Source organism: Sceloporus occidentalis, unplaced genomic scaffold (genome assembly GCF_023333645.1).
Source record: "Sceloporus occidentalis isolate IW3139 unplaced genomic scaffold, rSceOcc1.0.p SCAF_3, whole genome shotgun sequence".
NCBI lineage: Eukaryota > Metazoa > Chordata > Lepidosauria > Squamata > Phrynosomatidae > Sceloporus > Sceloporus occidentalis.
The window spans coordinates 19130201-19343141 of record NW_028316983.1 but is presented as its reverse complement, the minus strand read 5'-3'; the positions used below and the strand labels follow the sequence as shown (position 1 = coordinate 19343141).

At 42.1% G+C, this 212941-nt stretch overlaps 1 protein-coding gene across 4 annotated transcripts; it reads right to left on the bottom strand.

Moving 5' to 3' along the window:
- Positions 1–32349: 32349 nt before the first annotated feature.
- On the bottom strand, positions 32350–154217 carry LOC149315623 (bone morphogenetic protein 7-like). Of its 4 annotated transcripts, none has more exons than XM_089513773.1 (7): positions 153842–154217; positions 63466–63658; positions 49880–50028; positions 43071–43283; positions 39943–40019; positions 39047–39157; positions 32350–38717 (listed from the first exon to the last, which is right to left on the bottom strand). In XM_089513773.1, the coding sequence occupies exons 1-7, from the start codon at positions 154146–154148 to the stop codon at positions 38568–38570; spliced, it is 1200 nt and encodes a 399-aa protein (XP_089369899.1). In that variant the 5' UTR covers positions 154149–154217; the 3' UTR covers positions 32350–38567. The 4 variants fall into 4 exon arrangements, with proteins under 4 accessions (XP_089369899.1, XP_089369895.1, XP_089369897.1 ...); XM_089513769.1 differs by having other exon boundaries at positions 39928–40019; positions 153842–154214; XM_089513771.1 differs by having other exon boundaries at positions 39928–40019; positions 43086–43283; positions 153842–154214.
- Between the last annotated feature and the right edge of the window lie 58724 nt (positions 154218–212941).

The following is a 212941-nucleotide window of genomic DNA, read 5'->3' as shown; positions in this document are numbered from 1 at the left end:
TTCTTCCCCAAAGCAAATCTTGGAAATCTTATTTCTTATTTTAGGCTATAATACAGAATTTTCCAAACCATGGAAAGGGTGCTATAGCCGCCAGCACCATGGCTTTTCAGCTCTCCTTTAGCACTGCATCATCTAATCTAAAATGTAAAATTACAGCCAGAAGTGGGATTTTTCTTAGGTTCTTTATAAAAGATCGGGTGGGTAGGCCCACCAGAAGAGATCCATCGTAAGTGCCTTCTTGAAGGCCTCTAAAGTGGTGATAAGACGGATCTCTTCCGGCAAGTTGTTCCATAACTTGGGGGCTATGGCTGTATACGCTCTATGGGAAACTGATGTTAACCTGGTCTTTGAATATTCTAATAGATTCTTCCCAGATGTTCTGAGAGTGTGGGGCGGATTATGTAGGGAGAGGTGTTCCCTCAAGTAACTCGGGCCCAAGCCATATAGGGCTTTAAAGGTAATGACCAACATTTTGTATTGTGCCCGGAAGCTAATTGGCAGCCAATGAAGAGTGTAGAGGGGAGCATGCACGGGGTAGGAGCACGTGGACACCAAATGGGAAGTGTGCATGGAGGTGGGACTGTGGAGATGGCATGGGGATGGGAGTGCATGTGGGGGAGCATGGGGAGGGCTCATAGAGGAGTGTGTGTGAAGACAGTTTGGGGAGGAGCACAGGGGAGAGGACCCAATCAAGGGTCACACCCCATCTGAGGTGTCACCTGGTGTGGCCACACCACCACACTCCCTCAGCGACACCACTGAACTGAGGCACCAATGCAGAGCAAACTAAACACCACCTTTACAGCAATATTAATATATGTAGAATTGCTGCTAGTCTCAGTTTATCCAACTACTGGGGGGGGGGGGATTCTTACACCTATGATCAAATTTTGCCACCACACCACTTACTGTATATATAATTTCAGGTTTAAAATACTGATTAAAATTTAATCAAACTCAGAATGACATAACTGGAGCCCAAGCATTCAAATATTTTAACTATAAAGTTATTTTGACATGAAATATCTTTGGATCTTGTCACTGCAAGTCAAATCAACTACTGACCGAACTGACAGGTTTACTGAAAAGATCATAGCACTGTCCTCTGCATTCAAAGTTCCACTGTATGTAAATGCTAAGAATTATTCGTGTTCTTGCTTTAATTTGAGATCTGGTGTGATTTAATAAATGATTGATTATCATTTTGGCATCTCTCCCCTCACCACCAGGAGATTCTTAGAAATGGATTATGGTCTGTTACACACTTATAACTTTTGCATTTATAATGAATGTTCAGATTTTTAAAGAAGTTATGAGACATATTGGCGGGATACAGACGGGCAGGGGAAGACGTCTTGGAGGTGTATTCTGCTGAATACGGAGCCTCCAGACCGCCCGCCCTGGGGGCGTGGCTCAGGTGATGGGGCTTCCACATGGGGGGCAGTGAAGACGCCTCACCTGGGGCCGTTTCTGACCCGCAGTTTCCAAACCGCCGCCTCGGAGGACGCTGCAAAGAGAGAGGCAGCTTCTGCACAGGCGGCCAAAAACGGGGCTTTTTTTTTTTCTTTTGCCGGCTGGCGGATGCGCAGCTGCAGCGCTCAACAGCGGCAGCAGAAAGCCTATGTGCACATTTAAAGCGCCCAAGCCCCTTTAAAACTTTTTCCCTTGCCCTGCCCAAGAACAATGGTGATCTCCTGCCAGCTGGTGATCAGCTGGTGTTGGCATCCTTGTCTGCTTGCACATTGGTAGTGTCACCAGCATCATGGATGCCTCCTCTCCTTTGGTCCCCGCGCTCTTGCTGAATCTGCAATGCACAGCCACAGCTGTCGCCGCTGCCACCGCTGTCCCCCTGCCATCCCCCATCACCTCCCTTGTACATATGTAAATATTTAAAGTTTTAGGGGGGTTTTATTGTTAGGTGAAAATGGCACAGGAATGTGTGTAGGGGTTCACTTTAAATTCCAAACTTTCCCCATTTCTAGCAGCGCATGCGTACATGTTGCTCTAGGGTTAGGGTTAGGGTTAGGAAAAAGAAGCGGGGAAAAGCAGCACCTTTTTAATGCCGCTTCTTCCCGCTTGGGGCGTGCGGGCGGCGTGTTCATGGTGGCATTCAGGTAAGGGCCGTCTGAAGGCTCTACCTTCATGATGTCATGAACACACCCCTTTTTGCCCGTCTGTATCCCGCCAAAATTTAACAATTTGATTTCTAGAAAATGTTTAGAATTAAATTTTATTCCAGTTTATTTCATCTTTTTGAAGCACCTTTTACGGCTTCTCTATTTGCATGTCTGGGGGTACCCAAATTCCTCCTCAGCCTCACTATGTCCTGTTTACATGAAGATGGGCCAAGACCCTGAATTGGGTCAACATTGTCTTCACAACACCCACACCAGATTTGAGGCTTTCTCCCCTCAATGTGCATACAAATAACTTACCTTTTGCTGCAGGTTTTCTGCTCTCTTCACAGTGATAACAGCAGCTGCCTCCCCTTACGATCCCTGTAAGCTGCCTGGCACCGCTGCTGTGGGTGCAAATCACAAGGCACCCAGTGTTGATAACATGGCTGAGCACCTTGCCTGACCTCAGCAGTGGCACCAGGCAACAAGCAGGGACTCTGTGGGCAATCAACTGCCTGTCATTTGCTGTGACAGCCAAAAAACCCACAGCAAAAGAGAGCAGGTGGAGGGGGGGGAATTCAGTGCCAGAATACTTTGTGGGCACTTCAGAATATCCTGGCAAGTGAAGATAGGGCCTCTGTAAACAGTTCAAGCTAAATTTTAGTCCCAGCCAGTGTGGTGCAGACTGTGATCTGAGTGCTGGAACACTAAGACCATAGTTCAAATCCTGACTCAGCTATATAAACCCACTGGGTAACTTTGGGTAACTCACACTCTCTCAGCCTCAAAGAATGGCAATGGCAAACCTTCTCTGAAGAAACTTGTCAAGAAAACTCCATGAGATAGCTGCTGTAAGTTGGAAATGACCCCTGGTCATTGGAGCAAGCTTTTTTTCTACTGCTCTAGAGACTAGAACATGGAACAGTGAATGCAAGATACAGGAAAAGAGATTCCACCTCAATGTTAGGAGGAACTTCCTGACAGCAAGAGCAGTTCAATGGTGGAACACACTCCCTTGGAGTGTGGTGGAGTCTCCTTCCTTGGAGACTTTAAACAGAGGCTGGATGGCCATTTCTAGGGGGTGCTTTGATTATGAGTTCCTGCATGGCAGGGGGCTAGACTGGATGGCCCTTGTGGTCTCTTCCACTTCTATCTTGTTTAATCCTGTTTTAAGGGGGGGGGATTTGGGACATAATTTTGTAAATGTGGATTTTAATATGTTGTGAGCTGCTTTAATTGTCTTGTAACAGAAAAGCGGTATATAAATAAAAGTTTTATTATGTATTATTTATTATCATTCTAACAAGAGTACTCACTGTAGTTTCTGTGACTTACTTAGCAGTATGGGTCAAATAGATTCTCTCCCAGCATAATCTTCCTCACGAAGGCTTGGGGCTTACCCCACATGACGTTTCTCCTGCATAAACCTAAATTAATGAAAGATGTACAAGTGGATGGATGGTAGCTCTCCTTCCTGTAGTTCTCATTCATTCCAATGAGGTTTACACAAGAGAACCTCGTGGTTGATTGTACTCACTTAGTCATCATGCTCGCCAGCCCACAACTAAAAATAATGATGATAATTACTGTAGTACTATTATTATTACAGCTTCAGCATCTGGATAATATTGGAGCCAGCAACAAACCTGGGGGGGGGGGGACCATTCAGCAACAAGATACAGACACATTGGGATATCTAGTGAACAACTCATTAAGCAACCCAGCTCCACGATACCACTAGCATTATACTCTTCCTTCAGATCATCACCAAGTACTGAACTCCTAAATGTGGGACCCAGATGGAAAAAATAACAAGGACCACATCAAAGTTCCCCTAAGGGTATGAGCTGAAGATTTAGAAGCACACGAGGAAGTGCATGGTACAGAAATAGGTGAAAGTTAATGTTGCTGTCTTTTTGCGGGAACACTCAAAGGGAAGGGCTCTAGGGTTAGCTGTTATAGGCAGCTATCCAAGGATATTTAATTCCCTTTATACTTCCCCTCATCCCAAGTGGAGCTGAAGCAAACTTTTGCACATAGTCACAATGGTACACTCTCCAACTTTCACATTCAGAGCCTGAATGTAAAAAAAAAAAAATTAATTCATGTTTTGAATGTGAGCTTGAAACTCAAATTGCTAAATGTGAAGCTCTTTAGGCTAACTGCTTAGATTTTAGAAGGCATCAAAGTATCAACTTAAAATACTGCCTGAATGAAACATTGAACACTGAACATCAGGAAACCCAGCACTGAGAGTGGGGCAGATAGGCACAGTCCATCACCCCTATAGATCTGTCACCTGAGGTGAGTGTCTCAATCTGCCTCATGGGAAGGCTAATACCAGGAGTGATGCATTTTGGTGCGGGGGGGGGGGGCGCTGCACCAGGTGTCACTCTAAGGGGGGTGACACCAGTACTCCCCAGATATCTCCCTTTTGGCAGAAATGGACTGTAGAGTTAGCTTGTGTCCTTTTAAAATGCTAAAGAGATGGTGCGAGTGGGAAGAAAAAGGAGAAGCTCCATGGGTTGGGCTTTTTGTTTGTTTTTTAAATTAATTTTTAATTTTTTAAAAAATTACAAACATCACATCTTACCAAATTTTTAACCACATGAAACAATGTACATGTAAATACATTTAGGCTATGCATATGATATTGTAACTTAAAGGTATACAGTTGGCCCTCCGTTTTCGCAGAGGATCCATTCTGGAAAACGGAAGCTCACGCATATTCAAGCCTCATAGGGAAATAGTGCCATTGAAAATAGTGGAGGTCACCCCTCCACAGATATTCGAGGGCACGGATCCCAGATTGGCGAGTTAGGAAGGGCAGCTATAATTTTAAAGTTTGCGAGGTGTTTATGTCACAATTCTTACCATTGCATTCAATGATATATGGGAACTACGATTTATGAGTAACATTAGTACAACAAAGGATTTTGTATGGTGTGGTATGTGAGGAGGTCAAGGGGTGTGTGTGTGACACCATGAGTTACCACACTGGGTGATGCCAACCCTAGTGACACCACCACCTTGTGTGGGAAACTGATGCACCCATACAAACCCTTCCTCTAATGTTCTTAACATCAGAAGTTCTATGTGTCCATCTACTTTCAGAAGCCCAACTGAGAGAATGGCAAAATATGATCTTTTTTGTCATGGCACCCACAAGCTGATGCGATAGTGGTTGTAGCACGTGTCTTCTCATCTCAACAAAAGCTTGCTCCCTTTTCACCTCTGAGTAGTTTGCTGACTATAGAGCCTATAGTCTATAGAAGACTCTGGTCTTCAGGCTTCTTCCAACCAAAAGTCAACTGATTGAATTTCTGCTGATGGATGGAATCCTCCATCATGATCTATGTTATGTAATTTTTCTACTTGGACTCCTAGATCTCTTTCACACATAGTTTCATTCATCCAGGTGTCACCCATCCTATATCTTTTAGCTTACTTGCAAATTAGCTTACTTGCAAATTAGCTTACTTGCTGTTCACCGCTATGATCTCTGGAATAGCGGTATATAAATAAAATAAATTATTATTAATTATTATTATCTGCACATTTCATTTTTCCGCCCTAAGTGCAGTACCTTACATTTCTCCGTGTTGAAATTCATTTTGTTAGCTTTGACCCAGCTTTCAATATCAGTCTTAAACTTATCTTCTCCAGACTAAACATACCCAGCTCCTAAGTCTCTCCTTTTAGGACATGGTTTCCATACCTTTCACAATTTATTTCTAGTTTCATCAAATTTGTTGACTCCTTGATTAATCCAAACTGTTGTGGGCAGGGCTGGCATAGCAGACTCCATCTTGCAAAGAAACAGACTCCTCCCCTTATGTTCTCTCCCACATGCACAACAAACTTACTCAGGCAAGTGTGGTACAACTGTACCTTTAATAAGAAAATAGCTTTGTATCAAGTAGATGATAACTCAAAACATAAAGTCCAGTCTTCAAGTCAGACATTCCCACTTCCCATTATGACATGGCTTGTTTCTCAAAGCTTCTCATGTGGACTCCACCACTCATCCTCCAAATCCTCAAGGTCTCTGGTTGTCCATTCCCCAGAGCCCGCAAAAGCCCAGGCTCTCTCCTCTTGAGGGTTCTGTAGCCTCTCCTCCTCTTGGGGTCTCTGCTATGGCCGTAGGGCCCTTCTTGGAAGAGGCACAGGGACTCTGTCCCTCTCTGGCCTCCTTAAACCCTGTTCTTTCCCTTCCCCGGCCGCTGCTGCCCGAACAGCTCTTCCGCATCCCTTCTCGCACGCCTCAGCCCTTCTGCTTTTATAGTCCTTCCAGCTCCTCCTCCTTCCTCCACTGGCTCCACCTCTGGGTTAACTTCCTCCTTCCCCTCAACCTCCACCACCTGGCTGCCCTTAGCCCCTTCAGCTCTCTCCACCTGGGTGAGTACCTTACTACAACTGTATTTTACTACCTACCTGGCACATGCATGAACAATGGCAGGTCTCCCAATAGTGATTTTCAAACTGCCATTTTGAAGCCCTCCTCCTTCTCTAGCAACTGTTATTAAGGTTAGTGTAACTTCTTGTGCAAAGGGTTCTTGTAGCACCTTTGAGATTAGTGTTACAAGATCCCTTTGCATACTCATTTTCCAGACTAACATGGTTATGTCTTTGAATTCTAGCACAACTTCTCATGTTCAATACAGAATACCACAACCAAGCTACTGGCCTATTTGGTTACTTTAAAACCTCATTCAGTGTTCATCCACTGTATATAAACATTGCAAAATTTAAACACATATAGACAATGTTTCTTCACAATAATCTATTGTGAGGTGTGAGAGCATAGTTGTGGCCTCCCTTTAAAAGGGAGTAGGAGGAATGCAAGCCAGCAAACCCAGCCCCTCATGCTTGGATATTCAGTGTTCTCAGCAATGTAATAACTATGTTTTCTCTCTGTTTTCTAAATTTCTAAACAGCTATTTTGGCGCTGCAGATTAATTACTGCCCTAGTCAGTTCTGGATAGTGTGGCGTGGCACATAGGTGAAGGATGAATAATAAGGCCTGAGGCCAAAGTTAGTTCCCTAAGCAGTCTTCCTTAATTTAAGGAGACATAAGTTAACAATAATTCAGTTTTTTTAAGGGAAGAAACTCTAATTCTGGAATAGTTTACATGGTTACAATAAGCACAAATAAAAATTCTGAGACAAATTACAAACTGTGTCCCAGGTATTTCCCTTAAACTTGTGGTTATGTGCCTTTAAGTGATTTTTGACTTATGGCAACCCTAAAACGAACTTATCATGGGGCTTTCATGGCAAGATTTGGCAAGCCCTCAGGACGCTGACCTTCCTCCTCTTCCATCCCCACTCCATTGGGACTCAGGAAGCAGCAGCAACACCAGCAGCAAGGCAGTGAATTGGGCATGGCCGGGAGCCTTTTCCCCTTAAAAGGGCACTGCTCTATTCTTCCCCCCACCTTTGTGAACACCAGGCTGCCCATGGCTCCTCATATCTCTCCCAACCTGATCCCCGTCCGTCCCCTCCCTATCTCCCAGCTTCCCTTCTTCTGCTCACTTTGGAACTGTTGCTCCGCTGCTTCAAAAGCAGCAGTACTCTATTATCTTTATCTTTCCCGCTCTCTCAATCTTCTTGCTCTGACTGAAACTTGGCTCCCAGCCCATGATACTGTTACCTCTGCCACCCTTTCTTATGGTGGTCTTTCTTTTACTCATTCAAGCTGTCCTGAGGGCAGAGGAGAAGGGGTCGGCATCTTATTGTCCAACACCTGCCAGTTTCAACTCCTCCCCCCTCCCCCAGCTACTGTTTTTCTTCCTTCGAATCTGACTCTATCCGACTCTTCTTTCCTTTACAACTCCATGTTGCTGTCATTTATCGCCCCCCTGGTTCTGCCAACCAATTTCTTTCTCATTTTGAGTCTTGGCTCATATTTTTTTCTTTCAGATTCTGTTCCCTCTCTGATTCTCAGTGACTTCAATATTCATACTGATGATCCTACAAATTCTTCAACTTCTTGCTTCAATTCCCTCTTAGCTTCCTTCAATCTTCTGCTTCACTCCAACTCTCCAACTCACTCTCTTGGTCACTGTCTTGACCTTGTTCTTGTTGCTAAGTGTGTCATCTCTGACTACTTGGCATCTGACTTTCCTCTTTCTGATCATCATTTAATCTCTTTTATTCTCACTTATATCCCACCCCCTCGCCATACTGCCGTCCACCAATTCTGTAACCTCCAATCTATTAACTCTAATCTTCTCACTCAGTCCTTGAATTCATCTCTTGCTTCTCTTAATCTTGGGGACTCTGCAGATTCAGCTATGTCTTTCCTTAATTCCACTCTTTCCTCAACTCTTAACAGCTTTGCCCCTGTATCTACACGCGTGTCCTCCTCTTCTTCTATGACTAGGCCTCAGCCCTGGATCACTCCCATTGTTAGGTTCCTCCGGTCCTGCTCTTGAGCGGCCAAACATATCTGGAGAAACTCCAGGGAGTGGGCCGACTTTATCCATTATAACTTCATTCTCTCTTCCTTCACGCACCTTAGCTATGGCAAAACACAATTATTATAAACTATTGATTTGTTCCAACGAGAGGCACCCGTAGTGTTTGTTGTCTTGTTTCAACACACTACTAAAACCTTCTGCTCCCCCTGTTTCTTCATTATTTTCTCCTTCCGATTTTGCCAATTATTTCATTACAAAGATCACTACTATTCGGTCGGAGTTGACTCTTTCTGATTTGGTTCCCACCATTAATCTCCTGGCTCCTCCTACTTACAAATTCTCTGTGTTTTCTCCTGTTTCTCTGGCTGAACTCTCTATGCTGCTGAACTCTTCCAAACCCACAACCTGTTCTCTTGACCCAATTCCTTCTCGTCTTCTAATCTCCATAGCTCCTTCTTTTTTGCCCTCCCTCCTCTACATCTTTAACCTCTCTCTCTCTACAGGTTCCTTTCCCTTGGTCTTTACACACGCTCTTGTTTCCCCTATTCTGAAAAAAACTTCTCTCGACCCTTCTTCCTTGTCTAGCTATCATCCGATTTCTCTTCTTCCTTTTCCTTCTTAGGTTCTGGAACGAGTCATCTACTCTCACTGTCTTGAGTTTCTCAAAACCAACTCCATTTTTTACCCTTTCCAGTCTGGTTTCCGCCCACGGCACTCCACAGAGATGGCCCTCACCAAGATCTCGAATGATTTCTTGCGGGCCAAGGCAAATGGCCTTTACTCTATCCTTGTCCTCCTTGATCTGTCTGCGGCCTTCGATACCGTGGACCACTGTCTTTTAGTTGACTTGCTTTCTGACCTTGGCTTCTCGGGCTCCATTCTCGATTGGTTTAAATCTTACCTGTCAGATCTTTTGCAGTAGTCTCGGGTGGCCAGAGTTCGTCCTCTGTTCCCCTATCTGTTGGAGTTCCTCAGAGTTCTGTTTTGGGTCCCCTCTTGTTCTCTCTATACACACTGTCTCTTGGTAAACTTATCAGTTCTTTTGGTTTCTCTTATCATCTGTATGCTGATGATACTCAACTGTATCTTTCCACCCCTGACCTTTCGCCAGGGCTTGAGCAGCAAGTTTCATCTTGTCTGACAGCCGTTTCCCACTGGATGTGCCATCAGCACTTAAAGCTCAACATGTCCAGAACAGAGCTTCTTGTCTTCCCTCCTAAGCCCACCCTTCAATCTTCCTTTTCTGTCTCTGTCAACAACATCTCTATTCAGTCGGTTCAGGAAGTCCGCAGTCGTGGTTTCATTTTTGACTCCTCTCTGGCATTTATCCCTCAGATCCAGGCCACAGCCAAGGTCTGTAGATTTTTTCTCTATAATATTTTCAAAATCCGTCCATATCTCTCTGCTTCTATTGCAAAGACTTTGGTTCATGCCCTAGTGGTTTCGCGATTAGATTACTGTAACCTTTTCTTGGCAGGGCTTCCTCTCTCTCACCTCCACCCATTGATTTCTGTTCAGCACTCAGCTGCTCATATTATCTCACTCGCTCGCCAGTATGACCATGTCTCCCCCCTATTGTCATCCCTTCACTGGCTCCCCTTTCCCTTCCACATTCAGTACAAGCTTCTCCTGCTCACTTTTAAAGCCCTGCATGGGCTGGCCCCTCCCTATCTCTCTGAACTTCTTTCTCCCTACATCCCCACTCATTCCCTCCATTCTGGTAGCCAAGATCTCCTGTCCCAGCCCAGGATTTCCACGGCCCCGTCCCGGATTCATCCCTTCTTGCTTGCTGCCCCCCACTCCTGGAACCTCCTCCCCTTACAAGCACGACTCAACACGTCTCTAACCAGCTTTAGAGCCGAGTTAAAGACCATATTGTTTAGGGAAGCATTCCCAGGGAGTCTGTGATTGTGACCTAGTTGTTTTGATGCTTTACTCAATGTTGGATATTTCCTGTTTTAACTTGTTTTCTTATGATGTTTTTAATTTGTTGTTTTAACTTCTAGATTGTATGCCATTGGCAGGCTTTTTATATATTCTAGATTTTACTTGGTTTAGTACAGCGCCATGTACATTTACGGTGCTTTATAAATAAAGCTAATAATAATAATAATAATGATAATGATAATAATAATAATAATAATAAATTGTTCAGAAGGGGTTTGCCTTTGCCTTCCTCTGAAGCTGAGTGTGACTTGCCCAAGGTCATTCTGGCCTCAAACAGATGAGCCAAAAGAAGTGGTTTCACACCACTTTGGGGGCATTGCATTTAGATGACACCCCCCCCCCAAGAAACTATGCCCTGGCTTCGCTAAGGGGGGAGAAGCTGGACTAAAAAGAAAAAGAAGCGGAAAGAAACCGCTCTAGCCTGGAAAGTGTCACCTTCTACCATGCATATAAACACCCCATCATGAGACTGGTGCCAAAAAGTGCTCCATCCTAACCCTAACCCTAACCCTAAAGCTGCATATAAATATACCAGTGTAGGTGTGCATTTAAAAAGGATGGAGCTGCTGTACCCAAGTGGCTGGGTGGCAATGCAAAAAAGTGGAAGTGTGACACCTCCAATGGCTATAAGTACAACATACACAAACCAGACAGTCCAAGACAGGGCATGGGGTGAAGGGGGCATGTAGAGGGGTCATGATTGTGCATTGTCAGTGTCCCAGTGGAGGTTCACAGGTGCGACTGGGTGTACATTCAAAGGGAGTGGCCATTTAATGGGATGGCGTCTATGCAGCAAGCAGTCGCTGGTGGTGTGTTTGTGTGACAGTGCACATGGATGGTGGGGGGGAACAGTAGCCCACCTTGACGCCGCGCCTGAGGACATGGTGTGCGCATGTGGACCGCTTTGGCAGAGGATGATGCAGTCAGCAGTGTCTTGGCCTGCTCTCAAAGGAAGCAGGTTTGAACCAGGTTTTCCTGGCCATCTGCTTGACCCTCTGTGGGTTTCTGTGGCCAAACAGGAATTGCCACAGTCCTAGCCCAATGCTCAAAACACTACACCATGCACTCAATCTAGTTAATACTTATTCATAAAGTACTTTCCAGTTTTTCTGATTTAGCTTCTCCACTCTGAGTCCAGTGTAGACCTCCATGCTGGCTTCACTTTGCAATAGGGTTGTCACTGGAAACTGGAGAAAGCTCATGTATCTTTAATTATTGGGAAGATGAGGAAATTTCAGTAGGTGTTGCTTGTCATGCAACCAGGTAGAAAGTGACACCTGCTGAAATTCCCTCTTCTAGACAAATATTAATGATATAGGAGTTTTCTCCAGTTTTTACTCGGGCAACCCTACTCCACCTTCAGTTCTGGTTTTCTCTCTTTTTTCCCTCTTTCCACCCAATCATCTGTCACCATGTGTCTCTCTGTTCCACTTTCTTGCTTTCTCTGTCCAACTCTATTTTCCAGCTTTACCTGTATGCATTATTTTCAATCTCTTAACCATTCTCCTAATCATTCTTCAGCCAATAAGGAGGGAAATTCCTGGGTAATTTTCTATTTGGCCTTCACTGTTATATTCCTGTACTCAACCTTTGACGCTCCTATGAATTCATCTCCCATATATGTCAGTTTCCTGTGATGAATGTTTAACCCTCCTGCACCTATTGAACCTCCTGGTCTAAATGATCCTTACTCAGCCCAAGGTATTGTGGCTTAAGTAGCCATGGATACCACCTACATCATCACAGCAACATTTTATAACCCCTCAAACCAAATACAAAATGGAAGTCAATCCCATGTCTTGTTATTGTGTGATTATGGGACAATTATCAATAAAAACTTACAGGACCATTCCACTTCACTGATGAGAGAAGGATGGGGTGAGAGCGAAGCCATGGGACGTTGTCTGATAATCTTCCCACAAGCATGTAATAAGGATGGGAGAGTCCTTTTTCACCGTCTGATAATCTTCATAGATCTGTCTCTGGATTCTCCACTCCAAACATGCATCTGAAGAAATAGGATCAAGTCTATAAAAGCTTGTGCTACCAATTTCTTTCTTCCAGTTAGTCTCAAAAGTGCTACAAGATCCCTTTGAATAGTGATTTTCCAGTCTATATCTTTGAATTCTGCAATTTGTAGTTAATGGAGTAGGACTAGGAAGAGGTTGGACATTGAGCCCTGGAGCATACATTGAAGTGTTACAAGCACACCCCTATTCCCATCTGTAAAACCTTGGAAGGCATACAAAACATTACAGGCAAAAGGGTCTTCTCAGTGATTCACTGAATAACTGCCCACCATGGCAGTCTTTCCAAATGTAGATTGATGAGGGGCATGTCCAACTGTAGAGAGTTTATGTCATATAAATATTACTTGAATTAGATCCAAACTTAAAAACTAGAGCATTCCTCCTCTCCAAACTTAGGCATCAGCAAACACAAAAACTAGGTTACACTAAAACTGCAGCAAAAGACTAGTTCTAGTAGGTAGCTGTGCTTGCATCTGTCATGATCCAAAGTGGTAATGTTTAAAATCAAACCCCACACCATGGAACTAAACAGATGCTAAGCAGTTCTCTTCAGCAGCTTTTCTGAGTGCTATAATAGATTGAAGATAAGATTCCTTGCCTGAGGCCACTATTCTAACACAGGGTAGAAAGGGTTTACAAGGAATAAAACATTGTGAGGACAGCTGTTGTCCTGACATTTTCATACAGGCAATAGCAAAGAATTCTGGATGATTATCTAAGAATCTTGACCCTACAAAGATGGGCTCTGACTTGCCATGAAATGACCTAGGTCAGGAGTTCTTTTAAACAGAGATACAGTGAAAGGTCTTTATACAATGTTTGTCCTGCCACCATAAAATGTACAGTTGGCACTCACTTAGACATCCTTTGAGTACTTGTTTGAAATGGGGGGAAACGTTGCCAGTCTACTTTGGGCAGGCCTAGTGTTGCCCAATATAATGATAACGGTTTCTCTCACAGCATCTTGAGAAACGCTGTTCTGTGTGAGCATAGGACATACTGGATTTGAGAGGAGGCCTGCAATGCCATGTTTTAGGTTTATGTGTAAAGAAAATAAATAGGGATTATAGATGAACAGCAGGTCGTGATATAGAATATCCTACCAGAAATGGACTGTTAGCTCTCCTTCCTCCATCCATGATTGCTGTTGCTCCTTTCTCCTTCACACTTATCCCTCTTCCCTCTCTCACTTGTCATGGCTGTAACTACTCAGAATACTTTGGTATTTAGACCAAGGTCTTGCAGGCAAGAATGCCAGAGACTCAACCTGGGTAACAGTGGGAAAGGAGGTCACTATGGCAGTCTCAACAGGGCCTCTGTCTGTGAAAGGACTCCCTCAGTCCAAAGCATCTGGGCCTAACTAGCTGTTTGGAGAGCTGTGCAGGGCTACCACAGCCCTTAAGTCTCACACTGAAGGACATATATACATCCTATGAGCAAGACATTTGGTGGCAAGTGATTCAAAGGGGCAGCCTACTTTAGTGGAAAGGCAGCAGGTTCCTTCTTATTCGCATGAGGTACAGGCAAGATGAGGCAGGGCATTTACTTAATCTCATGGAAGGACCAGCCTTGTAGCTGAGAGATACTGTATCTTTCACAGCATAAGGAAATTTTGATACAGAAAATGAGAAGAAAGGGAATGGCGCTTAACAATGATTGTTGAGGACAACCCTAGCTATATGCCTGAGTGGGGATAGGAGTCCAAACAACAGTCTTCCATGAAATGATCCCTCTAGATGTGTTGGACTACTACTCCCATCTGGAGGATTTGAAGTTGGCGAGGGCTACTACATGTGAAAGAGATCTAGGAGTCCAAGTAGACCACATGGTGAACATGAGTCAACAGTGTGATGCAACAGCTAAAAAGGCCAATGTGATTTTAGGCTGCATCAATAGAAGTATAGTGTCTAGATCAAGGGAAGTAATAGTTCCACTCTATTCTGCTCTGGTCAGGACCCACCTGGAATATTGTGTCAATTTCTGGGCACCACAATTTAAAAAGGGTATTGAGAAACTGGAGCGTGTCCAAAGGAGGGCGACTAAAATGGTGAAGGGTCTGGAAACCATGCCCTATGAGTAACAACTTAGGGAGCTGCGGCTGTTTAGCCTGGAGAAGAGAAGGTTAAGAGGTGATATGATAGCCCTGTTTAAACATTTGAAGAGATGTCATATTGAGGAGGGAGCTAGCTTGTTTTCTGCTGCTCCAGAGACTAAAACATGGAACAATGGATGCAAACTGCAGGAAAAGATATTCCACCTCAACATTAGGAGGAATTTCCTGACAGTAAGGGGGCTGTTCGACAGTGGAACAAACTCCCCTGGAGTGTAGTGGAGTCTCCTTCCTTAGAGGTCTTTAAACAGAGGCTGGATAGCCATCTGTTGGGGATGGTTTGATTGAGAGTTCCTGCATGGCAGGGGTTTGGACTGGATGGCCCTTGTGGTTTCTTACAACTTTATGATTCTATGATTCTATGGTCCATCTTCAACTATTAACTAGAAGCCTCAGCTGTCTTCAGGATGAGATCCCTTTGTGTGGGTCCACATGCACAATTTTCAGATAAGCCCGTCAGACCTCTTAGTTGTTAACAAAATGTATGGAACAGCTTGTTTCCCTTATCTTTTTAGTTTTTCATGACTAGATATCCTTTAATTCATTTACTTCAGGCCTGTCTTTAGATTTAGTCTTTCTGTTTATTTTGTCAGCATGCTCCTTTCTCATTACTGTCCAGGAACTAGTAATTTTTTTTTAATTCTAGTGCCTCACAACTTCTCTGTTGTGGGTACTATAAAGTTTACTGGAAGAACTTTGCTCTTGTCTTTTCATCTCATAGGAAGAAACCCACAGCAGCTGCAAATGTCATGTTTGTAAGAGAGATAAGGCACTGCTTGGAGGCCATCAGTTGTCAGAATATTGTGCAACCCATAAAAAAAGCTAAGCAGAGTAGAATCCAGGGTTGGATTAACAGGCGAGTGAACTCTATCCTGAATTATATCCTGAGGCTATGCATATGTACATCTTTTATTCATTAAGAAATAGTCCTCTGTTATAACACATAGGAAAAAAGATTCATAGAGAAGCAGCAATGTGGACAAGATATCACTTTGGAGAGGTGGGTCTAAGCATGGAGGTAGGAAATTTTTACCCAAACAGCAGGCATAGAGATGTTAGTTTTAAAAAATTCCCCTTGGCAACAGAAACTTTTCTACTAAACATCCTGGCTGCACATGGGTGTGTGTGTGTGTCTGGGACCGCAACTTTGGAATAGAGTTTTTATATTGTTTGAGAAGATGTCTTATCTAAAAAGATAAGACAAACAAGCTGTTCCACACATTTTTTTAACAACTGAGGGGGCTGAAGAGCTTATCTGAAAATTGTGCATGTGAACCCACACAAAGGGAGCTCATTCTACCAAAACCCCAACATCTCCCAACCATTAGGGGGTGGGCACAAGATAGACCTTGCAGGCAAGGAAGCTGGCTAGCAAAGCAGATCTTGGCTGTATCTCTGGTTGTCTCCTTTTTTGCATTTGGTGATCCTGCCCTCTGCTGCACCAGGCATAGTGAGCATTGGCTATCACTGTTTAGAAGAGAAATGATGAAATCGCCTCTTTGTGTTGTTTAAGATACCTCCAGATTTCATGCCAGTTCCACCTTCCTGCCTGCCATTATTTAAAGAAAATCAGGAGTTAAGCTGCATAGTTAAATATTATCTTAGAAGGCTAAGTTTCATGCTATATGGCAAACTAGCACTCCTACAGCTAAGGGCATGACTGTATTCTGATTCCTCTCTTCCAGGCCTCAGGGTGAGAGGATGAATTTCAGAGCAAGAACACTACTTTGAAAAAACTGTTTTTTTAAAAAAAACTTAAATTTTACGTTGCTGCCCCTACTGCTATTGAAGATCCACTTAGCCAACCTCACCCTCTTCCAATGTCTCCTAGATGTTTATCACATGGAGGTTTTTGCAGCTCAGATCCAGGCTGACTCCTGGTTCAGCTATGCGAATTCACGTCGTAACGTGAATGTTTTATCACACCTGGTTGCCCTTCTGAATCGAGGTGGAATCGAATCCAAGGCAAGTCACGTGATGTGGATTCACGCAAAGTGGAGTGAGTGCACATTGTATTACCACACCAGTGCATACCATGTGGATTCAACTATTCGAATTGGGGCCCTTGCGTATACTCAGTGGGGGTCTGAACGCATCCTGAACCTTTGCACTTCCGGGGCTAAGAAAGGAGCCTGGTTCCACTTTCACATGAATGCTAGCCTCACGTGAGTGACTGCTTCACGTTTCTTCCTACCTTCTATTTTCCCATCCCTGGCAGCCAAATTCAAACGGGTCCTCCGTGTCAGAGCCCCCATCCATTTCAGCCACATCTACATCTATTCTCCTGTCATTCTCCTCATCTATTTCATCTACATCCTCCTGTCATTCTCCTCATCTATTTCAGCCACAGTTATCTATATCTATTCTCCTTTCATTCTCTTCATCTATTTCATCTATATCTACATTCTCCTGTCATTCTCCTCATCCATTTCAGCCACATCTATATCTATCCTCCGTGTCAGAGCCCCCATCCATTTATTATTATTATTAAGGAATTATTATTATTATTATTCACTGCAAAATAATCAGTGTAGAAACTCCAGGTTTACTTGGAAGTAAATCCTTTGGATCTGAATGCTAGCCTCATGTGAAAGATTGCTTCTTGTTCTATGGGCTTTAGAGTCCGTCTTGGCACCCAAACTAGCACTCTTTTTCTGAGAGATCAGGTCCGTCTTTGCAGCCACACAAACAGCCTTTCTATAGGAGATCGGGTCCATCTTGGTACCCAAACTAGCACTCTTTTTCTAGGAGATTGGGTCCGTCTTGGCACCCAAACTAGCACTCTTTTTCCGGGAGATCGGGTCTGTCTTTGCAGCCACACAAACAGCCTTTCTACAGGAGATCAGGTCCATCTTGGCACCCAAAATAGCACTCTTTTTCTGGGAGATCAGCTCTGTCTTGGCACCCAAACTAGCACTCTTTCTCTGGGATATATGCTCCATTTTCCAGCAATCTGGTCCTAAAACCCCACCACAGGCATCCCGCTTTCGCCTAACTTGGAGATCCTGAGACTTATATACAAGAACTGGAAAAATCAAGTATCCCACCCCTGCACATTGATAGTTTCCTGGATGAAAATTGGTAGTCCCTTTGTCAAAGAGGAACCATATGTTCAGGTCTCGAGGTTGCCAACCAGAACATATGCTTCCCTGTCCCAACCCAAACATAACACTCCCATTTAAACGAAACATTGGGTATTTTGGATACCTCTCGTTCAATTCAGTTTGATTAAAGTCTTCTGGCATATAACTTTGATTATAAGTTCTATACAAATAAAATTTATTCATAGGTTCTGGATCCTGAAGGGCTAAGTCCGATTTGCCCCTTGGAGGTCTTTCCATCTCTTGCTTCCTGTGATTTAATCCTAGAAAAGAAAATATACAACCAAACACGCTTGTTATTTTTCAACGCAATATACTTTTATCTGGTTTCGGTGGACCCATTTCGGTTTTCCATCTTTTTCAATTAAATAATTGGTAGGCCATATATGATCCATTATGATATATGGCCCCTTCCACCTGGGTCTCAGAGCATGCTCTTTTGGTCCCAAATGGAGGTATAACACTTGAGTTCCAAATGGTATCATTTCTTATATTATCACACATACCTCATTATTACATTTAACCAATTTATGTAACCAGCTTATGTAACCTTTTATAGCAATAACTTTGTGACAATCAATTTTGAATTAATTGATTATCAAGAGGGGGTGTATGTAAGACGAATGCATGAGTTCTGACTTAAACCCAGAGCTGAAGAACCGAAGAACCAAGGAATTGTGCTTTAAACATAGCTAAAGGAACAAACAAGATGGTTCCGCGCAAAGCACTGATGTGACGAAGGTATTTGGCAACCGAGGCGAGGAAAGTCTGAAAACTTGGAAGCTGAAGCGGGGTGCCGTCCAGGTGTGACGAACCATGACCGGGAAGAACCTTATCTCCTGAGTCGCCATGATGAGGAACTGACAGGACAATGGAGAACTTTGAACAGAACGAGTTGCTTTGAACACGGACTGATCTGAACAACCTGTCTGTCCTCCCAAAAGAGGAAGTTGAGTAATGGGCTGCAATATTGCAAGACTTCAGCAGCCAAGAGCCAGAGAGAAGAAAAAGTATAAAGACCCTGGACTTTCATCTCCATTTTGTTGGCATCTACCGCGGCAACGGTGTCATCCCCAGCCTTCGAGAACAACTGATCAATGTTCGGCGGAAGGAAAGTGTGTGTGAGTATTGTATGAATGTGTGAGTGAAAGAGCTCTTGATAATCAATGGTTGTGTTACTTGTGTGATTCAATAAATGTTACATGCATGGTGTTTAAAACCAAATTTGGTGTCTCAATGTCTTTCTCAGCCTTGCTGTGAATAGGTCCACAGAGGGAGAGGTTTTCATTACACGCTCTCAGGATAAACAGGTTGCCCTTACAATCTTGGGCATAACACTGTGACACAAGCAGCCTTCCCCAGCAGCATCTGAAAATACCGCTTTCCCCCTCCTCGCCAGCATGTCTCCTGTTCATGTTAAAACATGAATACATTCATTCCCCAGTAGCTCTCTGCCCTTTCCCCAGTGGCATTGGAAACAACCGCATTTCCCCTCAGCAGCAATGGAAGTGGGTGGGGGGGAGTACCAGAAGCAAATGGGGCAAAATTGCAGCATGGCATGAGAAATGTGGGACCTTGGAGGTTTGGGGAGGTGTACCAGGCGGAAGCACAGTTGCATTCCACACCAGATCAATTTGGAGTGAAATCGAAGCGAGCTTGAATGCGAATTCTGTGAATTCACTTTTTTCCAAATTCATCAAAATGAGAAGTCACTTTGGAATCAGTGCAGAAGTGCCACGGTAGGAGAGCCCATAGAAAGGAATCGCGTCAGATAACACATTCATGTTATGACATGAATTTGCATCATTGGATCCACAGTCATGTTGGATCTGAGCCGCAAAAAGCTCCAAAAACCTCCGTTTGATAAACACCTTAGACCGTGGACAACACCAAGGATCAGCAAGAGGGAAAGCACATTGAAATTTTCATAGAAAAATGTAGACTAGCAATGAATGAATGTAATTAAATAGGAGAAAGGTATTGTTAAATTAAAGTGGACCAACTCAGTTCCAAAGGGGAAAGAAAAAGGAAAGAATGAGAGCTAAAAACACTCTCTCTCTGGCTATACTTCGTGAACGAAGATTCAGGAAGGACTCATCCCGCACTTTCTACAAGCGCACTGATGACTAAAAAGGCCAATCCGAGATAAACAAGTCCGGTTGTAGAAAGCACAGCAGAAAGTCTCCTTGGGTGATGTTACCGGGATGTGGTTCTTTCTGCGTTGTTGTTTCCCTTCGAGATTCGTTTGACGTGAGCTTTCAAAAAAGGCTGCAGCATTGTGGATAGTGCGTCTCCATGCCTCCCAATGTGAGGCCAGGGCGGACCATTGTTGGTGATCAATTTGGCCGAGCCTGAGATGTTGTTTGTATCTCTTGTTTGGAGCGTCCCTCTTACGCTGACCTTTTTTGGGAGGTGATGGTCCTTCATCCTAGAAACGTGTCCAGCGCAGCTGCGTCCTCAATAGCATGGCCTTAATGCTGGTGATCCCTGCTTGCTCAAGGACAGCAACATTCGTCACATAGTCAGTCCAGTGTATATTTAGAATTGTGCATAAACAGCGCTGATGAAAGCGTTCAAGGAGTCGTAGGTGTTGGCGATAGGTGATCCATGTTTCAGACCCATAAAGGAGAATAGACAGTACAAAGGCTCTATATACACTGATTTTTGAGCTTTGCCTCAAGTGTTTGTTACTCCAGACTCTTTTGTGAAGCCTTCCAAATGCACTATATGCCTTTGCTAATCTGTGTTCAATCTCTTTATCAATCTTGGTGTCTGAGGAGATGATGCTTCCCAGGCAGGTGAACTGCTGGATGGACTTAAGCACAGGTTTGCCTACAGTGATGTGAGGATGGTAGTGTTCTTCCTGTGGTGCAGGCTGGTAAATTCATGCTTCTTAGCCATGCTCCATAACAAGCAAAGCAGCACTCCGTAGGTGGGTGTGTGGGTATGTGGGATGGCAGAGAGAGAGAGATCAGTAAAGAAAAAGAAAAAGTTGATTATTGTAAATAGGTAATAAGAAAAGCATGGGGCTTTTTGTCGGTTTCAATAAAAATTAATAACAAAAAAGCAGAAGGAAAAGTTTCCTGTGGGAAAACTTTGAGCTATCTCAATATTTGCTTCTTCAGGAGTATCAAAAAGCCTTATACAGTACATGTGTCTTCCTTCTTTTGCTTAGGCACTTGATTCCTAAATGAAAGAATGTGACCAGTAATCTGCAAATAAGGTTTCTAGGTGTCTTATTTTCAATTGTATTGGGCAGGGGGCTTGAGATTTGTTGCCTTTGAAGTCTAGCCCCATATTGATGCCATATGCAACCCACCCCAATCCTGTATTCCTTGATTTGCTGAGTGGGCACCAGATGGAGGTATCTTAAAGCACACAAAGAATGCATTTCATACTTTCAGGTCCCTGAGCAAATGGTATGCAGCACAATGGCCTTACATGTCAAATGATGAGGGTCCACCTGCTGGGATCTTGGCTCTTCATCCTCTTCCCTGGCCAGCATTGCAGGGCAGCCTCAAATCATGCCTCCCATGCTACACTCTTAGTGGTCTATAGATCCAAGAATAGGAACCACAGGCACCACCTGCACTCAGAACTGATGAATGCTGGTCTGAGGCTATTTTGCTGCACACTAGAGTCTGTTGCAACCATGCTTTGCATGATCTCTGAATGTATTCAAAAAGAAGCTGGACAGCTCAGGATGATTTAGCTGGAGATCTTGAACTTAGCAGGGGTTTGGACTTTTTTTGATGGCCCTTCCAATTCGATGATTCTATTTCTAGGTCTGAAGTTTGGGCCATGAAATCTCAGGTCCTGGAATACTCCTGATCTAGCAATCATATGCATAGCAACATCTGCCTTTAGAAGAAACTAAGGCAGGTTACAGACCGCCATTTTGGACATCCTCAGGACGTCCCAGTTTGAAAAAGGGGCGTCGCTTCTGGATGTTCCTACTCCTATTACGGACAGAGTCCATAACAAATGGCAATGGCCGTTCCACACGCTGTGCGTCCGCACGTCGCATGGCGGAAGTGACGCCACGAGTGCGCGACTAGCGCCTCACGACGTCTCTTCCGGGCCACAAGAAGGAGCGCGATTTTTGCGCTCCTTCTTGGCAGTGTCTGGGAACCGCGCCGTTTGGCTGCTGCAGTTCCCGGATGCTGCAACCGACGGCGGCAGCAGACCGCCGCTTCTCAGCAGTCTGTAACGCACCTAAGTAAATTATTGTCTCAGTAAAGTTGAAATAAAGATAATAAGCTCCTGACTCCAAATCCAATGAAGACCAGTAACATTTTATCTGATCCTCATACTACCCTAAGTGTCCATACACAATGACAGATACCTGGTGCTTTCCATTTCCAGAACTGGTTCATCATTTAAACATTTTGACATAATTACAGTTGATTGGAGTGTCACGCTATTAGAGCCTATAATACAGTGGATGTTCTTTTGTAGCCAGCAATTTTGGAAATGACAGTAATTTATACCATCTATCTTAGTGACTATTGTGGCTTGCCAAAGGAGGGTCGCTCATTCAATCCTTCAGCAAGGACTATATATAGCTCTGTGGAGATCTTGAAATTATCCTCCCATCACTATATTCTGATGCCAACAGGTTTGTAAAGATATATATTCTCGTAAATATATTCAAATAAATGGATTAATAAGGATGGAAGAAGAGTTTCAGTGGAAAATTGCCAGTAGATAATATGACATTTGTTCCATGCACTGAAACAGGCCAAAACAGACTAGATGCTGGGAGACTGGAGCTCCAATCTCTATTTTTAAAGCAGCTGCAAGTTCCATAACAAGCAAAGCAGTGGGTGGATATGAGGGACAGGAGAGAGAGAGAGAGAGAGAGAGATCAGTCACAGATCTCCCATTACCACCATTTTATGTCTGGCCTCTAAAAGAAGAATGTGATACTATCCCAGATCTCCAAAAGCTCATCAGTTTAGCCCCAATGAGAATAATGTTAAAAACAGAATTGTTAAATGCTTAAAGAAGAAAGCCAGCTCAGGGTTCACAAATCTTGTCATAGGAGCTGCTTCCACTAAAATAAAATGAAACACTGTCCAGAATCACAGCATAAGTCTGTGAATAAATGGGATGGTTGAAGGCTAAACTTCTTCCCATGACCTACTAGCTTTCTCCTTGAAGAGCTGAAGGAGTCTAAAGTGGTAGAGAATTACTCTAGGTTGACACCTGTACTGCATACCCGCCAACATTTCACATATGAAAACTAGGGCATGTGGCCAAGTAACATAAGAGAGGTCAAGATGGCAAAAGATGTTAATGAGGAAGAATAGTCAAGCTAAGAAAGTTTGCAACACTTTGCCTAAGCCTGCTGAAGAGAATCTGCCCCTCCACTCCTTTCTTCATTGCTAAATGAGTGTAAATTACTCTTGTTAATTTAATGTAAACTACTCTTGCACTTTCCAGGTGACCAGACATCCTCCTTTTCAAGAACATGTTCAACCTTCTATCCAGGAGGAATTTCAAAATGTCCTCCATTTTGAGCATGACTAAGAAGCATAAATTTACATATATATTAGTGTTTTTAGCTCTCATTTGGTATTGTCCTTCATTTTTCTTGAATATCCTACATTTTTACAGTGCCTTATCCTCTTTTGTGATTATGGCATCTGGTCACCCTGTGCACTTTGAACTCAGTTTGCAGCAATTGAAGTAAACTGAGGACAAAGAGGGAATGTGGAATAAAAGAGAAACTGATATATTTTAAAAGAAGCTGAAATCTGGGACAAAAGAGAATTAATCAGGACTATCCCTGCCAAATCAGCACAGCTGGAGGATATAGTATGTGGGTTTAATAGAGTATTGTTTGTATGACTCAGAAAGCCAGGTACTAATCTCGGCTTGGAAAAAAATAGCTCATTGAGTCACTTTAGAGCAGTCACTGTTGTTGTGTTGAGAGGCCTGAAGTCTCTAAAGAAATAACACAGACTCATCAGAGACTTAAAGGATGCAGAGAAGTAGCTGTTTTAGTCTCTTGCAGCTTAAACAGGAAAGAGGGGAAGAAAAAAAGGAAATATGGTAATACCTTGATCACTGTGTTTTCTTTTTTACATGAACTTTCATGGACATAAACCCATTTCTTCAGATGCAGTACTGAGTGGTAATAAGACATCAGGTATAAAGCATATTTATACATTTGTGGGAGGGCAGGCTTCAGTACTACTGTAACATGGTCTACATGGTGCTGCCCTTGGAAACTGTTTGGAAACTACCCTGGCCTGGCCACAGCAGATTCAAAATGGGGGAGGGGGGTATAGAGTATTGTGTTTTTCTACTTTCCCATGAAGTCAGAAGAGCCTCATACAAGCAGCTGGTTCATGCCCCTGAGCTGTGTCCACATTTGTTCATATTTTCATTGAATTTCCAATTTATGTCATAATTCTACAGTACAAAATTATGTACAAGAGCTGCATGGGATTATCTCTGTGCTGAACCATACTTCTGTGCAGGTATCTTTGGAGATCCTTCTGACTGTGATGCTGGCCATGTTTTATAATAACCAGCTAGATGGACTAGTGGTGATAACAGGAAATTCCATTCATTTCAACAGATTCTTTGCTTTCTGGCTGCTCACTTCCCAGGAGGCTACTGTTGGTGGCTTAGTGGTTTCTAGCCAAAGAAAAGCTAGAGGTTTCATTCTTCAACTTCTCAGCTAAGTGGTCAAACCACAATATTTTCAGAAAGCAGCACAGTTTATGAATGTGCTACAACTATCCCATTGTTTGGGACTTACCAAAAAATCTGAAAAATTATGCTGGTAGAAGGCATTAGTGAAAGGGTGGAGACATCCGAATGAAAAGGTTATCACTGGAGTGGAGTTGAAGGCTTTCATGGCCAGCATCCATAGTTTTTTGTCGGATTTTTGGGCTATGTGGCCATGTTCTAGGAGAGTTTTTTCCTGACGTTTTGCCAGCATCTGAAGATGCCAGCCACAGATGCTGGTTAACTCTTCTAGAACATGGCCACATAGCCAAAAAACCCCACAAAAAATAAGTTATCACTGGAGCATGATTTTATGTTGGATATGACTCATAAATACTGCATTTCTATGTGTAACTTAAACCCATCTTCTTTGATTTTCCACATGACATTGTGTCATGACTAGATCCTGATTCATACATGTGGGTGCAGTTTCTTTTGGTAAGCCTTGTTAGTAGAATTTAAAAGGCATACAAAAGATTTTAAAAATATATAAAACATACAGGCCTTTATACATTAAAAGTCTGTTTAAACAAAAAAGTCATTGTCTACCAGACCTGGGGGCAGAGGCTAAAGCTGAGAACGTGTGACTGGCCCAAAGTCACCCAATAGGTTTCAATGGCTAACTGTGGACTTCAACCCTGGTCTCCCAGAGTCCCAGGCAATGTTCAAACACTACACCATGTTGGCTGTATCTTTCAACATGCTAAATCTATTTTGGAGAGAGGATTGAGCAGCTTGGATAGCTTCTTCAATGTGCAAAAAACATCTTACACATTTTTGTCCACTTAGGGTGACCTTGGGCAAGTCTTATGCTCTCAGCCTCAGAGAACCTCCTCCGAACAATTTTTGTCAATAAAACCCCAAGACAGGTTAGCCTTAGGGCTGACATAAGTCAGAAACTACTTGAATATACACAAGAACAACAAGATGTGATCTATAAAAGTCTTCATGACATGTATGATAAAATTACCAATAAAAGTAACACAAAGAGATAATTCAAAAATATAGCTATGTTAGTTTGTAGAATCACTATGTAGAGAGATCTTGTAGCACCTTTGATACTAAGGGGTGGTACAGACAGCCCTGAAGGGGCCGCCTCCAGCTGCCCCTTTTACAGCCAGATTGGGGGTGCAGCAACCGCATGCCACAGCCCCAATCTGGCCTTTGCAGGGCGCTAAAAGGAGCTGCAAAAAGCAGCTCCTTTTTGTGCCCTGCAAAGGGTGCAATAGCCACAGTGCGTGGCTTTACGGCACTCCTTCAGCACTGCATTATGTGCATGCAGCACCAAAGGAGCGCTGTGATGCCGTGCACCATGTGGAGTGGCACACAGTGTCACGCTGCCCTGGAAGTGGAGCCGGGGCATGCGTTATGTGGATGCCATGCCCTGACTCCACTCTCAAGCCGGCCTTTAAAGCCAGTCTGCACAGCCCCTTACTAAAGAAAGAAGTTGGCAGCATGAGCTTTTGCAGACTTAAGTCTACTTCCTCAGATGAATATAGATATAAGACAATTATAACAGGCAGACTATAGAGAACAACTTATGTGGAAGTTAACTGAATTAGTGCAAGTGACTTTGAGAAAAAGTATGTTGAACGTAGTTGAATTTTGTTTATTTTTAAATGGATGTTGCAAAATTCGCTAAAAACATACAAAAAAATTCAGACAGAAATCTGGGATGATTTCACCACCCCTCTGTCCTGGAAGCCACCAGCCACTAATTTCTGTTGTGCATTGTGACTTTACGACCAAGAATACTCATTCTTTCACTCCTGCTCTTTGGGTTTATGCCAATGGTTTTTGACATATCCAAGATATACAGGGGCAAGATGGTCATTGTCACATGGCAGCCCTTGGCCTGCATTTCCAAACTTGCTTTTTAAAAAAAACTTTTCAAAATAGTATTACAGTACTCTGGTTTTGTGTTGTGAACAAGTAATGGTCACCATCTGCAAGGTTTCTTTGTTTCCCTGCTAAGCAGAAAATATGTCAATAATAATTCATTTTAAAAAGATATTTGGAAGTAAATAGTGCTACAGTTACATGATCCACTGAAACTCATAACAGACAAATTGAATCCATCCCACACTACATGCAGCATAAATCTACAAAAATAAATGTTTGAGAGCTCAAACGCATGGGCTGTGCTCCAAGGGAATCCAATCTCTCCTCTACCACCCGTTTCTCCCCACCTCCCAAAATAAAGATATAAATCTCAGAAAATAAGTGTTTCCAATGGCAGCGCTGACAGAAAGTTAACTACAGCTTCTTAAACCCAGATGCCCTAGAAATATTTATAGTTACACATTCTGTGCATGGTATGTGCACATTTTACCTTTCCCTCTTTACACTTGACTTCTCAGTAGTAATGTGAAACTTAAATAATGGATGTATTTATTTTTAAGTTGAAGATGTTGTCATCTGCAATTTTATCTCCTGTTTCATTTCATTAACAAAACAAAACAAAATAACCCCCTAAGGAACGGAAAGTACCTTTCTGGGGGATAGATGGATAGAGAGCACATGTTGTCATTCCAGTGTAGGTTATGCGCAATTTATTTGTATTCTAGGAATCACATTTTCAAATAGGGTATCAGTATTTACTAATTCTAAGTGAGCCTACTGATGGAGCCATGGAAAGAAATAGGTATCTCAGGGCCTGGGCCTGAGCCTCCAGTTTTCATGGATCTTCTCCAGAGAGGAGTTGAGGGTGCAGATTCTCCAGTTTTGGGAGGCTCAGCTCTAGGCAAAAGGAAAGGACACTGTGCAGATCTCCAGCTCAGTTAGTACAGCAGCTGCTTACTACACTTTTAAGGCTTAACTGATTTGTTATTGCAACTTGCAAAGACTCTTGTGGTGAGGGTGGGAAAGGTATCTATGTATTTACTTGGTTGGCTTTCTTCTTCCCTCCTAGAAGTTTATCACAGGGGAGGCTAAGTGCCTAAATCCTGTGCAAAAATGGGATTTAAATCCAGGAAAAATCCCACAAAAGTGGGATCATTTTCACACTCATGAGGAGCATTGAGCATTAATGTGAAAATAAACCACACAGAAAGTGAATAAAATTAGCCATTTTTTTACTTTTGGGAGAATCCTGCAAGTAAAAAGCAGTTGATTTTGTCCACTTTCTGTGTGGTTTATTTTCACGTTAATGGTCAGTGCCCACGATGTTGTGTGAAAACAATCTTGCTTTTGTGGGATTTTTTCACTTTGTGTACGTGTTAATATGCGACGTCGTGTGAAAATGATCTCGCTTTTGCGGGATTTCCCTGTTTTAAATCCCGTTTCTGCACAGGAAAAACCCCATGCAATAAACTCTCTAGTCATTATGGTGCCAGGGCTCACCATCTTTTCTGCATCTACCATCTTGCTTCTAAGTAAATTGAAGGATTAATCCCTTCATTTCACCTTGATCTGGGGACAGCCCCTTTACCTAAGATTACCTAAACGGACAGAGAGTTGCCAAAAAAGGACAAAAAAATGGATCATAGGGCAACTCAGGCTTGACCTCTCCCTGGAAGCCAAGATGACTCAAATGAGAATGTCATGCTTTGGACATACCATGAGAAGACATGATATGTCTTCACTGGAAAATACAATAATGCTCATTAAAAAGACAATAATTCTCAGTAAGGTGGAAGGCAGTAGGAAAACAGGAATATTGTATTGCATATGCATAGTCTCAGTCAAGGAACCCATAGTCCTGAGTTTACAAGACCTGAGCAGGCTGTTGATAACAGAGTGATCTGGAGGTCTCTCACAGGGTCACCATAAGCTGAAGTTGACAGAAGTTAACAACAAAATTTCAAGAATTTAAAACTAAACAGAAATAGGAAGAAAGCATAATGGAGTAATAACAAAATATTTTGCATATAAAGCCAAATAGATTATCATTCCACTCCAAAGTAACATTAAGTTCTCCAGAATTAACTAACACTCACTAACTAGGAGTCGGGAGCGCTTTACAGAGTGCCCAAAAAGGGCGCTCTGCGGGCGCCCGTGTTTGCTGCGCGAGGGAGCCACAGCGGACAAACCGCATGGCTCCCCCGCGCAGCAAAAAGAACCCGCAAAAAGTGGGTTCTTCTTGCAGCACAGTTGTGACACCGCAAGGCGCCAATGGTGCACTTGCGGCATCACAACTGCACTGTGACATGTGGATGCTAAGCGTCCATCACGTCAAAATGGTGGTGCCCATGTGTATAGCGCACCATCATTTTGACGTCCCCAGTACATACTAGGGGTGAGGCCTGATTGGACACTGCGTCCTCAGCCAACCCCTAATACGTACTGGGGGCGGAGCAAAGGCCCGTCTGTAACGGGCCTATATCACTTCAGCATAGTGTATATATCCGCCACTGCAGTTACATTCTCCTTCCCTTGCACTGGACAGCACAGTGCTATGAATGCATGTTGGTAGTTTGGTCAGAGGCACCTGAGCTCCCTGGCTGAGCATTCTGAATACCCCTCTCTAAACTGCAGATCCAAGGATTCCAGAAGATGTTGTCATGGAAGTTAAAGTGGAATCATAGCGCTTTAATTCTGTAACATGAATGGGCCCCTTTCCCATTTTTCATCTGGAGTGGTAGGGTTTACCTCAGTATCTTCTGTATATTATATAATCATATTGCACTGGATCCAAATTTAGTCATGCTTTTAGACCCCTTGATATCAGCCTGTTTTAGGATAATTATGGATAATTTGTTCCATTGATTTCACTTGGACAACTGGATGTAGATGCAATATATTGTCAAATTCCTTAGAAGCTTTTGTAGGACAGAATGGTGTTTTAGATGTTTTAAAACAGTTTGAGTTTTCTAATGATTTCTCAGTGACTTGCCTTTGTTTGCTTTACTTTATAGAAATATAATGTTGATTCAAATGAAGTGCATTTTCATTTCAGTTAAATAAGATATGCAAAAGTTGGAGAGGAGAAGGGAATGATTCCAGTTGCAAGAGAAGGAGGCGGCAATATAGCTTAGCTTTGACCCTTGGTAACTCATTCCAGACCTGGCATCTTTCTACTTTTACATAGTTTATGTGAAGTCATCCAAGGAACTTGACACATCAGTAGCAGATTAAGTTGGGATAAGTCCACCAGTACTGAGTTGTTTCCCTCCATTAGCCAGGCCAAAGTTCATATCAGAGCCAGAGAGATTAGTTACTGGGTGAAGGATCTGACAGTAGACAAATCCAACCAGAATATCCCTCTAACCATCAGCACTATGGCAATGTGACTCTTACTCTCTTCCCTGCAGTGAGCTTATCTACAGTTCTTTGCAACTCAAAACACTATACTTTGTGAGCAAAAGGTCCTCCCTACTGTTTTCCCTCCCTCTAGGTCAGGACTCCGGTGTCTGCAACACTTTTATAGCAGGCAGAAGTTCTTTTTGAGAAGCTTTGTTTATCTTGGTCACTCTGTATAGGGCAGGGGAACTAATCTAGTCTATGCATCTAATCTGCCCCAGGCGGCTCTCTGTTTTACAGAGGTTTGCAGAATTATAACAGTATTACACCACTTTATCTGCTATGGTTATATTCTATGGAATCCTGGGATTTGGAGTTTGGTAAGATACTGAAGAAAGAACTCCAAGTAATTATAATACTAAATGAACAATTAATATTTAGTTTTAAAATTCTCTTCCAGAAAGTTGTAGTGCTCTCCAAAGTACAAATCCCAAGATTCCTAAGATTCCATAGGTTGCAGCCACAACAGTTAACATGGAATCATACTCCTATAATGAAAGAGACCTATTAGATCTTGATTCAAATCTGCACATGGCCCTGAAGCTCACTGGTTGACTTTGGGCCAATCACTATCTTAAGTCTACTTCATCAGATGCATCTCATGAAGTAGACTTAAGTCTACAAAAGCTTATGCAACCAACTTCTTTCTCTCAGTTAGTCTCAAAGGTGCAACAAGATCCCTGTGCTTTTTCTTTTACCTTATGCTTCCCATGTAATAGGAAGACAAACTTTAATCCTGCCAGTTTCTCCAAAAATATGTATCTACTTAAAATGGGAAAAGGTATCAACTTCTTGGTTGAGTTTTCTTTAGAGTTTCTTCCTCCCACCACCCCGCCTTTCCCTTTCTTGTGCCTCTGCAATTTTACTGGAATGACTAAATCTCTGAGCTATGTCAGCAGTAAACAGAATTAATTTACCTCCTACTTCTTTGAAACAGCTGCTGACAGCTGTGCTATAATCAACTGGGCATCTTTGCAGGGCTGCCAGCAATGAATTCACATTTTTCCCCATGGCTTTCCTCCCAACACCAAATCCCAACTTCAGATTTATGTAGTTGCCATGAATGTTGACAGCTATGAAACTGAATCTGACTAGGTTGGAATAAGGTGCATTAGAAGCCTAAAAAGGGGGAAGGAAGGAGAGAAAGAGGTGGATCATTGTACAGTCTCCCATCCATGAATTGTTCTAGAGCTTTGGCAGACACAGTGATTTAGTGGGTAAGAAGAGACGGAGACCTTTCTGGACATGGGATATGAAACACAGACTGAGGGGGTTGGATGCAGATTTAGGGGCATACAGTTGGGCTAACGGAAGTAGTCTTCTTTATCCCCTCTTTCTCACAGCAACCCTCCAAAATGTGCTATAGAGGATCAAGGGTAATGGCTGAATGAAATGCACTGAGGTTGGGAAATGATCCTTGGGAATGGGTGACAAAGCCCTTTAATCATCTGCTGAGGCCTTGTTACCTGAAGCACAGTGCTGTAGTTGTAAATTTTGAAGTGAAGGTAACCCGAAGCTACACCTCAAGGAAAGTGAAAAATACAGGCAGCTGACTGGATCCATTCTGATGAACCATTTCTGTCAGGGGCAGGTCTTTTATAAAACCAATGGATCTTACTTCCTTGCTTAGCATTGGACAGGTAATGATCACCCTACTGCAAACCCCTAAAACTCCACTATCCCCTTGCATATTTCCATTTCAGTTAGCTCTGAATGTAATGTCTGTGTTAGTTGCTACAGTGTCTCTGTGAGATATTTTTTCTAAATAAAAACTCTCTTAATTCATCCCCAACCTGGAGTTTTCCTCAGTTAGTACTGGTATAAACATTTGCAAATGGTCCTAAAGGTTGTCCAAGCCTCTTGCAAAAGCCCACTTCCCCATAATTTAAAGCAGCACTGTCATATGTGATAGGGATCCCCCCAGTCTCCCACCTTCCTTTGGGTAACATGTGTGGAGGTTAGTGCTGGAAAATATGAGGTTGAGGGAAGTAGTGGTGCCACTTTATTCTGCCTTGGTAAGACCTCACCTGGAATATTGTGTCCAGTTCTGGGTAACACAGACCAAAAGGAATACTGACAAGCTCAAACATCTCCAGAGTAGGGTAACCAAGATGATCAAATATCTGGAAACCAAGTCCTATGAGGAATGATAAAGGAGATTTGGGTATGATAAGCTTGGGGAAGAGAAGACAAAGCTAACTTTAAATATCTCGAGGGATGTCATTCAGAATATGGAGCCAGCAAGTTTTTTGCTGCTCTAGAGATTAGAACATGAACCAGTGGCTTCAAATTACAAAGAGAGTTTCCACATAAACATTAGGAAGAACTTCTTGACTATAAGAGCTGTTCAACGGTGGAACAGACTGCCATGGATGGCTAGCGTATTCTTCTTTGGAGTGCTTTAAACAGAGATTGGGTAGCTATCATTTGGGAGTGTTTTAGTTGTGTTTCTCCACAATGGGGTTGGGCCAGGTGATCCTTGTGGTATCTTTCCGCTCTAAGAGTCTATTAGGTGAGGGGGAAAAATGAGATTTAAATAAAACAAACACATATATATGCAAAATGAATGTGTGTTTTTTTTAAACCATGTAAAACCACAATTATTTATTTGGTTAATTTATACAAACATCCATCTAAAAACAACTGCTCTAAAGAAAAAAAGACCCAAAATGTATATTCCTTTATTTATTTTTTACCAACAGTTGTTAATAAATACTTTATTAAATAAGGAAACAACATGTGTTCAAAGGAGAGATGAATAGGTATTTTCTTTCCTGAATCTGACTGAGAAAAGAGGAAATATAGAGGCTGAAATAAATAAATTTGATCTGCTTTTGTGAAAACTATTTACACAAACATGTACAAACAGTGGCGCTTACACAGAGATTCGCAGAATGCCTGCCATTTATTTAATGTGGGACATGGGAGGATGGAGAATAGGAGAAACTACCCCATTAAACAATATCTCCCAATAAAAACTAAAAATTGTAGTGAATACAGTGAAATACCTTATGAAGTGTGGCCTATCATATACAGAACATCCACCAGTTATGGACTGGAACACAAGGCACTAAGGTTCACCCATATATTATATACAGACACCCTCTGAAGGTGTTTTTTTTTTAATGTATTGCATTAGCATTAAAAGAAGCATCCAAGTTCCCTGAACAAGGCTCAATGAACCCCTAGAAGTATATAATAATACATTGAACAAACCTGTAATTATGTACCAGATCATTGTTCATCTCTCAGAGGATGAAACACTGGCTGTTTTGAACTAAACTCCCAGAAGCCCTAGGAAACCTGGTTCAAAGAAAGGCACATTTTAGAAGCTCTGCCACATCTAAATCCTCACTCTACCAGCCAAGCAGGCACCATTTCAAAGCTGTTTGGGAAGACAGAAAACATCACAGGCAACCAGTTCCATGTCTTGGGCAATCCTATATTAACATGCCTTTCAGGGCCTTTCTGTTCTCCTGATCATCCAGTTGGGCGCAGTCCTGCTCCCAAGAGCAAGAAGGCCAGGGTTTCCAAAGAAAACTGGAGAGGGTTCTCAGACATTTAATGATTGTGTAGAAGAGGGAATTTCAGCTGGTGTTGCTGATTACCTGGTGCCCATTCCAACTATGATTTAAACTGATTTGATGATTGGTTTATATGTGCATCGTTCACACTGGAAATGATTTCAGACCCAACTGCATTTGGTTTAAACTGAGGTGAAACAAGGCAAATGCAGTACCCCCCCCCCCCCCACAATGTGAAAATAGAAAATCACTGATATTCAAGCCCTATTGGCTTGAATGGCAGGGTGTGCCTGTGAGCACCACATTTTGTCCCCTTCCATTTACTACCTGTGTACTACCCATAACAAATTTGATGTCCATGAAAATGGAGGGACAACTGAACAAAAAAAAAAGCTCTTTTCAAAAATGGATCTTTTGGTGGTTCTTTTGAAGAGAATCAATTTGCAAGTGTGTTTAACAAGTGTGAATGACGTTTGGATCTCAAGCACACCGTGCTGGAGGGGAGGGGCTAATGGCACACAGGTGGAATCCATCTCACCCAGGTTTTGGGGGAATCTGCCATTCCCCCCCCCCCCCCCAGCGCTGAGAGTGATGTCTTTTGACTACCGTTGTGTCTTTATTTTTCATTTTTAAACACTGCCAAGTGGTCCTTGTGAATCAATATGCTCATGGTCTAGTTGTTTAGCATTTCCCCCCTGTTCTCCCAGAATACTTTCAAGAGGTGAGACAACTTTTTTGCTGCTTGGGGAAGCGGGTTTAGCCTTGTCCTTTTCTTTTTAAAAATTAATGACAGAATCTATGATCACCTGCAGTCCTGTAGGATCTCTAGAGTAATGGGTCTCCACGAGGCTGAGTGACTGGAAACAGCAATAGCAGATACACAGGGCTACACATACAAGTCCTTGTGTCTCCAGAATGATGCTTGTTTGTGTCACCAATGATGGGTAGATATGCATCCTATGATTGTCATTTAAAAAAAAAACTTGGGATGGATCGATTGCAATAGATACTGAGCAAGCATTACGTAGTGGTGCAAATCCTAGTGGGAATGACAATCGTGTCAGAAGAGACATGAATTCATGAAATAATGAAATCATTCGCTTCCATAGTGGGAACTACGCATCAACCTGATTTGATTCAGCAACTCGGTGTCGATTCAACTCACAAACCGGTTTAAATGCAAATACATGAACAGGCCCCCGATTTCATGTCAAGAAACACCTGTTGGGATTCCCTCTTCTACACATCTACAGGAGCCAGGTTCCGTTTTCAATCTGGCAATCCTAAAAAAAGGCAAGCAAGCAAGAAAAAAAAAGCAACCAAATCCAACTCCCACTTACTTTACTGCTCTGTTCACCCACTGATCTCAGGTGGGAGGAGAAAGTGCCCTCTTTAACACATAGGATAGGGGCCAAACTTGGTAGGGAGACCCATCAGATAGTTTGTCCTTGGTAGATGCCTGAACCTTTCGCCTGGGCATGTTTTCTAGCCCTCTAGAAACAGCTTTATGAAAAATTAAGCCTTTCTTTCTCAAGGCATCATTATAGTCCATTTGACACCAACATGCTCCTCTGACCCCCTATTTGCATGTTTACAAATCCCAAGTGATAAAGGGTTAACTGGGCCCATGCTTTAGGTCTCAAAACATGCCTACCTGTTTAAAGTTATTTAATTTATAATGATTGTGTTTAGGGAGTTGTAAGTAATGCTGTCTTGAAAAGGATGGGCATATCACCATGAAGACCAAACATTTTCTGTGAAGCCTTCGACCTCACATTCCCTATGTTCTCTGTTCCTCTTGGGAGGAGATGAGACATGGAAAACTACAGGAAAAGCTTCCATACAGTGACTCTACTGAGACTATCATGAGCAAAAGCTACTCATCACTTTCTAGTCCTCAGAATCCCTGAGCCCTTTACTTTGTCCCAAAGACCACTGTGGAAGCATGCAAGAAATCAAAGTAATGCAACTCTGCAAATATTTTGTACATTTATAACTATATATTTTCAAGGCTGCATTTTTTGTAGATGTGACTTCTACTATTTCTAACTGCTAAATAAAATATTTGGCGCGTGTGTGGGTTTTTACAATGGTCTGCAGGGCAGGAAATGCAATTCAACTATATCACTGACAACTAGGATTTCAGCAGTGATAGGAACTAATTAAAGTCAATAGTTATTCATTACGCTTAAAAAATTCTAATGGAAATGGGTATGTTAAAATTAATTTTAAAAATTAAGTTAGAATTTCAGCCTCGTCATTAATTTGTCAGATAAGAGATCATGCTAAAGACACAACAAATATAACAATTCCCAACTTATTATTTTTCCAAAGCCCAGTTCTCTTGGTTTTTTGAAAACTGTTTCTTGCTCTTCTTTAGTGTCCTGGGTCTGGTGCATTATAATATTTTAGCCTTGCTTATTGGTCCAATGTGATAGATTAATTAATTCAAGGTTTAAGAAAAATTAAACCAGCAACCAGCATAAGAGTAGCTTAGAACAAGGATTGGTTTTCTTTGTGTCCAGGTGGACTGCCTATGTTTTACATCAGAGAGTGTATACATGCTCCTCATCTGTCCCAGGAAGCTGAATTCTGAAGCTCTTACCCTGAGACTTTTGCTGGGATGAGATTATAAGGGAGGGAGGAAAACCAAAGCAACAGAAAGGTTTTTGGTGGGGTGGATGAAAAATGTATTTTCTCAAAAAAATCATTCAGCTGTTTCTTTCTCTCCAACATATGGAGAAGGCAGAGGGAATTAGATTATAGAAAGCTCCCCCCCCCCGCCCTAGCCGCCTCATTCTACAATGGTTTTATAGTGCAAACATTTAACGTAAAGTTAAATTGTGATTTATTTCTCCCCTTCCTAACATAAAGCATTGAACTAGATTTTTCAGCTTATTAACAACTAAATTAATTAGCACTTTTCTACTAACTTTCCTATTTCTGGATTTCAACAGTCAGCACTCCATGTTTTTAAGCAAGACTTCACAGCCATAAAGGTTTTCAGATAAGAAACACAAAACCCACCTCCTCCCCATAACACTTACCAATCAGATCTCTAGTGCTATTCATTTGTTTTATTACAAAGGACCTCACCAGTATGTCCATGGAATATTAGAATTTAGTTATGATTGTTAATAGTCCTTGTTGGATATATCCTCTGTGAGATTAATCCTTTTGAAAAGGCATGTAGTGAGCATCAATCCCTCTTCTGGCAATATATCCCATAAGTGAAGTATGTGTTGTGTGAAGACATACATTCAATGTCCTCTCCAAAAGCAACAAATCAGCTTCACTGAAATACGTACCTTATTCCGGTATTAGGACTAAAAAAGAAACTTTTCTCTCCCCACTGCACAAAAAGGTTTATAAAATTATAACACTCCTTACCCATGTGCTATTTTTTCCTAGAAGGAAAAGTCTTCAATGGACTAATTTTTCCTTGTAAGAAATGTCTTCTTCTCTGTAGATCATTTTAGTTGACCTTTGTACATTTTCTTGCAATTCTACAAGCTTTATGATATGGGACAACCAGTATTAAAAATGTGGTTTCAACAAAGATTTAGATAATGGCATATTATTCTTGCTATTTCACTTTCACCCCCTTTCCTAATAGCACTGGGAAGACATCGGCCCATTTCCTTTCACCTTCATTTCTAAACAGTTCATTTTGTAGCTTTCCCTTTGAAACGTTTGTGCCCAAACCCAGTTTTGAACAAGAAATAAAAACAGTGCTTCAAATGTAGATACAGCAATACTCAGCATCACAACAGCTGTAATGCATCTCATATTCTGGAAACGGTTTTACTTGTTGAACCAAGTAATGATGTTGGCTTTAATACCAACTTATTGACTCATGTTCGTTTTGTTAACCGCTACAGCTACTAAGTCTTTGTTAGACTCACCAGTACCTGCCCAATTTCCCCAACTTCTGAGCATTTGGTTCTTTTGAATTTATTATTCCACTCTAATGTTCTGAAGGTACCATCTATCTTTGGTGTTGCAATCCCTCTTAGTCCAGTCCAGTCCAGTCAGAACATTTAATAGGCATCTCGTTCACATCTTCATACACAGTAGTAAGATATTTTACTCTTTGCCCATTATGATCCTATGTGGAATGCTGTTGCACATTGCTTTCCAATCTCAGAGAGATTAATTTATGGTTTAGCTTCTCATATGCTTTATGCAATGACAGTATTTCAGCCAAGAAGATTAATCTGAGGTGTGACCATTGCTAACTGCAAACTTTAGTTTGTGAAGTTGGAATGACCCAATCAATGAACAGAGGAAAATTTAGGGAAGCTGAGAATGGCAGTATTTTCTCATTCCAGTTAAAACTGCATGGTTACTGTTGTGCTTAATTGTTGGTGAACAGGGAACAAGTCTTCAAATGTTACTGTCCATTCAAAGGAAATTGTATCACTTCACCCTGCTCCAGCCAAAGCCCCCAGTGTTTAATGGTATAACTCTGCAAGCGTACATGAAGTTAAGTGAATTGCACTGAAGATAGCTCACCCATGAGTCTACTCTGCCCATGCAGTCTGAACTACTACCAGTGTGTTTTGGATGGGAATGGGTAAACAAAGTGTGCATGTTATGTGTCACTGTGATTTTGGATTTATAGTGCTATCTGTGCTTTCCAGTGGGGAACACATTGGATAGCTGAAGGCACCAGGCTCAATGACTGGGACCTACTTTGCATAAACAGCACAACCGCTTTGGAAGAAAAGCATCCCAAACATGGAGCACCATGGGAAAGATGAAAATAATCATAACAACAACAACAACAAAAGGTCAGTATTCACATATCCCTAGTAATTTTAACAGAATCTCTGTTTCTCGCAGGCAGCATCATTCACACATTTTAATTCAAACAATTCATTTCTCTAAGAGTAACTTTGATAAGCCTATGCACATGTGTACACACTCAAACACTCATACACACACTTTTCTCACCACAGAGATGGCTATGTTTTTTGTTTTTTAGAAAAAGATTTGTTCCCCTTGACAAAGCACTTTCAGAGAGGTTTTGTTTGCCTTACAGAAATGCAGACCAATTTGCAAAACTGATCCTTGGTCCTTATTTTCATTGTGCATCAGTTTGTGGAATGATGTTCATTCAAAAGCAAAAGCCAAACTCACTCCAGAATGCCACTTCCATCTGGAATTCTTTCTTGACTCTATGGCCTTGTAAGAAATGTTCTTCGTAAGAACTGTGGCAGGGTTGTCTTGTTCTTTAGCAATCCATGTTCAAAACCAAAAAACTCCAACAACTCAACAACAGTACAACCTTGCCTATTTTGCAAACCATGTTGTCTTTCCACTGTGGGATGTTTAATGGCAGCCACAGGCTCGTACCACCATGTTTCGATATTTCTTCAAAATGACATTGGAGCTATCATCGAAGTAGAGGACTGAGATAGCGTGGAGCTGTGTTGGGGCACAGCAAGGCTTCGGCACAGTGTTGGGGTTTATAAAGTGAACCTGCAGAGCAAATACATTACAAGGCATCAGAAAGTTTACATGCATTTCCCACACTCAGAGGAACCTTTAATACCTAATACACATTTGCAAACTATTAGGGTATAGTGAATTGCTCTCCTTATACACCTTACGATGTCCCCCAGTTCAGTCCCTCAACCCCTGGCAGTTGCTCCCTTTTAAAGTACCCCCTCAATGAACAATTAGCAAATCTGATTTTGGGACTTATTAATACCTTCCAGGTTTCCTGGGAATCTGTTTGTTTGTTTGTTTAAAATTAACATGGAAGAGATTCTGCTAAAGAGATGAAAAAGATTTTAAAAGGAGCTTACCAGCGTTTGTACAATAGCATGATTTGTAGCATTCATGTATGAGTTTAATGGAAAGGCACATTCTCCTTCGCAGTAATATGCAGCATAGCCTTCTGGAGCAATTATCCAGTCCTAAGTTAGATCAGACAAAGCAAGAGAGAGGATTATATATAAAATATATAAGGGAACTCATTACTCTTAAATCTTTCCAAGCAGACCAGTATATAGAATACTGACTAAAGTATTTCAAAGTATTTGGGGAAACTGATCCATCCTAACTTCTGGACATACAATGTTAAAGCTGAATAGCAGGAAAGCAAGTCAAACACAGAAGTCAAGACCAAAGAGCAAATCAGGACCAAAGGACAAACCAAGAGTCAAAGCTGAGAATGAAGCCAAAAATATAGGATTGAAGTCAAGACAGGACTGGAGCAAATCAAGCCCTAAGGACAAACTTTAGGTCTTTCGTCCTATACTGTTATAGTGCCATGATTCCATTGTAAGTCTGACATTGTTGCATCCTATGAAACCCTGGGGTTTATAGGTTGCTGAGGCACTAGAGCTCTCCGGCTCAGAATTCTAGTGTCCCCTAGTCCAGGACAACTGGTCCTGTTTTGCTTCAGTCACACTGTTGGTTTCCATATGTAGGAATGCTACCACAGCCCCTTGGTGAATATGAACATCACAAAACTGCTCAATTCTATTTCCTGCAAATGTACATCCGCTTACAAAGATATAAGACTCTTACTAAATGCTGGCTAGTAGGAGTAGTAGTAGTAGATTGTTGTTGTTGTTGTTAAGGTTATTATTATTATTATTATTATTATTATGGAGGAGGAGGAGGAGGAGGAGGAGGAGGAGAAAGAGGCAGACATTATGATAACACAGAAGCTAATTCCTACCCAGAATAAGGTTACCTGCCAGCCGAGGTCCCTGAAACTGACATAGAGCTCATGTTTCTTGCAAGCTTGTCTCTGGTCGCTGCTGCTGTTCTCTGAATTTGGAGAGTAGGAGAAGGAGGATGGGGAGAAAAGCATCAAACCAGCATGTTAGTTCAAGCTGTTCAAATTTCCAGAAATGCTGAAGCCATGGAAAAAAACATTTTTTTCTGTTGTTGTTTTCTTAATACAGACATTTATGGAAAAACTGAAAACTGCAATATTAGCTCACACACCCTTTACAGAGTAAAAGTAATTTCCTTACCTTTGGAACAAAGAGTTCATAATATTTAACTCTGGCAAAACAATTATCATACACACTGCACAAATAATCCAGTTTGAGACCACTTTAACTGCCCTGGCTCAGGGAATCCTGGGAATTGTAGTTTATTGTAGCACCAGAGCTCTCTGACAGAGAAGGCTATATATCTCATAAAATTAAAATTCCCAGAATTCCCTAGCATCTAGCTACGGCAGTTAAAGCAGTCTTAAACTGGATTATTTCTGCAGTGTGTTTTGGACCAACGTAAACTTTTTTTTTAAAAAAAGTGCTTTTGCTACAAATAGAGCTACATGGTTCTTGACTATAAGGGACCCCAAAGCAAGGAGTTTTGGCCAGTTTGAGCAAAAAAGCAAAACAAAACATGCACAATAAAAACAGTCCTAATCATCAACACGAGTAAAACAGAGAAAACTATTTTGTCTTTGAAAGTTCTCCATAGCAAACATAATGCATTCATAGTTTTTTGTGGGTTTTTCGGGCTATGTGGCCATGTTCTAGAAGATTTTCTTCCTGACGTTTCGCCAGCATCTGTGGCTGGCGTCTTCATCTTTCTCTGCCCGAAAAACCCACAAAAAACTATGGATGCCGGCCATGAAAGCCTTCAACTTCACATAATGCATTCATTTTCATAAAATGAACTGAGAAATGGAAACCAAGACCAGGAGTCATACTGATCTGTACTGCACATAGTCTTACATAAAAATCCTCCTCTCACATCGTATTTAGAAAACATTTTCTTGCAGTAAATATGTCTTCAACATTTTATTCACCGTAATCATCTCCACTGGCTTTTTGTTTTTTCCAAACACAATTCAAAATGCTGGTTATGACCTTTAAAGCCCTGTATAGCTCAGCTCCATGTTATCTGAAGGGTCATATTCTCCCATATCAGCCAGCCCTTTTCTCTGTCCCACCACCCTCACAGGTACATCTGGTGAGAGCACAAGAGAGGACTTTCTCAGTAGCTATGCTAGGGTTTTTAGTGTGGTGAGCAACATAAAATTCTCCAGTGGACTTCTCTGAACTCTCTAGCAGAATGTTTAGAGAATTCTGTGTCCCTGTACTTCATGAAACTACAAATGGCATCAAAACTGGACATGTTCTGCCTGCAGAAGATAAGACTGAGGGGTAAAATGATTGTACTCTTTACTCAAGGGCTGTCACAGATAGGAGGGTACAGGTTTGCTCACTGCTGCCTCAAAGGGTAGGACTTGTGGAATAACACAAAAAAACTGGCCACTTCTTGAGATTTTTGTATTTTCTTTTGGGAATTTTTGACAAAGGGTCCTGGGGCACAGTTGTCCACCTCTGCTTCCTCAAAATTATTTTCACTAGTTATCTATGAGGGGGATTTTACATGTGTATAATTTATGCATATTAAGCATATGCACAGTTTCTCCCATTAGGTGCATATTTTTTTTCTGTAGCTATACTTTCTTTGAAAATGTTTCTGTTCCTCTTTCATATGAAGAAATGCAAGGAGCTACAAAAGGCACTGAAACCCTGACCAGTGAAATTCAGGGGCATCCTTCAATCTCATGAGCTTCTGAGATATCACCAAAAATGCCTTACCCACGTTCAAGCACATATTTGAAGCAACACATGGATATAAAATACAATCAGTAAAACAAATGAAATAAAAGTTTCTAGCCTTTAGGGCTGCAGAGATGAGTCTGAAGCTTCTTCATTCCTGTCCATGTGTAATCAAGAATACTGTGTCTCTTGATCTAGTATACTGCATTTATTAGCATGAACTGCTAGGCTTTTATTTATGAAATACTGGCATGAAAAATGCTTTAAATTGTGTACTAATGTTTACTATTGGCCTATTTTTAAAAATAGTCTTGTCCTGCCATCAGTAAGAAGGTCAGATGGTTTTCTTGAAGACCATTCCAGAATTTAGGCAAAGCTAGGCACATGTCCGGACATCATGCCTCAAATATTGGCAGGATGAAAAGTAAAAAAGGTGCTGTAGTGGTCAATTTTGGAGTTCAGGTGCTCATTATAATAGTTCCCCTAATAAGACCCTCAACAGAAGTCCTCACTTCCAATTGGATATATCAACAAACAAAGAGTTTTTTTTCTTTTCACTACAGACATATATTTTGTAACACTAATGGGATTTGATTACCTAATGCAACCCTAAGCTATCTTCTAATAGTTTGCATCAGAACAGGGATAATTCACAATAATATATTAATACTAGAAAAGATCCACTTCCTCCCCAGCTGCTTGCATCTGATGAAACAGACTTAGATCTTAAACACACCACAGAAATAATTCCGTTTGATGCCATTTTAATTGCCATGACTCAGTACTAGGGAATCTTGGGAAATGTAGTTTGCTGTGGCACCAGAGCTCTCTGACAGAGAAGGTTAAATGTCTCACAAAACTACAGTTCCCAGAATTCCCTAGCATTGAGCCAAGAAAGTTAAAGGGTGTTTTGGACCTTAGTCTGCAAAAGCTTGTGCTACCTCAGTCTCAATGGTGCTACAAGATCCCCTTGCATACTACCCCGGCTACTGTGATGCCTGCAGCTCATCTTAAGGAAATCAGGAAAGCCTGAGAGGGGTGGCAAATGATAACATTGTCCATGCTGATCAAAAATTGACTTTGTGAGGTTTGGCCACACTACAACCCTGACAAGCCCTCTCCCAAAGATCTCAGTATTCAAGCAGGCTCATTTTGGAAAGGCAGTCAAAAGGTACAGGTTGCTCTTATCTGTGACTATTGTGAATACAGTTTGAGGACAGGGATGAAACTAGAGACTACTTCATCACTGTTAACACAATTCTCCATCATTAATGTTATGGAAAACACACACCTACTGCTTGCATACCTCCAAGATTTGACACCCGAAAAGCTTCTTGGTTCTTTGGTGTCTTCGATCGGTTCTGGTTGCGCTGTTTGCCTCCTGCCGAACGAATACTTCGGAGATGCACTTCAGTAGCTTTGAAGAAAGCCACTGTGAAAGGCTGTTTGTTTTGTGGGCCATGCCTTCCAATTAGACCAGCTAATGTGGGGTTGATGCTTTGTCCTAAGGACAGAAGAGGGAGCAGAGGAAAACATGTTACATTTGGTTATGATAAGGATTTCCCCTCCCTCCCCCCCGCCAGCTTCTATTAATATAGGAATAGTAAAAGCCAGATAGACTTACAACCTCTGTGGCCAAAGTGCTAACACCCTTACCATGCCCTTCACCATTTCACAGATGAAAAATGGGAGACTCGTGGTCAAGCAACACCAGAGTTTGTGGTCAAGGTAGCAAAACTGATTAGTGAGGAAGAGAATACACATGATAGGAGAAGCTGCAGCAGTTTGCTTTTTCCTGAGCCTATCAAAAAGTATAAGAGTCTGCCCCCTCCACTCATCTCCCCTTTGCTGCTGAGTTAACTGAGCAGAAATAACTTTTGCACATTAAGCTCAGATTGCATGGTTGAAGTAAATGGAGGACTGAGGAGATAGTGGGAACAACAGAGGATTAATCAGGGCCATACCTGCCAATCAGGACAGTAAAATAGTATGCTTTCCATATGTCCAACTATCCCTTAAGATTTTTTTCCCTGAGATTAATGCAACTTCTCTCTCAAGGGATGGCTCTGCACAGCAAACTTCATTTTCATATCTCAGCATGCAAACTGGCTGAAGCAAATGCTTCCGCTAAACGTTACATCATGCCAGGTCAAGCTCAATATTAGAGTTCCCTGCTGTTCTTCTTTTTTTTTTTTTTAAAGAGGGGTTTCTGTGAGTTCACCAACCTATAAATTGATGTGATCCTATAAAAAGGGACCATAAAACCATAAAACCAAGCCCAGTGGAACACTAAATTCTCATTGAAAGGTTATTAGCTGAAAACAAAAATGCTTCGTCTTAAATAAAAGGCTGATGCAGCCCCAGATTGAATGCACTGGAGGGTAACCAATGCTGTCTTTCATACTGGATAGGCACACTGAATTTGGGAATACACAAATCTTCCCCAAACTAGGATCCTAGAATCCTCCACCACACTGGCAGAAGAGTTCCAGGACTTGTACTTTCCTACATTTTTCCCTGGTTCAGTGGCTTGATCTGAATGCTAGAGCATAACTAGACAGAGTAGAGAGCATGAACACTGGCCTATTGTTATCTAATCAGAATCCTGGTATTTATACCAGGGCCCCTTTCATTCTAACAGTTATAACACTATGGAGATTCTCACGCAGCCAAATAAACCGTCCTTTCCCTGATGGGATAAGGTTGCCTTACGGGTTGCTATCAAGTGTTATTGCACACCAAAATGCCACCAATGATGCCAGGCGACTGCAACCCCCAGGCAGCCTATCCCCTAGCTGCACTTAGCCCACCAATTCTGAAATATGGAAGCTTTCCAAAATCAACGGGCAAAGTGTGGCTGGGGGATGGGTTGTAGTCACCCGGCTGCATTGGCAGCGTTTGGTGTGTGATAACACCTGACAGCAACCTGTAAGGCAACCTTATCCTGTTGGGGAAAGGGTGGTTTATTTGGGCATGAGATAATCTCCCATGACTCTACTTTAGCTGCTATGGTCCCACCCTATGGACTCCTGGGACTTGAAGTTCAGGGGTGATATTAAGAATTCTCAGCCAGAGAGGTCTAGTGCCTCACCAAACTACAACCCCAGGATTCCATAGGATACAGACATGGCAATTAAAGTAGAATCATAGTGCTGCAATTGGGTAGTGTGACAGTTCCAGGCCTGCCAAATCCAAAGTGAAGTTAATGTATCAGTAGTTTTTTGGTGTTTTTTTAACAGGCTAGGCCTCCTTTCACACATCCCATAAATACAATATTGTCTTCTTTTACTTATCTTTATTTAACTTCTTTGTATTTCTTGCTGTCTGAATTTTATTTACTGCCAGTCATGGATGGCAGTATGGTGTACTAAAAATTTGCTTATATATACTTTGAGCATGAAAATGCTACCCAGCTAACTATGCATGAGGTAATTCATGAGAGGTCATTTCATGCTATCTGTTCTAGAGAAGAGTTTAGATCAGCAACTCATAGTTCAGAACATGATATATTCTGTTCCACAAAATTTCCCAACAACTGGCCAAAAGGTACTTAGACACAGGGAACTGAGTCTCAGACAGCAAGGTGTCACAGCATAGCCAACTCTTCCATCTGCTCTTCTTGGTAAAATGTATCTTTTTTCCCCTACCCATGTCCCTGCCACTATGGTCATTCCCAAATCCAAAGATTTCTTATTGCCTGTTGCGGATGACCATATAACCACAGAGTTTGAAAGAACCAGATGGGCCATTTAAGCGCTCACCCTTTCATGTAGGTATGCACAACTAAAGAATTGCGGAAAGATTGCCATCCAATCTGTGTTTAAGAACCTCTAAACAAAGAGAGTCAACCACCCCCCAAGGCAGTCTATCCTATGATCAAAGAGCTTTTACAGTTAAGACGTTATTCCTAATGTTTAGACAGAATCTCTTTTCTTGGAATGAAAATCCATTAGTTTGTGTTTTAGTCTTTTGGAGCAGCAGAAGAAAAAGCTTCTCTCATATTCCACATGATAAACCTTCAGGTACTGAAACAGGACTATAATATCACCAAGTTAAATGTACTCTACTCTCTAAGTCATTCCTCAAATAGCATGGTTTCCAACCATCTGGGTCACCCTCCTCTGAACACACTCAGGTTGATCTTAGTCTTCCCCATTCCAGTTCTTACACTGCTTTGCTTGTGAGTGATGTTTCCAGTATGAGAACCGATGTGGTGTAGTAGTTTGAGCACTGGACAATGACTCTAGGGATCAGGCTTCGAATCCCTGCTCAGCCATGGACACCCACTGAGTGATCTTGGGCATGTCACACCCTCTCAGCCTCAGAGTAAGGGAAAGGCAAGTCCTTCTGAATAAATATTACCAAGAAAACCCTGTGGGTCGCCATGAGCTGGAAATAACTTAAAGGCACAGAAAAACACAACAAAGATGTTTTTCACTTGGTGAACACCTGGAGAGCCAAAGGGTGAGAAACACAGCCCTAGAGAGAAGCATCTATCTATCTATCTATCTATCTATCTATCTATCTATCTGATTTATATCTAGCTTTTCTCTCAAAGCTGAGACTTGTCCACAACTAGATTAAAAACAGATACAAATAAAAGCACAAAGACTCCAATATTCAAATGTAGTTAAACAAATTATATTAAAACCTAATTGAATTTAACATAACATCAATAGGAAAGAACAGCATCCGCCAGTTAAAGTTCTCCTTAACAGCCAGTCAGTTGCTTAAAAGCACACCTGTGTTTATACATTTGATTCAGCATGTCTGATGCCAAATCTTTCTTTTTTCCTTCACCTTGGTTCCAAGCAAAGAACCATTTTAAAATAAAATTATCCAAATAAATCAATCTTATATGTGCCAAGTATTAATTGCATTGCTGTGCCTCATTCAGATTGGAAAAGGGCACCGTGATGTCAAATGCCCATCCTTGAACTATTTTTCCTTTGAACACTACAATTCAGTGCATAGGTTCTTGGGAATAAATCCCATTAAATTCAATGGGGCTTCCTGCCAAGTAAAGGTAAATTGGTTAATGTTGGAACAGAGCTTTCCCTTCCTGTGTAATGAGACAAACAGGATGTGAAGTTGCAGGCAAGAAAGCAAGTAAATCCTACAAAGTCAGCTGTTGATCCAATACAATATATTTCCTCATGGAGGAAAGCATCAGCAACCTAGAAGATGACAGAGCGCCTGAGGCAAATGAATTACTTTAGCCTCACTTGCATTGCTATACTTTATCCAAACTCTCTAAGGGTAAACAAAGAGCCTTTAAAATTCTCTGTTTGCTATCCTTGCAGGATCTAGTTGGCGTTAATACAAAGGAATATGGATGGTTGTTATATACAAACAAATATCTTTGGCTTAATTTCCAACAACATTCTAACCAAGTCTGGAGCTGGTCTCAGGCCAATGCCATGTGTACCACTGCTAACCATCCATGAGCTATTCCCCAATAGCATGGATGGGCACCTTTTATACTTTTGGTCTTGCTCCTGAAACTCTGCATGGACTGGCAAAAATACATATACAATACATAAATGCACACACAAAACACACACACACACACACACATGCATTTCAGGCATGGCCAGAAGTCTGTACTCAAATTTATAAAACAGTTATTTTTTAATGTTAAACAAAACATTGAATTAGGCCCCTGTGACCTATTTAAAAACTCAGTCACCACTCTTGGAAGCTTCCAGGAGGAGCAGTTCATCCCTGCACATTTTTCCCCAGGAGTATCAAGGATTACAAAAAAGTGGAGGGGGATACATTTTGCCCATTTCTGCCCCACTTTTGTAGGGAAAATAAAATCCTGGTTTGGGTTCCCGTATTTTCCGGTGTATAAGACGACCCCCAGCTTTTCCATTTAAAAGTTAGAGTTTGGCATATATTTGGCATATAAGACTACCCCTCTTCCAACACATGCTAAGACTAAGAGATGCCTCAGAGAGGGGTGTCTTTTTCCCCTCAGCACACTTGGGCTGCATCCACACTGGAGAAATTATCTGGTTTGGCACCACTTTAACTCTTTTCTGGCTCAAGGCTATGAAATTCTGGGAGTTGGAATTTGTTGTGGGCCCAGAGTGGACCCCACAACAAACTCCAACTCCCAGAATTCCATAGCCTTGAGCCAGGGCAGTTAAAGCGGAACCTAACTGGGTTATTTCTCCAGTGTGGATGCAGCCTTCCTTTCCTCCCTTTCTAGTGCAAAATCCTCATTTCGCGCCATTGAGGTGGGTCCTTGCAGCACCACAAAACTCACTCTGGGGTTTAAAAATAAAAGATCCACTCTTTCCCCTTCCTTTCCCCATCTCTTGGTTTTCCTTCTGTATGAGTGAGTGAGAGAAGGGCCAGAGGAGGATACTTTAAGGAAAAGAAAGAAAGAAAGCCAGGCCTCTTTTTTTTTACCCCCCTTTCAGGACCTGGCAGGGGAAAAAAGGAGACTCCCCTCCGGCCCCAGCAGCTCGGGCTCCGCTTTCCCCATTGCCTTGTATTGCTTTGCCTTGCTTGCAAAATGGTGCAGCTGCGAGCTTTGCATTGCTCCGCTGCTGCTATGAACCCAAGGAGCATAGGAGCATGAAATGGAGGATGGGATCCAGGGGGAGACAGAGGAGGAGGAGAACTGTGGCTGCATCCACACTGGAGAAATAAAGAGGTTTGGCAGCGCGTTAACTCTAGGTCTGGCTCTTTGCTATGGAATTCTGGGAGTTGGAGTTTGTTGTGGGGCCCAGAGCAGAGTTCCAGGGCCGTTTTTCAGCTCCTCCCACCATATGTGGTGACCAGTCTAGCTCGGAAGTTTCTGCACCTGGCATATAAGACCCCCCCAACATTTGAGAAGATTTTTCAGGGTTAGAAAGTCGTCTTATACACCAGAAAATACGGTACATTATGCTTCCATAGGGTGCATCTGCACTGTAGAAATCATGCAGTTTTGACACCAGTTTAAGTGCTGTAGCTCCATCCTATGGAATCCTAGGATTTGTAGTTCTACATCTTTCTTTAAAGGAGGAGCCCACAACTGAATACAGTACAGTCAGCCCTCCGTATCCACAAATTCTGCATCAATTGATTCAACAAACTAGTCTGAAAATATTTTTTTAAAAATCCCAAAAGCAAACCTTGATTTTACCATTTTAGATGAGGGATGTCATTTTACTACACCACCATATATAATTGGACACGAGCATCCATGGATTTTGGTACCCATGGGGTTGAGGGTCATGAAAACAAACCCCAGTAAATAAATAAGGTCCCACCTTACTGGGAATAATACCACTCTTGACCTGGAAACTATGCTTCTATTAGTGAAGGCTAAAATAGCACTTGCTTTCTTTGCTGTAGGATCACACTGCTGGTACATGTTCAACTTATAATCAATAAGAATCCCAAAGTCCTTTTCAAATGCAGTACTACTGAGCCATGCATCTCCTATCCTAAGCCTGTACGTTTGTTTTTGTAGCCTTTTGAATTTCATTTCATTTCTGCCCATTCTTCCAGTTTATCAAAGTCCTTCCAATGTGTTAGCCAACTCTCCCATTTTTGTATTATCTGCAAACTCATTAAGAACTCCCTTCACCCCATTATCATAGTCACTGATAAAAATGTGGAAGAATAATGGCCCTAGGACAGAATCCTGAGGAACTCCACTGGAGATGTCCATCCAGTCTGGAGCGCAGTCATTGATAAATGCACTGTTTTCCAATCAATTATGAATCCATCTGAAAGCGTTCCCATCTATCCCCCATTTAATCAATTTGCTACAGTTCTATAACAGAGATTAATTCAATAAAAGAAGCCCCAACCCTTAGTTTGCAAAACCTCAGTCTCTTATAGGTCCCCTCATTTACTATACAGTGAAGCCAACTTGATTGCATATAAGAACCACAATAAATTATAACAGTTGCTAGTTACTTTGAGACAGGCTTGGGATACTAATAGTAACCAATTAAGAAGTAACTTTTCAAGCTCTGGTGAATGGATAGAAGTGAACAGGGTATCAGAAAGTGAGAAGTGAAAACATCACCACCAGTCATAGGCTCAGCAGTGAAACTGAAATGGACTGAGTCATGTGAGTTGTTCTTTGAGACTCACCATCTATACTCTCCACTGATAACTGCAAGCCGAGATTGTGCTGTGGATTTACCACCCAGTGATTACTAGTTGCAGTAATATCGAACACCAGCCAACCTTCTTCTGCTGCCCAAATGGTCCGAGTGTCAAGTAAGAATAAATCTGAATCCCTAGAGAAAAAAGTGAAAAATTAGGGAGGGGAAAATTTTAAACCACTTTAAAAATTAGCAAAATATTCACCAAAAATTAATCTAATTTACTAGATGTAAACTTAAATGTTAAACATCAGTGGACTTGGGTCGCAGCTATGAGAGATTACATTATTAAAAGTAAAAAATAAAATGAACCTATTTTAGTTTTAAGCAAATAAATCAAACCACTTACAAAAAAAATGCACAACTGATATAGATCCAGTGTTCTTCAATTCCACATAGGATTTGTGTGTATCTGGCTTATTAGAGTTGTAGGCCACTTTCTGGCATGGCTTTTAATGCTAGCTTCCATCAGGATTTCTCTAGCTCTAGGCAAGAAGTATGCAGCCTTCATGATGCAATTGGACTGTAACTCCCATCATACCACACTATTGGCTATGGGTGATGGGAACAGCAGTCCAACAGCTAGAAGGCTGCGCATACCCCAGTCCTGTCCAGGCCCCAGGAAAGACAGTTAAAGGAGTCTGAACTGGCCTTCAGGAGACAGTGCACTAGTAATGGCTGGTTCTTCAATAGAATAAAATAAACATATTAAAAAGTGTGTCTTCTGCAAATCTTCCAAATTCATGTCCACATAAAAATCATACAACACCTTCAGATATACAGTCAGGGTTTATTTTTGTTTTGTTTTTAAAAAAATCTTGTCGGTCAGAACCCCAGTGAAGATACTTTTGTCTCATTTCCCAAACTCCTTCATAGGAGAATCGTAAAGTGAAGGTTGTTTGCTAGCACTGATGTAGAAGATTTTTCCCCCCACAAGTAACCTCTCAGCTAGAGCCTATATTTCAATCAGCCGCAAGCCACTGCAACAGAAATATATCTCAACCAATTACTATACAGCAGTCACAAAAGATAGAATCCAGAATACATAAGAACACCTATTTTAATACAAACATGTGAAATTGTTTATTCATATACAGAGGGACACAATAAAAATGTTAATATAACACAACCAAATGTTTCAACAGTGTCTTAAAGAGTGGTACAGACCTTTTTTTCCAGAAAAGATAAAGGCAACATAAATAATGAGGCTGCCTGTGGAACACATGGAAAAGCACCAATTAGAAAAACACATCAAAAAGATTTTTTTTTAAAAGCTCATAAAAATTTCCTAAAACAACACTCACGCTTCAGTATCTGCCTTGTAGATTCTATGAAGGCCAAATTTCCACTGTGGAAGTTAAACTGTGGTTTAAGTGGAAAATTGGCTTTCATAGGATCCAAAATATAGATATCAAAGGATGAAAGTGGTTTTAGAATATTTTCATTAGCTTTTTATCTCCTTGATGTCATTTTCTAAGTTGTCTTTGGCTGGTTTAATATTTTTATTGTATCAGTGTTTATAAGATTAAATTACTGAACATTTTTGTATCAAGATAGGGGTTTTTGAATGCCATTTCTTTTGTAACAGGTGAGAATTTTCCCCACTGCTTTGCATTTTTCAAAGAAAATTGAATTAAAAATGCATTGCTTTCTAATTACTAGCAATGCAATAGCTGCTTTTACATGCAATAAAAAACCTAGGCCATTCCACACTGTCCAGAAAACTCAGCTTATCACTGGAACTTCTGGGTCTGTGTGGAGAACAAACTGTCCACACAACCAGCAGCCATAGTGGGCTGATATTAGCAACACTGTCTGCACACTCCCCAAGAGACTCCCCTCCCTCTTTTCTGGAGCACTTAGAACCATAGAGCTAGAAAAGATCCCAAGAGCCATCCAGTCTAACCCCTGCCATGCAGGAATATACAATCAAAGAACCCACAACACTATTTAAAAACCTCCAAAGGCAGTGTGTTCCACTGTTGAACAGCTCCAACTGTCAGGATAGTCTTTCTAATGTTTAGGTGGAATCTTTTTTCCCGTAGTTTGCATCCATTGCCCTGTGTCCAGGTGGTGAAATACACGGACATAAAGGAGCAGCTTCAAGCCACATTGGAGGTGCACCACTTATAGGATGTACGCCTCCAGTGTGGAGTGAAGGCATCCTGAGGCTGCACTCTGGTCCTTTAGACCAGAGCAAAAAGGAGCCAGGATAATCCTGTTCCTAGTGTTGCGGGTTGAGGACCGCAGTGGCAGCCCATTTTCCGAGTGAGTCATGCAGTCGCTGTGGTCCCAGCCCATTTGCAGCCGGAGCTCCACCCTCAATATGATATCCCTTCAAATGTTCAAACATGTCTATAATGCCCTAGAGCACAGGGCCCCATGTTTCACCAGTTTTAGCCCCATGCATCAGTCAGTGTGGGAATAGAAGAAGAACATTGCTTTTCCATGCAGACATGGCACGATTGTGACTAAACTGCATGCTGAAACACTTTTCTCTTGCTTTGCTCCTTCATTGCCATGAACAGGTAAATAAATAAAAAGTTGAGTTTTGCCCTCTTGAGCAAAAAGGAATCCTGCCTAGTTGCACAACTAGTAAAACTATCTTCTCAGGTGCGTTTGGTGGAAAGAAGAGAAACGGCTTTTCAGTAGCTGCTCTCAAGCTCTGGAACTCCCCCCCTAGGGAAGCCAGGATGGCTCCATCCCTGCTGTCCTTCCAGCAGCAGGTAAAGATGTTTTAAGCCACCAGGCTTTCGCATGACATGGGTGCTGTTTTGTTTTTGTTTTAAAGAGTTTTAAACTTTAAAATTTAATAATGTAATTTTAAAAATTGTTTTAATTGTTTGTTTTTTAAACTTGTATTTTGCATGTTTTATAGTGTTTTAACTTGGACAGTTTTAGACTTGTTAGCCGCCTTGAGTCCTTGTACTGGGAGGAAGGTGGGATATATATATATATATATATATATACACACACACACACACACACACACACAAGGTTTCTTTTTGGCTTACAAATGCAGTCTTGTTTGAGGCTATATGCCACAGTTCCAAACTCAACAACACATTTGTTTAGCCAGCTATATTAGGGGGCAGCCTCCATGAAGCTTTTTATCATGCTTTGCAAACATGGCCAGTGAATGGACACCAGTCCAACTGGACAACTGAAACAGATACAAAACTAGTCACATTGAAAACTGATATGTAATTTTAAAAAATAATATCAAGACACTGGAGCTTATCGCACAGGCCCTTGGGAACGGGCCCAGCACAGAGGGATATCACTCATTTTACTGCATGGGGGAATGCTGCTGATGCCGCTGGAAGTCCCCGTTCCATTCCCCATCCATCCCAGAGGAGGCGATTTTCAAGAACTGTTCAGAACACTTCTTGAAAATCGCTTCCTCTGGGACAGATGGGGAATAGAATGGGGACTTACGGTGGTATCGGCGCCCTTCTCATGTGCATTAAAATGAATGATAGCCCCATTCCGTTCCCTTCCTGCCCCCTTCTGCTCCATGCCGGGCCCATTTCCAAGGGCCCATGTGATAAGCTCCACTGTCTTGAGAAAGCTTACACAGAAACACACACGCACAGAACACTTCAGGCATGCTGAAGTGTTTGTTTCATTTCCTCTTCTTAAACTCTAAATAAAAGTATCTTTGTTTTGGGGCTATCATGTTTTAAAATATTTGCAATCCTCCTAATAAAAAGAAGTAAATTTTCATGTGACATATTTAATTTATTTGATTCACACATACAGTGATATTTCCTTGTTCTTGTTGTTCTTCCACAGTTCCTGCAAAGGTACTCCAACTCCAAACTACAACTTGAACCATGAAAAAGCAGTTTTCCTAATAGTGGAACCTCAAATTTTACCATTTTACACAGATAAGTGTACAAGATAAGTAATTAGGGATGAATACAGGGAAACACAGATCATGTTGATTTGAGTATCTCAGTGTTCAAACAGGAAAAACTGGTTAATGATGCAATGTCTTTGTGTTAATCTGGCATTTTGGAATGCAAATAGGGTTGCCATCATGGAGGACCTCCAAACCGGGACAAATGTAGGACCAGGTTTGAAAATGTAGGACTTTTTTTTTTTAATTTCCTGGCTAGGAAATTAAAAAAAAAGTCCTACATTTTCAAACCCTGTCCTCCTCCTCCCGGCTTCGGAGGACGCCTAGGCTCTCTCCCAAGCCGGGAGGAGGAACAGGGGCCGCTTGGAATCGCGCCGCGGTTCCAGTGGCCTCTTCCTCCTCCCGGCTTCGGAGGACGCCTAGGCCGCCTCCCAGGCCGGGAAGGGGCGCGGGGAAGCTTGGCACCATGGCGATCGCCACGGTGCCAGGCTTCCTCCTCCTCCTCCCGGCCTGGGAGGGACCCTAGGCCGCCTCCCAGGCCAGGAAGGGGCGCGGGGAAGCTTGGCACCGTGGCGATCGCCACGGTGCCAGGCTTCCTCCTCCTCCTCCCGGCCTGGGAGGGACCCTAGGCCGCCTCCCAGGCCAGGAAGGGGCGCAGGGAAGCTTGGCACCGTGGCGATCGCCACGGTGCCAGGCTTCCTCCTCCTCCTCCCAGCCTGGGAGGGACCCTAGGCCGCCTCCCAGGCCAGGAAGGGGCGCGGGGAAGCTTGGCACCGTGGCGATCGCCTCGGTGCCAGGCTTCCTCCTCCTCCTCCCGGCCTGGGAGGAAGCCTAGGCCGGCTCCCAGGCCGAGAAGGGCGGGGGGAAGCCTGGCATCGCGGCGATCGCCGCGGTGCCAGGCTTCCTCCTCCTCCTCCCGCCCTGGGAGGGCTCCTAGGCCGGCTCCCAGGCCGAGAAGGGCGGGGGGAAGCCTGGCATCGCGGCGATCGCCGAGGTGCCAGGTTTCCTCCTCCTCCTCTTGGCCTGGGAGGGAGCCTAGGCCGGCTCCCAGGCCGGGAAAGAGGCGGAGGCTGCTCCTCATCGCGGCGATCGCCGCGGTGGGAAGCGGCCTCCTCCTCCTCCCTGGCCTCGTGGAGGCCTTGAGGACCCCACGGCCGGAGCTCCGACCGCGGAGCTGCCTCGAAGGCCTCGCTGGGGCCCGGGAGGGAGCGTCTCCGCGGCTGGAGCTCCAACCGCGGAGAGCCTTCCCAGGCCTCAGCAAGGCCTTGGAGCCGCCACGGGGCCTGAGGTGGCCGCGGTGGGCGGGGCCGTCCCGGTTTGGGCGCCAAACCGGGCCGGGACCGGGACAGCACCGCCCAAACCGGGATTGTCCCGCCCCCCGGCGGGATATGGCAACCCTAAATGCAAAGGGATTTTATAACACCAGTTCATGCACCTGAGGAAATAGCCCAAGTCTATGAAAGCCTATTTTACAACTTCTTTCACACAGTTAGTGCTGCAAAATCCCTTTGCATACTGATGTTGCCACACTCGTACAGACATTTGCTATCTCACCCTACAAGCCAAACAAATAGTTCTATGTAAATTATATTGCTTTTTATAGCAAATGTGTACCACACAAGTATAAACTTAGATAGTGTGATTGTTTGTGCAGGCTTGATAATTGAATATCCAAACATGCCCAGCTTCATTTACAGTCCTGTTTTGCTGACTTGCATGCAATGACTTGCCAAACATCTTGTGAACACTTTGCATAGATATTTGCATAGCTAATTATTTGAGGCTGGTTTCAGTGGAGGCAAAAATAAGACCATCTGTGTGGTCATGAGACAGTTTCTGGGTCCTTGACACATTCATGTAAATGTTTGTTGTTGTTGTTGTTGTTGTTGTTGTTGTTGTTAAATTCCATCAAGTCAACTTTGACATGGCAACCCTATGGATGAGAGACCTCCAAGACACCCTGTCATCAAGATCTCAGATCCTGGAAACTCTATGTAAATATTATTACTAGCAATTTTTATCATTTATAAAGTACCTGAGAGAAACCCATTGGACAAAATCTAATAGATGATAATGGAAGGGATGGGGAGACTACAAACTATTTTCAGTTTCTGTGTAAGGTTGTGAAAGCTGGCCAGTGAAGAAAGCTGACAAGAGGAAAATCAATTCATTTGAAAGGTGGTGCTGGAGAAGAGTTCTACAGATACAATAGACTTCTAAAAAGACAAATAAAGCGATCCTAGAGCAAATCAAGCCCAAGTTTTCATTAGAAGCAACCATGACTAAATTGAGGCTATTGTACTTTGGATACACCACTTCACAAGAAAATGGGACTCATTACAAAACATTATAATTCTTGGTAAAGTAGAAGGGAGCAGGAAAAAGAGGGACATCACACTGCAGTTGGATTGAATCAATCAAGGAAGTCACAGCCCTGAGTTTGCAAAACATTATCAGGGCAATTGATGACTTGGGCTCTTGGGGGTCTCTCATTCATAGGATCACCATAAGTCAAAGTTGATTTGATGGCAAATAACAACAACAAGAAGAACAGACTAAAAGCTCAAAGAAAAAGACAAACCAACTTAGATATTTGTAAGCTGAAATAAACAAGCCTCAAGACATTGCTTTTTGAAAAAAAGGAAACGAATCAAGTGAACAAGTATTGGACAGAGTTCCACAGAGAGAGGGAAAGGATTTTTAAAAAACACCAAGAAGCTTCAAGCTGAAAAAAATATAGGAGGTTAGAGAGCAATGAAAGACTAGGAGAGCACAAGGACAGTAGAGAAGGGAGAGAAATGAAAGATGACAGGAAGCCCAAGTTATAGAAAATTAGATTCATTTATATGTATATTAGACTTGTTCTGTAAACCACTGCCAGCAGGAGACAACCTGATGTCCTCCAAATGTTTTAGGCAACCCACATAGTTCCTCATGCTTGCTGGGGCTTATAGAAGTTGCAATAAAAATACCAGACAGCATCAGGTTACCAAGCCCTGGTGTGGTGGAAATTCCTTGTTGAAATAAAAAGCCATAGAAACATGGAGTTGCTTTGGTTAAAGAAAAATAGGTTTTAAAATAGAGGCTTGGAGTTTAGAAAAAATTAGAGCAAAGGAGTAAAAAGAGCATCATGACCTGTAAGAAGCTAGCACCAACAAAATTAGACATAATATACACAATTTAAGATAAGGATACATTGTTGATGTTCAGAAGCAAGGTTAGAAGGAAAGCTACTAAATTCCTAAAGGAGGGGGTAAGGAGTGATGATGTAGTTTTAATGTATGCATGTATTTCTGTTCTGATTGTAAGAATTCTGTATGTTTGAATTGTAATTAGCCAATCAGGTGTATTGAAGAAGCTTCTTTGTCTTCAATAATATAAAAAGAGCCATTTTGTCTTGTTCAGGATCTCAGCTTTTTAGAACTTGAATTCCACTGAGTTTAATGTTTTCCTTTTTCGACAATTGGAAATAAACTTATGGATTTTAAATTTACTAGGTCCTCTTGTCAATCATTGCTATGCCAGGCCTAGATCTTTTAAGTTTCCTGAAATTTCTGTTACACTGGAAAGGATAACACTTGCCTAGAGAGCTAAACAATCTGACTTGGTCTATTCCCTGGGTCACCGTCTAAAAGCTAGGGTACCACAGAGCCAAGACTGGATTATCAAAGGTATAACTGGAACAAATACTCCAAAGGCCCGTTCACAATCATGGCACTATGTTTTCACTTTAACTACCATGGCAACATCCCATGGATTCCTAGGCTTTGTAGTTTTGTTAACTCTCTGGCTGTGAGTTCTAAATATTCTTTCTTAAACTTCAAATCCCAGGATTCCACAGGATGGACCCAGGGCAGCTAAAGTGGAATCACAGGACTATAAACTGTGCGGTACGAAAGAGTCTTTTGACCCTTACAGGTTAGGAGCCCTATGCTGATGCTAGCATCCCACAGAGTGAGAAAAAGAGAGAGAAACACCTTGTCCTTTGATGCTGTAAGAAATGCCTTTAGTGCAGCAATAGCAAGTAGCAAGTAATATCTAGTACATTTCTATAATGCCTATCAAGCATTTAAGCACTCCTTAAGGGGTTTACAATGTGTAAGCCAATTGCCCCCAAGAAGCTGGGTACTCATTTTAGCGACCTCGGAAGGATGCAAGGCTGAGTCGACCCTGAGCCCCTGGCTGGAAATGAACTCCCAACCTTATGGTTTGTGAGTGAGTGGCTGCAATACTGGCATTTAAACCACTGTGCCACCAGGGCTATTCAAGCCTTGAAGGCCAAAACTCCTACACACACTCCAGTCCACTGTTGGTAGCATGTACCAACCACCCAGGCTCCATTTCCTAGCTGTGGAGTGTGCAAAAAGATGAGCAGTACATTGTGTTTCACTGCCTCTTAGACTACTTGATGGTTGAGCTCAGGAGAGGGGGAGGTGGAGCTGGAAAGGAGTTATAGTTGTCAGGGCTAAGGAGTAAGACCTTTTCAGTTTGAATAAGGTAGTGGTATTTTCAGATGTGTTTTTAGTGAGTAAATTCTTGGTAGTGTAATTTTTATATCGCGGTTGCTTCTATTTTGTATTTTTCTATTTAGGGCTTTAAGATTTGGATCCATGTTGCAATACAGCTCAAGCAGAAGAGCTCAGGTCAAAGAGTCCTGCATTCAAGTCCTACATTGGTACCTCATGGAACTTTTAGGACAGTGGATATGAGTGATTCAATATATAATTTCTTGTATTGTTTGAAGTATGCCTTTCTGAGCTTTAATGTTTGCAATATTCAAATAAAATGTGTTTCCAATATTCCATTATAGTTGGCCCCTTAGAATCCAGAAAGAGGTACACATGCACAAAGAGTACCGTCTTTTCAGAACTGCTCCAAGGTGCCGGCCATCTTAATCTGGCCTTGGTGAGAGCTCTGAGGGCTCCTCAACTGGTTTGCATCAAGGAGACCACACAGCTTGTCTGCCAGGGGCCTGCTGCTGAAACTCTTCTGTAGGGCTTTCAAATGGTAACCAAAATGGGACCGAGCAGCTCCCACAGGAAACAAGGATGAAAAAGTGTTGCTCTCAGGCTCAAATACTGGCATCTGATGTGGAATTTCCAGAGGTGAAAGGCTTCCTCCGCTGCTTGACTCAAACATCTTCGCTCACCCACAAACCACAATTCATGAAAGCTACTGCTTTTATTATTTTATTAACCTTACTTAGAAGAAGCCAATCTTAAAAAAAACAACACTGAAATGAACCCATGACACATCCCATTGCACACCATGAGTCAAGTTTGGGAAATTGTATAATGCCTTTGTTTTCCTGTAGTTTAGTTTCAGTCCTGTGTAAACAGTGGGCCTGAAGGGGAAAACCCTCCAGCAAGGAAGATTAAAGGGAGTTGTCCTTCCCACACAAATTTAGAACTTTCCTACTAGTGTCCAGTGATTTACTTTGCAGCAGTAATGGATTAACGATTCCTATTCTAGCCCCCACGGAATGGGATACACCACTAGAAGAAGAGAATCCCATGAATAGCAAATGCATTCCAAGATGGACTACTCACTCATTCCATTTCCTCTTTTCTCTCCCCCCCCCCCTCTTTTCAGCAAGATAAATTATCTTGGTTTATGATTAATCCTGTGCTATAAACGCAGAAGGCACAACACGAAATCAAATCAAAGGGTACACCAGTCAATAAATTATGCCACAGGAAAAGTCTCATTAAGTCATGTGGAAAAAGAAGACATTGCGTCTTGTTTTGCAACAAACAGCAAGCACAGTTGAGCAATGGGCAAGGTTGAAGTCAGGAACTGGAGTCCCCAATGTATACTTTGCACATTGCCAACCAGGTTTTAATGAGAAAGACCTCTTGAATGCATGGAGAGAAGCTTCAGGTGAATTCAGTGTCTCAGAGCAGCAAATGGAGAAACCAATATAAATCATTTAAACAATGCCAAATTAAAATTAATAAATTGTTCAAACATAATAAAAGCATAGTAAGCAATTCAAACACATTTTAAAAGTGTGAAAAGTGTTAAACAATTAAAACTATGTATATGGCTAAAAGTAAATTGAGATCCAAAGACTTTTATATAAAGCCATATCTTGATTGGTGCCAGTCAGGCCTTCAAAGGGAGGGCATTCTATGGTTAAGGCACCACAGCTTAAAAAGACATCCCTCAATCCTCCCCAATCATATTGCCCCCAATAGTGAGATGCAGAAAAGGGCCCCTATGGCAGTTTTCAAGTCTTGGGAACACCTTCACAGGATTGATGTGGAGGTTATCTACTGGTACTGGTTGTTAGTGTGTGCCTTCTGACTTATGGCAACCCTAGAGTGAATCTATCCTGGCTATCCAAAATACAGCCTGTGAGATTAGACCCTGAATATCACAAGAGAGAATCTAACCCCTTAACTGTTACACACTCTGCTTCTCCACAACACAGTAGCTCTATTGCAGTTGGGCTGAACCTCACACAGTCAAGAAATTTTCTGCACCTCTTCATGTTCTTGGCTTAATCCTGTCTGCCTGCTCCATCAACTGGGACTGGTGAAACCAATTCTGTCAGTTCTCCTTCATTCCTAGAAAAAGGCTGAGTTCAACCTAAACATACTTACCACTGGACAACCACCACATTAAGGTGTAATTTGCATAAATAAATCAGGCTCCTCATATCAAGTATCCCAAACACAGCTATTGTATCACATGATCTCAAAAATACAGCAAGTTTCAAGAGAATCACTTGAACCATTCAGACTTGAACCAGACATCCACACATTTATTAATAAGCCTAAAACAACTGTTTTGGCTCCTAGGATTGTACAACCTCTTTGTAGACTGGTCTAGGTGGAAGCAATTGGAACTGAAGCAACCTAAAGGGAGATGTAGCTATACAATGCATCTCCAACAAAAGCACAAAAGGAGCATCTTGGAAGAAGAGAAGTGGACTTTTGTTCAGTGATAGCTCCAGATTTTATTCTGGGACAAAAAATCTTACCAGTACTTTTGAATTACACACTTAGGGAAAGAGATGATGTAATGTCACTAAAATGTATCTAGCTAGCTTCTTCCTACAGTCTTGTAGCAGCAGAATTTTTGCTTGCCTGAAGCAGCTGCTGCAATCCTGCCCAACCAGAATGCCATTCTGTCTCTTGGTGAATTAGTATATTTGACCATTATCCCACTTTGTCTCCAGTTCTCCATTTCTGGGCAAGGCAATGACATGTGTCATTACTTTCTAGCTCCAGGAGTTTCTGGATGAGACAGATTATCTAGATCTATTTCAGTATGGCTTCAGGCCCACTTACAAGACAAAAATTGCTTTGGCCATATTGGTAGATAACCGATGGTGGAAACTGGACAGGGGGAGCGTTTGTCTTTCAGACATTATAAGTACCGTATATACTCAACAATAAGTCAACCTCATGTGTAAGTTGAGGGCAGGTTTGGGGGCTACAATTATGGATTTTGGTATGACCCACAGATAAGTCGAGCATAAAACTTAGAGCCATGTAACAAAGGATCTAAAGGATGGAGCAAAGGAAATCAATGCCAAAAAATTTACAAAATTCCAACAGGCATAACTGTGTTCACCCCAAAGGCTGGATGGTTGAGAGAGTAAAGGAGAGTCAGTGTTTCCAGGACAGATTGCATTCTTGCCTTTTACCAGGAGATGGTTCCTTTTTTAAAAAAAGAGTTAAAGTACAGAACGTATATTGGCCCATGGATACGTTGATTCAGTATTTTGGGGCCACTTTTTGACTAAAATTTTAGACATATACATAAGTATATACAGGACTATAAACTGTTGTATCATTGTGGCCATCTCATGGGGAAGGGACATGTGAGGTCACTGTTAAATTGGCCCCATACATGAGTCCAGAAGGTGGTGCTGAGTGACTTTTATTCAACTGTTTGGCCACTGGTTCTGTTTTGTTTCCTGTGCTTTTTAACAATGATATGAAACCACAGCTAGTGAAGTACAGTGAACTAGGCACTGGCTATGACTCTGGAGACCAGGGTTCAAACCCCCACTTGGCCATGGAAACCCACTGGAGGACATTGGGCAAGTCACACTCTCTCAGTCACAAAGGAAAGCAAAGGCAAACCCACTCTGAACAAATCTTGCCAGGAAAGACCCATGGTTGCCATATTCAGAAATGACTTAAAGGCACACAGCAACAATGAAACTTCAGGGAGAAGTTGTCTGGAGTTTGAGGGCTTTGTGACATCAGTATGCTGATGACACCCAACTTTATATCCCATTTCCACCTTACAATCCAAAGAAGCTATCCCATATCCAAAACAGTGCCTGTCAGTATGGACTAGATGAATATGTAGTAAGTCGAAACTTAATGCAGGCAAGACAGAAGTGCTGCTGGTCATTCACAAGGCAGATCAGTGATTAATGATTAATCAACCCTACTCCTGCTGAAGACAAAGTTTCACAGTTTGAGTGTGAACCTGTTCAGGTCCTGAACTAGTTTGTTCTGGGAGCAAGAGGTACATCAACAGTTAAGGTTTGTGTGCCAGTTGAACCTATTCCTAGAGATGTCTGCTCTTGCCATGATGATACATGCCTTACTTAACATCCTGTCTGAATTATAACATACTCTATATAGGGCTTCTTTTGAAGAGTGTCTGGAAACTCCATCTAGTTTAAAAGGCTGCAGCTGGATTGTTAACTGAGAGTAGTTACTTGAAGGCACACAACAACAACAACAACAACAACAACAACATACAGCACATGGCTCCCTTGTTAGAACATCTGCATTGGCTGCCAGTCTGTTTCCAGGTACAATTCAAAGCATAGGTTGTAACCAATAAATCCCTATATAGCCTAGATCTGGGCTTTCTGAAGGACAATGTCTTGCCATAAAGCCTGCCTCAACAATTCCTCACCTTTTCAGGGGAGGTGCTTCTCTCAGTCCCACCAATCATTCACACCTTTAGTGAAAATATTAAAGAGAACCTTCTCTGCAGCTAACCCCCAAACTCCAGAATTTTCTTCCTAGGGAGGTTATACTGGCTCCCTCCTTACAACCTACCTACTTACCTACTACCCCACCTTTTTCCCAGCACAAGACCTAAGCACTTTCATAAGCAGTTGAATGTTTTATTTCAACAGACATTAGGAAACGGATAGTTTTACCAAAAAAAAGAGCTCTTTAATGAGTTGTTCTGCTTTTGTTTCAGTTTTGTTTTCAGTTAATACAGTTGGCCCTTCTTATACACGGATTTTTTATACACGGATTCAAGTCTACACGGTTTGAAAATGTTCCAAAAAAGTATAAATTTACCTTGATTTTCCATTTTTATAAGGGACTCCATTTTGCTATGTCATTATAGTTAATGGGACTTGAGCATACACGGATTTTGTTATACACGGGGGATCTTGGAACCAAACCCCCAGCGTGTAACAAGGGTCCACTGTACTATGTTACCTGGGACCAGGCTTCTTCTTGCCCCTCATATTTTACTTACATAAAACAACAACAAAAAACAACAGATTATACCTATTTTGGTTTCTCAGTTTAGGGCAATGAGAGACTCAAATATTTGGATTCTTTAATTTCATTTTAAATTTAGGGTCCAAATCAATGCAAACCAAATTAACTGCCCAATCCAAACAGCTGAACTGGGCTACAAAATGAATGGGTGGGGGTTGCTGCTCTTAGTTTCTCATCATTGCTCAGACTAGTGTATTTGCATCAGTCACTCACCTTCCTGGGTGTTCTTGGAGGACCTGGTAGACGCTGATCTGGAAAGTTTCATTATCAAAGCGTTCTCTGATGTAGTCCTTGTAAATCCGAAACTCTGCAGCAGTAACCGCTTCACCCTCAGGGATTCTGGAGAGGTCGAACCGGAACTCCCGATGGTGGCTGCGTTGGTGGTAGAACTCTCTGTCATGCTCCACTGCCAAATTAAAAGCAACATGTTGGCACTCATACTTTTGAACTCATCATCTGCAAAGCACTGTATGGCAGAATTCTTGTTCCTCCATTAGAAGACATAGACCACAACAGGCAAAGACTTCAACAGAATCTTCAATAGAAGATTAGGAGCAAACTTCTACCAGTGGTCAAGACCTACTATGAAGAAATATGCTTAAGAAAATGGATGTTTGATGACCCTGGACCAGAACTGGTTGTACCACAAGGTGCTAAGCATTCTATTTCCCTAACATGACTGCTGTCTGCTCTGGACCATTTCTGTAAAAGCAGGTGCTGAAAATCTTTGGCCCTTCAAAAAATTAGATTTTTGCTCCCAGCAGCCCCAACTGGCATAGCAATAGTAAAGAACGATAGGAGATAAAGTCTGAAACATCTGGTAATGCTGGTATTGTCACACCTCTCCATCATTATTTCCATACTGCAGTTGGGAGGAAGGGGCTAAAACAGAGCAACAAACTTGCCTAAGCCTGTATCTGCATTGAAGAATTAATGCAGTTTGACAGTGCTTTAACTGTTGCGGCTCAATGCTATGGAATTTTGGGCTTTGTAGCTTTGTGAGACATTTAGCCTTCTCTGTCAGAGAGCTCTGGTGCCACTACAAACTATAAATCCCAGGATGCAGCCATGACAATTGAAGAGGTGTCAAATTGCATTAATTCAGTGTGGCAGCAGCTTCAGGCCAGCTAAGCAGTCTCTGTGAAATGTTAACTGATGACTTCTGGATCCATCTTAGATACTATCTGACATCAGCTCTCCGTCCAGATCTCAGCTATATTCATTGAGTAGGCTGTAGGACTTCATTTGTGGTTTTCATCCATTGTGTATCAATAGGAGGATGATCAAGCAGATCATGGATGACCAAATACTTAGTCACTTTACCGAACTGTAATGATATAGTCCCTGGAGGCCCACATTCATTCATTCCTCTGTTTTGGTGGGGAGGATTACATATTAGATCCTCAGTTGTTCCTGTTCACATAAACAGGGTTATTTTTTTTTTTTTTACCAACTCTTCCTTCCAACTGCAAGTCCTTTTTTCCCTATTCCACAGTATTTTCAAGGCACCTTAAGTGCAACAGCAGAATTTAAAGAAGGGGGAGATGGGAAAGTCTCACTCTGTAAACTCTATTCTGTATTTAATTAATTTAAAAACTTTTCTCCCCACCTTTTAACGCTACAGACTTTAAAACAGCAATCATCAGATTTTAATTTTATAATCAGTATTTAGCAAAAATAAAACACTAATCAGCCAAAACAAAACAAAAAATAACAGCAATTTAACTAAATAATAGATGAAAATGAGAAAGAGAGAGAAAGAGAGAGATCCCAATTCCTCCAACAAAAGTCTATGAAATAAAACAGATTTACGTTAGTGTTTAAAGAAATAAAAGGAAAGAGGGTGAAGCAATGTCTCCATATGGAACATTCAATAGGAAAGGTTTGTTGTTGTTGGGTACCTTCAAGTCATTTTCGACTTATGGCAACCCTATGTTGAAACTATTATGAGGTTTTCTTGGCAAGTTTATTCAGAGACGTGTTGCCACTGCCATCCTCTGAGGCTGAGACAGTGTGTCTTGCCCAAGGTCACTCACTGGATTTCCATGGCTGAGCTGGGAATCGAACCCTGGTCTCCAAAGTCTTAATCCAGCCACCTATGAAAAGACTCTGTCTCTGGGTTCATGCACTTATTTTCTGAAGGCAGTAGTATCTTAAAAGTACAGTCTCAAACAACAACCTAACCTAATTGTCAAGCTCATATGGGAAAAGTTAGTTCTGAAGATAATCTAATCTTTGACCACATGGAGCTTTATCAATCAAAATTAATTACACCCAAAACTTGCTGAGATACAGCAGAGATTTTTAAGCCTCAGTGTGATATGTTCGCTATGAAGAACATAGTTAACAGTTTGTCTATCCTACATAACCTGTCCTACAGATATGTAAAACATATTGCTATTATCGAGCCTAGACATTACCAAAGCACAGATAATTGTGGTAACTTTTCCTATAGAGGGAGGGAGCTGGTACACCAACCAGAGTTGATGACAAGTACCACAGATGCTTGTTGGCAAGAAATGCTGCACCTAACAGTGCTCTCCCGATGTGGAAGTAACCCTTCAGAGGGAATCCAGTCCCATCTAGAGTAGTAGAAACCACAACCTCCAAGGTCAAGGCATACCTCCTTTAATGTTGGCTAGAATGCATTTCACTATGTTAGTCTCGTCTAGTCCATTACTCATTCCAGACACGCAAGACTAAGAATCACTTGTGATTTCAACAGCCTTATCCTGCCCACTTTCTTTCCCACACAAAGCTTTGATGATCCATGAGTAAGGCACTCTTGCATGATAGGCTAGACAGCATTCTAACATAAGGAAATTAGTAGTAATTACCCAGCATGGTGTAGTCAGTGGTTTTGAGTGTTGGACTACAACTCTAGAGAACAGAGTTCAATTCCCTGCTCAAGCATAAAAATCCACTGGGTAATTAACACTGATTTCCTTACGTTAGAATGCTTGAGCAAGTCAGACTCTCTCAAGTCTCAGAGGATGGCAATGGCAAACCCCCTCTCAAGAAACTTGCCAAGAAAACCCTATGATAGGGTCGCCATAAGTAAAAAATGACATGGAGGCCATAGTAAGTAGCAATAGAAAGTACATTTCTATACCACTTATCAGTACACTTAAGCACTCCCTAAGTGGTTTATAATGCATAAGCTAAATGCCCCCAAAAGGCTGGCTACTCATTTTAGAGGCTTACAGAAGGATGCAAGTCAGAGTGAACCCTGGAGTCCTGCCTTGAACTCACAACCTTTTGGCTGAGAATGGCTGCCATACTAACATTTAACCACTGCACCACCAAGGCTCCCACCAAGCACACAACAACAACACAACCCAAGAAAAATCTATTGCTACTTTCTTTAAACAAAAGTCTTACATGAACTATGTGACTCATGAGTAACAGTGCATATAACCCCAGTGGTCTAGTCATGAATGAGCAGTGGCAAACTTAAAGGTCCCATTAAACATCCTAGTAATACCTTTGATTCATCTGAAACTGGCTGTATAACTACTTCCCATCTTCTGCATGCAATACTTCTGAGTTGTCCATTCCTGAGCTAAATAGATTCATTTCTGCATGACTGTATCTGCTAATTATGCCACATCATAAGTCCATATCAACACATCTCAGAATCCTTGAAACTGTTAATGTTTTCACTGAGGATTACTCTGTGCAGCTGGATTCTTCCATGTGGCATCTTTATACACAATAAAGATCAGCCTCTCCCTTTTGTAAGAATTGTTTTCCATTTTCTTTTTACAATGGAGATTAATTTAGTGGTTCTTGTCGCCTTTGATCCCTCTGGATTTGCAGACAACCAACCAGATTTTATTTATTAAAATAGTTCTACCCAGCCTTTCCATAGCAACAAGAAGGGACACCCTTTCCCAAGGCAACTAACGATTAAATCATAAAATTTAACAAAATACCAGACCTCAGAAGCCCCCGTTTATTACCCTTTGGACTACACTGCTTGGGGTGGGGGGGGGGTCTGGGAGTTGAAATCCAAAAAGCAACTTGTCTGAGAGGTTTGAATGACTAAAGAGCAAACTAAATTTTAACCCAGCAGATTCCTATGTCTAAATTCAGATCTAACCCAGTCACACTGAAAATGAGTATGGGGCCTATTAAGAACAATGCAAATTAGCAATTTTCCTCTCTTGTACATCAGCTTGGTCAGCCAATGGTCCATCAAACCCTGTTTTTCCAGATTACAATATTCTTTCAGTACTAGAACCCAGACAAGAGATATCAGAAGAAACACTGAGGAAATATTCAAAGAGTTAGTATTTTCTATCACAAAATGTCATAAAGGAATGTACTACTATCTTTTGAAACTATGTTCTAACAAAACCTTTTGTGGATCCCAGTCCACTTCATCAGATGCATGGAACATCAAGCATTTCATGAAGCAAACTGGAGTCCATGAAAGCTTATGCTTTCAGTTATTAATCCAGTTAGTCCCAGCTGTACTATGGGATTCCTTTATGGCTGTTTAGATTGGGGAGAGAGAATGGTCACAGGATGGGAGTCATACCCTATTCACCAGTGTCACTAGCTCATATATTCCTTCTGCTCTTAACAATCAGACACACAGAGGCATTTTGTCTTCCATTTTGGTTATCAAAAGAATTCATGTACTGCTTATCTGTTCACCAATACTCTCAAAGCAATGTACGTAAAAACAGATAAAAATATACTTTATAAAGCGATTAAAAGCAATTTTGGAAACCCATTAAAATCCTTTCAGAACAGATTTAATCACTTAAGAATAGATTGAAAACAGTCCCAAAAGCTAATATGTAAATGAGTTTTAAAGACCAATGGCCAGTGGAACAATACAGTGATGGCTGCCCATCACAATCTCAACAGAGATGAGATCAGCCTGATTTCCAATGGGACAGAGTTGCATAAGTGAGATACTGCTACAGAAAAAGTCCTGCCTCCTGCACTCAACAGTCTAACCACTTAGGAGATTACCGCACAAGGTGCTAGCGATGGAATTACAACCTATGGTTCCTCATCTTTTTGCACGACTTTGTCACTCATCCATTGGTGATCCGTTGCTGAACTGTTGTCATACCATTATTGCACAATTTCATATTAACAAGAGTCTGAGATACTTGCCAATGCGAAATTGCACAATAATAATGGTACAACAATGGCAATGGATGAGTGAAGACATCATGGAGAAAGGAGAGAAATCATAGGTTGTAATTCCACTTCAGTTCCATTACTAATCTCTTTAGAGTGCTGGGAAATGCACAAGGCATTTATTTACTCATGCATTTACCCATGATTTGGCTAGTTTGGGCTTTCTTAAAATAACAGAATGGTTGCCATGACATGTTGTTGGGTCTCTACCTAGTAACTAAATGAAGGCATAACTAGATATTACTTCTTGTGAAAGTCTCTACATCTAATTAATAGACTATTACTGATGTGTTATGCTTCACTTCACTTCGACTGAATAAAATTTGCCAATTGCATTCCGTTGGTGGATGGTGTCTCTCATATCAATGGGTCAGTGATTCCACTCTAGGTTTTGGCTGGAATAGAGTTTAGGAATAATGTTCAGCACCTTGGAGGACAATAAAGTTTAGCTTAAAACCTAGCATGGATTCACTGCCCCACTAACATGGGATTCTCCAGCTGCCACTGCTGTGCTCCTTTAATTCATCCTTCTGTCCTAGCAATCAACATGCCTGAACAGACTTTAAAAGGAAATTTGTTAGACAAATTGAGGAGGATATACCGTAGGTCTCAGTGGCATAAAGATGAGAGTGTGCCATTGTGCTCATGTCCTACTTCTGGATTCCTGGGAGGCATCTTATTGGTTCTTCTGGAAAACAGGCCTTGGGTCTGATTCAGCAGCGCTCTTATTAGGTTCATTAGTATATGGATGCAACCCTAACATATGGCATCAAAACAGCATCAAGCAAGCCTGCCATTTAACAGAATGACGCAACTCATTGAATGAACCTGATCCATGCAAATAGTGTTAAGAGGAAAGACACTATAGTTCCTGTAACACCCTGTCCCCTCTGTGTTCCTGCTCCATGTTCTTTAATGTGGCTTAGCATTTATTGCTCACATGAAAATGCAGGATCCAACCCTGGATTTAACACTCATTCTTACCCATGGGAAAGCTTCTTATCATACTTCTGCCAGCTTTCTCATCTACTAAAGCAGCAATACCACTTTACAAGCTGGGCTGGGAGAATTCATTATTAAACCCTTTGAAGATTAAATGGGCTGTGCACCATGCAAGCACATATTTATTCAAAGTGCAATGGCCTTACTGGTTTCCTCCCAACTGTATTTGGCAAAAACAAGAATGCCCCACAGGTAAATAGACACAGGAAGCTTTCCTTGTATAATAAGGTTAGACTAGTTATCTTTCCAGACCAGCATTGTTTACTGCAACAGTAGGCAAAGCATGGGGCACATGTGGCCCCTAATCCATTTTCATGGGTCCTGGCACCCCATAACCCAATGTCCTTGCCCCCAGCATGGAAAATTGCGGGGGAGAGGAGATGATTTTCCACTTCTGGAAGGATCCAGGAATGTTGCTTTTGTTCTATCAACAAAATATTTTTTTAAAAAACCTGAAAAGCAACAGTGATTGCCAGGATACGTCTGGTTTTTATTTATTTATTTTAAATCCACCTGGTGTAGCTCACAGAGGATCTTGAGGGAGAAACTGGCCCAAAAAAATTCTGAAGTGTCCCCAATGGCCATTTTGTTGTGACTGGCAACAGTTCTCCAGGCTTGAGCTAGAGGTTGTTCATATTACCTGCTTGTGGTTGTGTGCTTTCAAGTCATTTGTGACTTATGGCAAATCTAAGGCGAACCCCATTGCTGGGGTTTCTTGGCAGAATTTGTTGAGAATGGGTTTGCCCTTGTACTTAAAAAGCTCTTGTACTTTTTGATGGTTGTACAGAAGAGGAAATTTCAACAAGTGTTGGCTGTCACAGAAGCCACACCTCCTGAAACTCTCTCTTCCATGCAACCATTAAATGTACAGGAAGTTTCCCCAATTTTCACTCTGGCAATCCAACCCTTGTCATACTAGAGCTCACTAACAATGGGTTACAAATAATAACATTATCTAAAATTCACAGGTGGTAATCATGTGCCATGTAGGCTGAAAATGGCCCTTGGGAGGATTCCATATGGCCTTTGGACTCCCTAGATCACGATTCCCAAAGTTTGGTCCTTGAGGAGTTTTGAACTTCAACTCTCAGAAGCCAGGAAGAAATTCTGGGAGCTGAAGTCCAAAACATCTGAATGACCAACATTTGGGAACCACTGCCCTAGACCCATCTGACCTTTCCTAAATGTCTGGAGCATCTTTGATCACCCAAAATGGTAGACACATGGTGAAAGGCCAAAAAGGTCCCTGTGAAGTGTAGAGGATGCTCATCTCTGCTGTAATTTCTCCATTTTTGAGGCAAGAAGGTCTTGACATCAGCCATGTTTTTAAAAATAATGCAATGAGTAGTAACACCATTGTGTTTTAAGTTACGTTTATTGTGCATGTATGTATATATTTTATATCCTACTTTTCTCTCACTATGGGACCCAGAGCTTACCTTAGGGGTCTTACTGAAAGCCTTTTAAAAGCCATTTTTGTGTTTTCCAAAATATTTTTCCATTTCAAAAATCTGAAAGGAACCAAAATGGAATTCACTGACTGATTTCATTTGATTTATATCATACTTTTCTCCTGACTAGGACTCAGGTGGAGTAGCGGTATGTTGTAATGTGTTGGCAGTGCAGCCTTTACCACATAATGTGAAAAGCAAACAAGTCACTTTCTAAAATTACAAGTAGCAAGTAATTGTGATTGAACATTAACTCTCCAAGCTCGGTCCCAACCACAGCTTAGTTGCAGAACTACAGTAATTTATTCATGGGCCAGTTATAATGGTCACGGTGACACATGCCTTAGTAACATCCCATTTGGATTACTATAATGAGCTCTACATGGGGCTGCTTTTGAAGAGTGTCCAGAAACCTCAGTTGGTTCAAAGAGCTGCAGTCAGATTGTTCACTGGGATTGGCCACAGGGAGCACATAAGTCCCTTGATGCATCAGCCCCACTAGTCACCAGTCTCTTTCCCTAAAACAATTAAAAGTGCTGGTTAAAACCTATAAAGTCCTATATGGCTCAGATCCAGGTTATCTGAAGGACTATATTCTCCCATATGAGGCTACCCAAGTTTTCAGATCTTCTGGGAAAGCCCTTTTCTTTGTCCTACCATCCTCATAGATACATTTGGCTAAAATAAAAAGGCCTTCCTGGCTGCTCTCAGGCTCTGAGACTCTTTTTCTATTTAGAGAGGTTAGACTAGGGCCCCATTCACACTGCATTTTAACTTGGGCTCTGATTTCATTTAAATTAGGGATGTTCTCACTTGAGCCGGATTTTCTTGACCCAAATCAGGGGGTTGTTCCCACTTGCGACGGGGTTTTCTGACCCGAATTAGGTGGGGGCACAGTGTAAATTCCCCTTAAACCAGCTTTTTTTAAATGGATTTTCTTGCGTTTCAAAAGAACCACTTTTTTGGTGAGGTCTGCCAATGGGAACATGAAAATTGATCCCATCCAATTCCTTCCTTCCCTCTCTTCTCTCCCCTTGGCACCTCTATTCTTGCCCTTTCTTCCATGGCCCCTAGGACACTTCATTTCTATCCATCTGTAGGCATCAAAACATACTGTACATCTGACAAAGTAGACTCACGTCTACAAAAGCTTATGCTAACAACTTCTTTCAGTTCATCTCAAAGGTGCTACAAGATCCCTTTATACACACACTTGTAGGCAGTTGAACACCTTTTTGTTTCAGCAGGATTCTAAGGGCTGATAACCTTCTAGAATGGTCTATGCTGTTTGTTTGACGTTTTCTTTTTAATGGCTATACTTTTAACTGCACCTAACTCTATTATTTAAATATATTATATTTACTTATATTTTAAATCTTTGTATGATGTGTTTTACCTTTACAAGTTGCCTTGCGTCCCAGACTAATAACAAAACAGTCTAGAACACCAACGTTGCTGAAATCACAACCACAAATTGTTTCAGAAAGGTAGTTATATAAACTTCATTGTTATTACAGATTATATTACTGCCACATATGCAGTCAGCCCTCCATATTTGCAGCTTTGATATGTTCTCTCCAGGAATTTCTATATATTCCAGCTGCCTCTATGATCAACGTTCACCAAAGTCACACTGGAGGACCGAGAGTCCTAGAGAGAACAATTTTCAAGGCATTTGTAAGTGCTTCAGCACAATTCTATGATCAGCTTCTGGCAGGTGTTGACCACACTTGCACTGGAGGACCTAAAGAGTCCTAGGACTTTGTCACATGAGGAAAATTGGGGGGTTAAACAGTGCAAATCAGCCCAAGAAGCACTGGTTTACATGACTGGCAACCAAGTTTAATGAAAGACTGTATTTCCCTCATATCAGCCTACCCAAATTTTCAGTCCTTTGGGAGGAGCTCTTTTCTCTGTTCCACAATAAGAACAGGCACATTTTAGGAGCATGCAAAAGACAGCCATCTCTGTGGTTACTCCCAAAGTCTGGAACTCCCTCCCATGAGAAGCTATGGTGGTTCCCCCCTCTGTTATCTGACACATAAAGGCATTTTTATTTAGGCACATCTTTGGTATGTAACTTATCTTGTATAATGATGGAGGTTTTAATGGGGGTTGCTGGTTCTGCTTTAGTATTTCTACTATCTTTTCAACATATTTGATGTTGTAATTACGATTCTGCGTTTTATCTTGTATTTTAGTATTGTTAGCTATGTCTGGCACTATTTGAAGTGGAAACACAGAGTCTAAACAAACAAGCAAGCAGCTTTTTTTCAGATGACATTTCCAAACCACCTTGACTGGGGTAAGTGAAAAGTTACTAAAAATATTCTATTGACATGAATGAAGAAATAGCCTGTTCTTAGTTGTTCAAAGAAAAACAATCCAAGGCAAATATTTTAATTACTCTGCACACTCATTTTAAACATTTACCCTGCCCTATCTGCTTATGGCACCATTTTAGCATTCAAACATACATTTTAACATGCATCTTTTGAGTGCTGAGTTGTGATCTACTGGGATGATAAATGATATAAAGAGCTCAGGTGTATGAGGCCAGTTTTCCAGCAGCCCCCATCAGAGTTGTTTACTCTTAGAATTTAGCCCCTAAAACTAGCTGAAGCATGTGACAAGATTCTTTTTAATTCAAGCATATCTTAAATTATTAAAATGAGCAGTTATTGGGATGCTGAAGAAACACTTCTCCCTATAGATGCCCGCCCCAGGATTCAGGTATGCTGGGGAGAGGGTATTCTCACCGGTTAAATGCCAGTACTTCAGCCACTCACTCAAAAACCACAATGGTGTGAGTTCAATCCCAGCCAGGGGCTCAGGGTCAACTCAGCCTTGCATCATTCCGAGGTCACTAAAATGAGTACCCAGCTTGTTGGGGGCAATTAGCTTAGCTTACACAGTGTAAGCCACTTAGAGACTGCTTAGTGTGGTATGAAGCGGTATATAAATGAAGCTGCTATTGTTATATGCTATGGCACCCCAGTTATCAAAGGTCCTCCTCTTGGAGGCCTGCCTGGTGCCAATGGCAGAAGTGCAGAGAATGAATGGCCACCTGTTGAGGATGCTTTCACTGTGAGTTCCTACATAGTATGGGTTGCGCTGAATGGCCCTTGTGGTCTCTTCCAACTAGGATTCTAGGATTCTAATGCTGGTTTCATTTAGGTACTAAGTAAACACATGGCTGTTTATCAAAGCTTTTGAGACCTAACAGAGTTACTTTAAAATGGTTCTTGTCGTTGTTGCTAGTTGCGCTCAAGTCAACCTCAATGCATGGTCACCTTGTGTATGAGGCATCTCCAAGCCCCCCTATCCTCCACTGCTCTGCTTATGTCTTGTAAATTCTGGCCTGTGATCTCCCTGGTTGAGTCTATCCATCTGGCATGTGTATCTTTTCTTTCTTCTGGCTTCCACCTTTCTTAGCATTATTGTCTTTTCCAATGATTCATACCTTCTCATGATGTGGCCAAACTATGGCATCCTCAATTGGCTTCCAGGGAGATTTCAAGCTTGATCTGTTCAAGTACCCATTTGTTTGTCTTTCTGGCTGTCCACAGTATTCTCAGCACTCTTCTTCAGTACCAAATCTCAGTTGGTTTTCTTTTTATCTGCTTCCTTCACTGTCCATCTCTCACATCCATATATGGTGATGGGGAATACAATGGATTGAATGATTATAACTTTAGTGTTCTAACTTTTTAATCATGTTTAGTGTTCTAACTTTTTAATCATGTTGTTAACTTCTTACCATGCTTAATATGTTTTTTAGTTTATTTCAATTATTTTTTATCATTTTAAATTATGTTTATATTGATTTTATTTGCCCAACACTCTGAGATCTTGGGATATAGAGCTGAATTTGTGTATTTTGATACAACAACAGCAGTAGCATCATCACCACAGGAATCCTGTCTCAAAAGAAATTGCAATTATGTCAGCCAATCTTGGAGTGAAGCCTTGTCAACTTTCTGTTTTCCTAACAAGGCACTCCCATGAATCCTCTTACTTCCGATAAACACAATAAAAAGGCACGCTGAGGCATAGTTGGGGTCAGATCCTACTAATCCAGTAATAATGAGGATGTAAGTGGATATGGAAAGCTTGAATGAGAAGCACAGAGAGGAATAGACTACATGAAAAGCTTTGAATAAAGCAGATACTTTGGGAGTAATTCTCTAAATCTGCAATGATAGAAAAAGCAGTCAAAGGATTTTGGAGACAGAGCTTAACTTTCCAACATCTTTAGCTACAGGGCAAAATACTACATTTGGATATGCAACTGAATAAAAAAGTCTCCCAAGGTCTTTCCATTTCAGGCTTACTGGTTCCTCCTCCCCATTTTTCTCCTTGCTCCTTGGACGTATTTGCTGACCCAGAAGTAAGAAATCCTTTCAGAACTAATTTATGGGAAACACTGACCTGCAATCAGCATCTGTTTGGTGAGCACTGTACATCTTATAGTATAATTACATGTTTAAGAAAAAATATGCTACACAAACACCAACAGTCCAACCAGGGAACTTAAAACACAACATGAATGTTCAAAATTGCTCTGAATTTATACAGCACAGTTCTGGCATTTTGACAAATGGAGAAAAAAGCAACACAATGTGCACAACACAATGTGCACAATCACACATTCTGTTTGGTAATCCCAGTAAAGCTGTAATGAATAAGTATGTTGCCCACATCAAACGGGCACTTGAGAAATTATGTAGGTTTTATGAAGTCTTTAAGGTTTCACATGAACCAAATCAAGGAAGTCTTTCATAACAAGTAGTACAGTCTTGAGGGAACAGAAGTTAAATTAAGACAGCCTGTGACCCAGTTAAGAGGAATCTGGATTACTTTTCACTCAGGCTGACTTCATGAACACCTGGGAGGAGGGGTGGGGTATGCCTGGAGGCCATGTCCCCAGAATGCCACACTCCCTGAAAGCATTTAGAGCATTGTTTGTTGGACTACAACTCCCAGTATCCCCAATGAACTTGTCTATGTTGACTCTGGGATTCTGGACCTGTAAAAAAAAATCCTCCCAGATTCTGTCCACATGCTGTCTCATCAGCCAACACATTAATAAGTAATAATGTTACTATTGTGATGTTAAAGGGGGACTTCCCAAAAGTAAAAAGGTGTCATTTTTGTCCACTTTCCGTTCGCTTTATTTTCGCGTTAATGCTGTTTGGGAGAAACGTGTCTGAATATCATCCTGCATTTGTGGGTTTTTTCTACTTTTAAATCCTGTTTCTGAGCGGGATTCATCTAGAGTGATAAGGCTCATAGCCAGACACAGATGAAGGACATCTTTTATCCAGATCCCATGGGATCCTCTGGAGCAGATTATGCCATTGGTCTGCATCTGGCTATGTTCTCACAGCCAGCCATTCTTTAATCCCCTCTACTCTCCACTACCATCAAAATGTAGCCAGTCCGGGGTGTGGCACTTTTTTGGACATTGAACAGGGATGTAGAGAATACCAACTCCTGCAGCAACCAAAAGAATACATATGCATGAATAAAGTGGATTTATGTTTGGATGCAGTGGCTCAAGTGGTTAAGGCACTGACTCTGTTGATTGCAAGCTCGGCAGGTTGGCAGTTCAAGACCCAAGTGCTGCATGATGGGATGAGATCCTGTCACCAGTCTCAGTTTCTGCCAACATAGCAGTTTGAAAGCAGGGAAATGCAAGTAGATAAATAGGTTCCACTTCAGTGGGAAGGTAAATGTGCTGGCCACATGATTTCAGAGTAGTCTCTGACAATGCTGGCTTTTCGGCTTAGTAATGGAGATGAGCACCGCTCCCTATGGTCGGACACGACTTGACAACCTTGTCAGTGGGGAATACCTTTACCTTTATGTCACTAACAGGGTGGAGGACAATGTGCCATGCAAATGAAAAACACCAAGTCTAATAAATGAGAATACACACACACACCACATAAACATACACATATACACAATATCAAGATAGTGCTTTCATCCTGAGATTCCCCCCTCTGGTCCTAAGTACTGGAGGAGATGAGTCAGGCTCTGGGAGCTTTGTGCTGTGGGCTATGTGTACTTACTTAGCAGTGTACCCACTAAGTCCACTCAATGCTACCATAACAATTCTCCATGCCGCTGGGTTACATTGAAACATGACATGTTTATGCTTACATAAGGAATTTTATACTTCCATAAGGTTTTAGTATTAAATAAGAACTGATTTTATTACTTAAAATTATGGAACCTGCTTTGATGGAGTATAGTCTAGAAGTATTTTCAGCAAGAATATGACTTAAGTGCTTTATTTGTTCTCTTTCCCATGTCTATTTCAACCTCGAATCTGGAAGCTAAGAAGGCATTCTTATGACCAAATCTCTTTGTAAATAATCCAATAATTAATCACCTATTCAGAGCTGAAAAGCGGGCCTTACACCCTGTGTGTGTTTATTTGGCTTTAGCTTGTATCCGTTGATCCCACTTACACTTCCTGTGCTACCGATTAACAATTAACCTGCAAAGCTACACATACAACATTGACAAATCCCCCACTTGACCTTCTTGTTTGATTAGTTAAACCTCAAACAGCCACACTGATGGGTTTGTTTCCGGAAGCCTGTTCACAGAATCATTTTTTGTTTGTTTGTTTGAACATTTTTCCTCATACCACATTGGCCTGAAACAACAGTACCATATTGACAGGAAACAAATCCATTGGCTTCTCAAACAATTTCAGGGATCATAACAAATGACTGTTGTGATGGCTGCAAAAGTGCACTATCACTTGGTGCTTTTTCCATGAGATCACACATGCACACACATACCAGAGGCTAAACATAAGAAGAAGATCCAGCAGTAAAGAAACCCATGAGCAGGTCCGCATCCTCAAACATCATGTGCAGTGTGTGCCAATACTTATACTTTAATGGTGAATTGTAGTGACCCATCTAGCTCATTATTATCTACAGTGGTGGGTAATGGCCCTCCAGAGTTTCAAGCAGAAGAATTCTCCAGCTCAACCTGAAGATTCGGGACACTGAATCTGGGACTTTAAAACACACAAAGCACACACTTTACCTCTGAACTATGACCCTTCCCCAGGCTTTATTGAATAATATCTTGCTCATTATTATTTTTATTATTATTATTAAGCTTTATTTATATAGCGCTGTAAATTTACACAGCACTGTACATACAATCTTTTAATTAGACGGTTCCCTGCCCTCTGGCTTACAATCTAAGAAGACATGACACAAAAGGAGAAGGGAATGGTGGTGGGGAATGGGATCAGGTTTAGGAGTTCATCTCGCTCTCTGAGGCCTGGACCAAGGCAGATGGACTGGAGGGAGAGCTCTGTTTCTTAAGGATAAACCCGATGGCGTTGGCCTGCCATTTCACTCCCTCCAAACTGGGTGGCTTTGCCTTTCTGGTGGATGGAGGGGTGGGCTTTTCTTTCAGGGAAAGCCTGTTGGAGCTGGCTTACCCTTCTCCCTCTCTGGATGATGATGGAGGGGTGGGTATTCTTCCCTTGTAAGGGACAGCAAGTGAGAAATGATCCATGCTCACTTGAAACAGGGCATGAGTGACATCCTCAAAGCAATTACGTCAGAAGCACACGTACTAAAACTGAGTGCTTTATTTTCGGTGGGAGCCAAGTGGTTTATGGCTCACAGGAAGACTGGGGAGAACTAGCACAACTTTCCATTTGGCTATGAAGCTCACTGGATAATCTTGCCTGGTCACCAAGTCTCAGCTTTTGCTATGTATTACAGAATCCAATACTGCCTAATCGTACTACTGACCCCATTTAACTTCTAAAATCTGGATATGTTCAGGATAGTATGATGATCTATACACTGCTTCCCAGACACCTACTGGTAGCAGTTTTTCAGTCCAACTGAAATCAGTGGAATTCCATGTGACTAACACAGAACTAATTTAGACCAGGTCCAAAAAATGATAAATTTATAATAGCTTTCCTCTTTTTCTAGCATTGTATGGTGATTTGAGCATTTTTTAATGAAAAAGTGTCATACAACTTTAATCCTAACAACAACATATTTCAGTCTTTAGAGGGAAAAAAGGACAGAGAAACCATTCCTAATAATTGTTTTATCTGTTGCTATAGTTGTAGTTGTTTGAATATTCACATATTTTTTCATAGAAAATCCAAAGTCAATTCCCAGTATAAATAGAAAGATTTTATTCTCACCTAGAGGCTGTTTTGGAAAAAAAACGCAATAAACAAATTCCTTTTAATAGGACATATGATTTTCTTGCTCCAGTTAAAGGATATTCCTTTTTCTCTTCATTGGACAGAAACAGGAGAACAGAACACTGCCACTAGAACAGTTGAGATTTTTTTAAAAGCCCACTGTATCACACCCTCCCAGCCTCAGATGATGACAATGGCAAGCCCTCTCTGAAGAAATTTGCCAAGAAAACCCCACAAAAGCATCGCCTTAGGGTTGCCATAAGTCAGAAATGACATGAAAGCACATAACAACACCAATCTTTAAATAAGGTGTTTATCACACATTATGGATTCTATGGAAAAACGGGATTTAAAGTGGAAAAACCCACAAAAGTGGATTTATTATCAAATGATGTTGAGGTTAACCTAACATTAACCCAGACATAAAGTAGAAAAGACATGCAAAACTGCAATTGATTTTCAGATGACATCACTGTTAAGGTGCATTAACGCAACATTAACCTGGCTAAAAAGTAGACAAAACACAATTCTTTTTACTTCTGGAAAATTCCGAAAGTAAAAAGAATTGCATTTTGTTGACTCTCTAGCCAGTTTAATGTTGTGTTAACCCCAATTTGTCTGAAAAGAATTGCATTTTGTTGACTCTCTAGCCAGTTTAATGTTGTGTTAACCCCAATTTGTCTGAAAAGAATTGCATTTTGTTGACTCTCTAGCCAGTTTAATGTTGTGTTAACCCCAATGTGTCTGAAAATCAATCACAGTTTTGCATGTCTTCTTAGTTTCTTCCCAGGTTTTAAATCCCATTTTAAATCCCGTTTCTTCACAGGAGACCTCCTGTGTGATAAACTCCTAAGAAGAAATGACAATCCAGTTCTCCTGAGCAAGACACAGAAGTGATCAATCGTTTTCCAAATATTTATTGACCAAATAGACTACTCAGCTTTCTTCAAGCTCCCTCCCCTTCCTGCAGTTTTGAGAGGTCCATGTGGATTTAAAAACACCATCCCAGAAACCCCAACCAGTACTAAAAGAGGCTTTTGTGTTGTGACAGATCTTGGTTTTTTGCAATAGTTTGGACCTTTGTTTCCAGATCCTTATCACAAAGTACTTCAGACCTGATTAAAACTGAGATGGGATCAGATCTCAGTGTTCAAGAGGTCAAGATGTGTCTTCCAATTTTTGTGCAAGCCATCAATTGAACTAGACCTGCTTCCAAATCATTTAGTAGCTGTATGTTATGACCTAACCAGTCTAACTGCATCCCCTAGTAATTGGAGATTTTTCTCACTTCTCATGCCAACAGTACAGCTGCAATGAGTATTGTAAACAAACTTTTCCCCTCCTTACGCATGCACTTGACGTGTGGGAACTATGCAGCAGTATCATTCTCATGACTGCTGCTTCCCAAGACAGAACCCAAGTCACTCCAATAAGGGTAAAATTGGGAACATGGCCGATGGTGGGCATGATGAAGATTGCAGATTGGATGCCCATAATTAAAACATGTTCACTGCAAATCTAATCCAGAAGAGACAGTTAGTGCTGTGGAAGGCAGGATTTATCTTGTTTTTTTCTTTGTCTTCTTTTACATTAGGTTTGGTAGTCAATTTTTTTCTCTCACATGTAGTCACGTTAGTCTATTGCTTTAAAAACAGTACATTCTGTATCACCTTAAAATGCTAACACATTTATTGGAGCATAAAATTTTACAGATTATGGTTCCCTTCATCGAATGTACAACTTTACTGTATCAAGTAGCCAATAGGATTTGCGCACCGCCTCGGGAGGACCGCCCACGGACTGAGGAGCACCCCGAAGGGGCTCCTTTTAGGACTCTGCAGCCGCTGGCTTTGGCGCTTGGCGGCCAGTTTTAGGCGCGGGGGCTCTTTAAGGACTACCTGGGGGGAAGCCAGGGAGGAACTCCGCCAGGTGAGAGCAGCGGAGATAAAGCCGGGCGACCGGGCCCTCTCTGACACGCCCCCTCCTGCCCTCCACGCCGGACCACCGCTGCCGCCGTCGCCGCTGGGACTGCTCTTCTGCCGGGCGGTTCCTCCCGGGGTGTCGGAGGTGCGCATCTGCGCACCGCCTCGGGAGGACCGCCCACGGACTGAGGAGCACCGCAACTGCGCACCTGCGCAGTTGCGCAGCGCTAGTGTGGGAGGCTTTGACTGGCCCTGGGAGCAGAGGATGCCTGTAGTGGCCAACCTCTGCTCCTTTAGTAGCCATAGAGGGGTGGGGGGAGGATAGGGATGCGGGGGATGCCTGGGCCAGGGATAACACCTTGGGGGGCGGAGCTCCTATAGAGGTTGTGTGGGGCAGGGGGAGGTATGGCGGTGGGAGAAGGGACTTGCGTTCCAGGGGAAGGCGTGATAGATGCGTCATATCTATCTCACCTTCCTGTCCCCCTCCCAACCTGAAGGACCTGAGGGTCTCTCCAACCGTGCCACAAACCCTGTCGCTGCTCCTGTGCAATGCCAGGTCCCTTAACAACAAGTCCCACATCCTCCAAGATCTGTTGGAGGACTCGAAGTGTGACCTGGCTTGCATTACCGAGACCTGGCTGGGGCCTGAAGGAGACGCTGTGTGGGCTCAGGCCCTGCCTGCTGGGTACTCGGTGAAGGACCAGCGCAGGTTAGGTGGGCGGGGGGGGGGGGAGTGGCCTTGGTACATAGGAACACCGTGCCCCTCTCCAGGAACCACATCCGACAGACTTCCTATATTGAGTGTATTTACCTGACCCTAAAGGCTAGGGACAGTCTAGGGATTCTGTTAGTGTATTGGCCACCCCGTGCATTAGCGGACTCCCTTAACGAGCTGACACAGCTGGTCGCGGAGCTGATGCTGGAGACGCCCAGGCTTCTTGTCCTGGGCGACTTCAACATCTCCCTCACGGCCAGCCATGTTCCATCTGGTGCGGCTCGGGAATTCATGGAGACCATGGCGGCTATGGGCCTGTCCCAGCTGATACAGGGTCCTACGCATTGTGCGGGTAATACCCTCGATTTGGTCTTCTGTTCGGAGGCGGAGAATCCGTGGGCGGAAATAGATAATGTTTCCCCCCTGTCATGGACGGATCATTTCCTGGTAGAGGTGAAACTCAAGGCCTCTACCCAGATCCCCCCCGGGGGTGGTGGACCTGTTAGGATGGTCCACCCTCGAAGGCTGATGGAACCTGAGAGGTTCCAAGAAGCCTTAGAGGGGCTCACGGTTGGAAATGACGGCGACTCTGTTGATGCCCTCACCGGTATCTGGAATATCGGTCTTTCTAGGGCTATACACAGGATCGCTCCCAAGCGCCCTCTCAGGCCCGCTTCCAAGCGTAAGCCCTGGTATACGGAAGATCTCCGGGCGAGGAAGCGGGTTCTGCGACGGCTAGAGTACCGTTGGCGCAAACACCTTCGCTTACACGACAAGACTCTCCTAGACCAATTATTAAAGGACTATGGAGAGGCAATACGAGCAACAAAGAACTCGTTCTATGGTGCTCGTATTGCGTCCGCTGAGTCGCGTCCGGCAGAGTTGTTCAGGGTGGTCAGGGAGCTAACTCAGCTCCCTCCCACCCCGAACCAGATCCTTGAACCTTCTAAGGCCTGCTGCGACTTGTTCAACGACTTTTTTGCGGATAAAACTTCTCGTATAAGCGAAAGTCTGAACGCCGACGTTATAGCAGAACCTAGAGTAGAAGTGTCCAGAGCCTCCGTGGACTATGTTAAACTGGATCAGTTTGAGTTGGTGAGTACCGAGGATGTGGACAAGATCCTCGGAAGTGTTCGGAAAACGACCTGCTCTCTTGATCCCTGTCCCTCGTGGTTAGCAGCCCAGGGGGGACCGGCGGTAACATTATTGTTACGCCGGATAATTAATTCATCTTTGAGGGATGGGCAATTTCCATCGGATCTTAAATTGGCCATCGTAAAACCGATCCTAAAAAAGCCCTCCCTCGACCCCCTGGTACATAATAATTATCGGCCAGTTTCACTGCTACCATTTTTGGGAAAGGTGATCGAGAGGGCGGTTGCTATCCAGCTTCAGGCGGTCTTGGATGAAACGGATTATCTGGACCCATTTCAAACTGGCTTCCGGGCGGGCTACGGGGTTGAGACGGCCATGGTCGCCTTGGTCGATGATCTCCGTCTGGGCATTGACAGGGGAAGCGTGTCCCTGTTGGTGCTCTTGGACATCTCAGCGGCTTTCGATACCATAGACCATGGTATCCTTCTGGGACGCCTGGCAGAGGTGGGAATTGGGGGCACTGCGCTCCAGTGGTTCCGCTCCTACCTCTCCGGGAGGTCCCAGATGGTGCAGCTGGGAGACGTGTGCTCCAACGAGAGGCCCCTTAAAACTGGGGTCCCTCAAGGAGCCATTCTGTCTCCCATGCTATTTAACATTTACATGAAACCGCTGGGAGAGATCATCCGGAGACATGGGGCGCGGGGTTATCAGTACGCTGATGACACCCAAATAATCTTCTCTATGTCTCCGACTGATGCAGTGACTGGGGATGGCGTCTCTCCTCTCGTGGCCTGTCTGGAGTCAGTAATGGGCTGGATGAGGGAGAACCGACTCAAGCTGAATCCAGAGAAAACGGAGGTACTTGTGGTAGGTTCTTCTGGTCCGGGGATGGCGGTGGTTCCACCTGTCCTGAACGGGGTCACGCTCCCTGTGAAGGACTCCGTGCGCAGTCTGGGGGTGCTCCTTGATTCGTCGCTTCACCTGACTGCTCAGGTGAATGCGACGGTCAGGAGCACCTGTCATCAGCTTCGGCTGATTCGCCAGCTGCGCCCATACCTGGACCAGAGGGACCTAGAAACTGTTGTACACGCTCTGGTAACTTCAAGATTGGATTTCTGCAACGTACTCTACATGGGGCAACCCTTATACCAAACTCGGAAACTCCAGATGGTGCAGAACATGGCTGCTCGGCTGGTCACTGGCGTTTCCAGGACCAGCCATATAACACCGGTCTTAAAGGACCTCCATTGGCTGCCCATCCGTTTCCGAGCTCAATATAAGGCGTTGGTAATTACCTATAAAGCCCTAAATGGCTTGGGCCCAGGATACCTAAAGGACCGCCTCTCCCCGTATATTCCGCCTCGCACCCTCAGATCGACTGGGCAGCAGCTACTGAAGGTGCCTGGGGCTAGGTTAGCCTCCACTTCGCGGAGGACGTTTTCCACAGCTGCCCCAGCCCTTTGGAATGAGCTGCCCATAGAGCTCCGCTCGTCTACCACCCTGGCCCAATTCAGGAAGGACTTAAAAACCTTCCTGTTCCAACAGGCATTCCCCAAATAGTTATCCTGCGGGCCTCCCTCCTCTTTTCGTGGCCATGAGGTTGGGTCATGGGGTTTTCTTTTGATTTTTTTTCTGTCTGTTGGAGTTAAGTTGTTTATGATCTATTGGATGTTTTATTGTATTTTTAAGGTATTTTTATTGATATGTATTTTAATATTGTCTGTTTTACTGTTGTGAGCCGCCCTGATCGAAGGAAGGGCGGCATACAAATAAAATTTATTATTATTATTATTATTAAGAAAGACCACATACCAGATGGTTGGATTCAGAGAGGCCACAGGCATGATACCGCAGGACCCGAGCAAAGCAGTGAAGGATAGGGAGGCTTGGAGATGTCTCATCCACAGCGTCACCATGAATCAAAGGCAGTTAACAACAACTTAACCACTAATGGAGTATCCATGATCCATAATTCCTCTCCCACTGTACCTGAAGTTAGCTGGAGTCCATGAATGCTTATGCCAAATAAAACTTGCTAGTCTTAAATTACTGCAGTGTATTGAAGCAACTTCCTATTGTAACAAGGATGTTATTGGGAACATAACAGATGTTTTTTTCAGTGACATCCACATCCAAATTTTGAATTTACTCTTTCCGTTTTGTTTCACTCTCTCTTTGATGGTATTCTACTAGAGGAGGGCAAAACCTTTCCTGTTCAGCAGACTTCTGATTTTGCTATTAGCTGGTTTTAACTGGATGTATGTAGATAAGATTAGCACTGCCTTTGTTTTGAGGGACTTTTATTTCTTGACTGTGTTAATTTTACAGGTAATTCAGGCAATTGTCTTGTCTCTCTCTGACTGATTTCTGCAGTGTCTTACTTGGAAAAGGAACCTAGAAGTCTTGAGAGCCGGCACAGATTTTTGTGCCTTTTCTGGCTGGCCCAAAAAAAAACTTATTCCAGTATGGACTTTGGAATTTGTCTTAAGACAAATTTGTCTACATGGCTTCCCTTGTAGTTTCTTTAATTCTGTGTAGATTTTAAATGTTTTTGCTTGTATTTTCTTGAATTTTCTTTCCTTAGCTACCTTGAACAAGATTATACTGGAAACAAAGAACATGGTCATTCTTAATAATGAAAAAAAAATAATACACTGTTGCCTCTCTCAACCCAGCACTCCATGGCATGGACAGGACAGGGTTGACTTGAGGAATAATTTGGTCTTTCCAACAGGCAGTGTAATGGAGAGGAAACAAAGAGAGAAACACACCAAGCAGAATGTGTGTTTAAATCCTTCTAACTTATTTTCTCCCACCCACCCCAAAAGGCCATGTGGGATTTGTGAAGAGCTTTTAATCTCTCCATTGAGTAAAGGTTTAGCATTCCAAAGACTAAAGATAAGTGAAAAGAAAGTAGATTCCGAAAGACAATACAGGATATTTCCTACCTACAGAGAGAGACAGAGACAGAGACAGAGGGAGATCTATGTGCACTGCATAAATTACTCTATCACATAACTAGGGGTGTATCCACACTGCAGAAATAAAGAGGTTTGGCACCACTTTAACTCCTATTGTAAGGGAAATATGAGCAAAGCTTTTCCCTTCCGGGAAGGTTCTTGGAGTGCCCAGCAACAAAGGAGACTCAGAGTTCGAGATATGGTCAGAGTAAAACACAGGTTTATTTCACCGATCGGGGCTGGCAGCTCACCAAGAAGGTGAATCCAAAACTGCCGCGCCTTGCTTTGTATCTTTCACATTCTTATACATTTTCCTACTTCTCTATATCCTAGCATAAGCCAATTACAAAAGCAAGAACAGCCCACTACCTAATAAGGGTGCAAGGTTCAAAAGTCCATGAGTTAGGCTTGAAGTTACTAGCAAGGAGTTTCTTCAGCCATTGCCTTGCAAAGGAAGCTAATTAACGAAATAGGGTTGCGGTCAGGCTCGCTTACAGTAGGGTTGCCATAATTGTCCACTTTTACCAGGGACAAAATGTGGAACAAATTCAAGACCAAACTGTAGGACAACTGCAGGACAAAACTCAGCCCAAAATGTAGGACATTGAAGAAAAATGGTGGACCTTAAATGTCCTACATTTTGAGCTGAGTTTTGTCCTGCAGTTGCCCTACAGTTTGGTCTTGAATTTGTCCTACATTTTGTCCCTGGTAAAAGTGGACAATTATGGCAGCCCTAGCTTACAGGAATGAGCAAAGTGCAGCTTCAATTGCTTAAGCAGAGCTTGTCTGTGGCAAGCTTTGTCCCTGTTTCTTCATACAAATTGATAACATGAACATAGCTATTTCATATTTATAAACTTCAAACCTCTCACTATGACCCAATTCTATGGAATTCTAGGATTTGTAACTTTGTGAGATACTGAGCTCTGTTGCCACAATAAACTACAAATACCAGAGTTCCATAGCCATGGAAATCAAAGTGGTGTCAAAGTGTTTTAATTCTGCAGTGGGTCAGCAGCCTAAGAAATCAGAGGAAGTAGCTCCCTTCCACTCCCCATTCCTTGCAAGTATGGAAAGGTGAACTGGACCACACCTGCTTAGCTACATACCCAAAGTTGGTGCCTCTTTATATGGTCACACACCCAATATCTGTGGGTTCAGTGGGCAACCCCTGTATTTGTGTCCCTGTATATTTATGAAGAACTCCTATGTGACTGGAAACCCAGGTTCTAAGCAGAAGCCCACACCTCTAAGGAAGGCTTAGTGCTATCCGTCCTGCTGCTATCTTTCCATGCTGTTGCTTCCTGTTCACCAGTATCTCTCTAAAATGGCCCATGACAAACAAAATGAGAGGAGCAATGCCTGCCTTGAGCTCTCCTGGGAATTTTGCATACTGGGTCCATAAGAAGAGGGCAAATGAGCAAGCAGTCACAAAATGGAGTGGAACCACTCATGTAAGAACACCCTCCAAATTGTCCAGAACTGCAAATATACCTTCCCAAAGCTTTGGAATTTCACTTTTTTGGATTACAACTCTTTCCAGTCTTCTAGGGGATTCTGAGATTTGAGGTCCAAAAAAGTACAGTCAGCCAGTCGGTATCCACAGGTTCTTTATACACAGATTCAAACATCCACAGCTTGAAAATATTTTTTAAAATATAAATTCCAAAAAGCAAACCTTGATTTTACCATTTGACTCCAAATCTAGCAGTCCAAACCAACCCCTAAACTCTCCCAAAACAAACAATACTATAAAGTAAATTCTTCTTGCTAACAATGTATATTTCTGTCTCCATTGGCCACTTGACCTAAGTTTTGAGGATTGTCACATACATACACAAAAATTATATTGGGCAAGAATTTAGGTAAACAAAGTTATGCAAGTTCGCTTTCAATTATCCCAGTGATCTTAACTAAAAAGATTTATATGTTTATACTATGGAGCTGAATCAGCATTTTTAAAATAAATAAATAAATTCCATAAATATGGTTCCTGAAAGTACAGCACAGCAAAAGCTCCACAGTGTGTAACCAATGAGAAACTATTTATTTAATACTGTTAAAACAGCATTCGTAGGACACTGTCAAAATTTATGGCCATCAGCTCCATTGCCCAACTAGATAATTTTGGAATGTACTGAAAGGAAGACAATTTTTTGTTTTTTAAAAAAGCAAGATCTTTGTGCTAGGAGAAATAACACATAGTTTCTCTAGCCTCCAGTAAAATCAGAGGTCCACAACAGCAGTCCATGTGCCCACTTTGCAAACGTCAGCTTCCTCAGGTATTGTCACTGGCATTCTAAATTCACCAGCTTATGCAGAAGACACTGTTCTTTACAGTGTCTGGTTTGTGGCTGTGTGCCCAAGTTATTTCTGACTTACTTCAACCCTAATGAACCTATCATGGGGTTTTCTTGGCAAGATTTGTTCAGAGGGGGTTTGCCATTGCCTTCCCCTGAGAGTGAGAGAGCATGTGAGTTGCCCAAGATCACCCAGTGGGTTTCATAGAACTGGAACACTGATATCCAGAGTTGTATTCCAATATTCAAACCACTATGCCACACCGGCTCCACATCTGCACAATACAGAACCATGGGGTTCTCTAGCAGAGATCAGGCAACACTTCTATAAGGCTAAATCTGTCCCTGGACTACTTGATGTTCATTCATCTGACTGCAATTAATGGTAGTTTTGGCTACAAATTTATTTCCAGTCTACATTAAAGGCACTAGGGATGGTATTCAAGGTCTTAAGACCTTGATAACTGAAGGTGTATCTATTCTATGTACCTGTTCAGAGCCATAAAACCCACAGGATTACCTTACACTAACCTCTTTTTCTCTTTCTCTGTCTCTCTGCCTAACCTACTTCACAGGACTGTTGTGTAGATATGGTGGAGAAGAGGAGGAGACAGGTCCTTTTTCTTGGTGGAAAGGTGGGATTTAAATGTAACTAATAAGCAAATAAATTATGTCTGGCAAAAAAGCATTTCAATCAGCCATAAAACCCACTGGGTGACTTTGGGCACATCACATGCTCTCAGCCTCAGGGGAAAGCAATGAAAAACTTCCTCTGAACAAATCTTGCCAAGAAAACCCCATTAGGTTCACCATAAGTCAGAAATAACTTGAAGGCACACAATAACAACAATCTGTTTGTTGCTCATGGTAAAAGGCCAGGATAAAAGAATGTAAATAAGTAAACAAAATAAAGCACTTCTTGTGCAAGCAATGTACCCTGTCAACACCCCCCATGCGCCCTGAAAACCTGCCCCAGAGGGATGGAACGGCCTCCAAATAGCACAAAGCACAGAGGATGGCTGAAGGTTTGGAGAGCATGGACAATGCACATGAATATCCCATTTTACCTAAAGGGAGAATCTCCCTTAATGCAGTCACCATGCCATAAAACCCCTTCAGTTTTTATCATCACTAGTAGCCCAGCTTCAGCCTTGAATGACAGAAATCCTGGGTATAAATGTTTGAGATAAATCAAGCTTGATATTTTTTTAAAAAAAACACGACCTTGCCAAGAATATGCAAACTTGAGCTCTGTTTCTTAAGCCTTCTGACAGAAAGCACAAAGCCACTCGTGTATTTTACAGAGACAAAACCTTCAAGAAAGAGAAAAGGGAAATGATGAGGGACATGGGCTGGCCCCTCCTTACTTATCAGACCTTATTTCTCCTCACCTTCCAACTAGGGCCCTCCGTTCTGGTAATCAAGGTTTGCTGTCCCAGCCCAGGATTTCCTCAGCCCCATCTCGGATTCGCCCCTTTTCACTCGCTGCCCCTCACTCCTGGAACCTTCTTCCCCCACGAACAAGAGCCATCACTTCTTTAACCGGCTTCAAAACGGAGCTGAAGACCATCTTGTTCAGAGAAGCGTTCCCAGGCATTGCATAATTGTCACTTGCTATTTGATGCTCTTTTGTTGTCTGTTTTATTGAATCATTTCCTGTATTGCTATGTATTTTATATGTATTATCCTACTAAAAAGGCCCCTTCCTCACCACCACTCCCTTCTCCTTTTGTGTCGTGTCTTTCTAGATTGTAAGCCTGAGGGCAGGGAACCGTCCAATTAAAAAGATTGCATGTACAGCGCTGTGTAAATTTAACAGCGCTTTATAAATAAAGCTTAATAATAATAATAATAATAAGACAGGATTGCCACCCTCTGGCTGTGATCATGTGCCTAAAAGCAGCCTAACACATTGAAAAATACCCTTCGGAGCTTCTACCGTCACTTGTTTCCATGTCAGGAAAATGAATTATATACAGTACTAAATACCTACATGCTAGGCTGCCCAAGAAAGACAAAATATATGAACCACGGTCCATATTCCCCATGGTAATGTGTCTATGTTCTCCAAACAGCAAAAGTGACTAGTTTTTCAGAGACTTACTTCACAGGACTGTTGTGAAGATAAAGATGTCTGAAGGAAAACCGTGAATGTATCTCAAGGTCACTGGAGGAAAAGTAGACTCTAACTACAACAAAAAGAATGGATTGATTCATAGATGTATGGATCAATCAATCAAACAACTATTGCATTGTTTACAGTAGACATGTTGCTGCAACTTTCCCCTGAAAGTCTGTGTTTCTTCAGCCCTCAGAGGAGGGACTCTGTAGCAGAGACATCTAAGTACCTGGCCCTGTTACAAATACCAGGATTCATATGACATTTTCAACTGCTGTCAAACTCCAATTGTCTTAAGAAGCTCTGTATTTTTCCTCCTTAAATATATTACAACTTATGGTCAAAGAGAGGCAATCACATGAAATATACATTGAGGAGCAACCACCGGGCTGCTTTCAGCCCAGGTCCCAGCCACACTGCACCAGCACTTTTTAGAAGTCGGAAAGCTTTCTGGCTTCTAAAAAGTGCTGGTGGAGTGCAGCTGGGACCCAGTCTGATAGTGGCCAGTGGTTTGGTGGCAATTTAGTGTGTGATCATCCCCACTTCCATCCTGCATCCCAACTCCAGCCCAGGAGGCTGGAGCCAGATTAAAATGCTGAGTGATAAGATCCTCATTCAACTAAATGATTTCACTTACTTTAATCTCTGTTCCTTCAGACCAAGAACAATTATAAGAACAAGTAATCACCTGAATATATACAATAAATTAGGGATGCAAACTATAATAGTAGCTAACATAAATCCAAGACTACTTCCATACACCAAGTAAGATTTAAATCACATCTCCAGAGATATCACTGCATTCCCGAAGAGGCACTATTCCCCAAAGGGAGCTCCACAAGGGTGCAACAGTTTTAGCCTTTCTTAACCCAGCACTCTCTAGATGTGTTTTACTACAGCTCTTACCATTCCCATCCAACACAGCCAGCACATCTGGAGGGCATCAGGTTCAGTAAGCCTGGTTCAGTGCATTAACAAGTGAAAAAAGTAATGCCTTTCATAACACTTAGGGTTGTTATCTTCGCTCAGATAGATCAATGCATTTTTTAAGCCAGATATGGGAATCATCAGGCTCTCCAAATATTGTTAGATTGCAGCTCCCAGAATTCCCCTCCACTGGCTGGGGCTGCTGTGAGCTGCAATCCAACAACCTTTGGAGAGCCACATGATTCTCACCTCTTTTTTAAGCTTTCATCTCAGGAGCAGTGGTGCAAACCAAACCATTTAGCCTAGAGCAGAGCAGAGAGGCAGCTGTGTTCTTCCACCAAACACAGATTTTTTCATGTATATAAATAAATAAAATAAAATACAGTTCCAGTGCCAATGGGGCATATCACATCTGTTACCAGAATGGGGAGAATGGGCAATTCCTCCCCTCTCCTGCTGAAAAGAATGGCGGGAAGACATTTTCCATCTGCTCATGTATAAGCATTAGCTATTACTTTGTCAACAAATCCCCTTAATGCAAACCATTTCTTATCATACACAGATGCTGAAAAAAACAGAACACTGTAGTACAAGATTAAACACTATAATGTCAATATGTGTGTCATGAAGTCATGAACAATGGTACCATTGTGAAGACAACAAAGAAGTCAAAGCTGAAAGGAAAACAGATTCAATTATCTCTCTGAAACTGTGGCATATTCTGTTCAAATGGAATCAATCTCTAGAAAACTAGTCTGAAGTAGCCATTCCTATATTCCTCACCACTCAGCTCCAGTCAAAAAACTGTACTTGCAAGGCATGGATTCCCAATCCTACAACAGAAGAATTACCAAATGCAGGAAAAGGAAGTGATGGGATGGCATAAAGTGGGAAAACAACACATCTTGTTATCCCATATGCTGCTGAGCAAGTCTATCGATATTAAGAACTGTTTAATACCACAAGAAAGATAAAAAAGGCTATGAGGATATGTGGAACTGTATCCAAAACTTCAGTCCAGATGACATTTGCATAGCGAAAGCAAAACTGAGTACTAGGGCATATGATACAAAGCTAAAAGAGGAAATACAAATGCTACGAATGAAGAGTTCTCAGCCTGTCACCCTCCAGATGTTCTGGACTTCAGTTTCCAGAAATCTTGGCCAACATGGTGAGCGATCCTCCGAGTCAAAAAAATATCTGGAGGGCCAATGATTAAGAAGTACTGCTGTGGAGGACAAGCACACACAAGTCTGATATCAGGCTTTGGATGACTGTCAGCATTCAGCTGCACTTGACTCCCTGAGCACCCGCTGCTCCTTGGTCCTGCTACTGGCCATGTTTACCCACACATCGAGGTGCTGAGATGGGCTGGAAGCCAAGATGTGAGAGATTAAATATAGCAGCCAGAGGACACCAACTAGATTCAGATATGTACTGTGCAAGCACTAACATCAGTTAAGCTGGAGCCTGCTGTATTACCAGAGCTGGCTCAAAACATTATTTCTTGTTAGATTCATTGTAGGGTCACCATAAATCAGACATGACTACAACAGTTTTCTCCATAAATTGAGATTTGTTGTAGTCATGTCTGATTTATGGTGACCCTACAATGAATCTAACATGTGGTTTTCTTGGCAAGATTTGTTCAAAAGAGGTTTTCCATTGCTTTTCCTTTGGGATAAAAGAGTGTGACTTGTCCAGTGGCTTTCCATGGCTTTCCAGTGACTTTCCATGCCTGAGCAAAGACACTCTGGTTTCCTAGAGTTCAAATCCTGCACTCAGATCATTACACCAGACTAGCTGAGAATATGAAGCTATCAGTCTAAAAGGAAGGAAATTCAGTATGGATGGAAAATGGTGGAAACAGGTAAGATCCCTGGTTTACAGTAGGCTGAAATTTTATTATAAGTTAATGATACAGGCATCCCTATGAGCCAGGAAATAGGAGCAGAGGATGAACAGAGGAATGCCAATGCCACTTTTACACAGAAAGTATCTGCAACTGTAGATGATTAAATAATTTAATGGTTGTACTCAGGAACAATTAGGTTCTAATTGAAGGCTGTAAGCCAGGTTTACGTACTCTATTTTAAGATAGTTCCATCAGAAAAGAGATGATAAAACAGCCTCAGAACGGATGACAAAACCCTGAACTACTCTCACTATTACTGTAGTCATGAAGGAGAGCTTTCTTATATACTACTACTACTACTTCTGTAGCAGCCAAATCTGTCCTTACTAATAGATATGGGGTTCCCAGATCTCAGGCCCTGGACCCTCTTCCCTGAGCCTCAGGGCAAAGGGGGAATCTCACAGAAAGAGCACTGCCTTAAAGTGTGTTTTTCCCCCCTTATTTGTTGGTATTGGTTTTTATTTGAATGGCATAATCTGTAGACAATGCCTAATGTATCATGCTTCATGAAACCTATTGAGTCTGTCCTTTGTAACATCACTGTTTTAAAATCACCAAGGCCCAAGTCATATTGGGTCCTTGTTGTTGCTGTTGCGTGCCTTCAAGCCATTTCCAACTTGGGGCAACTCTAAGACAAACCTATCATGGTGTTTTCTTGGCAGGTTTCTTCAGAGAAGATTTTCCATTGCCATCCTCTCTGGCTGAGAGAGTGTGATTTGCCCAACGTCACTCAGTGGGTTTACATGGCCAAGTAGAGATTTGAACCCTGGTCTCCAGAGTCCTAGACCAAGGCTGAAACCACTACACCATGCTGGGCCCTTAAGTCTCAGGTTTTGGCTCTAGAATATCAGGGCCTGAGATGGTCCTAACCTGGACAGATAGGAAATTACAGGTATCAGTCCTTTAAAAGTAAAACTTGATTGGTTATTAAGAAAGGTATTAAGAAAATTAATAGATGATATTATAGTCCTGTTTAACTATCTGAAGGGATGTCATACGGAAAATGGAGAAAGTTTATTTTTCTGCAGCTCCAGAGAATATGACCCAGAGAAACAGATTCAAACAACAGGAAAAGAGATTCCACCTCAACATTAGGAAGAACATTGATGGTCAGAGCTGTTCAACAGTGGGGCATGCTGCCTGGGAGAGTGGTGGAGTCTCCTTCTTCAGAGGTTTTCAAACAGAGGCTGGATGGACATCTGTCAGGAGTGCTTCAATTGTGTATTCTTGCATGACAGGAGGTTGGCCTGGAAGGCCTTTGAAGTCTCTTCCAACTCTATATTATATGACTTTATGAAAGCTCCTTCTAATTCTAATAGAACTGAATTGTGTTGTTGTTGTGTGCCTTCAAGTCATTTGAAGCCTAAGGCAACCAACCCTATCATGGGGTTTTCTTGGCAAGATTTGTTCAGAGGAGGTTTGCCATTGTCTTCCCCTGAGACTGAGAGCAAGTCACTTGCTAAGATCACCCACTGGGTTACATGGCCAAGTGGGAAATTGAACCCCGGTCTTCAGAGTCATAGTCCAACACTCAAACTACTACACCATGCTGGCTCTCAGAATTGAATTACCTGGAGCAATTTTACTTAAAGAGATCAGGGGAAGAAATATGCCACTTCAGTAACAGATCAAAGACTGTTGACACTGGCCCATAGAGGAGATATTCCAGAATTATATTCATAAGAGCTCTGTAAATACAGTCCCAATGTATGGCTGGGTGTGGGTATGTCTGACTAAAGTGAGGAAAGGGGATATGCAGGATAATTTCCAATGGTTTTGTCTGTCAATAACGCTGTTTTTTCAGGGCAATGGGATCCCACCCACCCCCATGCTACTTCTCCCACAGCCATATTTAGCTATATCTGTGGGGTCTAGTTTTTATGGATGGTTTTAATGTGTGTGAGAGAGAGAGAGTGAGAGAGGAATTTCCAAACTTATTTGGTAGTGTTTGTGGTTATGTGGTGCCATTTAACGGTTTTGTGCCTCTCAGTGTTGTCATGTGAATTGCAGGAGTTTTGTTTGTTTTTCCGGGGTTGGGCTGCTTTCCTTTAGAAGAATTCCAATGTGTAAATTGCAAGGAGTGCCAAAGAACAGAGTTGAAGCCACCACAGAGTAATAGAATAATATGAATCAGGTGGGAAGAAGTAGCCTTTCTTGAGATTGCCAGGACAAATGAGGGCTAGGATTGCTATGCTTTTCTACTAACTGGGAAAAAGGGAGATTTTTGAGACAGTCAGCTTCTTCACACAAGGGTTCATTAAATTCTATGATTGATGCAATTTGCTGCATCCTATAGAATGCTGAAGTCTGTAGTTTGGTGAGGCACTAGAACTCTCAGGGTGCTTCTATACTGCAGAAATAATGCAGTTTGGCATTACTTTACATCTTGTACCTCCATCAGAAGGAATCCTGGGAGTTGTAGTTTTATACATTCTTTAGCCGTCTCTGGTAAACAGTGCTGGTTCCTCACAAAACTACCAAATCTCAGGATTCCATAGGATGGAGTCATGGTAATTAAAAGTGGTGTCAAACTGCATTATTTCTACAGTGTAGATGCACCCCACAACTAAGAATTCTGAATACTCCTCCCTAAACTGCAAATCCCAGGATTCCTAGAATCATAGTGCTATAAATGGACCTTTTGAGAAAAGGATATATAAATGTAAGAGACAAAAGAGCACTTTGAAAAAGGCTCTTGAAAAGCTAGTCATTTCACATTACCTTAGGGGTGGAAATTATATGGTATACCCTCCACAGGGGCAATGCAATTAATCCACTGTTGTTATATTTTGGACACATCATCAGGGACGTAGCCGGGGGGGGGGCTTAGGGTCCAGACCCCCCCTTCCATTAGATAAAATGAATGGTGCGTGCCTCTGCGCCGCCGCAACCAAGCCCCTTTATAATGGTGGCACTTAGTCTGGACACCCCCCCTTCCCAAAATCCTGGCTATGTTCCTGACATCATGAGAAAGCATGTCTTGCTAAAAAAGAAAGGACAATAATATCTTGCAATAGTGTAAGGTAGAAGGCAGTAGGAAGAGAGGACAACTGCATTAAAGGGGGATAGACTTAATCAAGAAAGCCATCACATTGAGTCTGCAAGATGTTAGCAGGGCTGCTGATGACAGGGTGATTTGGAGATTTGTTATTAATTGGGTCACCATAAGTTGAAGTTGACTTGATGGCAATTAACAACAGCAGCAATGATATGGCCTTTTAGATGTTGCCAAACTGCAATTCCCAGTACTTGTTACCCACTGGCTATGTTGGCTGCCACTCCTACAAGTTACAGTCCAATAACATCAGGATGGAACACTACTCCCTAAGGTCACTGGCTAGGTGAAGTGATTGTTTCAGGTAACCAGATGCTGGAGAGCAGAAACCATTAGTGGAGTTTTAAAGGACAGAACAGCATGTGGCATAGTTTTCCATGCAGTCCCTAAGTTAATCTACTTCCTTCAGATCTAGCGAATGATGCTGTACTGTGACCAGTGTTAAAGTAATAATATTCTATTTGCCAGCCTTAATATATTCCTAGTAAGTAGCTTTGGGGTTTACTGTTTGAAACTACAATTTCTGAATATGGATTGCTTCTAATTTAATATATGTATTAATCTCCATTGTTCTTTATAGAGTGTATGCCACTGGCAGGTCTTTATTTTATTGTATTGTATGTACAGCGCTATGCAACCCTACAGTGCTTTATAAATAAATCTTAATAATAATAATAATAATAATAATAATAATAATAATAATGGATTTCAATCATTCCTGACAACTCTTTGTAACAGCAGTACATTGGGTTCTGCTTAACTGAGAAAGACAAAAGTAGGGAGAAGTTAAAAGATGAAAATGTGCCTATGGAGAGACAATTTGGAGAAAGGCGAATATGGCATTCCTTACTTCTTTCCACTACTGTCACAAAAACTGACACACACACACACACACACACATTTAAAATAGATATACTGCATAACAGAGATGGCTAATGTGTTCGGATGTTGCTGGAATGTATATGACATCATTCGTCACCACTGGCTAGCGCTGAAGGGTGTTGCAGCCCAGCCACATTTGGAGGATCACCCATTTGCTTCTGGACCCCTAACACCTAAACTGGAAATGCATTAAGGCAACTTGAGATTCAGTCCCACTATGAAAAGCTCTTAATCCTGATTCAAGCTATATGCCCTTGGTTCCCACTGGCCTCATTTGATTGATTCTAGTTAGGGATGCCATAACCCAGTGGCCACCGGGAAAAACCCGCTTTTGGGGGCCCCTCCTGGTCCCGGAACAGTTTGGCCCTCAGCCATGCCTTGGTCCTGGTTTGGGGCCCGCTCCTGCGGCCATTGCCGCTGCTGCTAATGCGGCTGGCCACGGCGCCAACCCACCTCCTCCTGCTCTTCCTGGAGTGGTGGGGGACCATGGGCAGCGCCAACCCACCTCCTCCTCCAGCTCCGCCTTCCTCCTCCTCCTCAGCAGCAGTCGCGCCTCCGCCACCGCCGCCGCGCCTCCTGCGCCAAGGCCAGGGCTTTCCTGCCCGCGCGCGCAGGGGGCTCTAAAGCAGGAGCTCGTCCCCTGCTTTGGCCAGCTGGCCATTGGCCAGCTGGCCAAAGGGGACGGGCTCCTCGGTGCGCGCTGCCCAGGCCTCAGCAAGGGCCAGCGGCAGCGCACATGCCTGCCCCACTTCCCTCCGCGCGTGCGCACCTGCCCCACTTCCTTTTGTATGCGAGCGCGCGCCAGCGCCACCCTGATAAAAAGGAGGAGGGTGAGGGTAAGCAGAAGGAGGGGGAGGGTTCCTTGAAGGGCAGAATAGGGGCGGAGGAGGAGGAAAGCTGAGTCAGTGGCCATTAGGTCATTAGGACATTAGGTCTGCCTTGTTTTTTTGGTTTTTTAAATTATTTTTTAAAAATATAAAATACTTATTTTATTTTATTTTATTAATTTTTTATTATTTCGTGTTTTTATTTTATTAATTTTTATTATTGCTTTTTTTTCTCATTATTTTTATTATTAAATATATACACCCCCGTCTTGATTTTTATTTTTTTGTCTAGGAATAATGCTAAAATGTCCTCCATTTTGATCATGCCTTAGAAACATGCATTTAGATGAACATTTTTTAAAAATCATCAATTTTTTCGCGTGTCCTTCATTTTTATAAAATTATGTCCTACATTTGAAGTTTTTGTCCTACATTTGTCCTACATTGGTCCCGGTTTGGAGGTCCTGGCTTATGGCAACCCTAATTCTAGTGGGGGGAAATGTGGGGCAAACGGCAAAAGCCCGGGGTATTTTACTAGCCGTTTTTCAGAGGTTTTTTTTCGTAGAATCGATTCTGACGCAGTTCCAACAAGTGGGAACGCCAGATCAGAATCGAGTCTTTTAGAGGGGGAGGGACAAATGGCAGAGGGGTGTGTGTTTCATCCATCTCCAGAGATGCTGTGATGTCCTGCCAGGACTATTTGAATCTCCCCCTGCATTTTCTTTCGTGTTGGTTCAGGCCATAGAATATTTTAGTGTAGGAAAGTTCTTTGTATTAGTTGTGGGAGGAGCTGTAGGATTCCCCTGCATTATTTCCAGGTTTGGTTTGCCCTTTCCCAGCATGCTCTGTTGTAGCTGGAAGCTTTTAGTTTGGAGCAGTCTTTGCTGTCAGCAGGCAGAGCTGTCTTTTGGTGGCAAACAGGCCCAGACAGACAGAAAGGGCATTTCTTACACTTTAGCCATTTTAGTTACCAAGTTAGCCAGATAAGTTACCAGGATTGAGTTAGCCGAATTAGTTACCAGTACTTAGCCAATTTAGTTACCAAGTACGTTAGCCAAATAAGTTACCAGGATTGAGTTAGCCAAATTAGTTACCAGTACTTTAGCCAAATTAGTTACCAAGAACAAGTTAGCCAGTTTAGTTATCTACATCAAGTCAAAGAATCCAGGAGCTGAAAGACCCTGCACCAGCTCCATTGAGAGAGGAGATCAAGCCAAGATCAGACCCAGAAAGATGACACCCTGAAGATTACAAAAGGCTAAATTGTAAAGTATCTTTTATTTAGAGCTGGGGAGGAGAAAACTATTTTTGTTCTTTAAATTAAACTTCCCCCTTTTGAACTTTACATTCAGCTTCAGAGCCTTTTTGGGTAAAAGAGTTTGATCTCACCAGGGTACTGGCGCTGCACCCCCAAACCTGCCACCACCTTTAGTTGGGTGTGTCTTCATAGATGCCACACACACACACAGTGGCACCTTTTTGGGTACTTTTTTTAAAAAACACAAAAATAAAACTAATCACAAAATTGATAGATTGGCAAAGCAACTACAGTGTGCCCTCCCCTTATGTGGGGATCCGTTCCAGATCCCTCCGCGTAAAGGGAATTCCGCGCATGCTGGAGCCTCATTAGAAGTAATGGAGCTTGCACCTTCAGCATGCGCGCACCACAGGCACACACCCCATTATTTTTTCCGGGGCGCATATGGGGCTTTTCTAGCTCAGTTTTCAGCATATGCTAAAAGCCACGTATGCCATGCCTGTGTAAAACGTGGGCGCAATGTACTTCCAAAAACAAGTAGCTGATAAGTAATTCTACCGATTTTGCGATTAGTTTTCTTTTTTGTTTAAAAAAACTCTCCCTCCACCCAGCCTTACATTGCCCCCTTTCCCGGTGTCTGCGCTCCCTCCGCCTGACCTTGCCTCCATCCTCCTCCTCTCCATTCGGTGGTGCTTCAGGTGGGGGAGGGCTAGAGGGACGGACCAAGAGAGTCGGTGGCGGGCACTGTCTCTGCCCTCTGGGGCACCTCCTCCAACCCACTGTGCCACCAACTTCCAGCCCGGCGCCCACAGAGCAATGCACCCATTGGCATGCCACTGCCGCCGGAGTACATCCAGGGCCAAGAGATTTTCCCCTGGAAGAGCTAGCATCGCACATGTTCCTGAATGGCAAGAGGGGCCTGGCCCAGCAGAGGCAAAGGAAGGACTCCCCTTCCGAGTCCCCAGGACATACAGGGTTTGAATCTTCACTGAGCTACCCAACTCCCTTGGGCAAGTCACAGTCTCTCAGCCTTAGGGCAAACCTCTGACCCAACTGGGAAAGGGGTCAAGGCAAGCACAGAGACCGGGGAAGGGGCCATGGGCAGGCTGGGGGGGAGGGAGCATGGAGGCCAAGGGAGGGGCCAAAGCCAGGTCGGGAAGCAAGTGCCAACAAATTGAGACGATGGTCTGTGCCAAAAAACAGTGATTACAAAAGGTTCCCATTCATAGTGTGAATTAGGGACCTTTTGGAATCAATTGGCATAGCAGATTTTACAGTAAATGAGAATGAGTCCCTTGGATCATCAGGCATTTTAAAAGGAGGCATGCTGCCTGATCCTATCCATCTCTTCTTTGAACTGAGTCCCATAAAGTCCAATAGGGATAGGTTCCCTTCCAAGTAAGTATGAATACTAGATTAAACCCTTAAAACTAGCAACAGGAGGACCCTAATTAAAATAATTACGTCAGTGCAAAAGTAACAATTCCGATTATCAAAGCCTCATCAGTGTTATAAATGTCTCCCTTGTGTTTTGTCTTCCAAATGTACAACAACTGGATAATCACAGAACTAGGAGAGGGGCTCAAAAACAATTTAAATCTCACATTTCCCCAGTTTTTAAAGAATGCTTAATGTAAGAAACCCAACATGTTTTCTTATTTTTTCTTGAAATGCTTGTGGAGAAGTTTGCTTGTAAAGTGATAGCTTTCAAATTCGCATAAGCTTAATTTATCTTTTCAAGAGATTTCTCCTCCAGCTCTCCACTCTCAAAAAACCTGTCTTCTGTTCTTTATTATTATGTGAATATTAGTAAGTTAAAGTTACAAATGCAAGAAACATGCAGTCCTTTGCAAAAAGCAGTCTTGAAGGGCCAACTGGATTCCAGACTGGTAAAGCTGGTTTAAGGCATTTCAGAAGTAAATGAAATCAAATGAGAATTTATAATCCTTCCTGAGGTCTGGATTCCATCAAACTAAACTCATTAGGCATTAAGGTGCAGGTGCAGCTAAATAAAGGATTGTTCTGTTTCCCTTAATACCATAAGATCCACATCTTGAGTTCAGAATAAAAGTCCTTCAAAAGTACAAGCGTATAGAAAATGTACATCCATCAACTGGCAACACTTAAAGGAAAGAGATTAGGTGATGGAATCTTCTAATGGCTTATTACTATCAGTGGAATGCACTCTTTCCCAAACTGATGCTGACTAGATAAATTGTCTTGGAAAAACCAGGTTCCTTATCTTGCAAAAAGTTTCTTAATATAATTTTTGTAGCTTTTCCCTGTCAACTTCTGAAACTGTACACACCTGCGCAGCTTTATTTAAAGCAAAATCCAATTTAACTTCCTGTGATGCAGTCTTTGGTCAATCTGACACCCTTTTAGATATGTTGAACTTTGTTGTTGTTAACCGCAGTCCAGTTGACTTCAACCTATGTCTTATGGCCTCCCTGTGAATGAGAGACCTCTGAGGTATTTCATTTGTGTTGAACTACAACTCCCATTATTTCCAGCCAACACAATGGATGGATGGATGAAAATGATGGAAGCTGAAGTCCAAAACCAGGGCACAAGGGTTTCAGACAGTGGTTTAAAAAGTTACCTTTTTGTATTTGAATTCTCAGAAACTTGTAGTCAGCATGGATAGTGGCATTAGTTGTAATAGTATTTATTTTTAAAAGAAATAACATGTCACAATTAACAGTGTTATCTGTAAACAAGGGCATAAAGACAGTTTAACATCACAGTGCCCTTTCCTCAAGTGCAACAAGTAACTTTTAATGTTTTAAAATTCTGCTTTTTAACAGAATAATTTTGTGGGGCTGGCCATTTTTATGTTTTAAACCTTTAAAATATAACAGTCACAGCAACTACAGAAACAACAATGTCGTGTGCTGGTAATACACTAATTTTTAAAAATGAGTAGCTGAGAATTCTAAGTACTACAAGTACTAAGTACTAAGAATTCTAAGAATTCTTTTTGGGCCAGAAAAATACCGGATCAGGGCTGCAGCATGTAGTTGTCATGGCCCCAATCTGGTGATCAAAGGGTCATCTGTACTGGCCCTTGGTGACTCTTCTCTGGACACATTTCAGCTTGTCAATATCCTTCTTGAATGGTGGTAACCCAGAACTGAACTCAATGTTCCAGTGACATCTGTTCAGAGAAGAACAGAATAGTACTATGACTTTCCTTGATATGGATATTATATTCATCTCCATGAAGCCTGAAACTGTATTAGCTTTTTTTAGCACTGTAACTGACTGGGTGACCTTGAGCAAGTTATGCTCTTCCAGCCTCTAAACCCCCTTCTGAACAAATCATACCAAGAAAACCCCATGATAGTTTCATCTTAGGGTTGCCATAAGTTAAAAATGACTTGAAGGCATACCACCACCATCACAACAACAAATTACATGAGCTCACTCATATTCAGCTTAGGCTTTAATAAGACCCCAAGATCTTTCCCACAAACACGTTTGCCAAGCCAGGTATCACCCATCCTTGTCACTCTTCTCAAGCCAGGTATCATTAAATACAGGAGTTACACACCAGCCAAAAATGTACAACTAAATGCATAAGGAAATTTACACATGTGTAAAACACAAACAGGAGGCTACCTGCCCATATTGGATCTTTGAATAAGGTTCTAAGATCTTCATATACTACAGACATAACCACCATGTTAACTAGCACTTGGAATTTGAAATGAGATTTAGAATTTGAAGAAAAGCCTGGCTGGCATTAATTGCAGTTAGTACTAGCAATTTTGTGCCACTCCATAAGCAATCACAAAACAATCACCAGTTTAAAAATAAAAGTTAAAAAAATATATACCAAATACAGCTCCCAAGGAAACAATAATTAAAAAAAAAACAACTTCTAAGAATTCATCAGATCTAACCAGAAAAGAGGTAATAATTACTCTGCACAAGGGATAGAGAACTCCACAGGCTGGCTTTCCAGATTTTGGACTGTAACTGCCATTATTCCATAATACTGATTATATTGGCTAGTGCAGATGGCAATCTAACATCTGGGCAACTACACCCCTGCCATAAATGGCTCAGCAAAACAGAAAAGTCAAAACTCTCAAAGTCATCTCAACCAACATCAAAGAGACCCAAAGGCTGCTGAGGAGGTGGGCCTTAAGTAACCAATTATTATTATTATTATTTATTTATATAGCGCTGTAGATTTGCACAGCGCTGTACATAAAACAATAAATATATAAGAGAAAGCCTGCCTATGGCGTACAATCTAAGAGATAATAGGAAAATACATCTAAAATACATAGCAATACAGGAAATGGTTCAATAAAACAGGGAACAAAAGAACATCACATAGTAAATGATAATCACGCAATGCCTGGGAATGCTTCTCTGAACAGGATGGTCTTTAACTCTGTTTTGAAGCTGGTTAATGAATGAACCAATGCAACTGACTGGCTGAAGACTCTTAATTTAGATGCAAGGACAAGGAGTTCCACAGTGAGGCTGTCACAACTGAAAAAAATCTTGCTTCAGTCACTGCTATGCAGGCATTGTCCATTGGCAGGACCATGAGCATGGCCTACTTCAAAAATCTCCAAGAATGAGCTGGTACATATTGAAACAGGAGTTCCAATAAGTACTTGAGCCCCAAATCATTTAGGACCTTATGAATCACTGGCAGTGTTTGAGAAGGGTCTTACAAGTAAACAGGCAGACGGTCCAGAATTCATGGAACAGATGAAATCTCACTCTAACTTCGTGCACAAGTCAGTAACTGAGAGGCAATATTCTGCACAAGGAGCTCATTCACACAACATAATTGCAGCAGCCCATGGAATCCTAGGGTTTGCAGTTTAGGGAGGGGGCATTTAAAATTCTCAGCCAAATTCTTTAGAAATCTCAGGATCCCACAGGGACAGCCAAGGCAGTTAAAGTGGAATCATAGTGCAATAATTGTATAGTGCCGTGATGGCCAACCTATGGCACGTGTGCCAGAGAGAGCACACAAAGCCCTCCCTGAGGGCATGTGGCAGAGGCCAGGAGGAGTGAGGCAGAAGGAGAACCAGGCAGCTCTCCACCCTGAAAAGGGTCATGTGGGGGGGGGGGGAGGTGTTGTTTTTAGCTCAGGGTGACCAAACTTGGTCCTCATCCTTTTCAGGACCTGTCTTCCATTTCAACCTCCTGTCCAAAAGGGATTCCAAAAGGTCTTCCATCATGAACAGGGCTGAGAAGGGTGCATTTAAAATGTATATGAGTGGCTTTTTTCTGTTTTGTTTTTGTTTTGAGCTTTTATTTGTTCAGGTCCTCCATTTTTTCTTTGCATGCTTTTTCCTCCAGAAATCACACCCCCGTAAGTCCTGCCCATCCCCCAGACGCTCCTCCCCCAGCACTGTTATATGCATTATCCTACTTGAGAGTATGTATTTTCCCTGGAAAATGATTAACCATCCATTATGAAGCCAAACCCTCCCTCCAGTCCATCTGCCTTGGTCCAGGCCTTGGAGGTAGAGAAGAACTGCTGGACCTCTTACCCTTTTCCTCCCCCACTCCCTTCTCCTTCTGTGTCATGTCTTTTTAGATTGTAAGCCCGAGGGCAGGGAACCGTCTAATTAAAAAGATTGTATGTACAGCGCTGTGTAAATTTACAGCGCTTCATAAATAAAGGTTAATAATAATAATAATAATGGTTGACACCTGGTGAGGGAACGCCACTGAGTTTGGGCACTCAGTCTCTAAAATAGTCACCATCACTGGTATAGTGTGACAGGGTCCTAGCTGGTGGCTCTGAAGTGTTCAGGATTGCCTTTCCAGAAGGTAACAAAGAAAAAAGGGGAGGGAGGGATTCATGCTAGAGAAGAAAGAATGGAAAGGGACAGAGTGGGTATCCTCATCAATGGTTTCAACTTTGCAGTTCATCATGCACAGGGAAAGCTCTGTACTGGAGCAGCAATTTAAAAAAATACAGATCCCAGATTCACATGATATTCTTGTAATTGGGAGACCAAGATCAATTGCCTTTTTGCCAGCCGCACACCCTGTAAACAATGTGTAAATTTCGTGACTGCATAACAGTGACCATTGGGTAGGTATTGGCCTGTCACTTATAATCAAACTCTACAAGCAGCTGGAGAATTATTTTTCGGACTTAGACTATACCTGTCTGTGCCAGATTGGTTCCCTCAGAGACTGCCAGAGCTTGCAAATGTTACCTTTTTGGACTATAGGTCCCAGAATCTTCAAGCCAGCTGGCTGAGAGGCTAGCAACTGTGGTCCAGAGGTAACTCTTCCAAGTTCTGGGTTTAATTCAGTGTCCTGCACTGTTAAAAAAAGAAGAACAGGATCAAACAGTCTAAGGATTTCTCTTTCACGATATGAGAGTGCAGACTTTATTGATACTGACTGCCAAATACTTATTAAAGATGGTTTATTAAATAATCAGAAAGCAAGTAGGTCATCATGTTTAAAAAAAGGAACCAAATGCCTGCTTACAGCTAGGTAGCTCTTCTGTTGAGCTAGGATGATGTTTGCCAAACAGAGCTTAGCAAACTTACAGGTTTCCAAAGACCTTTGCTGAGGCATGTTCAAAAGACCCATGATGGAATCAGTAGCATAATTTATTGTATCCTATGACTGGCAACATTCCATGAGGCTCCTATGCTTAAGATCACATCAACTGTAGTAAGAGATTTCTCTAACCTTCTTCCCCTTTCTCCTTTTCAAACATAAAACCTTCCACCCTGGTGAACAGATCAGAATTCCATGAGCAAAATAGAACAAACCGGTTCAAATTCTTAGAAGGCATGGGTGGTGGGTGGCTGCACATCTTTGAATAATTGTGATGATCAACACTTTTAATTGAAATCTAAATGAGAAGCACAAACGGAATGTGCAGACATTATTATAATGTAACAACTGGACACATTTTGTGCGGCAAGAAAACAAAATGTGCCATAGGAAATACTTTTTAGTATGCAGGTTGTAATATGAGCTTTAATTGGAAACAACGTTATTTCCTAAAACAGGCAGATGAGAAAAATAAATTGAAAATTACAATGACTACTATTATCTTTCAGAATTCATACCCTTATATTAATAGTGTATTATTGGGGCCAACTACTTGACTGTTCTAACTATGACCAAGGTTGATACATGTGTAAGTGTAAGCTGGTTTTGATTCCTTTTGCATCCCAGCTGCAGGGTTCACTGGCACCTAGAATGTACAGCTTTTCATCATCAGAATTTATAGTTAGTCATCATTACAGTTTTCTCCCCAATTCTGTTTCAGCCTATAGTCAGTCCATCAGTTCTTGGGGCCATCCCACTGCATCTTCAGTCAATGTCTCAGTGACACTGCCTGTTACTTTCTCTGATGCATTTGTATGGTCATGCAAAATAACACGCAGCTTATATGAATAGAGGGGAAATATCTCCTTGGTACCAGTTCTTTGACTTTTTGTGAAGGAGAAGGCTGGGAAGGCTTAGAAGAAGCCCTACCAATCACAAGCCTGGGTAATATTTAACCATGAAGCGGAACTAGATATGACAAGGAAAGGGAAGAATGAGTATGGCTGAAATCTTCAAGATGGTGCTCATGGTTGTCACTATGTCCCTAAATATGCCTCCCTTGGCACTTCTAGAGAAACCTTCCCCCACACACATTTTTTTTATCTGTGCTAGAAAAGAAAGTACAGGTATCCAAGTGCCCCATCTTTTCCTCTTTTTCTTTCAGAATGTCCTGGAGCCTACATGGGGGCAGGGGTATTTATAGAAAAGGAAGGGAAGAAAAGAAAGAAAGCCAAGCAGCTCAAAACAGTCAAAGTGCATCAAAAAGAACAATAAGAAAACATGAACAAAAAGTGTACTACTGTCTGCTAGTCTTGGAGTAGTGAGATTTGAGTTGCTGTCTGTTGTACTGCTAGGCCAATGTTGACATGGCAGTGTGTGTGTTTGTGTTACTTGGGATCTGTAGTTTTGAGCAGGAGGAGCTACCTTAGCTTAGTGTTTTGGGGATGTCTGTGTCAAGTGGGTGAGTGTTTTGTAGGGGTATATTTCTGAGGAAGGTGCTTTTTTTCCTTCTTTTTTATTTATTTATTTTTGCCTGTGTGTGTGCACATGCACAGAAATTGCTAATATAGTAATTGCACATTTTTTAAAAAATAGTTTTAATATTTGTAGTGATATTATTACAAGAGGCATGAATTAGACTTGATTACTTCAAGAAGAGCAGATCTACCCATTCATACCTTCTAACATCCTCTCTCCTTCCATATATGAATGTGGAAATGGATTCAATTTGTGGCTTAAGGAATGCCAATTTGTTCCAGGCATAGGTTTCTCTGCCACTTCTGAAATTTTAGGTTGATAATTAAATCAACAGGGAGGTGAACCATGTATACCACTCTGAGCTCACTGGAGGTAACAAATAAGTAAGAAAAAATTCTGGTGTGCTCATACCTTCATAGGGATATGGAAAAGCTGGACGGGGTGAAGAAAGCAGTCAAAAGCACCAGGCAGCTAAAACAGTTCCACTATGAAGAAAGCTTACAGTAAGTCGGTAGTGCTTTGATTGTGTATTCCTGCATGGCAGGGGGCTGTTTTGGATGGCCCTTGTGGTCTCTTCCAACTCTATGATTCTGTGTGTTTTTTGTACTTGGGATAAAAAGTAACTTAAAGGGGAACATGATATCAATCTATAAAAGTATATGGGAATGATTTGGGGGGAAGGAGATTGCCTTCAAATAGACACCAACATGAGAACCCTATCGTAATTAATTTTTGGCAACATTCACTGCAAGAAAGTTTGCCATTGCTCTTCTCTAAGACTGAAAGAGTGTCACTTGTTCAAGGTCACCCAGTGGGATCCCATGGTCGAGCACACTCAAACCCCAGGATCCTAGTCCCACACTCAAACCAATACACCATGCTGGCTCTTTGAAAAGTTTATACACACACATTTTTTTCCTCATAATACTAAAGCCAGTGACACTGAATGTTAGAATATTCTGGAAAGATTTAAAAAATGGACACCCCTCTATAGCACATGGTTAAATTATGGAATTCAGCACTGCAAGCCTTGGTGAGACAGCACAAACTATTTGGCTTTAAAAGGGGTTGAGACAAATTTCTGGAGGCAAAGATTTTCAATAGTCAGTGGCTCTTGGCTATAGAATACCTCCAGTACTATAAGCGATGTGCCACTTAATACCAGTTGCTGGGGAATATGACTGAGGGGGTGATGTTGTTCACATACCATGCTTGTAAACTTCCTATGAGCATCTGTTGGTAACTGTAGGAAAACAGAATGCTGAACTACATAAACTTTTTGCTTTCTCATATTCTTATGGCCATGCAATAAAATTTTTGGTGGTCCCAAAACACGCAAACCAAAAGCCTGATCTGTAATAACCACAATGTTAAAGAATTATTGGCCTAACAGATTCTCATCTTGTACTGGGGTCACAAAATGAGACTAAATTCTAAAATATTTCAAGTTCCTGTCCCCTACAGCTTATTACATGTATATGAGTGTAATTAGGAGGCCCAGTGGTAATGTTGTTAAAATACATGTGGGTGAGTTTATAGTTTCCTCCAAAAGGAAACAACCAACCAGTACTAGCTTAAGTTTTCCATGTCTCAAATAAACATTTATTGCTCGATCTACTTAACAGATCATGGAACTAAAGTTACATTTTCACCCTTTAAAACAACCCAGCCACTCTTTGGTAACCATTTTTTCGCTCATAATCAAAAAGAGGAACATAAAGCAAATGTTTACAGGGCCACATTGGGGTCAGAAAAAGTGATGGGCAAGATATATATACAAACACACTCACAAAAAATCCCTCCAGGTATATAATTTTATAGTTTCATGCTGTCTTATAGTTTAACAAAACGAGAAAAGTGTACAAGAGTGAAATTCTCAGAGGACTTTATTTTATATGCTGCTTTTTAAAAGCAATAGCCACAGTTAATTTAAACGTATCCTTCCCCCAACACTAGTCCAATTTCGAATGAACAAACACGACTTCCCCAACAACCAAGTTCTACATCACTTGGAAAAGTGTTATTGTTAAGTTTGGTTTTTTTAATGTCCCTTCAAAAACAGAACACAATCTTTCTTTTATTCAGCCATTTATGGGCACAATGTAGAAAAACACAGTAAAGAAAACTCCATTCCATTGCTTTCAACAAGACATAGTTGCTATATCTAGATGGATGGATGAATATATAGCATAATGACAGTCAGACAGAGGCTGGACGTGAGTTAGGTACCTGCTTTCTACAATTAGGAGATAAATGAAATTCAGGAAAGCCAGGTGTGGATCAGAACTCACTCTCAAAATTTGTTTCCACTGCCAAGGACTTATAACAATCTGACACCGCTACACTAATTTGTAGAAGTGCGTTATTATCAGATCAAAAATTAGCATTAAATCCAAATACTCCCTGGTCTTTTTCATTAATGCAGTACTTTAAGGGCTTAAAAACCACAAGTTCCTGATACATCTAATTTACAAAATTGAGGTTTAAACTCTGATTATATTTCCTGGTTTATAAAGAAGGATCAAGCCATGGTTCACAATTCTTTCTGAACTTAATCAGAACTTAAAGCAGAGTTTTCTTGTTTACATATAACACCAAACTTCAGTTTAACAAATCGTGGAACCATTGCATTAATGTGCAAGACAAAAGAAGGAAAGGCAGAAGGGTACGTACACACACTGGAATCGTTATTTTATGAGTAACACATTATTTGTTATTAAGACCTTAATATCAGTTTCTACAATATTGAATGTACCTTACTTAGTAGCCAAAAAATACCTATCATTTGCCTTGTTTTTCTTAAAACATCTACAAGTAACAATGGTACCCTTCTTGTTGTTGTTAACTGCCCTGATGGCTATCCATCCTCTGCTTAAAAACCTCCAGAGAAGGAGACTCCACTCTGAGGGAGTGTATTAATTGGACATATTAATATATATGAATTAAAACAGAATTTTCTGCATCTACAGAATGCATTTTCTTCCCGCATAAAAACTACATCCTTTTTCAGACACTTGAGGTGTGAGATGGACTACTGAGTGTGCTTGAGCCCAAAAAGTTTTCTTAAAAATTATCAACTGTTGACCTTAAAAAAAGCTTCTTTATTACAGCTAGCTATCTAGGGCCTAAATTTAATTGTCAATCCTAAACAGGATAGACCTATCAGTGAGATTAACATTGAATGTTGATTTACTATTTAACAATTGATGCAGTACATCTACTCAATTGTTGAACAAATCCAGCTGCTAGTCCCAATGAGGATAGTTCAACTAAATCAACTTTTGAATGGTAAGTCAACACTTAAGCAAATCCATTGATTCAATTGGCTTACTCTAGTTCAGGCTAGCAATTGGATTTAAATCAAAATCTCTCAAAGTCTTTCAGAGCTAACCATCCCTCACTTCCATCTCATTTTGAGATGAAAAGTATTTTGTTTTTTACACTGAGCTCTATGTTGTTCTGTTTTTTTAATGCATCTTCCATATCTTAAAACCAAAATACATGATCATTGAAAATACAAGAACAGTACTACAACATAAAAATGAAATCATAAAACCTGAAATCCTCCTTGTTACATCAATCATACACCAGTTTAACTGCCAAGGCAACATCCTACAGAATCCCGGGGTTTATAGTTTGGTCACTTTCCTGGCCAAGAAGTCTAAATACACCTTCCCTAAAATACAAATCTCAGGACATCACAATGGCAGTTAAAATGGATTATACTGCCATCACTGTGTAGTGTGAAAGAGCCATAGATCACCAGACCTCCCCTATTGACCTGCATTGGGAAACAAAAAAATGACTAACTTCTTTTATGTTTCTCATATACCTACATAAAGGCAAAAATACAGTTTACTCAAACTTCAAGGAAACAAACAAGTGAGAGGTAGAAGTTTCAGTAACGCTGTTTACCAGCAAACATGACCATCGGATATTTGGCTGCATAAAAGCCTCCATGGGGACAAAAATAAAGTAAACTCTGAATAGCTAGAGGAGAAGTTACAACATTCTAATAATCATCTGTGTGTGTGTGTGTGTGTGTGTGTGTGTGTGTGTGTGTTTTTGAGGACTGACCTTGCATTAAAGCTTTTAAAGTAAAGGCATGTGAAGGGGGAAAGGAGTGGGCAGTTTTTTAAAAAAATTAAGTGTTGCCTGTAACAATAAAACCAAGAGGTTTTTCTATATGAAAAAGCCATCTTAATTTCCCAAGCCAAACAGACCTGATACTGCTAGTTGTACATTGCATTTGGGGGAGAGTGACTAATCCCCATCCCTTGGGCACTTTAATTGTAATGAATTTTTGAGATGCAATGGGGCAGTTATGCCAGGTAGGATGCAGTAAAAGGTGGTAACAGACTTGTTTTAGAGATATATTCACAAAAGATCTTTGTTTACCAAGTTACAAAATCACACTGTCTCCACTAAATAAAACTATGAAAATCTTCTTTTCGTCCCTCCCAAATTTTTCATAAATAAAATAAAATCCATACAATTCCTATCCTTAAACATTTGTGTCACTTTCTATACTTTGCTAAAAACACAAACATCTTCTCTTTCTATCCCATATCTGTATTCTATGGAATATGTCCAGACAAAAGGGCGAAAGAATACACCTCAGAAAAATCTACTATGTGAAGATTAAAAGAAAAAACATTATACAACAGAAATGTAATACTTTCTGGATGTATTTTCTTTTCCTTTTTCCTCCCCTCCCCTCTCCACCTCTTGCCCTCCTCACTAAATAGTAGGGAAATATTTGAAAGCAATTTACTAGAAGCCTTGAGTGACAAAGCTCATTACTTAAAGTGCCTTTCCTTGGCCAGGCGCTTTCTGCATTCTTTCATTGCTTTGCTCTCAGGAGACTTTTAAATCCATTGAACCAAAACAGTCCTCTGTTTTCTGGCCTACGAAGGGCATTGGCACAGATGGCAGACACTACACCTGTTCCAATAAAACAGGAGATTCAAAACCATTTGGTGTCATTAGCTGTGTGAAACCTAAGCCAGCCTGTACTTGCAATGCCTTCCCGAGAGAAGAAGAAAGAAAATGGGGTGAGGAAACCTATTGTTTATGTCATGTTGTGTTCCAAGCCAAAAGAATAAAAATGATCAGAATGTTTCCTTGGAATTTCTCAAATAGAGTCCACCGAAAACTGAAACTGAGCATGAACCCAAGACGTATTGCTGTCTTACTTCTCTTAAAAGGTGTATAAGTAGGGTTGCCATAAGTCAGGACCTCCAAACCGGGACAAATGTAGGACAACATTTTCAAATGTAGGGCACATTTTTTTAAATGGAAGACATGCGAAAAATTTGATGATTTTTTAAAAAAATGTTAATATAAATGCATGTTTCTTAGGCATGATCAAAATGGAGGACATTTTGGCATTATTCCTAGACAGGCAAACTTATATATTATTAATAATAAAATTAACCAAAAATAAAATAAAAAACAAGGGAAACTTATATATTTTTAGTAATAAAATTAACCAAAAATAAAATAAAAATAAATACACTGAAACCAGACTGACTCTTTTACACAACTCTGCCCTGAAAAAAGAAATAAATAAAGAAGGCCGACCGGAAATGGCCACTCTTCTCCTCCTGCTTTTCGTCTTATCAGTGATTCCCAAACTTGGGCCCTCCAGCTGTTTTGGACTACAGCTCCCAGAATCCCTGCCAGTTGGCTAAACTGGCTGAGGCTTCTGGGAGTTGAAGTCCTAGAACCTAAATGACTAGAGTTTGGGAAGCACTCTCTTGCTGCTTGGAGCCATATGGGGCCAGGAAAGAGCCCTTTCCCCTCGCTCAGAGTCCTCCTCGCCTCCGCCTCCTCCTCCGAGGCTCTGCCTCCTTAAGGGGACAAGCTCCCTTTTTAGGTTGGCGCACGATGCGTGGAAAGAAGCGCACGGAGGAGGAGGAGGGTAGCCGGCCGGCTGCATGAGCAGCCGCGGCCATGAAAAGGGAGCGCGCGGAGGAGGCGGCGAAGGAGGAGGAAGTAGAGGCGGGTGGTCAGCTGCTTCTGCTGCTGCTGCGGCTGCTTCTCGCTGCCCACCTCTGCCCGCTGCCTCAGTCCCTCAACGTCCCACATGGCCAGCCTGCCAGCCATACGAGGAGCTCCAGCCTCCGACAGAGCCCTGCGCGCGCCAGAGCAGAACTGTGAGTGTGGGCGCACGGGGCACAGGGCCCGGGCGGGTGCCAAAGGCCGCAGCAGTGGCAGTAGCGGCCAGAGGGCCCACATCAACAGCCGCACAAACAAAAACAGCCACGGCGGCAGCAAGTAAGATCGGCGGTGCTCTAACCCGGGGGGGGGGACCTGTCCCAGGAGAGAGGCAAAACCGGACCGTGACCGTGCGGCACGGTCCAAAACTGGGAAAGTCCCGCCCCCCACAGGGATATGGCAAGCCTATGTATAAGCAAATTTCTTTCTGAAGATCTCTTTATTCACATCATAGCTCATAATGGTAAAGCTTGGCAATTTATTTGTTGTTCTTGTTTCTGACTTATTGCAACCCTTAGACAAACCTATCACAAGATTTTCTGAGGCTGCCAATGTGTGACTTGCCCAAGGGGTTATAGGGCCAAGCAGGGAAATGAAACCTGACAGGGACGTAGCTGGGGGGGGGGGGTGTCCAGGGAGTCCAGGCCTTGGGCATGTTCAAGCTCCTTCCTCCTTCTGCTCCTCCCATCCGTCAAAAGCATGGAGGACTTGGATGGAGAGGGAAAGAGAGGGAAAGAAGTCACAGGGAGGGAAGAGGGAGTGGATTGGCCTAGCTCCCTGCGACTTCTCTCCCTCTCTTTCCTTTCCATCTGAGTCTTTCTGCTCCTCCTCCTCCTCTGCGCTTTTGTCAGAAAAAAGTATCCCTTCCTGTGGAAGGAGAGGAGGAGGAGGAAGAAGAAGCGAAGGAAGACAGGAAAGAAGAATGATAGAAAGGGAGAGAGGGAGAACGATAGAAAGGGAGGGAGGGAGGGAGGGAGGCTCTAAAAGGAAATATAAAAGAAAGAAAAGATGACTTCTGACTTTCCTTTCAGCACTTATATTCATATACAATTTAGTAAAATATACATAATAATAATAATAATAATAATAATAATAATAATCTCTTACCAACTACAGTTGAGTCTCCCTTATCCAAAATGCTGAGGACTAGATGTATTTTGGAGGTTTTCAGAGTTTGGTATATTTATATATGTATAATGGGGTATCTTGAAGATGGGACCCAAATCCAGCCATTAAATCCCTTTATGTTTCATATGCATGGTAATTTAATACACAATATTTTTAAAATGAGCTGTCAGCAAAATCCTGAGACCACACCAATAATTCAGTATTTTATCTAAACCTTCAGGATTCCCAAGTTCCCTTTAGTTGGGGTCAGACCAGAATAGCTGCACTTTGCTTTATCAACCTGAATTTATCTGCTCTGAACACCTTCAGAGGAAGGACTCAATTTGCATCTGCACTGAAGAAATAATCCACTCTGATGCCACTTTAACTGCTCTTGGCAACATGCTGTGTGTGGAATGCTGGGATTTATAGTTTGTTGCGGCACCTGACAGAGATTGCTAAACAGCTTCTCATAACTACAAATCCCAAGATTCCATAGCATGGAGCCATAATGGAAATTAAAGTGGTGTCAAAGTTAATTCTGCAGTGCAGATACAACCAACCACAAAAACCAAATTTTTGCACTGCCTTGGGTCCTTTTCTGAGGAAAAAAGGTGGCATAGAAATGAAATAAATGATGAGGAGGTCTAGGGATTGCAGTTCAGTTTCTTGTGACTGACAGAGATGGCTAAATAGTTCCCAAAACTACAAATCCCAGGATACTATAGCACGGAGCCAGGGCAGTTAAAGTGTTGTCAAACTGCATTATTTCTGCACTGCGGATGCAGCCTTGGACTTCTTTTATTGATGCTACTTGTAAGTTATTTTCAATTTATGGCGACCCTAAAGCAAACCTATCAAGGGGTTTTCTTAGCAAATTTTTCCAGAGGGGGTTTCTCTGGGGCTGAGAGAGTGTGACCTGCCCATGGTCACCCAGTGGGACTTCTATCCATGGTTTAAATCCACTCCCCACCCCTCTCTATTTTCATTCTGGAAGGGACCTTGCTTATGATGAACTCGAACTCCTAGTACAACAAAGCAAATATGATATAATAGGCATCACTGAAACCTGGTGGGATGAGTCTCATGATTGGAATGTGGAAATAGAGGGGTATAACCTTATTAAGAGAAATAGGCCAAACAAGAAAGGAGGAGGAATAGCACTATATGTCAGAGATATTTACACCAGTGAAGAGATCCTGGACATCAATCATGGAAGCCAGGTGGAGAGCATCTGGATAAGAATCAAAGGGGAGGGAAACAACAAGGGTGTTACAGTGGGAGTCTACTACAGACCCCCAAGGCAGACTGATGAATTGGATGATATCTTTCTAGAACAGATAACCACACAGTCAGAAAAGAGAGATGGAGTAGTGATGGGCGACTTCAACTATCCTGATATTTGCTGGAAGTCAAACTCAGCAAAATCCTCAAGGTCTAGCAAATTCCTCACTTGCCTGGAAGACAATTTCATGGTCCAAAAGGTGGAAGAGGCAACAAGGGGGTCAGCTATTTTAGATCTGATCCTAACCAACAAGGATGACTTGGTTAATGGGGTGCAAGTGGTGGGATCATTAGGTGGCAGGGGGTTGGACTGGATGGCCCTAGTGGTCTCTTCCAACTCTACGATTCTATGATTCTATGATTCTATGTTGAAGGGAAGGCCGCCAAGCCTCTGAACCTCAAAATTATTGTTTCAATGCTCAGTCTTAGAAGCAGTGGGTGCCTGAGCATGTACAGAGTTCCTTTCACTCCTTCTCTCCTCTCTCTTGGATCCTACTTTGGGAGAAAGGCAGGATAAAAATAAAATAAAATATTAGGAGCCCTTGTGGCACAGTGGTTAAATGCCTGTACTGCAGCCACTCACTCAAAACCATAAGGCTGTGAGTTCAAGACCAGCAAAAGGGCTCAAGCTCGACTCAGGCTTGCATCCTTCTGAGGTCGCTAAAATGAGTACCCAGACTGTTGGGGGCAAATTAGCTTACAGTTGTAAACCGCTTAGACACTGCTTAGGCAGTATGAAGCGGTATATAAATTAAGCTTGTTTGTTTAAAATAAAATAAATATTTGGACTACCAAAACCTGGATGGGAAAAGCAAACCGTGACTAGGAGGAAGTCCATTTCCAGTTTGGAAAAACAGATATCTATATCTATATCTGTATCTATGTATAAATGTTAAACAGTCTATGGTGTGCTAGCAACCACAGAGGCCTCCAGGAAATCCTTCTCCTCTTTTTATAACATAATAATAATAATGTTGGAATTGGGGAGGATGGATGGGAAGACCACAAAACAATGACCCAGGGCCACAAATGGCCCGTAGCTGCCCTATTTAATCCTCCTACTCCATAGTGGTTTGATCACTGGACTACTATGACTCTGGAGTCCAGGGTTCGATTCCCAACTGGACCATACAAAGCCACTGGGTGATCTTTTGCAAGCCACAAATGCCTCTGAGGAAGCAGATTGAAGTCTAGGAAAGCTCATGCTGCCAATTTCTTTCTTCTGGTGAGTCTCAAAAGTGCTACAAGATCTCTCTACGTATTATTATTATTGGATCTAAATGCATCTGAGGAAAACTGTAGGAAACTGACATCTAGGAAAACTCATGCTGCCAATGTGTTCCTTTTAGTTAGTCTCAAAGGGGCTACAAGATCTCTCTACATATTGTTGTTGTTGTTGTTGCATCTTAATGCATCTGAAGAAGTAGACTGTCTCCAGAAGCTTATGCTGTCAATTTCTTTCTTTCAGTTAGCCCCAAAGGTGCTACAAGATCTCTCTATATACTGGTTCTAGAGACCAACACTGCTATGTCTTTGAAGCTTCAGAGGCTGGCAAGGGTGGTGGAGCCCCTCTGAACCAATCTGCCAAGAAAACTCCAGAATAACTTCACCTTAGTTTTGCCATAAGTCAGAAAAGACTTGAAGGCACCCAGCAAGAACTACAAAACCCATTCTTCTATCCCCACCTTTCTCCAGTCATCTCCCCATATCCCTTTCCTCTCACCCCCTTGAAGGCTTTTTTGGAGATGCTCCCTTTTCCTTTTCCCCTTGCAAATGGCAGCCTGAGATGAACCTTCTTTCCTTCCTTCCTTCCTTCCTTCCTTCCTTCCTTCCTTCCTTCCCAGTCACTCTGAAGAGGGGATAAAGTATGTCCACATTTTCCCTCCCTCTCTTGCTCTTTCTCCTCAGTCTCTCTGTCTCTCTCCTATTCCTCCTCCTCAGTCAGATTCCCTCCCATCCCAAGAGTGACAGACGAGGTGCAGGCGAGACGTGGGTGCACTTTCTCTCTCCCCCTTTTTTGGCGCGCTCCCTCTCCCCCTTTTATCACACCAGGGGGCAAACAGGATTTAAATGAGAGTTAAACAAGCGTTAAACAGGAAATGTTGTGTGATAAACATCAGGCATTTCCTGTTTAACTCTTGTTTAACTCCTGCTTGCCCCCTAGTGTGATAAAGCACGCACAGGTTGCCCTCCAGAGAGCAGAGGAAAAGGTGGGAAACCCCCCAAAAGGGACTGTGCCCTGTTTGCTGCTCCTGCTTCAGTCAGAGCTCCCTGCGCGGGGTTTGGGGAAGGCGCAAGGGCAGCGGGAGCCCCTGAGAGGAAGAAGCCAGGGAGCAAGCCCTCTTTTCTCTTTTTCCTCCCCTTCCCTTCACTCCAAGGGCAAACTTCTCCGCCAACTCAAAAACTTCCCTGTCCCGGCTTGCTTTATTTTTCCTTCCCCGCAAAAGACGACTCTCCTGCCTCTCCTTTCCCCTGAATGAACCTGAGGAACCCTTAGCATGATGCTTAAGCGGAGCAGCCCCCTCCCCTTCTTACCTTCCTCTTTCCCCTTCCATCCTGAGGTAAACGCTCGACCTTCTTTCTGTGTCTGGGGGGAACAGGCTCTTAGTCTCTCAAAATGGTGGCACTTAGTCTGGACTCCACCCCTTCCCAAAATCCTGGCTACATCCCTGAACCTGACCTCCAGAGCCATAGTCCAATGCTCAAACCACTACAACCATATTCAAATGTAACCATTTACTAAGCAGTAAGCCCCATTGGCCACCAATTTATAATGGATTTATAAAAGATAAGTAGTTATATTCTTGGAGAACAAGGTTATCAATGTTTACTAGCAGGCTATAAGTCACCTCTATTATCAGAGGCACTGTGCCTGTGTGTATCATTCGCTAGAGTCCACAAGATGGAGGGTGCAGTCGTGTTCATGTTCTGCTGATGGGTTTCCCATGGGCAATTAAATGGCCACTGTTTGAACTGATGTTGGAATAAACAGGCCTCTGGTCTGATCCAACATGGCATAAAACATGGTGATTTTTATGAGGGATATATGCTACCCTTAGGATTTTATTTCATTTTATTTCTCTGCTGCCTTTCTCTCAGAGCAGGACCGAAGGCAGTTCTCTCGTGCCCACACCAAGCAAACCTGTGATGGTGATGAGACTGAGAGAAAGCCTTCCCCTGTAGATCTTAGAATGCTAGCAGGTTCATATGGAGAGATTCGGTCTTTCAGACAGTCTAAGTATGGGGTAAACAGACTGGCAGAAAAAGCCAGCTTCCAGCCAGCTTGGGAGGGGGCGTGCAGAAACCACATGCCCCCAAGTCACCCGGACGTTGCTCCGTCTCTAAGATGTGGGCCAGCGTCTGAGCATTCTGTTGATGCAGCGTTTACACACCATTCGCTGCCAGAGCAGCTTGAAGCCACCCATGGGCCATGATGGTATGGGAAAAGCCACCTTTTTGCCATCCCAAAAAGGAGCGGCTCTTTGTTGCTCCTTTTTCAGCTGGCAAAAAGGCAGACTGGGGCCATAGAGTGTGTTTGCTGTGGCCCCAATCCATTTTCAGAAGGGGCAGCTTCAAGCTTCCCCTTCAGGGCCATCTGTTTCAACCCCAGGATAGGTTTTTATAGGCCATGACAAGCACTTTGAATTGTGCCCAGGAACAAACTGATAGCCAGTGAAGCTGTTTTACTAAGTAAATTATATGTTTCCTATACCTGGCTCAATCAGCATTCTGACTGCAGCATTTTGGACCCACTGAAGTTTCTGAATAGTATCCAAAGGCAGCCCCATGTAGAATATGTTACAGTAGTTTGAATGGGATGGTATCAAGGTGTGTATCACCATAGCAGGGCCTGACATCTCAAGGAATGGGCACAGCTGGATCACGAGTTTTAGTTGTGCAGATGCACTCCTGAAACCTGGGCATCCAGACTCAAGTCACAAGCCTAAAATTTCAGGAGACATGTAACCCCATCCAGCATAAGCAGAGTACCTATTCCCTGGTCTGCCTTTCAACTGACCAGAAACACCTCTCTTTTCTCGATTTAGTTTACATTTGTTTGGCTTCATCTAGTCCATTACTGACAACAGTACCAAGACAGCTTCCTTGGAATCAGATGGGAAGGAGAAGTAAAGTTGGATGTCCATCAGTATACTGATGACACCACATCCCAAAACACTGGATGATCTCTCCCAAAAAGTTTAACATTCATGTAGATGTTAAACAACATGAGAGACAAAACAGAACCCTGAAGGACTCCACAGGCCAACAACCAAGACATCAAACAGGAGCTCCCCAGTACCACCTCCTGAGTTTGCCCCTCCAAGAAAGATTGAAATCACTGCATATCACTGCCCCCAAGTCCCATCCAAGAGTCAACACAGATGATACCATGGTTATCACTAGCTATCCCTCAGCTGTCGAATAGTTGCAACCATTCCATCATGCAACCTTTTCCTATTCAACAGCTGGTTGTGATAAAAATTGTAATTTTAAGAATTGATACTTAAGCTGCCTTCTCCTGCCCATCCCCTTTTGTTTGTGTTATGTCTTTTAGACTGTTGAGCCTGAAGGCAGGGAGTGTCTTATTACTGATATTTGTAAGCTGCTATAGGAGTTAAATAAGATAAGTTAAATAAGAATATAAACGCCAGTCAAGTAAATTCCAGTCACAAGGGAATAATAGCAAAAGAGGGCTATTGTCCTTGTGCTTGTGGGCTTCCCCCAGGCATCAATCAGCTTAGTCACTGTGAGTGTTATCACATGAGAAAAGGAATCCACAATGGAGTGAGAGAGCAGTGGCTTTCTCTGTGTCTTTATGCATGCTGTCATAGCACTTCCATTATCTTCCCAAGGGAGACGAGTGTAAAAGCACACCATTGTTAAACAGATTTTCCAGTGCAACAAAAAACACACTTTTACGATCGTCTCCCTCAGAAAGATAATGTGAAGTAATTCGACAGCATGTGGAGAAACACAGTAAAAGCTACTACTCTCCTGCTCTGTTTCAAACTTTATTTTCTCATGCAATAAGGCAGTATGGAAAAAAGGATGTTGGTCTATATAGTTCTTTGACCTGATCAATATAGTTCCTTGATCTGTTCTTATGACTTGCTTCCAAATAAACACACAGAGGATTTAAAGGCTTTCATGGCCGGCATCCATAGTTTTTTGTGGGTTTTTTTGGACTATGTGACCATGTTCTAGAAGAGTTTCTTCCTGATGTTTCGCCAGCATCTGAAGATGCCAGCCACAGATGCTGGCGAAACATCAGGAAGAAACTCTTCTAGAACATGGCCACATAGCCCGAAAAACCCACAAAAAACTACACAGAAGGTTGTTTAGGTTGACCAAAACTTACTCTGGAAGAGCATTATGTATTCAGTTGTCATGCTGCTGATCAACAATCTGAGTTAAAATCAATTGATAAAATTTAGACTTTTATAGCCACAGTGAAGACACTTAGTTCAGACTAAAGCAAATTTAGTCTGCACTAACTGCACCATCAGTTCCCAAGTACTAATATTTTCAATTTAGTACACATACTTACGATCTGAAGTACGGTGAATGGTTCAGGGACCGGCACTTTTTTTTAACATAAATAACTTGGACCAAATCTGAAAAATGGCAGCAAAGACTGTCAGTTAGCTAGAAAGCAAGGGCCTAAATACCCTAAAGACACTAGATCCTGTCCAATCTTGGAAGCTAAGGAGGATCATCCCTGCTTATTAGTTGTATAGGAGACTGCCAATGAAGAGCTCGTTGCTGTAAGATATATTTCAGAAGAAGGAAGAGGCAAAACCACTTCTGAATATTCCTTGCCTAAGAAAATCCTTAGAAATTCATGGGCTCACCATAGGTCAACAGGTGACTTGAAGGCACATACACACAAACAAGCTAGAAAATAAGTGCTATGAGGAACTGGGCATATTTAGTTTGCAAAAGACAGCAGCACCCTTAGGGAAAAGGGAACAAATGAAGTAAGAAGATACAATAATAGAGATAGGACACAATAGCTCTCTTCAAATACCTGTAGTACTGTCACACAAAAGAGCAAAATATCATTTTCTGTTCCCCTGAGGGCAAGACTAGATCTAAGCTTAAGAAAATGAATACCTACTTTGGTGAGGTTGCTGAGGATTCCCTGTTAAGAATCCTTGGGTGATATTCTTGATTCCCGTTCCCATAAGCAGCTAGGGATGTAATTTTTCATTAATTTTCTCCTCAAAGGAAGCAATTAATTATTTTAGCAACTTTCTTTTTGCTGCATGAAAGTCTTCAAAACTGCTCAGTTTTTAAAGCTTATTTACAATTCAGGGCTCGCTGCATACAAAATTCACTCATGGTTGTTTTGTGCAAAACTCAGCATTTTTCTGAACAAAAAATAACATTTCTAATAGAAGAGGCAGTTTCCTATGTAGAAAAATGCTATTTTTGAGCAAGATAGCCAGATGTGAATTTTGTACAGAATTAATTCCTGAACTGTGAAGATTCTCATGAGTCCAGATTCTTTCTCATCAAGATATCTCTACATTTGAGAAACATGCTTCTCAACCATTTTACTCATATTTTTTAATATTTAAAATATTTTCCATATTTCTGAGCAAGCTCTGAAGATGACAACAGTCCCATCTGTGACTTTAAAAATGTCTCATGACACTGTTTTTCTAAACTGTAACTTGCCATTTTTCAAGCAACTGTAGTTACTACTGCTCAGTGAGCGATCAGCCAAATATTCAATGAGTTCTTATTCCAGATGTCAATCTGCTTACATGAAAAAGCCTCACAATAAAAGTGTAAACCCCAACCCTCCAGATGTTGGGAGTGTAACTCCCATCAACACTAACCTGCATTGTCAGTAGTGAGGAATCACAAAAGGTCAAAGCTAACAATACTTCAGAGCAAGACAGTGGCAAACCTGCCTCTAAATAAATCTTGCCAAAAAAACGCCATGATAGGTTCAGCATAGGATTCCCATAAATCAGAAATGACCTGAAGGCACACAACAATGATAATTCCTGGAAAGTGAGATGTTGCCCTAAGAGAAATAGTCTTTCCAACTTGGCAGCAATCACATCTAGACTTACTTGCAGGGGAAAAGGAATGATCATTAAACCAGTTTAAACACATGTGGATATGCCCTCTAAGATGGAACTTACAAAACAATGATCGTTAGCATGGCCACAATGGAAAAAAGCAACAACAGCTATAATGTACTAATTACTCGTAGTAAAAAAGACAGAAGGAGGCAAGAAATGCCAAGTGGAAAAATTACTCAGGCAGCAATTGACCAAATCCCCTACATAATAATCATGGGTCTAAAAAGAGACTTACATATAACTGTGTGGGGTGGGACAATGAAAAGAAGCACTTCTATCTTACAACTGGGCACATGTATTAATTCAATCTAAAAGTTATTTGCTCAAAAATCAGGAGGGAGTTTAGACATCGGCATGTCCAAATGCATGCATCACATGCAAAAAGATCACACTGCAGTCAGCTAACATGAGGGAACAAATAGTCCTACCCAAATTGTCTGCCATGGTACTTCGGGGTAGCTTTAGAAAGAAGGTACTACACAACAGGTAAAATGAAATAACTAAATCCAGTTGGAAATGTATAGCTATAAACCATGAATTAGAATACCATTTGAAACAAGTGTCCCAGAATTTTTGATGAGCAATTTCCTTTCAAGGCTGAAGTCCTCAGCATATTTAATTCACAAGAAATCTAAGTGAAATCATTGAAATTTAGCTTCATGAAATCATGTAGAGAATCAGCCTTGCAAATTCCAGTACCTTTGTTTCAACTTATACAATCATACTTTTCTAAATGTCCTAATTGAATAATTTTGTTTCAAACTGGACACATGCTTTACTCATTTTTTCTTGAGAAAAAAAGCTGTATTAATTTTGTACAGCATCCGATCCACCCAGCAAAGTCTGCCCAACCTACCTGGCCAAGAGATCTCCCCCAAGTATCATTTAACACTGGCAACATTACACTGCAAAGCCATTTACATTAAATGATGGTTGGCAGCTCTTGCTCTTCCATGGGAACAAATTAACATTGGCATTCCAAACACAGGAAAGTAAGGAAATTAGAAACACAGTTCAGATTTGGCCGGCACTTTGAAATACTGTACCATGTGCTACTGATGTCAATTAATGAAAAGCAGAGATTTTTGCTGAGGGGGCCTGGTTTTGAAACACATTAACACACATTGAGCATGTTTGCACAGGAACTAGACTGTAAACATCTTGACTCCAAAACAATAAGGCAATTACACTGGAACTTGTAGTTTTAGTACACTCAGAGCCAAACCTACAATGTTCAGAAAACCCATACAGCTATAACATCAGAATTTTTTGCTTGGAGGAAAACCAGTGGCAGAACATTCCTTATATTAATAGCGCCTTTATTAGTATTATACCGTTTTTTGTGGGGGTTTTTGGGCTGTGTGCCATTGGCTTCACATTTATTAGTATTGTTTTAAACTGTGGAAAGATACAGAATGTTCCTCGTGTTTTGCATAACATGCTAGCTTTTTATGTGCAGTGAAGTTTTTCAAAGAAAGGAAGAGTTGGGGAAGGTTGTAGTTCAGTGCACAAAGTGCATGGTGTGTATGCAGCAAGTTTACTTCTGTCTCAGGAATCTTAAGCTTTAAAAGTTGGGGGAAGTGTGGCCTGTGGACTGTTTGCAATCCCTGGACCACATTTTGAGGCTCATAGATCCTCTTACCAGTCCCTAAAAGCCTCCCAACACTCCAATTTAATTATTTTTTAAAGTTCAGTCAGCCCCAAAATTATCCAAGAAAACACCCAAAGTCCACTAACAGCACAAAATTACACAAAACATATCCCCAATCCTGCCATAGGCTCTCCAAATATACAGGGCCTTCTTGGTTGCTGCCCCTAGACTCTGGAACTCCCTTTCCAGGAAAGACAGAATGACCCCTCCTTGCTGTGCTTCTGTTGGAAGGCAAAAAACTTTTTATTCCAACATGCTTTTAAAACAATAGCTCTATTGTTCTTGCTTTAAACTGTAAGCTCCCAATTTTAGGGGAAAGGCAGCATATAAATAAAAATAGTTACTACTACTACTCCCTTTCCTCTCCAAAATAGCAACTGGAAGTCACTTTTAGTCACCATTTTGGAGGGAAAATGAAAGGAGAACAAACTATTTTGCTACCCTTCATGCAGCTGCTCATCTGTGAGTTCCAAGAACATCACATGGAAAGATCAGCGTGAAATTTGAGTGGCAGTTGTTCTATATGAGGTCTTGGGAACCTGTGGTCCTCCACATGTTGATGAGCTACTATTCCCATTCTCCCCTAGTTTTAGTCAAGTTGGCTGTGTGGTTGATGGGAACATGATACCAGAAACAGAAAATGCAGGCCTATGACTAACATCTTCAATTTCTTTCTCCTGTTTGCTTGATGAAGAATCCAGTGTGATTTCGAAAGCTTACAATATCTAATTGTGTTTGGCCTAATAAAGATATCATTATGTGGATATTATTGGATTTGATATATAGCTAACACGGCTACCCCTAGATATTCATTAGATAGGTTAGGATGTAGCCACTATGCATATGTAGATTCAAGCTATTAGTAAAGTTTTGTTTTTAAGCTAAAAGCTATTTGTGTTGTCTTTGAATCAACCTCAGTCCTTGGGCAAGCATTGTTAGACAAGGACACGTTTCTGCTACTCTGCTGATTTAAAGCTAGACCCTAACAGGCCTGGCTTTGATATTTTTGTTTCCTTAACAAAGGCTGAAGCCTTAGGAAACTTGAATCCCCAACACAGTGTTGAAATGTGTATAGTGAGCCAGGAAGCCAATTTCCCTGTTCAATTCATTGCTGAGGGACTGGTAGTCTTCAATCTGATTCAGCAGAACTCTTATTAAATTATTACCCTCTGTGAATTTGTCAAATACTTTTTAAAGCCATATACAGAAGCTAGCAGTGTCAAAGGATTCTAGAAATCAATTTGATGTCTCCTTTGTCATACGATCTACACGAATCATACTTTGGTGAAATCTGCCTTGCCAACATGCTATCCATTTTATTTCAATCTGCAATCCAACAATGAGGGTTCAAGAATAACAGCAACAGAATCCAACTGCACTACTTCTCTTGATAAAATTCAAAGTGAGCCCAACACAGTTATAAATCAAACTCATTTCCCCCTCCTTTCTGCTGGTGAATGGTGCGCCACCTTTCATATATGCATTTGACTAACTTTTCGACAAGTTTAGAAAAGAAATATAAGCAACCATTGAAAAATATGCTCTGCTAGACTACCCCACTATTTGCATGCAACGTACCCCAAGGCTTAGGAATGTTATCTTTTGGGACACCATTTCCCATAATCTCCCAGATAATATGGTTTCTGGGGATTGCAGGGGCTGTAGTCACACAAAATAACATTTCTAGGCTCTGGGCAGGCAATCCACTATCAATTGCCACATGTGGCCCTCAGGACAAAAATGTTTTCAGTCCTCTCCTGTGTAAAGTGACTCTGAAGCAGTCCCTCTATTTGTTTCCTAAAATACTCAAATGGATGCAATTAAGACAATCCTAAATGAACATGATGGAAAGAAGTCAAATGTGTGACCAAAGTGTTTTTGAAGCAACAGAGAAAGATACTATTCTTGCCAAACCCCATGTACTTCTGGCTAAACTATTTCCACCTGACCGCTGTTAAGGAAAACTTCCTTATTCCCTCACTCAGCTGATTTTAATCCATCATCTCAGCCACTCTTGGGCATTCTGTGCATTAGAACTGCTGAGCTGTGTAAAAACTAAACATGTTATCATTTTAACCACAAATTAACAGTTTCTGTATAAATATTAGCATTTCCTCGCTGTGGTTCAAGGAGAGAAGCCATAACAGTTCTAACAGCATATTTTATTTCAACTAATTAAAAACAAAGGTTCTTGCAATTTAATATATTGATTCTAGCAGAGGGGCTTAAATCTGTTCTCTCTCTCTCTCTCTCTATCCCCCCCTTAATAATAAGTGTACACAGCTGCACCGCTCACCCACCGCCCCTCTTAAACCTAATCCCCACATTCCTCCCGACAATAACATGACAGGATCCACACATCTCTGTATTAGCCTTAACCCCAGTGACACTGCCAGAATGTATTAAACTAAAACATAACAGTGTCCCATTTAAAAAGAAATCTGTCAACGGCCCTGACTAGGCTTTAATAGTTATAAGCATTTTTTTAAAAGAAAGAAAGAAAGAAAGAAAGAATAATCTTTCTAGCCATTTTCACTCCTTACCTCCCCCAAATATGTCCCAAACTGGATGGATCTGTTAGAAATGAAAGCCAAGGTAGGTCTTGTATGTCTGTTTGAATAACAGCTGAACAAGCAACAACTGAGTAAAATATGAAGCAGCCAAATCAGGTCTCTTGGCAGTCCGGGAATACATCTCTACAAACATGTATAAAGGATCCACTTCACCACTGCAATTGTTAACAAGCCCTGGCAGCCCTGCCTGGTGCCCCCACTGCTTCTAAAGACAAATCATGTGCCCACCGAGAGAGAAAGAGAACTCTGAAAATGGTTCAAATCAAAATGATTACTGTTCATTGATTTAAATGGCAGCACACTAGAACTTAAGACAAAGCAAAGGAACCTGAAGCCCCCTCCAAATGTTGCTGGAACTCCAGAGCCCATGAGCCCTGCCTTTCTGGCCAATGGTAAAAAGTGAAAGAAGTAGTGTTTTCTTACTATCTGGAGGGCCAGATACTGGCCCTCCTGCTCTTAGGGCTTTTAGGATGAGCTTTTCATTTTTGGCACTATTTTACAAGCCTAACTTTGACACTTCTTAGACAGTGTAGATTTCTTCTCCTACAAATTTTTCTCCAGGTAATCTAGCAAAATCAAGCAACCTTTGTGGAATGTGGTCAAGGATTACCCATGGTTACATCAGCCTACCTAATTACAATGCAAAATCAAGTCCACTATGATTTGGGCATGCAAAATAATAAGCTGAACTCGTACACCCACATACCATGGAGTAAGCCCCAATGATCTCAGTGGGACTTACTTTATTCTGCTTTTAACAACATTGTATGATGTAGGCAGAAGGATTTCCTCACCTGTTTTTTCCCACAGGAACAGTATTTTCTACACACAAAACAATATTTATGTCTAGAAATATTATTCTCTATGCAGAAAATGCTGTTTCCTGCACAGAAAACCATATTTTGTGTGCAAAACACCCTACCTACAGATTGAGTCCCAAACTGCAAAGTTGGCAGGCCTTTCCAACTTAGTTACCCTCCCCAGATATAGAGATATTTGTCCCCTCACCTGTCTATTCTTCCCCGCCTATGTTTCTGCCTATTTTTGGTTGTTTAATGTTTTTAATTGTTTTTATACTATTACTGTTTAATTCTGTTTTAGTACTGGGAATGGGGGGGGGGGGTAGGTCTAGGGTTTGATTTTTTAACTCTATTGTAACCTGATGTATTTTATTGTTGTAACCTGCCTGGATTCTTCGTGATTGGGCAGGCTAGAAATAAATCTTTATTATTTTTATTATTATTGTTCTTGTCAGTTCAGGAGTCATTTTTTCAACTATTTTCCAAGTATTTTTGAATATTCTTTCAATTCCTCCTCTAAACTGTGCAATGTGGAAGTTTGCCATAAATAGTAGCACCAACAAAATTCAAAAGCCTACCTTTGGAAAGAAAAGAAACACTAGCTTTTCTTATGTTTCAGGGAAAAAAGGGGAAAAGACAAAGAACAAAACTTCAAAGGTGTACTATCAATCACTGAATAGCTGAATATATTCAAGGTCTGCATCTTCTGGCCCAGGCCTGTCCTTTGAACTGACCAAATGCAGTTACTCTGAAGTTGTACAGAAGGTTGTTATTCTTGGGATTTAAACCAATTGTTCTTGGAGTCTTGCTCTTCGAGAGAAAATCAGAAAAGTGAATTTGAAACATTTAATTTGATCCAATAAAGTCACAGGGTGCACCTTCACTGTAGAAATAATGCAGTTTGACACCACTTTAACTGCCATGGCTCCTTCCCACAGAATCCCGGGCTTTGTAGTTTTGTGAAGCACCAGAACTCTTTGGCAGCAAAGACCTTGTAAAACTACAAATCCCAGGATTCCAGAAGATGGAAGTACGGCACTTAAAGTGATGTCAGAACTACACTATTTCTATAGAGCACCCCAAGTTCCCTTTCCCATTTTCTCCAGTGCTTCTCAAAGAGATATCATAACAAGGCAACTAAGTTAAGGTAATGTCTCATCCACAGAGTCACCCTCCCTGAGTCAGGATTCATGAGAAGGTGTTAGTGTTAGCAACAACAGCAGCAACAACAATGCATGCAGGAGTTATTTTTTATTCTGAAATGGATTCCCTCCTCTCTCATATGCAAATTGCTCATTGTATCAGAACACTCTTGATCAATGCATCCAATTTTTCTACTCTCTCCTCTTTGTTCTTCTTTTCTCCTCTCTGCAGTATAAGCAACTGCTATTAGAACCATTTCAGTGACCATTCACACCTCTCTTAGAGCTATTAACACCTCATTAACATGTCACAAGCAGTCACTTTTCCTCTAAGACACTGAGTAGAGGGGCTACACAAACAGGCTTGGAAAGTATAGCTTCAAGCAAATCACACAAGAATTAACTGGCTTCATGATAAATCACCAGACACTTTGGTTCCAGTTACCTATCAGATACCTTAACAACAATCCATCTTGAAGGATCCAGGTAAACAGATGAATGTAAATGTTACTTTCTTCACTCCACACAAAGCTATGCGAGATAAAACTCTGGCCAAACTTTTATCTTTGGGTTCCCCACCCTCATTTCTAGCAAACATGGCCTGCATTTCTCATAATATTGTAGCTACTTCCTGTCCTTTGCCCAGACAGCCAACATGGTGTAGTGGTTTGAGTGTTGGACTATGACTCTAGAAACCAAGGTTCAAATCCCATCTTGACCATGGCAACCCACTGGATGACCTTGGTTGGGCAATTCAAAGATATGGCCGTGTTAGTCTGTAGAATCAGTAAGCAGAGAGGTCTTGTAGCACCTTTAAGACTAACTGGGATAAAGAAGTTGGCAGGATGATCTTTCATAGACTTAAGTCTACTTCACACCCTCTCAGCCTCAGAAGAAAGCAAGAGCCACCCCCACCCCCCGAACGAATTCTGCCATCAAAACCCTGTGACAGGTTCACCTTAAGGTCACACCATAAGTCATAAATGACTTGAAGGCAAACAACAACAACAGCAATTCTTTCTACAATAAAACGTCTGCTCATTAGATTGGGCACATTTCTTTCCAGCTGCTAATGCAGTAAGGATCAAGATATTTCCTTAAAGCAAAGAGCTTAGCTGTTTGACTGCAACCCTGCTCTGTGGAATATGCTGGCTTCATAGAAGCACCAAGTTGGAAGAGACGACAAGGACCAACAAGAGCATGCAGACCACAAAAATATCTTAGCAAACTGACTAGCCATTGTCAAGTATCAAACATAGCTTGCATAGTAAGATAGTTCAAGGGAGCAAGTAAAATAAAAGAGAAATGGTGGAAGACAGGAGGCCTGTTCAATACATTTCTGATATATACTTCAAAGGACAATTGGTTGGACTAGGAAACCACGAGATCATGGAGTCATGGAAACAAACTACTAAGTCATGGAAACACACCAGATGACCTTTCAGCAAATCACACTCTCACAGCCTCAAAGGAAAGCAACACCAAACCTCCTCTGAATAAATCTTGCAAAGAAAGCCCTATGAGCGGGTTACCCTAAGACTACCTGAATAAGGCACCAGATCTGAGCTTGGAAGTTAAGCAGGGTCAGCCCTGGTTAGTACTTGGATGGGATGAATATCAGGTGCTGGTGGCTGTACTTCCGAGGAAGGAACTTGCAAAACCACCTCTGAGTATTTCTTGCCTAGGAAAACACTATGAAATTCATGGGATCACCATAGGTTGGCAGGTGACTTGAAGGAGCACATGTGCACACGCACACATGAACACACACACAAACGGGGTTGACATAAGTCAGAGTCAACTTGAAGGCATACAGCAAAAAGAATAAATATACATACAAATATAAAAACATGCCATCACCCTGGTCAAAAGCCACCCATATCTGAATCTCAGAGCTGGCCTACATATTTAGAATATGTTCAGTTAAGTTGAAGAAATAAGCATAAAATGCATAGCAAAAAAGAGGTCCTACACCAATTTAATAGGAAAGGTATCAGCACTTGAATATATGCAAGGATGATTTGAGTGTTGGACTAGGACTCTGGGAAACCAAGGTTCAAATCCCCATTCTGCCATGGAAACCACCTGCATGACCCTGGGCAAGTTATATTTTCTCAGCCTCAGAGAAAGGCAATGGCAAACCTCTTTTGAATAAATGAGGTCACCATAAGTCAGAATCAATTTGGAGGTGCACGACAAGAACAAGAAATACACAAACAAATATAAAAACATGCCATCACTCTGGTACATAAACCACACATAGCTGTATCTTAGAGCTGGCCTACATATTCAGAATAAAATCATATAGCACTCTTCCTGAGACTGTCACACTTCAGAATGACAACTGGATGGATTGCCCTTCTACTCTTCCATAAGACGTGTGCAGATTATTGGCTGTGCATGCCCACTGTTCTGGTCCGGCTTTCTTCCAATTACTTATATAGAATTTGTATAATTTTGGTGCAAGCAGTGTTTATTCTTATCACAGTTTTCCACCCTTTTCAGTCAGCCACATGATTTTTTCCTCTTCTTCATAATAGATGTGTACCCACATCTGCATCATAATGTTTATTCAGGCCCAACTTAAGACAAAAAAAATATTGATTTCAGTTTTTAGACTACTCACATTGAGATTAAATAAAACTGAGTGTTGTTGACATGAGAGGTATAGTCCAAAATATCTGGAAGATGCTATGGAGAATTGCCAGGATGAATATTGGACAAGACTTCTGTAACTTTAATAGTTGTCAGATTCTGCAAAGGAAGCTGTAGTGTTAAGTTTCAGTAGGTGGAATGCCACCACATCTTCTCCTTAACCCTCACTTCCCAAACCCACCTATTAGCCTCTACCCCCCCCCCCAAACACAACCATTTAGAGCAGGTGGTGTGGTGGAGAAACTTTCAGCTATGTTCCTATAGCTGGACACTTGGCATCTGTCATTTCTGTGCATCCAGCCATAGGAACATAATAGCATATATTTCTCTGTCCCCCACTCTCCATGGGCCAGCAAAAGGCCATGGAAAGTGGGTTGGACAGGATAAGGGAGAAGATGTCACATAGTTCTACCTGCTAGAATTTTACACTACATCTTCCTTCTCCGGGATCAGTTCACTTAAAAAAGGTACAGGAGTCCTCTTCCATTTTTAACATGGCAACCCTAGTACCATTTTGTGGAAGAGAGACTTGCAGGGAGAGCAGGCAAACATTCAGCCTCTGTGGCGCATCCCTGCCAGAGGGCTGGTACATCTGAGACACTTATTGTGCAATTCAAAGGGCATGCATGCCATCACTGGTGATGATAATAATTGTAAAAGTTAACTCATAAAAAGACTTTTCTCATCATTTCTTCCTCAGTCAATATAGACAAGACAGTATGGAATATATTCTTCTTTGCTCTAAAGAGAATGCCAGAGCTTGAAAATATAATTTTTGGATTGCAATCTCCAGAACTCACTAGGAAAACTACACAGCAATACTGTACAATGCACCTACATTTGGAAGTTATTTTTTGGAACACAAGTCCTATAATTCCCCAGACAACAATTATGACAATTGTAGTCCAAAAAGTAGCTTTTCTATGTGCTAAAAAACATACATGAATTGCAAACTATTATTGTATGCACACTGCAAGTATTTACGTCTTTAAAAAAAACCTGGAGGTTTCAGAAACTGTTTTCTGCACAGGTCTTTGAGATTTGGAAATTTCCCTGAACTGAACCAGCCATTCCAGTCCAAATTATAGCAGAATGGGAAAGCATTGGTGCCACTTCATGAGCAGGACAGAGTTAGTTGGAAGTGCTAAATGCAGAAGAGGAGGCAGAAAGGCAGGGGGGGGGGGAGGCAGAAAGTCTCCTAGGTTGTGAATTTAACTACTACCCTCCATATAAAAAAGAAAACAAAGAAAGGAAAAAAGAAAAGTAAATCCCTGTGCACCCAAGAGAAGAAAATCAGGAGGGGAAAAGTCTAGGCTACAACCTCTCCCCATCCCGATCATGCTAAATTTCCACTGTCAAGATGTTTTTGACATAAACATATATAGCTCATTCTTTCCCCTCAGCAGTTTAGCTAATGACTGTGAAGGCAAGAAAAACTAGCAGAAGACAGGTGTCCCATTTTTAGCATAGAACACAGAGTTCATAACAAGCATTTCTTTATGATTTGCTTTGGATAGCCCCAAAAAGGAGCTCTGGAATTTTCTTTTTTATTATGTTATAATAAATGTGTAGCATATTGCAGATAACATGCAGTGTATCAGAAAATAGTTATATCATATCCTGTGCTACACTATTACAGTTCCTAGCACCTCTGCTAAAAGCTTGTTGGTTCCATTATAGAGATGCCATTATAGGGTTGGGGAACCTCTAGTCCCATTATAGGGCTGGGGACACTCAGGCCCTGTGGGTCAAATCTGGCCCCCTGGCCTTACAGATGATAGAATCACTGGGAGGTTCCCTCACTTTTAATTTGCTTTTTCTCCCATTCGTAAAAGTTGACACACCTCTTCCTGGGCTTAGATCCTGGTAATAAGAACTTTAAAGCTAATTGTGCTGGTTTGTTTGTTTGTTGGTGCTATCCTTCTTGCCTTTGCCCCTCCTCTCCAATTCTTCTTAATTTGGATTTGATCCTCAGGCTGAAATAAGATTTCCTTGTGCCTTACATACAAACATGAAAAGGTCCTGGAAGGAAATAAATCTTAGTGACTATGGCTCATCTCTGGAACTAAACTCATCAATTTTCTACGAGAAATAAAAGGCCAAGGAGCTTATTATACAAGGAAAGAAAGTGGAAGTTCAGCTGAAGAATAACACCTTTCTACATGCCTTACCACATGATGTCATAGTTGTTAAGTTCTCTTCCCACAGGAGATGGTCATAAAAACGAGTCTTTTTCTAGGTGGAAAAATCCATTCAAAAGGCTCACTTTTACAACTGTCTCCTGCAAGGAGAGAACTGAAGAAGTGCGACATCATGCAGTAAGACATGTAGAAAGGTGCTACTCAAACTCCCGCTTTCCTTCTTTGTGCAATAAGCTCCCAGTAAGTTCAATGGGAGACACTATGGTGTAGCAGTTGGAGCATAGGACTATGACTGGACATCGGGATTTGATTCACCTCTCAGTGATGGAAACCCATTGGATAATCTTCTTGGGCATACACTCTCAGCTCCAGAAAAGCCCTGATAGAGGTTTTCACCTTAGGTTCACTGTAAGTCAAAAATGAGTAAAGAATGAAAAGAGGAGAGAGAGGGAAGACAGAGAAAGTGTATGGAAGGAAAAAAACTGAGAAGAGATTTGATAGGAAGAAGAAAGGGTTTTGAAAGAAAAGGATACTTTAGGGACAATTTTGAAATTAGAAGATAATCAAACAATTTGTGACATTGAATTTTTTATATATGATCGGTAAATGTTTTAAGATAAGCAGACAAATGTTTTGTAGTATGTAACACTGTAAGTGTTCTTTCTTTCTTTCTAGAGCATGTTTTTGTTTAGGTTTTTGTGTATGTTTTACATTTTGTTTACTAATTTTTTAAAAAATTACAAAGGAAAAAAATGACTTAAAGGCTCAAAGCAACAACAACAAAAGTTCAGCAGGCTTACTCCCAGGTAAATGGGCATTAGGGTCGCCAGACTGAAAACTAAAGATGGCTCCTTTACCTTTAATGGTTGTGCAGAAGTGAGAATTTTCAACTGGTGCTGCTTCTCAGACAACCAGGTAACAAGCAACACTTGCTGAAATTCCCTCTTCTTTACAACCATTAAAGGGCCCTCTTCTGGTTTCAATTTGTTCACAAATGTAGTACATGTGAAGAAGCAGAATTCTTTGACATTCAGAAATCAAGAGAATCCAACTTTATTGTAGTCTTTATTCCTATTTAAAAGCAACGTCCAATGCTTACAAGTGTTACATTTTTTAGATTGCAAATTCCTCAGCCAGTATGATCCCTGGGAACTGCAATTCCCCCCCCCCCCAATAGTTTGGATCATACTCTGTATCTTTTCTCTTGGAACAACAGTAACACTGTAACTTCTTTCCAACATCAAAGAAGAGGCGGATACACCAGTGGGCTTGCAATCCCAAATTCACTTCATTTGTCACAGACCACCTAATAGCCACACTCTTAAGCAGGTTAGGTGAGAGCTTAAGTAGCATTTTAAGTAGGCCAAGCAGTTTGAACTGCATCCCAAAGAGCCCAGTTTTAAAACGTCCTGAGGTGGAAAGCTGGGAAAAAAGAGGATTTATATAAAACTGAACTAATTTCATACAGATTCTCCCACAAATCCTTATACATCTCTGGATCTGATTTTTGGAGCATATATTTCCCGTTTATGTTCTGTCCCATTCTCACCTTTCCACCCACAACTTTGTTGAAAAACTTCACACCACTTCAGTTGTGGATACATTACATGTGGATAGTTTTACACTTCACAAGTGCCCAGAGACCATCTCCCATCCCCAGGATCATGATAAGAACTTTAAGAAAATACCCTTTTTCAACTAACCTCCTCCCCAAATTTCTCAGCCAGCATGACCGCTAGGCATGCAGACTAAGGGATTTGAGGAGGAGCAATTCAAAGAAGTAACATCTGGCCCTCCTGAAATTCTTACAGCTTGCTGAATTCTCTCTAGTCCTGTCTACATATTAAGTAAGGTTGCAAGATGGAAAACTGGAGCCTGTGCTTGTAATGGTTGTAAAGAAGAGGGAATTTCAGCAGGTGTTGCTTGTTGCCTGGCAAATAACACCTGCTGAAATTCCCTCTTCCACAAAACCGTTAAAGCTACAGGAGCCTTCTCCAGTTTTCAGTTTAACAACCATAAATCAGTTTTAATAATAATAATAATAATAATAATTTTTATTTATATACCACTTTTCCAAAGATCAAAGCTGTTTACATAGAGTTTAAAACCACATCATAAAATAGCTAAAACCAAGAGCACTAAATGCAATATACAATCTAAAACAATCATTCAATCAATCAATAGGGTGAGGTAGAGAGTCAATGGGATCAGAGTACACGACTTCATTTTCCAGGGGGGAAGGCTTGACAGAAAAGGAAGGTTTTAAGCCTCTTTTTAAATGTTTCCAGGGGGGTGATAAGACAGAGCTTGTCGGGAAGACTATTCCAGATTTGTGGGGCCACTACTAAGAAGGCCATCTGGGAAGTAATAACATATTTAGAAGGTGGAATTTCCAACAAGTTCTTCCCGGTTGTTCTGAGTGTGCGGGGCGGATTATATGGGGATATGCGGTCCCTCAAGTAACTTGGGCCCAAGCCATGTTTTAGCCATCTAAAGTCACAAAGCATGGAGATGGGCATGCTCTATCCATGCCTGCTGCCCTAGCCTAGAACTCTTTTCTTCCACGGGTTTTAAAGCATAAAATCTTCTAACAAAGCTTGACTAGGATCTTTTATCCAAGTTGTGTATCCATAAGTGGATTTAGGTATGTGGGAATTAGAATTGGTCAGTTTGGTAACATCCATATCCAGTAGAGGGCTACTGTTACATTACTACATACTTTTACTATTGAAATGTTTTACTATTTTTACTATTAAAATGTTTAGTAATACTTTACTATTAATAATAATAATTTGTTTTATTTATATACCGCTATTCCAAAGATCATAGCGGTGAACAGCAAGTAAGCTAATTAGCAAGTAAGCTAATTTGCCCCCAACAGTCTGGGTACTCATTTTAGCGACCTCGGAAGGATGCAAGCCTGAGTCGAGTTTGGGCCCTTTTGCTGGTCTTGAACTCGCAACCTTGTGGTTTTGAGTGAATGGCTGCAGTACAGGCATTTAACCACTGCGCCACCAGGGCTCCATTACTATTGAGCATCTTTGCTGGTGTCCTAATATGCATCTTCTCAATTCATTAACAGGTATTCTTAGCATCTCTGCTATTTAACTAAGTAAAGTTATATCAAGTAAAAGGTGATATAAGATTCCAATGCTCCTTTGCTCCTGAGCAAAATAAGTAAAAAGCAGTGTTGCTTGAAAAATGTCGATTTTTGATACTACAGATACCAAAATTCTCCGGCTGATATGTCCACTGGCTCAGGGATTCTGGGAATTGTCATCCTAAAAAGTAAAGATTCCAAGCTCTGATCAGAAGACAGTTTTGTTTTTATAGCTACAAATGTTTTAGGCTTTCATTTTAATAATAGTAAATGTACCCTATCTTTTACCATTATTAAAATGAGAGCCTAAAACCGATTCCCAGCTCGGCCGTGAAACCCACTAGGTGACCTTGAGCAAGTCACATGCTCTCAGCCTCAGGGGAAGGCAATGGCAAACCTCCTCTGAACAAATCTTGCCAAGAAAATCCCATGATAGATTCACCTTAGAGTTGCCATAAATCGGAAAGCACACATAAGACTTGAAGGCACACAACAATGAAAGTACCTTTCAGGTTATCCTTACTATCATTACTGATGTTATTAGAGGAATAACTCATTTTTAACACTGATATTATTTTCCCTTGAGTCTTGAGCTGGATTAAAAATCTCACTATATATTACACATTTTTAAAAAGAGGCCCTGGGTGGAGTAAAAACCTCTCTCTCTATAAGACATATTTTAAAAGCCTTAATATATATATATATTGAACTAATGTACATGTTTTTTAAAAATAGCAGAGAGACTTAAAAGGAGCTCTATTTACCCTGCTGTATGGACCACATCATGTGGTCCTGGACAGGCTAGTTCAGGGCCAAGATTTAATCTGCTTTGCTTCAAGTGGGAAATACGCAAAGATCAAATAAGTTCAAATGTAGGTCAAATATCCTTCAAAAATTCTTTTGATTTATACAAGCAGGGAAATGAGGTTTAAGAAGTGTGATTATGAAAGGGTTACTACAAACACAGCTGCACTCGTACACTTATATCTGAAGCTTTCCAAAGTGGGGGGTGAGTTACAGAAAGCGGGAAAAGAGGGGGGGGAGAGAGAGAAACTTTGCGACATCTATATTAACCTTTGGCTGTACACCAAGGAAGGCCTGTAGCGAGATGGAATGCAAAGCAGCCTTTCCAATTTTTAACACAAGCCAGGTTACAGCTGCAAATGCCTACCCCCCTCCCGCCCATTGCATTCACTTTGCAAAGTAACTCCCAAAGGGCAGATCTCCCCCCACCACCCTGACTTCTTTTCTTTTAAACTATGAGCAAATGAAGACTCTCATGCCAGACTGCTAAAAACCTGTTATCAAGAGGGGCAAAGAGATAGATATGGTTTTCCTGATTCTGAACACTTGTTCGGGGGGAAGGGGGGGGGATGGAGGAGAGGAAGAGGTAGGATGGTGGGATACAAAATCATATATAGACACACACATATATACACACACATGCAAAGCCAGATGGTATGAAGTAAACTGAAACTCACAGGCTCCTTAGCATCTTCGTTTAAATGAACCCAAAGCTACTTTTGCACACACTTTCCAAGAATGACTAATTTTGCCTATTTTTTCCTCTCTCCCCTTTCTCTCTCTCTCTCTCTTTCCTTAGATTGTCAAGCAGCTAACCAGAATTTTAGAGCTGTCAATGAGGCAAGCAGGATTGACAGCATTTTTCGCTCAGACTGGGCCCCAGAGCAAAAAAAAAAAGGGGGGGGGGGAGGAAACAAAAACAATACAGGCCCAGTCTTACCAGCAAGTATTTTCAGTAAGGAGCCTGAGCAGGTGGGAGGGCATCCCCAGCTCTCCTTTTTATAGAAGATCTGTGCAATTTAAGTCCATGGAAATTACAGGGCTACCCGGCCAGGGAAGTGGGGCAACACACAGTGGCTTCCATTTTGATCCTTTCTCAGTCCAGACAGAGTTGAATTTGCCAAAACAAAACTCAAAACTAAAGGGACAGAAATGGTTGGTGCAAGCAGGCTCAGATGGGAAACAATGAAGTTAGACTTCCATATCCACTGATTCTTTCTACATAGATTCGACCATCCACAGTTTTAAAATATTAAAAAAAAACACACATAAATTCCGTAAAGAAAATCTTCATTTTGTTATTTTATATATGAGACACAATTTTACTATATCATTGTATTTAATGGGACTAAAGCATCCACAGATTCCAGTATCCACAAGAGATCCTGGAACCAAATCCCAGTAGATACCAAGGGTCCACTATGTCAAAGCAATATTTTGATTGTTCTGATGCAGAAGTCACCACTGGAGGGTAGCGTAAGGACCCTCTCATTTGCATTTATTTATTTCTAAAGTATTATGAACATATTAGTATTATGAAATACTAAAAATGAATGCATGAAAGATAAAATCATTCAGCTTCCTTGAAAACAAACCTGAATTTGTTACTAGATGAGTGCCAAATATCTCACAGAAACCTGTACAGCTGGAGGTGATGAAGTTTCTTTGGAATTGAACAGGGGCAATGCAATAAGGGTCATGCTACTGCTGATAGGTGGAACAAGTGTAATTAACCAAACCCAATTCAGCCCCATTTGTAGGCATGTGTGTGCACAAATATACACGCTCATATTTACACTCTCTTTCCCTCACTTAAACACACACAGAGGGGCAGCTGATGGTTTCTATGTCTATGGAGTTGTGGATCTATCTTGAGTTTTACTGTGAACTTTAACACTGCTAAACCAATTTGGGGGCAGAGAACACATCTCTTGGTCAGTGCCTTCAAATTTCAGACTAAACCCTTAAAAGGAGTCAGCAACCCACTGTGCACACACAAACCCTTGCCAACTGTAGTGAGGCTTTGAAAAAGTGACAGGATTGTAGGTTTTTCACTTTGGGGAGCACTGGGTTAGCCCTTCCCTTCTCATGAATCCTTTCTTCCCTAGTAATTCGAGTGTTTGTTCTCTTTTCTTGTAGATCACTTTTCCATTACATGGCACTAGGGCTGCCAGGCTGAATACCAAACAAGGCTCCTGTAGTTTTTAATAGTTAACAGATCCTAGAGAAGGAAGAAGTAAAATTCTGCCAGACAGAACTATGCTGCCTCTTCACACTCACCTTACTCAGGCCCATCTTTCAGATGAAGCATCTATTTCCAACATGGTCATTTAACAGCTGGAGGAGAGAAGTATCCAAATAACCAGACTCTGTTGGCACACAGAAATGCACAGCCACCTTGATTGATGTGATTCCCAAACTCTGGTCCTCCAGTTGTTTTGGACTTCAGGTCCCAGAAACCTCATCTTGGTCTGGGATTATGGGAGCTGAAGTCCAAAACACCTGGAAAGCCAAAGTTTGGGAATCAATGAGATTCTAGGGCAATGTCCCTTATGTAGGTATGCAGGAACAGCCCCCGTTGATTAACAAAGTATAAGCATAACAGTTTCCCATAGTACTAAGTCTCTTAGTATTAAGAACTAAGAACTGTGTCATGAGTCTCATTAATGACTAGGGTTTGCTCAATAAATAATCTCTAAACCAGGAATGGCAGTTTTACAGCCCTCCAGATCTGCAACTTGAAACGTTCTTTGTTATTGGCTTTGCTGGTTGATACTGCTGGAAGATGCAAATTAACAATACCTGAAGGGTGATACTGATTCTCTGCTCTAAATAAATAATAAATTTAATCCTCAGTTTACACCCAAAAAAATTAATCTTGCATAGGTGTGCCCCAGTGGTGTAGTGGGGGGGAGGGTGGTTGTTATTGTATCAAGTCATTTCCAATTTATGACGACCCTAAGGTGAACCTATCACAGCTTTGTCTGGGGCTGAGAGGGTGTGACTCGCCCAAGGTCATCCAGAGGGCTTCTATGGCTGAGCAAGGAACTGAACGCTGGGCTGTATTCTGCAGAGCAGAAATAATATAGTTTGGCATCATTTTAACTGCCATGGTTTATCTGATATGCTTGAGAAGTGTTTTGGATTTTGGTTTTTTGGGGATTTTGGCATATTACCATATATGTAACGCGATGGGACTAAACTCTAAATACAAAATTCATTTATGTTTCATATACATTATATGTACATATCTGGAAAGTAATTTTATGTACAATATTTTTAATCATTTTGTACATGAAGCAAAGTTTGTGTACACTGAACCATCAAAAAGTAAGTGTGTCACTATCTCAGCCACCCATGTGAACAACCTTGGGTCTGGGAGTGTTTTAGATTTCAGAATTCTGGATGGGGGAAACTCAGCCATTACTGTATAAGTAGAAGGAAAACTTTCCATGCATGATTGTATGTTGCAGGATCCACCTGTAGTGCAACCATAAGCTACATGTGAAAATTCATTTTCAGCTTTGAAATATGTGCTGGCACCATACAAGTATTCAGTGCTTCATCAAAGAAAAGCAAATTTAGTAATCTGGGCTTTTGAGGAAAAATACATTTGAAGGAATTTTAGGTGCACAGTTTCTGTGCATGTTTGTGGAGAAGTCATGGTTCACAATATAAAGCACATAACAGCTGCATATCCAAATGAGGGCCACCAAAATGGTGAAGGGCCTCGAAACCATGCCCTATGAGGAACGACTTAGGGAGCTGGAGATGTTTAGCCTGGAACAGAGACCATTAAGAGGTAATATGATAGCCCTGTTTAAGTATATAAAGGGATGTCACATTGAGGATGGAGCAAGCTTGTTTTCTGTTGCTCCAAAGAACAGGAACCAGAACAAAGGATACAAGCTACTAGAAAAGAGATTCCAGCTCAACATTAGGAGGAACTTCCAGACAGTAAGAACTGTTCAACAGTGGAACACACTCCCTCAGAGTGTGGTGGGGTCTCCTTCTTTGGGAGCTGGATTGCCATCTGTCAGGGATGTTTTGATGGTATATTCCTGTATGACAGGGAGTTGAACTGAATGGCCCGTGTGGTCTCTACCAACTTTATGATTCTATGAACTATCGAGCACCAATGGGCCTGTAAGCAATGGTGTTTCCTTCCCTGTCACCCACCTCTTCCTCTTTGCTACAAGTCCTAGGTTTGCAGAAGTATGAAGATATGGGGCCTATGTGATATAGTGGTTACAATGATGGATCCAGATTCAAATACTCAAACAAGTGGCCCCAAAGACAGTGCTGAATGTGGTCTAGCTACCCTCTCTCAGTTATTATAATCTTCCAAAGGTTTTGTGAGGATACAATGGGAGTAGGGATCAGAGGGTCATGTAGGGCACTTTGAGGTATGTGGGGGAGGGCAAAGTAAGACATAAAATAAGTGGAGTCCTTATGCGCACTATGTATTCAGTGTTCCATGAATACATGGATTCAGTACTATGAATTCAGTGTTCCATGAGCATAGAAGGAGCAGGATCTAATGCAGACTGAAGGCTGAAATCTTCACTCCAAGAGCATTATTACACCACAGACTTAAGCTGGTTTAACAACAATTTGTCTTTGGCAGGGAATCAATGGCAGGTGAGTAGAAAAAGAGATACAATGATGCCTTCTCCCCGCCAAGTCTTTTCTGCCATACTTAACCACCAAAAGTTTGGAAAGTTAGCCAAAATTAATTGGTTTCAAGAATGATCAGTCAGCTGCAAAAGTTAATTCATTGTTATTAATGTTAGTAGTAAAAAATGTGTTTTGTTAATTGTGCCTTTTGAAATAGAAAACATGGGAAGATTGCAAACCAGACTTCCTGTTCCAAGTAAAACCTTGAGAGTCTGCACACCAGAAGTACAGATTCAGGCCAAACCTTCCCAGTCTACACACCAGAGATCTTGTTCCATGCAAAATCTTCCAGAGCTGCAAACCAGAACTTATTTCATTGCAAAATGTTCCCAACTACTTATCTCCAACCTCCAATTACACACTGAAGATAAGGACAGGAAAATAAAGAAATACTGAGTTATGCCAAAAGAATTATGAGAATGGGCTTTGTTAAGTTAACAGCAAAATGTAAAGTTGTTTCCTCTCCTTTTAAAAAAACTCAAATTAACGCATTATATTAATCTATTATTCTGAAGATCTGCTCACATAAAGCCCTTCTAGCTGCTCCATCTAGAGCTGTGACAGCCTGGGGACGCAGGGGACAGAAAAATTCAGAATAAATGTTTTCACTGTGGTTTCTTTCCCACAAGTTGAGGTTTTTATTGGGGGGGGGGGGGGTGAAAAATGATTTTAGAATATTTTCTTTTAAAATGATGAAGGAAATGTTTAAGACAAAGTGTTCACATTTTTACTGCCCCAAAACCATATTTTAAGACTATACATTGACCCCATTGACTATACACTATCAGATCATTACATTTTCTGGTCTTGGGTTGAATCCACACTGCAGAAATAATCCAGTTTTGCACTCCTTTAACTGCCAAGGCTCAGTGCTATGGAATTCTGGGGTCTCTGACAGAGAAGACTAAATGTCTCACAAAATCACAATTCCCAGTATTCCATAGGACGGAGCCATACCAGTTAAAGTGGTGCCAGCTTGGATTTCTGCAGTGTGGATGCAGCCTTGGTTTCCATTTCTCTGTTCTTTATGATAATTATGTTGTGTGTCCTTGCCACTACAGAAAACTAGTGGAGAACTGTTTTTAAAAAATTATGTTGTTTTTTATGGTTTCTGTTTTTATTCTGTCTTTTTTCCTCTACTCCTCATAAAGTGACAGATGCAACAAACAGTAAAAATATTTTTCTGAATAAACTGTACTGTTGCTATACCCATCATGACAACTTTATGCCAAATCAAGTAAGATATAATAAATTTTATGTTCCTAAAAGTGACTTTCAACCTATAATGGCTGCTAATATTGCATTCTTCAATTGTTCTGAAAATATCCATTTTTTCCTTAAAAGAAATAGGAGATACACCATTTTTTCCACATGACTTAAGCAGCTTTAATAATTTAAGGTGGCTTCAAAATCTGCAGAAATTTTACATCTATAGCCCCAATCTAGCAATGAGCAGAATCCCACCCATATCACTTGGTCTCCATGTGAAGAGTCAGTAAACTTCTGAGTCCAAGGAGAAGGCTATTCTTCTCATACCTTGCCCTTAAGTTGCCTAAAGGCACCTGATGGACCACAATTCAGAGAGCTGCCCAAGACATTGCTATCTGAAGCAAAGAATGGTGCTCATCCATTTACCGAAAAGTATCCAAACTGGGAGTAGAATAATTTATTCTTCAACATTGCTGAGAGAACAGCTTTGGCAATTACCTGTAACTAGTTACTGGTTTATAGGTAACAGGAGTGTCATGAAACCACAGTTCAACTGTTCAACATGTTGTTTTACTGATGTAGCATGTAATAGCATAACACTGGTGTAACATGTAATCACCAGTAATTTTCAACCTTTTTAAAAAGGGCCTTTTTGAAACATTTTGGCAAGAATTTGGCAAGTTATATGCCTCTCCCTTGTTGAACATAATTGGCTTATTTTCCTCTCAAAAAGTAGGGGGGGGGGGAATAATAGAAAAGGAAAGACCATTAAACACGTTTTTTTTTTCTTCAAACTTCCAATGAGTAAAAGGAACAGATCAGGGTTTTTTTAACACTGTAATGTGCAATGAGAACAAATTACTTTTTAAGAATAGCTTTCCAAAATCTGCTTAGGCACGGTAAAATGCACCGGACTTCATCTTCTAAAAATCCTGCAGTTATCTCCCTCTCCTCAATACCTTCTGCCTGAGGCAGCTATCTCACTCTGATCTCCCTAGTAGTAGGACTTACCCTTATTACTTAAAAAATAGGCTTGCCCAGAGCCAGACACAAAGAAAAAATAAAGGTGGGATTGGCCAATTTACTTACCTTCCAGAAAACATTCAAGTCCTACCTAGAACCCCTTTCTTTCCACAAACATCTGTTCACTCTGTTGTACCATCCCTTGACCAAAATAAAATAAATAAAAATAAAAATGAGATATCTTATGTTTTTCAACCAAGTGTCCAGATCACCCATAGCTTTCCATTAATCCCACAATATAAATTCTACCTCACCACTGCAGACTAACCAACTTCTGCTTCAAGAGATCACTGGAGGCTAAATCACTGGAGTAGAAGCCACAGACTGCTGACCGGTTATTAGCAACCTATTAGAGTCACCATGGACTCTTTGACTTGCATTTACTGTCCCCCCCCCAAAAAAAAAAAAATGCAAGCTAGTGCAAAGCACTGCATTGGTACTGGTTTGGAGTGTTGGGGATTGTGTGTGTGCATGCATGCCTTCATGTCACCTGCTGACTTATGGCAATCCCATGTTCAACAACAAATAAATTGCTATTTGTGCCCTTTCCCAATCGCCCAAGTGGTAGAGTCACAGCCATCATTATACACTCAAAAGGAAAAAAGTAATATGTATTGCATTTTATTATTTTGTTTCCTCTAATGATGGATGATTCAACAACTTCCTACACTAAAATGAAGAGCTACACATGTGGGAACTGTTTAGTGTTGTGAGAGGGCAGGATCTCTCAACAGGAAAGTCTCAGCACCTCGATCAAATTAATTTCCCAGGATTCTTTGGGAGAAGCCATCATAGCTGAACAGAGAAAACAGCAGAGGTTTGCAGTGCTGAAAAGCACTTGGCATGGCTTTATCCATTACAAGGAAGCATGCAATTTCTTAAAGGTAGCCAAAGAAGGGAGCACTTGTGTCTCTCCTCTGCAGCTATCCTTGGTGGCCTTTCACATTAGACAGTCATAGCACTATGGGCCCAAACAGAAAGGCCAAAATTAAGCTGCTCCGGGGCACTTTGGAGGTATGCCGTTTAATGCTGTATGCTACCTAAAAGGCCGGAAGCTGCACCAAAGCCTCACTCCAGTCCTAAGGACTGGCGTACAGCTTTAGCGCAGCTTCTGGCCTCGTAAGATGTGTGTGCCATTTAAACAGCATACTTCCAAAGTGACCCAAAGCAGCTTTATTTTGACCTATCTGTTCGGGCCCAAAGATTCCACTTTAACTGCCATGGCAACTTCCTATGGAATCCTTTGTAGTCTGATCGAGCTCTCTGGCTGAGAATGCTAAATACACCTCCCTACCTGTAAGGATTCCATAGGATATTGCTTCTGTAGTTAAAATGGAATCATAACACTTAAACTGTCTAGTGTGAAAAGTCCCCAGGAGAAAAGAATGGTCAAGGGAACAGCTGGAAGGCTGCCCTGGCAGGAGGGTTGCTACTTTTACTACCTCAGGTAGTTTTCTCATTCCCCCAAAGCGAACCAGTCCTGTTCACAAGGTAGTCATGTCCTCAGAAGGTCTCCCTTCATAGGTTAACGCATAAGCATGAAAAGTTTTTTTTAAGTATCACTCACTCCTTTTTGCCTTTCATTGTTGTTGTCTTTTTGCATCTTACAAAGGCACTCTGTTTCTTTTCATAAAGGATCATTTGTTTCAATTCCAAAATCTTTTAGATCTTTTCGCCATCCCTGCAGAGCACACCCAACTAGCACCTCCCTGAAAAACTCATTCTCCTGTTCCCAACAGCCAGGCATACAAAGGGGAGAACAACACCTGATAGGAAACTACCTGCAAATCAATTAATTTGTATTCATCTGTTGCAATTCTTGTGGTTTGCATTTATGATTTTCTGCACTTTATTAATTCAGTTTTTTGAAAAACAAACAAGTCCCTGCAAAAGTTCCTTGTTGCTAAATGACACTTTCTCATTACAATGTATTTTCTAGAGTTAATAACACTTCCTTGCTGCATTTGTTTGACTTATGTAACAAAACCCTACCTGGGAAATATAATGCCCACATGGGTATCACTTACAGAACCAAGGCACACAGTTTAATACCGGCTGCAATTTTAAAAGTTCACTATAGAAAGCCTTCATTTTAAGGTGGGGCATTCACCCCACAATAGATCTTTCCATTTTCACCCTCAATTGACATCTGTATGTCCAAAAGCAGGTGCTGTACTTGACTATAGAGTCTGGTTAGCAACCAATCTAATTCATTAAGAAGTCTATAAACAAGCCAGCCTTTGTGCCATGAAGATGAAAGAAAAGCAGCTATAATGGGATGAAAGGTGTGCGCAAGGATGAAGAAAGCTATTATGGATCTATGTCGTTTCTTAAACTCGTCCTGGCATGCACTGTTGACAAGGGAACAAAACCATACAGACAAAACTCTCAGAAGTGCCTTGTTGATAATAGTTCCACCTGTCTACGTAAAAACTATTGGATCTTGCCTATCAACTTACAAATGACTGCCCATGCTAACAGCAGGCAAGTACAATGGAAGCATGACTTCTTAAAGAATACAATTAAACATAATAGCTTTTCCTAATCCAAGCCATGGAAGGAGGAAGGGTTAAACATTCTCCAATGAAACAAACCCTGCACCGCAAAAGCTAGCACATCAGGAGAAAAATTTCAGCCTATCACCTGCACCTGACAGATTGTTTCTCTATGTTCAAGGAATTTTTCCATTGAAACACACTACCTATGAAAATTTGACCAATTCCTTGTATATACTGGCCATATGTAGGGAGTGTGACCCAATACAATAGAAATGCATAACAATCTCAAGACTAATCCAAAAGAACTTTTCTGCAATTATAATAATAGTGTCATTGGGAATCTAGCCAAGCATATGTTAGCAATGGAAGGAATATTATTAAAATATTACCGTTAACAAATAAAAATGGGACCTGGTTCATGGTATATGTGCTTATCTTGATTGCTCTTCTTTAGAGGCAGATGACTCTCCAAGAGCAATACAGCTAGTGGGACAAGGGCATTTTATTGTTTCAATAAATCTGTGAAAGCTTATTCACACATACATACCATCACCACTTAATGGTACAGTCACAAAGCAGGGAACATATATATGTGAACCACTTCAAAGATTGCATAGACTGACTACCTGTAACATACAGATGCTGCTCCATTTTTATTTCACATGCATATATGCCACATGTATAAACAGCTGCAATCTAGTTCCCATGGCTATCGGTGTAGCAATAATGTACTTTGGTCTGTGAAATGTACCACAATCTTAGATTTCAATGTGTGTCAGGCATTATGCATGAGGGAAAAGAAGGTAAGCCAATCCCACCAGGCCTCCCCTAAAGGAACTGAGCCCTTCCCAGAAGGCATCTGGCTCCATCCTGGCCTCTGAGGGGAAGAGAAGAGAGGCCAATCCCATCAGGCCTCCTCAATGCCATAGGACCTATCCTTAAGAAACTGTAGATGTCACTCCAGTCCATCTGCCTTGGTACAGGCCTCAGAGGCGGAGAAGAAATGCTGGACTTGATCCCCTTCCCCACCACCATTCCCTTCTCCTTTTGTGTCATGTCTTTTTAGATTGTAAGCCTGAGGGCAGGGAACCATCTAATTAAAAGATTGTATGTACAGTGCTGTGTAAATTTACAGCGCTATATAAATAAAGCTTAATAATAATAATAATAATAATAATAATAATAATAATAATAATAATATGGGCATGTCCCTGCATAAACCCCATGAAATAATGGGCTTGGTCCAGTAGGCACAGAATCCTTAATAAAGAGGTGGTGTGTGTATACAAAGTTTTGCTTTAAAAAGAAAAAGAAAGAAGTGGAGCTGTGGAACAGGAATATAGATCTTGGTTCAGGTAGTGGAACTTAGTATTTTGACTTAAGTAGTGGAACTAAAGTTAATGGCCAAGATCTGACATTGCCCAGTATAGTGTAAGAGTTCTGCAGGTGGAGCTCCTCTACAGCTCCCTGCTCAATACTCACAGGACCCATGGTTTTGCCACAATAGACCTCCTAAGTGACTATTCCATGGTTGATGGAGAATGGGGTGCAGGGGAAGAGAATCTGAGAAGTATCTGGCTATGACCAAGAGCCACACACAAACTGATACTATCTTATACCTGGATCTCAGCAAACAATGTCACCTGTTTGTCTCTGGCTTTGGGACACAGCCATCCAGATGTTTCTCCAAATCCTCTGCTCTTCCTAAGCAAGGATATAGCTGGCAGGGGGTACCACACCACAATGATGACTTCTGGAAAGCTTTGGTCATTGCAAAGGATGGAAAAGAATACCTACTTCCACAACAACAAAAGATATACACAAGCTTAAAGTTGACTTTATATATGTCACTAACAGGATCCCAGTCAAGTAAGCAGGAGGGAACAGGGGGGCAAGTTCTTTGTAATGGCATTATGTACTATTTTTGTATTATATTTTAGAATTTTAAAGTTCTTCATTTTACAACTACCAGGCTCCCTGTGTCAGAGGCATTTCAAGAGAAGGTTATGGGAGACAATATTTTTCTGAATCCTACATTTTGGGAGTGAAAAGACTTGTAGGACACTTTTTACAATCAATTATTCTTTGCTGAAACATGGAGCATAGGGAGGGATAGGATCCAATTTTGGGTGTGTTTGTATTGTGGCTGAGTTTTTTAAAATCCTTGCTTTAAAAAATGGAAAATCCAACCTATGCTTTTAAGCAGTTTTGTTGTGGTTTAGCCAGTTGAGGGTTGATTTTCACACCCCACGAGTGAAATTTAGAGGATCTAGGAGTTTTAGAGGTGTCATGGAAGAATTGCAAGACTACAAAAAGAGGTTCTGGGATGCACTATTCCAGGTGTAAAAAGTTAGCCCCATAGAAACCAAGTACACGTGCACTCAGTGGCACCAATCCTTTCATCTCTTAAAGACGATTGAAGGATGAATCTGGAAACCTGGCTCATGCATAAATTAAGTCCTACATAGAGTGGCAAGCTATTTATTGCTAGTTAACTGGCTAACCAGAACCCTGTACAAACAAAGCAAAATAACCATTGTGCCAATTCTGGGCTCAGAATGAAATTTTGAATCAACACACACATGCACACGATTTTCCATCAATGCATTTGTTTCCTCATCCAATATCAGTTTTTTAAAGTCGCACTTGGAAGTGATGCATTTTTGTCCTTAAACCCTTTACAGTTTAGTGACTGGAGTCTTCCAAAACCACCTTTTGGTAAATATCATTCCTAACTGGCCATTAGGTCACTCAAAATATGCAGTTCATATTGCAGTAGTGAACATAAGCCAGGCTATTATGGTTTTAAATTGTTTTTAGATTGTAATTTTAGACATTTTGTTGTTGAAATACTGTTGTAATCCTGCTTTGATCCATCGGGAGAGGAGGGGAAATAGAAATAAAACTTATTATTATTATTATTATTATCACTTGTACTATCACTTCATATTCAATGGGTGTGTCTCTTCAGGCTTCTTAAGAACCCCTTCTGATCTGGACCAAACTGCAATGGGGGAAAGGGGATTGGTTTTCAAGCTTCCTCTCTTTTCTGAACTTCTCTTCGGATTTGGTCTGGATTCATAGACATCCAATCTGTACATGTGGTGGTTCCAGGGGCACATGTGACACAGTCTAAAAACAGATACAGAGAAACTAGTACCTATAATTATATATTTAAAATAGAATGTTTGCCCCTGAGAGTGCTCTCTGCATGCATCCAGCCAAGTTTATGCAGACCCATAGCAAACAAAGAGAAATCCCCATTGGACGATGGTATCCCATTAAAAAGGCTCAGCCAACTGCAAGCGGAGAAGTGACAAGTTTCATCTCATTTGCATAAACCCATCCACATGTGCTGACCAAAAGAGCACAGGCTGGCAACCCAGACTCAGCTCATTAGAGAAGGGTCGCAAATGAGGATTTGCTGGAAGTACCTCTCTGGGGTTGTTAAGAGCACAATCCCACAACCCACTTATTACAGAATTCCCCTCCTGATCCAAGTAAGATGCCTCTACAGTCCAGAGGCTTGTGAACGGCTGTCTGAGAAAAGTGGCTCTTTCGAGCTGCTTAAATTCTGCCTCTGTTGTGTCTCTTCGGGGGAGTGGGGGAGTCTCCTTTCACCAGCTGCTGCTTCAAAACTGCAATTATTCAAATGATCTCTAAGCCACTTCATTTGTTACACGTTGCAGGCTGTTGCCATTCACGTACCCAAGTCTGAACTGGTTTTGTATGGAGAAGCAAGGGAGAACAAATGAAAGGAATCCCCAAAGGGATGTAACTACTCCACTATGGGAGCCAGCCTGGACTAAGAACCATCTCTGAGACCAGGGTTCAAATCCCAGCTCATCCACAGAAACCCAATAGGTCAGGGGTAGGCAACCTACGGCCCGCGGGCCGGATGCGGCCCGGCAAGGCCTTGGGACTGGCCCTAGCCCAGTCCTGCCGCCGATTGCCGCCAGAGCCTTTGGCCTCTCGCATGAGGGCATGGGGCCTTTGGCCTATCAGGAGGAGGCGGGCAAGGGGGGCAATTGTCTATAGAAGCCTCAGAAACATGCATTTATATTAACATTTTTTTAAAAATCAGCAAATTTTTTTGCGTGTCCTCCATTTTTTATAAAAGTGTCCTCCAATTGAAAATTTTGTCCTACATTTGTCCTGGTTTATTTATTAAAAAAATTATTTAATTATTTATTTTTTGGCTTCGGCCCCCCAGTTGTCTGAGGGACAGCAACCTGGGCCCCGGCTCAAAAAGGTTGCCTACCCCTGCAATAGGTGATGCTGGGTTAAGTCATGCAGTCAGCAACAGCAAACCTCATCTGAATAAACCTTGCCAAGAAACTCTTAGGACATGGTCACCACAGGCTGGGATCAACTTAAAGGGACAAAGATGCCTGTCAGGGCATTCAGCAAGCAGTGGAGGGAGAGGGAGATTGAGTGGGATGAGAAATAACTTCTAACTTACTGCATAACAAACATATCTGAACAAGTTCCTGAGCACATCCATAAGATCACACTAATTTGGATTCATTAAGTTAGGATAAACAATATCACATAGCTCATCACCACAGCTGCCAACACAGTTAAGAACCTTCTCTAATTCTTAAGATCTCTTGAGGCAGAGCTGCTGCTCTCTCTGTTTCACTGTATGTTATAGGGTCTCTTTTCCAGGTGAAATGAGCCTATGGTACCATCATACTTCAACCTAAGAACCTGGAAGAAGATTAACCATCCATTAAGAAGCCAAGCCCTCCCTCCAGTCCATCTCCCTTGGTCCAGGCCTCAGAGGTAGGGAAGAACTGCTGGACCTCATCCTCTTCCCCACCACCACTCCCTTCTCCTTTTGTGTCGTGTCTTTTTAGATTGTAAGCCTGAGGGCAGGAAACCGTCTAATTAAAAAGATTGTATGTACAGCGCTGTTTAAATTTACAGCGCTTTATAAACAAAGGTTAAGAAGAAGAAAAAGAAGAAGAAGAAGAAGAAACACTACTTTTCCGCACATTATAAATAGTTAGAAGACTCCTGCTGTTCTGCACCATCGTGGTTTTATTACCTGCAGGCTCTAACCTGCAAGCTCTTAAAAGAGCAGCAAAATAATACATTATCCACTTCATTTTTAATCCATACTCACTGAAGAAGGCTTCAGACAAATATGACCAGTTGTTGCAAGTATGAACCCCAGTGGAACATAGTTGCCAAAGCTTAATTGCTCTGGTTTTGGAATAGACATAAATTATGATGCATCCCGCTCATATTTATTCATACATGAGAGCAATAGTGCTGACTTCCACATTAGCATGCATAGGACCAAAGCCTTAAATTGATGATATTAATGTCCACTCTGCAGGGTCTGAAAGGGAGGTTGGGGACAGCAATAGTCAAGAGCTTTGGCTCCTGAAAAATTTCACAGGTAGCTGTCTTTTAGACACGTGCTCATAAGGAAAGGCATATACTTAAAGATTGCTCAGCACTGACAGACTGGCTGCTAAATTAATGATTCTCACACTGAGGGACAGCTTCATTCTTAAGCATGAAACATGCCCAAGAGAAGATGCCAAGTTACAGAGAGGGATAAGATCCAAAAACAGGTGAATCTTATCCTTCTGATACCATTCAAGACACGTGGATACAGCACAATCCTCAGTGATTCACCCTGGATTTGCATTGGTGACAGAACTACTCGCTCACCTGACTTGTCCTAACACCAGTTTGAAAATTCACTGATCCATTTGAAAGGTGGTGTCAGAAGAGCCAGAAATGTCATATCCAAGTGTCTTTCCAAAATGTCAGTGCTGATGAGGCCCTTGATCTACAGATATTTGTACACAACACAAATGTATGGCACACACATAGGGACACCATGCTATGGACCGGGCGCACACTGCTGTCCAGGTGGTTGGCACTGGGTTCAGAAAAGTAAAACAATTTTAGAATGGTGAGTCCAAGCATTTGAAGCACTTTGTATCAAACCTTCCCTGCAAGAGGCTGCACCACACCCACAACTAGAGAGTCCCAAAGGTGTTTAAAGATGGGTGTTTGTTTTGAAAGCAGGGCTTGCGCCTCCTGGGTGAAGTGGCAGAGCCTCAGTGCTGGCGCAGAACAGGAGGGAAGCTAAGGATGTTATCAGACAAGGGAAACTGGAAGTATACTCCAATGGCAATCCAAACGCAATCATGAGTTTAACGTTATGGCATGATAGACCACCACACACAGCTTTGGGCAATGGGAAGTCAGTCCGAAGGGAATTCAAATTCACGTAAATGTGCTGAACTAGTGAATTCATGCGAATGAGTTCTGGCCCCACTTTCTTTTCATTCGAGATTAAGAGGAATTCCTCCCCTGTGGTAAACTCCTAAGAAATAATCAAGAGATTTCAGAATTCATCATACCCGGCCACTTTGTGTCAAGCACACAAAAAGGGCCCTGGGCAAAGCCTCCTCCCCTGGGCCTCTCGGGGGCCATCTTAATGCCCGGGGGGGGGGCTGCCAGGACTGCCCCCCTCACCTGGCAAACCTTCCCACTTGGACCCCAAGGCAGGCCTCCACCTCAGGAAACCCCACAGAGTCCGGGGTCCCAGTCGTTCGCCTGCTCCGGGTGCCAAATCTGGGCATCAGCCCCAAGTCATGGCAAGGTTTGCCCTGAAGGTCCCAAACACCTGTCAGAGCCCGGGAAGGCTTTATGAAGAAGGCCCGCCCGCCCTTCCTCCCGCCAAAGGCCCCGGGGAGGGCAGAGGGGAGCTCTTCCCGACGTCTTTGGGTGCCCCGGCTTCCCTTGAGGCTCTCCTCCCCCCAAAGAGACAGACTCCTTGAAAGGGACTTTACCCCAAAGGAAGACTTTTCTTGCCAAAGAGAGGCATCCTTTCCCTCCCAAGAGACCCTTTTAGCGCCAAAGAGAGCGAGACTCATCGCTTGAAATCCTCTTTTCCTGCCCCTGAGGTGCCCAAGACTCGCCCTCTTCCCCAGAGCCTGGCCCCCGGGCGAGAGAGAGAGAGACTGACCCATGTTGACGAAGCTCATGACCATGTCTGCCTGGGTGAGGAAGGCGCTGTCCTGGAGGCTGGCCAGGGGGGGCCCCTGGGTGCTGAAGAGGGCCTTGTAGGGGTAGGAGTAGCCTCCCTCCAGCCCCCGCGGGCCCTGGGCGCCCAGGCTGGCCCCTCCGGCGGCGGCCGCCTCCTCCTCGCCGGCCATGGCGTTGTAGAGGTCCAGCATGAACATGGGCGCCGAGGCGCTGTGCTTGCCGCCGGGCTGCAGATGGGGCCGGGGCCGGTGGGGCAAGCCCAGGATGGAGAGGATCTCCCGCTGCATCTCCCGGCGCTCCTGGCTCCGCAGCCGCCGCTGGATGAAGCTCGAGTGCACCTCGTTCTCCCCCGGGAAGTCGGCCCCGGAGAGGCCCGGCAGCAGCAGCATCAGCAGCATCAGCAGGGCAAGGGGGGCCCCCGGCAGCCCCATGGCCTTCCCGGGCGACGGGCGAGAGAGAGAGAGAAGAGAGAGCCGGCAAGGAGCCCTTCCTTCCTTCCTTCCTTCCTTCTGCTCAGGCCCCCCGCCGGCTGCCCTCCGGAGCCCAGCCCCAGGCCAGCATGGCAGGAAGGCAGCCGAGGGAGGGCTCAGGGCCAGCCGGGCATCCCAGCAGCAAAGGCGCCCTCCTTCCCCTCCGACGCAGCTTTCGAACTGGGGCCCCGCGCGAAGCGGACGGCGGAGGGACTGCCGCCGGCAGCCAGAGGGCGGGGCTGGCTGGGGCTGGCTTGCCTTCTTTCTTCTTCTCCCTCCCTCTTCCCAAAAGGGCCCCAAAGGCTGGCTGCCTCCACACTGCAGAAAGAGCCCGCTTTGGCCCCGCTTTTAACTCTTTGGCTGGCTCCAGGCTATGGAATTCTGGGAGTTGGCTGTGGTCCCGTGCCTTCCTCTCTTACACTTAGCAGCGCCCCCCCCGAAGCGAGTTTGGTTCCGAAGAGGGCTGCCCTGGCCTCCTCTGAGGCTGAGAGAGTGTGACTCAAGGCCCGAGGGGGGCTTCCGTGGCCAAGCTGGGACTCGGACCCTGCTCCCAGAGCCTCCGAACCCAGGGCAAGGCAAAACTTCCACAAGAGACCCAAAATCAATAGACAACAGGCACCCCCCTCCCAATTGTTTGTGGGTTGGAGGGTTCAAAGAGACTCTTCAACAGCCCCTTGGGGAAAGAGTTCAAATGCTCCATCCGCACTGGAGAAATAACCCAGTTTGGCAGCGCTTTAACTGCCCTGGCTCAAGGCTATGGAACTCTGGGAGTTGGCGTTTATTCTGGGCCCGGAGCGGAGCACCCAGAATTCCCCAGCCTGGAGCCACGCCACTTCCAGCGGTGCCAAACTGGGTTTTCTGAGCAGTGCGGATGCAACCGAAATCGCAGGCAGAGGGGACCTACTAAAAGAAGTGAGAGTACTGGGCCCTAGAGAATCGTTTATGGATTCCTTTGTTGGGGTTCAGTGCCTATATTCTCTGTCTGGAAGGGTTTCCCAATCACTCTCAATGGGCAAGTGTTCTATTCTTCTCTAAGGCAAGTATGGTTTCTCTCTGGGCAAGGAGTCGTGTCATTTGTAAGAGGGTTCTTGCGGCCTCTTTGGAAATGGAAGGTCCTTTCACAATAGTTATAGTTCACAGTTATAGCGCTATGATTCCCTCTTTGGCTGCCCTGGCAATGTCCTGGCATATAAGGTTTAGGGAGGGGGCAGTACTTAAAAGTTCTTCTGCCTCAACAAACTCCAGACCCCTAGGTCTCTAGCTTTTTAACTGCCCCAGCTCCATCCTATGGGATCTGTAGTTTCTGGGGGCAACAGAGCTCAGATAAGGAAGGCTCTCAAAATGACAAACCTTCACCTTCCATTGCCTTGAGTCCCAACAGTGAAAAGCAGTGCCTTCGGAGACCCTCTCATAGGTTTTCCTTGCCAAGATTTATTCAGAGGGGGGAGGGTTGCCTTTACTTTCCTCTGAGGCTGAGACAGCATGACTTAATGGGCTGGGAAGACTGGGGGAGATTTGCATCCAGCTCTCCCAGTGTCCAAGTGTACAGATGCTGCTGCTGCTGCTGCTGCTGTTGTTGTTGTTGTTGTTGTGTGCCTTCAAGTCATTTTCGACCATGGATTCAAATCTCCCCTCCCTAGTCTTGCAAACCCACTGGGTGGCCATGGACAAGTCATGCTCTCTCATCCTGAGAGAAAAGCAAAGGCTTGCTCTGAACAAACCTGTCATGATGGCTGCGTCCACACTGGCGAAATAATCTTGTTTGACACCACTTGACCCACCATGGCTCCAGGCTATGGAATTCTGGGAATGGTGGCTTGTCTCCAATTGGATCCTTTCTGCAGTGTGTTTGGGCCATAGTGAGGAAAAGAAGTTGCAGCATAAACTACAGCTTCATTTGCCTCTATTCCTAAAATGCTTGACTGGCCTTTTTAAAGGTACTTGTTGCTCTTTGTTGCTGTGTATAATCAAATCCTTTTGGACTTATGGCAACCCTAAGGCAACCCTATCATGGGGGTTTTCTTGGCAAGTTTCTTCAGAGGGGTTTGTCATTGCCATCCTCTGAGGCTGAGAGAATGTGACTTGCCCAAGGTTACTCAGTGGGTTTCTGTGGCCCAGAAGGGATTCAAACCCTGGTCTCCAGAGTCCTAGTCCAACCTCAGACCACTATGCATAGTGTTTTGAGGTTGGACTAAGTGACTGTACCATGCTAGTACAATGCTACAGATTGGGGGAGTGAAGACGATTTAGGGAGTGAAAGAAGATAGGATTTCTTACTTGGGGAGGCAATGCCTCAATGGTATACCCCCCAGCTACTTTTCTTCACAGATGAGGTTGAAAAAGGTGCTAAGCAGATCTTTTTCAAAACACACACACACACACACAAACCGGGAGTGGGGGACAAGACAGCAAACTTTAATTAAATAAGTAAGACTGCTTCCTTACAGGCTTCATAACCTTAGGCTAAGTATAACAAAACCTCTGGTGGTCATTTAAAGAAATAACAAGTTGTTGTATTTGGCATAACCTTTCTTAGGCTGCAGCAAAATGCAGCTAATGAAGTGGGCTGCAGTCCACAAAAGCTTATGCCAAAGAAAACTTATTAAAGTGCTACAAGACCCTTCCTCACTTTTGCTGCAACAAACTAACACAAGTACAGTTCTTACTCTTTCCCTGGAAATTCACACTTAAAAGAGACTTCTCTTATTTCCTCATTATTTGCAAGGTGTCTTCACTTCTTCCCTGTCTTTTTCTTTCTTTCTTTCTTTCTTTCTTTCTTTCTTTCTTTCTTTGATATTTCTTTCCCCTTCTCCTTACTCATCCTTAGTTTGTTTCCTTTCATCAGAAAAACTGCCAGATAAAAATCTGTCACACAACTAAGAGATAATTTTAATCTCTATAAATTGGAAGTGAATTTAATGTCAACTCAAAAACATACCAAGCAGAAGACCTTTTTTAAAATGCTGACATGACTTCTAATGTGTTTAAAAAGTGATCAGACATGTGACTTAGGAGTTTATCACACAGGCGATAACTGGAAGTTTAAACAGGGTTTATCCCATGAAAATCACACAATTACTATTAAAGCGCGATTAAGATTTTCACACACAGCGGTCATTACCCTGGGATTTTCCCGGGAATGATTTGTTGCTGTTTATTGCCTGGTTATTCCCGGGTTAATGGTGCTTTAATAGCTTTTGATCGCGATGTTGTGTGAAAACCTTTATTGTGAATGCATGCAATTGCACAGTTTTCATGGGATATTCCCAGGATAATGGTACTATAATCATGACCTCATGTGAAAATCTGAATCGTGAATGTGCAGTTTTCATGGGATAAACCCCATTTACACTTCCAATTGTCCCCATGTGATAAGCTGCTTAAAGAATGACTGGGGTTTCCCCCAAAAATGTTTAAAATTTGCTGCAATTACTTAAAAGCTTAGGAACCCCATCACCGGCAAGCAGTCTTGGATGAAACCGATTATCTGGACCCATTTCAAACCGGCTTTAAAGTGGGATACGGAGTTGAGTCTGCCATGGTCGCCTTAGTCAATGATCTCCGTCTGGGCATCAACCGGGGAAGTGCGACCCTGTTGGTGCTCTTGGACATCTCAGCGGCTTTCGATACCATTGATATCTCAGCGGCTTTCGATACCATATCCTTCTGGAACGCCTGAGGGAATTGGGTATCAGGGCCACTGCGCTCCAGTGGTTCCGATCCTGTCTCTCAGGCAGATTCTAGATGGTGCAGTTAGGGGACATTTGCTCCTCTAAGAGGGAACTTACATCTGGAGTCCCTCAGGGAGCTATCTTGTCCCCCACTTTGTTTAACATTTACATGAAACCGCTGGGAGAGATCATCCGGAGACACGGGACGCGGTGTTATCAGTACGCTGATGACACCCAAATATGTTTCTCTGTGTCTCCGACTGACGCAGTGACTAAGGATGGCGTCTCTCCTCTGAATGCCTACCTGGAGTCGGTAATGGGCTGGATGAGGGAAAACAAACTCAGATTGAATCCAGAGAAAACGGAAGTACTCGTGATAGGTTTCCCAGGCCCGGGGAAGGAAATTTGTCCACCAGTCCTAGACGAGGTCACACTTCCCCTAAAGGACGAAGTTCGCAGTTTAGAAGTACTTCTGGATTCATCCCTGCAGTTGACATCTCAAGTAGATGCGACGGCCAGAAGTGCTTGCTATCAGCTTTGGTTGATATGCCAACTGCGACCCTACCTGGGCCAAAGGGACCTTGAAACAGTGGTACACACTCTGGTAACCTCTTGCCTAGATTTCTGTAATGCGCTCTACATGGGGCTACCCTTGTACCAAGTCCGGAAGTTTCAGTTAGTACAAAACATGGCAGCCAGACTGGTCACCAGTGCATCTAGGTTTGACCATATAACACCTAAGCTGAAAGCTCTGCACTGGCTGCCTATTTGCTTCCGGGCACAATACAATGTGTTTGTTATCACCTATAAAGCTCTACATGTCTTGGGCCCAAGTTACTTGAGGGACTGCATCTCCCCCTACAAGCCGCCCCTCACACTCAGAACATCCGGTAAGAACTTACTGGAAACTCCATCGTCCAAATACGTCTCCTCTTCCCAAAGGGCCTTTACAATAACGGCCCCGTGGATCTGGAACAGCCTTCCGGAGGAGCTCTGTCTCATGACCTCTTTGGAAACATTTAAAAAGAGATTGAAAACCGTATTCTTTTGTCAAGCGTTCTCCCCCGAGGAGCGATGTCTACATGATCAATATGCCTGCCGACAATGATATTCTGCCTTACCCCTGGACTTTGGATGCTGTTGGATTGTTGTATTTTACTGATGTTTGTACAGATGTACCATTTTGTGTTTTTATAGTGTATTGTATTGCATTGTATGTATTGATTTTAGTAGTCTGTAACCCCGCTTTGATCCTTTGGGAGAGGCAGGGAAACACAAATAAATTTTATTATTATTATTAAAATGCATACTCAGCTAGTTGGGGGCTATTGGTTTACACATTGTAAACCGCTTAGGAAGTGTTAGTTCACTGATAAACAGTACAGAAATTTACTTGGTATTGCTATTGTTTGCTGTAACATGCAGTTTTGCCAAGGCAACCTTAAGGTGGTAATCATATGCACTTGTAGGTAAACCCAGCTCAAAACAAAACATCCAGAGGAACAATTCTTAGGCCAATAGTGTTCTGCCTCCAGCCCGGAGTTTGGAAAAGTTATCGTCTAGACTACAACATCCAGAATTCCACAGCTAGTGCTAGTGATTTTTCCAAATCCTGCCCCATGCAAACTGAAACTGAACAGCTTTTTCATATTTTCACAGAGGAATGGTGTCCCAAACCTTTGCAGAGGTACACGTTTTCTCTGTTTTCATGTCTTTGCCTCCCACCAAGATAGAGTGACAATCAAGGCTGCATGTGTAAATGATGTGGATGTTGTTGTGTGCGTTCAAGTTGTTTACAACTTATGGCAACCTTTAGGTGAACCTATAACTCTTTTTTTCTGGGGCTGAGAGTGTGTGACTCACCCAAGGGGCACCTGAAATCTGATCTCCAGAGTCATAGTCCAAGGCTCAGATCACTACCCCATGCTGATTTTCTATGAATAAAGTTATGCCTGTTTTATTTCCACCTTTTTATTCCCCTATGAAGCAAGGTGATTGACTCACTGACTGCATTTTTACACCACCCAATAATCCAGTATCCTATAACTGTGTACATTACATTAAAATATAAAACAGTTAACTAAAGAATAATAACACAAAACATTTTAAAGCATTCAGGCCACTCTGTGAACTCTCTAGTTCAATAAGGATTTGAACCTGAATTGCCCCAGGTCCTCTTTAGTATTCTGTTGAGTGGACCAGTAGTTGTCAGTGTTATATACCCATATATTGGACTTCAATTCCCAGAACTTCCAGTTGGTATGATGAGTGGATGGGGATTCTGAAAGGTCCAATCCAACATCTTGGGACCCAAGATCAGAAACCATGACATTAGTAGGATCATCAGTTCATACAAGAGGAAGGATGTAACATATTGACTCAAGGCCATCTCCATCTAGAACTTGTCAGAACTTGGAAATGTTATTTATTTGAACTACAGCTCACAGAATTGCCCAGCCCTCATGTACTGTACAAACAAATCAACTTTTCTAAGCTTAGAATGCCCACCCAGTTCCATAAAAGTGGTTCAAGTTTCCAGACAGGTACTTTCTTCCTGTACTTATGTTTATTTTATTTATAGACCGCTATTCCGCGATGATCTTTATACTTTATACTTAGACTTTATACAAAGTGGACAAGGACTGGACTTGATGTCCAAGACTTTGTAGACCTCCCAGAGGCTGGCCAAAACATTTTGCTAACTGAGAGGAACAAAAAAAAAATGGTCCTCTCTGCCATTCCACGTATAGATTGCCAACTGAATTGGGCATGGGCTTGCATCCATTCTTGAAGTCAGACTAGATTAGAAGGTGCACGATTTTGGAGGGGAGAATTGTGTGTATGTTGTATATCCTGTTAGGGAATGAGAGAGATGGGCAGAGGAGATACTGGTGGCTTCTGTTGCCCTCCAGAATTTGCTGCCTGAGGGGGTTGCCTTATTTTGCCTAATAAGGCAGCTAGCACCAGCTCCTCCAAGGCCTGTTACTAAACCTTAAAGAGTGAGATCACTGCATCATGGAGGGCAATACTGTCATTTGTTCTGCAGCATCTGGGGCAAAATAAAATAAAATTCAAGCCCTGACATCTTTGGTGTGTAGAAATTATGCAGCCATTTCTACAGCCCCCAGGGCTGTTTCTGAGTGAAGAAAATTCCCACCAAACAAAAAGCCTTTAAAAATACAAAACAAAACAACCCACAACTCACATCTTGAGGCTGCAATTCTTCTCTAAAAGAAAGTGTGCCACATCCCTTCACACACACAGTTTGTTTTAGCAACAACAACAACAAAATATTTTTTAAAAGTAAACTTCCGGTTATTTCTGTTTCATTTGGAAAAACTAGCACAACTCCTGGAGGCGCTATATGTTAGTGTAAGGACCCGGAGCAATGGATGCAAGCTGCAGGAAAAGAGATTCCACCTCAACATTAGGAGGAACTTCCTGACAGTAAGGGCTGTTTGACAGTGGAACAAACTCCCTCGAAGTGTAGTGGAGTCTCCTTCCTTAGAGGTCTTCAAACAGCGGCTGGATGGCCATCTGTCGGGGATGCTTTGATTGTGATTTCCTGCATGGCAGGGGGTTGGACTGGATGGCCCTTCTGGTCTCTTCCAACTCTACGATTCTATGATTCTATGATTATATATTTGTTTATTTATGTCATAAAACAAAGATGGGGAGCCTTTCTCCTGTTAAGGGCTGCATAACCTCAGATAAAACCTACAGCGGGTCAGGATTTGCATTCCAGCAGTAGGAAGGACCGAAACCAAAAGTAGGTGGCTATGACTTTTGCTTTAGCTACTTTGGATTACAGACAGACCATCTATCTTCCCAGTTTGTGCACAGTTTGGCTTTGTAATTCTATAGCAAAGCAGGACAGAGCAAATAACAGATGTGACCCACTCTGGAATCAGTGAGGGGACAGTCCTCATTTTGGAGAAGAGAGAAGAATGGGAGAGAGCTGGCTGTCCAGACTGAGAGACCCTGATGACCATGTTTGGCTCATGGTCTTTAGTTTGTCACCCCTGTATTAAAACCCGGGCCAGTAAGTACACAAAATATGTACTTTGTGTCATGGAGTACAGTGAAATTTTAGATATATAAATACTACATTAAATTGAAGAAACAGACAAAAATCCTGTCATGGGTAGCTTTGCCATATCACTGCAATCTAGACCAAGGGCAGGAAATCTCTTTCAGTTGAATTCAGCTTTAGAGTGGTTTCTGGAGTTGGAGTCCAGTGACCAAGAAAACCCGCATGATAGGTTCACCTTAGAGTCACTACAAGTCATAAACAACTTGAAGGCACACAACAACAACAACATTCCAGTGATTAGCACGACCCTAGGCCAACACAGAGATCCCAGATACCAGCAAGGTTTAGCTGGAAGCTCTTATTGTCGGTAACTGTGCCTTAGGAAATGTATTTTGACGGGGAAAAGAGCCATACAAAAACTGGAAAAACACCAAATGACTTCCTACTATGGGAAGTAGGTGCAGCCCTTAGGAGTGGCACAGAAGGCCAGCTTGAGTTTCCTCATCCTGGTGCAAAACTTTTTCTATAGCTTTAGTTTCATGGAATCCTGAAGACTTAAGGTAAAGTAGTTCTTTTCCTATCAACAACATTTGGAACAGGCGGCCTCCAACAACCATCTTTGCAGCCCACTGATGCCCTAAGTGGGGCAGAATTAAAATAGGGTGTCTGATCCTAGAAGCCTCCAAGAGCAGCAGTTTTGCTTTGGGAGGGGATTGTGGCTGCCATCATCCAATATACCTACACCAAAATTAGAAAATAACTGTCTACCTGCTTCCACTTTTGATTGTTTTCATTTTTTTAAAAAAATTCTGGGTGTGGTACAATCTGTGATAAAAAAATTGATTGCTAACTCTGCTAAAGTTACATAATATATATTTCCTTGTTATTACAGAATATTACAGAATTACAGAATATATATTTCCTTATTATGAAAATGTACTTGATGACAAAGAACATGCCCATCTTTTTTTTAACTGAGCATACAGTGATGCCAACCAGTTCCTTTTAAACCTCCTCCGCTCCAAGTTTTACCTTTCTGTAGCCCACATGTTTAAAGACTTTCAAATAACTGTTGTTATGAATTAAGAAGCTGAGTGGAGGCCAAGTTCAGCTTTCACCACAAGTACTCATGGTGAGTATATCTGCAGGCCTATAGGAAAAGCCTCACTTGCCACAGGACTAGAGCTTGAAAACTTTATTTTTTTTGGACTCTGATTCCCAGAATCCTGAATCTATCCATGGCCTATTGGGGAATGAGTTGCAATTCAAAAAAGTAACTTTTCCAAGCTCTGCCTAGAAGGGCATGATGAAAATGGAAAGGTAGTTGAGGTAATGAGGGGTAGCTTCAAAATTATTACAGCCTGATGAGAGATTTCTCTCCCCCCAAAGATGTCTGATACATCTGACAGCTAAGAACCATAGAAACACCTTGTGAAGATTTCTTCTGCAACTGTAATCATATGGTAGCTGAAAAAATCATTTCCCTGGTGAGGAAAAAAGGTTACATGGAAATATTGAAGCAAAGCCAGCTTGTGGTTTGATAGGGAACAAATTAAATTAATCAAGATAGTGAAATAGCTTGATACCAACATTGTTAGCTTATGTCACAGCATGATCTTAACAGTTCTTGATCCACCCCACCCCACCCACGTGTGCTTGCTGTGTCTTGCCTTTGATTCTGGTATAGACAAAACTGAGAATCCATGTGTATCTTCTGCTATATTTCTGTAATCTTGCCTCACAGACAGAGGACTTGATTCTGATTTCGGCTTTTGGGAACTGCCACAGTACTCATACCTGAATTTACACAGCTTCTGACAAAGGAGCATCTTTTCACAAAGTCTTTTATGTCCACCTAGGACTTATTTTCCTGCAAGTTTTCTAGCAGTATCAGAATTGGGGATATGGTGACAGACACCTTAAGAAACACAGACTTTCAGTGTCAGGTTGCAGCAGTTTATCTGTATTGAACAATGCAATAAAGTTTGAGCTGGAAAAGAATGGGATTCTGTTGTTTCTGATCCTACTATAGCTGCATGTGCCTGCTTACAACAAACATGGTAAACAACAGCTGCCTCCAGAATCCCTTAAGGAGCATGCATGAACAGGAAAAAAGAGCAGGGGGGGAATGCAAATTGCATTTTGGAAGATGTGTTCAAATGGTCTCTAGAAGGTTCAAGATCTTTGTTTACTTATGCAAGGCTTACCTGACCTGGTCATTTTATTTCACGTTTGCATATTGTTAGTTTTGAATCTTTTTAAAAAAATGTTAAATTGTTCTTCTTTGCAGTGTAAGGAATCCACTACTCTTGTTTCTCTGTTATTTCTCTGGTACCAAATTTTCCTCTGGTATCTGTTGTTGCTGTTGTTAAAGAAATAACACCAAGGAACACATCTATTTTGTTAACTGAGGTATTCTTGTACATGAAAAGCACTTCTGTTCTTCTAAGAGGATGCTTGTGCTCTTCCCAGCAGAAGCAGTGTCTATGTTGTGATTTCCTACTACTGATTCTATTGATGGTAGGCACTACTATTGCCTCCCTTTTAGCCCCAGGCATAGGTGGACACACATGGTCCTCAGCCTAATCAAAGCTTGGAAGTTACTTTTTTGGCTACAGTTCCTAGAACCTCCCTTCCCAGTGGGGAATTCTTAGTGGAGGACTTCATAAAAAATAACCTTTACAGAACTCTGGGCTCTAATTTCCAAAAGTGTTTGTCAGCTCCCAGTTTAGATCTCTAGTGAGAAGACTCTTTCCTCCTCTCTGAGGTAAAAATAAAAAGAAGAGGGTGAGGATGAAGATGACAATAAGGATCACAATAAGGATGAGGATGAGAGAGAAGGTGATATCCAAAAGACACATAGAAAAAGAAAAGATGGTATGTGTTGTGACAGGTAGGGGAGAGATGGGGAAAAGAGAGAGAAAGGAGAGAATGATGAGTCCCACTTTTGGTATGACTCCATCCACACCACCGCTTTCATTCCTGCCCATAGTCACTTCCAAATGCAGACCTTAAGCAAATGCAGCCCTTAAGAGAAGAAAGGTTTGGCACCTCTGGCCTAGAGAGGCAGTATTTATTTCTCTCTAAGAACTCTGGTCAGCAACATATTCTAGACAAGGAAGCTTTCTTACCAAACATTGCAACAATCTGGCTGCCCTGTGCTCATTGTGATGACTTACCTATAGGCCAATATCCTCCTGAACTGAAGAGAAAAATTGCACTTCCCATGCAGAGTATATAATACTAGCAAAACTAATACCACTGAGAGCCATCATGGCATAGCAGTTTGAGAGCTGGAGTATGACTCTGGAAACCAGGGTTCATATCCCTGCTTGGCCAGGGAAACTCCCTAGGTGACCTTGAGCAAGTCACATTCTCTCAGTCTTAGAGGAAAGCAAAGCCAAACCCCCTCTGAACAAATCTTGCCAAGAAAATGTCATGGTAGGTTCCCCTTAGGGTCACCAGAAATCAGATATGACTTGAAGATACACAACAACAACTCAATGTCAGACATGTAATTTCATGTGCTTCCAAGTCCATCTCTTAACTGTTACATGACGTGCACCAAAGATTGAAAAACAGTTTTAAAAATGTGTTCAGTGGGAGTTTAAATCAGTCGGCATTCAGGAAAGTGGGTTGTGGCCATTTTGAATGGAAGATCCTAGGAACTGCTATCTGAAATATTCCAAGCTCTGGTTCTAATATGCAGTTTAGTTCCTCCAGTGCCTACCATTACTTGCAGAGTTCTATACATTATGGGATCATTCTTACCCCCTCCGTCACCACCAGTTTTTCATCTTCCCTTCAACTGTCATATGGGTGTATCTAAAGTGTCACTATTCCTGCTACAGAGAGGAAGAGGAGAGAGATAGCTGGGCAGCCATTGAAATCTACAGCAGAGGCAGAGTTGATTGAGCTCACTGCCACAAATTGTTGAAACATCAGGAGCTTAAACGTTGGTCTTTTCTGGAGGATTCTTTTTTTCAGGAGGAAGCCCACAGTCCTGTTCCAGTAATTTCCTAAGACTTTTCAGTATGGACACTGACGGAACCACGGCAGTCACCTGCAACACTTGTGGGATGTTTGTCTTCTTGCCTACAGATGTGGAGAACTTCACATGCCCCAAGTGCAAGTTGGTAGCCCTCTTGGAGGAGAAAGTGCAGCAGTTGGAGTCCAGAGTAGCTACACTTCAGCATATTAGGGAGCAGGAGGATTTCCTGGACACAACAGAACTAACAATCCTGGACGAATACCACGCAGAGGAAGATGCTGGAGCTGAGGAGGTCACTTCACATACACAGGAGGCAGACAGATGGAGGAATGTCACACAGAGAAGAAGGCCAGGAAGGGATTGTTCGGGGAGCTTGCAGCTAGAGAATCGATTCTAAGCTCTTTCCCTTATCAAGGAGGATGAAGAAGAGCAGCATGGACAGACTTCAGGGACAGAGCAGGCAAGCCTGAGAGTCCCACCCAAGGGAACAGCCGCTGCTAAACCTCGTAGGAGGTGTGTGGTCGTAGTGGGGGACTCCTTGCTGAGGGGTACAGAAGCAGTGATTTGTAGGCCTGACAAGATGTCTCGAGAGGTGTGTTGTCTCCCAGGGGCAAAGATCCGTGATGTGACAGAGAGGCTGACAAGACTGGTCAAGCCTACTGACCAATACCCCTTCCTTATGGATCATGTCGGAACCAATGACACAGCCTTCAGAATATCAGAAGGGATTACTAGACACTGGGTAGGAAGCTGAAAGGAATGGATGTACAGGTTGTCATCTCGTCTCTTCTGCCAGTTGAAGAGCATGGTCCAGGAAGGGAGAGGAAAATAGCGGATGTGAACAACTGGCTTCGCAGACGGTGCCGTCGAGAACGATTTGGATTCTTTGAACATGGGCTGTGGTTCCATGAGGAGGAACTTCTTGCAACGGACAGGATGCATGTCACGCCAGTTGGAAGAAATGTTTTTGCCAACAGTCTCAAGAACTTGATCAGGAGGGCTTTAAACTGAGTTCCGTGGGGAAGGGAGACAATATCAAGGAAGGCGAAAGGGCTGGAGAAAATAGTCAAACAGACATAGAGGAAACAAGAAAAAAAGTGCAAGGACCCAACAGTGGGAGGCAAAAAAACTTGCACAAGCAGCAAGTAAATGGGACCCGTGGTCTGCGATGTCTCTACACTAATGCACAGAGCATGGGAAATAAGCAAGATGAACTTGAACTCCTAGTACAACAAAGCAAATATGATATAATAGGCCTCACTGAAACCTGGTGGGATGAGTCTCATGATTGGAATGTAGAAATAGAGGGGTATTACCTTTTTAAGAGAAATAGGCCAAATAGGAAAGGAGGAGGAATAGCACTATATGTCAGAGATATTTACACCAGTGAAGAGATCCAGGACATCAATCATGGAAGCCAGGTGGAGAGCATCTGGATAAAAATTAAAGGGGAGGGAAACAACAAGGATGTTATGGAGGGAGTCTACTACAGACCTCCAAGTCAGACTGAGGAATTGGATGATATCTTTCTAGAACAGATGACCACACATTCAGAAAGGAGAGATGTAGTAGTGATGGGCGACTTCAACTATCCTGATATTTTCTGGAAGTCAAACTCAGCAAAATCCTCAAGGTCTAGCAAATTCCTCACTTGCCTGGAAGACAATTTCATTGTTCAAAAGGTGGAAGAGGCAACAAGGGGGTCAGCTAATTTAGATCTGATCCTAACCAACAAGGATGACTTGGTTAATGGGGTGCAAGTGGTGGGATCATTAGATGGAAGTGACCATGTTCTCCTGGAGTTTGTTATACAATGGAAAGGAGAAGCCAGGCATAGTCAGACATGCACTCTAGACTTTAGGAGAGCAAATTTCAGTAAACTTAGAGAAGTATTGAGGGTGATCCTGTGGTCAGAAATACTAAAAGGGAAGGGAGTTCAGGACGGATGGGAGTTTCTCAAAAGAGAGATACTGAAGGCACAGTTTCAAACAGTTCCAGTGAGAAAGAAAAATGGGAGGTGTCTCAAGAAACCAGGATGGATGACTAAAGAACTTTCAACTGAGCTAAGTTTTAAACGGGACATGTATAAGAAATGGAAAAAGGGGGAAATCACAAAAAAGGAATTCAAAGAAATAGCAGGCATTTGTAGGGGTAAAGTCAGAAAAGCTAAAGCGCAGAATGAACTCAGGCTTGCTAGAGAGGTTAAAAAGAATAAAAAGGGATTTTTTTTGCTATGTCTGCAGCAAAAGGAAGAAGAAGGAAATGGTAGGGCCACTGTGGGGAAAAGATGGCAAAATGCTAACAGGGGACAGAGAAAAGGCAGAATTCCTCAACACCTTCTTTGCCTCAGTCTTCTCAGAAAAGGCAAAGGGTGCTCAATCTGAGGATAATGGAGCAGAGGACAGAATAGGGGAATTTCAGCACAGAATAAGTAAAGAGATAGTAGAGGAATACCTTGTTAATCTAAATGAATTTAAGTCTCCAGGACCAGATGAACTACATCCAAGGGTACTAAAAGAACTGGCAAATGTAATATCCAAGCCATTGGCAATCATATTTGAAAACTCCTGGAAAACAGGAGAAATCCCAGCAGACTGGAGGAGGGCAAACGTTGTCCCCATCTTCAAAAAGGGGAAAAAAGAGGATCCCAACAATTATCGTCCAGTTAGTCTGACATCAATACCAGGAAAGATTCTGGAGCAGATCATTAAACAGAGAGTCTGTGAACATCTAGAAGGCAATGCCATAATCACAAAAAGTCAACATGGGTTTCAGAGAAACAAGTCATACCAGACAAATCTGATCTCTTTCTTTGATAAAATTACCAGCTTGGTAGATGAAGGGAATGCTGTGGATATAGTATATCTTGATTTCAGTAAGGCCTTTGACAAGGTTTCCCATGACATTCTTGCAAACAAGCTTGTAAAATGTGGGCTGGACAAAGTAACTGTTAAATGGATCTGTAATTGGTTGACCGGCTGAACCCAAAGGGTGCTCAACAATGGCTCTTTTTCAGCCTGGAGAGAAGTGACCAGTGGGGTCCCACAGGGCTCTGTCCTGGGGCCAGGGTTATTCAACATCTTTATCAATGACCTGGTTGACAGAATTGGGAGCATACTTATCAAATTTGCAGATGACACCAAATTAGGAGGAACAGCTAATACTCCAGAGGACAGGATCAACATTCAAAATGATCTGAATAGACTAGAAAGCTGGGCCAAAGCTAACAAAATGAAATTCAACACAGAGAAATGTAAGGTACTGCACTTAGGGCAGAAAAATGAAATGCACAGATATAGGATGGGGGACACCTGGCTGAATGAAACTACATGTGAAAGGGATCTGGGAGTCCAAGTAGACCACAAGTTCAACATGAGTCAACAGTGTGATGCGGCAGCTAAAAAGACCAATGCAATTTTAGGCTGCATCAATAAAAGTGTAGTGTCTAGATCAAGAGAAGTAATAGTGTCACTGTATTCTGCTCTGGTCAGGCCCCACCTGGAATATTGTGTCCAGTTCTGGGCACCACAATTCAAAAAGGACATTGAGAAACTGGAGCATGTCCAAAGGAGGGCGACTAAAATGGTGAAAGGTCTGGAAACCTTGCCCTATGAGGAACGACTCAGGGAGCTGGGGATGTTTAGCCTGGAGAAGAGAAGGTTAAGAGGTGATATGATAGCCCTGTTTAAATATTTGAAAGGATGTCATATTGAGAAGGGAGCAAGCTTGTTTTCTGCTGCTCCAGAGAACAGGATCCGGAACAATGGATGCAAGCTACAGGAAAAGAGATTCCACCTCAACATTAGGAAGAATTTCCTGACAGTTAGGGCTGTTTGGGAGTGGAACACACTCCCTCGGAGTGTAGTGGCGTCTCCTTCCTTGGAGGTCTTTAAGCAGAGGCTAGATGGCCATCTGCTGGGGATGCTTTGATTTGGATTTCTTGCATGGCAGAGGGTTGGACTGGATGGCCCATGCGGTCTCTTCCAACTCTATGATTCTATGATTCTATGAACACATGCAAGGGTGGTTCCTCTAGCCAGTTCCCTTCTCATTTTCCATGACTGTGAGGATGTCGCCTTGCAAATGGAGTGAGTTTGGTTTGTGTTGCTCCAGAAATTATAACACAAAACAATTTATTCAAATTACAACCAGAGAGATTCCGCTTCAACAGTAGGAAGATCTTCTTGAAGATAAGACTTGTTCAACAATGGAACAGACTGTGTTGAAAATGGTAGACTCCCCTTCATTTGGAGGTCTTTAAATAGTGGTTGGATGGCCATCTCTCAAGAGTGTTTTACACTTGTCCCTCCACATTTGCGGATTTTACTTTTTTGGATTTGATTATTCACAGATTTTATTAAGTACAGTAGACCCTTGTTATACGCTGGGGTTTGGTTCCAAGATCCCCCATGGATAACAAAATCTGTGGATGCTCAAGTCCCAATAAATATAATGACATAGCAAAATTGTGTCCCTTATAAAAAATGGAAAATCAAGGTTTGATATTTGAAATTTATACTTTTTAAAAAACATTTTCAAACCATGGATGCTTGAATCCATGTATAAGAAATTCATGTATAAGAAGGGCCAACTGTATGTTCTCTCTAGGAATATCTGGCTCCTCCAGTGCAACTCTATGGTCAACTTTAACCAAAAGTTGCACTGAAGGACCTAGAGATTCCTAGAGAGAACACTCCACTAGGCAATTGTAGCTCCTCCAGAGCAATTCTATGCTCAGTGTCTGTCAGATGTTGACCATAGAATTGCACTGGAGGACCTAGAGATTCCTAGAGAGGTGTTTTCTCAGTTAAAAATACACTCATCCCTCCATATTTGCAGCTTTGATATTTGTGGATTTGATTATTCACGGATTTGATTAAGATGTTTTCTCTAGAAATATCTAGGTCCTCCAGTGCAACTCTTCGTTGACCACAGAGTTGCACTGGATGACCTAGAGATTCCTAGAGAGGTGTTCTCTCCGATAAAAACATGATGTTTTTGTTATTTGCGATTTTTCCATATTCATGGGGATCTTGTGCCCCTAACCCTAGCGAATATGGAGGGACAAGTGTATAGTGTTTTTGTTTTTTGCAGTTTTTCCAAATTCACAGAGGCCCTGTGCCCCTCACCCCAGCCAATGTGGAGGGATGAGTGTAATTGTGTATTCCTGCATAGAAGGCATGTTGGATGCCCCTTGTGATCCCTTCCATCTTTATCACTTTATAATTCTTCTGCAAAGCCAGACCCTTTACATGTCCTTCTTTCTGGATCTTGTTGAAGCTGATTGAAAGAAAATTTTGTTCTTGTTGTTTAAAATTCAGCTCATACTATGCACATATGTGCTGATGCACATCAAGTATTCTCTTTGGGTGGGGAGCTAGTGAAATATATACAAGTTTTCCCACAAACGTGCCAACTCTACCTCAGACTAGAGCCTGACATCAGCAAATTTGACAAGACTTTCATCCAACCTTGTCAGTTTCACTGGTAACCAGAGCTGCAGGAAGGTGATGAGGGTGAGACAGGCAGGCTAGTAATATCAGGCTGTCACCAACCGCATCATGATGGGATTGCATCCAAGTGTAACTGTACATCAATGTGAGCCAGCATTATGGGGAGAGAAGTGTAGAAATGTCTTCTTGCTCACTAGGATGTGTGTCAACAGTTAAAAATAGGAAAATGTAACTTCCTAAAGAAGATGTACTCCTGGGCATTAACTGCAATGGAAGAAGATTGATGTATGATAATTAAAACAATTGAAAATGCACATGTGGTTTCATCCCGACTTCATGAAAACAACAGCTTGTGCAACATAATGTATTTGTTATTTGTATATCCCATCTTTCTTCCCATAAGTTCAAGGTCACATACATAGGTTTTCTCTTCCCTACTTCATCCTCACAACAACCCAGCTAGGTAGATCAGGCTGACAGACAGTAACCAGCCCAAGGTGAATTTCATGGCTTAGTGGGGACTAGAATCTGGATCTCCCAAGTACCAGTCCAGTCCTCTAACCACCACATTGAATTGTTCTGGATGGTGCCATTTTCAACCTTAGAAAAATAAATGATACAGCCTTGCTTAGTTTTAAAAAACCAAACAAACAAACACATTTCTCTGCATGTAGAAATCTAGCTGGGAGAAACTTGGGATAATAAATAAATAAATTGGTATCATTACTGATATTCTAGCAGTCCATCTGAAAGGATTTTATTTTTCATGAAAGTTTTTAAATACGACACATACCCCCATTTTCAATTTTGAATGTCTGTGATACTAACATATTATTTATTTCAGGGGTATACTGGTCCATTATCTCAGCACCCCAAGCCTGGAAATATTATGTTTTATAGCCAAAACCAAGTGCCTTCATAGGAATTTTGTAACCTGTGACGCAGCCCTTAAGCTGGAACCCTATGCACATTTGCACAGGGATAAGCTATACAGAATACAGTGCGGCTTCCAAGCAAACAAACTGAGCCTGTTTACTGATTAACTTTTCAGGCTGACATGGTTTTAACAGTCTGAGCCTAACTATGTTTACGCAGGACTGCTTTTTATATAAGGGGATTTTGCCTGCCATACTACGTATCTGAATTTGTTCTCTCCCTAATACCTCGTTTGAATTAATTGGATATATCCCCCATTTCTCTGAAAAGCCCCTATGCATCACTTAGTGTGTATTTGAAAATACCATTTCTCTCACTGCAACCTTTCATGATTCTTCATGTCATAGACTACTATGCAGAGTCTTGTAATCAAGTCACAGGTGGCAGAAGCTGAAGAGTTCATCTGGCATAGCAAGCTTGTTATGAAAGTGGATTATTGGAAGCACGGCTGGGTCTAATTTTTCTGTCCTCAAACTGTTGTGTGTTATTGTATTTAGCCATTTTTATCCCAATTTGTCCCCCAAACCCTTGATTTGCAGGTGCATTGGCCAGGCTTCTTGATAAAAATTGACTAAATGTTGGCAGAAATTAGATCTCAATGGAGCTCACAAGTGACAAGTGCAGTTAAAGCTTTTAACAAAGTACCTTTGAGGGGTGGAGAACATAAAAAAGTAATGGGAACTACACCAATTTCTTTGTCTTTCTCTGTGTGTAATGAGTCACTAGGGTTATCAGGTGAAATAAGCAACAGGGGTCTTGTCTCTTTAATGGTTGTATAGAAGAAGGATGCTCCTGCTTCTATAAAACCATTAAAGACACAGGGAATCCTAGTAAGGGCCACCATTTTCTAGTTACTTTGTAAAAGCCATTTAGGGGTCAATTTAGAGATATTTTTTAATGGAAAATTTCAAGTTTTATGCCACTCTATTATTAATCCAAAGGATTTTTCTCAAAAAAAAAAAAAAAAAGGTAACAAAAAGTAACATTTAACATAATGACTGCTGCAATGAGCTAATTATTTAAATAGTGTGACAATATATTACTTTTAAAAAGCACTGAATCTCTATCAAAAATCAGAGTACAAAGGTAACTTTGGTGGGTTACAGACTGCCCGTTTGGGGCGGCCTGCACCCGCCCCTTTCCCCGCTGTATCAGGGCCTCAGCTGCCAGACCGGCAGCCTCCAAGGCCCCGATCTGCCGCTTTGCAGGCCGCGGGGAAGCGGCAAAAGGCCGCTTCCCCACGGCCTGGAAAGGGGTGTCCTTGGGGCTTCAAGCAACGGCGGGGAGGAGGAGAAAGGGGCCGCTTGGCCCCTTTCTCCTCTGCGTCGCTGGGCAGAGGAGCTCCTTCTTACGCCACAGAAAGGGTGCTCTAGGCGCCCTCGCGCGGTGCAAAGACGTCACGTCCGCACCACCTCGTTTGGAGGCGGTACAGTCATGACGTCGTAATGGTGGCGGCCGTGTGGAAGAGACGCCCCTTTCTAACCCTAGCACGGACTGAGTCCGTCTTAGGGTGCCCGTCTGTAACGGGCCATTCTTTCCTTCTCAATTAAATTAAACTCCTTTTTAAAAAATGTCTTGTCAACAGTGAACACTTGATTTCTTTGCTAACAGCATTCTAATCATTATGGGTGCTATGGGTGCTGACAAATAATTTTACAAATGGTGGCTACAGTCCAGGGTCTTATCTGGTAGCTTTTGTCATGACACTTAGTTGAAAATTAAATCCACTTTATGCCACTAGGGTTCATCCAGAAAAGAAAAAAAGTCTCTAGAAATATCAAGAGTTTCCAAAAATTTTTGGAGTTTATCACATGGGAGGAATTTCTCTAAATTTCAAATGAAAAGAAAGTGGGTCCAGAATGCATTCATGTGAATTCTCTAGTTCAGCGAATTTACGTGAATTCGAATTGTGTTCAAACTGAATTCCCATTGCCTGAAAATAGCTTGCCATTGCCTGAAATTGCTTGTGATCACCTCTCATGCAATAACATGAAACCCTATGATTGCGTTCGGACTGACTTCCCATTGCTCAAAATTACATGTGGTGGTCTATCACGCAATAACGTTAAACCCCATGATTGCGTTCAGATTGTCATTGGATTATACTTCCAATTTCCCTTGTCTGATAACGTCCTTTGTTCTGATTTTATCCACATATTCACAAGTTTGCATACAAACTGTTTCTTGAAGTATCCTGGGTTTCTTCTCTCTCCCATCCCTTGTGTTCTTCCTTCCCACCATCCCCCAAATGATAATGTGTCACATTTAGACTCAGGCAACATTTCAGAAATGGTTTTCACCTGTTGCTCCAGCACCATCTTTATGATTTTTCAGGAGTTATAGGCGGTTTACAGACCGCCCCTTTCTCTGATGGATCGGGGCCTCAGCTGCCACAGCGGCAGCCCTAAGGCCCTGATCCGCTGCTTTTCCAAGCCCCAAGGACACCCCAACACGGCGGGGAAAGGAAGAAAGGGGCCACTTGGCCCCTTTCTCCTTTGTGTTGCTGGCGCAGCCGTGTAAAGGCTGCACCAGCAACACAAACACAAAACCACAGGCGCCCTTTCACGGTGCCAGGACGTCACATCCACGCCGCTCTGTTTGGAGGCGGCGCGGCCATGACGTCCTAATGGCGGCGCCCATGTAGAATGGGCACCGCCATTTTGTATGTACCCTGTACGTACTAGGGTTGGGGGCATCTGAAAGAGACGCCCCCGGGCAACCCCAGTACGTACGGAGTATGTACTAGCGTGCCCGTTTTTAAAGGGCCAATGTCAACGTGCCCAACAGCTTTAGCAACATTACACTAGTTAGACATTAGGATCATTCTGTTTTGGTGCAAACATTCCTCCTTTCTTCATTTGATCTCTGTTAAATCAGTGTCCTGGAAACAATAGCATTGCCTATTGGGAGTGGCTATCTTAGCTAGTTCCAAGACAATACAAACAGTGAATTTCCAAAATAAAACTGGCTTGTACAGGAACAAAACTTGGGGCTTCCAGAGACTTTTTTCTCATGTGGAGGTGCTCTAAAAGGCAATGGAGTACTGGTGATCTGAAGTCTCAGGGTTGAGACCATAGCTCAGTAGTAGAGCACATGATGCAAGTGAAGAAAATCCCCAAGTTGAGACCCTGCCTCTCCTGCATCAATAGATGAAGGGTAGCATTCCTGGGTTTGTTGGACTTTGGCTCCCACCATTTCTCCCACCCATCATTGGCCATAATGGCTAGGCCTAATGGGAACTGCACTAAAAACACTTTGATACTTCACTCAATTCATGTGCTCTGCTCCCAACATAGACAGTCTCAGATTATTTGAATCCCATGTATGACACATCCTATGTTGAATATGAAACTTGGATTTAAAAGTACTGCAAGGGATGATAAAACCTGAGCCATACCATTTAAATTTAAATATATTCCCATTCATTAGCCCCACTCCCAATTTTTGGGCAGCTATGCCAGGAACAAAATATGGTAACAACAGTGTACTTTACCTGATGTTTTGCAGGCATGACAGCCAGTAGTGTAAGTGAGGGAGTCAGAAGCCCTTGTCCTGACACACTCCTTGGAAATATTACCATTAAAGATTAGTGCTAGAATATAGCTCTTGTGAGTTGAGAAGTAAAATTCTGTGACTGTAGGCAAATCATGTAGCAACATGTGGTCACCAAGAAAGAGAGAGAGAGCCATAACAATTGTTTATTTCTCAATATAAGTCCAAGTAAGGGAGGGGCTGTACTTCAGTGCTAGAACATATTCTTAAGTAGAAAGTTCCAAGTTAATTCAGTGCTTGGCATCTCCAAGTAAGGCTGGGAAAAACCCATTTAAAACCCTGGTTAGCTACTGCCAGCCAGTTGATAATACTGAGCCAGATTGACCAGTGGCCAAATCAAGGCAATGTTGTTTGTACTTGTTTTCCTTCCTTGCCTCTGAGGAAAAGGAAAGACCTGGGGGCACAAGATGAGCGAACTGAACTATATGATTAAAGGGACTGGAAATATTTATGGCAAACTTGAGTGTCAAATTAGGTTAAAATATGGTATGGGGTGGGGACTCACACATGAATATCAGTAGAGTCTGAGCATGTGGTTTGAGAGCATGGTCCTGCTCAGACCATGAGCCATTGGAAAATATTCATTATCAGTTTGGGAGGAAATGTGAGGTCCCTATCAGACTTCCCTTCTCCTTTGTCTATTGGGAAAGGTTCACATGTGAAGGAAAGATAAGGTGGGCTCAGATCAGCCAACATTCACATGTCTTCCCCCACCTTTTGATACTGGCTCTGCTCTTTAGTAAGAGCACCTGACAGAGGCTGGCATCCTATTAGGGATATAAACATATGTACATTTCCCATGTGTGTGTGTATGTCTTTTTCAAGACACTGCAGGGGTTGGTATTCCCTCCCTCCACAGCATGTAAATCCTCTGCCCGATTGCTGAACAAACCCAGAAGCCCACCCTCCACCTGCATGGTCATTCCTTGCTTTCTTGAGAATGGTCAGAATAACAGAAACATCTCCCCATAGCCAGATGTTAAGTGATGACATCAATACTGAAATCCACCAAGGTCCTCTAGAGGTCTTAGCCTTTCTCTGAGAGAATGTGACTTGCCCAAGGTCATCCAGTGGGTTTCCATAGACAAACTGTTCTCCAATGTTCTACTCTAATGCTCAAACCACGATACCACCTTGGTTCTCAGGACTCCAGGAGACCAAAGTTCAAATCCCCATTCAACTATGGTAATCCACTGGGTGACCTTGGGGAAGTCATATGCTCAGCCTCACAGGAAGGCAATGGCAAACTCTCTCTAAACAAATCTGCCACAAAAGCCCCATAATAGTTCACTTTAGGGTTGCCATAAGTTGGAATTGACTTAAAGGCACACGGTTCATTGCTACTGCACAAATAATCCTGGGAAATATAGGTTTGGTAAGGCAAAGATGCCAAGAATCTTTGCCAATATGTTGCAATTAGCTACTATGTGTTCACTTTAACTGCGATGTTTTAATTGTATGACTTTTTTTTAGTTTAGGGAAGATTGTTTTGAATTCTCAACCAGAAAGTCTTGTGTTTCATTAAACACAACCCCCAGGTTGCTATAGGCTGCTGCTATGGCAGTTAAAGTGAAATATATAATGGTGTACTGTGAACTGACTGTATGTCTTCAGATTATTTAAACTTGTAATCATGTTAGATATATTTGAGGTATAGACAATCCTGCTTGGGCTTTGCAGAAATAGGGTTTCTCTCATTCCCACCACCTTCAAGAGGCTCATTTGGTGACAATCTGAGTGACCGTTTCAGCTTCCAAACTGTGGGATTCCTTTCAAAGGGAGGTTAGGCTGGTCTTCTTCCTGGTGTCTTTCCACCAGCAGTCTGAGTTTTCTGATCAAGCATGCTTTCAGTAACAGTCTGCTAGGAACAAGGATTAACCGATGTGCTAAACATTCCGATTTATTATTTATTATCCAGGTCTTTTCAAACTACTTTAACTTAATTTGTGTTTTAATATTTTAATTATATCTTAAAATTTATAACTTGTTGTGTTTTTATTTTTACTTTTTTAAAAAATTATGCTATAGGCCACACTGGATCCCAGCTCTGGAAGAAATTAAGTAAGCAGATGAATGAAACCAATAGTCACTATTTGGGTTGCCAGATCCCAAAGAAGACAAGACCCACCTGCACTTTAAGTTATGCAGAAGATGGAATTTAAGCAGGTGCTCCTTGCTTGACCTCATCCTGGTGTGAAGTTAAAGGTGTACAAGAGGCAGCAAGGAGATAAAGTGGCAACCTTACTTGCACAGGATGCATGTATTGAATGCTGATATTCCCCACTCCTCAAGACTCATGTTTACAGCTTGTTATTGCCATTAATTGATGTTGACTTCCTATGACAACCCTACGAACAATAGCTCTCCAGCTCACTCTCTTGTCAACTGCTCTGATCATATTTTGTAAACTCAGGGCTTCCTTGATTGAGTCTATCCACCTGTAATGTAGTCTTCTTCTTCTTCTTACTGCCCTCCACTTTAAGAAGCTTTATCATCTTTTCTAAGGACTCATGTCTTATCATGATGTGTCTAAAGTATGATAGTTTCTGTGTAATCATATTTGAATTCAATTCAAGCACTCCATTTCAAGTGAACTGATTTTCTTCTTATCAGCTTTCTTCACTTTCCAGGTTTCACAACCATACATATGAGGAAATTGGAAATACAACTAGAAATCAGAACTACGATAGCATGGGAAATCCTGACTTATTGAGTGACACATATTTACACTAGAGGATCTTGTCTAGTTCCTTCATAGCTGTCCTTCCAAATCCTAGAATTCTTGACTACAGTCTCCATTCCAATTTTTTGAGTAAGCCAAATTATGGGAAATCATTTACTACTTCAGTGTCCATCATCTACTTTAAAATTATGCAAATCATCTATGGTCATGATTTTTGTTTATACCTAGACTGATTTATTTTTACTTTGTTGTCTTTATAATGATGCTCTCAAAATTGCAAGAAAATATCTATTCTACCTAAGGCAGCTTCACCGAAGGCTGTTGGAGGGGGCAATACTTCTTTAACTACAGTTCCCAGCATCTTTCAGCATGCATGCCCTCTAGCCATGTTAGCAAGGAAAATTCTGGGATGTATAATCCAAAGAAATAACTTTCCCAAGCTGTGCATCTTTGTGGTTAAAACTGGTGTGGGAAATGATTCTAGGCCATAAGCTTCCATGCAATAAAACAGTTTGCTGGGAATATTATAAACCCATGATCTCATCTCCAGAAGAGAGAGAAACCAGTTTTTCTGCCTTTCTTTTAGCCCTCTCTTACTCTCTTCCAGGATGAAGCAACCTGTGTGCTGGCAGCTGTTGCTTCAGATCCTTTCCAGAGATTACAAACACCCAGCCCAGTGCCTCTTTCCTGCAGAGATGCACTCAGGCCATACGACCAGATCAGCAGCTTTTCCTGTGGCGTCTTTGGAGTCTCATATTTTGGTTTCTTCATACATTGACTCTATGAAGTCTGCTGCTACTTTTAAAAAATCTGTTTTTCAGCTATTAGTTCAACTATTTTTTCAGGCTACACATAGCAAGTGAAGTTGAATCCTTTAGGAAAAGGAAGGTTCTCGTGTTAGCAAAGTAATTAAATGTTCATCCTCCATGCACTCCTCTTGCTGTGATCTTGCATGCAAATTGAACAAGAATACGCCAAGGGCTCATTAGGGTCATCTACATGCAAAATTAATTCCAGAGGCAACAAAGAGACTTAGAGATTAGGCAAACTTGAGCAGCGAAGCAAACACAGTTGCAAAGCAGGTCACAAATAAGTGTTCAGAAGTTTCTAACTTGGTTTCCCCTGGCTAATTTCCAGAACAAACTTGCATTCCAAGGCTAACATAAAGTGTCAGTTTAATGAAGAACTAAATGCTTAGAAGCTGATGTTATAAAATAGGACAGGAAATATCAGTGTGAAGTGGCAAAAGCCAAGATACACATTCTGTAGCATATTTAAATTATGTTACATGGAAAAAAAGAAGTGATAAGTGTTCATCAGTCAGCCTGTGCCTTTGTGCCAACAGAACACTGGAACTTAAGAAAGAGGTGCCTTGCTTTTTTTAAACAGGCAAGAGGTCAAAAAGTGGGACTTGTAACAAAACGTTGCAATGTGGAGTGCTACTATTCAGTGTGCTGGCCAGCAATGTCATTTTCCTGGATACCTCATTACATATACACATGCATACCCAAACTTTCTGTTTCTTCACTTAAATAGCCAGTGACTGTTCGATGACCACTAAGCATGTTGCTGTTGCTTTTCCTCCTCCTCTTCCTCTTCTTGTTCTTCTTCTATTTATACTCCCCCCTTTTCCCAGTCTGGGACTCAAGGTAACTTACAACACTTAAAAGAAACATAGCTAAACACACACACACACACACACACACATCTCAAATACAAACTTTAAAAATATCATTAAAACCAGTTGAAAAAACATGCCTATGAAAAACAACAAATAAACAAAACACAGACAGTACAGCAGTCATCAGGATTCACTGAACTGTATTTTTCCTCCTTAGGTCCCAGGACCCAAACCTTTGGTTGATTATTTTTAATCATTTGGGCAAGCTTCTTGATACCTGTTTTTATATTAGGATCATTCCTGGCTACATAAAAACCCATGCAGGGAGAATCAATTTGTATATAGGACTGATACCTTCATATTCTTCAACTGTCATGATTTGGCAGGGACACTTCCCATTAATTCTCTGTCATCCCAATTTTTCAGATACTTTTAAAATATCCCTATTTCTTTTTTTCCCATTTTCCACCCTTGTCCTCCATTTACTCTCATGGATACAAAGTGAATTCAAAGTTTAAAAGTAGTTTTGGATCAGTAAAGTCCATAATGGAAAGAGGAGAGCATAGGATGGGGTGGATTTTTGTAGCCTCTCCTGGCTTGTGTGTTCTTCCTTAACAGTAATATTTGCCATCTTGACCACATTCTGATGTTGTATGGCCACATATGTCCTAGTTTTCATATCTGAAATGAGAGTATATTCTTTTATACTTTGATTTATTATCAGCAGAAGTAGAAAAAGTCAAAGACTTCCTATTTTGTTTTTGGTGGGAAGGGGAATGAAGTCCTGTAACTTTGCTATATTTGAAATACAAGGGAGTAACTACTTCAGCCAATGTTCTTAAAATATTCCTTTGCATGTGCCAATTTAATCTCAGACAAAAAGATTGGGTCCATATCCTCTCTGTTTTTTTTTATCCCTTATGAAAATCTGAAATTATCCTTCTTCAGGTACCTGAAATATACTGAGGAGTAACTAAGCACACCCCAGTTACAACTCCTAGTGAAGAAAAATCACAAACCCTTCCTCAATCCCCAATTTTTTGTTTGGATTTGAGGCCTTACTCTTTCTACTGCCTCTATTCTTCCAAATGAAACATTTTTGCCCTTGGGCTAGGTGTTGCATTTAAGTTATTGGACAGTTAGGTTTTTGTGGCAGCATCCTGGTTTAGGAAACCACTTCTGTGGCTCTAGATTCTTCTATCTTCTTTGACATCTAAAAGATCTGTGGGAACGACACAAGCATGTTAATAGGTTTATGGCAAAGCCAGCTAATTATCACAGGAAGGTATCTCTTTCCAGCTCACAGCACTATGAGAAGATGTGTTGTAGACCAGTTTGTCAACTGACAAGGAAAAAAGTTCACTAGCCTGCTCTTTAGTGTTTGAGAACAGTATTGTCATTGTGCGCCTCCAAGTCCTTTCCAGCTTATGGAGATACTAAGGTGAAACTATCACAGGGTTTTCCTGGCAAGATTTGATCAGAGAGGAGGCTGCCATTATTTTGCTCTGAGGCTGAGAGAGTGTGACTTACCTAAGGTCAGCTAGTGGTTTCCATGGATGAGTAAGGATTTGAGCCCTGGTCTCCCAGAGTCCAAGTCCAAGACTCAAGCCACTATACCACACTGCCACTCTAAGAACAGTAGGCTCTGCAGAATTAACAAACAAAGTTTTTGACAACAAATGAGATCAAGATCTGCTAATATCTGCAGATCAAGGTGCTGGGCTCTGAGCATTACCAATAAAAAGCCTATTCCATTTTTACACATCTTATTTTTCTAGTTTTAAAAAGGCAGAAGTAGTAGTAAGATATAAGAGAAGTGTAAATGAAGGAAGATAATGTCTGAACATAGACAGAAAGACACTCATCCACCTCACCAACCAGATAATCCTGATGTAAAACCTCACAAAACTCCATAAAACTGGAAGGAGTGGTAGTATAAGAAAAGCCTTCCTGTTAGAGGACAGGAGAAGCTCTTTATTTTTTTTTGTTTTTAAGCGCTTGGGAAAGATACTCTTTTTATTATAGCACCCAGAATTTCCTAGCCACCATGGCCAGTAAGTGATGTAGGTGGCCATGGTGAAGGGGGAATTCTTCAGTTGCAGTCAAAAAAAGAAAAGGTAACATTTCCAAGATCTCATACAAATGCTGGCAATCTTGGGTAGACAACAGCTAGGATGCCACTACTTTTTAAAAAACAACAGTAACAACAAAACTCTGCTGCTATACCTGCAAAACTAATCCAAGACAAAAGAATTTCAGAAGAAAAGCTTTTCTTGATAAGTAGTTAAACAAAAAAAGAAAGAAACCAATGGAAAGGTGTTGAATTTCTATGAGTCAGGCTTCTGCTATGAATGGAAATCCTAATTGGCAACAAGTGAAATTTTTCCATATCTCTATAGCATTTATTTGGATTTCTAGATGAGGCTTGTCCTGAGATGAACTTGACTGCAATGCAAAGCAGAGGAAGGTAGATGCCTTAAATGTGCATGTTTGAAATCACAATGTTGAGGAATACCCTATGCCCACCTCCTCATGCTGATGGAGAATAGAGGCCACAATAAAGTAACCTGCCCAAGGCCATCTAGATAAGGACATAACCTAGCCATGTTATTCAGAATGAGATGATAGACTCTTAACTTCAGATAAGGCACTGCATTTTTGAGCTTTTTTCACATAAAAACAGTTACGTATGTAGAAAACTAGCAGTTCAGGGAGAATGGCATGTAAGTACATGTCGCAGAATATGGAGATAGAACACTAAGATGAGAGCATAGGCTGGCTCACTTCAGACCAAGGGGTGTGGAGTTCATTTCTTTTCTTTTCTTTTTATTAAGTTCATCCAAAGAGAGGAAAACATACAAGTACAGTGAGCCCTTGGTATCCACTGGAGTTTGGTTCTGGAACCCCTGTGGATACCGAAATCTGTGCCTGATGAAGTCCCATTAAATACAGTGGCATTGTAAAATGGTGTCCCTTATGTAAAATGGCAAAATCAAGTTTAGGAATATATAGGCTTTTTAAACATTTTCAAGCCATGGATAGTGGAATCCGTGGATAAAAAATCTGTAGATACTAAGGGCTGACTGTAGAAAATTAGCATAGCAGGTGAAGAATTGGTGGAGAATCTGTTTTCCTGCTTTGCTAATTCTTTGCTGGCAGAGAATCCTGGGGATACCGTGGACCTGAATCTCAGAGCGAATCATGCCTTAACAATCATTAGAAGTAAAGATTACTAAACTGTTGCTATTGTACTTTGGACATCTCATGACTCATTGAAAAAGTTTATAATGCTTGGCAAAGTGAGAGGCAGCTGGGAAAGAGGAAAACCATATCCAGATGGACAGAGTCAATCAAGAAAGCCACATCTCTCAGTTTGCAAGACTGGAGCAGGGTAGTTGGTGACCAAGGCTCACAGAGGTCTTTCAGTCTTAGGGTTGCTATAAGTCAAAGTCAACATGACAGCAAATAACCACAGTACATTTACAGAGAGTTTATTTTGTTGACAGGTGCATTCAGAAGTGCTAACCCCCCACCAGGGGGAGAAGGAGGAAGTACAGCCAACTCTTCCATCTGTTACAGAGGAGGTCTGATGTGCTGACTCTGTAATTGCTTGTGTTATTTTTCATTCTTGTCACTCTGATACATTGGCTGAAGAATACATTTTGTTTTGGGAGAAGCAGCTTGAAGAGCTGCAAGGGACAAAGTAAATACCTTGAATGCTTGCTGCAGGGCCAGAAAAGTTATGCACTTCCTCCACTTAATTGTATTAAAGGTAGTTGCTCCCTGTAGCTATGGAAACATGCTAATACCTGCCTCATGGCCAAACAGCCAACAGACCCATGAAGGTACCATTCAACTGACCAATCTGGCCATTGCCTTCCTCTAAGTTTGAAAGAATGTAACTTGCCCAAAGTCATTTAGTGGGTCTCCATTAGATACAAATCCTGATTTTCTAGAATTGTAGTCTAACATCCAAACCACTATGCCACACTGGCTCTTCATTCTGGCTCCTATCCCATCTTTTCAGGACCAGAGTCCTCTATTCTTTTCTTGAACTGTCTGGTTCCCTAAATTGTCTACAGAGACCCCACATTTCCCTCTAAACAACTTAAGGAAGGGCAGCTCACATTGCTTGGGGAGCTTCCATATTAGTGAGGATGGTGAACGCAGCTAGCATTTTATTTTGAATGGGAAAGGAGCTATCTAAGGTGGGTTACAGACTGCCCTCAAGCGGCCGTTTTCCCGCCGCCGCCATTCACTGCAGAGGGAAGCCCCAGCAGCCAGACCATGAGGCTTCCCGGCGCAGCGAAAAAGGAGCGCCGAAATGGCGCTCCTTTTCAAAACGCGGAAGTGGCGCTGTGAGGGGAAAAGTGCACCCTCGCGGCGTCACTTCCGCCGCGACACGTCTGGACACTATGCGTCCAAGACGTCAAAATGGCGGCACCCATGTGGATGGACGCTGCCATTTACGACGCGCTCCGCGCGTACTACAGAGAAGGGCCATGAGGAAGGTAAGACCCTTCCTAAACCTAATACGGCCCTTCCTAACCCTAGTACGCGCGGAGCGCGTACTTTATGGCGGTCTGTAACCCGCCTAAGTATCCAAATGGGAGGTGTCATTTTTAAAACTCCTCTATACATAAATAGAATAAGGTGTGTGGCTATGTTTTTGTTTTGAATAGGAAATATTTGTTTACGGTCATTTTACACAATGGAGCAGATTAGAATGTAGATCAGCACCATATTTTTAATGGGCAAATATGTATTGGGTGTGTGTGTGTGTGTGTGATAAAACATGCAGATAAAAACAAAGCAAATCAGGAACTAAATTTAACATAGAATTCATGGTGATGTGCCAGTTTATGTCATGCAAGGAGTTTTTGTGTAGGAAATCTTCATGCACCAGATTTTTAAAAAAAGGATACCAAGCCTTCACACCCCAATGAAAATTCCAATATACTGAGGAATTACCAGTAATGTTAGCACTGTAGTTAGGGGTAGTAAAAGGGTTTAATGTACAAGTCTTGTGTTTCCTAAGTCCACAGAGAATTCAAAATGGGACCAACCTAGTAAAAACCAGAGCTATATCGATTCTGCTTTTCAGCATTGTCAAACATGGTTTGGGACGTTTTATTTTTTGTTCCAATAGGGTACATTTCTTTGGATGAAAAAGTACCTCAGTGGCAAAAAGTGATAGACATGCTGGGGGAAAGATCATACTAACTTTTTTTTTGGTGGGGGGGGGTCTGTACACTAAAAAAGAGTACATACCAAGTGACTGAAACTTTGGGACATTGCTTCCAAGTGTTCAGAGGACATTGCTAAAAGATGCTTACATTATACATCTAATTCTGTATGGATTGTGATTCAAAACATAAATCTGTGGGATTAAGATATTCGAGCCATAAGGGGACTAAGGTGTTTATCACACAGCTCAGATCCGGGGTGACTCCTGGTTCAGCTATGCGAATTCACATTATAATGTGAATGTTTTATCACACTTGGTCACCCTTCCGTTGCCCTTCCGAATAGAGGGGGAATCAAATCCAAGGCAAGTCACGTGAGGTGGAATCACACAAAGCAGAGTAAGTGCAAATTGTATTACCACACCGATGCATACCATGCAGATTCAACTATTCGAATTGGCAACCTTGCTCAGTGCGGGTATGAACGCATCGTGACCTGGTACATTTCTGGGGTGAAAAGGGGTGCAAATTCTTGTTCCCTGTTTCGCGTGATTGCGTGAATATTTGCCTTGTGAATATTTCTGTGTCTTCTTCATCCCCCTTTTTTATTTTCCCTTCCATTTCAGCAATTTCAACACACACATAGATAGATAGATAGATAGATAGATAGATAGATAGATAGATAGATAGACATATCTGTATATTCACATTCATGCACATACACACACATATATATAATCCCAAAAAATGAGTTGCCCTGAAAGTGAAAGGACCACCGAAAGGAAATGGGAAACTTGCAATCTGGGCCCTTTGCAGTGGTGTATCAGAGCAGAAGCAAACTTGCATTCCACACCAGACCAATTTGGAGTGAAATCGAAGTGAGCTTGGAAGTGATTTTTGTGAATTAACTTGTTACCAATTTCGCCCAAATGAGGGGTCTCTTTGGAATCACTGCGGAAGCGCCAGGGAAGGAGCTCGCATAGAAAGGAATTGCGTGTGATAACACATCACTTTATCACATGAATTCACATCGTTGGACCTGTAGTCACGTCATATCTGAGCTGCAAAAAGCTGCAAAAACCTCTGTGTGATAAACACCTAATAATAATTTTAAAAATGGCAGCCTTACCCCTCCAGCCCAGTATGTAACCATCATCACAGATAATGTTGCTTGCAGAGTTAGAATTGTTGAGTCTCCTCCATACACACATACGCACACACACAGAGGAATAAGACAAACTTGTTTTAACTATGACAGAGCTCTCAGTAAAAAATTGTCCCATTTTTTAGCAGTCACCTGTAGCTTTTTTTCCCCCTTAATGGCTTTCTGAACCCCACAGGCAAATACATATTGTTGGGCAATTAATATGATTTTATCCAGTTAAGACATCAAATTGCACATTGGACAATGGAAACAAAACCGCTTTTGTTCAGGCTAAACTGTTCCTAATGATCCCCTGTATCAACAGTGGCACCAGCAGAGGTATCAAAAAGGCCTTGTATTGAGGCTCCTTTCAAAAGACCAAGCAGAGCAGAACATGAAGGAGAAATTCACAAAGAGTTGCTTGCTCTTCACGCCACCTTGGTGGTCTGAAAGACTGAGAGGGGAAAAAATGGGTCAGAGAAAACAAGAGCAAAAATAGATCGAAGCCTCACTTATCCAACAAAACCAACAAGGCATGCTCGAATTTTGCTTGAAGGCCTTTCTTTTTGTTCTTTTTTTAATTTTCGAAGAAAGGCTGCAAGTGAAGACTTGTAAAAATTCATGGAAGTATTCAGTAAGAAAAGAGGAGAAATCAATCTTCTTAAATACAGGAGGGCCATATTGATGTTCCAGTGATGGGAAGTGTCATCTACTTCCTCCGATTTCTCTTGGACTACCAAGGCTTGTAGTCATGACTTAAATAGCCCTTTGCAATAGCACTTGATTATGAAGGAAAGCCAAGTGCAGTGGAGCTAGTGCTTTAAGAACTCGCGAAATCCTGACCTTAGGACTCTGGCTGCTTTCAGCACGAGCTAGGTGCCCTTTCCTTCCCCATCACTTTCCCTTCCCAGAAGGCAAGAGCACCCCAGAGATGGAGATTCCCCTGCTCCATCCTGTTTCCCTTTTGATGGCATGGAGCCTCAGGGAGGAGTGGCTGAGGAACCTCTGATGGCTGGACTGGAGACTTTACTGAGATGGTGTTTGACCTCTTCTGATGTATTGGCTTTACTATCATAGCTCTCAGATTTATTTGATATAGAAACCAAACCACATAAATAAATACTGCAATAGATACATGGGGATCAAAGGTGAACACTTTCCAGAACCCAAAAGGCCATACTATGCCACTGTGGCCACTATTGTGGGCACCCAGAACGGACATTGCTTTATTCACAGTCATTTTCCAAGGCTTGAGGGGTTTTTCAGGTGGTCTAGGGAGAATGCCAACATCTTTTTTAAAAAAATTAAAGCCAAGAGGCGTGGGGGTGGGATTCAGCTGAAAAACAGATGAGTTTGGCCAAAATTGGAGGGTTCCGGTGACTTGATGAACAGTGGATGTCAGTGGGAGCCCCTAAAGAGCCACATGTGGTCCATGAGTTGCATGATTCCTGCACCCAATCTAGATAGAAACACTATCACAAGTCTATTCAGAGCAATGCAACACTTGTTTATACTCTGGCCATTATGGGACTTATTTTACTTATATAGGTTAGGATTTCAGTCTTATAGGTCTACAGCCAGTGTGTCCTAGTTTCTAGCTATGAAGTTCACTCAGGGCCTTTGACACATTTATAATGCTATGGTTCTACTTTAACTGACATGGTTCCATCCTGTGGGACCTTGGAATTTGCAGTTTAGGGAAGGGGATTTAGAATTCCTAGCCAGAGAGTCCCAGTCCCTCATTAATTTATCTCCAATACTGATGTACATTATTTAAAAATCCTTTTTAACCTTTTAAATCTGTTTTAATTCATTATGTTTAATGTGTTTTTGACTTACTTGAATTATTTTTATTATTTTAAACCAGGGGTAGGCAACCTGCGGCCCGCGGGCCTGATGCGGCCCGGCAAGGCCTTGGGACCGGCCCCAGCCTGGTCCTGCCGCCGATTGCCGCCGGGGCCTTTGGCGTCTCGCACGAGGGGCATGGTGGGGCAATTGTCTATAGAAGCCTCAGAAACATGCATTTATATTATCATTTTTTTTAAAATCAGCAAATTTTTTCACGCGTCCTCCATTTTTTATTTAAAAGTGCCCTCCAATTGAAAATTTTGTCCTACATTTGTCCCGGTTTATTTATTTAATTAATTTTTAAAAAATTTATTTAATTATTTATTTTTTGGCTTCGGCCCCCCAGTTGTCTGAGGGACAGCAACCCGGCCCCCGGCTCAAAAGGGTTGCCTACCCCTGTTTTAAACTCTTTAACCTGTTGTTTTAATGTCATTTGCAAGCCACCTGAGATCTTTTCGATGTCAGGTGGGTAGAAATATTTTAATAAATAAATAAATACTTTCATGGCACAACATACTGGGCCAGGGGGAGTTCATTAGACCTGTCTCGGAAAGAAAGTGGCTGCCTTTCATAATAAAGTATACAACAATGGAAAGGAATCCTGGAAAATGATTAGCAAACAGTTTGTATGTACTGCAAGGCATGGAAAATTAGTGGCTTCCATGTCAGTGGGGAAGTGAATCTGCTCCAGGCTTTAACCTAAACTTTAACAGAGCTATCCAAGGTGCTAGACCTCTTTTTGAAACAAGGATCAGCACCTAGGGGAATTCCTTTGAAGTTTAGATTGAAAACCCTTTGAGATGGAAGCCACTAGCCATCTCTGTTCCTAGGTAACCAGTGGTGCTTCCTTAACTTACACCCTTTGATAAAAGGTTGAGTGAGTGAAAAAGAAGGCCTACAAGGCTTTCAGACACTCAGCTGCACACATTTAAAAGGCATTTGGGGTCTTCTTTTCAGAACAAAACGTTCCAACAAATGTATCATGTCTTTCAGTTTTTTACACCATTAAGCTATGCCACATGTTGTCTCTGTTACTTCAAAAGTCTGTTCAAAAAGGCAGCTGTTTACTTGTGAGGCTTCCAGATAAATGGTTGACTAACCTGATGGCAGTCTGCTGGCTGCAGCTTCAAAGACACCAAGGCTTGGAAATTCCAGACAGATAAAAAATTGTTGAAAAACACCTTACCTTATTCTCTGAAAGCCACCCAGAAAAGCTCACTGGAATGTTTAATTCATCCTGTACAAAATGAGAAATTGGATTTGTTGGCCTTTTGACTGTCATCATTTTCTTTATTTTCCTCCCTCTTTTCCTTTAATCTGTTTTTAAAAGAGGTGTCAGACACACACATAAAGATACTCTTTAGTCACTTGCCTGTTGGGTATTATGGAATATATTCCTTTGATCCAATACATCTTCTACATTTGATGCATATAATTTACGTATCTCTTTGCTGCTTCTTGTGTGGGGATAAACTGAAGGTCCTGAGGCAAAGACCTTCCAGGCTTACCTAAAATAGTGGGAGGTCTAATTGATTCTATCCACACATATATAGCAAGTTGTGAGCACTCAGCAACACATACTTATCTCTTTAAAAAGTGAACCAGTCACTGTTTAGGATCAAATCCTATCAAGATTTTCTGACACATAAACCCACAATGTAAAATGAATACAAACTTCATTAAAATATGGTTTAATAAAAATCAGCAGCCAGCAACAGCCTTGAAACTTCAATGTTGTTCAGTCTCATTCAAGGTGCTGGTTTTGACCTGCAAAGCCCCCCAAAAGCTTGAGACTAGGATATCCAAAGGTCCCCCTTCTTCCATTTGAACTTGTCTGCAATTCAAAATCACCATTGCAAGCGCTGTTATATGCTGTATTATCAAGATAAGTTTTGTTGTTATTTGCAGTTGAATCAACTCAAGTTTATGGTGATTCTATGAATGAGAGACATCCAGAAATCCTGGTCATCACATGACCTGCTCAAGTCTTGATAAGCTAGATCAGTGGATTGGTTTAAGGTAAGCTAGGTGAGGCCATGGAAATCCATTGGGTAACCTTGGGCAAGTCACACACTCAGCGTTAAAGAATGGCAATGGCAAACCCCTTCTAAAGCAACTTGCCAAGAACATGCCCCATCATAGGTTGCCTTAGGCAAGCCTCGGAAACAACTTGAAGGCACACAACAAGAAGCTAGGTCAGAGAATACACGAGATAGAACCTTTTCTGTAGCAGCCCTCCAGCTGAAACTCATTTCCTAAAGGAGATCAGGTTGACTTTTCTTGTTTTGGCTTAGATGGGCAATAAAGACTATATTTTGTTCCACCATGCTTTTTACTAGTTTAATTTTTTATTTTATTATTATTATTATTATTGCTCCAGAATACCTCTTTAATTTTATTGGAAGATTTATTCTTGTTGTTTTGCAGCCATTGTTATTTCATTTTTGTAGATTTTATTTATTAATTTATTGCATTTATTTATTGTCTTTTTAACCTCCAGGGCCCCTAAGCTGATGGATAACAGGTAAAACACTTTAAAAACATTAAACAGATAATTAAAAACCAATTAAAACTTTCCAAACTTCTCTTTAAAATAGCTCTAAAACCAGACAAATACTAAAATGAGACAAATAGTTGTCTGGATCTTATGCATGACTACAGGCATCTGGTAGACAGACAGTGAGAGGTATAAATTTAATATTTTTTTTAAAAAAAGCACCAGTCATACTAATTTTGAATGATATGAAGCTCAGTAAGATTAGTATAGCAACCTAATACAATAAATAGGTATATAGGAAGCTGGATACCATAGATACCATTTCATGTCATAGTGCTGGCTCATTTAGCTCATTATTGTTTGCACTGACTAGTCGCACAGTTCTTCCAAATTTCTTAAAGGGCTTTTTTCCAGACCCCTCTGGAGATAGTAAGACTGATCTTAGGAATTTCTACATGTAAACCTTTTTCCCTATTATCAACTGAGCTATGTCCTCTCTTCAACCCACAGTGATGAGAAGAAAGATTACAGGAATACTTCAGTTAACACAGTTTCTGATTAGCTCCTTTTTATAAAGTCTTTTTATGCCTGTCCAGTCCCCCTTTTTGTCCACTTTCTCTGCTGGAAGTTTTTAGTAGCATCAGCATTGGGATGGTGAAGGAAGAGTAGATAAACTTTAAGTGTCAAGTTGCAACAGTGAGTCTGTAGCAAACAAAACAATTCAAACAAAAATTGAGCTGGGAAAGAATGGGCCTATACTCTAGCTGATCCTACTGTAGCTATGGTGTGCCTGCCTACAATAGGCAAGATAAACAGCAACTGCATGCAGAATCCCTGGCTGAGCATGTGTGGACAGCTAAACAGATTGAAAAGGAGAAAACAGATAAGGTATCTCCCACCCAGCGTGTTTAAAAAAGCATATATCTATAAGTGTGACCATCAAAATGAAAATCATGAGAAAAATGATGGCTGGTGAAAGTAAAAGTAATCTCTGGATGCATTTTGGAACCATTGCTCCCCCACCCCAGCTATTCTAAGGAGATTATCTCACTACTTTTTTCCAGATCTGGGTACGGGCTGGGAACATGTGTTATCACACAGCTCCGTGCCCAGATCATTACCATCCCATACCCAATAGGAACATTACTTTGCTAAGAACGGAAAAGAAGCATTTTTAGCTAAGGATGGGAGAAGTACAAGATGGTAATGATCTGGATGTGGAGCTGTGGGATAAGACACGGTCCCAGCCCTGTCTCTGACCATACCCAGATCAGGACAACACAGCCAGTGAGATAATCTCCTAAATTATCTCATTCTGCATAACGACAGAATTCAGGAGTGGACTGGAGGAACACTGACCCCATACGAGAGCACCACTCAGCAAACAAAATTCCATTCAATATTAGGGTGCATGTAGGTATTTTTGCCACATGTTGGGCCCTTCAGCGATCATTTTAGGACCAAGAGAGACTTTTTAGAAGACATGACACAGACATCACTTCCTCTTTGTTTCCTAGTTTTAAAAAAGGTCTATCCTGGAGCTAAAATAGGCTGGTGGGGGAGAAAGATGTAAGAAAAATGCCTCCCCAACTCCCTAGAGGGCATATGTAGGCAAAATACCACTGAAAATGTTTTGGGTTTTTTGGGTTTTTTTTACCCTGGAGCCCACAAAGAACCCTGGGGCCATAAGAGGTTTGCCTACCCCTTTGTAATGGCAGGACTGGATTTGCTGTCAATAGCTGTGAAAAAAATTATTCCAATCATATTAGCAATCTCAAAGACACTATCAAAATTTACTATAATTTCTAAAAGTCACCCAGAACCACTGTCACAAGAACCAGCATGGTGGAGTTGTTTGAGTGTTGGACTAGGACTCCAGGAGACCAAGGTTCAAATCCCCATTTGGCCATAGAAGCCCATTGGGTAACCTTTGGAAAGTTACCCTCTCTCAGCTTCCAAGGAAGGCAAAGGCATACCTCCTCTGAACAAATTGTGTGAAGAAAACCCCATGGTAACTTTGCCATAGGGTTGCCATAGGCCAAAAATGAATTGGAATGAATTTCAGTGTTGTGGTTCTTGAAACAAAATGGTATTCTTTGGAAACAGATTTCCACTTGTTTGAAAAGAGACCCCATCATACATGGCTTTTGGAAACTAAAAGTACTGTATATAGTACCTCCTTTGATTTTTTACATACCTTTAATACATGTCTGACCTTCTTAACCATAATTCATTGCGTTTCACTCTCTCATTCATTCTCATCTGGTGCAACCAGTGATTCAACATTCCAGACTAGCTGCTTCAGCAGAAATTATGCTTTAGCATTTGCTCCTGAAGCTGTCATGCTGGAAAGATATTGTGCCCTGAGGATGAAACTATACCTCCAACTGTCCCAATCTGGCAGGGACAGTCTCAATCCTTTGTCATCCCTCTTTTTCGGGTGCTTTCAAAATGTTCCAGTTTCCCTCTCCTCCTCCCACATTACCTCCTTGTCCTTTTTTAGTTTTTTGTTGTTGTGCCTTCAAGTCATTTCTGGTTTATGGTCATAGGGTTTTCTTGGTAGGATTCTTCAGAGGGGGTTTGCCATGGCCATTCTCTGAGGTTTACAGAAAGTGACTTGCTGAAAGACAGGCAACATGAAGGGACATAAATAATAATAAAAAATAAAAATTTTATTTCTATACCGCCCTTCTATATAATCAGGGCGGTGTACAACATTATAAAACATTCGTACAGAATATGAGTAAACAATTAAAGTTAAAAATACATCAATACATCAAAATTTAAAACAGTCTAACCAGCTTGCCACTGCTGGCATGGGGGGGGGGGGGGAGAGAACTAATTGGGGCTTGTGTCAGGGAATGCTGACCTAAACAGGAAAGTTTTAAGCCCCTTTTTAAACTGGGCCAGGGAGGTGGCCGAGCGGAGCTCAATGGTCAGAGAATTCCAGAGGGTTGGGGCCGAGATGGTAAAGGCTCTCCTAGACGTAGAGGCAAGCCTGGACCCTGGGACCCTCAATAACTGCTGCCCAGATGTTCTGAGAGAGCGGGGCGGATTGTATGGGGAGAGGCGGTCCTCAACGTATCCATGCATATACATCTATGGAAAGCAGATTTGACATTCTATCAATTAAAGTTTGGCATAAGGAATTTTCTATGGTAATGCCTCTCACACTTTCCCAGGCTTTTGCTGGCACCAGGGAAGGTCTACAGACCACTTTGTAATGTTAATGAATCATCTTAATGGACTGTTTAACAGAAAAAACATTCATCACCTTTTGTACCACAATTATTTTTTTTAAATACTTAAACTGTTAAATAGGCAATAAATGTCTATCAAAGCACCCCCTGTGGCCTAGTAATCTATAACTATAAATCACTATAATATTATCATTGTCCTGTTTAATTAACACTCTCTTGGATTTCATCACTGGATAGCCTTGGAGGGGGGCACTCATGTTCATGGTAAGGAAAAACATCTATGTAAAATACATTAATCTCAGTTACTTTTATCTGGAAAGAGTGGGAGAAATGTTATCACTAGACATAACTTTTCAAGGCAGGGTATTATTCAAACTGGCATGTAAAGTTCCTTTTTCCCCAATCCCTGTGCCAGTTCACTTATTAGCTTTGTACATTTAGTAGTGTCGGATATTTTTGTACTGAAAGGTTAAGAGGTGACATAATTGCCATGTTTAAATATATGAAGGGATGTCATATTGAGGATGAAGCAAGCTTGTTTTCTACTACTCCAGGGAGTAGGACATGGAGCAATGGATTCAAACTAAAGGAAAAGAGATTCCATCTAAATCTCAGTAGGAAATTCCTGACAGTCAGAGTTGTTTGACATTGGATCATGCTGCCATCATCATCATCATCATCATCATCATCATCATCATCATCATCATCATCATCATCATCATCATATTTATTTATATCCCGCCCTCCTCCCAAGACTGGGACTCAGGGTGGTTTATTATTATTAGTAGTAGTAGTATTATTATTAACCTTTATTTATAAAGCGCTGCAAATTTACACATTAAAAAACAATACAATTAAAACATACAAAAATAGTACATTAAAATAGAATTAAATTACTACAATAATTAAAACAAATTACATATTAAAATATCCAATACTTTAAAAATATAAAAATGTTTAAAATACATTAAAACAATATAGAACCCCAGACTATTCTTTAAAAGCTTTCTGTTTTGAAAGCAGGCCATCAAGGAAGGGGCTATTCTGATTTTCCTGGGCATGGAGTTCCAAAGTCTAGGTGCAGCCACAGAAAAGACCCTCTCTCGTGTCCCTGTGCTTAGGAAGGTGGTGGGACAGAGAGTAGGGCCTCCCCTGAGGATCACAGAGCCCGAGCCAGCTCATACAGGAGGATACAGTCTGCCAAATAGCCTGGACCTGAGCCATATAGGGCATTATAGGCCATCACCAGCACTTTGAATTGTGCTTGAAAACAAACTGGCAGCCAGTGGGGCTGTTTCAACAAGGGTGTTGCATGATCTCTATAACCTACCCCCGTTAGCATCCTGGCTGCAGCTCTTTGGACCAGCTGAAGTTTCCGAACACTCTTCAAAGGCAGCCCCAAGTAGTGCATTACAGTATTCCAAACAGGGATGTAACCAAGGCATGTACCACTGAGGCCAGATCCGGCATCTCAAGAATGAGTGCAGTCGGCACACAAGTTTTAAATGTACAAAAGCACTCCTGGTCACTGCAGAGACCTGGGCCTCCAGGTTCAAGGCTGAGTCCAGGAGTATCTCTAAACTGCAAACCTGCATCTTCAGGGTGAGTGTGGCCCCACCTAACACAGGCTGGATCCCTATTCCCTGATCTGCCCTGGAGAGTGATGAAGTCTCCTTCTTTGAAGGTTTGTAAACTGAGGCTGGATGGTCATCTGTTGGGAGTGCTTTGATTGTGTCTTCCTGCATGGCAGGGGGGTTGGACTGGATGGTTTTGGGGGTCTCTTCTAACTCTCAGATTCTGTGATTCTATGAATAATAAAAATGCTGCACTATGAAGCATTATTGCTGATGCCTCATAGAAGGCTCTTCTGTGGTCCAAATACACTACAGAAATAATCAGTCTGAGACCGCTTTAACTGCCCAGGCTTAATGCTAGGGAATTCTGGGAAATATAGTTTTGTGAGACACTTAGCATTCTCTGTCAGAGAGATCTGGTGCCACAATAAACTACATTTCCCAGGATTCCCTAGCTCTGAACCAGAGGACTTAAAGTGGTCTCACATGGGATTATTTATGCAGTGTGTTTGGGATCTATGTTGAAATAATGAAGCATGAATCCACATACTGTAGTATAGCTTCTTGGGTATTCTTGGATTTTTTTGGTTGTTGTCACCTCCATAACTACTCATTCCATTTTTTGGTGGGCTGTTTGTAGAAAATTTCATGAATCTGTACTACAGCTCTTCAGTAGGTTTAAAAAAGGGTGCTCAACAATGGCTCTTTTTCCTCCTGGAGGGAAATGACCAGTGGGGTCCCACAGGGCTCTGTCCTGGGCCCAGTGTTATTCAACATCTTTATCAATGACCTGGATGACAGAATTGGGAGCACACTTATCAAATTTGCAGATGACACCAAATTAGGAGGAATAGTTAATACTCCAGAGGACAGGACCAACATTCAAAATGATCTGAATAGACTAGAAAGTGGGCCAAAGCTAACAAAATGAAATTCAACACAGTGAAATGTAAGGTACTGCACTTAGGGCAGAAAAATGAAATGCACAGATATAGGATGGGAGACACATTGCTGAATGAAAGTACATGTGAAAGAGATCTAGGAGTCCAAGTAGACCATAAGTTGAACATGAGTGAACAGTGCGATGCAGCAGCTAAAAAGGCCAATGCAATTTTAGGCTGCATCAATAAAAGTATAGTGTCTAGATCAAGAGAAGTAATAGTGCCACTATATTCTGCTCTGGTCAGGCCCCACCTGGAATATTGTGTCCAGTTCTGGGCACCACAATTCAAAAAGGACATTGAGAAACTGGAGCGTGTCCAGAGGAGGGCTACTAAAATGGTGAAAGGTCTGGAAACCTTGCCCTATGAGGAACGACTCAGGGAGCTGGGGATGTTTAGCCTGGAGAAGAGAAGGTTAAGAGGTGATATGATAGCCCTGTTTAAATATTTGAAAGGATGTCACATTGAGGAGGGAGCAAGCTTGTTTTCTGCTGCTCCAGAGAATAGGACCTGGAACAATGGATGCAAGCTCCAGGAAAAGAGATTCCACCTCAACATTAGGAAGAACTTCCTGACAGTAAGGGCTGTTCGACAGTGGAACACACTCCTTCGGAGTGTAGTGGAGTCTCCTTCCTTGGAGGTCTTTAAGCAGAGGCTAGATGGCCATCTGTTGGGGATGCTTTGATTTGGATTTCCTGCATGGCAGAATGGGGTTGGACTGGATGGCCCTTGTGGTCTCTTCCAACTCTATGATTCTATGAAAAACAAAAGAAAACATGGTTTGCTGAGGTTGTGATGTCTTGCCAGGACTGATTGAATTTCCCCCTGCATTTTCTTTCACATTGGTTCAGGCCATAGTATGTTTAGTGTAGAAAAGTTCTTTGTATTAGTTGTGGGAGGAGCTGTAGGATTCCCCTGCATTATTTCCAGGTTTGGTTTGCCCTTTCCCAGCATGCTCTGTTGTAGCTGGAAGCTTTTAGTTTGGAGCAGTCTTTGCTGTCAGCAGGCAGAGCTGTCTTTTGGTGGCAAACAGGCCCAGACAGACAGAAAGGGCATTTCTTACACTTTAGCCACCTACAGCAAGTGAATAGAGGAATTCAGGAGCTGAAAGACCCTGCACCAGCTCCATTGAGTGAGGAGAGCAAACCAACATCAGACCCAGAAAGATGACATCCGGAAGATTGCTGAAACTGTAAAGTATCTTTTGTTTAGAGCCAGGGAGGAGAAAACTCTTTATTTTTGTCCTTTAAATTAAATTTCCCCCCTTTTGAACTTTACATTCAGCTTCAGAGCCTTTTTGGGTAAAGAGTTTGATCTCACCAGGGTACCGGCGTTGCACACCCAAACCTGCCACCACCTTTAGTTGGGTGTGTTTTCACAGAGGTGGTCCTATGGTTTGTAGGACTATTTCCCTCCCCTTTATTTATTTATGTATTTATTTATTTTAATATACTTTATTGAAACATTTAAAAAATTACATCACAAAATTAAAATAGAAATACAGATTCTTTGTTGACACATTTACACTCTTTCCCTTCCTACTAGCACTTCCTTAGAGTTACGCTTTCCACTGTCACTATCTAACTATATACTAAAACTAACTCTTAGACATACCCAAGGGTTTTCTATATGCACACCATAGGATATAAATTTACCTCTTATATAAGAGTATTTGGACCAGGTTCCCTAAGCATAGCATAAACCGTATTTACTACCTTCAATATGACATTATAACAAAATCTATATAAGTGTTGACCTTCTACTATACAATCTTAACACTCCCCTATTTTTCTAGATACTTTATCCATGGATCACAATCCCTACAGAATTCGTCTAATGTACCATTTCCGATCAGAGTTGTCAATTTGTCCATCTCATAAAAATCCATCATTTTTAATTTCCAATCTTCCAGTGAGGGTATTTCTTCCGACTTCCAAAGCCTTGCAATCGATGCTCTTGCAGCTACTATCATATAAAACAGTAATTTTTCTTTACCAGGTTCATCTTTAGACAATTTGGTAATGTTCAGAAGATACATTTTGGGGTTCGGTCTCTCTTTGATTGTTATCATTTTCTTTATTTCATTGTGAACATTCTTCCAAAATTTGTATATTCTAGGACAGTTCCACCAACAGTGGAAGTATGTTCCCACCTCCTTTTTACATTTCCAGCAGATATTACTTTGATTAAACATTTTAGATAATTTATAAGGTGTTAAGTACCATCTAAACCAGGGGTCGGCAACCCCCGGCCCGCGGGCCGTATGCGGCCCACGGAGGCGGCAAGACCAGCCCTGGCCCGGTCCTGCTGCTGCCGCCGCCAATGCCTCCTCCTCCTCCTCCTCCAGGGCAGTGCGCGGGGCTAGGACGGAGGAGCTCATCCCCTTTGGCCAGCCAGCCATTGGCCAGCTGGCCAAAGGGGACGGGTGTCCGGGACTGCTGCCAGCAATCTCTGACTTATGCTGATAACCAAGCCTGCAGCCAACACGTGTTGGCAAAACAAACCTTGTGGAGAAGCAGTCAAAGAGCAAGCCGAGGAAACAAGCCGATGTCGGGGTTGCAGAAAGTCAAGCGTGCCGAAAGACGAGCCGAAGTCAGGAAGCCAGAAAGCAGTGTGGTCAAAACAGTCCGAGGTCACAATAGCCAAGAGATAATAAAGGTCCGGTCCGAGGTCAAGATAACAACATAGCAAGGTAACAAGATGTCAGGAGCTAGAGCGATAGCAATCACACCAAGGGCTCATGCAATAAACTCTAGCAACAAACTCAAGCCTCTCTCCCACTTAAATCAGGGAAACTCTCCCTCGAGCCACCTGAGGCTGGTTTGCTAATTGTCTTTCTGCAATCCTCCTGGATCTGTGCCTGCAAGCACTCTCAGCCCTTCTCTCTTGATAAGAAGGCACCTGCAGGCACGCCTCGTCTCCAGAGTCACCACTAGGCTGTGGCACCATAGAAGGCCTTTTCTCAGCACTAGGACCTGGTTGGACCTCCTGCTCTGGGGCTGGGGAAGCACAGCTGGGACCTGGCAGAGCAGAACTAACACCTGGCGTAGCCTCAATCAGCCCTTGCTCTGGAGGAGGCTCATCCTCCTCCTCATCCTCCGAGAGCTCATCTTGGCTGGCCATGACAACGGGCTCCTCTTGAGCGGGCCGCCCGGGAGGAGGAGGAGGACTAAATAGCATGGGGGACAGAATGGCGCCTTGAGGGACGCCTGATGTAAGCTCTCTTTTCCGAGAGTAGCTGTCCCCCAGCCTCACCATCTGGAACCTTCCCAAGAGATAGGACCGGAACCACTGGAGCGCAGTGCCCCTGATACCTAATTCTCCCAGGCGTTCCAGAAAGATACCATGGTCGATGGTATCGAAGGCCGCTGAGATGTCCAAGAGCACCAACAGAATTATATCTCCTCTGTCGGTGGCCACACGGAGGTCATCGACTAAGGCGACCATGGCAGTCTCAACTCCGTAGCCCGCCCTGAAACCAGTTTGAAATGGGTCAAGATAATCGGTTTCATCCAAGACCGCCTGGAGCTGAAAAGCGACTGCCCTCTCAATCACCTTGCCCAAAAATGGTAACAAGGAGACAGGTCTATAATTGCTCATGGATAGGGGGTCAAGGGAAGGTTTCTTCAGCAAAGGCCTTACAATTGCCTGTTTCAAAGATGTTGGTACAGTACCTTCCCGAAGAGACGTATTTATTATTTGGTGAAGAGCAGATGTTATAACATCTCCTCCCTGTACGGTCAACCAAGAAGGGCAAGGGTCAAGGGGGCAAGTCGTCTTTTTTATGCATCCAAGGAGCTTGTCTACCTCCTCGGTACTCACAAACTCGAATTGATCCAGAATAACCTTGTTACCAGAGGCGCAGGATACCTCTACTAAAGGTTCTGCTTGAAAACTGGCGTCAAGATCAGCCCTTATCTGAGAGACTTTATCAGCAAAGAAGATGTTAAAAGCGTCACAGCAGGCAATAGTTGGTTCAAGCAAAGGGTTCTGGGTGGCCGGGGTTTGAGTTAGTTCCCTGACCACCCTGAACAGCTCTGCCAGACGAGACTCTGCTGACGCAATCCGTGCAGCACAGTACGCATCCCTGGCTGCACTGACTGCCACTCCGTAGGAACGCAACAAGTTCTCATGGAGTGTTCTGTCAGATAATTTCTGATGTTTCCGTCAATAGCGCTCTAGCCGTTGCGCAGCCCACTTCATCTGGCGAAGATCTTCTGTATACCACTGACTTATAGACGTTTTCTTTAACCTCAGTACTAGGTGATATTTTCAATTTTCTCTTCCACAGTCTTTCCCAATGATCTAATTGAATCATCTCCTTCAAATCCTTAGGCCACTTGATCATATATTCTTAAATAATATCAGCTTCTAATTCAAAATTTCTAATTAGGTTATAGAATTTAGAAATCTGTTTTTTCGAATTTATAATAATTTTTTCTAATTGTGCTTCGGCTACTCCTATACCCTCCGTTTTTTTGTCTATCAAAAACCTTTCTTTAAACTGCCTATAAGAAAACCAATCACACTTGCAACCTTCTGTTTCCAACTCTTCTTGCATTTCATAATTCTCACACCTTCTTTTAGTTTTGTGAAATCCCTCCCCCTTATTTAACTTTATTTAACCCTAACATTTTTTAGGGTTACTATGGCGGGTTACAGACCGCCTATTTGGGGCGGGCTGTACCTGCCCCTTTTCCTGGTGTGTTGGGGCCTCAGTGGCTAGAACGGCAGCCGCTGAGGCCCCGATCCGCCGTTTTTCAGTCTGCGGGGAAGCGGCAAAACGCCGCTTCCCCGCAGCCTGAAAAGGGGTGTCCTGGGGCTTCAAGCCCCAAGGACACCCCACGGCGGCGGGGAGGGGGAGAAAGGGGCCGCTTGGCCCCTTTCTCCCTTGCTTCGCTGGGTGCAGCCGTCTGAAGGCTGCGCCCAGTGAAGCAAAGCGGCGCCTCAAACCAGGAAGGAGCTCCGAAACGGAGCTCCTTCCTGGTTCGCACAAAGGGCGCCCTAGGTGCCCTGGCGCGGAGCGAGGACGTCACGTCCGCGCCGCCCTGTGTAGAGGCGGCGCAGCCGTGACGTCCTCATGACGGCGGCCGTCTGGAACGGCCGCCGTCATTTTTTACGTGCAGAGCGCGTATTAGGGTTAGGGAGGTGCGGAAGCACCGCACCTCCCTAACCCTAGTACGTGCTCCGCGTGTACTTTAATGACGGTCTATAACCCGCCAGTGTTATAGAGCTAACTTTTTAAAACTAAAATAAAAAGTGCACAAGGAGAGTAAAGGAAGACACCCCCCCATGTCTTCATATTACAAAGAAACCCATTCAAGAGTGGGAATAAAATGCTGCGGCTGCTGCCAAGAATTGCCAGAAAGTAATCTGGAAAAACAGAAATATTGCTCGGATATTTAAAACAACCACCAATAACTACAGAAACAAATACTGCAAATTCCAGCAAACTTTGAACATATTTGGTATGTCTGGAGGAGTCCAGATACAAAAACGCACAATAATGATACTTCTGCCCACCACAGAATCTGATAGTTGAAGCAACTGTTTGATAGTAAGGTCACAAGTGTCATGCTGCAGTCCCACCCCCTTCTGTGCAGGAACTTGCAATCAAAGCACCTTTGAGAGATGGCCATCCAGCCTCTGTTTAAAGACCTCCAAAGAAGGAGACTCCAGCACTCTCCAAGGGCGTGTGTTCCATTGTCAAACAGCTCTTACTGTCTTCCCAATGTTGAGGTGGACTCTCTTTTCCTGTAGCTTGCATCCATTGTTCTGGGTCCTATTCTCTGGAGCAGCAGAAAACAAGCTTGCTCCCTCCTCGATATGACATCCCTTCAAATATTTAAACAGGGCTATCATATCACCTCTTAACCTTCTCTTCTCCAGGCTAAACATCCCCAGCTCCCTAAGTCGTTCCTCATAGGGCATGCTTTCCAGACCTTTCACCATTTTAGATGCCCTCCTTTGGACATGCTTCAGCTTCTCAACGTCCTTTTTTATTTGTGATGCTCAGAACTGGACACAATATTGCAGGTGAGGTCTGACCAAAGCAGAATACAGTGGCACTATTACTTCCCTTGATCTAGATACTATACCTCTATTGATGCAAACTAATATCACATTGGCCTTTTTAGCTGCCGCATCACACTGTTAACTCATGTTCTACCTGTGTTCTACTAGGATTCCTAGATCCCTTTCACACATTGTCTCATTAAACCAGGTGTCCCCCATCCTATACCTATGCATTTCATTTTTCTGCCCTGTTTGCTCAAGTGCAGCACCTTACATTTCTCCATGTGGAACTTCATTTTGTTAGCTTTGGCCCTGCTTTCTAATCTATTAAGGTCATTGTGAATTTTGATCCTCTCCTCTGGGGTATTAGTTACTCTGCCTAATGTGGTGGCAACTGCAAATTTGATAAGCATGCAGCCTTTTCTTTCATCCAAGTCATTAATAAAGATGTTGAATAGTAGTGGGCCCAGGACCCCACTGGTCACTTCTCTCCAGGTTGAAGAGGAGCCATTGCTGAGTACCCTTTGGGTTCTGCCGGTCAACCAATTACAAATCTATTTAACAGCTGCATTGTCAAGCTCATATTGCAAGAATGTCATGGGGAACCTTGTCAAATGCTTTACTGAAATCAAGATATGTGATATCCACAGCATTCCCTTCATCTACCAAGCTGGTAATTTTATCAAAGAGAGAGAGAGAGAGAGAGAGGATTAGTCTGGCATGATTTGTTTCTCTGTAACCTTTGTTGACTCTTTGTGATTATGGCATTGCCTTCTAAATGTTCACAGACTCTCTGTTTAATGATCTGCTCTAGAATCTTTCTTTTTTTAATTATATTTTTATAAAGTGCATTACACAAGGACAAAATCTAACATATAACCACAGACTTCAACTTTAACAACTGGACTTTAGACAACAAACACTTCTACAATACATAACATACAACAATTAGACCATTGAGTTTTTCTTAAAATGACATATAACATAAATCAATCCTTCCAGCTGTTCAGATTCATCTTATTTCAAGCTATAATCGTATCATCTAAATATTAGACTATGTGTTAACTTTACACTTAAATTGTTTTTCTTAAAATAAGTCATATAGAAATAAAATACCACATTATAATACATTTCCATGTTATTGGTCCCAAAGAAAATAAAGTGGTCAAATCATTATTCAAATACATTTTCTAAACCTTCTCTTAGTTTAGGTTGTGTGAGTAGGTAGATATTTGGTTTACCTCTTTTTGTTCTATTTATTTATTTATTTATTTTACATCATTCTTCATTACATTTCTAATTGCCTTTGATGATTATATCATTCCAATTTTTTCTTATACCTTTAGTAACTGCTACTATCAATAGCGGAGACCAATATTTTTGCTTTTCTTTCTAAAGAGTGGTAAATCCTTGCCATCTTGTTTTCAAGAAATCAAATATTGGATCCCGCTCTTTTTTAACATATTCCTCTGTTCTTTCCAATTTTCCGCTTGTCATTATATCAAGTTCCGCTATCTCATATACTTTATTTAGCCATTCACCCATGTTAGGTGCTGTATGAGTCTTCCATTGTCCGGCATACACAATTCTAGCGCAAGAAAGTAAATGAAATACCAATTTACCATGTTTTCTCCTTATTTTGTTATCTATCATGCCTAGTAACATTTTTTCTGGCCGGAAGGTTATTATTAAATAACCTGCTCTAGAATCTTTCATGGTCTTGGTATTAGTCTAACTGGACAATAATTGTTGGGATCCTCTTTTCCCCCCTTTTTGAAGATAATATAATTATCTTCAATATTTGAAGATAACACAAGATAATATATCTAAAGTACAATAGACTCAGTTTAATCATTTTAGGTTCTAGGGAGAGTTCAGGCTCTGTTTGCTCAAGGACCCATTTATTTGCTTTTTTGATGGTCTTTAGTAACTGTAGTATTCTCCCTCAGCACCACCTTTAAGGGAATTCCAATTATTACTATATGGGACATCCAGGATCCACACAGTAAGAAATAAATTGGCTTAAAGATAACAATACAGCCTGGTATCACATTAAATGGAAACAGGGAATTTGCTTTCCCCCTTCAAGCAAATTATTTTGCATATGGCCATACTGGGTCTCCTTCCCAGCTATAATGCTGCTTCTTCACTTTCTGATTTATAGTTTTGTTTCTATTGTATCCAGGAGACAAAGTGCCTTGTTGGCATTGCTGACTGTGGGTAGGAATCTCAACCCTCTTAATTAGGATTTTAATTATAGTAACAGATTAATCAAGAGTAGTTTATAAATGGTGAAACAATTCCTAGTCTTGTTTATGTTTCTGGAAAATTATATACAGAAATTAGGCTCCAGTTCCACAGTTCAGTGTCTCACCATAGCAGCTACAGCACAACAAGAAGACTTGCATCATAACTGTCCTGTGTGAGTCAAATGGATGGAGCTCAAGATCATTCTCAAAACAATTCCAGATCTTCCCACCCTTTGTTACAAGCAGTTTTTCCCAGACACAGTTTTGCCTGGATGCTATGAAGCTATGACAGCATGCCAGCTCTAACAATTCCTTACTTGCAGCACAGCAGTGCCCCAGTTCTTTTATGCCCTCATGGATAGGGATTTCTTTTAGTATCACAGCATTGCATTGGAGATCCTGGAGATTCCTAGAGAGGTGTTCTCTTAGGTAAAAAGAATACTATTTTTTTTTCTTTTTGAGTTTTTCCACATTCACGGGGGTCCTTCACCCCTAACCCCAGCAAATGTGGAGTGACAAATGTATAGAGAGAAACCACAGCTATCATGAGTCATTAACAGTCCAAAGGTCAGGGAGCTAAAACATTAATTCAAAGCTGGGAAAACAAAGCAAGATAAAGAGACATGCAGAAGAGTTCTTAAAATCCAGTACTAAGGCCCAGTACAGAAGGGTGGGAAGCGCCATCATGGGGCCAAAATTAGGGCTCAGGAAAGCGCAGCAACCACATGCTCCCGAGCCTTAGTACTTGCGGGCGGCACCATTATTGAGTGGCACTGCCCACATGGGGGGCATGTCCGTGACATATGGACGTCTGAGTGCCCAAATGTCTGTGCAAGGAAGGGGCGTCATAGGGCATAGCCCTTATGACATCCTAAGGAAGAAACCGCTCTAGGCAGCTTCTTCCTGCTTGTGTATCATTGCCATGCGGTTTGGTTGCTGCGGCAACAATGCGCAGGAAAGAGGGGCGGTGTTTTGCCCCCAGTGTGTACCAGGCCTAAGTTTCCAAGCTGGCTTGAGTGTGTTCTATAAAAAGTGATAGTCATCATTTCCAGCACCCAAAGGGTTTTGCTGCTTATCTGTAGTGACTGGTTGTTAAGGGAGAACAGCTGGGACAGCTCCAACTGAGTTACAGATGTGCTGAATGCTCCTCAAAAACTCTTTTGTTCAGAGGAGGTTTGCCATTGCCTTCCCTTGCGATTGAGAGCATGTGACTTGTGTAAGGTTACCAAGTATGCTTCATGGCTGAGCAGGAAACTGAACCCTGGTCTTCAAATTTGTAATCCAACTTTTAAGTCACTACGCCATGCTGGCTCGTCATCTACTGTTTTGAGGGCAAAATGAAATGTGCTGATTATGACCTGAGAAGCTCTAAGTGGCTTGGATCCAGGTTTCAGGGCAGGATACGGAGTTGAGACTGCCAAGGTCACCTTAGTCAATGATCTCTGTCTAGGCATCAACAGGGGAAGTGTGACCCTGCTCGTGCTCTTGGACATCTCAGTGGCCTTCAATACCATAGACCATGGTCCCTCCCTAACCTGACAATGGCTCCGTTCCTACCTCTTGGGCAGATTCCAGATGGTAATGCTGGGGGACAGCTGCTCTCCCTCAGGGCATCATCCTGTCCCCCATGCTGTTTAACATTTACATGAAGCCGTTGGGTGGGATCATCTGGAGACATGGGGCGCTGCGTTATCAGTACGCTGATGACACCCAAATTTATTTCTCTATGTCTCCGACTGGATGCCTTCTTTAAGTCGGTAATGGGCTGGATGAGGGAAAACAAACTCAAGCTGAATCCAGAGAAAACGGAGGTACTTGTGATAGGTACCCCAAAGGCAGTCTATGGAGATTTGTCAACCAGTCCTGGATGGCATCACACTTCCCCTGAAGGATGAAGTTTGCAGTTTGGGAGTACTCCTGGACTCATCGCTACAATTGTTATCTCAAGTAGAGGTAACAGCCAGGAGTGCTTGGTACCAACTTCGGTTGATACACCAACTGTGCCCCTACCTGGACCAAAAGGACTTGGAAGCAGTGGTACACGCACTGGTAATCTCTCATCTTGATTTCTGTAATGTGCTCTACACAGGGCTACCCTTGTATCAAGTTCAGAAGCTTCAACTGGTTCAAAATGCGGCAGCCAGATTGCTCACTGGTTCGTCCAGGTTTGACCATATAACACCTGTCCTAAAATCTCTTCACTGGCTGCTGATTAGCTTCCGGGTGGAATACAAGGTGTTGGTCATAACCTTTAAAGCCATACATGGCTTGGGCCCGAGTTACGTATGGCAACGCCTCTCCCTACACAATCCGCCCCGCACTCTCAGAATAACTGGGAAGAACGTGTTAGAACATCAATCAACCAGGCTCATATCAACCTTCCAGAGAGCCTTCACAGCAGCTGCTCCAAAACTGTGGAAAGGTCTTTCAGAAGAGATCCATCTTATTACCTCCTTGGAGCCGTTTAAGAAGGCACTTAAGATGGATCTCTTCCGGCAAGCTTACCCACCTGACCTTGTGTAAGAGACACCTTCAGACCATTGTATGAATCTACTGCATTACCACCTGATGATGAGTTAGTTTTAAGATTAATTGTATTATTTTTATTGATGTATTTTATATGTATTTTATTATTGATGTATGTGTTTTAACAGACTTTAATCCTGCCTCGAATCATCTGGGAGAGGCGGGAAAATATAAATTATGATTATTATCTGTGTTTTCCCACATCAGCCTGGTTTTGTTTTGAGATCTTCTGGGGATGGCCCTTCTCTCTCTCCCAGCACCCTCACAGGCATGTCTTGTGGGAATATGGAAGAGGGTCTTTTCAGTGACTGCTTCAAGGCTGTGGAACTCCCTTGCAAGAGAGGTTATGCTGTTACCCTCCCTATTATCATTTTGTAGGCAGTTGAAGACCTTTTTACTTAGGCAGACAACTGATGGCTGATTGTCCACAAAGAATGTAATCTTTCAGAATGTGCTGTGCTGTTCATTTTTAATGGGCTTGACTTTATATGCTTTTATTTTTAGTTTATTTATTTATTTTTTTAAAAAATGTATGATATTAATTTTGAAGCTGTATCTCTTTCAACCTTTGTAACTGAGTTCTGGATTAGGAAAGAGGTAGGATATTATTTGTGCTGGTATAATGGCTGTGTCCCTGGGCTAAGGGAGTGTTGGCTCTGGCATGACTAAGCCCCTTACTCACCTTGCCCTTTTAGTTCTTCTGCCGATTGATCTCAGCTGGTAGAGCAGTTGTGCCAGCAGGTCCCTCTGCTGGCCAATCTCTGAAATCAGGCACTAGAAGAAAATTCGATTAGGATAAAGGTAATTCAGATGGAGGCTTCTCCCTGTTCATAACCCTCTACATCCAGCACATTTTTGTGTTAGTGTGCAAAGGCATCTTGTAGCATCTTGAGACTAACTGAAAGAAAGAAGCTGGTAGCATGAACTTTTGTTGACTTGAGCCTACTTCCTCTGACAGAGACAGCAAAATGACTTGCAAAACTACACTTCCCAGAATTCTGTAGCATTGATCCAGGGCAGTTAAAGCAGTCTCAAAATAGATTATTTCTGCAGTGCGTTTTGGACCTAAGTGTAAAATGTTGTTGTTGTATGCCTTCAAATCATTTCTGACCCTATGGTGAACTTATCATAGGGTTTTCTTGGCAAGATTTATTAGGAGATTGGCTTTGCCTTCTGCTGAAGCTGAGAGAGAAAAGGTGTCAAATCTTGTAATGGACAGGTTGCTTACCTGTAAGTGCAGTCCTTTGGGTAGTCATCTTTGCTATCACACAAATGGGTCATGCCTGCACAGATCCATCCACGAAATATTCCAGAGCTAAGTAGCTTTTTGTGATAACCCCACTCCATTGGCTGCCAGCAAATAGTGCTAAGAGCTACTCCCCTTGACACTGATTCCATCATAGGTTCAGGTAGACCTGCAAAAAAAGAGGCGAGGAGCGTGGGCACAGATGAGCACTCAAAGAACTACAGTTACAGGCTAGCACAATGGCCAATGGAGGTGGGGCATGTCAGCCGAAGATAGATGATAGCACTGCCTCTCCAAACTTTGCATCTGTCTGTGCTCAGCAATCAGTCTGATAGTACAGGATGAAGATGTGTGGTTGAGCCAAGGTAGCTGCTCTGCAAATTTCCTGCAAGGAAACACCATGCAGCTACATGCAAGAGGTGGAAATGGCACAAGTCAAGTGGTATCCAAGCCCAATGGCAGAGGCTTCTTAGGAAGCTGGTATGCCAAGTTGATAAAATCAACCACCCATTTCAACAGTCTCTGTGAGGAAATAGGAAAACCACCTTTACATTTCCCTTAGCAGATAAACAATCTGGGGGACTTTGGGAGAGATGTGGTATGGTGGTTATAGTAGGCCAAGGCATATGGTACATCTATACAATGTAAGGCCTTCCCCAGCTTGGACCAAGGGTCCTGGTGAAAGGCCAACAAGCAATGCCTTGACTAAGGTGAAATGGGGAGACCATCCTAATAAGAAATGCTAGATTGAAATGTAATACCACAGTGTCCCTATGAAATATCATATACTGCTGGCCCAAAAGTAGAATGCAGAGCTCACCTACACATTTCACCAAGGGGACTGCCACCAGGAATACTGTTTTCAGAGTGAGAAATCAGAGATGGCCATGTATTTGAATGGTTTCTGTATAAGTTGGGGGAGAACCCAAAGAGAGACCATAATGGAACCAGGTCCCAGACGGGTGGATAGAGGTGGGTGAAACCTCTGAGAAACCTCTTCATCATCGTACTCCTAAACAGAGACACACCCAGGTGAGTCAAAGGCTGATGTGCTACAATGGCTGCAAGGCAGACCTACAGTGAAGAGAGGGAGAGGCCGCTCTCCTTGAGATGCAGTGGAAAAGCCATTGCTGTCAGTTTCAGTTGGCACTGACAAAAGACAAGAGGCCTGGGTAAACGTATAGAAATCATGCCATCTGAGGGTGTAGCAATGGCACATGGAGGATCTACATGATGGCCGCAGGATGGAATGAATCTGGTCATCTAATATCTGCATAGTTCCTAGGTCATCAGGTGGAGAGTTCTGAGATCCAGGTACCTCAGTGATCTGCAGGAGCATCACAAACCAAGGTTGTATCGGCTAGTATGGGATTATCATAACACAGTGGGCTGTGTCCTGCTGCACCTTCACCAGCACCCTTGTAAACAGAGCAAAACAGGTAAACCAGGGGACTTTTCCAGTTCAGGAGAAATGCATCACCCAGCAAGCCTTGGCCATGGCTCTCTCTGGTGCAGAAACTTCACATGTGGTTCTATATAGAGAGCCCTGGTGTCGCACTGGTTAAATGCGACAAGGTTGTGAGTTCTGTCCTTGCATCAGCCTCACATCCTTCAGTAGGTCGCTAAAATGAGTACCCAGCTTGTTTGGGGCAATTAGATTACACATTGTAAACTGCTTAGGGGGTGTTTAGTCTTCTGACAAACAGAATAGAAACCTACTTCCTATTGCTATTGAGATGTGAACATGTCAGAGCAAAGGCTCTGTCGGACAGAGGCTATTACTGTGCCTTCACTGTTGCCTGGCTCAGAGAGTCCACTAGCGTATTGCCTTGTCCTGGAATATGCAGGGCCAATAGGATGATGGACTGATGTATGCATCAGTTCCACAGATGCAATGCCAAATCTTTCATCATGGGAGATCTGGTGCCCCCTGCTTATATATGTAATATACTTTGGTCATTTTGTCACATGGAGCCTTCGAATGCCAGGAAGGTCTTGATTAGTGCTGTGATTTCCAGGATGTAGATGTAGAGATGCTTCTCCTACTGACAGTACTTCCCTTGGACAATTAGCCCAGCACAATGAGCACCCAAACTAAGGAGGGATGCTTCTAAGATCACAAGGGTCATGACCTAAGAAAGATGGAAAGGCATGCTTTTTGTTAAGATGGGGGGTTGGGTCCACCACCACAGGGTGGGGTAGATCCATAGTGGGATCACCAACCTGTTGTGCAGAGAATCTGTCATCAGCAAAATACTATAAGAATCATAACTGCAGAGGATGAAACTGAAGCCTTGCACATACTGTTGTGGTGGCAGCAAACAGACAGCATTTCTCTGATTGAGTGGATGGCTCAAGCCCAGGTCAGTGAAAGAAAGGCTTGAACAAGCCTGGAATCCAGTATCACCACTATGAAGGGGAGAGTGTGAGACAGTGTGAGTTTGTATTTTTCAGTATTTAACCATAATTCCAGGTTGATCTGCCTATGTACTAACACAGTTTTTGTTCTGTCAAGGCCAGCACTAGCCAGTCATCCAGGTACAGAAAGAACCATATTCCCTTTGGCCCAGAGCTGTGAAATGACCACCACCATCACTTTAGTAAATACCTAAGGGGCAGTGGTGACCAAAGGGAAGACCTTGTACAGTACTGGTACAGCCTGTGCCCAACCATGAATTACAGGTATTTCCTGTGCTGAGGATGACATTAATATGGAAGTAGGTGTCAGATCCAGAGAGATGAACTACTAGTCTCTGGGCTTCAGGGGGGAAGAATGGTGGAAATTGTGACCTTTCTGAACTTCCTAGGGCAGATATAGTGGTTTACCCATCTATGTGAAAGAGATGAGAATGACTGTCACCAAGCTGACAGAAGCATGCTACTACAGTCTTAGATGAACATGTCCTCAACCAGTCTTTAATCAGACTTCAGCACCTAAAATTAAATGCTCATTTTCAGTATAGAATTGTATGAGGGATTGGTCTGACATATTTTGAGAAAGATTACCGTTCTATCACCATTATGTTTCAACCCATGGAGATTTGTCTGGGAGCAAATCTGAATGGGCATGTCTAGGCCTGAACTGTACAGGAGTTACATCATGTTTTTTTTTACCTTGAATTGCCAGTTGTAACACATTAAAAACTTCTTGTAAGCATTAATATCCAGATGATCTTCCATTTTTTATATTATTATTATTATTATTATTATTATTATTATTATTATTTGGATCATATGTGAAAGGACTACATCTGGAACTGGTATTTTTTCAAACCAGATGGGACTTATTTTATCTGAAGACTCTTTACTGCCTCTCCAGAGATCCAAAGAAGGATGCTGGATTCTTAACAGATTTGACTATTAATATATTTTCTTCTATCCGGTGAATAATTCATATTTATTGTTATGAACATATTTACCAGTGTTTGTTTTTATAGAAAGTGTACAGAAACAGCATTTTAAGTATTCAAAATACTCTTTTGTATTACATAGGGTTTATGCCAGCAAACCGTTTTTATACTTGTGTTTAATTTGTGACCCTGGGTAAGGAGGAGTGATTCCCACGTTAATCTGTGTATTGTTCTGTTGATGGCAGGGCCTCAGGCTGGGAGGGTATGCAGAAGAGGATTAGTGTCTGCTAATTGGTGATCATCATTTACTGGGAAAGCCTCTGACCCTGAGTGGTTTCTCATTTGCATTTGCTGAGTCCTGGTTTTGGTGTCCTTCAGGACTGGTAGCCAAACTTTATTTACTTTGAGGGTTTCTTCTTTCCTGTTGAAGTTGTCCAAGTGTTTGTGGATTTCAGTGGCTTCTCTGTGCATTCTGACCTGATAGTTGGTGGCTTGGTTGAGAATTTCAGTGTTTTCAAACTGCATTTTGTGCCCAGGATGGTTTGAAATGTGTTCTGCTACTGCTGATTTTTCTGGCGGACCCAGTCTGCAGTGTCTCTCATGTTCCTTGATTCGTGTTTGGACACTGCATTTGGTGGTCCCTATGTAGACTTGTCCGCAGCTGCATGGTATACGGTAAACCCCTGTGGCTGTGAGAGAGTCTCTCTTGTCCTTTGCTGAGCATAGCATTTGCTGGATTTTCTTGGTCAGTTTAAAAACCATTTGGAGGTTGTGCTTCTTCACCACAAAGGAGTCTGTGACTCCTTTGATGTATGGTAGAAATACCTCCCCTTTGGGTGGTTGCTTGTCTTCACTCCTAGGTTTTCTGTATACTGTATACCTGTTAGAAAATTT

What these genes read in the sequence shown, in the direction of transcription:
- LOC149315623 (XM_089513769.1), bottom strand. Translation starts at nt 154,148, where the DNA reads ATGCAGCGGGAGATCCTCTCCATCCTGGGCTTGCCCCACCGGCCCCGG. An exon ending in CATGAGCTTCGTCAACATGG is followed by an intron (nt 63,659 to 153,841) that starts GTCAGTCTCTCT and finishes TTAATTTGGCAG; the next exon opens with TGGAGCATGACAGAGAGTTC. An exon ending in GGCAGGTAACCTTATTCTGG is followed by an intron (nt 39,158 to 39,927) that starts GTAGGAATTAGC and finishes GATCTAACTTAG; the next exon opens with GACTGGATAATTGCTCCAGA.